General features: G+C 34.5%; 25 protein-coding genes, 1 non-coding gene and 2 pseudogenes across 37 annotated transcripts in view; 10 read left to right on the top strand and 18 right to left on the bottom strand.

Annotated features, from left to right (window-relative positions):
• LOC144574164 (uncharacterized) overlaps window positions 1–4,421 on the top strand; it is a 4,765-nt gene extending 344 nt beyond the window's left edge. Inside the window, exons 1-4 of one of the 2 annotated variants that reach the window (XM_078324036.1) lie at window positions 1–22; window positions 916–1,059; window positions 2,865–3,344; window positions 4,055–4,421. The exon at window positions 1–22 is cut by the window's left edge and continues 344 nt beyond it. In XM_078324036.1, the coding sequence (XP_078180162.1) occupies window positions 1–22; window positions 916–1,059; window positions 2,865–3,342 (644 nt within the window). In that variant the 3' untranslated portion in view covers window positions 3,343–3,344; window positions 4,055–4,421. Of the gene's footprint in view, window positions 23–915; window positions 1,060–2,864; window positions 3,351–4,054 lie in introns of both variants that reach the window. The other variant, XM_078324035.1, reaches the window with a different exon arrangement.
• A 41,053-nt stretch (window positions 4,422–45,474) lies between these two features.
• Window positions 45,475–47,462, bottom strand: LOC144574394 (UDP-glucose 6-dehydrogenase 5-like). Its single transcript, XM_078324354.1, has 3 exons — window positions 47,379–47,462; window positions 46,883–47,200; window positions 45,475–46,793 (listed from the first exon to the last, which is right to left on the bottom strand). The coding sequence occupies exons 2-3, from the start codon at window positions 47,172–47,174 to the stop codon at window positions 45,643–45,645; spliced, it is 1,443 nt and encodes a 480-aa protein (XP_078180480.1). The 5' UTR covers window positions 47,175–47,200; window positions 47,379–47,462; the 3' UTR covers window positions 45,475–45,642.
• Window positions 47,463–56,074: 8,612 nt separating this feature from the next.
• LOC144574393 (serine/threonine-protein phosphatase 7 long form homolog) lies at window positions 56,075–59,369 on the top strand. Of its 2 annotated transcripts, none has more exons than XM_078324352.1 (6): window positions 56,075–56,210; window positions 56,986–57,060; window positions 57,163–57,409; window positions 57,498–58,106; window positions 58,190–58,586; window positions 58,671–59,369. In XM_078324352.1, the coding sequence occupies exons 4-5, from the start codon at window positions 57,761–57,763 to the stop codon at window positions 58,492–58,494; spliced, it is 651 nt and encodes a 216-aa protein (XP_078180478.1). In that variant the 5' UTR covers window positions 56,075–56,210; window positions 56,986–57,060; window positions 57,163–57,409; window positions 57,498–57,760; the 3' UTR covers window positions 58,495–58,586; window positions 58,671–59,369. Both variants share the same exon structure in this region, with proteins under 2 accessions (XP_078180478.1, XP_078180479.1).
• Window positions 59,370–68,736: 9,367 nt separating this feature from the next.
• LOC144574171 (UDP-glucose 6-dehydrogenase 4) lies at window positions 68,737–70,996 on the bottom strand. Its single transcript, XM_078324055.1, has 2 exons — window positions 70,621–70,996; window positions 68,737–70,188 (listed from the first exon to the last, which is right to left on the bottom strand). The coding sequence occupies exons 1-2, from the start codon at window positions 70,910–70,912 to the stop codon at window positions 69,038–69,040; spliced, it is 1,443 nt and encodes a 480-aa protein (XP_078180181.1). The 5' UTR covers window positions 70,913–70,996; the 3' UTR covers window positions 68,737–69,037.
• Window positions 70,997–85,912: 14,916 nt separating this feature from the next.
• EMB2773 (PHD finger family protein) lies at window positions 85,913–99,994 on the bottom strand. 2 transcript variants are annotated; one of them, XM_078324054.1, is made up of 28 exons: window positions 99,647–99,994; window positions 98,844–98,953; window positions 98,583–98,722; window positions 98,393–98,483; window positions 97,880–98,136; window positions 97,522–97,629; window positions 97,033–97,138; window positions 96,850–96,949; window positions 96,349–96,535; window positions 95,626–96,060; window positions 94,350–94,864; window positions 93,761–93,968; window positions 92,974–93,024; window positions 92,732–92,890; window positions 92,456–92,620; window positions 91,832–92,134; window positions 91,173–91,325; window positions 90,924–91,093; window positions 90,096–90,204; window positions 89,824–89,982; window positions 89,359–89,463; window positions 88,700–88,942; window positions 88,198–88,331; window positions 87,661–87,921; window positions 87,009–87,297; window positions 86,810–86,902; window positions 86,605–86,730; window positions 85,913–86,493 (listed from the first exon to the last, which is right to left on the bottom strand). In XM_078324054.1, the coding sequence occupies exons 1-28, from the start codon at window positions 99,847–99,849 to the stop codon at window positions 86,263–86,265; spliced, it is 5,211 nt and encodes a 1,736-aa protein (XP_078180180.1). In that variant the 5' UTR covers window positions 99,850–99,994; the 3' UTR covers window positions 85,913–86,262. The 2 variants fall into 2 exon arrangements, with proteins under 2 accessions (XP_078180180.1, XP_078180179.1); XM_078324053.1 differs by having other exon boundaries at window positions 98,583–98,730; window positions 99,647–99,787.
• Window positions 99,995–103,556: 3,562 nt separating this feature from the next.
• On the bottom strand, window positions 103,557–104,791 carry LOC144573770 (expansin-A4 pseudogene; annotated as a pseudogene).
• A 13,024-nt stretch (window positions 104,792–117,815) lies between these two features.
• On the bottom strand, window positions 117,816–123,189 carry LOC144573769 (uncharacterized). Its single transcript, XM_078323518.1, has 2 exons — window positions 120,781–123,189; window positions 117,816–118,115 (listed from the first exon to the last, which is right to left on the bottom strand). The coding sequence occupies exons 1-2, from the start codon at window positions 123,187–123,189 to the stop codon at window positions 117,816–117,818; spliced, it is 2,709 nt and encodes a 902-aa protein (XP_078179644.1).
• A 5,769-nt stretch (window positions 123,190–128,958) lies between these two features.
• Window positions 128,959–131,038, top strand: LOC144573841 (UDP-glycosyltransferase 83A1-like). Its single transcript, XM_078323602.1, has 2 exons — window positions 128,959–129,474; window positions 130,046–131,038. The coding sequence occupies exons 1-2, from the start codon at window positions 128,994–128,996 to the stop codon at window positions 130,927–130,929; spliced, it is 1,365 nt and encodes a 454-aa protein (XP_078179728.1). The 5' UTR covers window positions 128,959–128,993; the 3' UTR covers window positions 130,930–131,038.
• Window positions 131,039–131,764: 726 nt separating this feature from the next.
• On the bottom strand, window positions 131,765–134,333 carry LOC144573838 (UDP-glycosyltransferase 83A1-like). The gene is made up of 2 exons (XM_078323598.1): window positions 133,678–134,333; window positions 131,765–132,667 (listed from the first exon to the last, which is right to left on the bottom strand). The coding sequence occupies exons 1-2, from the start codon at window positions 134,156–134,158 to the stop codon at window positions 131,784–131,786; spliced, it is 1,365 nt and encodes a 454-aa protein (XP_078179724.1). The 5' UTR covers window positions 134,159–134,333; the 3' UTR covers window positions 131,765–131,783.
• Window positions 134,334–136,400: 2,067 nt separating this feature from the next.
• Window positions 136,401–138,562, top strand: LOC144573839 (UDP-glycosyltransferase 83A1-like). The gene is made up of 2 exons (XM_078323600.1): window positions 136,401–136,955; window positions 137,528–138,562. Exons 1-2 carry the CDS (start codon window positions 136,475–136,477, stop codon window positions 138,409–138,411), a joined length of 1,365 nt encoding a protein of 454 aa, XP_078179726.1. The 5' UTR covers window positions 136,401–136,474; the 3' UTR covers window positions 138,412–138,562.
• Window positions 138,563–139,243: 681 nt separating this feature from the next.
• On the bottom strand, window positions 139,244–141,760 carry LOC144573843 (UDP-glycosyltransferase 83A1-like). The gene is made up of 2 exons (XM_078323606.1): window positions 141,162–141,760; window positions 139,244–140,149 (listed from the first exon to the last, which is right to left on the bottom strand). The coding sequence occupies exons 1-2, from the start codon at window positions 141,640–141,642 to the stop codon at window positions 139,266–139,268; spliced, it is 1,365 nt and encodes a 454-aa protein (XP_078179732.1). The 5' UTR covers window positions 141,643–141,760; the 3' UTR covers window positions 139,244–139,265.
• Window positions 141,761–146,590: 4,830 nt separating this feature from the next.
• On the top strand, window positions 146,591–148,769 carry LOC144573842 (UDP-glycosyltransferase 83A1-like). 2 transcript variants are annotated; one of them, XM_078323605.1, is made up of 3 exons: window positions 146,591–147,199; window positions 147,779–148,693; window positions 148,727–148,769. In XM_078323605.1, exons 1-2 carry the CDS (start codon window positions 146,719–146,721, stop codon window positions 148,660–148,662), a joined length of 1,365 nt encoding a protein of 454 aa, XP_078179731.1. In that variant the 5' UTR covers window positions 146,591–146,718; the 3' UTR covers window positions 148,663–148,693; window positions 148,727–148,769. The 2 variants fall into 2 exon arrangements, with proteins under 2 accessions (XP_078179731.1, XP_078179730.1); XM_078323604.1 differs by having other exon boundaries at window positions 147,779–148,769.
• An 834-nt stretch (window positions 148,770–149,603) lies between these two features.
• On the bottom strand, window positions 149,604–152,303 carry LOC144573840 (UDP-glycosyltransferase 83A1-like). The gene is made up of 2 exons (XM_078323601.1): window positions 151,714–152,303; window positions 149,604–150,701 (listed from the first exon to the last, which is right to left on the bottom strand). Exons 1-2 carry the CDS (start codon window positions 152,192–152,194, stop codon window positions 149,818–149,820), a joined length of 1,365 nt encoding a protein of 454 aa, XP_078179727.1. The 5' UTR covers window positions 152,195–152,303; the 3' UTR covers window positions 149,604–149,817.
• A 4,819-nt stretch (window positions 152,304–157,122) lies between these two features.
• LOC144574330 (asterix-like protein) lies at window positions 157,123–158,365 on the bottom strand. The gene is made up of 3 exons (XM_078324275.1): window positions 158,111–158,365; window positions 157,616–157,716; window positions 157,123–157,399 (listed from the first exon to the last, which is right to left on the bottom strand). The coding sequence occupies exons 1-3, from the start codon at window positions 158,258–158,260 to the stop codon at window positions 157,333–157,335; spliced, it is 318 nt and encodes a 105-aa protein (XP_078180401.1). The 5' UTR covers window positions 158,261–158,365; the 3' UTR covers window positions 157,123–157,332.
• A 3,497-nt stretch (window positions 158,366–161,862) lies between these two features.
• Window positions 161,863–170,706, top strand: VIP4 (leo1-like family protein). 2 transcript variants are annotated; one of them, XM_078324001.1, is made up of 11 exons: window positions 161,863–162,175; window positions 162,679–163,142; window positions 164,053–164,167; window positions 164,367–164,552; window positions 164,906–165,082; window positions 165,167–165,298; window positions 166,240–166,419; window positions 166,891–167,022; window positions 168,915–169,025; window positions 169,374–169,628; window positions 170,372–170,706. In XM_078324001.1, the coding sequence occupies exons 1-11, from the start codon at window positions 162,005–162,007 to the stop codon at window positions 170,528–170,530; spliced, it is 2,082 nt and encodes a 693-aa protein (XP_078180127.1). In that variant the 5' UTR covers window positions 161,863–162,004; the 3' UTR covers window positions 170,531–170,706. The 2 variants fall into 2 exon arrangements, with proteins under 2 accessions (XP_078180127.1, XP_078180126.1); XM_078324000.1 differs by having other exon boundaries at window positions 162,673–163,142.
• Window positions 167,820–168,811, bottom strand: LOC144574136 (uncharacterized; annotated as a pseudogene).
• A 12,611-nt stretch (window positions 170,707–183,317) lies between the features above and the next one.
• Window positions 183,318–188,159, top strand: LOC144573978 (protein CANDIDATE G-PROTEIN COUPLED RECEPTOR 2-like). The gene is made up of 6 exons (XM_078323774.1): window positions 183,318–183,849; window positions 184,595–184,786; window positions 186,374–186,530; window positions 187,509–187,611; window positions 187,708–187,789; window positions 187,893–188,159. The coding sequence occupies exons 1-6, from the start codon at window positions 183,568–183,570 to the stop codon at window positions 187,968–187,970; spliced, it is 894 nt and encodes a 297-aa protein (XP_078179900.1). The 5' UTR covers window positions 183,318–183,567; the 3' UTR covers window positions 187,971–188,159.
• Window positions 188,160–201,847: 13,688 nt separating this feature from the next.
• LOC144574235 (PLASMODESMATA CALLOSE-BINDING PROTEIN 2-like) lies at window positions 201,848–203,943 on the top strand. The gene is made up of 4 exons (XM_078324141.1): window positions 201,848–201,962; window positions 202,359–202,598; window positions 203,361–203,394; window positions 203,623–203,943. Exons 1-4 carry the CDS (start codon window positions 201,911–201,913, stop codon window positions 203,840–203,842), a joined length of 546 nt encoding a protein of 181 aa, XP_078180267.1. The 5' UTR covers window positions 201,848–201,910; the 3' UTR covers window positions 203,843–203,943.
• A 682-nt stretch (window positions 203,944–204,625) lies between these two features.
• LOC144574347 (Tetratricopeptide repeat (TPR)-like superfamily protein) lies at window positions 204,626–206,748 on the bottom strand. Of its 2 annotated transcripts, XM_078324293.1 has the most exons (2): window positions 206,143–206,748; window positions 204,626–205,803 (listed from the first exon to the last, which is right to left on the bottom strand). In XM_078324293.1, the coding sequence occupies exons 1-2, from the start codon at window positions 206,678–206,680 to the stop codon at window positions 204,779–204,781; spliced, it is 1,563 nt and encodes a 520-aa protein (XP_078180419.1). In that variant the 5' UTR covers window positions 206,681–206,748; the 3' UTR covers window positions 204,626–204,778. The 2 variants fall into 2 exon arrangements, with proteins under 2 accessions (XP_078180419.1, XP_078180418.1); XM_078324292.1 differs by having other exon boundaries at window positions 204,626–206,748.
• Window positions 206,749–218,048: 11,300 nt separating this feature from the next.
• Window positions 218,049–223,034, top strand: LOC144573853 (LRR receptor-like serine/threonine-protein kinase RPK2). Of its 3 annotated transcripts, none has more exons than XM_078323619.1 (4): window positions 218,049–221,637; window positions 221,781–221,878; window positions 222,007–222,153; window positions 222,570–222,981. In XM_078323619.1, the coding sequence occupies exon 1, from the start codon at window positions 218,476–218,478 to the stop codon at window positions 221,584–221,586; it is 3,111 nt and encodes a 1,036-aa protein (XP_078179745.1). In that variant the 5' UTR covers window positions 218,049–218,475; the 3' UTR covers window positions 221,587–221,637; window positions 221,781–221,878; window positions 222,007–222,153; window positions 222,570–222,981. The 3 variants fall into 3 exon arrangements, with proteins under 3 accessions (XP_078179745.1, XP_078179746.1, XP_078179747.1); XM_078323620.1 differs by having other exon boundaries at window positions 218,053–221,637; window positions 222,947–223,034; XM_078323621.1 differs by having other exon boundaries at window positions 218,065–221,637; window positions 221,964–222,153.
• A 1,648-nt stretch (window positions 223,035–224,682) lies between these two features.
• TOM5 (mitochondrial import receptor subunit TOM5-like protein) lies at window positions 224,683–226,595 on the bottom strand. The gene is made up of 2 exons (XM_078323999.1): window positions 226,406–226,595; window positions 224,683–224,923 (listed from the first exon to the last, which is right to left on the bottom strand). Exons 1-2 carry the CDS (start codon window positions 226,490–226,492, stop codon window positions 224,846–224,848), a joined length of 165 nt encoding a protein of 54 aa, XP_078180125.1. The 5' UTR covers window positions 226,493–226,595; the 3' UTR covers window positions 224,683–224,845.
• Window positions 226,596–227,039: 444 nt separating this feature from the next.
• Window positions 227,040–227,112, bottom strand: TRNAR-ACG (transfer RNA arginine (anticodon ACG)). Its single transcript has one exon. It is a non-coding gene; the product is annotated as a tRNA-Arg (tRNA).
• Window positions 227,113–227,488: 376 nt separating this feature from the next.
• On the top strand, window positions 227,489–231,167 carry CDC48B (cell division cycle 48B). Of its 2 annotated transcripts, XM_078323997.1 has the most exons (12): window positions 227,489–227,684; window positions 227,822–227,866; window positions 227,993–228,048; window positions 228,140–228,289; window positions 228,807–228,914; window positions 228,992–229,091; window positions 229,375–229,659; window positions 229,855–230,024; window positions 230,116–230,244; window positions 230,345–230,441; window positions 230,567–230,644; window positions 230,735–231,167. In XM_078323997.1, exons 1-12 carry the CDS (start codon window positions 227,544–227,546, stop codon window positions 231,029–231,031), a joined length of 1,656 nt encoding a protein of 551 aa, XP_078180123.1. In that variant the 5' UTR covers window positions 227,489–227,543; the 3' UTR covers window positions 231,032–231,167. The 2 variants fall into 2 exon arrangements, with proteins under 2 accessions (XP_078180123.1, XP_078180124.1); XM_078323998.1 differs by lacking the exon at window positions 227,993–228,048 and having other exon boundaries at window positions 227,544–227,684.
• Window positions 231,168–238,101: 6,934 nt separating this feature from the next.
• LOC144574057 (large ribosomal subunit protein uL13y) lies at window positions 238,102–240,110 on the bottom strand. Its single transcript, XM_078323888.1, has 4 exons — window positions 239,747–240,110; window positions 239,096–239,212; window positions 238,898–238,985; window positions 238,102–238,406 (listed from the first exon to the last, which is right to left on the bottom strand). Exons 1-4 carry the CDS (start codon window positions 240,016–240,018, stop codon window positions 238,263–238,265), a joined length of 621 nt encoding a protein of 206 aa, XP_078180014.1. The 5' UTR covers window positions 240,019–240,110; the 3' UTR covers window positions 238,102–238,262.
• A 2,242-nt stretch (window positions 240,111–242,352) lies between these two features.
• Window positions 242,353–248,714, bottom strand: LOC144574131 (protein LONGIFOLIA 1-like). Its single transcript, XM_078323996.1, has 5 exons — window positions 248,316–248,714; window positions 247,669–247,736; window positions 245,733–247,511; window positions 245,323–245,473; window positions 242,353–243,287 (listed from the first exon to the last, which is right to left on the bottom strand). Exons 1-5 carry the CDS (start codon window positions 248,464–248,466, stop codon window positions 242,530–242,532), a joined length of 2,907 nt encoding a protein of 968 aa, XP_078180122.1. The 5' UTR covers window positions 248,467–248,714; the 3' UTR covers window positions 242,353–242,529.
• Window positions 248,715–260,550: 11,836 nt separating this feature from the next.
• On the bottom strand, window positions 260,551–264,769 carry LOC144573939 (uncharacterized). Of its 2 annotated transcripts, XM_078323720.1 has the most exons (8): window positions 264,531–264,752; window positions 264,156–264,196; window positions 262,758–264,117; window positions 262,588–262,669; window positions 262,421–262,487; window positions 262,135–262,320; window positions 261,562–261,622; window positions 260,551–261,363 (listed from the first exon to the last, which is right to left on the bottom strand). In XM_078323720.1, exons 3-8 carry the CDS (start codon window positions 264,097–264,099, stop codon window positions 261,191–261,193), a joined length of 1,911 nt encoding a protein of 636 aa, XP_078179846.1. In that variant the 5' UTR covers window positions 264,100–264,117; window positions 264,156–264,196; window positions 264,531–264,752; the 3' UTR covers window positions 260,551–261,190. The 2 variants fall into 2 exon arrangements, with proteins under 2 accessions (XP_078179846.1, XP_078179845.1); XM_078323719.1 differs by having other exon boundaries at window positions 262,758–264,196; window positions 264,531–264,769.
• Window positions 264,770–268,601: 3,832 nt separating this feature from the next.
• On the bottom strand, window positions 268,602–272,517 carry RBL10 (RHOMBOID-like protein 10). 2 transcript variants are annotated; one of them, XR_013518108.1, is made up of 9 exons: window positions 272,145–272,512; window positions 271,799–272,046; window positions 271,556–271,610; window positions 271,363–271,443; window positions 270,598–270,694; window positions 270,144–270,211; window positions 269,485–269,873; window positions 268,962–269,310; window positions 268,602–268,877 (listed from the first exon to the last, which is right to left on the bottom strand). XR_013518108.1 is itself a non-coding variant. In XM_078323717.1 (9 exons), exons 1-9 carry the CDS (start codon window positions 272,307–272,309, stop codon window positions 268,824–268,826), a joined length of 909 nt encoding a protein of 302 aa, XP_078179843.1. In that variant the 5' UTR covers window positions 272,310–272,517; the 3' UTR covers window positions 268,602–268,823. The 2 variants fall into 2 exon arrangements, 1 of the variants encoding a protein (XP_078179843.1); XM_078323717.1 differs by having other exon boundaries at window positions 268,962–269,003; window positions 269,775–269,873; window positions 272,145–272,517.
• A 4,804-nt stretch (window positions 272,518–277,321) lies between these two features.
• Window positions 277,322–282,162, bottom strand: ABCB27 (transporter associated with antigen processing protein 2). Its single transcript, XM_078323716.1, has 17 exons — window positions 281,854–282,162; window positions 281,605–281,649; window positions 281,089–281,124; window positions 280,902–280,976; window positions 280,684–280,808; window positions 280,507–280,606; window positions 279,964–280,135; window positions 279,670–279,788; window positions 279,451–279,561; window positions 279,206–279,350; window positions 278,987–279,119; window positions 278,824–278,899; window positions 278,667–278,732; window positions 278,459–278,566; window positions 278,253–278,360; window positions 277,972–278,169; window positions 277,322–277,798 (listed from the first exon to the last, which is right to left on the bottom strand). Exons 1-17 carry the CDS (start codon window positions 281,923–281,925, stop codon window positions 277,568–277,570), a joined length of 1,920 nt encoding a protein of 639 aa, XP_078179842.1. The 5' UTR covers window positions 281,926–282,162; the 3' UTR covers window positions 277,322–277,567.
• Window positions 282,163–288,358: the final 6,196 nt, after the last annotated feature.

Genomic DNA, 288,358 nt, shown 5'->3' with positions numbered 1-288,358 from the left:
ATGAGAAGCCGCCTGAAACACCGTGAGTATACTGAGTAGTATGATACTATAGCGCTATAGTGGTAGAGTCGTAATTATGCGTGGTGTGTGGGGTATTTTCGGAAGTTTAGAAGTGAGATGGAAATAGGAAAAATACGGTTATTAGAAAAGAAAAACATTCTATACGCAAGACGCGTAAAAGAGATAGAAGCGTGTGAGGGCAGTTTGGTAATTTAGAGGTGCAGATTTTTTAGATTTCGCGGCGGGAATTCCGTGTTGATAAACATCGATCGATCATTACCCCCCCAGATTACGCGGTTTTTAATTATTTTTTATGTTTTATTTTATTTTATTTCCACCACTGCCCACGTCTTTCCTTGCTGTGTCCTTGGTGCAAATTCAACTTAGACAAGTCAAGAACAAAGGAACTAATTGAAACATGGTTTTATATTTTTATCATTTTTCTTTCAAGTCTCATGAGGTGCACTCATATAAGTGCAAAAAGATGCCTTTTACTCTCATATTTGCCTTGTTAAAACAAGGAAATGACCAAATAAAACATGTTCTTTTGAAAGGATTCCTTTTTCATAGCTACCTTTTACTAGTCAGTTTTATTGTTTGTTTATAGTCTTTGGGAACATACAGGGAACAATGTATCATGCGTCGAATCTTCATTTGTCTGGTATTTTGACACGTAACTGTTCTGGATTTTGAGTTGATCCATATGTTACTCAATTTTTCTGTGTACATACTGTTCAGAAATTATTATATATAGCTTTCTTCTACTCCATTGCTACTGATTCTTGGCATGGTGCAATTTGTTGCATCAGTATCTGCTAGCCGCTCTCTCTCATCAATTGAACTCCTTTTTGCCTTTACAATAACTTACTAAATTTAAGGTACAATTAATTTTCTTTTTTGTGTTTGTGATTGTAGAAGAAAGAGTGTTAAAAAGGGGCAAAAAAGAACAAGGCAACCGAGGTTTGCGTTCATGACCAAGAGCGAAATAGACCATCTAGAAGATGGCTATAGATGGAGGAAGTACGGCCAGAAGGCTGTAAAAAATAGCCCATTTCCAAGGTTACAATTACATCTTTCTCATTCTCATTATTATTTTTCTTTGTTAACTTTAGACAACTAAGTTTGGTGCAAGAAACACTCTTTCTCTAGTTTCAATAATAAAAAAAAAGGACCATGATCACTTTATATTCCATTATTTAAAGTTTAAATCCAGAATTTCAATAGAAAAAGAATGTATATATGCACGAGTTTTATTATCTCAACGTGGAAATAAGCTTACTGATCTCTTAAATAATTTAGAAAATAATTAAGTACACATTATGCTCCACTGACGTGCATTTTCTTACAAGTTGAAAATATATAATTGAAATGTAAAATCTCTTTTGAAGGTTGGTTGAGAGTTTCCATGTTTTCGTAGAATACCAGAATTAATCTACCTTTTTTTTAAATCCATGTAGTACGTTCATGGACATTTTTTGTGATTATAATGAGTAAGGTTTGGGTGCTATGGATAGCATAAGGTCATCCGTGCTACGGCCTTAAAAACTTATCGTATAAACTTCAAAGTTCGATTTAAGTAGTTCAATTTGGTTATATAATAAACTTGTAGAATACTAACTTTTACTATTTTTGAAATTTTTTTACTATTTTTTATGATTTATAAAAGATGGCAAAAAATAGTCTAAAATATTAACAATTTTCTTTTATTTTTAGATCATCTTTCATAAATCATAAAAAATAGTAAAAAAATTTCAAAAATAGTAAAAATTAGTAACTTACAAGCTTATCATATAACTAATTTATTGAACTACTTAAATTGAAGTTTGAAGTTTATACGATATGTTTTTGAGACTGTATCACAGAAGACCTTATGCTATCCATAGCACCCAAGACTTACTCGATTATAATGCCTCACAAAAAATATATATTTTTGATAACTAATTATATATTAAGTACAATTTTCTAATTGTTAAATGCACCATTATTCATCAATAATATATCAATTACTTAAAATTAATAACTTTACAATCTTAGTAAGAAAATTATGTTGTTATATATGTACGTTGCTATATGTTTGTGGCTAATATATATATTTGTTAACCAAATATAGTTATATGTTAGATTCCGACAGATTTAACATGTTTCAAAATAATATAGAATTAAACATCAACCAAAATAATTAATGCTATCTTCTTTGGTACCATTGATGTGCATGGGCCAATTACTGGCAGTTCCTGCTGTGGAATTTGACTTGAATAAATACAACAAAGAGTCAATTAAAACTTTTTGATCAGGCAAAAAGACCACCATAGGACGAGGTTTGAGAAGACATGTTTTAAATGACAACAACTATAGTAGCAGATCATGGTGCTATACATTGTTCCACCAGCTTCTTCCAAAATAAATAAATATATTGTAGGTATGAATATATATAAGTGAAAACAACAACTAGCTACATAGTGAAGTAAATAAATATAAACAAATGAATATAAGCGAAATTAACTTTAATTAGTAACAATGTTTTTTCGTTTAGTATCTAGTTCTGTTCACTAACATTGAAGAGAAATTAAGAAAATGTTTTTGACCTTTAAAAATTGCAAATTAGTCATTGCAATTTTCAAATTGGTTTTTGTGCAAGTAAAATTTAATCAGTATAAAATTAAGCATATTGAATATAAGAAAGACTATATATATATATATATATATTACCATCTTTGAATTTCAGACATTATTTTTCATGAAAACTAAGATCCGCATCAGAATATATATCATAAGGGCTACATTACTAAAACCATATGAAGAAAAACTCTCACATGCTCTGTGTAATAATCAAATAATCGATCTTTTGATTCCTTTCCATACAGGAGCTACTACAGATGCACTAACAGCAAGTGCACAGTGAAAAAGAGAGTTGAGAGATCCTCACAAGACCCGTCGATAGTGATAACAACATACGAGGGGCAGCACTGCCACCACACCGTCACATTCCCACGCAATAACATGAACTCAGGCATCTCTCCCTTCCACAGCGCAACTGCATTGGCTGAACGGCTTGCATATGCCACACCTCATCAACTCTATCTACCTACTGCCAATTTGCACCTTCCATCTAATAGTAATGGAAGTAATAGTACTAATAGTAATAGCTCTTCAATAACTGTCTCTGCAACAGCACCACTGTCAGCTCAGGTTGGTGTTTTGTCAAGAGGTGATCAGCTGGTGGCTTCAGCTACTAATGGAGATCAGAAGCAGGGAGTGTCAGTACAGGAGGAAGGGGCTGTAAGCCGGGTGGATGAGGGTTTGTTAGGAGATATGGTTCCTCCTGCCATGAGGAAAGGATAATACTGCAGGTACTCTTTCTCTCTCTAGATATCCCTCTCTCCATACAATATTGTTGGGATTTTATGAAACATGCTATAGAAGTCTGATCAATGACATACGCTAACATTTAATATTTACTATTCGGTGCAAAACTGCGACTGTGCAAAGGAAGAATAAAGATCAAGTCCGTACATATATCAACCATGCATCCGTACGTTCTTGTATGAAATGAAGAACTTTTATCCATTTCTGGTATGAAATGGAGGAGATTTACAAGACAGACAGGAATATTATATACGCGGTTTCTTTGGTTTTCGTAGCCTTTTGTATTGAACCAGCTGCTCGGTCTTTTAATTTATCTTATCAGATATTCAATGCACCGACAGGTCCCTTTGTCATATTACCAGAAAAAAAAAGTTAGAAATAGACTACCATACTGCAAACATATATATATCCCTTCTTGTCTGTCATATTAGATTAAAGAACTGATGGAAGGATTCTTTAATCCAAGCACTTATTGACGATAGAGCGATCACTTTTAATAATCAATTGCTTTTATTTGGTCGTGTATGATTGATACTGCAAGAGCTATATATCAATTTCATATGAGAAGCTTTTACCATATAATATAATATTATGTGTTGGTATAGCCGTATAGGGTTTGTATTGCTATGCATAACATCTACCATGCATGCATGTCCATGCAAAACTAATTACTTAGCTACGTGTCAACTTTGCTGCATGCAGATCGATCTTCAATGGAGGAGAGTGACAACTTTAGCAAATCCTGCAGGCTTGATTTAACTTGTAGTCTTCTAGCTAGATTAATTCTAGTGTAGTACTTGTATCTTGCATTAAGCGTTGTTTCTATATATATATATATATATATTGATACAGGGCTACCTCTGATTTAGGCAAAATTTTAATGCCGCGTAGCTAGCTGCGCAGGGGCGCTTTCATTTCTTCTTTATTTATTACTTTAAGTTCTATTATGGGAATTAATATGGGATTGAAGATATATATGTATATTTGATAAATTGGTACTGATAAATCATTAGGGTTTCTGAACCTTTCGGGGCAGTACAAATTTCCTTTCAGAATGCCTTTCTTTTTTGTTTTCCAATTGCATTGTTTGTACCCCGTTGTTGAATCATTTATATGTTCCTCGTCTGAAACTACCCGCCAATACATGGCAATTTTATAAAAAAAGTGCTCTACTCTACTTGCTAGGGTAATTTCCTCGTCAGCTCGACCATCAATAAAAATTTGAGGCACTACTAGCGTTTTTGGACCATAAAAATTATAACGTTATTGATGCTATAGCACGCTATAACGGTGCAATATGGCCATAGCATCATTTTTTTGACCGTTCTGCTATAATGGGATAAACGCTATTTAAACCTTTGATAAAATTTATCCAAATGTCACTTTTTTTGAAAAAAAATTGCAGATTATCTGTGCAACCAGTTTTGTCACTTTTTTGAAAAAATTGCAGATATTATCTGTGCAATCCCAAACTGGTTTCGCAGTTATTATTAGGGCTGCTAATGAGTCGAGCCGGCTAGCGAATTAATGAGTTGAGCGGCTCAATATTTCATAACGAATCAGATTCGAAACTAAAAAAATGCTCTAACTCGACTCGGCTCACTTTTGAAAGAAAAAAGCTCGGCTCGGCTCGACTCATGTAAACACTTGGCTCGACTCGTGAGCCGGCTCATATTACATATTAAAAAAATGATCATTTAATTATTTAAAAAAAATGATTGAAGTGGAATAGAGATATTCTTGTGCCTTTAAATTTCATGTTGAAAAACTTTGATTATTTTTTAAAGAAATGATCTAAAGAAATTTGAAAAAAATATCATTTTTTTAAAATAATTTCAAAATGCCGGCTCATATTACATGTTGAAAACTTTGAAATTTGAAAAAGGAGAATTTTAAAATTTGAAATCTGAAAAATTTGAAATATGAAAAAATTTGAAATCTGAAAAATTTGAAATCTGAAAAAAATTTGAAATTAAAAAAAAATGAAATTTGGAATTTGAACTTTTTCCAAATTTGAACTTTTTTCAAATTTCAAATTTTTCCAAATTTCATTTTTTTTTAAATTTCAATTTTTTTTTAAATTTCAATTTTTTCAGATTTCAATTTTTTTCAGATTTCAAATTTTTTCTTTTTCAAATTTTAATGTTTTTCAACATGTAATATAAGCTGGCATTTTGAAATTATTTTAAAGAAATTATCGTTTTTTCAAATTTCTTTAAAAAATAATTAAAGTTTTTCAACATATAATTTAAAGTCACAGGAATATCTCTATTCCACTTCGATCATTTATTTAAAATAGTTAAATGATCATTTTTTCAACATTTAACATGAGCCGGCTCGCGAGCTTACGAGCCGAGTCGAACCAAGTGCTTACATGAGCCGAGCCGAATCGAGCCAAGTACCTACATGAGTCGAGCCGAGCTGAGCTTTTTTCTATTAAAAGTGAGCTGAGTTAGAGCCGAATCATTTTGCTTCTCTCATTGAGTCGAGCCGAATTTGAGCCGAACCTTAATCATTAGCAGTCCTAATTATTATCAGTATAATTATTGATTTTACTGAATTTCATACCATTGCGTATTTACTAAATGTCATACCATTTCAGTTGCGAAGATAATATCTGCAGACCTGGTAATTCTAAAAGGTTTCTAAAAAATGATTTTTGAATTTTTTTTTTTCAGAAGACGATAAGAACAAAAAATTAGTGTCATGTTCTCTGCCAATTGAAATTATTTTCTTTATCTAATTTGTACATAGCACATGGAAGAATCACTCGAGTGTCAAATCTGCACATGGGAGATCGAATCACGGTTGACTTGAGGGTCAGAGGGTACCATGACGTGTTCTAAATTTCTAATTGATGGACGATCTTGATGCAAAGGACTGTTAGCAGGCTTTAGAATTTTACAATATTTCGAATTTCTTTGTGCTGACTTAATTTGCAGCTCCCATCTCTTTTTTGAACTAAGAAAGTTTTACGATATATGCATATAGCTAGTGTTGTCAGAATTGTAGTTAAAGCTTTCGAACATTTTGTTTCTTTTCTAAAATTTTGTAGGTTGAAATTCTAAGTTACTTCATCTATTTTTCTATAAGTCATTTTATATTTTTAAAATTTTATATTTTTTTCTCAAAACAATTCTAGAGAAATAGATAGAGTGCCTTAGAATTTGAATATACTAAAAGGACTACAAAATATTTTTATTGATCCATATCTAAAGTATGAATTGGAATCAATAACTCACGTCCAGATATTTCTTTCAGCAAAGGTTCTAAATAGCGTTTATCGCGTCAGAGCGGGAAGCCTACAAAAAAAAGCTATAGTAGTGTCGCTATAACGAAAGCTATGCTACATAGTGTTTTCTTATTTTTATAAAAATTATATCATATATTTGTACTAAATATCAACATTATCTAAGTCTCATAGAACAATAATAAATAATATCAAATTGATTAAAAAATTATAATATTCATATTGAACCAATACAAAGTTCAAATTGTGACTCAAAATATCCATAGTAATACTAATATCATAAACTATCAATCTTTTTCTATTCAAAATATATTCAGCATGATAACATAATCTATCTTTTTTCTATTTAAATTTCAAAATAACCTAGACATCATGCCATAATTAACTATCTTAATATATTCAAAATATTCAAACTACTATATAGTAAGTATCATTTTGTTAATTCAAGAAATATCTTAATATATTCAATATAAGCATTTATTTAAAACCCATATAAATTGAAAAGAAAAGAAAAAACACCTCATGTTGCATAGCGCATTGTAGCTTCCTTATTTTGATTTCGTTTAATGGATTTCTCATTAAATATTTAGGAAGCAGCTAACAGTCCCCCAACTCCAGTCCCCCAAAAATCCCCGGACTAATTCTGTAAACATCAATATCAAATCCTGTAAACATCAATGCTAAATCCTGTAAACTAATTCAACAAATCATGTCAACATAAAACTTTCAAATCTGTGTGGTCCCCAATAACTTCCACTTTAACCACCACTTTAACCACTTTAACTACTTTGACTGGGACCACTTCTAGACCTTTGACTAGGACCACATCTAGAAGATCTCTAACAGTTTTTTAAAACTAAAAACTAACTATTACTACATTAAAACTTTGTAAACAGAAATATGTAAAAAATATTCGAGTTTTTCTTTTCAAATTTTTTATCAAATTTTTTTTTTCAAAACTTTATTTTCGAAATTTTTATTTTCCAAAATTTATTTTCGAAATTTTTATTCAAAATTTTTTTTCAAATTTTTTTTTCAAAAGTTTTTTCAAAATTCTTTTTTTTTTTATTTTTCTTCAAAATTTTTTTGTCTCCTTCTAGATACTACTTTTAATTATTTTGAATTCTGTAAACCTTACTACATAACTCTGTAAATAGTTTCGTTTAATCCTATAAACCAGTAAAAAAAAATTCAATTTTTAAAATTTTTCAATATTTTATTTTATTTTTCAAATTTTATTTTTTAAAAATGTAAAAAAGAATTCGAATTTTTTTTTACAATTTTTTTTTCCAACTAATTCTGTAAACATCAATACTAAATCCTGTAAACATCAATACTAAATCATGTAAACTAATTCAACAAATCCTGTCAACATAAAACTTTCAATTCTATAAACATCAATACTGTAAACATCAATACTAAATCATGTAAACTAATTCAACTAATTCTGTAAACATCAATACTAAATCCTATAAACTAATTCAACATATCCTGTAAACATAAAACTTTTAATTCTGTAAACATCAATAATAAATCATGTAAACATCAATACTAAATTCTGTAAACTAATTCAACAAATTCTGTTAACATAAAACTTTCAATTCTGTGTGGTCCCCAATAACTTCTACTTTAACTACCACTTTAACTACTTTGACTGGGACCACTTCTAGACATTTGACCAAGACCACATTTAGAATAACAACTTTTCAAAACTTAAATTTAAAACTTAACTACATTAAAACTTTGTAAACAGAAATATGTAAAAAATATTCGAGTTTTTTTTTTTCAATTTTTTTAAAAAACTTTATTTTCGGAATTTTTATTTTCCAAAATTTATTTTCAAAATTTTTATTCAAAATTTTTTTTCAAAATTTTTATTCAAAATTTTTTTTGTCTCATTCTAGATACTACTTTTAATTATTTTGAATTCTGTAAACCTTACTACATAACTCTGTAAATAGTTTCATTTAATCCTATAAACCAGTAAAAACAAAATTAATTTTTAAATTTTTTCAATATTTTATTTTATTTTTCAAACTTTATTTTTTTTTAAATGTAAAAAAGAATTCAATTTTTTTTTTCAAATCTCCTTCTAGATACTACTGCTAATTTTTTTTAATTCTGTAAACCTTATCACATAACTCTGTAAATAGTTTCGTTTAATCCTGTAAACTGATAAAAATAAAATTCAAATTTTATTTTTTTCAAAATTTTAATTTATTTTTTAAAATTTGCATCTAAATGATACTTTCAATTGTTTTGAATTCTTTAAACCTGATGATATAAATATGTAGACAATTTCGTTGAATACTGTAAACCGGTAAAAAAAATTTACATTTAGACGCTACTTTCAATTATTTTGAATTCTATAAACCTTATCACATAACTCTGTAGACAGTTTCATTGAATACTATAAACCGGTAAAAAAATTCAATTATAATTTTTTTCAAGATTTTATTTTATTTTCAAATTTTTTTTTTTTTAAATTTGCATCTAGATGCGACATTCAATTGTTTTGAATTCTGTAAATTACATAACTATGTTGACAATTTCGTTAAATACGGTAAATCAGTAAACAAATTTTAAATTTTAATTTTTGGACAGTTCATAACAGAAATTGGTGTTCCGATATTCTAGTATAAGATTATGCATTTAGATTTGTAAAATATAATTGAAGTGAATTTCAAGACTATATCAAACTTTTTTTTTGGATGAAAAATAGGAATCAAGTCCCTATTTATATATTGATAAGAGTACGGTTACATAAGTTATGTAACTGCAGAAAGCAAAAACAAAACTCAATGGAGAATTGAGTCAGGAATAAAATGGAGGTAAAATAACTAGCTAATTAAACCTAACAACAGAATTAAAAATGCAAAGAAAGCCTAACAATAGAAGTAAAAATGCAAAGAAAAATTATTAAAAGCTGAATCTGTAAAGAAAAGTTGAAAAGATTGAAACTGCAAACGGCAGTGTGCATCTACGTTGGCAATAGATGTTACTCCTCCCGGTCCTGTGTTCTCTCTTGCAACTGGTACTCAGTGACTATTTCATGTACCAGTTGTTCCTTTTGCTTTGATATGTCTCTAAATATTCTCGTGCATCTCTCAGGCCATATAACAAATTGTGCTATCAGCAGGATGGCTCTCGTCTTTGCATTGTAATTATTTTCAATTATTTCCCTAATTGCCCCTGTAATTGGAATTACCATGTGGACGGCTTGCGCTGCCTGGGTGTATACCTGAACTGATACTTGACACTGTTCAAATAAGTGCAGTACCGATTCTGAACTGTTCTTGCATAAAACACATCTATTCACCATGCTCCATCCACGTCTCATTAAGTTGTCAACCGTTAGGATTTTATTTAGTACCATCAGCCATGCAAAGACCCGCATTCTTGGCGACACCTTTAACTTCCATATCCTGCGAGTGTCATAGTGTGTTGTAAGAGTATTTTTTCTTGCGAAATATGCCGATCTAACTGTGAATTCACCCGTTGCTTCCCATCTCCATGCTGCATTATCGGGTCTAGTTGTCAGTGTTATCGGGTCTGATTGGATATCATTTAAAAGTCCGCTAAGCTGTTGTGATGCCTGTTGTGACAATGCTTGTCTGAACAGTAGGCTTATATCCTGATACGCCATTACTTGTGCTAAGGTAATGTCAGCATCTGTTGCGAACGAGAACAACACATTGTATTGATTTTTCAAAATACCCCTCCCCCAATTGTGATACCAGAATGATATAGTGTTCCCAATGCCTGGTACTCTAATCACTGAAAATTCAAAGAATTGTATAGTGCTTTTTAGAGTTGAATTAAAGAATGAAGAGCATGGTACCAGATTTTGATTACCATATGTCACACTTTTAAGAAAGAAATCTAAAGAAATTCACTGAGTTATCAATAACTTAAGCAAATGCCCTGAAACTTTTTATTGCGCTCTCTGTTCCGTCGACTTGTGTTGTGAAGTTCAATTAAGAATAATCACACTTGTATAGGCATTTCATGTTTAGAATATCAAGTTTTCTGACTAGTAAACATGTATAAACTGTAAAAGTCTCACAGCATGTTTACTAGACTAATTGGTAAACTAAAATCGAAATCAACTGACATCAACTGACATCAAAGCAAGATCAGTTTACCAAATTACCAATCTGTACCAAAATTATTTTTAGTAAAATTGAGAGAGCACACTCGCTAGCATGGATAAATCAGATTAATCTCAAATTAATGTCAGAAGAGAAAAGTAAAACAGGCTCTTTGATCTCAAGAGAGATGGAATCCATGGACTTGACAGCCCACCTATCAAATCCTAAACAACAAACAATGATATCATCACAAATCAAGTCATGCACAGAAACTATTTGACGAAGTGCCAAAGCGAAAATTGCGCACTAACCTGAGCAAAGGAGTCACTGAGAGAGTGTGACGGGTCAGTAGACATCATCCGGGTAGGATGCCGCTGTTTGCAAACTTCACTGCAAGAGAAGCAACGAAACTTGTCTTTCTAACTCCTCCTTTTCCTCTCACGCTGTCGGTAGAGGCATAGCTCCTCCTCCTCTGCCTCGAGATTCCAATTCAAACCCATACGAGCGATCCGGTGGAACTCCGACGCTACGTCAGCGATGATACTGTCTAGAAGGTCGTGGAAGCAGTTCTAAATCGATTTTGATCCATTGCAGTTGGCGATCCAGATTTTGTCAGAGAAGGTCCGGCACGGCCATAGATTTTGTCGAAGGTCGGAAGAGGTCCGGCACGGTCGTCGAAGGTCGGAAGAGGTCCGGCAAGGTCATCGAAGCTCGCGAACGGAGAGATTTGAGAAAAAGGACTTGGAGAAGAGATGAATTAATGACAGGGAGAAAGATCGAGAAATTTGATAGGAGGGAGAACGGGAAGACAAATCGGGAAACTTATTTCGAACGAGGAAAGTTTATAAAAAAGGAAGGTCTGGTAGTTAGAGTTCGACGGTTTGAAACCGCGTAAAAATGGTAGGCGGGGATTTTACGGGGACTGGAGATCGGGGGATGATACCTTTTCTCAAATATTTAATAGTTTAATATAAAGCTTAGTACGTCAATTGCAAAAAAAAAATACGGTTAAAATCTAATCTGAGCCTTTATTTAAAACTCATATAAATTGAAAAAAAAAAACAGCAAATGTTGCATAGCGGGCGCTATTTGCGCTATAGCGGACTGCTATTACCGCTATAGTGTCCGTAGCTGAAATAGCGCGTTATTATGCCATAGCTTAGCGGTTAGAGTCCAAAAATGCTATATCACGCTATTTAGAACACTACTTTCAGCTATATACACACACAAAAAATTAACAGTATAAACAGACATAAAAAATTCAGCAAAAATGTTTAATGGTTATTCTAGTATATCTATATTTTAATAAATTTAATTTATTTTATTTCGTGTACATATAAATTATAAGACTTCATTTTTTTTTTAAAAACTAATATTCGTTAGAACTCAAATCCGGTTAATATTTTTTAGAAATGTACCGCTTGCTAGTGGTATATTAAATATTTTTCCTACTACTAGCAAGTAGCAACACAGCGGTAAGGACACGCTTCGAAATTTCGAAAATTCAAAATCATGTTTGGAATTTCGTTTTCTTTTTGTTAAAATATAAATAAAATTTCGGGTTCTTTTCTTTCTTACTTGACTGATTCTTTCTCTCATGTTTTTTTATTTAACTAGAATGGGAGAGTATCCGCGACCGATACTGTCGGTATACACTCGAGATCTTGCCATCTGGAGACATTATTAGAGTGCTCCAGACACATTCAATTGGAGTATTTTATTAGAGTTACAACTGTCATATTATCTTGCTATCTGGAGACACTACTATATTTCCCCAAACACCATCAATTGGAGTGTTGTATATTAGGATTGTAATAAATGCCTTATTATCTTGTCATCTGGAGACACGACTAGAGTGCTCCAAACATCTTCTATTGAAGGGTTGTATTAGGGTTGTAAATGTCCTATTATTATCTTGCCATCTGGAGACACTACTAGAGTGCTCCAAACACCTTCAATTGGAGTATTGTATTAGGGTTGCAACTGCCATCTTCTCTTGCTATCAGGAGACACTACTAGAGTGCTCCAAACACCTTCAATTGGAGTGTTGTATTAGGGTTGTAAATGTCCTATTATCTTGCCATCTTGAGGCACTACTAGAGTACTCTAAACACATTCAATTGGAGTGTTGTACTAGGGTTGCTGATAGGGTGGAAATCAATGCTAATAATATTTATAACCCTAATGTTTACTCTACTGTCAATTTAGAAGCGTATGAATCTATCGTATAGTATAGATTAGGGTGTCGATCCGCAGGGATAGTGTATTAAGGTTAAGTTGTTCACTAATTCTAGGATTGTTTAGTTGTGTTTGGTAGTTTGGTTGAGTTATGTTGTGTTTAAGGTGATCAATCAAAGTAGTAGAGTAAATGATTAAAGGTAATAAAGGATTCTAGGGATCAGGCTATCTATCATTCCTATTCATTTAATAGATTATGGTTAACATAACAATTACGCACGGTCTGTCACCAACCTCAGATATTGCTAATACCTGTCAGTTGTAAAGTTACTCAATAGCCTGCGGCTCTGTCACCATCCGCACATGACTAGGTAAACAGTACAAAGTCTGGTTTATGGTCCAATCGGAATCGCACATAGTTTGATCAGAACAGCACACGCCCTGCACTAGTATCCATGCAATATGAGAGCTGCTAATCATGTTCTAGTGTTGACCGCCTGTCGGTCTTGTTTGGTTTCGGGGTAACCAAAACCCGTTTAGGCTTAAGTTACGGAATGACCATAGAACAAAAATTTCTACGGCCAACTTAAGCCAATGATTAAACGGGGTATATCAGGAAACTTTCCAAGGCGGTCCACCTTCAGTATTCCTTTGGCATCAAAACCCAATTTAATCCTTTTACAGATCTACTCCATGATTGATTTCTAAAACTTTAATCTACTTACCAATTAAATAAATTAATATAACATATTTATACCTTGTTTCCAAATCACAGTTGGAATGCAGACCGAGCGAGTAGAGTTACATCACGGGAATGATTCTCCTCGGAGCACCAAACGTATGGTGCCTTTATAGGTTATCCATCAGGACTAACCAGAGAGCGGTTTATTTCTTTTGCCAGAAATACTATAAATCGCGGAATTCTGCAAAAACACTATTCACAGAGAAAAATACGAAAACCTGTAAACACGAATTTTCGATTACTCAGTTTCATAAATAAGAAAAACTGACATACCGCGAAATTCGAGAAAACACTATTCATCGATCCCGTAAATACTTCACAACAACCCGAAAAGATTGTACGTCAACTACCTATAACTTTCTTTTCTCAACCGAAACACTATTTGGGAGAGAAACCGAGAAAGAGAGAAAATACTGATTCGTTTCGACACGAAACGATACGAGTGAATTAGTATTTTATTCTCTCCATGCACCCCTCTATTTATAGCCTCTAAAATGGTGTGAAAAGACCAAAATACCCCTATGACACGACATGCCACCTAGGGGGTGAGGTGTTATGTGGATAGGATTGATGACGTGTCATCTGGATAGGATCGATGACATGTCATGTGGATAAGGACGAATATGAAAAGACCCGAATGCCCTTGGCCCGAATACAATTAATATCCGTATAATTATTCTAAACAATTATATTTCTTGCGGTTGTTGTTTCGATAACTTTTATACAACGTAACGTGTACGTTTATAAATTAACCGTTGTTTCTGCTTGTCATTTTTATATGACATTTATAATTTAATTATATCACGTATAATTAATTATAACCATCTTACTATTGATCATAACCAATTTATAATCAATCACAATAAGATTCTCTGATTAACTCCTATATGCTGTGACCCAATAGGATCTGTGTTATGTTGGTAAATAGAATTAAAACTGTTTTAACTTCTATAATCATGAGAGGCATCTGGCAAAACGCATCATGACCATCCAATTACACAGATGATGCTGTACAGTACAATATCACGATCAAGTAAACAATTTACTTGTGTCAGTTCTTTTGTCACATAGCTATCAGATTAGTTTCAAGGTAGGTGTGTGTCATCCTTGTAAACTTAATTTTTTCTTGATGTTGAGCAGATTATCAAATATGATTACTCTTGTAATCATACCGCGTGCTGATAATCTTACTCTATCAAGGGGCCCAGTGATGCTATAGCTCGTATAGAGATACGAGAGACAATAGTACTTTTGGTAAACCATCACGACCTCAACTAAGCCATGTATACCGAAGAGCTACCGTTATAACTGCATTTTACCGACAGCGTTTGATAACAATCACACATATACATTTCTTAGTAGGAAAGATGAATACCTCATACTTTAGAACTTAACACTAAATGAAAGCATTAATGACACGAACACAATTCTGTATAATGTTTCATTCGGGGTCTGTCAGATATCATGTTCCTGGAACATATATCTATGGGGCTGTTCGGCTAGACGGGATTAAGCCTCCTTAAGGCTAAACGAGCCTCCTTTAGCTTTCTTAGCCGCTTAATCCTGCCGAACACCGGTTCCTTAGCACGGATTAACTTACCTCCTTTAGCCTCCTTTTGCCCAGATCTTAATCCGCTGCCCATTCCTTAAGGCACCATCCCCCCTCCTTTAGCTTCCTTAATCCGTTGTCCCTTCCTTTAGCTTACCGAACACCGGTTCCTTAAGCTTCCTTAGAACTTAATCCTAACTAGGATTAAGGGGTGTTGCCGAATAGCCCCTATGTGATTAAAATGACAACTTCTTGTCTATGGTTTGTAAAACTTGACCATCATTTAATCCACATACTAACCTTATCGTGGTAATTAGTGTTCCTGCTAATTACCTTGGTTAGTGACTTTTTAGAGTATATATCATCTATATTATGAAGTTTCACAATTCCAGTCATGAACTCGAAATGATTCATAAATACAATAATACTCAAGGCAACAAAATGATATTAATCATCCAATTCATGAACAAAGCTTTATATAATCAATTATCGTATTATTGACTTCTAGATTATTACACTAACAGGTCTAACCAACACCCTAACTGAGTAAGCCCCTGTCAGTGTACTTAGTTTAGTTGCATGAAGATTTATGATAAGTCCTAATTACCAATATTTCACAATACCAATAATCGGGATTACTCCACTATTAGTCATGGAATGCAACATTTGTCTGCTAAACCATATCCTAATAGGTTCCTTACTGTAGTTCGAATACAAGCGGGCACCCTTTCGGTCTATTCTACTTGTATCTAAGATACTTATATTCTTCAGATATTGGTTTAACCTCCCAATTAAGGGTATGTATGGATTGCACACTCCATACATACGAGGTCACTTTAATCACACAATAAACGAGAACATAAGGCATAAAATCTCAGTAAGAATTCAAATCATAGTCCAAAGATAATTATAAATGAACAACTAGATTAAACTCACAATAATTCAAGATTACAAGCATTTACCCTAGAAAGGTTCTATCTAGCCTATCTTGGGCAAATACACAAAGAAAATAGATAGAAGAGATATGATACAACAAAAGAGAAGAAAGTGAGATGGAAGGAGTACACCTTGAGAGTCTCCTATGCCTTCTTACTGCTGCCTTGCCTTTGTCCTTGGCTGAATTCTGCCCTTAGGAAAAATCGTGCCGCTCCAATATGCCTTCTTACTAACCCTAACTTTGCTAAATGAAAGATGAGAGATTGATACAAAGGATTGGTATTTATAGGCTTCCTGAACGTATTAGGGCAGAGGGGGACGTGTTCTGGAGTTATTTGTACTTGGAGAGCAAGTAACTTGGAGTCCAAGTTGTTCTATAACCGTCATTCCTTGTGGATCTGGCTGAGCCGCATGTGATTGCATGCTAAAACGCATGCTACCGGATACTGATACGCACACGGATGTGCTGAACCGCGCAGACTCGTCGACCTTTAGTATTTTGACTGTAGAATCGTCATCCGAGCTCCAATTGAGTTGATTCAAGTTAGGTTGGAAACTAGACAACGAGATCTATAACTTTTATGAAGGCTTCGAGTTCGGATTCGGAATGTACAGGTCTCAGAAAGCGATCTAAAATCAATGTACTGTGTTATTTCTGTGCTAACGGCTTCTTTAGTAGCGTGCAGTTCGGCTCATCCGTGTTCTACCTAGAATCTTCTGATTCTTGCTCTAGTTCCTTGCTTCACTTGCATGTGATTTGCGTCCAAACCGTACAGCAAATACTTCTTGTCCATAATACTCTGTTTTACCCCTGTTTTAGATCTAAAAGTAATAGAAATATGCAATTTTCTAGAATTAAGGTAAAATGACAAAAGTAATCTGATTCTATAGAAAATGAGTAATTGTAATAAGATAAATGGTAAGGCTAACTGATAGGAAAAATAATGACTTATTTCACCCCTATCAATTACAACTGCCCTATTTTCTTGCAACAAGAGACACTACTAGATTTCTTCAAACACCATCAATTGAAGTGTTGTATTAGAGTTGCAACTGTCATCTTCACTTGCCATCTGGAGACACTACTAGAGTACTCCAAACACCTTCAATTAGAGTCTTGCATTAAGGTTGTAAATGTCTTATTAACTTGCCATCAACAAACACTACTAGATTTCTCTAAACACCATCAATTGGAGTATTGTATTAGGGTTGTAAATATCCTATTATCTTCCCATATAAAGACACTACTAGAGTGCTCCAAACACCTTCAATTAGAGTGTTGTATTAGGGTTGTAAATGTCGTATTATCTTACCATCTGGAGACACTACTCGAGTGCGCCAAACACCTTCAATTGGAGTGTTGTATTAGGGATGTAAATGCTCTATTATCTTGTCATATGGAAACATTACTAGAGTGCTCCAGACACATTCAATTGGAGTGTTGTATTAGAGTTGCAATTGCCCTATTATCTTGTCATCTGGAGACACTATTAGAATTCTCCAAACACCATCAATTGGAGTGTTGCATTAGAGTTGTAAATGTCGTATTATCATGCCATATAGAGACACTACTAGAGTGCTCCAAACACCTTCAATTGGAGTGTTGCATTAGGGTTCTAAATACCGTATTATCTTACCATCTTGAGACACTACTCGAGTGCTCCAAATACCTTCAATTGGAGTGTAGTATTAGAGTTGTAAACGCCCTTTTATCTTTACCATATGGAGACACTACTAGAGTTCTCCAAATACCTTAAATTGGAGTGTTGTATTAAGGTTCTAAATGTCCTATTATCTTGTTATATGGAGACACTACTAGAGTGCTCCAAACACCTTCAATTGGAGTATTGTATTAGGGTTGTAGATGCCCTATTATCTAGCCATATAGAGACACTACTAGGATGCTCCAAACACCTTCAATTGGAGTGTTGTATTAGGGCGTTAGATGTCATATTATCTTGTCATCTGGAGGCAATACTAGAGTGCTCCAAACACCTTCAATTGGAGTGTTGTACAAGGGTTGTAACAACCATATTATCTTGCTATCTGGAGACACTACTAGAGTGCTCCAAACACCTTCTGTTGGAGTGCTGTATTAGGGTTTTAAATGACCTATTATCATGTTATATTGAGACATTAATGGTGTGCTCCAAACAATTTCAATTTGAGTGTTGTACTAGGGTTGTAAATGCCCTATTATATTGCCATATAGAGACACTACTAGAGAGCTCAAAATACGTTCAATTGGAGTGTTGTATTGGGGTTGTAAATGCCATATTATCATACAATCAGGAGACAAGAGTGCTCCAAATACCTTGCCATATAGAGACACGACTAGAGTCCTCCAAACACCTATTTGAGTGTTGTATTAGGATTGTAAATGTCATATTATCATGCTATATAGAGTAACTAATAGAGTGCTCCGAACACCTTCTATTCGAGTGTTGTATTAGGGTTGTAGATGCCCAATTATCTTGCCATATAGAGACACTACAAGAGTGCTCCAAAGACCTTTAATTGGAGTGTTCTATTAGGGTTGTAAACGTCATTTTACCTTGCCATATAGAGACACAACTAGAGTGCTCCAAACACCATCTATTGGAGGGTTGTATTAGGGTTATAAATGCCCTATTATCTTGCCATATAGAGACACTACTAGTGTGCTCCAAACAATTTCAATTGAAGTACTATGGTTGTAAATGCCCAATTATCTTGCAATATAAAGTCACGACTAGAGTGCTCCAAACACCTTCTATTGGAGTGTTGTATTAGGGTTGTAAATGCCATATGATCATGCTATATAGAGTCACTAATAGAGTGCTCTGAATACCTTCTATTGGAGTGTTGTATTAGGGTTGTAAATGCACTATTATCTTGCCATCTATAGACACAACTAGAGTGCTCCAAACACCATCAATTGAAGTTTTGTATTATGGTTGTAAATACCCTATTACCATGCTATATAGAGTCACTAATAGAGTGCTCCAAACACCTTCAATTGGAGTGTTGTATTAGGGTTGTAAATGTCCTATTATATTGCCATATAGAGACACTACTAGAGAGCTTCAAATACCTTCAATTGGAGTATTTTATTGGGGTTGTAAATGTCATATTATCATCCTATCAGGAGACACTACAAGAGTGCTCCAAACACCTTCAATTGGAGTGTTGTATTTGGGCATTAAATATCCTTTTATCTTGTCATACTGAGACACTACTAGAGTGCTCCAAACAATTTTACTTGGAGTGTTGTACTATTAGGATTTTAAATGCTCTATTATCTTGCTATATAGAGACACTACTAGAGTGCTCCAAACACCATGAATTGCAATGTTGTATTTGGGTTATAAATTCCCTATTATCTAGTTATATAGAGACACTACAAGAGTGCTCATTACACCTTCAATTGGAATATTGTATTATTGTTTTTAATGTCCTATTATCTTGTCATATTGAGACACAACTAGAGTGTTTCAAACAATTTCAATTGAAATGTTGTATTAGGGTTGTAAATGACCTACTATCTTTCCATATAGAGACACTACTATAGTGCTCCAAATACCTTCAATTGGAGTGCTGTATTAGGGTTGTAAATGCCCTATTATCTTGCCATCTGGGGACACTCCTAGAGTGATCCAAACACCTTCAATTGGAGTATTGTATTAGGGTTGTAAATAGCCTATTATCTTGCCATATGGAGACACTACAAGTGTGCTCCACACACCTTCAATTAGAGTATTGTATTAGGGTTGTAAATGCCCTATTATCTTGCCATCTGGAGACACTACTACTGTGCTCCAGACATCTTCAGTTGGAGTGTTGTATTAGGGTTGTAAATGTCCTATTATCTTGTCATATGGAGACCCTACTCGAGTGCTCCAAGCACCTTCAATTCAAGTGTTGTATTAGGGACGTAAATGCCATACTATATTTCCTTCTGGAGACACTACTCGAGTGCTCCAAACACCTTCAATTGGAGTGTTGTATTAGGGTTGTAAATGCCCTATTTCCTTGTCATCTAAAGACACAACTAGCGCTAAACACCTTCAATTGGAGTGCTGTATTAGGGTTGTAAATGCCCTATTATCTTGCCATCTGGGGACACTCCTAGAGTGATCCAAACACCTTCAATTGGAGTATTGTATTAGGGATATAAATAGCCTATTATCTTGCCATATGGAGACACTACAAGTGTGCTCCAGACACCTTCAATTAGAGTATTGTATTAGGGTTGTAAATGCCCTATTATCTTACCATCTAGAGACACTACTACTGTGCTCCAGACACCTTCAATTAGAGTATTGTATTAGGGTTGTAAATGCCCTATTATCTTGCCATCTGGAGACACTACTACTGTGCTACAAACATCTTCAATTGGAGTGTTGTATTAGGGTTGTAAATATCCTATTATCTTGTCATATGGAGACCCTACTCGAGTGCTCCAAGCACCTTAAATTCGAGTGTTGTATTAGAGACGTAAATGCCATATTATATTTCCTTCTGGAGACACTATTAGAGTGCTCCAAAGACCTTCAATTGGAGTGTTGTATTAGGGTTGCAAACGCCCTTTTACCTTGCCATTTAGAGATACTCCTAGAGTGCTCAAAACACCTTATGTTAGATTGTTGTATTAGGGTTGTAAATTAACTATTATCGTACCATCTAGAGACACAACTAAAGTGCTCCAGGCGCCATCAATTGAAGTGTTGTATTATGGTTGTAAATGCCCTATTATCATGCTATATAGAGTAACTAACAGAGTGCTCGAAATACCTTCAATTGGAATGTTGTATTAGGGTTGTAAACGCCCTTTCACCTTGCCATATGGAGACTCGATTAGAGTGCTCCAAATACCTTCAATTGGAGTGGTGTATTAGGGTTAAAAATGCCCTATTATATTGCAATCTGGAGACATAACTAGAGTGCTCCAAACACCATGAATTGTAGTGTTGTTTTTGGGTTATAAATGCCCTGTTATCTAGCCATATAGAGACACTACAAGAGTGCTCCAGAGACCTTCAATTGGAGTATTGTATTAGTATTTTTAATGTCCTCTTATCTTGTCATATTGAGACACTAATAGAGTGTTCCAAACAATTTCAATTGGTGTGTTGTATTTGGGTTGTAAATGCCCTATTATCTTGCCATATAGATACACTACAAGAGTACTCCAAATAACTTCAATTGGAGTTTTGTATCAGGGTTGTAAATGCCCAATTATATTGCCATCTATAAACAATACTAGAGTGCTCCAAACACCATCAATTGGAGTGTTGTATTAGGGTTGTAGATGCCCTATTACCTTGTCATATAGAGACACTACTATAGTGCTCCAAAGACCTTTAATTGGAGTGTTCTATTAGGGTTGTAAACGCCATTTTACCTTGCCATAAAGAGACACGACTAAAGTGCTCCAAACACCTTCTATTGGAGGGTTGTATTAGAGTTGTAAATGCCCTATTATCTTGTCATATAGAGACACTACCAACCAATTTCATTTGAAGTATTGTACTAGGATTGTAAATGCCCAATTATCTTGCTATATAAAGTAACGACTAGAGTGCTCCAAACACCTTCTATTGGAGTGCTCTATTAGAGTTGAAAATGCACAATTATCTTGCCATCTAGAGACGCAACTAGAGTGCTCCAAACACCATCAATTGAAGTGTTGTATTAGGGTTGTAAATGCCCTATTTTCTTGCGATCAGGAGACACTACTAGAGTGCTCCAATCACCTTTAAATGGAGTGCTATTTTAGGGTTGTAAATGCCCTATTTTCTTGTCATCTAGAGACACTACTAGAGTGCGCTAAATACCTTCAATTGGAGTGTTGTATTAGGGTCGTAAATGCCCTATTATCTTGCCATCTGGGGGACACTCCTAGATTGCTCCAAACACCATCAATTGGAGTATTGTATTTAGGTTGTAAATGGCCTATTATCTTGCCATATGGAGACACTACAAGTGTGCTCCAAACACCTTCAAATAGAGTATTGTTTTAGGGTTGTAAATGCCCTATTATCTTGCCATCTGGAGACACTACTAGTGTGCTACAAACATATTCAGTTGGAGTGTTGTATTAGGGTTGTAAATGTCCTATTATCTTGTCATATGGAGACTCTACTCGAGTGCTCCAAGCACCTTCAATTCAAGTGTTGTATTAGGGACGTAAATGCCATACTATATTTCCTTCTGAGACTCTACTCGAGTGCTCCAAACACTTTCAATTGGAGTGTTGTATTAGGGTTGCAAACGCCCTTTTACCTTGCCATTTAATGACTCGACTAGAGTGCTCAAAACACCTTATATTAGAGTATTGTATTAGCCTATTAGGGTTGCAAACGCCCTTTTACCTTGCCATTTAGAGACACTCCTAAAGTGCTCGATGCGCCATCAATTGAAGTGTTGTATTATGGTTGTAAATGCCCTATTATCATGCTATATAGAGTAGCTAACAGAATGCTCGAAATACCTTCAATTGGAATGTTGTATTAGGGTTGTAAACGCCCTTTTACCATGCCATATAGAGACACGATTAGAGTGCTCCAAATACCTTCAATTGGAGTGGTGTATTAGGGTTAAAAATGCCCTATTATATTGCAATCTGGAGACATAACTAGAGTGCTCCAAACACCATGAATTGCAGTGTGGTTTTTGGGTTATAAATGCCCTATTATCTAGCCATATAGAGACACTACAAGAGTGCTCCAGAGACCTTCAATTGGAGTATAGTATTAGTATTTTTAATGTCCTATTATCTTGTCATACTGAGACACTATTAGAGTATTCAAAACAATTTCAATTGGAGTGTTCTATTAGTGTTGTAAACGCCATTTCATCTTGCCATATAGAGACACGACTAGAGTGCCCCAAACACCTTCTATTGGAGGGTTGTATTAGGGTTGTAAATGCCCAATTATATTGCCATCTAGAGACAATACTAGAGTGCTTCACACACCATCAATTGGAGTGTAGTATTAGGGTTGTAAATGCCATATTATCTTTCCTTTTGGAGACACTACTAGAGTGCTCCAAACACCTTCAATTGGAGTGTTGTATTAGGGTTGAAAACGCCCTTTTACCTTGCCATTTAGAGACACGACTAGAGTGCTCAAAACACCTTATGTTAGATTGTTGTATTAGGGTTGTAAATGAACTATTATCGTACCATCTAGAGACACAACTAAAGTGCTCCAAGCGCCATCCATTGAAGTGTATTATGGTTGTAAATGCCCTCTTACCTTTCCATATAGACACACTACTCGAGTACTCCAAATAACTTCAATTGGAGTGTTGTATCAGGGTTGTAAATGCCCAAATATATTGTCATCTAGAGACAATACTAGAGTGCTCCACACACCATCTATTGGAGTGTTGTGTTAGGGTTGTAGATGCCATGTTACCTTGCCATTTAAAGACACTACTAGAGTGCTCCAAAGACCTTCAATTGGAGTGTTGTATTAGGGTTGCAAACGCCCTTTTACCTTGCCATTTAGAGACACTCCTAAAGTGCTCGATGCGCCATCAATTGAAGTGTTGTATTATGGTTGTAAATGCCCTATTATCATGCTATATAGAGTAGCTAACAGAATGCTCGAAATACCTTCAATTGGAATGTTGTATTAGGGTTGTAAACGCCCTTTTACCTTGCCATATGGAGACTCGATTAGAGTGCTACAAACATCCTAAATTGGAGTGTTGTATTAGGGTTAAAAATGCCCTATTATATTGCAATCTGGAGACATAACTAGAGTGCTCCAAACATCATGAATTGCAGTGTTGTATTTGGGTTATAAATGCCCTATTATTTAGCCATATAGAGACACTACAAGAGTGCTCCAAAGACCTTCAATTGGAGTATGGTATTACTGTTTTTAATGTCCTATTATCTTGTCATATTGAGACACTACTAGAGTGTCCCAAACAATTTCAATTGGAATGTTGTATTAGGGTTGTAAATGACCTATTATCTTGCCATATAGAGACACTACTATAGTTCTCCAAATACCTTCAATTGGAGTGTTGTATCAGGGCTGTAAATGCCCAATTATATTGCTATCTAGGGACACTACTAGAGTGCTCCAATCACCATTAAATGGAGTGTTGTATTAGGGTTGTAGATGCCTTATTATCTAGCCATATAGAGACACTACTAGAGTGCTCCAAACAACTTCAATTGGAGTCTTGTATTATGGTGTTAAATACCATATTATCTTGCCATCTTGATACACTACTAGAGTGCTCCAATCACCTTCAATTGGGGTATTGTATGAGACTTGTAAATGCCCTATTATCTTACCATATGGAGACACTACCAAAGTGCTCGAAACACATTCAGTTGGAGTGTTGTATTTGGGTTGTAAATGTCTTATTATCTTGCCATATAGAGACACTAGTAGAGTACTCCAAATAAGTTCAATTGGAGTGTTGTATCAGGGTTGTAAATGCCTAATTATATTGTCATCTAGAGACAATACTAGAGTGCTCCAAACACCATCAATTGGAGTGTTGTATTTGGGTTGTAAATGCCCTATTATCTTGCCATATAGAGACACTACTAGAGAATTCCAAATAACTTCAATTGGAGTGTTGTATCAGGGTTGTAAATGCCCAATTATATTGCCATCTAGAGATAATACTAGAGTACTCGAAACACCATCAATTAGAGTGTTGTGTTATGGTTGTAGATGCCCTATTACCTTGCTATATAGAGACACTACTAGAGTGCTCCAAAGACCTTTAATTGGAGTTTTCTATTAGGGTTGTAAATGTCATTTTACCTTGCCATATAGAGACACGACTAGAGTGCTCCAAACACCTTCTATTGGAGGGATGTATTAGGGTTGTAAATGCCCTATTATATTGTCATATACACTACTAGAGTGCTCCAAACAATTGCAATTGAAGTATTGTACTAGGGTTGTAAATGCCCAATTATCTTGCTATATAAAGTCACGACTAGAGTGCTCCAAACACTTTCTATTGGAGTGTTGTATTAGGGTTGTAAATGCACTATTATCTTGCCATTTAGAGACGCAACTAGAGTGCTCCAAACACCATCAATTAAAGTGTTGTATTATGGTTGTAAATGCCCTATTACCATCCTATATAGAGTTACTAATATAGTGCTCCAAACACCTTCAATTGGAGTGTTGTATTAGGGTTGTAAATGCCCTATTATGATGTCATCTGGAGACACTACTAGTGTGCTACAAACATCTTCAATTGGAGTTGTAAATGCCCTATTACCTTGTCATATGGAGACCCTACTCGAGTGCTCCAAGCACCTTCAATTCAAGTGTTGTATTAGGGACGTAAATGCCATATTATATTTCCTTATGGAGACACTACTCGAGTGCTCCAAACACCTTCAATTGGAGTGTTGTATTAGGGTTGCAAACGCCCTTTTACCTTGCCATTTAGAGACTCGACTAGAGTGCTCCAAACACCCTATATTAGAGTGTTGTATTAGGGTTGTAAATGAACTATTATATTGCCATCTAGAGACACAACTAAAGTGCTCCAAACGCCATCAATTGAAGTGTTGTATTATGGTTGTAAATACCCTATTACCATGCTATATTAACTAATAGAGTGCTAGAAATACCTTCAATTGGAATGTTGTATTAGGGTTGTAAACGCCCTTTTACCATGCCATATAAAGACACGATTAGAGTGCTCCGAATACCTTCAATTAGAATGGTGTATTAGGGTTAAAAATGCCCTATTATATTGCAATCTGGACACCATGAATGGTGCTCCGAATACCTTCAACTAGAAATACCTTCAATTGTAGTGCTTCGACTAGAGTGCTCCAAACACCATGAATTGCAGTGTGGTTTTTGGGTTATAAATGCCCTATTATCTAGCCATATAGAGACACTACAAGAGTGCTCCAGAGACCTTCAATTGGAGTATTGTATTAGTATTTTTAATGTCCTATTATCTTGTCATACTGAGACACTACTAGAGTATTCAAAACAATTTCAATTGGAGTCATGTCGTTGTCTAGAACTTATATTTTCCGACTGAAATTGTGAAACTCCATAATATAGATGATATATACTCTTAAAAGGTCACTGACCAAGGTAATTAGCAGGAACACTAATTACCGCGATAAGGTTAGTATGTGGATTAAAAGATGGTTAAGTTTTACAAACCACCTGACACGAGATGTCATTTTAATCACATAGATACATGTTCTAGAAACATGGTATTTGACAGACCCCGAATGAAACATTAAATAGAATTGTGTTCGTGTCATTTATGTTTTCATTCAGTGTCACGTTCTACAGTATGAGGTATTTATTGTTCCCACTGAGAAATATGTATGTGTGATTGTTATCCACCGCTGTCCGTAAAAAGCAGTCATAACGGTAGCTTTTCCATATGTATAGCTTAGCTGAGGAAGTGATAGTTTACCAAGAATACTATTTGTCCCTCGTATCTCTATACGAGCTATAGCATCACTGGGCCCCTTGGTAGAGTTAGATTATCTGCTAGCGGTATAATTACAAGAGTAATTATATTTGATAATCTGCTCAAGATCAAGAAAAGATTAAGTTAGCAAGGATGACACACATCTACCTTGAAACTGATCTGATAGCTATGAGACAGAAGAACAGACACAAGTAAATTGTTTACTGGATCGTGATATTGTACAGTACAGCATCATCTGTGTAATTGGATGGTCATGATGTGTTGCCAGAGGCCACCCATGATTATAGAAGTTAAAACAGTTTTAACTCTATTTACCAACATAACACAGATCCTATTGGGTCACACCATATAGGAGTTAATCGGAGAATCTTATTGTTATTGATTATAAATTGGTTATGATCAATAGTAAGATGGTTATAATTAATTATACGTGTTATAATTAAATTATAAATGTTATGTAAAAATAACAAGCAAAAACATTGGTTAATTTATAAACGTGTGTGACACGTTGTATAAAAGTTAACCGGTTAATTTATAAATGTGCAGGACACGTTGTATAAATTACCGAAACAACAAACCGCAAGAAAAATATATATATAATTATTCAGAATAATTATACGAATATTATTTGTGTTCGGGCCGAGGGCATTCGGGTCTTTTCAGATTCGTCCTTATCCGCATGACATGTCATTGATCCTATCCAGATGACATGTCATCAATCCTATCCACAAGGGCAAAATGGTCATTTCACACCTATGCCACCTTGCATGTGTAGAAACATGGAGAAGAGTGTGGAAGGGTGTGGAAGGGGTATTTTGGTCATTTCACATATAAAAGGATGAGGTGTCAATGGCATACCTTGTAAATAGGCCGAACTTGGAGGGCATTTTGGTCTTTTGCAACCGACCCTAAACACTATAAATAGGGGTGGAGGGGTAGAGAGAAATTAACTAATTCATTCATACCGGTTTCGTGTCGAAACGGATCGGTATTTTCTCTCTTTCTCGGTTTCTCTCCCAAATAGTGTTTCGGTTGAGAAAAGAAAGTTATACGTACTTGACGTATAATCTTGCGGGTTGTTGTGGAGTATATTTACGGGATCGATGAATAGTGTTTTACCGAATTTAGCGGTATGTCAGTTTTGCATATTGATGAAACTGAGCAACCGAAAATTCGTATTTACGGGTTTTCGTCTTTTTCCCCGTGAATAGTGTTTTTGCAGAATTCCGCGATTTACGGTATTTCTGGCAGAAGAAATAAACTGCTCTCCGGTTAGTCCTGGTGGATAACCGATAGAGGTATCACACGTGTGATACTCCGAGTTGATTCCTTCCCTGGTGAGGCTCTACTCGCTCGGTCTGCATTCTAACTGTGATTTGGAAACAAGGTATAAATATGCTATATTAATCTATTTAATTGGTAAGTAGATTAAAGTTTTAGAAATCAATCATGGAGTAGATCTGTAAAAGGGATTAAATTGGGTTTTGATGCCAAAGGAATACTGAAGGTGGACCGCCTTGGAAAGTTTCCTGACATACCCCGTTTAATCCTGAGCTTAAGTTGGCCGTAGAAATTTTTGTTCTACGGTCATTCCGCACCTTAAGCCTAAACGGGTTTCCGGTTAGCACCGCGTAAACCCCAACAGTGCAAGTCCAAGTCTTTTCAATGGTACAATGTGATGAATGAACTGTGTGGCTCCAATATTGCCACTGGACAGTATGCAATGAGTGGTGCTGCTTATAACGAACAACTTGAAGATAATATTAGCAAATTCGATAGCTCTGACTCGGATGCTAATGCTGATGCGGTGCAAGAGTTGTCAGATTTTGATATTCGTGCTTTTAGAAACACCATGGGCGAGAATTATAATTTCTCGGTTGAAAATTCTGTTGGCGGTACACTAGTAGATGATTCTCTAGGTGCTGCATCGGGTACTTCATCTGGTAAGAGAACTAGAGAGGGTTCCATTGGAAGGGGGAATGAGGTCTCTTCTAAGGGTAAGAAGTCAAAGGGGGAGCCTAGCCACAGTAACAACAACAATGATAGCAATGCATCTATTCTTCTACTTATTGAGGAGTCAAGGGAGCGGCGTATGCTTATGGAGGAAATGAAGAACAAGGGAAAGAAAATTGTCGAGAAATTAATCAAAGTGAAAAGGGATCAAGGGTTAAGCAGTCAGAAATTTTATATCTTGCAAGAGATACTAAAAAATGATCTGAGTAAAGAGATTTTCATGGCATATGAGGGTGATGATCTTATCGAATGGATAAATGAAATGATTACTTATCGTAGCCTCGCAAAGCCTTAATTTTCCTTTAGAATCCATGCTTAGTTTTTGTCATGCAATTCATCTAATTTGGCATTTTGTACTAACTATGAGCCGATTAGATGTTTGCATTATGTTTTAACATCTAATTTAATTATGCATGTCTTTATTATATATGAACCATGCTCGTTGGAGAGCCCTTTTGTACTATGTTATTGTAAGATGCTTTTATTATACAATGTTATCTTGAGACTTTGATTAAAATTATCTAATTATGTTATTATATTATGCTTGTTTAAAATATGTAATTAAAATTATGTGATTCTGCCATTATCGATCTGACATTATATGCTTGTTTAAATTCTGCCATTATCGATCTGATACTTGTATTTTTTGGATTCCCTTTCTAAAAATCTGACATAAGTGCTTTGATTTGCTGCAGAAATTAATGGAGCTATTGCTAGAAGATATGATGGAGGATGAGATGTTCTTTTCAAGTGCAGTTGATGTTTTAATTTCTGACATGCTTGAAGATGCGAGTGCAGCATTACATACGAGAAGAATTCAGAATGACAGGCCTTTTCGGGATTATATTGTGTGAATGATATTTTGAATGGTCATCCAGTACGATGCTACAATAGTTATCGAATGTCGACAACAAATTTTCATGTGTTATGCCAAAGAATATCCAACAAGCTCAATACCAGCAGAACAACCGTCCAAGAACAGTTGGCAATTTTTCTGGATTGCATCGGTCATGGTGAATCCATGCGAAAAATGAGAGAATACTATCAACACTCCACTGAGTCCATCTACAGAATTTTTAAAGATGTTTTAAAGGCCATTTTGTCTTTGCATAATGATTACATTAAACTACCTGATGCTAGTGCAGACATGCATATGTCTGTTGGTCCAAACAGTCAAAATTATTTGTTCAAGGTAATTATATTGATAGTTATGTTTATCTCAAAAATATTTTTGTAAAACCTGTCATAACAATTTCAATATCTATTGTAGGATGTCTTGGGTACAATTGATGGAACTCATATACCGGCTATTGTTAAAAGGAAAAACAGAGAGCAACATCGCAATCGTAAAGGAACTCTATCACAAAACGTTCTAGCTGCATGCTCCTTTGATATGTTGTTTGTGTATGTTGCAGTTGGATGGGAAGGGTCTGCTTCAGACATGAAAGTGTTGCGTTGGGCCATGGAGAATGGCGGTTTTACAATCCCTAATGACAGGTACTATCTCGCAGACTCAGGGTATGCAAACACATCTAAGTTTATTTGTCTGTACCGGAATCACCAATATCATCTTGCGCAATTCAGTCGTCAAAATAGGTCCTCTCGTTATGCTGTCCCAGAAAATTTGTATAACCATCGTCATGCCCAACTTCGAAATGTCATAGAGAGAACATTTGGAGTTTTAAAAATGCGGTTCAAAATTCTACAGCAAATGCCCTGTTACAAGTTTAGAAAGCAAGATTTGGTTGTTGTGGCTTGTTGCATAATTCACAACTTCATAAAAATGCAAAATGCACCAGATCTTTACTTGCATGCCTCCACAAATATGGAATTCCCAAATGATAATACATATTCGGTTGATTCAAATGAGGTGCCTGGTTCTACTGAGATGGCTGCTGGAGAAATTATACGCAATGATATTAAAAATACTTTATGGAGACAAAGGAGGCGTAGAAATTAGATTTTCTTAACAGGCGAATGAGATGTTTTTTGTTTGTTTGCCTATGAACTTTAATTGTTGGCTTACCTATGAACTTATTTAACTCTTTGCATTATATTTTGGTTGTTACTTAAATTATGTTTGATCTTATGTAGTATTTTGTATGAACTTATTCTATTGTGAGACTTTTGTAAGATGTTTAATTATGTTTGATTTTATCTATGTTTTTATTTATGTGACTCGTTGAATTTGATTAGTAATATTGGCTTAATTATTGGATTGAATCATATTTGTTTATAAGAGTTTCTGGATGTTGTAATTTCACAAAAAGAAAAAAAAATAGTTGGGAGGGGTGGTTCTGTAAAATTTGAGATTTATGATATTTTTTTGTTGTTGTAATTTATTGTAATGTTTGTGACATAAACTTTATAATATGCCATGAAATAATGTACTATGAAATAATAATTTCATAGTTATGACATAAATTTTGTAATATGCTATAAAAAAACATTGTTGCAGTAATTAATGTATATATTGGTCCACAAAATAAAAATAAATACTACACAAAATAATATATTACATAGCTGGGTAGTAATAACTAAATTAAAAAAAATAAATAAAAATAATGATATCATGCTTTAAGCCATCAAATTTATACCAAACAAGGAATAGCTTAACTCATAGTATAATTACTGAACTTTCCTTACCGGGATATAAAATAGACTCCGTTAGGCACAACCAAACATAAATAATTTTGATAGGCCTAAGTTGGAATAACCAACTTAGGCCACCTTAACTTTAGTCCACAACCAAACACCACGTTAATGCAACGCTGATTTCCAAAAATTGAAATGTAAAATTGTCAGTTCTTGCACATGTTTCCAAGAACCTTTTACCACTGTTGTTTTATTTTGCTTCAAGAAAAATATTTAAAATTGATTACGTATAATTCCTTTTTACTTCATTTATCTCATTTTAGTTAATCAAGTATAGAACTAAAAAAATATAGTTATCTTTCTTAAATGCTCGATGAATTATATATTTAATTGACTAGTGAATTTAATACGGTATCAATGAGCATGGAAAAAAAATTATAATTATTCTGAAATTGAGGTTGTATATTTGAAACTTTGGAATGAGCTGTTTCATTTTCAAAATCAATTCCTAATATTTTATTTTCCTTATTCCTAATAGATTGCACATAATTCTTAAATCCTATATTATGAGGTATATCACTAATAATAAGCACCTTATTTTGCAAAGAGAGAGGGGCACAATTGAGACATTTACATACCCTCCTTATTTATTAATAGGAAGCTGATAACAGTACCCGCGCTATAGTATCCGCAGGGGGACCATCGAAAATTAAATGTGAAAAAATAATTTTTTGTGGGATCACAAAAATTTCACAATTCGAATTTTTTTCCTAAAGTATTAATATATATGCATAGAAGTATTTATACTTATGTACGGAAGTATTTATAGCTATGAGGTAAACAATTATTTATTGTGCGGGTACTGTAGCGCGAAAATAATAGTACCCGCAGCACTGTACCCGCGGGAGGACCACTGAAAATTAAATGCAGAAATATAACTTCTTGCAGGGACTGCAAAATTTCCACAATTTTAATTTTTTTTCATATTATTAATATATACGCAATTTTTTCTTTCAAATGAGATTCATGATGACGTACTTTCAGACTCATCGTTGCGCGAGTATTTATACCTCACCGTACAAGTATTTATACCTATTATTGCAAATATTTTTTACATATGATACTGAAAGTATTAATATCTAAGTATTGACAATATTTATACTCATACACTGAAGTATTTATACGTATGAGGTCAACTATTTTTGTTACAGAAAGGCTGACGAGGGGATGATTAGGGAACTCGAAAAGGGATAATCATAACAAGTCATGCATTAAAGTATTAATATTTTTTTAAGTGTTAATATCCTATCTTATCAAATATTTATAACTACGAATGTATGCATATCTAAGTATTTTTTACATATGATACTGAAAGTATTAATATCTAAGCACCGAAAGTATTTATATATATGCATTGAAATATTTATTTCTATAAAGTCAACTATTTTTGTTAGAGAAAAGTTGACGCAAGAACGAGTATGAGGATTGTAAAAGGAAAACTATATAATTAGTGATCAATAACTAATTTTGGTACAATCCTAATCCTAAACCCTAAATACTACTCCTAATCCTACTCCTCCTACTCCTAATCTAAACTAAAAATTAAAATTAGAAAAGAAGAAGAAACTAACCCGATTTGAAGGAATTCGATAAACTATAAAATTGTGACAAAAAATGAAACCTGCGGCCACTATATATAAGCCTAGGGGGTGGCCGCATCCTGTAGAAATGGTCACCAATTGTGGGCTGCTTTCTCTAAACCCTAAACCCTAAATTGAGTCCATCTTTAATCGCTCCAGTTAAGTACCCCTCTAGTTTCCTCCCTACTAGAGTGTACCGCACCCGATGTGACCAACTTAGATACGAAGCTTGACCATCGAGTTTCACATCAATCGGTGGAAGCTCCACCTTTGGTGCTGGTGCCGGGGCTGGTTTTGGTGCCATATCACTAGAGGCAAAACTAAATGCTCGCATCAACATTGCAATATCATCACCACTCAGCTTCCCCAATGCCTCTTTCATGTGATTCGAATCCCCGCCTTTCATCGATCTGACTCTGATCTACACACAAGATTGAGTCAAATCCTCTTTCTTCTTCCCCAAGACCCAATCTTGAACCCTCAAGATCTAAAACCTCATTACCTCGGACCTCTTCCTCTTTCCTTTAATCCGATCTTGATCTTATCTCATGAAGATTCAAGCCCAAACCCGATCGACAGCCCGATCCAATCCCGCTTCTCAGGTGTCGTGGGTTTAAGCCCCTACACCGGCCAATCAACACAAAGAGGCTACCTTTGGTGGCCGGCCGACTCTAGAAGAAGAGAAGATCGAGCGGCGCGGCGGACCGATACTGTAGCAGTGCGGCACTGTAGCTAGGGTTAGGTTTTAACGCTCTGATACCATATCGATTTGAGTCAAAAGTTACTTTATTGATTAATGAGTTGGGCTTATATAAGGCCTTACAAAGTACTCTTACAAACAACCCCCTAAACTATTCCATAATGGACTATTCACCGATAGGTCCTCAAAACTATCCTAATACGATAAACATACTAACAGTATATGTCCCGGAATTGATCCACTGACATCCTATCAGCAGCTGATACCTGCGAAAATAAATCTGCTGCGATTCCAAAGGATCGCAGGGTTCCTGCGATTCTAGTCCCAACTGTTCATTGAAATCCATGAATCTCAAAAGAAATTAGTTTTTGTGCAAGAAACATATCAATGGTTAGTGTTGGAATCGCAGGACCTACGATCCTTTAGAATCGGAGCAGATTTGCACTCAATATCTGCAGGGGCAGAACTATATATTTTAAAAACTTTTAATCATGTATATTAATTTTTTTTTTCTTTGAAGTTCTTATATAATTCAGCCTCTCTCAAAAAATATTAAATGTATGATTGTAGTCTAGTAATTAGAATTCTATTTCGTAGTTGTGGAAACTTGAGTTCAAATCTAAGTAACTACACATATTATGCATTTTACATTTTAACTCCCTTCAAAATTTTCTAGTTCTACCTCTGAGAATCTGTGATCGGCCTCAACAGTATATTGTACATTACCAGATCATGTTTATTTCTTGACCTTTACTGATTCCCTGTGATGTATGCCCAGGGTAAGGATTTTTTTCAAAAGGCTTCTCAGGGAATATTTTTGTGAGAAGATGAGACTACGCAGGATTTACGAAGTATGATGCTTTTGTTCTATGCATCAGACTCGTTCCTTAGATTATGTTATATATTAAGATGATGTGGGTTGTATGGACACTATATGTGTATGTTTATTTACTGGTATAATGACTTTTGATTTTGTTATGATTTTTCATGCTTCTGCATTTGTTATTATTTGTATTTGTTTAGTCTTGTGTGTCCAGTGATTAAATAAACACGAGGCGATGATTGATCACACCTTAATCTGAAACTCTCGGTTTGGGGTGTGACAGAAACTGTTTCGAACAGAATCACATCCTTTGAAAAATAATCATGTTGGTTTAGTAAAAATCAATTTCTTAATTATGTTTATAAAAAAAATTCTGCTTACATCACTCTAGAGATTTGACTTTATGTAGGCCCTTTAATTTCAGTTCAAAATGAAATGCAATCTTCTCTTTTTGAAAAGTAGTGGTAATACCACCGATTTCATTGAAATCAAACATATTTTGATATGGTACCCAAATTAGGTACCATAATCAAATATGAAAAGTCCTACAACTATAAAGTGTTCATAGCAAAAGATAGAAAACATACAAGAAACAACCAACACAGTAATAGAAACTGCACCAAACAATAACAGACCACCAAAACAAAAGCTAAACAGTTAGCATAAGAAAAGACTACTAGTCATAATCCAATAAGTTTTCATCCGTCAATTCTTCTCCAGACATTTGACCTGGAGGGCTGCCAGTTCCAGAAACCTGGGTTGACTCCTCTTCCTCCTCCAGTATCTGATCTGGGAGGTCCTTAACATCATATGGAAGCATTAGACTTAATTTCAAATATGAGTTTTCAGATCTAGATTTACACCAAAAAGTAGCTAACGAAATTATCTTAAAACCTAATGATTTAGCGGAAATGGGATTAGTATCATCATTAAAAATAACTCTATTTCTTTCTAACCATACAGTCCATAAGATAGCTCCCCTTAGCAATTCTACAAGTAATCTATCCTTCAAGGGAATAGAAGCATCAAGTAACCATAGATCATCTAAAGAATTACAATTAAAGGTAAAAGAATTATGGGATGCAATCCAATTCTAGATCAATCGTACATATGAACAATGTATAAATAAATGTTCAGTACTCTCATGTTGGTCACAAAATGCACAAGTGAGATCCCCTGACCAACCTTTAGTTGCTAAGTTAACCTTAGTTAGAATTTTATCTCGTCGGACCACCCAAAGAAAGATTTTGATTTTTAAAGGGATGTGAGATTTTCAAATGGTATCATATTCAGAATTTGGTATACCCCCATACTCTAACCATTTATAATAAGAATGAACAGTGAAGTGATCATCTTGTGACCATCTCCATATCAATCTATCATCTAAATTAGGAGACAGAGTAAAATGTTGAAATCGAACTTGCAAAGCATTCCATTCTACTAAGTAAATACCCGTAAGTTGTCTCTTGAAAGACAATTGTAAGAAGGAGTTATCAAAAGCATCTGCCACAGAAATAAACCTATTATAAACAATCGAAAACAAATTTGGATATAGATGTTGCAAGGCATGTTCAGTAAACCATCGATGGAGCCAAAAAACAGTTGTTCTACCATTACCTATTTCTTTATTAAGACCTAAATTAATTACCACATGATCTTTTAGAATAGATTTTCAAAAAGGAGAACATACAGAAGGGGCAGTTCTGAAACCGTATTTACATTGAAGAATATCTTTCCATATACCAATAGCATAATTGTCATGGAATCTTATCCACCATTTGGCTAGAAGAGTCTTATTCATATTTTTCAAGTCTAAGATACCGAGACCACCTTGATCCTTACCCTTACATACTATATTCCATGCTACCAAAGAATATTTTTTCCTAGTAGAATTATCCCCATGCCATAAAACTTTTCTTCTAATCTTATCTATTTTATGCCTAATTTTTGCTGGTAATCTATAAATAGACATCCAATATAGAGGAACAGCTAACAAAACTGAATTTAAAAGAGTAACTCGCCCCCCTAAAGATAATAAAGACCCTTTCCAACTTTGAAGTCTCTTTTCAATTTTATCAATTAAAATTTGTCAATCTATATTCGTAAAAGACTTGTTGTTTATTGGAACACCTAAATAAGTAAGTGGAAGATTAGCTACTTTACATCCTAACACAGAAGATAACTCATCACATTCCGATATAGATAAATTGAGAGGAAACATCTCACTTTTCTCAAAATTAATCTTAAGACCTGAAACATTCTCAAAAGCTAAAAGAAGCCATTTAACATAATTCAAGATGTCCTTATCAGCTTTAAGGAACAACAAAGTGTCATCTGCAAAGTGTAAATTCAAAATATTACCAAAATTCGGGATGTTTCCTAAGCCCTCAATATATCCCCCTACTTTTGCCCTATGTTAAATTTTATTCAAAACATCTGTAACTAGAATGAAGAGGAAAAAGGATAGTGGGTCACCCTGTCTAACCCCCCCCCCCCCCCCCCCCCCGTTTACAAGAAAAATAAGGACCTAAAGTACCATTTAAGTTAACACATGTTCTACTGCCTTCTAAAGTTAATTTCATCCATGTAATAAATTGTTGACCAAAGCCCCTAGCATGCATTACCTCTAAAAGAAAATCCCAATTAACATGATCAAATGTCTTCTCAAAATCTAATTTAAACAAAACACCCTTCTGTTTTTTAATCTTGACTTGATGCAAGACCTCATGTGCACTAACTACATTATCAAGGATGAACCTTCCTTTAATGTATGCGGTTTGAGATGGGTCAATAATAGAATCCATAACTAAGGCTAATCTATTAGCTAGTAACTTAGTGATGATCTTATAACTACAATTAATTAAACTAATAGGCCTAAAATTACGTACCGTAATTGCATCATCCTTTTTAGGGATTAAACAAATAGTAGCTAGATTGAATTTAGAAACATCTAACTCATGATTATAGAAAACTGTGAATATTCTAAGCAAATCGTCTTTTATGACTTCCCAAAAAGATTGGTAAAATTGGAAAGACATACCATCAGGGCTAGGTGCTTTAAAGGGATTACATTCAAAAACTACATGTTTAATCTCATTTAAAGTAAATGGATCTTCTAAAGAGATACGTTGTTCCAAAGTTAAATTATCAGAAGCGGGCCATAAATCTGCTTGCAAAGAAACTAATCTAGTGGAAGAAGATCCCATAAGGTTCACAAAGGCCTTGATGCATTGTGCCCATAAACAATCCTCACTGGCGTGTCTGCCCGTTCAGTATGTAAAATAGATAGATAAGTTTTAAACTTTGTGCTTTAAACAAAGTTGGGCTTTGGTGTTGTGCCCACTTGAAACAACTACCACCGGTTTGCTTCTTCCCAGTTTTGAAGAATATAGAGGCAAGGTTTCTTCATTGTCCTTTAAACAATGGGGTGCCTGGTGATGATATCTCAGATAAAATTAAAAGATAGAGAAAGCGGTCGTTAAGACTATTTTAAATCTGAAGGCACAAAACCCCCCTTTCAAACATGTTTTCAAATCAAATCAAATCGGTGATGCATTTCCCGCTAAACTACCGCCTAATGATTGACACCGCATAGGTTGTCCAAGAAGGCATGAGAGGAGTGAAGCAAGATTCCACCCTATAAATCATGTCTATAATATAAAAAGTCCCACCGCATGACAAAGAGTTGAGAGATGTAAAGCCCACTATAAAACCTCACGCACAAAATGGGCTTTGTTGGTTGTGCTGCGTTGTGCCCATAAACAACCCTCACTGGCGTGTCTGCCCGTTCAGTATGTAAAATAGACAGACAAGTTTTAAACTTTGTGCTTTAAACAAAGTTGGACTTTGGTGTTGTGCCCACTCGAAACAACTACTGCCGGTTTGTCTCTTCCCATTTTTAAGAAATATAGAGGCAAGATTTCTCCATTATCCTTTAAACAGTGGGGGGTGCCTAGTGATGATATCATCGGAACATTAGTTTATACACCCTGATTTGGGGGTGACAAAGTTCAGAGAAAATCAAGGCTACGCGGTACCGCTCTCCTCTCCGAACAGTAGTTCTTCACCTCCGCTCCCTCTCTGATTTTTCTCTTCTAGAGCAAGGGAAATCTTCAGGCAGAGACAGTCTGGGGTGAGCGTCTCCCTTCCACAGTGATTTTCCCCTCTCTTTCTTCCGTCTCCCTTCATCTGGAGCACGGCCTTAGCATTCACCACCAAATCGGAATGTAAAACAGGCTGTAGTACCCTTCACTACTGGCAAATCGGCTCACCTTCATGGTCCAGTCACTATCTAAGAGTTAAACCCAGTGGGTCCATGCTTAGAATGGTAGTTGCAACCATGCAAGGGAAGGTGTATGTGATGGACCTTCAACACACTCTATATGTGTTAGATTTATCTCCTCAATTACATCTGAGAGCACTTGCAGTTGATGGGCTTGAAGAAAGGGTCTTCAGTTTTCAACACTCTCTGGCTGCTTGTGATGGTGAGCTCTTGCTTCTTCTGTTGGTGCCGACTCATAAAGACATATGCACAGCTCAAAGTATATCGGCTTAATTCATCAGTGAATGGGACAAGATGGGTAAAGCAAGAAACATTGAGAAATTGGGCAATCTTTATTGGCTATGACTCTCGGGCACAGGGTCTTGCAATTCAGAATCCCGAGAGATGGGGAGGGAGAAACAATTGTGTTTACTTTGCAACGGGGAATCAAAATGGTGATTGGCCTTGGACAGTGATAAAATTGGGAGATGTGTTCGAAGAAAGATTTAGACCGCGGTGCTTGTATTCGTGGGTTCATCGTGGCTTCTAGAAAATGTGATAGGAAAACTCTAGTCCTTGAATGACCTTATGCCATTTTTCCTAGTTAGTTGTATTACATAATATATTAGTTTATGCTTTAGAACTGTCCTATGCCAATTTAAGTATGACATTAAAAGTTTTAGTGGTGCTGTAATAGTTTTTTAGGGGGGTTCATTTTGTGGTTGTAACCATTTGCAGTTGTTTTTGCTTCGGATGTGTGAAAATGTTTTGGATAGGAGCTGTGTATTGCTCCATACCAGGTTATATGCTGATGTTAGTTTGTCTAGGGATAAAAATAAATAATGAGTAGCTGAGTAGGGCTTCATTGTAACTTGTAAGTCGACTGTTTGATATTGATGAAATGAGCAATTCTTGTCTTTTAAATGAAAAAAAAAACATACTGTATAAGTTTACTTCTTTTCTTTTTTTTTTCTTCTTTTTTTTATCCCCCCTTTAGTAGGCCACATATTAGTTCTCCATGACACACTTTTTCTAACCCTACTAGTTGTTTTCAGAATTTTTATCTTGAAATATACTATTGAATTTCAATAACTTGATCTGAAACTTTGTTCTTCTCTAGAAATAATGATTTGTTGATCTTGGTGATTTTCATTGAGCAGTTTTTCTTATTAATGATGAATCATGGTGCTGATTGAGGGGCACACTCATGGCTCTGCATGATTAAGGTTGAACCTTAAACACATACCGAACCACAGTGACTAGCAAGAAACATAGGTTTTATTTGAATGAAATCACTTGTTCGGGCCATGTGACTTCCCATAATTGTGTGGTCACTGTAAACGAAAATTTTGAGAAAATAATATTTTGCGAGTTTTCTAGACTTTATAAAACTATTTTGCTTGCCTCTTGTCATTCAAATGTTTATCATTATGGCATTAGTTTGATGTGTGCATGTTGTTTTCGAACCATTCGTATAACTTGAGTAGACATAAATTAATTGCATGAAATAATATGATTCATATATTGATCAATGTTGTTATTGTTAATGTATGTGATATGAATACGCCTTACATAGAAATATGTGGTGGGTTGTCTTGGGGTGTGACAGTAATTTAGTATATTTTTACCTGAATTAGCATATTTTATCATATTTGAGTATAGTTTTGATTGTTTTAGCATATTTGACCCGAATAATATTTTGTTTCCCGTAATTAAGGTATTTTAGCATATTTTTACCACAATTAGCATATTTTAAGTTAATTTGAGTATATTTTTACTTGTTTTAGCGTAAATTAGCATATTTTAGCATTTTTTACTGTAATGAGCAGTTTGTAGCCAATTGTAGCATGTCTAAATTTTTGTTTCAACGTAGGATGGCTAGGGAACGGCGTAGGAGACCACTACCACCCGACCCTGTGATGAGTCCATTCTCGAGAACAGCAAGGACCATTTCAGTTCTTTATTATGGATGGCTCATGATGAGCAACAAGTCTCACTGGCATCCCGAGAGGTGCTCCAAACAATTTCAATTGGAGTATTGTATTATAGTTGTTACGGAGGGCCAAATTTTTCATTCAAATTGTTCATCACGTCTCAAATTGAATGGTCGTCACAGAGGGCCAATTTTTTTTATAAATAAAAATATATTCTTTATTGAAGTTGTAGCTATTGCAAATTAAAAATTGAAAGCATTGAAAATAAGTGAGTATTATTCATTTCTCGTCATTTTTATCCTACTGGATCAGAATTGGAAAATTTATATTAAAATTGAGTTTAATTAAGAATGAAATTTTGATCTATTAACAAAGATAATATTTTTTGTACGAGGGATCGTAGATTTATAACTCAGCTAATTTTTTTTAGATATTAAATAGTTGAGTAATTTGTTCTCTAATTTTTATTTTTTTAAAACTAAATTTGACTGGTGAGACTCAAATATTGTTCAACCCTTATAGATGGTGGGAGAAATAATATATATTTGAGTCTCACCACCCAATGAGACTTAATTATTTGTTTGAGTATGAAAACTGTGAGTCTATAATATTATATTATCTTTAATATGGATTAGTCTGTTATATAAATTAATATTTTTATTTTTCAAATTCTAACCGTCAATCTGAACCATTTAACATGATTTCCATATAAATATGTACTTACAGACCAAATTTTTTTTTTCTATTTTTCAAGATAGTGTAGAATATCATTGTTTGTTGGATGGTCCAGACTTTTTAGATCAAATGATTTTCTATCTATCTTAAAAATAGTAAAAAAAAATATAAAATTCAGTCTACAAGTACATATTCTTATGGAGATCATGTTAAACGGTTCTGATTAACCGTTAGAATTTGAAAAACAAAAATATTGATCTGGTTTGCTAGCCAATTCGTTTGCATAGTACATAAACTCACTCCAAACTATTTACCAACATATTCCTATAGTTTATTGATTAAACATTAATTTCTTACCCAATAAATATTTAGGGAAGAAATTACGAGTTTAGTTACTTTATTGTCAAAAATAATATGATTTAATTGATGAATAATAAATTTGTGAAATAATATAACGAATTATAATTATCTTGGAATATTGTTATAGAACTTGATATTTTGTGCCTTACAATTTTAGAACTTTCCAATAAACCAATAATGAATTGATTACGTTATATTTTCCCTTATCCTAAGGAGCACCTTTATAACAGGCCGGGTTTAATTGGGCCAGGCTTTAATTATTAGTTCCAAACGCCACTATAGGATCATTGTAGTGCTCTTTTTTCTCATCTTCTATGTGTGACTTGCTTCTTAGTACTTGTATATTTTTTCTATATATTACTTGCACCTTCTTTTTTCTTATCTTCTACACAGGGGTGTCAATGAAACCCTTTTAGCCGTTTACCCGATCCGTACCGTATTCGATAAGGCGGGTATGGATAAGATTTTTTTTTCGTTAGCTTATAGGGTATGGGTATGGGTAAGGGTTTTTTTTTCGTTAGCTAAATGGATAAGGGTACGGGTAAAGACTATTTTGTATCCGTTACCCTATAGGTAATTATATAAAATATAATAATATTTGAGCAATAATTAGTGAGTACTTTTATTATTTAGTGTATTATTTTTGTTGTAAGGATATTGTTTTCATGAGAAAATTTCTAGTGTATCCATGAAAATTTTCAAAATAGTCAATTTTCTCATAAAACATCTTAATATCCAATATCCCCATAAAAATGTAATACTCTTTCTTTTATCCCCATTTACTCATTAAATTTATTATTTAGACAAATATACCCTTCCTCTGAAATGGACATGATGGAATTGAATAAGAAAAGAGAAGCTCGGTCTTCTTCATCTTGGCATCTAATATTTTTTCTCCTTCACCGATAGAAATTAAAGTTCTCAACCATTAAGTTAGCTTTTCTTCAAAGCTTCTCTATTAAGAAAATTGAAACGGATGAGTAAAACTGTCTAATCCATCCAACGACAGGAGCCATCTTCACTGCCAGAATGACGGAGGAATTGAAATTTAGAAGATATATTTATTGGAGTTGAGGTTCTACCTTAATTTGCCTGTGACCTCTTTATACATATATAATTATATGAATTTTCAACTGGATTGAACTTCGAAAAAATTTGAATCTATGCAGATCGTTGAGGCCTTTTTCTTCATGCTTCGGAAACAAACACAAACACATGTGCGGATTTATTAGATGAACAAATGAATATGTCCATTATGTGGAGAGAAGTTACTGATAATTGTTTATTTTAGGAAAACAAACTACTGGAATTGGAACCTTCTCATTTACAAGAATATTGAAATGCTGATTTATGCATAGTTAATTAGCTGTTGGGTTATTTTTACCTTTGTTTAGTTAATCCAGTTAAATACAGTAGTCGCTATATAAAGTAGATTGTATCTCCTCTTTCAAATACAATGAAATCAATTACTGTTACAGATGAATATCCTCTAGTTTATCCCTGTTTTCTGGATGCCTTCTTTTTTTATAAGACTTTAAACATTGGTACTTATTTCAATCGTTAAAAGAGACAAGGTCAAACTTTGTGTTTTGGAATAAAATATATCCTTGATAGAGAAGCTTTGGAGGGAAGCTAAGAGTTTCAGTTTAGATGTTAAGATGATGAAGATGGAACCTCTTTTTTTTTTTTCTTATTGATCAATTCCAATCATGTTGCTAATTAAAAGGGACATCTCCATTTTAGAAGAAGGGTATATTTGTCTAAATAATAAATTTATTGAGTAAATGAGAATAAAAGAAAGAGTGTTAAATTTGTATGGGGATATTGGATATTAAGATGTTTTAATGGGGATATTGGCTATTTTAAAAATTTCCATGGGTACACAAGAAATTTTCCCTATTTTTATTTGCATATTTTATTCTTTAATTAAATAATTAAAATTTTCGAAATATATATTTTTGTTTTTTAATTTTCTTGTTTTATAAAAAAATATAATTTAGTTGAAATTGATTGCACAATTATTTTTATTTTCATTTTTTGTTAGTAATATCATTGTATATGTGCGAAATAAATGAGTTTTGATGTTCTATTTGTAAAATATAATAAAATTAATTATTATAGTTGTATTATTCGTTATTCACCCGCTACCGTTTCGTTACCCGATGATTTTATCGGGTAAGGATAGAATAGGGTAAGATCATTCTTAGTGTGTACGGGTATGAAAATGCTTCCACCCTACCCGTATCGTACCCATTGACACCCCTACTTCTACATTATAATTATTTTTAATGTATAGTTGAATATATTTAAGTAAAGCAATTGTAGAGAAATAGATGGGTACCTTAGATATTGATTTCACTTAATTTCATATCTTTTTTGGTTGTGTAGATTAAATATGTCTGTTGATTGCGGAGATCTGCGAACCTGGTAATTCTAGAATTTTTCCAAAAAAAATGGCTATTGGGTTTTTTTTTCAGTAATAGTAAAAAATAAAATAAAAAATAGGGCACTTAACAATCTCAGGATTCGATCTGACGATCTAGATCTACATTTGTTTTGAAATAGTCCTCCCCATGCAATGTCCAAACTGAAATTTTGTAGGACTCATCCATACCATTTTTAACCAAATGAAACTCCACCTCACTACGTGCCCGAAAGACTACATTTCGACATTTACAACAGGGGCAACGGATTGTGTTTGCTTGAGCTACGTTAGCAAAAGTCGATGCCACAAAATCTTTCATTCCTTTCACATAACCAACAGTTCTTCTATCAAGGTCCACCCAACTCTTATCCATTGTAATAATTAAGCTTCTTCAAGCCTGTAACAATGAAATCCAACATCAATATATTGTTTCTAATTATGGTGTTTTGATGTTATCTAAATCATAGATTAATGGTAGGAAGAAGTGAAAAGATTGAATGAAAAAAAATGCTTCATCCAAAGAAAAGAAAAGAAATAAAAAATAGAGAATTCATGATATAAATTGAATGAAAAAAAAATGAGCACTACTTGCACATTCCGGGAAGATCTTCTATCAAAGCAATTAATTACAACAATCAGGAAAAAAAAAATATAATTACAAGCTTCTGTTTGTGGGTATTTATAACTCAATGGTCATTGGCTATATTCCTAACATATATGTTGTTGGATTTTTTCCTAATTACAGAGATTGTGATAGGTACTAAATATGGCCTAATTACAGAGATTTATGCTACTTGATCTCTTTCCTTAATGAACCTGTGATGATTTTCTGAGACCAATTAATTTCTTATTTCTAAACAAATTCTAGTTATTATTTCTCAATATCCTTAATCCTTATATTCCCATCATAACTGTATAGAGGTCTGATAAGTGGCACAAGAAAAAAATAATTGTGCTGAAGAAATGTATATGACAAATCAGAGGAAGTTAGTTAAAGGATAAAATCACAAGTAACATCTCTATCATAAGATGACAAGTATATCTTATATGAAATTTTATTACATAAAAAAGCTATGCATATAAATCTAATATGCACTAGATTAATCCTTTTAATTATTTTTTCTGAGTTTGGTATTGCCAGCAGCTTCAAAGCGATCTGAAATAGGAGTTTGGAACTAAGAAAAGAAAAATGCAAATGGGCTGAGAAAATATAATCACAGGATAGTCTCGTTGGGCTGAAAAGTTTTGTTTTAACGAAAAATTCAATCTGATCCATTAAAATTCTGGGTCCTCATCCCTTGAGTTTGCATCTGCACCGTCCGTTTAGAATTCGGGTGCAGGAATTGGATACAATGCCGAAATGCGAAGAATTTAATTCGTCAAGGTTTTAGTAGTCTGTTTGCTGATTTTGACATACTAACAAGTGTGAGCAAATTGTTCAAAAAAAAAAAAAAAAAAAAAAAAACGAGAAGAAGAAGAAACACAAGGTCAATGTACACATTTCATCTTGGACTATTTCAACAAATTACCAAATAAGCACAACAATTGTTTATTATACAAAAAAAAAAAAAAAACCACATTTCATAACCGTATTAGCATGACGATCGTTTAAAAAAGAACGAAATAATTTTCTTTCTACACCAGAAGTCTGATAAATTGATAAATTATGCTACTGCTGGCATGTCTGCTAGCCAGGGGTCAAGTGGCCTACCAATTGTGTAGACAATGTACCCAATCTCTCTGAGCTTCACCGGATCTACCATGTTGCGGCCGTCAAACATAAAAGCCGGCTTTTGCATCCCGTCATAGATTCTCTGGTAATCTAGGTTCTTGAACTCATCCCACTCAGTCAGGATACACACACCATGGGCCCCCTTGGTCGCTGTATACGGGTCCCACGCCATAGTGATTTGCTTTGTTGCAGTTGGGCTCATCGGCTGTAGTGGGATCGGGTTGTCCCAATCCAACTTGTTTGTGCCAAGATCATACTGAATTTGATCCGCAGTGACTTTCGGGTCGTAGATGCTTATAATGGCATTCTCCCTTAACAAACCCTGAGAAACATAGATCGATGCCGATTCTCTAGTATCCGCAGTATCTTTTTTAAATGCAAAACCCAAAATGGCAATCTTTTTCCCTGATACTGTGTTGAACATGGAGGAGATAACACGGTTCAGAAACCGTCTTTTCTGGTAATCATTGATCTTGATTACCTGTTTCCAGTAATTTGCTACCTCAGGAAGACCATTGCACTCACAAATATAAACCAAATTAAGTATATCCTTTTGAAAGCACGAGCCACCGAACCCGACACTTGCATTCAAGAACTTCGGTCCAATCCTCGAGTCCATGCCAATTGCATATGCCACCTCAGATACACTTGCTCCCGTGGCCTCGCACAGTGCTGACATGGCATTTATGGAAGAGACACGCTGAGCTTGAAAAGCATTGGATGCAAGCTTAGACAACTCAGCCGACCAGAGATTTGTTGTTATGATCAAATTATCAGGGACCCAGTGCGCATAAATTTCCTTCAGTTTCTGAACAGCCTTTCGTCCTTCCGGTGTTTCCCTTCCACCGATTAGTACTCTTTCAGGATATAATAAATCTTCGATGGCGGTTCCTTCGGAAAGGAACTCAGGGTTGGATAGGACTTGGTATTTTACACCGTTGCTATTGTGATTCAGTATCTTTTCGATCGCCTCTGCAGTTTTTACTGGTACTGTAGATTTTTCGACCACGATCTTGTCAGATTTGGACACGTCAGCGATCATGCGAGCTGCTTTCTCCCAGAAGGTGAGATTAGCTGCCTTTCCTGTAGTATCATTGTTTGCATTAGATTTGAAATACATTGAGAAATTAAGGGACAATGAATTAGGAAGAAATTAAAATTAACATATTTACCAGCACCGAGTCCGCACGTCTTGGTTGGGGTGTTTACAGAAAGGAAGAGAATTTCGGAATCTGCGACATGTTTCTCAATATCTGTGCTGAAGAAGAGATTGCGGTCTCGGCAAGCCTTAACTACATCATCAAGATCGGGTTCATAGATCGGGAGCTTGTCGCTGTTCCATGCATCAATTCGGGCAGCACTGATGTCTACTACCACAACCTCTACCTCTGGACACTTCAGAGCTATGACTGCCATTGTGGGTCCACCCACATATCCAGCGCCGATGCAACAGATCTTCACCATTTCAGTGAAATTTAGAACTAATTAACCTGATCAGGACAAAAACAATTGGTCACTTTTAAACCCAACAATTATATATCTGACAGATATCAAAAGAGAATAATTGGCAATTCACAGACTCTGCACAATGTTCCTTAAAATTAAATGGCAAATACATGAGAAATTGGTGAGAAATTACACAAAGGGAATTCAAGGTCTGAAAAATACCTGAAGAATTGGTGAGATATCAATCAATCTGAAGAGAGAGAGACAGAGAGAAGAAAGAGAGATCTAGTTGACCTTGTTTAAACTGGGAAGAGTATGGCAACAGAGTGGCATTTAAATACTAGAACAGCAAAGACGGAATCAAATATGCTAGAGGAATTGTACATGGCTGAATTGGTATAATAATGAGAGAAAGATCAGTATATAATACCAGTATAAGAGAAGAGCATAAAAAATTGTCGGTACGGATTAGTTGTACCCTATCAGTTTTTATTGTTGAATTTTTGGTAAAGCTTAAAGTCAGAATGCACAGAATGCACGTAGAGGAACTGGAATAAATAATTAAGAAAAAACAATACAAACTTATGAGCATCTCTCTACTGTAACAAATTAATCAGAATAGAGAATAACAACTATTGAGTTATCTTGTTCCATGGATTTTTTGTTTTTTAGTAAAGGTTGGAGCTTAAGTCATCAAATTATTTAATATTCACAATAAATTGTCTTTTCAGATTTTTAACCTGCGACCTTTCACACGGAAAACATTGTCTTTGCCACTAAATCAATGACTGTCTCTTCATTGCAGATATTTTAAACTACACAAAATTAAACTAAAAAGCTCCTAACCTTTTCCAATAATAAATTTATCCAATCTGTACGGTTTTCAGCATTTCTTTATCAATCATAGAAGTTCTTAGTCGTTTCTATGATTTTAAGAGTTTAATTATATATATTGAAATTTAATTGATTTTATTTTTTTTACTTGTAGTTAGTGGTTAAAATTACATTTTGTGATTATGGAGACTTGAGTTTAAATTATATATTACATGTTGTATATTTTATGTTTCAGTCCTTCCATAAGAAAATTTTGGTTTCGCCTTTGCGGTAACTAATGTTTTATACTGCTAATTCTATTTCATACTGCCAGTTTAAATTGATTTTCTTTTTTAAATTGATATTTCAAAAACTGAAATTTTTATTTATACCATAAATCCAAAATTAATAAATCAAAACACTCCAATATCTAAGAATTCTAAAAATATTCATGCCAACAAACATTTCTGCGGCCTCAAAAATCGAGGTCTGCGACCCTAATTTAGAAGTCTCCCAGTGATTTAGCAACCCCATTTTTTATTTTTGATATGTGGTACTATGTGGTGGCACTAATTTCAAGGACACGCCTCTTTTTTTGAGATGGCACAGATTTCAAAGAACAATCAGTTTTATTTAAAGAGAATAATTTTAACAAGAGGATGGTTCAAATGCCTCTATTTTTTTGTGCCTCCATTATGTCTCTATTTTTCTTTATTATTTTCAAAATTCAAACAGTCGATTCGAACCGCTCAACCTAACCTCCATACTAAAATATGTTTGGAGACCAAATTTTATATTTTTAAGAATTTTTTTACTATTTTTTTAGATAGATACAAAATCAGTAAATCTAAACTATCTAAAAACAGTATTTTTGTACTTATCTAAAAAAATAGTAAAAAAATTTCTAAAAATATAAAATTTGGTCTCCAAATATATTTTAGTATGGAGGTTAGGTTGAGCGGTTCGGATCGACTGTTTGATCTTTGAAAATGATGGAGAGAGATGGAGGCATGATGGAGGCACAAAAACATGGAGGCATTTGAACCCTCCTCTTTTAACAAAATTTATGTATAAAAAAAATATGAAACCTCTATTTCATTGAGAGGCTCTTGGATTGAAACTGCATGATCAATTGCAGCTCTTAGTCTTTGAGACACAGACATTTGACGATTTGAGTAATTTCGAATTCTCCTAAGAACAGAATGTTTTGGCAAAAATGTCGGTTTCAAAAGGGACACGTGTATATTTCTGAATAAAAGCCAATGCGGCACAGATGATCTACAGTTCTTTGGGCAGGAGAATATTTCAAACTCTACCAACCAATAATTTAACCAAAAGCAAAGTCTACAATATTTTCGTTTATTGTTTATTTTCTCAATTTGACTAATAAATGTCAATGGCCTATCTGTGATCAGAAGGCCTGAATATTATTATATGTTTTGGGTTGCTTGTTAGACAGAGCAGCTAGCCTGGCTATGATTTTTTGTTTCCAGTTTCCTTCATCCAACAAGGTGGTTGGTAATGGACCTAATGGTGCTTATCTGTTAGTTTATAATATTAAAATAGATTGAATTTGGTGTATAAAAAGTCTCTATGTTAAAATGCATTGTACTGGCACCTTCATTGATGAATTGCATATTTTGCATGCCTACCTCTTTTAATTGTTGGTTTCCATTGACTTAAGAATAACCAAAAATGGAATTAGAATCTGCATCGTTAATATCAAAGATAGAATAATTTCCAGTCAGTAGGACTGTAGGAGAATCATACCGAATTTTTTATTAATAGAAAAATAAATAAATAAATATTGACAATAGGAAAGAAAATGGCAGAATTTTGACATCTATGAAGATGACGTTATAAATAATTACAACCTATTTAGCAAAATCTAATTACTCTCTAACTAAATAGCGGAAAAAAAAAATTATGGACTTCATAGTCCGTTACGGCCAGAGAATACCTGGACTTCATAATCCATCACGACCAGAGAATATTTTCTGGACTTCGAAGCCACGAAGTATGAGGTATTCTCTGACCGTGATGGACTATGAAGTCCAGAATTATTTTTTTCCCGCAATTTAGTTAGAAAGTAATTAGATTTCGATTAGCTGATCGTGATTATCTGGATGTTATAAACTATCACGTTTTTTCTAGATGTCAAATTTACATCATTTCCTTCTCTATTGTGGATATTTATTTATTTATTTTTCTATTAATAAAAATTCGGAGAATCATATACACTTCAGTCATGTTCTACAATTATTACACTAAAATTGCCAGACTGGTGAATTTTTTTTGTAAACCATAAATAATTAAATGAATTTTATGGAACTAATATGATGACTTTGTTTTTTTGAAAAATCATAAGGACCGTGGGGTTCCCACGATCTCACAATTGCCTTCTCCCCAGACCGTGGGAACCCCACGGTCTCAACCCTTTTTTTTTCCAGTTTTCTCAATTCTTCGCAATTGCTGCACAATTTCTACTGCATGAGATCCCTATTTTTTTCCTTTTTTTCTCCTTTTTTTCTCCAGGCCAAGTGGTCCGCACGGTCTACACAAAATTTACTCCATACCGTGCGGACGGTCCGGTCTTCATTTTTTTTTTGACGGTTCGGTCCAGTTTTCAATAATTATTATTAGTTTGACGAACTTTTTTTAATATAAATATCCGCAATTATGAATAAATGATTAGAATAAATTGTTTATGTAGTACAAATGGTTTATGTAGTAATTGTAGTATAAATAAATGATTTATGTATATTTTTTTCTTTTTGTAGTATAAATAGTTTATGTGTATTTTTTTTAGTAGTATAAATGGTTTATGTTGTAATTGTAGTATTAAAAAATAGTTTATGTAGTAATTTATTTGCATGTAGTAATTGTTAAATTATTTATTTATTTGCATGTTGTATGTAGATGCATGGTTTATGTGCATGTAGTTTTTTTTAGTGTAGATGATGCATGTAGTATTTTTTTGAATTATTTATTTTGTAATTATGTAGATGCATGGTTTATTTGCATGTATTTTTTTTTAGTATAGATGCATGTAGTAATTGTTGAATGAATTTTTTATTTGCATGGTTTATGTAGATGCATGATTTTTGCGCATGTAGTTTTTTTTTAGTGTAGATGCATGTAGTATTTTTTTGAATTATTTATTTCGTAATAATGAAGACCGGACCGAACACTGAAAAAAAAAATGAAGACCGGACCGTCCACACGGTCTGGAGTAAATTTTGTGTAGATTGTGCGGACCACTCGGTTTGGAGAAAAAAGGTGAAAAAAAGAAAGAAAAAAATAGGGATCTCCTGCAGCAGAAATTGTGCAGCAATTGCAAAGAATTGGGAAAACCGGAAAAAAAAAAAAAAAAAAAGGTTGAGACCGTGGGGTTCCCACAGTCTGGGGAGAAGGCAATTGTGAGACCGTGGGAACCCCACGGTCCTTATGATTTTTCAAATAAAAAAAAATCATCATATTGGTTCCGTAAAATTTATTTAATTATTTATGATTTACAAAAAAAAATCCAGACTGGCTCGGTTGCTGTGATGCTGTGAATCTGTGATATTGACAAGAGAGTCATAGGCATGTGACTATCTACCGCCATATTATTTTATTTTATTTTTCCATACTAGTTTTGTTAATTCACAGTCCGATATGCTATATATATAATTTATTTGTTTATTGTAATGACATAAAAAATGGGGAGCAAAATCGTATATGTGATTTGACTTGTGTATTGTTTATAATTTTTGTTTGTTGAGAGGTTGCTATTTCTTTATGTTCTCCGAAAACGACACGCTGGTTGTTGTTATATAATAAATATATTAATTGTACAGATTCCTTTATTTCCTCCAGTCTCTATGAAGGCATGAATAATGCCAGCTTCAGCTTGGGAATTTATGTAACAACCATTTCGCACCACAACGTATCACGAAATTAAATAGAATTAAGGAGGAACAAGGTAGAAACCCAAAAACAAAAAAAAAGGAACAAGGTCACATTGCAATTTTTTTGATATCAAAAAGTTAAGTGACTTAATCTCCAACCTTACTCAATTTTTTGTTTATAATTTTAACCACGGTACTAGTGTTTTGCATAGTAATTTATAAGTCAATTTTAATACATTTTTTTTTATTATTTATTAACTGTTTTACTTTATACTAATTTAATTCAAAAATTTATAAATTATGCATGTAAATGTATCATTTATGAATAAGTCGATTGGTTTTAACGATTATAAATTGTCATTTAAAGTAAATTTGATAGTATATAAGTTAAGCTCACAAAAAAAAAATTGGTGGGCTTAAGAATTTCCAAGTTCTACTCAACTCTAACGTATTTTAAGTAAATTATTAATCTGAAAAAAAAGTGAACCATATCTAATTGTTCAAAATAAATTCTAAACAAGCTTAATGTACTAATTGTATACTAAAATTTTCATCAAATTATAAGCAAAATTTATTATTATGAATGTGTGATTCATTCTTAAAATTCGCGTCCACATCTTGAAATTAATATAATAATACTTATTATATTAGCTCTTTTCTTTCTAGGTTCTACATTTCACCTCTTCAATTTATTAATAAATAATAATTGCGCTGCAAAATAAAATAAACGATTGCTTTTAGAATTCAATTATTCTTCTTCATGAACTAAGAATTATGTTTCACTTTATATTTATATTTTCTTTTAAAGTTTAAACAGTGAACACATCAACATGATCTTTATATTAAAATGTGCTTATAATTATTTTATTAATTTTTAAATAGATAAAAAATTTGTTGATTCAGAAAATTCTGAACTATAAAAAAAAAGTAATTTTCAATCTATCTAAAAAATAGTAAAAAATTTCTAAGAAATATAGAAATTGACTTTTAAACACATTAAACAATTCGAATCGAATGATTAACCTTTAAAAATGAGATATGAACGTAAAATAAAACATGCTTCATAAAGCACATGAGCTCCAATAAAAATATGGATCCTGATAATTGTCCCCGCACCTCTACCTCCATTTATCTTCGCACTTAACTTCCATAATTGTCTTGGGGGCCACAAAAACTCCAGTACTGATTTTTTTTTCTAAAGTATTAATCTCCATGCAATGAAGTATTTATATCTAAGAACGGAAGTATTTATACCTATAAGGTGAATAATTTTTACATCAATAATTGTCTCTCCAACCAAATCTCAAATTACATGGGAGACCATACACGTTTTTAGAGTTTTTTTTTATTTAATCTTGTCCATATTTTTGACAATCTATGAGAGATTTTGCAAATCTAAAATCATGAACATCTTCTACGCAATTTTCTTTTTCAAATGAGATCCATGATGACATACTTTCGGACTCGTCGTCACACAAGTATTTATACTTCTTCATGCAAGTATTTATACATATACTTGCATGTACTTTTTACATATGAAAGTATTAATATCAAGCATTACAAGTATTTATATCTATGCATTGGAGTATTTATACCTATGTAATCAACTATTTTTGTTTGAAAAATATTAACGCAGGGACGATTAGATAAAGTTGATGCAGGGATGTGTGGTCCCCACTACTTCATTTGATGAATGTTGATGCGGGGACTATTGAAGGATGGAAAAGGGGTGGTCATATCAAATTACGCATGCAAATATTAATATCTTATTTTGTAAGTATTATTTTTTTATATTTTAGTATTTATACTTATAAAGGTTAACGCAAGACGAGTGTAGTAACTGAAAAATGAGAACTATATAATTAGTAAGGACTATAGTATAATTTTTTTTTAATAAAAATACGGAGATAAATGGAGAAATAGAAATGTGGAGATAGATTATGATTATTCTAAAAATATATCACCACACTATGTTGCCTAACCACATTATGCTTGAGACTTGAGAGCAAGTAATATGGTCAAAAGTGCCATGTGCCTAACCAGTTCAGATTGATAAGACTCCAATAAAAGAAGCTGTGGCTCTTGTCATTTTTCCAATAAATAATGGCCAATTTATATGCTGAAGTTCCGGAGAAATGTGCGCGTAACAATACTTACTATAGCGACTTTGTCAAACCACCCCCCTCTTTTCTCATTGCCAAATCAGAATTCTAGATTTTTGTATTTTAAGTAGTTGACAGCTCATAAAAAAAAACAAAATTGGTACGTCATAAAGGAGTCCTTTCAGACATTTTTTATTGCTGTACCGACAGTACCGTACTTAGTTTTTAAGAAAAAAATACGGAGATGTATTTATTCTCGTAATGAAATAGGTCAGAATTGGTCAAGGAAGTTCATTTTAAGAAAAATACAGAGATATATTTATTCTGGTAATTAATTCATAGTATGATTAGTATAACATTAATGTCATTTAAGTCTATATAATATCAACTCTAAAATCTATCAAATTAATTTTAGGGTAATTATAATTTCCTCAACTTATCTATCTCTCAACTAACTTTATATTTTAACTATAACTATAACTACTATTTCTAACAACATTTATTTCTTTTCTCTTTCCTCTCTCTCTTTCTCTTTCACCTTCATTTTTTTCTTTCACCTCCATTTTCTTCTCCCACCTCCGCCTCCGCCTCCCTCTCCCACCTCCATTTCTCACCTTCGCCTCCCACACCTCTCCTCACCTCCGCCTCTACCTCCCTCTCCCACCTCCGCCTCTGTTTTTCCATCGATAAGCTACCCTCTCTCTCCCACCTCCCACCCTCTCCCACCTCAAAATGGTAAATATAATAAGCTTCCTCCCTCTTACACTTTCGCATTAATTTTTTTCCTCTATGCCTGCTGCTCCCGCTCTAGCGAACGTTCTGCCGGAGATCATCCGTCACTCCATCCCAATCAAGTACGCCTCTGCCACGAATGAATACTTCAACGTGTATGAATGAATACTTCAATGTGTATGAATGAATACTAGAGCACGTCTCTACCGGGTCAGATCCGTCACTGTCGATCATATCAAAATAATTTTACATATGTATATGCAATTAATCTCTTTCATGTTTATGTTCCCCTTCCTCGTAGAGTAGCGAGTTTTGCAAAGAACAAAGCTTTATTAATTGTGAATTAGGCCACTGCGTATTAAATAAATGACATAAAAATAAATTTTGAAAAAAAAAATAGAGATATATGAATGAATACTTGATGTTTTAGATATGAAACTTCAATGTGTATAAATGAATACTTAATATCTTAGGTATGAATACTTGCGTGACAAGATATTAATACTTGTGCAACAGACAACTCAAAAGTATGTTAGCATGGATCTCATTTGAAAGATAAATTTGTATAGAAAACGTCCGTGGTTTTAGATTTGCAAAATTCTTCACAAATCGTTAGAAATATTGGTTAGATTGAACGAAGAAAAAAAAACTCACCTCTAAAAACGTGTAAAAGATGGATGAGTGATTTGTCCAGTTTTTATATTTGCACTTACACGACGAGGATTAATACTTTCTCGATAAGAGATGAATACTTGTGCAACGGACAACTCGAAAGTATGTCATCATGGATCTCATTTGAAAGATAAAATTGTGTAGAAAACGTTCATGGTTTTAGATTTGCAAAATTCCTCATAAATCATCAGAAATATTGGTTAGATTGAACGGAGAAAAAAAACCACCTCTAAAAACGTGTAAAAGATGGATGAGGGATGAAATTTTTTTGATAAACCATAATTAAGAAAAGAATTTTTACCATTCCAGCATGAGTGCTTTTTTTTTCAAAAACAAGAAGGACCGGAGGAGCCCTCCGATCTCAAAATTTTCCTTTACTCAAGACCGAAGGAGCCCTCCGGTCTCTCATAATTTTAACCGGTTTGGTCCATTACAATTGCATTATAATTCGGGTGGCACAGAGAATCCAAAAACTTTAAAATAATTCAAGACCGGATGGCCGGTCCGGTCTCAACCCAAAAAAAAATTCAAGACCGGATGGCCAGTCCGGTCTTAGCCGAAATAATCAATTTATTAGCCATGGACCCCACCACAGATCAAAATCAATAATTATTTACACCGCACCAGATGAATAATGCACCACAGATCAATAATTGATTTACACCACAGAAGCCTGTCTTTGTCTATGTCTCCTCCCATTTTCTTCTCCCTTCCTTCTTCTCAAACCGTTCTTTCACCATTTTTTTTTAACTCTTCAAAGTAACGTAATTTTAATTCTAATTATATAGATTTGTGTATTTTTGAAAGAAGAACAAGAAAAGCTTCAGATCTACAAGTTTCGTTCGGTATGTATTTAATTCTTTTATTTTTAATAAATAATATGAAATTATGAATAAATGGTTAGAATAAATAGTTTATGTAATAATTGTAGTACAAGTAAATAGTTTATGTGTAGTTTTATCTTTTTGTAGTATAAATGATTTATGTAGTAATTATAGTATAAATAAATTATTTATGTAGTAATTTATTTGCATGTAATATAAATAAATGATTTATGTATATTTTTTGTAGTAGTATAAATGGTTTATGTGTATTTTTTTTTAGTAGTATAAATGGTTTATGTAGTAATTGTAGTATAAATAAATGATTTATGTTGTAATTGTAATATAAAAATTGATTTATGTAGTAATTTATTTGCAATTAGTATAACAAAAATAGTTTATGTGTATAGTTGTATGAATGATTTATGTAGTAATTTATTTGCATGTACTAATTTATTTGTATGTAATTTGCATGTAGTATAAATAAATTGTTTATGTAGTAATTATAGTATAAATGATTTTTGTAGTAATTGTAGTAATTCATATTTATTTTTCTAGTGTAATTTAAGTTTATATAGTGTAACCATTAATTGTAGAATTATTTAGTGTACATGCATGTAGTAATTGTTGAATGATTTATTTTTTTTAGTATAATTTAGATTTTTGTAGTGTAATTGTAGAATAATGTAAAGTAATAAAATGAATGTTACTAGTTAATTAGGTTTGCATGTCGTGCATGTTAATATTGAATTGGATTTGCATGTTAATATTTTTTTGTATGTATTTATTTATATTGTAGTGAAAAATGCAAGATGAAGATTCTTTATTGCAGTTGCTTCCAACAGAAGTTAAAATGCATGTGGCGAATACGAGGGTATTTGTTTAATATTGGTTTGAATTTAAATTGACTTATTAAATTTTAGAATTCAAATTTAATTTTTGGTTAAACTTTTTTGCATGTCAATTATCATTTCAGCCCGATTATGCACTACGTCCTGATAGTGGCAAAATGGACGTTGAATACCAAGAAAATATGAAAGAAGGTTTAAAGAATTTAGGCTTGTATCAGATGGTTAATGTACATCATTGTCTGATTGAAAGAGGATTGATTACTGCTCTCGTTGAGAGGTGGAGGCCTGAGACGAATACTTTTCATCTTCCGGTGGGAGAGTGCACAGTGACATTGGAAGATGTTAGCTGTTTGTGGGGCTTATCTGTTACCGGTAACATATTTTTTATTGCTAATTTATACATTTGTTATTAATTGAAATTTTGTACTAGTATAATTTTGTTTAACATCTATGTTTACAGGGAGGGCTATCTCTGGATGTACCGATGATCATTATTCACAATTGATCTTAGATTGCCTAGGACATGAAGTGTATGATGGTTTTGAATGGGATGATAACGATTTTTATTATAAAAAGGTGGAGCATGGGGGTAAACCTAACGAGAAAACAACAATCTTAAAGAACTATATGCGTCTTGTATGGTTGAGAACAAAATTTAACAAGCTGGACTTGGAACTAGTGGATGACCAGGACATAATCAACCAGTACACATGAGCATATGCAATGGACTTGTTCGGGTCTATCATGTTTTCGGATTCGAATTCAAGTTCTGTCTCATTAATGTACTTACAATTCGTGGAAGATTTGAGTCCTCAAGGTGTCAACTACTACAACTGGGGAGGTGCTGTGCTCGCTTGCCTGTATCGCGAGTTGTCACGCGTTTCCAGATATAAACTAGCTTCAATTCATGGTCCATTACTACTATTGCAGATGTGGTCTTGGACTCGGTTTGCTATAGGCCGGCCCATACCACATAACCCAGAATTTGGCGACGAAGTCATGGATGAGAGACTGGCTTTTGGAGCAAAGTGGACTATTCCGCATGATTGGGGTGGTAACCCTAGGAGAGGTACATTTTAATAATAAATATTATATTTTTTCATATAAGTTTGTGTTTATTCAATATGTAATTGTCATGTGTTTACAACTTAGGCACAAAGCAATGTCGAGATCAGTTTGAGCGTTTGAAGGCCAATGTTGTCAACTGGAGGCCATACAGGGGTTACCAATACCTCCAACCTTCGGTCGGGATAAGAGACAAGGCGTTCTTTACATGTCGCGTGTGGTGCATCCATCTCTGGGTGGTAGAGATTCACCTTCCCGAGAGGGTTTTTCGGCAGTTCGGGTTATTTCAGGCAGTTCCTCCGCCTGCTCCGCCATCCTTCAAAGATCTTGAAGAGATTCGCAAATGGACACGAGCGGATGGGTTGTATGGTGACGCAACCTCTGCAGACTAGAGCGAACATTTTAGTGAATATATCGCGGCACCTTCTCAAAATTTCGTAACTCGGTATGAAAATGGAGTCCTTACTCCTTATCTTCCGGATAGGTACGATTTAATTTAAGATAGAAAATAAAATATCTACATTTAACAATGCTATGAAATAGTTAATAAGTTTTATTTTTTCCCAAGGTATCACGAGTATATGGAATGGTTCTTCATCAATGGCATGTATACAATTTTTCAGCGTCAGGCCAATCCTGAAATTCTAAGCCAGGCAATGCCCGAAAGCCCATGCTACACGGGTAAAAATACGGATGCCAATTTTTGTAGATGGTTCGTGCTCAATTACGTATTTTGTGCCTGGGGTGGACAACTGGATTGCACCGAGCAGAGAAGGTAGCACTTCGTAGGCTTTTTCCCAAGAACCAAATAAATCAGCAATAGCCAACTCCCTCCCTCTCCAAATCTTGTTGTATGAAGGCTGAACCATTTTGTATTTATTTCTAACTGCAAATCGACATGCTTTAATTGACATCTCCAAGTCCTCCTTTAGACCAGGTTTGATTATATCTGCAATCATCCTAGCAGTCAGCTGACGACTGTCAACTTTACAAGCAATACTGTAACAATTGTGCTCGTATGAGTTTGTTGCAATTGTCGAATTTCCTGTCTCAGTAGTTTTTGCGTATAACCTCCATGGACACCCCTCTGCTTTACATATAACAATATAGCCAGTACGATTGGTATGGGTTTGTTGTAATTCTAAGTTATGATCTAGGGCAAATTCACCTAACTGGGATTTAAGATTAGCTTTGGATTCAAACATCTGTCCCACTGAAAATTGACCGTCAATTCTAGGTGGATAATCAAAAAATGTTTCATCCTTGTACGGCATCGGCACATCGTCATTAAATGCCATAAAAGGATGCTGCAATCCTCGATTAATAAAGGGAATAGACATTTCCCACTCCTTCATTACATCTATTTCAGCCATGTCATCTTCCCCGACAACTCGGTCACTAAAGTCAGAGTTTGTGTCTGAGCTAGTATCATTATTCAACTCGTGAAAACGATTTACCATATCATCCATTATCGGTATTTCAGGGGGGTCATCAAAATATATGGGTGAATCAGACACCGTTGTGTGTCTGCTACTTCCAGGTACACTACCCGGATATGGGTCATAATTGGTCTTATAAACAACTGGTACTGACTCAACCATTAATTCAAGAAGTTCAAAATTCAGTACCGGAGTGGCATGTCCAAGCACCATGTGCCATATGTCTTCGCGGTCTATGTTAAATAACTGGTATTGTTCTGCTGAGTCAGGTGGTGCCGTGTTCAAACGAGCCATGATTGTCATATTGAACTGGCTAGGGAGCAAACGAATGCCAACATATATGTGTTTTCTTAGCTCATCAAAACTTGTTGAGTTAGTAACAGGAAATGTGCAGGTCGGTGCGTCTGAAATTTCGCGTCTATGATAAACATTTATTATTACTCCAGACATTATCTGAAAAAAAAATTAACAATCAATCATCGATATCATTTTTTATTTTAAGACTACTACATACATACTGTAAAACAGACTTCTCGACACTATAATACTTTAAAACCTAAACATATAAATAAAAAAAAGATACTAAAATTTTTAATTTCGCAATTTTACAGAGTGATCAAATCCACACTTTAACACTACTACATACAAATTGTAAACAAAACTCATCGACATTGTAAAACCTAACATATCAAATCCATACCATCCAAAGCGATTAAATTTAACCATTTTAGTAACTAATTTTTAATTTTACAACCTTATAACTACTGTAATTGAAAAAAAAACTTACTACAATCTTTAGATGAAAGCTACCAACATAGAAGAGGCCAATCTGTAACAACACAATATTTCAGTGGAGCTTGATTATCAGCTTAAAATGACGGAGAAGAAAAAATTTACAAGATTAAGTTTCTGAGTTTATGTTAGACTGAGGGGAGAGAAGATGATTTATAGAAAGAAGAAAAGAGAAAAAAACGTGGCTGCACAGTCACCGCACCGACGCACCCAAAAACGATAAAAATTGGTGAGACCGGAACCTCCTGGTCTTGAAAAGAAAAAAAAGTGAAAAAAAGAAAAACAAATGAGTCGCTGCACAGTCCGCCGCACCATCAATAAAAAAAATGTGGAAAATTGTGACAAAGTGTTAAGACCGGAGGGCTCATCCGGTCTCGAGGAAAGGCAAAATTTGATACCGGAGGGCTCCTCCGGTCCTTCTTGTTTTTGAAAAAAAAAAAGTACTCATGCTGGAATGGTAAAAAATCTTTTCTTAATTATGGTTTATCAAAAAAATTCTGAGGGATGTGTCCAGTTTTTATATTTGCACTTGTACGATAAGGATAAATATTTTCTCGATAAGGATGAATACTTGTACAACGGACAACTCAAAAGTATATCATCATGGATCTCATTTTAAAGATAAAATTATGTTAAAAACATTCGTGGTTTTAGATTTGCAAAATTCTTCACCGATCGTCAGAAATATTGATTAGATTGAACGAACAAAAAAAAATCTCACCTCTAAAAACGTGTAAAAGATAGATGAGTGATGTTTTCAGTTTTTATATTTGCACTTGCACGATAATGATGAATATTTTCTCGATAAGGATGAATATTTGTACAACGGACAACTCGAAAGTATATCATCATGGATCTCATTTTAAAGATAAAATTATGTCAAAAACATTCGTGGTTTTAGATTTGCAAAATTCCTCACCGATTGTCAGAAATATTGATTAGATTGAATGAACAAAAAAAAAATCCCACCTCTAAAAACGTGTTAGTTTTTTTTTTTAAATACTTGATATATTAGGTATGAATACTTGATGTGTTATAGATGAATACTTGCGCGCGTTAGTTGTAAAATCTTTCAAATATTATGTGGTCTCCAAATAGTAAGTGGTCACCCTAGGTAGTTAGTAGTTATTGAAGTAGTTAATGATTGGGGGATGAAATGGGGGATTGTTACAGGGGGATAGCTAGGTGCTCCCTTAATTTTAAACGGTGAATCTAAACCGTTCAAATCGATCTACTTTATTAGTTGTGCGTTTATATGCAAATTTATAAATTTTCGAACTTATTTAGTACCAAGTCAAGCTGTCAAATGAGTGAGTTTTAAAGTTAATTTTAATACATTCATTTATCAACATTTTTACTGCTTGATTTGATACAAAAATAACTCGAAAATATAAAAAATTTGCATGTAAACGTATCACTCGTAAAGTAAATCGGTTTGAATTAATCGTTTAAAATATATTTAATTAATTTTAAAGTTAGTGTCATATAACACTGATATCATACTTGCCGGACTCATTAATCCATCTCACTTTCTCTCTCATTCACATCCTATAATTTCAGTGCACATCTAATTTATATTCAACGTTATGATGCATATATTAAAAGTATTATTAAAATTAAAAATTAAAATGTAGATCAATTTTAGTGTGCATAGCATTTTTGTCTAAATATTATCAAAAAAATATTATTTAAATTAAAAAAATTAAAATGTAGATCAATTTAAATTAAAAAAAAAGTCTAAATATTATCAAAAAAAATATTATTTAAATTAAAAAATTAAAATGTAGATCAATATTGGTGTGCATTTAGCATTTTTGTCTAAATATTATAAAAAAGAGTACAATTTTAATGAGATTTTGACAAATAATAAAATTAATTGACTCTGTTTGTTTGACGTGTATATTCGTCCCATATCTTATTATAAAATTTAACGGGCTTATGTTATTTTAGTAAGTTAGGAATATAGCTATTATACTAATTAACTTAAGCACAATATATTATCAAGAAAATAGATTATTTTATTTTAAGATAAGATATCCCAACAGACGTAAGGTGTTCTATCAATCTATTATTTTTTTCTACCCACCTAGATTTTTTTAATATAGATTTACTCTTTAGTTTAGATTATTAAATTTTTAATAAGTTTAGATAATTGAACTTGTCTGAATCAATTCTTAATTTTTTTTATTTTTTATTTTATTTTATTTTATGAATTGCCACCTTTCGTATCATACTTGTGCACATGCGATATTATTATTATTTGTGTAGATTTTTGTTTAAAATTGAATAGTTCTCAATAAATTTTCTTCCTATCTAAAAAATAATAAAAATAAAAAATTTAGTTTATAATAAGATTTTGACACGTTAGTCACATTTAACGGCTTCAGATCTCAAATTTTGATATATATAGAGAGAGTTGGGTTATTGTGCTTCATGAAGTAAGGGCAAGTTTTACTTCATTAATTCTTATTTCTTTGATCATGAAGTTCAAAAGGTCGATCCGAACCGTTTAAATATAATCTCAATGATAAATATGCTTGGAGACCAACTTTTATATTTTTGAATTTTTTTATTATTTTATTAGAATTTTTTAGAATTGCATTTTTTCAGAAAATTTTACACTATAAAAAAAAAAGTGATTTTAAAAAATTCTAAAAAAAATACTAAAAAAAGTTCAAAAAATTGTAAATTTTGGTTTCCCAAAACAATTTAATATAAATAATATGTTGAACAATTTGAATCAATTGTTTGAATTTTAAAAATACAAAATATGAGCGTAAAGTAAAACATATCCTTTACTTCATAAAGCACGACAGTCCAAAACTCTCTCTCTCTCTATAGTAGATTCCTTTAATTAATTTTATTTATATATCAAAATTTTGTAGAAAATGAAATCTGAAATGTTAATCTTAAAAAATATTAATCAGCAATATATATCAATCTGCACTATACATAGTACCATAGCCTCACTCTTGTAGAGTAATCCGAAACTTTTATTTATACCCTTTCAAAAAAAAAAAAACATACCTCCAAAATGTGAGAATTTCACATTTTTTCGGGCCGCTAACCCAACCTGCAACCTGTTTACGAGGAAGCTGCAGATTGGCTTAGAAATCCCTCAATATTTAAATATATTCAATATTACAGTATATTTTTTGAGCTTTTAGAGGGTCGCCAAGCCAATATGCGGGTCCGGATAAATATGGAATTTTCTTATTTTGAGAGTGTTTTGTTTTCTTTTTATACCATTAATTAATAATTTCGGTAGAGTAATTTATATTTTTCTTATGGTACGTTTGGATGAAACAAATAATAGCTCGGAATAGCTTGCTAACTTCAAATTCGGAATAGCCGCTAACCCAATATTTCATAAAAATTCCTTGTATTTAGAATAACATTTTTTTTTACCTAAACATGAAATAGTAAGAATAGCTTGCTAAAAATAGTAACTATTCTTGTGTCATCCAAACGTACCAAATTAATATGAAACTTTGTCTCATCAAATCTGACAGTGTGGTCCCATTGTACATACCAGCAGCCCAAATGTACAACGATCCGGTCCAGATCCTCTTTCGTCTTCTTTTTTTAGTACTGTTCGACTTTGTCACAGAATATTTGTGTTTAGATCCGGACCGTCAGATCCACCCAACCTGTACCGTACCGTACCATTGACAACCCTACTTGAGTGAAACCTTTGACGCCCGTAGGCTTTCCATTATCACAGAATTACAATACTTGGATGACGCGAATAGTTGCAATTGCCACGCTTTCCTAATTTTGTCCAAAGGTCTGAACAGTCAACATTTCGTACAGATTCATTCAAGCGAAGTATTCTCTATTCTCTATTCTCAAATGCAAAACAGCGGGCTCCGTTGTCTTATCAAATCTGACAGCGTGGTCCCAACCGATCTACCAGTGGCCCAAATGTACAACGATTTGGCCCAGCTTCTCGTCGCCTTCTCCTTTCGTAATTCGTACTGTTTGACTCTGTCAGAGCTTGCTGATGCAATCGCTATCCCCAAATCCGATATTACCAAACTCAGGCTCAAAATATTATTACCAAACTCAGGCTCAAAATATTGATTGCAGGGAACCAAATCAATATTTGGTTGCAGTAAAATGTCAATTTCATGTGAGCAGGGTGAAAAATATACCGTTGATTTTGTGTTTCAATTATGCTTCACATTCTTTGCTTCGTTTTCAAAGTCCAAATAGTCAATCTAAACTGCTCAACTTGATCTCCGTATAAAATGTGTTTCGAGACGAAATTTTATATTTTTGATTTTTTTTTTTACTATTATTTTAGATAGTTACAAAATTATTTTGATTTTGGTGAAAATAATGAAAAAAAAAATGATGAGTCACATAAGCACCTTTTTAAAGGAAGAAAAGCATATTGTTTTCATTAGACACCGACAAACACTTTTTCTTTAAATGTGAAGAAAAGCATGTAAAATTTAGGCGGGCAAATTAGATACACGAGAAAATAAGCTTTTATCAGATGATTGAAAACATAAATGATACAACATAAATAAAAAGTTTGAAAGTATCCAACACCATTTGCATTACGAGTTATTAGGAGACTTAAAACTAAGATCTGATAAAAGAAAAAAAAAAGTGAATATATTTAGTGTCTGTTTTAATCAAATAATTAAAAATTATTATAAATCTTTTTGTTAGAATTGATGTGGTGGAGTAAAATTGTTATAATTTAAAGAATAGAACTAGGGTGTTCTTAAGCTCATCAAGTTCTTTTCTGAACTTAGTTTCAAAATCTATCGGATTGACTTCAAACGATGAATCTAATTTGTTGAACCGATTTGCATTACGAGTTATGTGTTTAAATGTCTAATTTATAAATTTTCAAATTAATTTAGTATAAAATCAATCGATAATAAAACGATAAAAAAAGAACGTATCTTTATACTATATGAATTCAAAAATTAATAAATTCAACATGTAAATGTATTACTCGCGAACTAGTTTGATTTCAACGATTTAAATCGTCATTTCGATAGATTTTGGAGTTAAACTCATAAAAGATGTTGTAAGTTTAAGAACACACTGGTTCTACTATTAACTAATTTTATATATTTATGTTGATCTCTTGTTGCGATGTGGCTCGAATATTCACGTATTAAGTGCAAATTTAAAAATAACTATTTTATGAAATCATGGACTTCAAAAAACTAAAAAATAGTTTTACTATGAGAAATTACTTGAGCAAATTAAGAGCAAGTGTTTCCTTGAATTTTTTTTGTTTTGAAACCAGAAGCTTCAATGGTTATGATGCTGTTCAAATATTCACGTATCAAGGGAAAATTTAAAAATGACTATTTCATGAATTCATGGACTTCAAAAGACAAAAAAGTAGTTTTATTATGAGATTTTTTTTTAAAACTTTATAATGAAAAGTTACTAACTCAAATTTGGAGTTACAGCTTTCTTGAGGGTTTTTTTTAGAATAATTATATCATTTTTCTCACTCCTGTCCTCTCATTTATCTCTCCACTCTCTCTCCAAATTAACTTTTTTAACTGTCTTTTATTCTCCCATTAATTCCGCTAAGAATTTTCATTTATTCCCGCATTAATTACTGTCATTTAATAACAATCTCCGCATTAATTATATTGTCATTTTAATAACAATCATCACATTAATTATATTCTCCTCTAATAACAATCCCCGCATTAATTATATTGTCTTTAATAACAATCTCCGCTAACAATTATTTATCTATTTATTGATGTTTGAGAAAGTATTTACCATTATTCTGACAAATATTTATCATTATATCTCAGAAGTATTTATCATTGTCCCTGACATAATAATACTTTGATTTGATTAAACATTACTTATTGACAAGTTCAAGAATAAAGTTCAAAAAAAATATTTATCATTGTCTTTGACGTACATATGTTTTACTGAAAATTGCAATTATGTCTGAGAAGTATTTATCCATGTAACATAATGTTTGTATAAAAGTTATATCCTTACCACTTAGTAATCATGTTATCAAAACGCTTAGTTATGATGTAGTTTTGACCGAAATTTCATACATACTTAGTTGCATTAGATTCAACATATCAAAAAAGGAGTGTGCATGTGATCCATGACATGATGTCTCTTGGTTAAAGGTCTCCAACAAAATTGCATCTCCAATGGATAAATACAAGGATTAACATATATGTGCATACATACATAAGAAAATTATAACGTGCATGCGTACATACATAATAGAGAATAAAAATTCTCAATTAAATTTTTCGTCCAAAATTATAGAAAATATTTATACATAAGAAAATTGCAATTATGTCTGAGAAGTATTTATCCATGTAACATAAAGTATTTATCATTATGCTTGAGAAATATTTATCATTAATATTTTACTAAAAGTTGCAGTTATGTCTGAGAAGTATTTATCCATGTAACATAAAATATTTATTCATGTAATATAAAATATTTATTATTATGTCTGAGAAATATTTATTATTGATGTTTTTACTTAAAGTTGCAATTATATTTGAGAAGTATTTATTCATGTAACATAAAGTATTTATCCATGTAATATAAAATATTTATCATTATGTCTGAGAAGTATTTATCATTGGGTGAGGGGATTGTTTATTTAATGGTCCCCCAATTGTGCAGGGATAATCCAAAAAAAAGGAAATTTTGTGCGAAAAAAACTGACAAGTATTTATGAGGAAATTGTTTATTTAATGATCCCCAATTGTGCGGGGACGATTCAAAAAAAAAAAAAAATTGTGCGGGGGACAATTGATAGATTGATTTATTCTTTCATAAGTAGAGATCATTGCATAATGATTAATACTTTGCAAATTCAAGATAAATATTTTGATACTTCAAGTTAAATACTAACAGTTTACGAAGAACTTATTAATAATTGAGCAGTCCCTTCATGATTTTTTTAACAGTTTGTACGGATTTTTTTACAGAAAAAAAACTGCGGAGATTGTTATCAAGATCATTTTTTAAAAACCAGGGACTTCAAAATCACCAATATAGGAAGTAATTATTCTGTGGGTTTGGATCCTTATCTTTTTATTAAATCTAATAGTCAGGATGTAAAAAAACCAGGGGCTTCAAAACCACCAATATAGAAAGCAAATATTCTGTGGGTTTGAATCCTTATCTCTTTATTTAATCAAATGGTTAGGATGTAAATAAGTTTCTTATTTATACCTCATAACCTAATGTTCAAAATTTAGTGCAAGATTGCCGTGATCGAGTTTCGGTTCTTTCTCTTCCGACAATATTTTTACTTTGTTAATTCTCAATTACAATATTTTTACTTTGTTAATTCTCAATTACAATATTGCTTTCTGTCGTGAGACCAAGAACTCAACACCAAAACTGTCCTTTAGACACTTTTGAAAAAAAAAAATAGTTGCTATATATAAGACAATAAAAAATGGTAAAATATTTCTCCTAGCATTTGTTCCAGTTGTTATTTTTCAGCTTACATTTTAAGATTTTTTTTTTTTAATTTGGATCATCTTATCTTAAAATAATGTACAAAATTGATTAGATAATAGAGTAGAATTTTTAAGTTTACCAACTCTTTTTGTAAATTTAAATTTAAAATCTACCAGATTGACTTCAAATAATAAATCCAAACCGTTTTAGATTTACTAGTTGTTTGCAAAAATTGGTACGTTTTAGATTTCTTGTAATTAAATTGGCAATTTTAGATTTATTGTAATTTTGAAAGAGTTGTTACTTATTTACCGTAGAGTCATTTTTGATGTTAAATGTCTTGCGAATCTTTTTCCGAATTAATCCAAGATAAAAATGTTTTCCAAATTAAAAACATAGATATTTTTTTGTTTGTGGTAGATCCCATGAAATTTGTAAGTCCGTTTAAGTTTATGTGATCTAATCGTCCGATTTACTAATGCATATGTGGGGCCATTTTGAAGGGTTATAGGCTTATAGCTTTTGCGACAGCGGGCTCCGTTGTCTCATTAAATCTGACAGCGTGGTCCCAATCGACCAACCAGCGGCCCAAATGCACAGAGATCCGGCCCATCTTCTCGTCGCCTTTTTCCTTCCGTACTGTTCGACTCTGATATAACGGCTATCCCCAAATCCAACACTACTGACAATATTATCAGCAAATTGAACCTCAAAATTTTGATCGCAGGAACCAATTCAATATTTTATTTGCAGTAAAAGTCAATTTTATGCTTCCACGGAGCCATGTGTACTCGGACGTTTTGACTATAATACCCTTGCTCAGTCAATTGAAGTTGTCTGCTAGAGTTTCTGATCCAGTCAAAATAAGAAAAATTCTTTCAAGAAATGTCAAGGGCGAATCAGTCCAATTATATGTGGCAATACCACCATGTTATATAGATATTTCTCCCATTATTTCCAATATATCATGAAACTTAATTTATATTTATGGAAGACATGGTACACTGAAAGTTGAAGAACAGAGAGTTCAAAGTAACAACAAGAATACAACAAAAGGTCGGTTCGGCATACCGACTACAAACAGATACCAACTCTGGAACAAAACACTTTTGAGTAGCTAAAATGAAAAAACGGCTTCTATAGAGACCCGGCCCCAACCCGACCCAAAACCACTATCAAGAAAACAATAAAAAGAATTGTCAACAAAACAAATTATTATTCCCTCTCACTTCATCCATTTGTAGCTTTGCATGATCCTCTCCATTTAACAAACAGCTGGCATGTCCTTGAGCCACTTGTCAAGCGGCTTCCCGATCGAATACACAATAAAACCAATCTCTCTGAGCTTCTCTGCATCGACCACATTTCTCCCATCAAAAACATATGCTGGCTTCTGCATACTGTCGAAGATCTTCTTGTAATCCAACTTCTTGAACTCGTCCCACTCAGTCAAAATGCACACCCCGTGGGCCCCCTTGGCAGCCTCATACGCATCCCATGTCACACTCACCTGCTTCACTGCAGTCGGACTTACTGGTTGCATGTGGATTGGGTGGTCCCAATCGAACTTATTCATGGCGAGGTCACGCTGGATTTGATCCTCAGTCACTTGTGGGTCATAAATGCTAATCGATGCCTTGTCTCCCAACAAACCCTTGCACACATCAATGGCCGGTGTCTCCCTTGTATCACCGGTATCCTTCTTGAATGCAAATCCTAAAATTGCAATCTTCTTATTAGCCACGGTATTGAACATGGACGACACAACTCGGTTAACAAAGCGGCTCTTCTGGTAATCATTGATCTTGATCACCTGCTTCCAATAGTTGGCCACCTCAGGCAAACCATTGCACTCGCAAATGTACACCAAATTCAAAATATCCTTCTGGAAACACGAACCACCAAATCCGACACTCGAGTTCAAAAACTTGGGCCCGATACGTGAGTCCTTTCCCACTGCGTATGCCACCTCTGTCACATTGGCACCAGTCGCCTCACAGAGTGCTGACATGGCATTGACAGAGGAGATCCTCTGTGCGAGGAAAGCATTGGCAGCAAGCTTAGATAGCTCGGCCGACCAAAGGTTGGTGGTGATAATTCTGTCTTCTGGGACCCAGTGTGCATACACCTCCTTCAAGGCTTGCACAGCTTTTCTACCTTCGGTAGTCTCCCGACCACCAATCAGTACACGATCAGGTGCACGGAGGTCATCCATTGCCGTGCCCTCGGCAAGGAACTCAGGGTTGGAGAGGATCTGATACTTGATGCCCTTGCTGTTATGTGTCAGGATCTTCTCGATCGCCTCTGCGGTCTTAACAGGCACTGTTGACTTCTCGACCACGATTTTGTCAGACTTTGACACATCAGCAATCATGCGTGCAGCGCTTTCCCAGTATGTCAGGTCGGCAGCCTTACCTGTCGTACAATTATAGTTTATACCAGATTAGATATAGAAATTTCATGCAACTGGTACTAGTACTGTTATTGGTACCGGAACTGATACGAGCACAATACCAATACTGGTATTACTTCAGTCATATCTGTAAATCTGTAACCACGATGACATAGTGCTTAGTACTAGATATGACTACAATATTAAGAAAAAAACACTGAATTTGACTTTGGCAATGGTACAATGCATATTAATTGGTACTGATAGTGTACGGACCAGATCTGATTGATGTATGAAACCATGTCCATGCTGGTTTTTCTACCCAAAAAACCTTTCACTACAAACTTCTATTCTTTCTCTTATTATTTCTGGTTTGGTGCTATATCAGTTGGTAAAGTACCAGTATGTACAGACGCCACTGGTATAAAACCAGTAATGTTTCATCAAGCTATTACCTGCACCGAGACCACGGGTCTTGGTAGGGGTATTAACGGAAACAAAGATGATATCGGCCTCAGCTACGTGCTTCTCGACATCGGTGCTGAAGAAGAGGTTACGGTCGCGGCACTCCTTGACAACCTCATCCAAACCTGGTTCATAGATCGGGAGCACATCACTGTTCCATGCAGCAATTCGCGCAGTTGATATGTCAACCACCGCCACTTCTATCTCAGGGCACTTCAGTGCTATCATTGCCATTGTGGGCCCGCCCACGTACCCCGCCCCAATGCAACATATCTTAACCATTTTTGCTGTTTCACTTTCTGATGTCACCTGACAGATAAAGAAAAATTTGTGTTTTTAACAAAAAGCAAAAGAAAATAAGATGTGAAGTGAATGATTGCAGGATCATCCCAATTTAACTGACAGATTAAAATTTTAGAACTGAGAATAATCTGAAATCTTTAACATGAGTGAGATCTGATACTAAAAGGCAAATAAAGTAAAATGAATTAGTGAGATCTGACACAACTTTGTGTTCTAAACATAACTAGAGTGATCAGAACTTTAAGTGATCTAATTGAGCATCTTAATCAAGTAAATGCCCAACATAACTGGCTTAGTTTAGAATTTGCCTAAAACAAAGGCCAGACCATCCCAAGAAACCATAAAAAGAAAAGATCCAAGTAAGAACATATATAGTACTCAATGCATATTTGATACAGAAAGCTGTAAAAATTACCTGGAAGTTGTTTCAGATCCAAATTTGGAGCTAGAAAGAGATTGTAGAGAGAGAGAGAGAGAGAGAGAGAGAGAGAGAGAGAGGGGGTTACTTGTGAATGGAAGAGAAGGTGGCAAGGGGTATCTCTATAAATACCCGAGAGAAGAAAAGAAAAGCAGTGTTTGGAGGGATATTTTACAGTTTTGCTGATTAATACGCGCTTAAAATTAAATATTTGTCAGGGGGTACGAGAAAAAAGGGTGCTGGGGTAGGAACTAGGAAGCAAGGATTGAAGGTCGGTCGGTCAGCGTGATAGTCTGAAAGCCCACATGCTTCGCTGCTCTCTTCTCAATTCTCATCTATTAACACGTTTTCAAGCAAACCTTTTTCCCTTTTCTTCTCCTAATTTTTTTATTTGTTTCTTTATTTTTTATTATTATTATTATTATTATTACTATTACTGTTACTATTACTGTTACTACTATTATTTTATCAGACGCTGCTCTTAATTTATTTATTTTTAATTTAAAACTGTAGGTATTTTCATTAATCAGGACAAACCAATTATATGTAGTTTTGTATCAATATATATAACATCTGTACCAATACATTAAATATTACAACTAATACCCCTTTACAATAGTAGACAAAAAAAATCAGAAAAAAAAAAAAAAACCAAAACCAAAAGTTTCTGCGCTCAAATAAGTAGATATTGAGCCTGCAGGATTTTCTGTGCTTTGTACCAATATATATAACATCTGTACCAATATATTAAATATTACAACTAAAACCCCTTTACAATAGTAGACAAGAAAAATTAGAAAAAGAAAGCAGAACCAAAAGTTTCTGCGCTCAGATAAGTAGATATTGAGCCTTCCGGATTTTCTGTGCTTGTGCTCAGATTGGTAGGTTGTGAGTCTGCATAATTTCTTGTCGTTAGCATAAAACAGTGTTGTTGTAATCGAGACGAGACAGGGGCATCTAGGCGAGCCTTCGTGCTCAAATGAGGTTTGTGCCTGAATTATTTAGCAGAAAACATAGAGAAAGGAGATAGGAAGAAGGGAGGAGAAGAAGGAGACAACGGTAGTGCAACATCATCATCATCGTCATTAACCATAAAACATGTACCTTATTTATATATATTGTACAGACTAGAGAAGATGTGAAGCGAATTCACATCACCTCCATCCGAACCCGGAGAGTCGAAAGGAATGAAGAGCAGTGACCAGATCCGTTAAGCGAGACGGAAGCACATGCTCTAATAGACGAGGCGGAGCGAGGAGCGATAACACCACTCGAATGAGAAGATAGACGATGCAACTGGAACGGAAGGAGGGAAGGGCGGACAGCGGAAGACTGAGCAAATTGATCGACTCTCAAAACTACAATTTTGAGTCGCCTCAAATATCGCCAAGGCGATATCCTCGAGGCTGTTGCGGAGTTCCGCTGCTCTTAATTTTTCCTAAGACTATGCTCCAGACGGGGAGATGCAGAGAGAGGGAACGACGAATTCATTGTGTGGAGGTGAGAGACCACGAAATCAAAAGGAAGAATCGGAGAGGGAGCGGAACAGAAGGGAACGAGTCCCCTTTCTTTCTTTTAATAAATTATTTTTTTTTCTGATTTTGAAGCACACTTTAAATGGAACAAAAGAAATTTACTATCCTAATTTTTTTACAGTTAGATTGTACTTTTTTTCTAGTGTTCTAATTACTTGGTTGAAAAAAAAATATATTCTTATCAATTTATGAACAAGCTATATTTGAAGTACTATTAAGAAAAATTGTCCTCTTTGTTATGTAACGATCCACCAAACAAGAGAGCAAATTACTTTTTCTCAAATAAGAAAAGAGAGAGAACAAAGTACATGCTCAATATATATGCAACAAAAATCAAGCTCTATAAAACATGTATATTGAGTTGGACTACGGTGTTTTATGAACTAAAGAGTGTTTTATTTCACATTTATATTTTGCAATTTTAAAGTTCAAAATATCGATCCGAATTGTTCAAGTTGATATCCATATTAAATATGTTTGGAGACCAAATTTTACCTTTCTATAAACCTTTTGTTGTTTTTTTTAGAATTTTTTAAAATCACCTTTTTAAAAAAATTGTGGACCATAAAATATCGGTAATTAAAAAAAATTCAGAAAATGTGAAATTCAGTCTCCAAGTATAATTTAATATGGAGATCAACTTGAATGGTTTAAATTGATGTTTTAAACTTTAAAATCACAAAATATAAATATAAAATAAAGCACTCGCTTTACTTCATGAAGCACTATAGTCCAACTCCCTATATATTTCCTTTTTGTAAAAAAAAAAAAAAAAATTAAGCTCTGAAGGCTTCAATTTTATTTCCTTTTTTATTTTAGTAAATAAATGAAATACAAGCAATGTAGAGAGAGAGAGAGGGAGGGAGAAGCCTATTGTTTTAACCTTTAATTACTGTCAGCTTCGTAGTAATTAATTTGATATGGACGGGAGTATTTTTTTTTCCTTAAACTTGACTTTCAAAAGGTTTGTGTGTGCGTGTGTGTGTGTTTTATAGTAATTAATTTGATATGGAACAGAAGTAAATAATTAAATTTGACATGGACAGAAGTAATTAATTAGATCAGTGTCTCAGTCACTGGCAGTTGAAGAAGTCAACAGTTTGGTCCAGCATTTGATTTACTGTATCATTAAATATATATAGCGTATCATGTAACGAGTCAAGCAAGGCATGTGGGGTCTAGTGCCAGAGACCCACAACACATCAAATACTCTTACTAATGAAAATAAGACAATACTGTGTACTGTAAATTAGACCCGTTGGCGATGACTGTGTGGTTTTGAAGACTAAAATATACATATTCTAATTAGAGTTCACTTATTAAAGAGTCCAACATTTTTTTTTCTATTTTTATTTGTTAATTATAGTTACTTAATTAGAGTAGAATTATGTGTCATTTACAATTAATTCAATGGTTTTCAGAGTTAAGCTCGTCAAAGAACTTGATGGGCTGAAAAACACCATAGTTCTACTCTTATAATTAAATATATTTTAAATAAAATACATAAATTATTAAGAATGATGCTAGTGTGTGCTAGGCTTCTCAAAAGAGCTGAGTGAGTTTAACTTCAAAATCTATCTGATTAATTCAAACGAAACATTCAAATTTTTTAAACCAATATATTTCACAAGTGATGTATATACATGTTGAATCATTATTTATATAAATGTATATAAATATATAAAATAGGTAATCTATAATGATTAATAACTTTGTATTTTAAATTTAAATATAAAATACAAAAAATAAATAAATAATGGAGAATTGAGTGGACACAATTAAGTGAGTGAACAACCTGTATTTTTCTTCTAATTAGTAGTCAATTAACTACTCCGGTAATAAAGTACATCTTATTGGGAACATGGCTGCTATTTAATTAATAGTAACAGGTTGCCAACTAGAGAGGCCTCAATACAATTATCATAATATAATATTAGTATATTAGGTTGACTGGGGATAGTGTGTCATGGAATAAGTAAAGCACAATTCTATTCAAGGCAATCAGTTCAATCTATGCCTTTCATTCTCATTATGATGTGTGAATGGTTTTTGATCCAGCGGTTCAAATTTATTGCTATTTTTTTTAGAGGAAGTTGAGTTCTTTAATTTATGATTTCAGTTTGGGAGGGGAAGTTATAACCTTTTAAAAAAATAATTTTATTTCCAGTTATTCCAAACTTATCAAATTCTCACAAATGAGACTTCAAAAATAAAATTTTCGTACAGCAATTTTATAAAAGAACAATTATCCTTTATTTTTCTCAAAACATATTTTGAATTGAAATAAGTTATGAAAATATATATTGGAAATATATTTTTTTAAAGCATGTTTCTTTATACATATTTCTTTTTTCCTTATTTTTTTGGAGCGCTTTGACAACTGGTTGTGTATATTGTTGTACAGAGATGACTTGAAAGTTATATATTTTTTTTAATGAGAAATGTAGGAGTTAAACTCTCAGATTTCATATATGAGACACTAGTGATGTCAATTTTACAAAGTTTTTGAAAAATAAAAGTAGGTATGAAAATAAAGGTTTATTTACATTTCAGTAAGGAATTTTAAAATAAGAAGCTGCTTAGTTTATTTGTTATGCTCAATCTATTCCAACTCTGTTAGCAAATCAGGTAGAAAATTTAGCCATCAGTTCAGCCTTCAACCGCTGATTTGAAAGTTATATATATAAAATCACACATATACATTTAAGAAGAAAGAAAATAACTTAAAACTGGAAAAGTATGACAAGCAGTAAGTAAGCATCACACATTTATTTCATAAACAAGAAAATGTTTCAATCATGGTTTACCAACCCTAGGCATAACAAACAATAAACGGCCTATTTTCAAATTAATAATTGACAGCAATTGATAGACCCACCAAACCATATAATTTAGCCCCTGTTTGTCTGTGAAGAAAGGTCCCAATAGCAACTTTCACCTTATATTATTATTATTATTATTATTATTATTATTTACTATACAGAGGAGGAATTAATAATTCAGTAGGAAACTACTTTTGTGAATGGGACCTGGAAACCAAATTCTTCTAATTGAATCCAATTCCTGGACTTGATTCATGCATGTTTAAATCACATCATGATGTATTTCAATTCAAATATTATATTAGGTCATGCTCCTTCCGAGGCGGCGAAATTCCGGGGTTTTTTTCTTCTTCCTTCTGGACTTTTTCTTCTATAATAACTAAACAAATTCTTTTTTCCTCCTTATTTTTAGAAAAAAAGAAAATCATCTATTTTTCTTGATTCTATCTCTCAATAATACATGTATATGACTTTCATCTCTCACCGTGACCTTATCTGTATTCTCAAGACTTCTGTCTCTCCACTCCGGCGGGGGCAGAGAACAATCCCACAGTCGTGAATCCGACTCATAAAATTGTAGTATGTCATCTCTCTAATGAGATATATCGTATGATATGTTACTAATTAAGAATTTTTTTGCGAATAAAAGACGACCTACTCTAATTTTATATATTAATAAAAGGAGAATTAAATGGATAAAAATCTATTAGAATGATTTTAAATGACAAATTCAAACTACTGAAATTGATTTATTTCACCAGTGATGCGTTTGTATGTGAAATTTATAATTTCTCGAATTAATTTAGTATAAAATCAAGCAGTAAAATTAGAAGGTTTTTAAGTTATTTATAATACGTTTATTTTTTTATACTAAATTAATTCGAAAATTTATAAATTTAACATGTAAACGTATAATTCATAAAGGATATCAGTTCTAACGGTATAGATTCATAATTTGAAGTCAATCCAATAGATTTTGAAGTTGAACTTGCTGCAAAAAAAAAACTTATTGAACATAAAAACACTCTAGTTCTACTATCCAATCAATCAAATCAAGAGATGCATAAACAACTTTGTTTCGAAATTGCATAAATCCTCCTTTTTCCTTCTCTCCAATCCAATCAATCAAGCAAGAGAGGTGTTTCTTTAGATTGATTTAAGCTATCCAAACATCTTCAGCAGGATTTTTTATTGGTAGAAATTATTAAAAAAGTAATGAGAGAAACATAAAGAGTGTGCTTGTTTTGTTATGTACAGAAAGACCGATAAAATGTGTACCGATCTAAACTTTATATTTTATTTTTTTATTCATATAGATACAAAAGTTGAGCCCATATTGTAACTTCTGATGAAAATGATGGCACAAATCAGTTTTTATATTAATTAAATAGTGTGGGCTCCACTTTTTATTGTATAAAAAGCTCTGTCAAAGAAAAAAAATCAGTTTGGATCGGTAAAATTTTTACCGATCAAAACTTAACATATTTTTTTGATAGGTATAAATTTTACCGATTTTTCTACTTATAAAATTCTAACAGTAATCTTTCTATTTCTCTCTCTACTTTTTTTAATATTTTCTACAGATAAAAATTCTCCATCTTCATAATCTCTATTTTTAATGAAAAAAATTATTAAGTATAACACTTTTATATTTGTACCTTTCTTCAAAATACATAAAAGTTTACTTGAGCTTCAAATCTTAAAAAATAAAAATGCCTGCCCTAGAAATTTTCTTCTTCTATTTCTATTTTTTTTTTCAGAAAACTTATAAAAAATATACTTTTTTTTTGAGATAAAAATATACTTAATATTCAAAATTATGTCTTATTCAAATAATTCGTCTCATCCTACTAATTATTTTAGCTAACCCCTTACTATTTAATTGATCCCATAAGAGAGCTTATCAAACCTTTTTTTTAGTATAGGTTGGAGGTCAAACCACCTAGTTATTTAATATCCTTATTATTACAACAAATGATTTTTTCCATCTGAGTTTCAAACCCATAACTTCTCGCATAGAGATCATGTGTATTTACCATTAGACCAAAAATTAATTCTCACATCTTATCAAATCTTCCAAATACTTGACACCCAGATAGAAATCACATCCTGTCAAATACCTGATAAGGGAATCTTTTACAATTACTAGATCTGGACCATTCTTTTTAACTTGGCACGAATCTCAAAGCCCAATAATACTGCCATCCATGGTAACCTGAATTCCAAACCAGTTGAGATTTAATCTCAAACCATAAAGTAAGAGTAATCTTCTGCAATACCTGAGAGGATACAGATTCAGATAGAAAAGGGGTAAGCAGCCTACTCCTGAACTTTAAATAATAATGATATTTTGATCAAATAAATTAAGATTTATAATAAGTTGATAAAAATCCTGACTATGATCATGAGCACCACAACTGATGGGAACTATTGTCATAATCTATGGTCGACATAATTATTTTATCATTTCCCTTTGTTTCTAAGTTTTAAATCAATCTAACTCAGTTGATAAAGTTCTTCAAAAAGATTCAAACGAATCTGAAACAGTCAGTAGTGAGCTCCACACTTTACACTCCAACAATCATCCACCAACGCACATGCAGAGATCTTTTTCTATAAAAAAATCTAATCATTTTGATCATATTAGCAGAAAATAATGACAAAGAATAAAAGTGTATAGTACACACAGTTGGTAATAATCATGATTTCATGTTATTTGATTGCAGTTGGCATTTTCAAAGTTGTGTATTTTTATTTCAAATCTACATATGAGATCACTTTTCAACCAATTTTGTGGTTCTTTCTTAATCACCAAAACAAAAGAAATTAGGTGCACTTGTATTGTATGCATTGAAATTTGAAAACTACCAAACAAAGCTTCCAACTACCCATAAACAATTTTGCATTGCCTATTTGGACATCTGACCAAATATTAGCATTTCTTTTCTTTTTTTCCTTTACAAAAGATTTTTTTTCTTTTAAACGTCAGAATTAAGTTTCTTTGTTTTATGTGAGATGTTAGAATTTTTTAGTGCACAAATATAAAAAATATTATATGTTGAGTATGATTTGGTAAAATTAAATCACAAAGGTATATCTTAAAACCATCTATGAATGGTAAGAGTTTAAATGTCTCCATCTTTATCACTTTGCTATATAATTTTATTTTTAGAACTTTGATAATTCAATATTTAAAACTCAAATATTAAATAAAATCTTCAAATATAATCTATATTTTTATATCCACACAAAAAAGTTACACCGTCTTAATTTTGTTCTGACTAACATGGAGGATGTAGATAATTTCCGGTCGTTGATGTTTTAAGTTATCGATTTCTATAAAAAAATTTTGAAAATATCATAAATTTATGCACAAATAGAGAAAATAATATAGATTATGTCTGATAATTTTGTTTTATAAATGATTTAAATTTAGAGTTATTAAAGTTCAATAAAACTAAAAGCATGAGAAAGGTATGAAAAATAACAATAATGTGAATCCTCCTCTATTTGAATTTCAACTTCAAACTCTATGGAAGTGACGCTTTACTAACTTAAAATGTTTATTATTGGGCAAAATAGGTACAAATTTAAATTTATGAAAAATATTTGTGAGTTTAACTCAAAATATTATAGTATTAGACCCAAATGACAAACTTAAATTGTTGGTCTTGATCTACTTGATGAACTAAACATTTTCCTCTAAAATTTTATTCCAAGTTTCTTTTCTCAAGTGGTTGTTAATTATTCAAAAATGAATGAAACAAAAATAATTCAATTTTCAACATCTTGTTACTATATAAAATAAACTCAAAGAATGAAAAAGATTTACGGTTCAAATTTATTACTTGAAATCAATTAAACTATAAATCATCAATAAGGTTAAATTTATACAGACTTTATTTTTATTTTATTTTTTGTCAATCACAGTAGAGAGAAATTATTAAATTCGGACATACATAAATAGAAAGAGTGTCTTGTTTCTAAAAAATATAAAAAAATTTGACTTATTGAGTCCGATTCAAAATATATAGATCTGACTCAATGGTCTAAATTCAAATATTTTGCTTTTCTAAGATCATCTGTGGACTAGAGCTTGAATCTCCTCTAATTGGTTGGTATGGATCCAAACTCCAAAAAAAAAAAAAATGAATCAGAATTATTGAGTCGGATCTATAATATTTGGATCGAATTCAGCAAACCTGATCTTTCTATCTTTGTTGGAAATAAGACATTCTTTTTATTTTCGTACGTCTGATTTTAATAATTTCAACAGATAAAAAAATTCTGAGAGTAAATGATCTAGAAATTTCTTTTATGTAAAGAGATAAATATATGTAACTGAGACACTCCAAAAAAAAAATCTAGTACAAAGAACCACCCTATGAATATTCTAAATATAAAACCAACAAAAAGTTGGGACCGTTGTACTGAGATTTATTTATTTTCCCCTCTTTTTTTTGTGTTTATTGTTTAAGCAAGAGAGATGTAAGATGTTACTTTGAGTGACAAAAAAGAAACAGAACGCATCGACCGACACACTTAAAAACCCACACACTTTTCATCTGCCTTTTCTTCTCTCTCTCTTCTCTTTTTTCGTTTTATAAAATTGAAGCAGAGCAAAAATAGGGTTGGTGACATTGCCACCGAATGAGGACCCCACATGCAATGGAACCGTACTCATACGCAACGCATTAATATTCTATCAGAGAAAAATATATATTGTAAAAATTCAAAAGTATCATTGTAAGGAGAGATCTTGAGAGTAATTATGTTTGTTTATACAATTGTAGATCACAAAGGAGAAGGCCTTTTTTTGTGTTGCTGTGTTGGTAATTATATTTCGGTATAATATATTCGCCGTGCACTCTGAGGCGGATTCAGAATTTCTGTCAAGATAGAGAACTAATTGGATTTAAGTAGCTAATTGGATTCAAACTTATTAATTTATCGGATACACAATTACAACTCAATCATCATAACTATGTTTATTAAAAATATATTATAGTCATGAAATCGATTGACACCATATTGAAATATTTTTTTCTATGCTAATTAAAAATTCATTTGACATAGTTTAAAGTGGAATTGTTCTTAGCAAATTAGCAAATTGAAGTTAAAACTTAGATAAAATTGATTGACACCATATTGAAATATTTTTTTCTATACTAATTAAAAATTTGTTTGACATAGTTTAAAGTGGAATTGTTCTTAGCAAATTAGCAAATTGAAGTTAAAACTTAGATAAAATTGATTGACACCATATTGAAATATTTTTTTCTATACTAATTAAAAATTCGTTTGATATAGTTTAAAGTGGAACTGTTCTTAGCAAATTAGCAAATTAAAGTTAAAACTTAGATAAAAAATTTAACTGAAATATATGTATTGAATAATAAAATGTTCAGAAAGTTCTGCCATCTGATTTCCTTAGAATTATAATGATAGGTTTCATCGTCAGAAATTTCTTATTCTCTTCTTCTCCCTCATTATATTTACGAAATAGAACATCACAGTTATAAAAAATATATATTCAAAATCGAGCAAAGCACGAAAGAAATAAGTTCAAGAATCAGACTAGCTTAAGCTAGAGATAGGCACTACATCGTTTCAGAAGTAGGCACACTGAATAATTAGTACTGGATCGAAAATAAAATTTCAAATTTAGAAGTAGGCATGTGGTTTTTCATGTGCTGCATGAAGCCGAAACTGTTCTGTTAAAATCTTTACCCAGGATATGGATACATGTGGTTTTTCAAATATAAATCTTCGACTATTTGATTAATTTTGTTTAAACGATTACTTGTGACAAAAAAAAAATAAAAGAATTCGTACGAAATATTTACAACATGTGGAAGTTGCTTCTTTGATTGGCGACGATTCCTTGTTACATTGACCTTATTTAAATTTCGATTATTTTATTGGTCCTCGATTAATTCACCAGTAAATTTATTTTTCCAACCACGAGGCATTGACCTTACAAACTTGTTTTCCCCCCTATTTATTTATTTATTTACTTCCAAGACTGTGATATTACTTCTGGCATAGTATAAAAAAAAGGAAACAGATTACCTGCTCTCGGGGTGCAGGAAAATCCTGCCCCCTCAGTCACTGCGGGGTGGGACCGAATTTAGGATTTAGAGGTTTAGGATTTAGAGGGTCCACCAACAGTGACTCTGGGGGCAGGAAATTCCTGCCCGGCGATTCAATCCCTAAAAAAAATAAAAATAAAGGACAAAAAGTATCATAAAAAGTCAGTACAAATTAACAAGCCAGGTTAAAAAATATTTATTTATTTATTTAAAATTCTGACAGAGACTGTCAGGTTGAAAAAATTAAAATTGTTATTTCGCGTAATTTCACTATGCTGAAATTATATCAAACACCATATAAATATAGTAATATATTTATTTATTTGTTTACAATTGAATGTTTCTAAAAACATTTGTTGACTAATATTATGTAACAGCTTGTTTATCGATACAATTCCTTAAGAAGCTTTCAACCAAAATAAAAAAAATTGTAATATAAAATATAATTTTATCGAAGCAAACAAGTATAGGATAGGACAATGCAACATCAACAACAACAGCAACAGCAACAACAATGACATTTTGGGGTTTCAAGGAATTTGAGGTATTTATTTTGGATCGGACGGATAAAATATAATCCAGCTTTATTATTAATTTTGGACAATTCATTTAGATAGTTGAAATTAAAATGAACGGTTTTAATTTAGTTGAAACTTTCAAGAAGACCGTTCAAACAGAGGGGCTTTGAATCCTTCTTGTGCTCCAAAATATCTATTTATTGAACAATAATGACTATTATTGAACCGGTCTATGGTACTACGCACAGGAAAGATTGATATGTAATATGTATCAATATTTTCATTTTCAAAATCCTAACGGTTGATCAGATTTTCATATGAATATATACTTGCAGACTGAATTTTATATTTTTCTAAGATAGATAGAAAATCATTGTTTTCATATCTGAAAATTTATTTACTATTTTTAAGATAGGTAGAAAATCACAATCTTTTAGAATTTTTTTTTACTATTTTTAGATCAAGGGATTTTTCTATCTATCTCAAAAAAAAAAAATAGTTAAAAAACTCTAAAAAATTTAAAATTCGGTTTGCAAGTACATATTCATATAGAGATTATGTTGAATGGTTCGGATTGACGGTTAGAATTTTAAAAATAAAAATATTAATCCGTATTACGGACCAACCTGTACCACACACAGTGCCATAGACACACTCATACAAATAAATCGAATGAATGATAGAATCTATAAACTAAATAATAAAATACATATGTTATTTGAGTTGAAATCAGTTTCAAGGTTCAGTCTCTGTTAAATTTTATTATTTGTGACTCTCTTGTTATTAATTTTTTCGGTTCAGCAATTAGTCAAATTTTATATGTCAATAAAGTTTATGAAATGAATAATGATGCCATTACAACGAATTTGTTTATTAATAATAGTAACAACGAATATATCTTTATATCAGCTTTGAAAATTATTTGTTTATTACTTGTATGATCAAATTGTTAGTTTTTATTTTATTATGTGGCGTATGTTATTAATGTGCATCAATTTCATTTACAAAATTAATAAAAAGACATCTGAATTTTTGATGAAAAAATTCATATTGCTATTTATAAATTATACTGCTCTCAAAGGTTGTCTGAGAGTTATTAAATCATTATTCTATTATTTGGACGCACTCGGATGGAAAACTATGTCCACTTATTTTACTAAAAGTAAGAAGTAAAAGAAAACGTCTAAGGTCTCCATCACCACGTCTGAGGAAAACCATTGAAGATCAGTATTTACGTTTCCGCTTAACAATGTCGTTACTCCATAACTATAAGATTTAAATTTATTTGCTATTTTATTTTAGATTTATAGATTTTGAATTGTTTATATATGTTCTAATTTCAAAACACGTTATAATTTCATTATCTCTATCACGAATTTCAATAAATATATACCAAAAAGGCGTAACAAAATTTAATATTGACGTCTGACCTGACCTCAATTTAATTTACATTGTTATAATTATTTCTTGGCATCTTTAGAGGAAATGATATCCTCTGCGGAGATTTTCCATGTGGAGCTATGCGGAGCTTTTAATCTGGTCCGTTCGTTTTGGATCGGACGGACTGGATTAAAAGTTTCGCAAATTTTGAGTTTTTTTAAAATTCGAGCAAGATCTGATCTGGTCTGTCCGATTCGAAATGAACGGACCAGATTAAAAGCTCCGCACAACTTCGCACGAAAAAACTCCGCAAAGGATACGCTTCCATCTTTAGAGTTGGTCTGGTCATACACGCATAACTGCACCCAAAATATTATTAAAATATATACTTGGAAGAGGCACTCTCCTCGTGCTCCATTAGCTCAGCAGTCGTATTGCAAAAAATAAATTTAAAGAAATAGTCAGTATGCTTTGCTTTAAGATAACTGAAATCTGAGTAACAATAAAATTTCTTATGTAATTCACAAAGGTTTATTGTGTCATAGCGGAACAGCTAAAAGAATGACGTTATCGGGAACAGACTCAGCATGTAACAAGGGGGCAGCTGTCACCTCCTGAATTTTGAGTTCTAGTGGTGATCTATCGGGTACTAATCGACTTTGTTCCTCTTAGAATTTTTTTTGTCGATGTTTGATTTGTAATTTGAGTTAAATTTAGTATTAAAATCAAAATAATTTTATTGAATTATAATTGGTAATTAGAATTATAAGTTAAAGCATCATAAATTACAAGTCATGGAAAATATAAGTCAAAGTATTGTTTTTTATCGAATACCCAATTAGTTAATGGATTTAAATCTGATTAGTTATTTAAATCCGATTCGATATTATTTTGCTCCCCTAACGAAAATCCTAAATCCGTCCCTAGACGCTATTACCATATTGCGCTGCTATAGTGTGCTATAGCGTCATAACTTTTATGGTCTAAAAACAGTATAGCGCTGCTATAGCGCGCTATTTAGAACTATGGTTATTCACCATTAATGCTCATGACATTGCTGACCTACAACCTATAATGAAATTAATATTACATTTTTTTTTCCTGATGCTTCTATTTAGTTTTCATTTTTGTTTGGTCTAATACAACTGGACTGGACAGCTATTATATTGGGGTATTTTGCATCACACGTGTTGGATTAATTTAGGCGTATGAACAAGTAAAAGCAGCGTTGTCACGATGAGAGAGACAGTCACAACGTTGGTACACATCCAATTTGCCAAACAAATGGCAAAAGGGAAAGGGAAAGGGAAAGGGAAGACAAAACAGGCTAACAATATTCAACTCAGTTTCCAGCCTAGCCTCTACTGGCTTCATTTGGGCTTTCATGTGGCAATCATTTGACTTTAAATTCGCTTTTATTCCTTGGATTTTGTAACCATGTCTTTTTCAATTACACCGCCTAATGGCGAGTCGGTTTAATTTTCTTTTTTATTTGGTACCATCTCATTGAGTCATAGTTAGCTAAAAGTCATTTTCTGTTATGTATACATCTTTTTCTGCTGTTATATATGTCCTTTTAAATTGGTTTACATTTTCCTAGTTTCGAAATTCAGTTAGAAATTTATTTTAATTTTATTGGATTGCTCAAATTCTTAATATATGTAAATATGAACTTGTATATGATAAGACAAATTGACATGTAAATATGTAATAAGATATAGAGCTCAAGGATTTGTAGCATGGAAAACAAGGATTGTTATTAGGATGAAGAGGTTTTACTGCAGTCGGAATTCAGTGTACGCACCGACACCGACAAATGGAGAACAGAATAAACTATGCATGACAAACAGATAGCTGTCTCGGAAAGAGCACATGGATTCAGATTCTCTACCCGGCAACTCCATGTTCTCATTCTTTACCTCGTCATTTGCTATGTCAATAGCAGATTTAGGAGTTAGACAAGAAAATAATTATAGAAAATATTTAACTTGTAATTCACCGAGATTTGAACCGATATTCTTAGAAAAAACTCAACAATCTCGACAATTGTTAAAAATAATAAAAAAAAAAAGTAAAAAAATATTACGGAGATTTTGAATTTGATTAGTGACATTGAATACAACAAAATTACTAATCATGTGATGACTCAATCAACAACAATTATAAAGCTGGCACAAATAAAATATTATGTAAATCTATCACGTATATACAACAGGAGCAAAGAATTAATTTGATTAATTTGCAAATATAGCACATTGTAACAACAAGCAGCTACAAGCCCTCAAAAACAAAAGAATTACAAAGCGGGGGTGGAGCATTATTGCATTAACAATGCTCAATCAGTACCTTTGAACTACAACCAGGTATTCTAAGTTTAGCTAAGAACCTAATTCCTATGTACTAAATTTATCCCCAATTAACTCCTGATTTCTATCCTTTCTATTAATGTACAAAAATTAGAAACGCATTACACAAATCTATTCCATTTTTCCTATTTGCGACTAGCCAAAATGCAATCCTGTCAGATCAACTACCCCACTATTTTCAACTTTTTATTGCTATGGTCATAGGTGGTTCCTAGAACGGGTAACACGACCACTCCCACCACTTCTTGGCGAACTAAAGTCAAGGTTACGTGGGCCCCTTGTCCATTCATCATCGTCTTCCGATTCTTCACCTCTAACAGCTGCTGGTTTTCTAACCCTAGGGTTGCGTGGTGTCTGCCGTTTCTTTGGGACAGATGCAGTGAACATAGCATAGTCTATGGAATCATCTCTCAACACTGTCTTATACTCCTATTAAAAAAAGGTTCCACAACATATTGTATTCAGAGGTCATTTTTCTGATCACGTATCATTGCAATAGGAAACAAGCAATTAGATAAACTGAACCAAATCTATTAATACCTGATACAACTGTACCATGTCCTCGACTTGTGAAGGTAATTCAGTTCGGATATCAGTAATATTCAATGGAATATTCTGCTTCGAGACTGTCTCCCCTGGCTTAGGGGGTTCCCTAATAGAAAATGCCTGAAATAGAAATTATTTAGCACCTTGCAGTTTCAATATTAATTATTAAATCAACATGTGGAGAGTAGAGAAAACAAACCTGACAACGGGCATCGTTGAGACTATAGATAATTTTCAAATGCCTCTTCAATTTTAGTAGAAGTTGCAAAGCAATTGTATCATGACAATCAGCCTGAATAACATGATACTCAATATCAAACCACAAAAATTTATTTGCAGAAATAAACTTAGAAAAGGCCATATGTTTATCAAATCCTTTGTCAGGATAACAGCAGTACCTTGAGGCGTTCCATGTCAGTCTCTGATAATTTAAACCCTTTGTCAGGTGTTGTCACATCTGTGGGCCCATCAATGGTATTTGTCTCCCGCTCATTTAATACCTCGTTATGTGTATCTCCAGAAGAAGCATTGACCATACCCCCCTGTTGTGCCAAAGAACTCCAAACTTTCATGTTAGACTCAAGTGCACCGGCTCGTACCTGTATTACCCGGTTGATGTCGTAAATCAGGTAAAGAGGTTCATCCGGTATTGTGAAGGGAAGAGAAGCAAGAACTTCAGTACAGTAGCTACACAGAAATATAAAAAAAAAAAAAGGGATAAGAAAATTTGAGTTACTTCAAACCAAAAGCTGGAATTGAGGAAGCTAAAAGATATATCCACTGACGTAAGACGACAACTATTGAAAGAACTGCTCATTCTGACCTGAACTGCCTGGTAATTTTACAAGTCTAACCCAAACTGCTACCCATTGTGTTATAGGTCAACAAAAAATAAAATGAGAACATAGTTAACATTATTCTCTTTATTAACCAGGCTATAATTAAGGTCACCTACCTAACCTGATCTAATCCATTGCAACACCTAGCCACAATTTTGATTTACGGCTATATAAGTCAAGTAATAAGGAGAGGCGGATGGAGTATGCTTACACAAGGAAGTTAATGGGAGGGCGAGTACGATTGTCAGACTCAAATTTACGGACAATGGAGCGCATGAACTTATTTCTGGAATTACGGTTCGACCGGATCAGACGGTAAATTCTAGACACCCCTGGCCTGACAAATGCCAGTGGGTTTGCCTTCACATTGCTATTCCCTGACGCCATGTTGTGATTACTGACTATGGTCTCAAAAAATCGGAATGACATCTGAAGCCCATCGCCCAATCTACTTTCAAAGAAAGATGGGTACCTAAGAAAAGGATCCAATAATTTGCATTAGTTTTTCATTCTATACATCTCAGAAGCAATGATATGATGTCAGTTTCAAGTCATGTACCAAACTTCTACTAACAGAAGTTCACACCTAGCATCAGGAACAATAACAACATGAAATTGAAGCAAATAAAAGTGTTTGAAAGTAATTTCATCAACTTTGAGGCATGCCATGCAGGATGTCAAGATAACAAACTAAAAGAATGAAATGACAAATTGTAAATAACTCTAGATAATTAAGAAGATATTATACTTTTCATTCATATTTGTGAGAAGATGGTGAGCAAGCTTCGAATTCGCCTCCAGTGGATCAGTTTCGAGTGCTATCAGGTGCGGAACACATGTGATAGGATGTACTAGACCTTGACGTAGCACGATTTCCACTATCTAAGAAAAATTAAAAATTAAAAATCCATGAGCTGATAGAAGGACAGTGAATGGCTGTCTGAAAATAAAAAATACATGGCCAATGCATCTGATGTTACTAGGAGCATTTATTGATATTTAAGCAGGACTAAGAATAGCAAGTATTGAGCACAGAAAAAGAGATGGAAAAACTGATGCAATTGAGATCTCATCTGTATGGAATGGCTTGGAACCAATATCCTGGAGCTTTTTGGGAAAATTCAGTGATGTCATGTTTATAAGCACCAACTAGGTGATCAGATACCCTCAATTAAGATTAGACAATAAACTGCAATCACCTAAATTAAATAAATCTCAACCAATACAAACATATATAATCTATCAGCTACCTTAAGAGCAGTTTGACGAACTAGGTCAACTGAGTCAATGCACCTTGCCAGAACACTATTCCAGTACAACTGGATAATACCACCACAAATGTTGGTATCTCCTGCACCAGCAGCTACAGGTACTGGACTTGAACCAGTGCCATTTACGCCATATTCATTCTGCGGTGCCTTCTCAGCACTTTCGCCACTGAGCTGAATTTCAGCATCTAGCAGATACTCGTACATGTTTTGCAATGATTGTATCTGTTTGACAATATTTTTTTATTAGCAACTTCCAATGTTTTACATCTATTTGATCAGCAGGAAGTGAACTTCTATGAACAGTTACAAGACAATCAACCATTGAACCTTTCATTCAAATCAGGTTATAAAGCCCTCTCATAAAAAACAAAAAACAGCGAGCCAAAGAGAGGGAAAATGAAGTATGGCAGAATTTTCCATACCATCATCTATTAGGTGTACAACACCTGATGGTGCAGTACCGCAGTCAAAAGTTCGAGATTTAAATGGTATAACATAAATAATTACCAATGTTAATGCTTAGTGACAATGTATTAGATTGGAGTGGCTGACCACAATTGATGTACCCAAAATCCAGACAGTACAAATAAAGAAAAAATCACTTCATAAGAGAAGTGTTGATATAACATTCGTGACACCTTGAGTCGAGTGTCCACATCAGAAGATAGGGATGCCTCTAAGAGTCTCATAATATCCTTCTCTAACATGTACTCCGGCTTAGCTATTAGTACATTACCCAATGCCTACATTACAACAATCACATAATTTGTATTTTGTAGCACATTTCAAATTTTGAAAAAAGAAAAGCAAATAGATTATCAATAAATAATAAATACATGAATGTAATTCCCTTTTACAGAGTTTGATGTTAAAGGCAAAAAAAGAATATACTTTAGCAGGTAAAGATCTTAGGGAGAAAAAACATATATGGAATAAGGATCTAACTCCAAATTGTGCTAAATGGAACAGTACGCTGATGCAGAGCATAATATCATACTGATATTATAGTTGACTTTACAAAACAGCATCTATCATGATAACTAAAGAGAAAAATGTGAAATAAAAAAGAAAATGGAATAAACTAAGAAAGAGAAAGAACATACTTGTAAAGCTCGAACCTTCAAGCTAAAATCATCCATGAGTAGATATCTTTTAAGCAATCCAAGAATTTTGGAAATTTCAATACGAGTATCAGACAAAGCCATCAATACATATCCATACCTAAGTAGCAATCCAAGACAGAACAACGAGCGGCCCAACATCTGCATTCCACATACATGAAATGAAATATAAATAAAAAAAATTTCATTAGTCAGCAGCCCAACAACCTCTTGAAACGACAAGAAACTTAAATTGTGGTAAATATATTGCTAACCTGATTGTTATCAGAGGTGGGCCCACGGAGATGCTTGTAGAAGACATGAACCAGATAGTTGACTTGTTTTGCACCTCTTGCAGCTGTCTTGCTGAGTGAACATAGACACCTGGTGAGAAGTAACTTGTGTATCAGTCACTTTTCGTATTGTTCTTCAAAAGCAAGAAACCGAAGATAGATGTAACTGAGATTCTGAGAGTATGCCAAGTTGAGTAAAAAAGCTGAAGACATTTATCTATTGTTATCATAGTAATAGACAACTTATATGAAACATATTTCACTTATTTGTAAGAAATGGTTTTAATATATTTCAAAGAAAGAAAAAGGAACCAATAAGTTGCATGAAACAGAGTAGTATATAAAACCAAAGAACTAGTAGAGCTGTTTATTCATTTTGTTTTTGGTTTCTTATTTAATAGGCAGCAAATATGGCATATTCTCCAGTAATGCATATTCCTTCCAAAAAAAAAATAGAGAAACAAATAATGACAGATGAGAACCTTATAATTTCCTTATCATTACATAAAAGATCCTAGAATAACAACAAAATCTAGTCCCATTATATTCCGTTTTTCTTAGCTTGGAAGAAGAGAAAATCGAGAACTTTTGATATTACATACCATAAGGAAAACTAGTATGTTTTAATGAAAATAAATTGTCAGAATAAGAAATTAAGATATCTTTTTTAATTTCAGTAACAAAAACATTATTGGATAGAATACACTCAAACCCTTGAAACTATCCATACCATTAATGAAGTCATCTGATTACAAAATTACTGAGGAAAAAACAGGAGATTGAACAAGATTGGGGTGACAGAGGATATACTTGATGCAAGCATGAACAACGGACAAGAAAGAATGGCGAACTATCATGTGCTTGAGATCTTGCTCAAGCTCTATTATCAGACTCTGTTGTGGCTTTCTTATCAGTGGCAGAACTGCATCAATTACAAATATTATACTTTCAAGCAACTGTGCTATCACCTTGTCATCAACCTGTACATAGAAATGTTAGAACATCAATACAATTCATCATAGTTTGCTACTGCAAGAGAACAGAAAATTAATCTTTTACCTGATTCTTTAAATAGGGTTGAAGTGTAACTACAAATTGGGATTGATCTGTAGCTGGAACACAGAGTGTGGGGTCCACAACACAAAAGGCATGCAATGCAAGAACATAGGGAAGTGCTGGGACATCTTCTTCATCACCTACTCCTTCGTTGACCTGGCGAACAACATTTCCCACACCAAATCAAACCATATCCAATGCCAATAATTCATCTAAATTTAAAGTTTTATTTTTAAAAAGTACTCCAATATTTTTAAATCAAACTCAATATTTTCCCGCTTTCAATTACTGCGCAGCATTACGAATCATTTGGAAAGAAGAACAAACAATAAATCAAGGTTAAGTTAAGCCACAACATAAAGATTGCCCCTAGATTTTACACATAAAAACAACCTATTGTTTTCAGCTTGGAACATGTAAATCTGCTTGTTCGAGTTTAACTCGAGTGTTATTTTGGACGAAAATAGGGCACAGTAAGCATTTAATGAAACCAACTCTTCCATAATTAATGATAGCTATGGTGTTATTTACAACTATTTGAAAAAGAACATCATTGGGCATTTATTCGCAAATTCAGAAAGATACCATATTCTGGCATTACTTGACTATTTTATATAAATGAAATTTGTATAGAAATATGAATAGAAAAAATTCAATTGTACCTGGAGGATTCTCTCTAGCAAGCGTTTGCAAATTAGCTCACAGCGCTTGCGTATGGAAGCCAACGCGGCATGGTTAATTCCACTAGTTGCTTTAGTTGACTGGGGTAGAAAATCAAGCACTAAAATACGTTTTACGATGGTAATAAGAGGCTGGTGGTTAGGCATTTGCCGCAACATATCCACAATCTGCTCTGTCTTGTTTGCTACCTCCATCGGTACAGAGCTTCCATCAGCCACATAGTGCTTGTCACTTCCAGATGGTTCTTCAAACCATAGCTCATAAAATGTTTTGCACACCAAATCCTATTATAAGGATTAAATTTGCACGAGAACAACAATACATAATTATGTCAGTATCAGTCATGAAGAATACCGCTAACTGAATCGCATATGGTACTTGGTCCTGCTAAACATAGTTGTCGTGGACCAAGTGTACTAGTTCTTCTGTAACTACATTTTATGATTTTATTCAATTATCTAAATCAGCTTTCCCTAACTTTTGCATAATCATAGAACAATTCTATATGATATTTATCTAGTCAAATCCAACCAAAATAAATAAGGAGAGATGGATGAAAAAAGAAAATGTTACTTTAAACAAATGATGTGTCTACAAATAGCTACCTGAATACTTGATTCATCGTCGTTGACCCGAGACATTATCTCGATAAATGCATTAGTGCCAGTGAAGTTGGGGTTAGATGTGAACAGGTCACGAATTATCTTTATTGCTCTCTTGCGCACACTCACTCCCATATCCTTTATCCTCTCTGCTACCTTCTCAAAATACTACCAATACCAAAGAAACATACCAATTTAGTTTCTACACAAGTACCAGCATGAACAAGCACAAAGTGCGTAGCATAGTGACGGTACATTAGTTATACATAGTTCAAGTACCTGTAAGCCAACGTCAGGATGTGAAGCAATATGCCGGCCAACAAGCTCCAATGCAGCTTCTCTAACAGAGATGGCTGAGTCGCAAAACCTCCCTTCAACCGCTGCTTGAACACGCTTATCACGCAACACTTCAGGATCAGCCTCGACAATACCACTCACCTATACATGAAAAATTGATATAAAAACAATGCATCATTACAAAAGCGCTAAAGAGAAGAAAAACAAGGATTTTGAGATCTCACCGCCCGTAAGGCTTTGGCTCTAATTATAGGGGAGTTCTCCCTCAAGCTCGCCTGGTAAAATTAGAATGTAATGAAGGTTAATACAGGATAGTATTATATCAGGATAAGGGCCGTGCATAAAGCACAGTATGGTAACAATCAAATTTGTCCAAAGAAGCTCAATGAAATGTAAAGCCTTTCTGACAACAAAAGACATCGTATTCTAGGGGTGTAAACGATCGGGTACGGATCGGATAGTGGTCTTACCGTATCCGTATCCGTTATAATTTTTCGGATACAGATATGGATAGTCTCGGATATGGATACGGATCGGATATTAAACATTACGGATACGGATCGGATATCGGACAGATACGGATATTTTTCATAATTAGCTTGTTGGTTACAAAACATCTATTATATTATTAAAATATTAGTCACAAATTATGTCATGGTGTTTATATTGTTCATCAAAATATATATCTATATGCAATTTAATAAATTATGGGTACAACATGCAATTTAATAAATCAATTTAAGAACATATAACACATTTGTTGTGGTTTAAAAGTGTAAACGGTCGGATACGGATAGTTAAAAGTCTTAATGTATCCTTATCCGTTGTAATTTTTTGGATACGGATACGGATAGTCTCGGATACGGATACGGATCGGATAATTTAGGTAATTTTTTGGATTCGGATCCGGATAATATCTGATCTGTTTACACCCCTATCGTATTCCATCTTACTTTTGTGCATATGTTGAGGCTTTCCAGGATCAAGTATAAAAGTGAAAGAAGGACATACCAAAAGAAGGGTGAGGATTTTGTCGAATCCTCGAGAGAAAGAGTTGCGCTGACCAAGTGCTTGGCAGATTTTCCTGGCTGACTCCCTAGACAGAATCAAACTACCACCTGGGTCCTGTAATATCTCCTTTGCTTTCAGCCTGGACAGGTAGTAGACGATCTTCTCTTGAGATTGAGGATCGTCTTTGTACCACATGCATAGGTAGAACCTGTAACAACACTCAAGCTCAATCTCCAAGAGCATTTGGAAAAACTTCTGCATATATACTTGAAAAATTAGCTTCGTCTGCTTGCATGGGATATCATTAGAAGCTTATTATTTACCATTTGGCCCTCAACAGTATTTTTTATGTTTTGAAAACTAAACCCAAAAATGCACTCCCAAAAGAAATTAACCTGTGGCTAGTAATACATTGAGAATAAAATTCCAAAATTATTTCATCAAATAGACATCATTTCCTATTTGACCCAATCGCACAAAATCATCAGGTGTATCTTCAAGAAACAAAGAAGAAAGAGGTATTCACAGAAGACAAATTTGCAAGGGTGCAGAAGCAACAACAAAACAAAATGTATCACAAATAACATACCATCTAGTGAACAAGTTACTATCATCCTGTTGACCTGCTTCCTGCAAATAGCTCAGCAAAATCTGCTGCACAGCCTCAAACCGTGGTGCAACCGTATCCCCACTTACAGCTTTCCCTTTCTTCTTTGTCCCCCCACTTCCCTGCAACTTGTGATAGGATTGCAACACTTCAAGCTGCTCCTTAGACGAGCACAAGTGGCACGACCAGTCATCTCGTAAATAGTTGTCATGGCTGCCAATCCCCATGCAGTCCCAGTGGAAACATCTTCCACAAGTGTCGCAGGAGATATTTATGCCTCTACGACCCTGACAGACTGAGCATGCCCCTTTCTGGTTGACAGGGTTGGTAGCTTTTGCATCCAACTCTTCAAGGATCCAGAATTTATTGCGGGTGCATGTAACAGCATCCCGTTTAAGTCGAGTAGCTATGTTGCCGAGGAGATCTATGGCAAGGCACCGAGCTGATATGTCCTTGGATTTCAATCCGGCATTTTGAAGTAGCAACACGCACAGAATCTAGAGAAGGAAAGAAAAGGCAATATAAAACAAACAGAAAAAAAGGTCTTACACTTGCAATCTCAGTAACAAGCTGTGTGTAACAAGCTTTGCCTACACATTAAACATTCTGGTTCTATATATTAAATAATCACATCTCAATGCCACCTCTGGGTCGGCACTGGCTCAAAGCAATGACAATACTACAAAGCAGGCTGGTGAAACCAACAGATATGGATCTTAGAGGTAAATAATTAGATTCTTTTATATGGACCATGGACCATATCACTATTCATTTTCATCATTTGGCATTTTTTATTGCTTTCCCATGGCAGGAGTCATTCGTTATGGTATGTAGAAGTTATTAAATACTACTGCAATGTCTCTTGTATCTAAAAAGCTCCAATCTCTGAGGTTCTTTGCTGGATTAAGGATTTTCAAGGCTTAAGCCCATAATACGCTGCTGGCATCTGGTCCAGGTTATATCCAACAACGGTCAAATCCAATAGTAGGTAGGACTTATTAAATAGTAAATACCATCGCAATCACTCTGGTATCAAGAACGCTTCGTTATCTTTTTGCCAAAGATCAAATATGATTGAAGCTTAAGCCTACATATGCTACTGCCATCTGGTCTATGTATGGTAGGAGGATAAAAAGTGGGGATGAGGGAATAACTTTTCTCTTGTGAGAGTGGTAATAAGAGTTATTCCTTATCCCCCACTTCTTACCCTCTCAACAGAATAGCCTTATTAAAGATGAAAAGAATTCTTTGGTATAACCTCAAGAATAGGAGCTGAAGCAGGATACTCAGGTAGATTCAACGTCATTAGTAAATCTGAAACAAGGTTCTCCAAAATACCCTTTGCCTCTGACAAGTCTTGTGTTTTTGAACCAGTCAGCCTTTGCAATACACCCGTCCAGAATTGACATGATGCCTCAGTCACAGCTGTAAGACACTTGATTGGATAGCTCGGATCCACAGTGGCATCAATAAGTGTGCTCCAACTCACAACTGGGGATTTCAGGCTGTCTGGCACAGTGGCACTAAACTGTACCAGATGTAACAGTATAGCAGTTATCATTTGTATTTGTTTTTGCTCTTCATCTGGCAGGTGGAACGTCCTGAGGGCACGTTTTGAGAATTGCATTTTGCGAAGAAGCTGGAGCGTCTCATCTATTAGAAAGCCTCTATGTTGTGTATAAAATGCAAATACCTGAAAATGCACCATGATTGGTAAATAAAAAAAATTAAAGAATAAAAATAACCTAGAGCTGAGTGGTTTCGTACAGCTTTAAGAATCAAAAGTTCACCTAAAGTATAGACTAACCAATAAAGAACCATCATACTGCTTATAGTTTAATTGTATATTTTTCATTTAAATTTAACATTAGTGTCTTTTGCTGAAGTACCCAAATAAAAAGAATCAAGCTTTTAGTGGGGAAACTAGAAATAATATCAGAATTGCAAATAAACAGTAGATTATAGAGTTAAAAAGATGTACCCCGCAAGCTAAATTGATGGATTTCAACTGAAGGAGCTGAATGTTATCTACAAGGAAAGTGGAAAAGCTAGTTTTCACAAGCTGCATGACACAGCTATCTGACAGTCGAATCACTGGCAAGAGATCTCTCAGAAACCCTAAAATCAAGCATAGCTTTTGCACCAGGGAATGAATAGCTTGAGAGACTCTGCAAGTTTAAAATGGATTAAATAGTGAGAGAATATAAGAAAACATAAACTTTATCACAAGAGAGAGAACATTTGTTATACTATTAATTAAGTGCCATCAGAAATTTTTATTAATATAAGTATATGATTCATTAAATTTAATTAATGGTAAGGGAAACATATCAGCTTGTCACCAAACCAGTTATAAGTGTATCCTAAGGAATTAAAAAGCAATGATCCTTCCTACCAAAAAGAAAGAAGCATCTGTCATAAAAGAGGTAACTGGGTAACTACTGGAGGAAGAGATGGCTAAAGAGATGGCTAATAAACAGACCTGCTCCCATAAGACTTTCTTGTACCAGCACTACGGCTCGTACGCCTCTTTTTGCTTGCAGAACCATCAATATCAAAATCATCATCTTCATCCTCATAGCCTACAAGCCCCCTTGTATTAGTTTGCTCAACAGTATATCAAAAAAAAAGGGGTTAATGCACGACAAGAATCTTATTATCTTACCATCTGCATTTTCAGTTGGCTTATTAAGATTGCGGTGCTGCGGATTGAAGGCACCGATGCAGATGTTGATCTGATGCCTCGAAATATCTATTATCCTCTCTATCATCTAAAATCAAAGTTCAATTTGATATAACTATATTTGTTCATCATTAAAAGTATAAATGCATAAACAACAGACCAATAGACTATCTATGTGTACAAAATCATGGAAAAGTAACAAAAGCATATATTATCTGAACCAAAAAACTTCCAAGTCTAGAACTAAGACCGGGTGCTGTTGGCTCATTCAGCCTGTATACCAGCCAAAATGCTTAGTACAACGTACAATACCAGATAGTATATAAAACAAGCAGAGCTGATGTCATTAGAAACAATAATGTGTCAACTGCATATATATATTAACACAACTTATCTAGTCCTAGCATCTTATATACCTCAAGTTAAAAAAGGAAGAGAGAGATAGAGAGAGAGAGAGAGAGAGGCAGAAACCTCCTCACGATAAATTTGCTTGGGCATGTCATGGTAAGTCAAAATTAACAAAGCAGCATGGGTTGCCTCAAGTGCAGAGAAAACCAAAGCCTCTGTATCTGAGTCATCCTACAATAGTCACAATCTTGTTAGAAGATGGAAAGAAGAATATTTTATTTTATGTAAACTTCAAGGTAAGATTACAGATACTCATAGGCAGATTTTGTATGGTAGTCAAACTTCATATTCCGGAAAATGTCAAGCTGTGGGCTAAAAAGCACATTATGAACACAGGATGTCACACCCCAGAACACTTTTCATATGGCATGCCTTCATGTGCATTTATGAAAACACAAATACAGTAGCAAATAGGCCTTACATTTTCATTTGCATCAATAGAGAGGCCTTGGGCAAACTTGATCTGACGGTCAAGCACACTCAGGAGTCGGTTGAGAGAATCAAGAGGAACTTCATTCAGGAACTTCTTGGAGCGGGAATTTATAATCTCATTAATAAGATCCTTGATGGCTGCCAATGGTAACAACACGGGACCTTCACCTCCTTCTTCTTCCTCCTCTGGGGCTTCTGCTCTGCTACAGAATTCATCAACTGTCTCACAGAACCCCTTAATGGCATCTACAGGAAGAACAGATTACCTATTTAGTAATATATCAAGTCATAGGAAGAGAATCAGCAACCAGTTGGTGTTGCGGTGCTGCGAGACACCCAAAAAACGAAGCCAGCAATATAAATATGCAATTGAAAACATAAAAAATAAGAAAAAGTAGGAAAAAAAAGGAAAATAAATAAATAAAGAAGTGAAAGATTTTGTAACAGTAAGTGAAAAAATAAAATGATATGCAATTGAAAACAAGAGGGAAAATAAACAAACCCTGTTGAAATGCCTCCGAGGTAGAAGGACCAGCATCGGAATCCCTTTTCCTAATTTTAGGTTTCTTTTTAGAAGAACTTCTCTCGTAGTTCTGTTTTACAGAGAAAAAGAGAAAGAGAAAGAGAATATTACATGATAAAAAATGCATGCAGAATCCGGTAAATGAATAATAAAGATAACAAGAACTCACTTCAGCCATGTTTCTTTCAGAAGTATCATCCAAGATAACGTGTGGTGGTTCCCTTTGTACATAACTACTATCAAACCCATTATTTTGTTGAAATGGCTTTGTATCTGGTACTTGAATGTAAGAGTTCGGCTTGACTGGACCTGAGAAACTTGACCGGTGTAAGATACAAATAGCACCATGAGATATAATGCTTACAAATTTCAAACAAGTTGAGATCTTTAATTCTAAATCAGAGATGCGTGAAAATCGAGAACTGATTACCTCGAGGTAAGCATTTGAAAGCGTCTGGATTGTACTTAAGTACCTCATGGTACAGCCACGATCTTTCACTATGGTCTGTACTCACTTCTCTTCTCTTATCCTTCAAATTACTACAATAGCATGGCCACAAGAGAAAAAGGAAACAAAACTAGAAGTCATAATTGGAAGTTGAGCATTTTGACAAATTCCATGTATCAGTTTGGACTTCAGATGTGTCAGAAAGACATAATTGGCCAAGCTAATAAAACTGCCTGTTGATTCATATTTGCCAACCTATTTCATAATCTAGTAGCTTGTATGTACTTCTTCCTGTTAGATAAATAGAAAGTGCTAACTTCCCTCCTGTCAAAGTTGAACATTTTTTATTGAAACAAAATATGTGACCTTGCAAGCCCAAAAATTTCACAGGATGTTTACCTGCACATATTTTAGGTTTTAAGAGCATGTGCAATTATTAAAACCAGATGCCAGGTTTTTTACGGTTTCAAATGAGTACCAGACGTACTTCTTCACATTCAAACACTAGTTCACAGAACCTGTCAAGACTTTTTTCTGTAAATGGACAATTTCCAGAAATAGGAAATGGCAAATACTCCTTCTGGTAGACTAAGTAGTAGATTGGAACCAATGAAATAAAAAATACTACTATCCCCAGCATTTTCAAAAAAAAAAATTCACTTTCCCTCTGGAGGAACGTTAAAAATTACTTATCCGAATAAAGGTTTTGATGATAACTTCGGGTTTAGCTCTGCAAATGTAATAATCTTACAAAATCAGAAACCAGGAAAAAAAAAATCGCGTACAGATAGCTGACGTCACAACTGGAAAGCAACTGGGCAATGGTACTGGCTTGCATAAGCACATCGGGTCGATTGAGAGACTCCAACCCATCTCCGATCTCAAACTTCCGATCAGCGGATCCAAAGGACACGTGGAGAGACGGGAGAGACAGCGCAGGGGCGATCTCCGAGTGCACGCTGTTAGGTAACCTACACGCCTTCTCCATCTTCCCCTGGAGAAACTGAGGGGGAGAAGAGGGTAATTTGGGGAATTTGTGGTTGATTTGGGAGGGAGAGCGGAGGCGAGTAGAGCTAAGGGAAACACTGGCCCGGTAGCGAGACCAAAGGCGGAGAAAAGGTTTTGTAAGAGTAGGCTTGGAGTTGCAGTAAATTACGAATTCAGGATTTGAGAGGGATAACTAGTAGAAGTTTTCTGTACCTCATTTTCTGTAATTTATATGTAGCAAGTGGATTGTCCGAAAATTTTATACAGTTATTGACCCGGTAGCTGTCCAAATCAGAGAAATATTCACGTGGAATTTAACTGACGAGAGGTGGATTCTAATGGAAGTTTTATCTTTCGGAGGTTCCTTCCGGCTTTCGTGGAATGGAGATGTCAAGTGTATTTTGAGGAGTGGAGCCCATCAAGAGCAGGTAAAATATTATCTTCTTCCGGTACTGGATATGTCCTGTGTTATTGTCAAAACTTGAGATCAGAGTTACATGGTGAGGAGTCCGCATCGTCTGCATTAACTCAAAAGAACATCTTTTGAGTTAGTACATCTCAACTGTCTGATTTTTAAAAACGAGCCAATCCGGTCCTCCGTTTATAACACAGGCCCTTTTAATATTAGTGCGGATCTAACTCGCACGGATATTGAAGCATATCGAACGGTCCAGATGCATTACCTCAAAAGATTTTTTTTGAGTTAATGCAGAGGATACCAATTCCATGAGAGGACCTAAATACGGCAGGATTGCTTGACCGGATATTCGGTTTACCTGGTAAAATTATATAATATAAAACTATAAAACTATAAAAGCGCGCGAAATTCACATTGTCCCAACATCAGTAATATTTTCAAAAAAAATAAAAATTGCGTATGAATTCTGTCGGATCGACTGTTTGGACTTTGATATGCAATTTACATTTTAACAGATCAAATTATATATATTTTTTTTGAATTTTTTTACTATTTATTATGATTGATACAAAAATTTAATAGTCTAAATATAACGATTTTATTAAATATTTAATAAATAGTAAAAAAATTTAAAAAATTTAAAATTTGATCTCCAAACACATTTTAATATATCCATTATATTTAATGGTTTAAATCAACTATTTGAATTTTGAAAACTTTAAAAATCGAAAATGTAATTCGATATCACAAAAAAAAGATGTAATTGAATCCCTCCTCATCAATAAAATCCATAACCGGCTTCTTTCTCTTATTGTTAAAAGTTAAAACCCATTCATTATTGTTCCAAATTTGCTCTACTAATGTCATGCTCTTTTGCCTCGATCTCATTAAACAAAGCGACGAAACGGGTTCCAAAGTTTGTCTTTGTAGCCCCATAGACCATAATGACAATAGTTCAAACATGAAAATATTTCTATAAGACAATTCTTATCACATTTTGAAGGCGATGTTCTTAAAACCATTTCATGATGCCTCAATTTTACACCAAACACCAAAAGCAACTGTGAAACATATAATTCTCTCACTTGCCACAATTTTACACGTTCACTTATAATCTAGTGGTAAGAACTTATGTAGTATTGAGAAGAACTTAGATTCAATTTCCATTAGTCACAATTTGTATATTCTATCACTGATAGCTACTATTAGTTTTTCAAAAAATATAATTATCTCCATATAATAAGCCCGACGCAAAAGCAAGCACTCACCACTTGCTTTGGCTTGCATTGACACCTAATAAGGTCTAAAACCTGTAATAAATCCATAAATGCAAACAAGCCTCAACGGTAATAATTTTTTTAATGCGTGGAAAGATCTACATCCGATGCGTATCTCATAATTTTTTTTTATCCTTATTTTCAAGATAAGACCTGCTCGCTTCTTCTAACATATTATATATAGACACTGCTGCTTAATTCATCTAGAGATGCATTTGGATGAGGCAAAGAATAGTGCTAATTCAGATTAGTGACTATTTCAAATTACTATTCAACATAAAAATAATGCGTTTGGATGAGGCAAAGAATAAATGCAAGCAAGCCTCAACGGTATTTTTAGAATTTTGTTTTAATGCCTGCAACGATCTCCATCCGATACGTACCTCATAATTTTTTTTATTTTATCCTCATAAGATATGCTCGCTACGTACTTCTAACAGATTATAGACGCTGCTGCTTAATTCATCTAGGGATGCGTTTAGATGAGGCAAAGAATTAATATTGCTAACTCAAGTTAGCGACTATTTCGAACTACTATTCAACATAAAAATAGTGTATTTGAATGAGGCAAAGAATAAATGCAAGCAAGCCTCAACAGTAGTAATTTCTTTTTTTTGAGATTTTTTTTTAATGCTTGCAAAGATCTCCATCAGATTCGTACCTCATAATTTTTTTATCTTTATTTTCAAGACAAGGCCTGCTAGTTTCAAATATTGTTTGAATGCACATTGCTATTTCGAATAGCCGCTATTTTAGAATAGCCTCTATTCTTGACGCATCCAAACACACCCTTAGAGGGGGTGTTTAGATGAGCCAAATAATAGTGCTAACTCAGATATGTATGTTGTGAAATTAGAGAAGCAATAAGAGAAGGATATTGAATGGTTAGTAGTAGTATATGTCATATGACATTAAAAAGTTACATAACTATTCCAAGAGGAGGGTTCAAATGTCTCCATTTTTTAAAACTTTAATAACTCAAGATTTAAAACTTAAAAGTCAAAATAAAATCGTTAGATGTGTTCTATGTTATTTTCTCTATGTGCTCATAAAAAATTATCACATTTCAATTTTGTTTTTATGTGAATTAATAAGTTCAAAAATCAACGTCTAGAAATCATCTAAATTAGTGCATTTTTTACAAGCTCTTGATGACAATCAAAATAAAATTGAAATGTCATAATTTTTTACATGTTCATAGATAAAATGATATAGATCATATCCAACGGTTTTATTTTGACTTTTAAGTTTTAAATTTTGAATTATTAATGTTTTAAAAAATGGAGACACGGTGGAGGCACAAAAAATGGAGGCATTTGAACCCTCCTCCTATTTCAATTAGAGAAGCAATAAGAGTGTATTGTAAATATTTTTCTTTTAATGTATATCATTACCGATACATTGTCGACAACCTTCCAAAAAAAAAAAATACATAACTATTTTCTTTTAAGTATAGATTGGAATACAATTGTAAATATGCAATTTTATTGAAGGAAAAGTAGTCAAGTTTTTATTCAAGGAGTCTGCTCGACTTCATCTTTAAATCTTTTGAAAAAAATAAATAAATAATACACCTTTAGAATAAATTAAGATCTGAGTCACCGTAACGAGCCTTGTTAATTTTGTAATTCAGAAACATAATTTTTGTTTCCTTGGATAGTTCACATGAGCAAATCTGATTCTCTTCCGTCTTTTCCATTTTGATAATTCAATTAAAGAGAGTTCGATTTTCCTCACGACTTTACAATCTCTGCAAATACTTTTTTATTTTTGAAGGACAGCATTTCTTCTTTGCAAATTTCTCTAAAAAATTAATTCCATAATTAGACATACAGCTCTTCTAAGTTAATTCCATATGGCTAATTTCTCTAATAAATTTATTTTATTTCAGGTGTATTCCAAAATTGCAGCACCCATTGTTTCATTTAATTTTAACTAACAATTTGGTAGTTTTTTTTTTCTGACATTACATTGCAAAGGTGAACTATCTCATGAAATTAATCAAACATACCACAGACAGAATTTCATTGACTATTGGAAAAAAAAAATAGAACCAATAATCAATGGAATAATATTTCCTCAAGCAAAAGATTTAAAAGTTCTGTGAGCTTTGGAAGGTTTGTCCAAATTGCCAGTTCTGTGGCACAATATTGTCAGATTCAACTGTTTTCTCATCACTAGTCATGATTTGAAAGCTCAATGCTTGACCGAGAAGTTGCACGCCAGTTTGCCAATTTTGCCCCCAATTTCTCGTCATCGGGTTCCAACCCGTCTGCGACCCCTTAACCGAAACATCGGTCACCTCACCAGCCCCTGCTATGTTAAAAACCAAAACCAAGTTCCAGTAGGCATTTCCCTGCATATAGAAACGGATGCCGCCTTGCTTCACACACGGTATGCGCCTGAATTGCACTGGGACAATGCCAGCATGGTAGTCTTTGACAATCTTAACAAACATCGGCATGGCGAGGTCGAAATGCTTGCGTGGTGGGTTGCACCATCCACCGTTGTCGCTTGGTTTGGACCAGTTGGGAGGGCAAAAATTAGTGGCTGTGATTTGGATGGTACCCGGTGCACACCACTGAGGGCTGTTGTAGCACTGAAGCTCGAAGCATGCACCGCATGTCTGGCCATTATTGAACAAAGCAGTGCTCAATGCGGCTGTTTGCAAGCCGTATCCTTGCTGAAAAAGGTCACCGTAACCGCATGCTCCTCCTGTATTGAAGCGGTACAAAATAAGAATCAATAATAGCAGGATGATGTTTCCAACTGCTTAAAGAAACATATAAACAAGAAATACATCTTACAAAAAAACACGAAAATAAATCTGCTGCAATCCCGAATCCAGTCGTTTAATTTTTTTCAATAACGCATCTCGAAACATCTGGTTTTTTCGTGCACGCATCTCGAAATAGTTCGACGACTGGATTTGGATTGCAGGAATTTCATGGTCACTATTTATTGGTCTCGGATTACAATAGATTCTGATCCAAAAAACACACATCTAGTTAGTAAACTTTCTCTAACGAGTTTACAAATGTAAGAAAACAAAAAATGATGATTGATTGATTGATTAAGAGAAATAAATATTTGTAAAGAGGGATCCTTAATTACACACCCATAGTCTCGACACCAGACATGTCGCCATAGAATGTGGCGTATGCCGTGTCCCAGTCCTGCCCGGCAACCATTCCAATCATGGCCATTGCCACAAGCACCAAGAAAGAAGAAGACACAAACACTGCCATTATCTTTTTGTATTTTATATTTCTTTGCTCTCTCTTCTTTTTGCTCTGTATTGCTCTTGACCTCTGGTCTTGTCACTGTTATATAGATTGCAAGATAATGTATGATCTTGTCAATCAAAGATTTTGCGTCTAAGTTTCCTATTTTTCTTATCAGAAAATCCTGTTTTCAATGCACGTAAAGAGCATTCATTCAAATGTAATATTGGAGATTTATTTTCCTTAAATAAATTACCCATTGGATTAAAATCAGAAAATGGATTTGCAAATGCAATAAAAAGAAGAACCTAATTTTACTTAATCAATACAAATTTTAGGATTAATTAACATAACTAGCTTAGTGAAATTGAATTGTGTCCGTTTAGAAAGCAATTGTTTTGGCAATTTTTCAATCCTCTGAAGGAAATCCTCAAAAGCGTATCTTTTGTGAACCACACTAATGCAAAAGGGCCGAATTCAGGCCTGTAAAATATTGAGTTCGGCCCAATATTAGTTAATTTTAAAAATTGAACATTTGGGCCTTCGAGATCTTTTCTAGTGCGATTTCAAACTGGGGTTCTCATTCATAATTTTGACGTTTTAAAATGTTTATTTTAAATAAAATCAACACGTAAGAATCAGATACGTGAAGCTGAGATCTCAAGCCTACAAATAATTATGTTAGGTTAATTAATCAGGTTATGCTGCTGACAGTACTAGTAGTTAGCTGAAGATGGTTATTTAATAAATATAGAAATTAAATGAAATGTATAGATCAGGCTATTAATTTTCCCCTTCTATTTAGCTAAAGAAAAAATAATGTATTGGTCTTTTATTTATTTTTTATCGCTTTTATCCTTAAGCGTTCAATTACACTTCTCGGAAACACCATTCATTAGGCTTGAACTATTTTAGAACTTATTTTCAATCGTCAAAGAGAATAGAACCGGTTTTTTCTAGCATCGAACAATATGCTTTTATTCAACAACTTTTCCTTTTGATCCTGGAGCATGCGACAAGTTCAACTTGTTCAAATACCAGCAAAAGTTTGCTTTAATTTATTTTAGTTTTTATAAGGTAAAAGAAATGAGAAAAGGTTTCTGTCCACTGAGTTTTGTCCACCATCTGTCCACAACCTTATCCAACTTCAATTCTAACTGTCGGTCCCCCACTTTCTTCTAACGAGCTCTCTTTCCGATCTCTCTTTCTCTCTTCTTTCTCTCTTTCTCATCTCTCTTTCTCTCTTCTTTCTCTCTTTCTGATCTCTCTTTCTCTCTTCTCTCTTTCTCTCTTTCTCATCTCTCTTTCTCTCTCCTTTCTCTCTTTCTGATCTCTCTTTCTCTCTACTTTCTCTCTTCTTTCTCTCTTTCTCATCTCTCTCTCTCTTTCTGATCTCTCTTTCTCTCTTCTTTCAATTGAATATCTCTTTCTCTTTCTGATCTCTCTTTCTCTCACAGAAACAAAAGTTTCGATCTCTCTTTCTCTCTTTCTGATCTCTCTTTCCGATCTCTCATTCCCCTTATTCGATCCAGATCTACACGACACCGCCTATGACAAGATGAAGAAGGCGCTGGTGTTGAAGTCCATTAGCGACAAAGGAAGGGATGGGAATAAGACTTCCATCAATAAAGCGGCTACCAGTATCATTGGGAGCACATAGATATCCACATACTCAAGGTTACACTTATTCTTATAATTTTCTGTAGATTTATGATATTTTGACAAATTTCTTTCTGAAATATTACTATTTTGTGATTTTCCAGTTTAGATTTGCGATTTTGATATTTTAAAAATGTGAAGTACATTTTTTGTAGGATTTGTTATTTAAGTTACAGCATTGAATGATGAATTTTACAGTATTGGTGCATATTGAAAGTTTCTGGATGTTTGAAAATTTGAATGACATTTTTTATAAGATTTGTTATTTAAGTTACAGCATTGAATGATGAGTTTTACAATATTGGTGCATATTGAAAGTTTCTGGATGTTTGAAAATTTGAATGACATTTTTTATAAGATTTGTTATTTAAGTTACAGCATTGAATGATGAATTTTACAAGATTGGTGCAAGTGAAATGACACTTTTTCTTTATGTTTTGAAAATTGTTATTATATTATTTTAAGCAATGTCCTAACAGCAAGGTCCTAACACTGATCCTTTTCAAGCAAGGTCCTAACAGCGCCAAACGGGTGGCAACGACGGAGTACGAGCATACGACAGGTGGGGGCAGAGACTGGATTTGCTCTTGCTACTGGTACTAATACTTACAAGAGGGAAGTTAGGGCTGAAACTGGAGGGTTGCTTTTCGGGGCAAGAAAGGAGGTAGAATTGATCTACACGGCTTTGATTTTGCCGTTAAAGATCAAATCGCGGTCTGAATCCGAATCCGGATTTGATCTACACGTCCTTTGATAGATTTATATATGTCTCAAGGTAATTAAATGCAGTTCTTTTCTCTTTTGATCAAACCGATTTTGAATTTTGATTTTCCTAATTAATGCATAGGTGACAAACGAAGAGGAACAGCAGCCTCAATCATTGATTTCCCTTCATCAATTTGTTGTTTGTTTTACCTTTGCTCTTCATGAATTTTTGAGTTCAATGGGATTGGAGATCTATTTTTAATTGTGTCTGGTAAATTTACTACAAATTTCGAAAGATTTTCAAGTTTGATTACATTGCACAATCGTCTCTGGTAATTTTCAAGTAGTAGCAGCTCAATTGTCTATGGTAATTTTACATGATACATGGAGTAATTTGATACATGAAGTAATTTTACTTTACTGGATATATGAAGTAATTTTACAGGATACGTGAAGTAAATTTACAGGATACATGAAGTAATTTGATATATTAAGTAATTTTACTAGATATATGAAGTAATTTTACTAGATATATGAAGTAATTTTGCAGGATACATTAAGTAATTTGATATATAAAGTAATTTTACTGGATATATAAGTAATTTTACAGGATATATGAAGCAATTTTACTTTACTGGATACATGAAGTAATTTTACAGTATACAGGAAGTAATTTGATATATGAAGTAATTTTACTGGATATATGAAGTAATTTTACTTTACTTGATACATCATTGATTTTGATTTGAATGTTTTTGATAGTTTGTTTTGTAGTTGGTTGAAATGGTTCTGAGTGTCATGCAATTTGAGACGCCTGTCAAGAATAAATGGTTCTTCATTAATCCTTATTTGTCTGTAAGTATCTTTTTATTTTTGCTGTTGAAATACTTGAGTACTCTTTAATGCGTTTTATTTTGTATGATACAGGTTTGTATGCATGATTACACTGCATATGCTTTTCAGTTAGGTAAATAACTTGTAAGATTATTTTGTAATTCTTATTTGTTATAAATCGAATTTGTTTCATTGTTTATTTTATTATTATGCAGAATGACATCTCAAAAGAACGTGTTGTTCTTGTGATGAGACTTCTTATTCATCCGAACAATGAACACATGAGGTTTTTAATGTAAAAGTTATTTGTCCATAGTTTTTTTTTGTTGCTATTATGCTATTCTGAATGTTGCGGTGAATATTTTTATCTTGTGTTGAACATATGTTGTTTGTGGTGAACAGATTTTGTGTGATGATGGATGTATGTATAGATTTAGCAATTTTATAGTATACATGGTATTATTTTATGGTTTATATTTTGCAATTTTACAGTATACATGATTTGCAGGTTGTAGTTTAAACTGAAATGTAGCATTTTTTACATTTTTTTACATTTTACAGTATAGACAATTCAATTGAAAATTTACAGTATTATTTGAAAATTTTACAGTATACAAGATTCAATTTTACAATATATATTTTACAGTATACAAGATTCAATTGAAAATTCTACTGTATACAAGATTCAATTTTACAGTATACAAGATTCAATTTTACAGTATACAAGATTCAATTTTACAATATACAAGATTCAATTGTAAATTTTACTATGTAGAAGATTCAATTTTACAGTATACAAGATTCAATTGAAAATTTAACTGTATACAAGATTCAATTTTACAGTATACAAGATTCAATTTTACAGTATACAAAATTCAATTTTACAGTATACAAGATTCAATTTTACAGTATACAAAATTCAATTTTACAGTATACAAAATTCAATTTTACAGTATACAAGATTCAACCCAGTGCAGACGCTAATAACTAACTCTAACTGCCAATAACTTCCTATAACTGCAATTTCCGAAAGTACAGTTTGAAAGTACATTTATTTTGTCATGTTGTGCAAGTTGGAATCTTTTTCTAACTATCATGGGACCACTTCAAATAGTTGCTGGATGTTTTGTGATTAACTGATATTTTTTATGTGATATATTGTATAATTATACAGCATGTAGAAGTAATTTTACAGTATTCGCGCAAGTCAAAGCTGTGGACAAATGGTGGACAAAAGACTGTGGACAATTAGACGCTGAAATTATGAATTTAGAAGGTTGATGTATTTAAAATTAATGAAAAATTCAGGAATAGAATAGATATGTGAATTTTTACAAGTTTAAAGGGCAAATATGATATTATAAATTTTTTAGAGGTATAAGTAATTGAAGTTTATTAGGGGGATACATGAAAAAATTAAGAAGTCAATAAAGGAAGGAGACTTCCGAACGGTCCTTTCTCCTTCGCCCATGCATGAACCATAAAATTAAGAGAAATTTAGTTATATCCCCATCAAAACTTGTCTTTTTTGATATTTCCCCATCATAATTCGAAATTTAGTTATATCCCCATCAAAACTCTACTTTTTTATTTATATCCCCATTTCATCATTTAACTATTTAAAATTTAAAATTAATATTATTAAAAAACTTGAAAAGACGATTTTGCCTCTAAATAATCAGGTGCTAACCGTTCCTTTTCTTTTTTCCTGCCTCTACCCTTCCGTTTCTTTTCCATTTCTCTTCACATTGATCCTTCCGTTTCTTTTTCCTGCCTCTCTGCCCTTCGTCAAGTATCGTGCTTCTTTCTTTGGAGTCTGCTATTTACAATTTGAATATCGAAAAGACAGTGGGTCATATGGTAACATTCCTTCCATGCCTCTGACAGATCTCTCTCTCTATTTACCAGTATGTACCAATGATTCAAAATTAACTGGTACGACTGAGCAGATTTACTGGTACGACACAGTAGACTTGAAACTCTTCACTACCTACTCTCAGTAACCACCATTTAAGATAATTCAGTTGCTTGCCCGTTTCATTCATACTTGTTGATTGTTTTAATAAAAAACGTCACAGTGAAGACATTACATGAATAGTAATTGCAGAAAAAAATGAAAAAAGCTTGAAAAGAAAAAAAAAACTACAACAACTACCCACTCTATTCAATTTCCTATGTGCAGGCCATGAGCATGAAATCATGAATTACTGATTATTGATGAAGACAAAAATATAAATGTCAAAATACCTTCAAAACATTAGGAGCAGAATCATTGGAAGCCTGACTAATAGTGGAGATAACCGGTTTAATCATGATGTTAAAAAATATTTTTATGTAAGAGGACAAAGAAGGGTTATTGATACTGGGTACTGGTACAGTCAGAGGACAAAAAAATGATATCACTCAATCACTGATTTGAGCATGAAATCATAATCATACATGTAAACTAAACCTATTCAACTTCTAAAATCATTAACATATATTAATATGCACTAATGACCAATCAAAATACTTTCAAATCAGAGATCAATATTCACTAATAGAGATTAAAATTTAAGTAAAACAAAAAGATTGTCAATAGTCAACACCTAATCCTTTCTGACAAGACTCATGTTTTCTACATTTTTCTGAAAACACAAAAATCCCCACTTTACCCCTGTTTACTGTTTACTATTTAATTACTTCTCTGTTCGCCTTCTTCTTTTCTTCTTCTTACATAAATTATGCATGTTGGCTTTTGCATTTTCGGCGTCTTGTCTTCTCTTCAAATTAATGATTTCAGTTAACAGGCACTTTATCTTAGATCCTTCTCTTCTAAAGGTTTCTTTTATTCACTTGTTCTTGTCTCAAAACGTTCTTCCTTGCATAAATTCTGTCACGAGGCAATCAATTACATTTTCTGGTTTTACATATATGTCACACCCCAACCCAGAAATTCTGAATTATGGTGTGATCAACCTCGCCTCGTGCTTAATTAATCATTAAGCACGCAAGGCTAATCATAAATAATAAATCCAACAGCAGCGGAAGCAAAATAATATAAGTATCAAGCATCAGTCACATAGCAAATAAATAAATATACACATACATAACATATAATCTGATCCATCTCGGATCCAAATGACACCATCTATAGAAGGGGATACATGATCTATCGAGCCCGTATATATAATACAGGAAATACGGGGCTCGTAAATCTAATCAAAAGCCTAACCCTAACTAGGTCAAGTGGTGTGGCCCTCGGGGACATCTCCTACTGCGGACCGCCATAATCTGTACCTAAAACCCACGAAACAACTTGTGGGTGAGCGACGAATCGCCCAGTATGTGACCCAGAATTATCCCCTCAGGGATCCTCTACGGTCAAAGCACTTTTATATATAAAATGAATACAGTTAAAAATATGCACATGTGTGGACCTATATAAATATCTATTATAACTTATAATACTTTTGAATGATGCCATGATGCGATTATTCTATTATGCCAACATGCGGAATAAACCCAAAATAAAATCAAGGTGTAATATCGGATATAATCAAGTCGGAATCCAGTACTCCTTGCACTGTGTGCCCAAATACAATAACCATAATAATAATACGGATAAAGTAAATCACCCCGTACCGTGCCAATAGTATCAAAAGAAATCGAATAGTATAATCCAAGGACTGTGATCAGAGTGCAATGATACACGATGCCTAGTGACATCGAGCATTGCTCCACAAGAACTGCACACTAGCCGATGGTTATACCTTTACCAAAAAGAATATGAATAATATAATCCAAGGACTGTGATCAGGGAACAATGATACACGTTGCCTAATGACATCGCGCATTGCCCACAAGAACTGCACACTAGCCGATGGTTATATCAAAATTCGGTGTGTCATCTCACCTAGACGATTCATAAGCCAAACATATTCAATAGGAGAAATCATACAATGCAAGTCGTAAAAATATCATCACCAGGGCCACAGAACTCGAGATCGGAACTGTGCCCTCACCCGCCACACCAACACCCGCCACACCAAATCACAAAATCCGCCATGGAACTCGAGATCGGAACCATGCGGTAGCGTAAAACAGACCTACACAGAACTCGAGATCGGAACTGTGCAGTCTCAAGTTATAAAAATGCCACCACGGAACTCGAGATCGGAACCGTGGTGGGGTAACCCGTTCTAGGCATGTAGCTCCTAATGTAGGCGTGGGAAACATCCCGAATCGTCCGTGCCACAGAACTCGAGATCGGAACTGCTCACGTCAAATAGCAAAAATGATCGAAAAATGATATAATCAAGGTTTATACATATAATATAGTCCTAAAGCCATCCAAGGATCAAGTGACCCTCAGCTCAGTGGCTGTCGGGCCGTCCCATGCCAAGTGACACCAAGATGGAACGAAGTCACTCGGCTCTGCTCTGCTCTCACCAATGCATGCGTATGCACGTAAAATAATAATATAGTCTTCTACGAGAAGAAGACAACTAATAACCTAATATTCTAATAAGATATATATATAATATTATTTACTTACTCTACTCTTAAAATACAGTAAATTCGAGTTTTTCAGGGTTTATGCAATTCTACATACAGTGCAGAAAGGATAAACATACTCTAAAGTTTTAATGCAACTACTTAAAAATAAAGTGCGGATGTCAGGTCAGATGGATCGACTGGTAAGAGTACGCCCACGAAAGAAAATAATTCAGATATCCCACACCTGAGGGGGCTGGAGTCTCTGTCGCTAATAATCAGCGCGCTCCGCGTATGCTCCGAACTGCGGGTCCGTCGGATCGGCCCACAGGTCGGACTCGTACGGAGTTGGCTGATCTGTGATCACGTAATTTAAACTAATTAAAATCTACGCTATTTTTATTCTAACCCTCGTCCCAATTAATGTACAAGTCGATTTCTCGCTTACTTTGGTTTTATAAATTTACCGGTTCAGTCAGTCGGATTGATTCGATTAGGCATATATTATTTAATTAATTTCATGTCATCAAGCTTAGCATTAATCTTAATTTACAAGTTTGTCAACTATTGATCATTCACTTTGGTCTAGTTTAATCTAATTTAATCCTAATTAAATTTATATTCTAACGATTTAATTTGAAGATATATCGCTTGTATAAATTCACATGTCGAAATATTCGTAATAAATAATTGTTCGGGAGTTACGGTAAATTATACGTGCTTCCACTTCTAATATATTTTAGTTTCCTATCTACTTGATTTATTTAAATCAGACTATAATTAATTTTAAAAAGGGTTCGAAATTCGGTTTCGAACGTTAATTTACAATTAAAATTCTTAAGGCAATTATTTAAATAAAATCTATTAATTATGTGATTGTTGCGAATTTTATAATTCGTTTAAATATAGTTAAGCTATTTTATATTCTAGAAGTGTTATTTGTTTATAAAATTTTAAAATAGGACCCTTAATTATTTTACGTGTTTTCCTAACTAATTTTATTTCTAAGTCGCGCAGTTCGTTATTTTCTTACAACTAATTAAATCCCTACGTTTAATTAGCCGTTTCGAATCTAAGTCCATAACAAATATTTTTCGTTGCTAATTAATTGTCCTTTATTAATTAGCAACGAATTTTTGTACAAGTTCGAAAAATGTTTAAAAGAATTATTTAAACTTTAAAAAAAAACTTTTTATGAAACTTTTATTTTCATTTAATGTGTTGGGTGTTTTAATTAGGTTTGTTTCGGGATCATACAGGTGTCCAATCGGGTTATTATAGTATCTGCTCAAATTATGTTATGAGTCATCATCGAGGCATCAGACCCTGGACGGTATAATCATTTCCCGAGCTAGTTCAAGTTTACGTAAGCATTCGATTTTAATTCGATTCCTCATAAAACTTAAACTTTAAAAGCCACGTTTTATATCCGACAATTACGCCTTTTGGAAATAATTCCAAATACCATAATTTTGATATCCTTTTAAAATTCTGTCAAGCCCATTAATATCAAGGCCCAAGCCTTGTTCCAATTTATTAATAAATTAGAAAATAGGCCCAGCAGAACGAGAGCCCAAATGTCATCTTATTAAATCTCTTTTCTTTTTCTTTTTTTTCTTTTTTTTCTTTTTTTTTTTTTTTTTTTTTAATGCAAGGGCCCAAGCCCAAATAAAATTCAGCCGAACCCAATAAGTAAAAGGCCAAGCCCAATAAAATATATAATTTTGCACCTTAGCCCTTAGAACTTAATTAATCTCACAAGGGCCTACATTTTTCGCATCCAACCCCAAGTTTTCCCCAAATTCACCATTTGGTCCCTGTCAGTTCAAGTACTGGTAAACACAGATCAACACCGTACCAGAAATCCATGGGACTGGTACACTGGTACCAGTCACCTACACAAGTCAGCAACACACCATCCATATACACAGCATCAACACAGAACCAGCACAATATACACAACAAGCAAGCACAGGTCAGAGGCAAACACCCAGCCAAACAACACAAGCAAGGCAACAGGTCAAGGTAACCAGAACCCGAAACAGAGCAAGCACAGGTCAGAAAGCACGGCAACACAGCCAAGTGCATCGGCTTGCCGGGAAAATCAACAACCCGCACAAGCCGCAGTTCAATACAACATTAATCAAGGAATAATCAAGGGTGCGCATACTAACCGAGAGAGGCAAAAATCACAGAGGAGGCTTAGCAAAAACGGCCGGTACCAAGTTTCAAATCTCGCCTTTCGGCCGTCAAAATCAAGCACCAGAAACAAATCAGCACGCACCCAAGATTCAACAAGCAAACACCAGAACACACTCACAAGAAAACCCTAATTCTTATTAAGGTTTCAGATTCTCACAGATCAGAGGAAAAGAGCAAGAACAGAGAGAGACTCAAGCAAAAGTCTCAACACATGAGCATGAGAGAACCAGAAAACCAACGAGAGAGAGAGAGAGAGAGAGACTTATATAACCGGTGAGAGCACGCAACAGGGACGAGGGGTAGGTCAAAGGCGTCAGAACCGCCTGACAGGCCGTGCGGCCAAAGTTGTCTAGCACAGAGGTGATACGACAGGGGCAGGTGAACCGGAGACAACGGCGCCGCGCGCAACGGCAAAAGAGGGGCATCGCCTCTCTTAGGGTTTTCCGAAGAGGCACCACGAAAGAGAGAAAGAGAGGCATCGGGACCCAAGGGCAGGGGGCGAAAGAGAGAGAAGGAGAGTTGGGGTTTTTAAAATCCCCTTCGTCAAGATTCGTGCATCGTGATTTAGATCAACGGTTCAATTAATTCAGAGATTTAATTTGCCTCAATCAATTCATAAGATCCGCAACGTTTATAAAATTTTGAATCGAGGCTTCGTAATTTATTATAAAGTCGTACTAATATATATATATATATTTTTTTTACGTGTATAAAATTTGACTTTAGGATCCGAATTATTTAATATTAATTAGTATATGCAGGTATATAATTATCCAAATCAAATTCTATAGCTTATAAATGAACGTAGCTTTTATATAACGTTATTTGTACAACATTTGTATATTTATTTTCTTAATTTAGAACTGGATAGATTTATTTATTTACAAGAGTCGATAATCATTTGGTTTATTTTCTTTCTTAATATACATAAGTTCGAAATTAGTTTATATTTCAAAATTTTAGATTCGTTTTTAATTCAGTCAGATAAATCTGATAGGTCCTCTAATTAACTAATTAACGAAATTTAAATTTGAGCGTAATATTTAATTTAGCAAATTAAATCCGTTTTACATTTTGGGATATGACAACCTCCCCCCCAAATAAAAAGTTCGTCCCGAACGTCATGGGACTACTCTGCCGAGACGAATAACTGAGGGTATCGCTCTCGCATCTCATCCTCGAGCTCCCAGGTCGCCTCTCGAGGAGTATGATACTCCCACTGCACCAGCACTCGGCGAATAACCCGTCTCCGTAACTGTGTATCCTGTGCATCCAGAATGCGTATCGGACGGGCCTCGTAGGTCAGATCCTGAGCCATCTGTAGCGGCTCGTACTCTAACACATGTGACTCGCCTCTCATGTAGCGTCGCAACTGAGATACGTGAAAGACATCGTGTACACCAGCAAGAGACGGGGGTAATGCAAGTCGGTATGCGGTACTACCTACTCGCTCAAGAATCATAAACGGGCCTATGTAACGTGGTGCTAGCTTGCCCTTGACTCCGAACCTCATGACCCCCTTGCGGGGAGACACTCGTAAAAGGGCGTGCTCGCCTACCTCCATACTGAAGTCTCGACGCTTCGGATCTGCGTACTTCCTCTGACGGTCCTGAGCCGCCTTCAGCCGGTCCTGAATAATTCGCACCTTATCCGCACACTCCTCAATCAGCTGAGGTACGGTAGGGCGAATCGCGCTAGTAGGCCCCCAACAAACAGGAGTACGAACTCGGTGTCCGTACATAGCCTCGAACGGCGACATGCCGATACTCGTGTGGTAACTACTGTTGTACGAGAACTCTGCCATGTGCAGATGATCCGTCCAGTCGCCTCGCATCGTCAGTGCACACGCTCGGAGCATATCCTCTAGCGTCTGGATCGTACGCTCGGACTGTCCGTCGGTCTGCGGATGATGGGCGGTGCTAAAAACGACCTCGGTCCCGAGAGCCTCGTGAAAGCTCTTCCAGAACCGAGCGGTAAACCGAGGGTCGCGATCAGAGATAATCGTGGTCGGAACGCCATGTAACCTGTGCTGGTGCACCATGTATAACATGGCCATCTACTCTCCGGTCAAACCGTATCGGAAGGCGATAAAGTGAGCCACCTTGGTCAAAGTGTCAACTATGACCCATATCGCGTCATCCTTTGACTTGGTCTTCGGTAGACCAGTCACGAAGTCCATGGTGATGATGTCGAACTTCTGCTCCGATTTCTTGAGAGGCTGGATGAGTCCTGGAGGTCTCTGACGATCGGCTTTAACCTTCTGACAGGTCAAGCACTTCGCCACGAAGAGTGCAATCTCTCGACGCATGTTCCTCCACCAATAGTATTTCTTCAGATCTTGATACATCTTCGTCTCGCCAGGATGGATGGCGTAAACTGAGTCGTGTGCTTCCTTAAGGATCTTGTCCTTAAGTGAAGCTGTGTCCGGAACGCATAGTCTGTCACGGAATCTCAAGGCGCCCTCCTCGTCTACCCTAAACGGGGTGCTCCGTCCGGACGTGACAGTGGCGCGAATCCTCTCAAGTCGGTAGTCACTGCTCTGAGCCTGTCGTATCTCATCCATCAGGGTCGGCTGCACCACTAATGAAGCCATAACTATCTCGCGGCTACTGCTAGCCTCGCCTATCAGCTCCTCAGATGGAGCTACCCACAAATCCAGTCGCCTCATGTCCTCGAGTAGATGATGCTGCTGTGTAAGCATCGCCGCCATGTTGCCTCGACTCTTGCGACTCAAGGCGTCTGCCACCACATTGGCTTTCCCCGGATGATACAGTATCTCCAGCTGGTAGTCCTTCATCAACTCGAGCCACCTCCGCTGCCTAAGGTTGAGCTCCTTCTGCGTGAATACGTACTTGAGGCTCTTGTGATCCGTGTAAATCTTGCACTTGTCACCGTAGAGGTAGTGACGCCAGATCTTCAACGCGAAGATCACAGCTGCAAGCTCTAAGTCGTGGGTGGGGTAGTTCTTCTCATGGTTGCGCAGCTGCCTCGAAGCGTATGCAATGACGTGTCTATCCTGCATCAAAACACATCCTAATCCACAATGAGAGGCGTCAGTGTAGACGGTATACTCCATACCAGAGATAGGCATAGCTAGGACCGGTGCTGTAACAAGCCGACTCTTGAGCTCCTCGAAGCTGCTCTCGCGCTCAGGAGTCCACTCGTACTTGACTCATTTCTGCAACAGCTGAGTCAACGGTAGGGAAAGTCGTGAGAAGTCCTTGACGAAGCGGCGGTAGTAGCCCGCTAACCCCAAGAAACTCCGTACCTCCGTGACGCTCGTGGGGGCCTGCCAATCAGTAATAGCCGATATCTTCTGCGGGTCGACTGCTAATCCATCTCGGGATATCACGTGTCCAAGGAAGTCAACTCGCTCGATCCAGAAGGCGCATTTCGAGAACTTAGCATATAGCCGATGCTCTCGAAGTCGCAGTAGCACCATCCGTAAGTGCATGGCATGCTCCTCCTGACTCTTGGAGTAGACCAAAATGTCATCGATAAATACTTGTTACGTTACGAAATTTTTACAATTAAATTAAAATGATTTAAAAGAAAGAATCAAGTTAATTGTGTTAATAAAATGGAAGTTTAAACCTTAATTAAGGTTTCCCTAAATAAGTAAGTTAATTGTGAATTGAAATCGCGTCGAAATTTCGAGATTTCAGAACATTATAGGCTCAGTGCGGATGGGGTCCATCCGCAGTGCGGGTAAGGGTCCATCCGCAGTGCGGGTAAGGGTCCATCCGCAGTGCGGGTGGGGGTGCATCCGCACTCATTAAAATTCTGTGTTGGTCCAAAAATCGGGTAAGTAGTGAGTGCGGATGGGGTCCATCCGCAGTGCGGGTAAGGGTCCATCCGCAGTGGGGTAAGGGTCCATCCGCAGTGCGGGTGGGGTTCATCCGCACTAGGCTCGGATTTTCTTGATTTTGGTCTGAAAACTTTCTAAGTCCCGAGTGCGGGTCAAGCCACCCGCAGTGCGGATGGGGGCATCCGCACTCAGGGTGATTTTTGCCCTAAAACTCAAATCCAACCTTCTCTCTCTCTCTCACTTCATCATTTCCCCATTTTTAAGTTATTTTCGTCCAAGAGAGAAGGAAAAGAGCCCGTGAGTTTCCGTTTCTTTCAGACTCCCGATTGTTGCGAGAAATCGAGTCTGGAACCGAGAAAGCAGCCGAGGATCTCTCCGAACCCTTCTATTTGGTATTTCTTTCTCTCCTTTTTGCTTTCGAAACCTCGAATTTTCTCGATTTCTCAGATTCTCGTTTTAAACCCGAGATTTGTGTTCGAATTTCTCGAGGACTAGTTCCTCTACACTCCTTACTAGTTTGTTTGCCAATCTTTTTCCCGATTTCTTCCGATTTATGAAATCTGATTTCTAGGGTTTCGTGCCAAAATTGAAAGTTGGCATAATCGTGATTTGAGTTGCTTAACCCGACCAATTAGACTTGTAATCGGTAGGGTTGCCTCCTGATCGTGAATTTTTAGAACATTTAACGGCTGATTTGAGGTTTTGACCAAATTAGGGTTAACCAAACGGTGGATTGAATTGAACCGAGAACCAAAGTAGTGAAACGGTGATTGATGGTTACCAAATGGAGAGTTTGTATGGTCCAGAGGACCTAGATGAGATCTTGTGTGGTTTTAGAGGATTTTGGTAAGAAATAAGGAACCGAACGAATTGATACCAAAAACATAGGAATTGATTAGAGAAGGTATAAGCCCTAGAGGTAACTCGAGTAAACCTCTCGATCCTGAACCAATGTTAAACCAAGTATACGTATAATATAGGTGTAGGCTCGGTCGAGCAAGAACTTGCGAGACAATACGAGACGTCCGATCCTTAAATTAAGCGGTACGCTCGGCATACTAAGGTGCGGGATTCTTGGACTTGTTTGATACTTTATTTTCAGGAATTAAACTGTGTTTTCGTTTGTCATGTTGAATATCATTGATTGCATCACTGAATTGCGTAGAGCATTTGCATAGCCCAATCAAATTAAACTCGAATTGATCTGAATTGAATGATTTGCATACTGGTATGGTTATAGGTTATGTCGATCTATTGTGATCTGATTTTGATTTAAAGTCACCACGAGTGGAATTGATATGTGTGTGAATGGATTTACGAAGTTAAGCACTTGGATCCAATTAATTTGCCAAGTCGGGCTGTATGCTGACTTGGATTCCCAGGATCCTAAATGGCCTTAGGTGAACGGCCCTCGATATTCCCAGTACCGGTTGGGACGAGGGAGGGTGATTATGTTATGAGATGTGTGATTGGAAATCGTGGTTGACTTGTGTAACGTCTATGGCTCGGTAGCATTTTCCTACGTGTTAATGCATTTGAACGGTCGATTGAATATGACGAATATTGGAAACGATTCTAAAGTGGATTTTCTTTACATGATTTGAACCAGACCTTAATAAACTGTTAAGCCAAGCGGTTGCAGATGGGTGTCAGATAAAGGGTCCAGCGGTTGGCCATCTGTAGGTGTCAGTAACCCTACAGATGTGGGTTTGATAAAGGTTCAGCTCGAAAGAACATCTGTAATTGCTACAAGCCCTACTGAACTGAGTTAGGAATCGAGTTAAGCCAAAATATATGTTGTGTTTGAGATTCATCTTGGAAATTCCGTAAACTGTGTTTCAGGTTGATTAACTGTTGTCGAGTAGTGGCATTCTGTTATTTATGTTTTCTTATATAACTGTTTGCATTGTTGTTGTTTGGGTTTCATTATTGAATATAGAGTTTGATTGCAAGTCCAATAATTCAAATGTGGCAAATTCGCACTGAGAATTTATTCTCACCCCCACCTTCCCCGTTATTTTACAGGTATTGGTGCGACTGATTCCGGAGAGGCACGAGAGTAGTAGGCCTTAGTAGCTTACCAGTATATGACCCTAGATATCTTTTGTTGTATAGATTTAGGGTAGACCTCGTGGTTGGTATCCGGATGAGATACATTTGTTGTATTATATGCTGACCAGACTGTGTACTCTGATATATATATTAGAAACTTGTTTGAATTGCTTGTTGTTTGGTTTGAAATGTGAGTAGCCTTGTAAGCATACACGGCGTTGTATGCTTACGGCGGGGGACTGTTACGACCCGTGGCCGCGGGGTGTGACAATACTACCACGAACGAGTCTAGATAATCTGCAAAAACTGAGTGCATGAGACTCATGAAGTAGGCGGGAGCGTTCGTCAGTCCGAAGGACATGACTCGGAACTCGTAGTGTCCGTATCGGGTGCGAAATGCGGTCTTCGGAACGTCGGGCGCCCGAATGCGCATCTGGTGATATCCGGACCGCAGATCGATCTTTGAATACATCTGTGAACCCTGTAGCTGATCGAACAAGTCATCGATGCGCGGTAGAGGATACCGGTTGGGCACCGTACACTTGTTCAACTCTCGATAGTCGATGCAGAGACGAAGGGATCCATCCTTCTTCCTCACGAAGAGGACAGGAGCTCCCCATGGAGATGTACTCGGTCGGATGAAGCCCTTCTCGAGAAGGTCCTCGAGTTGCGTCTTGAGCTCCCTGAGCTCGGCCGGTGCCATGCAATAGGGGGCTCGCGCAACTGGTGTAGTCCCGGGCTGTAGCTCTATGCAGAACTCAACCTCGCGGTCTGGGGGCATCCCCGGTAGCTCCTCCGGAAATATGTCAGAAAACTCCCTCACTATCGGTACGCTATCTAAATCTCTATCTCCCTCCTCGCCCTCAGTCATGACTACGGATGCGAGAAACGCGCTGCATCCAGACGTGAGTAAGTGGGTCGCTCGAAGCGCGAATATAACAGGAATCCCTGTCCCTGGTTTTCGGCCCTTGAAGACGAACGAAACCTCGTTCGGTCGACCGAACCGTACGACGTGTCTCTCGCAGTCGACTACAGCGTGATGCGCGGCCAACCAGTCTAGACCTAGCAGTACGTCAAAATCACTCATGTCCAATACCGTAAGGTCTACTGCTAGGTCCCTATCAGCGATTCGGACCTTGCGGTCCTTGCAAATCCTGTCTACCAAGACTCGCTTCCCGAGGGGCGTCTGTACCTCCATGGCGCAGTCCCTGAGCTCGGTAGCCCACTCATGCGTACGAACGAAACTAACTGATACGAAGGAATGACTAGCGCCTGTATCGATAAGTACGTATGCCGGACTACTAGATATGAATAACGTACCAGTGATGAGATCCACGCCCTCACGCATCTGCTCGTCTGAGGTAGGGGGATCTGGTAGTACCTCCCCGCCAAATGTCTCGGCTGCTGGAATCTCCTCCCCTAATGTAGCATGGATGCGCGCAGAGTCGCGGCCACCTCCAGATCCAAACCTACCGCCTCGCTGTGGGGTGCTGCCGCCTCCGCTGCGGGGAAGCACCGTACTATGACCTCGACCAAAGCCAGACTGTCCGCGGCCTCTGTATCCATCAGTGGGAGCTCGGACAGATGTCTGGCCACCACCTGAACGCTGTGGGCATGTGGATGCCCAATGATCGGGAGACTGGCAGATGAAGCAGGTGCCCGGGCGTGGGCGAGGAGCTGCTGATCCTGACGGACCACGGAATGGCTGAAACTGGGGCTGCCTCACCATCTGCTGGGAGGGAACAACCCTCCCTCGTCCCTGGGAGGCGGTGAAATCAGTCCTCGGCCGGACACTCCGATGCTGGTGCTGGAGTCTCTCTATCGACTCTGCGTAGTCTATCAAAGTATCGATGGTCGTGCTCGGACAGGCGGTCGTGTGCAGTGCAAATGAGGGCTGCAATCCCTCGATGAAACGCAAGCGGCGATCCTGCGGGTCTGCCACTAAGTCGGGGGCATAGCGAGACAGACTGATGAACTGGGACCCGTAGTGGCGCACCGTCGAACTGCCCTGAGTGAGAGACTCAAAGCTCTGCCTAAGGGTCCGCAGACGTGCCTGACCCATGAAGCGGGCGCGGAAAGCCGTGGTAAACCATGTCCAAGGTATAGGGCCCTCATGGCCCTCGTGCTCGAACTGGGGCTGCCGTGAGGCCCACCAATGACGGGCATCTCCGTCAAGGAGTGTAGCGGCGAGCTCAGTATGATAGTCCACAGGAGATCGAGCAAGACGAAGTGTCTCCTGTACCGCAGCGAGCCACTCCTCAGCTACGGTATAAGCACCACGCCCGTCAAACCGGGGCGTGTGAATACGAATGAAATCCCGATGGGCTAGGGTGAAAGGATCGCGCTGGTCGCGACCCGCAACAGCTCCCTGACCCGCAAACTGGGCCAGACCCTCGAAGAACTGCCGCATGAGCTGTGCAGCATCCATGCCACCACGGGGTGGTGACGGTGGTCCACGCGGTCCATGCCTACGTGGTGGAGAGCGTGTAGGTGAACGGAAATGTCCACCCCCGCGGGGCGGGGAAGGAGGCGGGGGTGGTGGTGGTGCCTGGTATACCATACGGCCAGCAGCCTGCGAGGAGCCAGCTCGGCTACCCGCGCTACCAACCGAGAGCTCCGAGTGGGGCTCAAGCGGCTGAGATGCGGCTCTACGGCGCCGCGAACGTGGATCGCGATCATCGTCCATGGTGCCACTAAAAATCAATAGTAACAATAAATGTAAGATCCATGATACGTGTGAGATGGGGCGTATGACTAGAGGGAATTTCGATCATAAGTATCTATATGCAAGTTTTTCGTTTGAAAGGTATTGCTCAAAGTGCTTTGACTCGTATATATATGTGTATATGCATATAAATATATTTAATCATGGGCATGTGACTATGCTTGGTTTCGGTTTTCTTCGAGTGATACCCAGCTCAGCCTGTAAGGATTTCGGTAAGCTGAGCTCTGATACCACCCTAAGGATGTCACACCCCAACCCAGAAATTCTGGATTATGGTGTGATCAACCTCGCCTCGTGCTTAATTAATCATTAAGCACGCAAGGCTAATCATAAATAATAAATCCAACAGCAGCGGAAGCAAAATAATATAAGTATCAAGCATCAGTCACATAGCAAATAAATAAATATACACATACATAACATATAATCTGATCCATCTCGGATCCAAATGACACCATCTATAGAAGGGGATACATGATCTATTGAGCCCGTATATATAATACAGGAAATACGGGGCTCGTAAATCTAATCAAAAGCCTAACCCTAACTAGGTCAAGTGGTGTGGCCCTCGGGGACATCTCCTACTGCGGACCGCCAGAATCTGTACCTAAAACCCACGAAACAACTTGTGGGTGAGCGACGAATCGCCCAGTATGTGACCCATAATTATCCCCTCAGGGATCCTCTACGGTCAAAGCACTTTTATATATAAAATGAATACAGTTAAAAATATGCACATGTGTGGACCTATATAAATATCTATTATAACTTATAATACTTTTGAATGATGCCATGATGCGATTATTCTATTATGCCAACATGCGGAATAAACCCAAAATAAAATCAAGGTGTAATATCGGATATAATCAAGTCGGAATCCAGTACTCCTTGCACTGTGTGCCCAAATACAATAACCATAATAATAATACGGATAAAGTAAATCACCCCGTGCCGTGCCAATAGTATCAAAAGAAATCGAATAGTATAATCCAAGGACTGTGATCAGAGTGCAATGATACACGATGCCTAGTGACATCGAGCATTGCTCCACAAGAACTGCACACTAGCCGATGGTTATACCTTTACCAAAAAGAATATGAATAATATAATCCAAGGACTGTGATCAGGGAACAATGATACACGTTGCCTAATGACATCGCGCATTGCCCACAAGAACTGCACACTAGCCGATGGTTATATCAAAATTCGGTGTGTCATCTCACCTAGACGATTCATAAGCCAAACATATTCAATAGGAGAAATCATACAATGCAAGTCGTAAAAATATCATCACCAGGGCCACAGAACTCGAGATCGGAACTGTGCCCTCACCCGCCACACCAACACCCGCCACACCAAATCACAAAATCCGCCATGGAACTCGAGATCGGAACCATGCGGTAGCGTAAAACAGACCTACACAGAACTCGAGATCGGAACTGTGCAGTCTCAAGTTATAAAAATGCCACCACGGAACTCGAGATCGGAACCGTGGTGGGGTAACCCGTTCTAGGCATGTAGCTCCTAATGTAGGCGTGGGAAACATCCCGAATCGTCCGTGCCACAGAACTCGAGATCGGAACTGCTCACGTCAAATAGCAAAAATGATCGAAAAATGATATAATCAAGGTTTATACATATAATATAGTCCTAAAGCCATCCAAGGATCAAGTGACCCTCAGCTCAGTGGCTGTCGAGCCGTCCCATGCCAAGTGACACCAAGATGGAACGAAGTCACTCGGCTCTGCTCTGCTCTCACCAATGCATGCGTATGCACGTAAAATAATAATATAGTCTTCTACGAGAAGAAGACAACTAATAACCTAATATTCTAATAAGATATATATATAATATTATTTACTTACTCTACTCTTAAAATACAGTAAATTCGAGTTTTTCAGGGTTTATGCAATTCTACATACAGTGCAGAAAGGATAAACATACTCTAAAGTTTTAATGCAACTACTTAAAAATAAAGTGCGGATGTCAGGTCAGATGGATCGACTGGTAAGAGTACGCCCACGAAAGAAAATAATTCAGATATCCCACACCTGAGGGGGCTGGAGTCTCTGTCGCTAATAATCAGCGCGCTCCGCGTATGCTCCGAACTGCGGGTCCGTCGGATCGGCCCACGGGTCGGACTCGTACGGAGTTGGCTGATCTGTGATCACGTAATTTAAACTAATTAAAATCTACGCTATTTTTATTCTAACCCTCGTCCCAATTAATGTACAAGTCGATTTCTCGCTTACTTTGGTTTTATAAATTTACCGGTTCAGTCAGTCGGATTGATTCGATTAGGCATATATTATTTAATTAATTTCATGTCATCAAGCTTAGCATTAATCTTAATTTACAAGTTTGTCAACTATTGATCATTCACTTTGGTCTAGTTTAATCTAATTTAATCCTAATTAAATTTATATTCTAACGATTTAATTTGAAGATATATCGCTTGTATAAATTCACATGTCGAAATATTCGTAATAAATAATTGTTCGGGAGTTACGGTAAATTATACGTGCTTCCACTTCTAATATATTTTAGTTTCCTATCTACTTGATTTATTTAAATCAGACTATAATTAATTTTAAAAAGGGTTCGAAATTCGGTTTCGAACGTTAATTTACAATTAAAATTCTTAAGGCAATTATTTAAATAAAATCTATTAATTATGTGATTGTTGCGAATTTTATAATTCGTTTAAATATAGTTAAGCTATTTTATATTCTAGAAGTGTTATTCGTTTATAAAATTTTAAAATAGGACCCTTAATTATTTTACGTGTTTTCCTAACTAATTTTATTTCTAAGTCGCGCAGTTTGTTATTTTCTTACAACTAATTAAATCCCTACGTTTAATTAGCCGTTTCGAATCTAAGTCCATAACAAATATTTTTCGTTGCTAATTAATTGTCCTTTATTAATTAGCAACGAATTTTTGTACAAGTTCGAAAAATGTTTAAAAGAATTATTTAAACTTTAAAAAAAAACTTTTTATGAAACTTTTATTTTCATTTAATGTGTTTGGTGTTTTAATTAGGTTTGTTTCGGGATCATACAGGTGTCCAATCGGGTTATTATAGTATCTGCTCAAATTATGTTATGAGTCATCATCGAGGCATCAGACCCTGGACGGTATAATCATTTCCCAAGCTAGTTCAAGTTTACGTAAGCATTCGATTTTAATTCGATTCCTCATAAAACTTAAACTTTAAAAGCCACGTTTTATATCCGACAATTACGCCTTTTGGAAATAATTCCAAATACCATAATTTTGATATCCTTTTAAAATTCTGTCAAGCCCATTAATATCAAGGCCCAAGCCTTGTTCCAATTTATTAATAAATTAGAAAATAGGCCCAGCAGAACGAGAGCCCAAATGTCATCTTATTAAATCTCTTTTCTTTTCTTTTTTTTTCTTTTTATTTTTTTTATTTTTTTTTTATGCAAGGGCCCAAGCCCAAATAAAATTCAGCCGAACCCAATAAGTAAAAGGCCAAGCCCAATAAAATATATAATTTTGCACCTTAGCCCTTAGAACTTAATTAATCTCACAAGGGCCTACATTTTTCGCATCCAACCCCAAGTTTTCCCCAAATTCACCATTTGGTCCCTGTCAGTTCAAGTACTGGTAAACACAGATCAACACCGTACCAGAAATCCATGGGACTGGTACACTGGTACCAGTCACCTACACAAGTCAGCAACACACCATCCATATACACAGCATCAACACAGAACCAGCACAATATACACAACAAGCAAGCACAGGTCAGAGGCAAACACCCAGCCAAACAACACAAGCAAGGCAACAGGTCAAGGTAACCAGAACCCGAAACAGAGCAAGCACAGGTCAGAAAGCACGGCAACACAGCCAAGTGCATCAGCTTGCCGGGAAAATCAACAACCCGCACAAGCCGCAGTTCAATACAACATTAATCAAGGAATAATCAAGGGTGCGCATACTAACCGAGAGAGGCAAAAATCACAGAGGAGGCTTAGCAAAAACGGCCGGTACCAAGTTTCAAATCTCGCCCTTCGGCCGTCAAAATCAAGCACCAGAAACAAATCAGCACGCACCCAAGATTCAACAAGCAAACACCAGAACACACTCACAAGAAAACCCTAATTCTTATTAAGGTTTCAGATTCTCACAGATCAGAGGAAAAGAGCAAGAACAGAGAGAGAATCAAGCAAAAGTCTCAACACATGAGCATGAGAGAACCAGAAAACCAACGAGAGAGAGAGAGAGAGACTTATATAACCGGTGAGAGCACGCAACAGGGACGAGGGGTAGGTCAAAGGCGTCAGAACCGCCTGACAGGCCGTGCGGCCAAAGTCGTCTAGCACAGAGGTGATACGACAGGGGCAGGTGAACCGGAGACAACGGCGCCGCGCGCAACGGCAAAAGAGGGGCATCGCCTCTCTTAGGGTTTTCCGAAGAGGCACCACGAAAGAGAGAAGGAGAGGCATCGGGACCCAAGGGCAGGGGGCGAAAGAGAGAGAAGGAGAGTTGGGGTTTTTAAAATTCCCTTCGTCAAGATTCGTGCATCGTGATTTAGATCAACGGTTCAATTAATTCAGAGATTTAATTTGCCTCAATCAATTCATAAGATCCGCAACGTTTATAAAATTTTGAATCGAGGCTTCGTAATTTATTATAAAGTCGTACTAATATATATATATATATTTTTTTTTACGTGTATAAAATTTGACTTTAGGATCCGAATTATTTAATATTAATTAGTATATGCAGGTATATAATTATCCAAATCAAATTCTATAGCTTATAAATGAACGTAGCTTTTATATAACGTTATTTGTACAACATTTGTATATTTATTTTCTTAATTTAGAACTGGATAGATTTATTTATTTACAAGAGTTGATAATCATTTGGTTTATTTTCTTTCTTAATATACATAAGTTCGAAATTAGTTTATATTTCAAAATTTTAGATTCGTTTTTAATTCAGTCAGATAAATCTGATAGGTCCTCTAATTAACTAATTAACGAAATTTAAATTTGAGCGTAATATTTAATTTAGCAAATTAAATCCGTTTTACATTTTGGGATATGACATATATATCATAACCTAATTAATATATAGTCAATAGTCAACACCTAATATCGTCAATATATAGTTGATACTGGTACTGGTACAGTCAGAGGACAAAAAAATGATATCACTGATAAAAAAAAACTGATAAAAGTTTCATACCGTATATCAGATTAATTGAATTAGGCAGAGAAAAAATGAAGGAGAGGGAGCGTCGGAACAAACGCGGGAAAAAGAAAAAAAAAAGGTTTAGCAGGAAGGAAATTAGCGTGAAGAGAAAGAAAAGGAAGGGACTAGCACCTGATTATTTAGGGGCAAAATCGTCTTTTCAAGTTTTTTAATAATATTAATTTTAAATTTTAAATAGTTAAATGATGAAATGGGGATATAAATAAAATAGTAGAGTTTTGATGGGATATAACTAAATTTTGAATTGTGATGGGGAAATATAAAAAAAGACAAGTTTTGATGGGGATATAACTAAATTTCTCTAAAATTAATTATAAAAATAATAAACTAAACAAGTCCGCATACACTCAATCAGTTAATCTCTTTCTTTCCTCATAAATTAAACTGTCCCTACAAAAGAAAAAAAATAGTCGTTAAACAGTAGAAGGCCCACACATTAATTTCAAAGCCTCTTCTTTTCTCTCTCTAAACCTGACTTTGTGTACATTGATAGAGAAAGCGCACAAACCACTCCTATGGCGTCTGCTCATGTTCTGATGTTGCCTTTTCCATGCCAAGGCCATGTAATACCCATGATGGAACTTTCTCATTCTTTGGTTGAGCATGGAATCAAGGTCACATTCGTAAACACAGAATTTAACCATGCAAGAGTTCTTCAAACCTTGTCAAACAAAGAAAGCGACCTGAAAGGAATTAATTTGGTCTCAATTCCTGACGGATTGCGTCCAGGTGAAGATCGAAACGACCTCGGCCTTTTGACTGACGGATTTACTAAGGTCATGCCAGGTCACCTGGAAGAGCTTATCAGAGAAAATAATGAGAAAGGGGAGGAGAAAATTAAGTGGTTGATAGCAGATGGGGCCATGGGATGGTCGTGTGCTGTTGCGAAAAAATTGGGTATTCGAATCGCTTGCTTCTGGCCTGCAGCGGCCGCTTCCCTGGCAATAAATCTGTTGATCCCGAAATTGATTGACGATGGAGTTATTGATGAAAAAGGTAAGCTCTGTTTTTGTTTCAATTACTTCGTTATTTGGGTTTGGTTTGTATAGATATATAGATTATATTCGAAAAGAAAATGGAATCTGTGTTTCTAGAAATTAAAGAAGGGATAATTTAGATTATACAAATGTTGAATTCTGTCAAAAATTTACATCTGAATAAGAAGTTATGAACCTTATGTTTAATTAAAATCACGAACCATCAAGAACGAGTAGGGTTCTAAATAGCGTGCTATAGCGTTTTTGGACCATAAAAGCTATGATGCTATTGACGCTATAGCAGCGCTATATGGGCATAACGCCATTTTTTTAGCTGTTCCGCTATGACGCGATAAACACTATTTAAATCTTTGAGAATGAGTAACTATTTATTTTTGTTAATTTTTGCTTCAGCGGATATATATATTGTCTTTTGGAAGTTTCTATCACAAATAGTAACAAAAAGCTGCTCTCACATTATAAATTAACTCATTAATGCTTTGCAGATAGGTTATTTTGACTTCTAATTCCTTTGTTATTTTACATTGTTTGCGGAGAGATTTCTCAATTTTCATAATAAATTTCTCAAGGTTGGCCCGCTAGAGATGAGGTGTTGCAACTTGCACCCAAAATGCCCCCCATCCACAGCTCACAAATGTCCTGGAACGAGGCCGGAGACCCGAAAGGCCAACCGACGATTTTCAAGCTTTTTAATGACAACAACAAGAACATAGAGCTCGCAGAAGTTATTGTATGCAATTCATTTTACGAGATCGAATCAGGAGCATACACACTATTTCCCAAGATCCTCCCGATCGGACCGTTACTTCCCGATTTGAAATTCAGCAAATTGTTAGGTCTCTTCTGGCCCGAAGACACCACCTGCATGAAATGGCTTGACAAACAACCTCCAAAATCAGTTGTCTATGTTGCATTCGGCAGTTTTACTATATTCAGTGAAGCTCAGTTCAAGGAACTGGCACACGGACTGGAACTAACGGGTCGGCCTTTTCTGTGGGTGGTACGGTCGGACTTCACAACCGGACTGAGCAAAGAATGGGTCGATCAATTTGTGGAGATGAACAAAGAGAAAGGGAGGATCATTAGCTGGGCCCCACAGCAGCAGGTGTTGGCTCATGAATCAGTTGCTTGTTTCATATCGCATTGCGGCTGGAACTCTACTTTAGAAGGGGTGAGAAATGGTTTGCCATTTCTTTGCTGGCCGTACTTCACCGATCAATTCTGTAACCAGAGCTACATTTGTAATGTTTGGAAAAATGGGCTGAAGATGGAGGCCGACGAGAGCGGGATTGTGTCTAGAGCGAGAGTTCGAGATAAGGTGGAGGAGTTGGTTGCAAGTGAGGAGATTGCAAGAAGAGTTCAGGAACTGAAAGAGTTGGCTTGGAAGAACTTAAGTGAAGGTGGTACTTCATGCGAGAATTTTAAGAATTTTGTCAATTTATTGAAGGAATGAGAGAGAAGTGCTCAAGGTGAACTATTAATTATCTGTGTTGTTGTATTAAAGAAATGAATATCGCTAAAAGTTGAACTCTTTTCTCCAATCAAAAATAAAAATTGAACTCTTTCCTTTTGACTTCTTTTGGATTAATTAGATAGCATTTTCTCGGACGAATTTTTGGTTAATTAAGTATGAGTACTATATATATCATTATTTTAAGTAAAATTAGGGTGCTCTTAAACCTATCAAAGGATTGGTGAGTTTAACTTCAAAATATATTGAAAATGACTTTAAATAACAAATTCAAGCCGTCAAAACTGATGTATTTCATGAGTTATGTATTTACATGTCAAATTTATAAATTTTCGAATTAATTTACTATAAAGTTAAGTTGTCAAATATAAATTTTTGAATTCATTGTTTTTTGACAGTTTGACTTTATACTAAATTAAATCGAAAATTTATAAATTTAACATGTAAATGTATCACACGTGAAGTAGATTGATTGGACTGTTTATAACTATTTAGATAACTATTGTCTTAGTACTAACTATTTAGATAAGAAAACGGATTACTCGATAATTTTGGCAATATTTTAAATTAATATTAAAAAATAAAAATTTATAGACGCAATTTTGGACATATATATGATAGTATACTGACAAAATTTCATACGATTTGAATATTATTTTGTAATACATCATGCATGGATTATTAATTTCAAAGCATCAAAAAATCAAATTACCTGCCAAGCAATTAACACAAGAATGAAACAGTATCCGCGACTGTCGGTATACCCTCACGGATACTCTCGTCGCTAATAGAAAAAACACATTTCTGTCGGTATATTCTCCTTGAGCACTTCTCTCTTATTCCTTCAATAAATTGACAAACTTCTTAAAATTCTCGTATGAAGTACCACCTTCACTTAAGTTCTTCCAAGCCAACTCTTTCAGTTCCTGAACTCTTCTTGCAATCTCCTCACTTGCAACCAACTCCTCCACCTTATCTCGCACTCTCTCTCTAGACACAATCCCGCTCTCGTCGGCCTCCATCTTCAGTCCATTTTTCCAAACATTGCAAATGTAGCTTTGGTTATAGAATTGATCCGCGAAGTACGGCCAGCAAAGAAATGGCAAACCATTTCTAACCCCTTCTAAAGTAGAGTTCCAGCCGCAGTGCGACATGAAACAAGCAACTGATTCATGAGCTAGCACCGGCTGTTGTGGGGCCCAGCTAATGATCATCCCTTTTTCTTTGTTCATCTCCACAAATTGATCGACCCATTCTTTGCTAAGTCCGGTCGTGAAGTCGGGCCGTACCACCCACAGAAAAGGCCGACCCGTTAGTTCCAGCCCATGTGCCAGTTCCTTGAACTGAACTTCACTGAATATAGTAAAACTGCCGAATGCAACATAGACAACTGATTTTGGAGGTTGTTTGTCAAGCCATTTCATGCAAGTGGTGTCTTCGGGCCAGAAGAGACCTAACGATTTGCTGAATTTCAAATCGGGAAGTAACGGTCCGATCGGGAGGATCTTGGGAAATAGTGTGTATGCTCCTGATTCAATCTCGTAAAATGAATTGCATACAATAATTTCTGCGAGCTCTATGTTCTTGTTGTTGTCAGTAACAAGCTTGAAAATGGTTGGTTGGCCTTTCGGGTCTCCGACCTCGTTCCAGGACAATTGTGAGCTGTGGATGGGGGGCATTTTGGGTGCAAGTTGCAACACCTCATCTCTAGCAGGCCAACCTTGAGAAATTCATTATGAAAATTGAGAAATTTCTCCGTAAACAATATAAAATTACAAAGGAATTGAAAGTCAAAATAACCTATCTACAAAGCATTAATGAATTAATTTACAAAGAAAGAGCAGCTTTTTGTTGCCATTTGTGATAGATACTTCTAAAGGACAATATACACTAATCATTAGTTACTGTTTTTTTTTTTTTAAGTAAAGGTTGGAAGTCAAGCCACCCAACTATTTAATACCCTTGTTATTATAACAAATAACTTTTCTTATCCGGATTTCGAACCCATGACCTCTTACATAGAGACCATGTGTTTTTGCCACTAAACCAAAGACTAGTTCTCAAATCATTAGTTACCATTGAAAATAATAATCTGGGTACATAATAAAGGTGTACTTTCTAGAAACAAATTTGCTGTTATTTCTTAGGAATAACAGAACCTGCGATTCCAATCCCATCCGTTCACATTTTTCAAGCGCGAATCTCAATCAAAAAGCTTTTTCATGCGCAAATCTCAATCAATATCAACAGATGGAATTGGAATCACAAGTTCCTGTTATTCCTCAAGAACAACAGCAGATTTATTTCTGTACTTTCTACCACATATACTAAAATTTGTAATACCCAGGTAAAATGCTTTTCTGAAGCCAAAAAAAAAATGTTACTCATTCCTACCAGTGATTTGTAACACATGTAATTAAGGTTACTTAGCTTTAAATGCCTACTAACGATTTCATTGTTAAAAAATGTATTTACAACGAGTCAAATAACGCTCTTTAACAGATCTAAACTCATTTATTCTCATAAAATCATCTAATCCTATACTTATCTACGCTCTAAATCATAAGTTGTTATTCAGATGTAAATTTCCTACAGAATTCAATATTTCTGTAATCTAAATTATCACTTCTTTCTAGAAACACATATTATGTTTTCTTTTCAAATATAATCTACATATCTACCAACCCAAATAACAAACTAAGTAATTGAAACAAAAACATAACTTATTACCTTTTTCATCAAGAACTCCATTATCAATCAATTTCGGGATCAACAGCATTATTGTCAAGCAAGCGGCCGATGCAGGCCAGAAGCAAGCAATTCGAATACCCATTTTTTTCGCCACAGCAAACGACCACCCCATGTTCTCATCTGCTATCAACCACTTAATCTTCTCCTCCCCTTTCGTATTATTTTCTCTGATAAACTCTTCCAGGTAACCTGGCATGAACTTAGTAAATCCGTCAGTCAAAAGGCCGATGTCGTTTCGATCTTCACCGGGACGCAATCCGTCAGGAATTGAGACCAAATTAATTCCTTTCAAGTCGCTTTCTTTGTTTGACAAGGCTTGAAGAACTCTTGCATGGTTAAATTCTGTGTTTACGAATGTGACCTTGATTCCATGCTCAACCAAAGAATGAGAAAGCTCCATCATGGGTATTACATGGCCTTGGCATGGAAAAGGCAACATCAGAACATGAGCAGACGCCATTGATCAACAATTAATGTACACAGTTTAGTTTGTGCGCTTTCTCTATCAATGTACACAGAGTCAGAGTCAGGTTTAGAGAGAGAGAGAAAGAAAAGGTGAGAGTCTTTGAAATTAATGTGTGGACATTCTACACTCACAGTTCTACTGTTTTTAACGATTATTATTATTTTTTTTTTGGCGAAGGAGAAAGGAACGTCCGGAAGTCTCCTTTCTTTACGGAAGATATTATATTGTTTATCCTTCCTTTGTGACTTCTTTTATTGAAATAATAGATTGGATAAGATCTGGATTTCTCGGTGTACTGCAATAAAATACACCAACAACAATTTGACTGGCTGAATCCTGAATATATGGCCAATATAGCTTAGCCAACTGATCGATCATGAAAAGAATATTCCAAATCTTCTGTTAATTCTATTTCTAAATAATTACGCAATAATTGAATTTATTTGATTCTTGAAACTAAAGTGTCGCAGCTTATGATTGAATATATATTGATTAATATATAATAATTATTAGATCCACGTATTTCAGGGTTTTTCATCTATATATATCAATATCAGTCACTGCACCAATATTGTATTTAACTATGTCGGTGTGATCAACCAGCAGAATCGATTTTGAAAATTAGAACATGCATGCATGCAGCATATATGGCTGTACAAGTTTGACAAAGAAAGATCCTAATCGCCGCTTGATCACAATTCACAAGCTAGAGATACTCTTACATATTCATACTCTCTCTCTGTCGTGTTTGGGGAGGCTTTCTTCAAAGCATGCAAATTAAGGCCCCACAAGGCCACAACCCGCAGGGGCGGAAATAAATCTGCTGTGATTCTTTGGATCGCAGGGATCCTGCAATTCCCCATCTGCCCTTTTATTTATTTTGAGATTCGTGCAAAGAAAATAATTGCTTTTAAGATTCGTAGATTCCACAAATTTTAGTAATATGTCCCACATTTTAGTATTTGGCTATCTTTAGACATGTCTCATAGATGTCACTCAACATTAGATATCAGATTCTGGTAATTACTAATTAATAAGTAGCAGTCTGGAAAAACAGTCACTGGTAAAACAACTCATTTGTCAGTTTTTCTCTATAAATTCTCTGATTAACACGTGGAGGATGTCAGAAAGAGGCATTTTTTTTTTCCCTTTTAGACATGTGGAGGTGGTCTCATTTCCCATCTAACGGCTACTCTTCAAATAATTTTGTAATTATGTCATAATTAGAAAAAAGATTTTTATCAAACCAACGTGATTTTTTTTTTTACTAAAATCTGAAATATCATTTTGGTCCAAAAAAAAAAATATATATATATATATATATACATTTTTTTTTTTGGGACCGAAATGGCAATTCGGTCCCAAGTATTTTTACAATTTTTCAACGTATTTTTTTTCTCGAAATCTGTGAAAACGGCTGAGACCGAAATGCCATTTCAGTCCTTATGGTTATTGTAAAAAAAAAAAAAGTAATCATGTTAGTTTAATAAAATTTTTTTTTCTAATTATGGTTTATAAAAAAAAATTCCTTATACAATGGATAATATTTTTCTCTGATATGATATGATTATGATATGGCAGGTGACCATTAATCAGAGCCAAATTTTTTGTTATTGCACTTTCTTTGTCAGACGCACATAATATATGTTGAAAGAAGAGCAAGGTTGATCATTGACTGAAACAAATAATAATGGAAAAAGTGGGTCTTTGTCAGGTTATGATTTTTTTTATTCAAATTTTTAGTATGGAAAAAATGAGCAACATGGTATGTTTTTTGAAATTTTTTTATTATTTGTTTGGATTTATTGAAAATCGTTGTTTTTTATGGTCCAGATTTGTCTGAAAAACAATGATTTTCAATAAATCTAAAAATATAGTAAAAAAATTTTTCAAAAAATGTAAAATTTAGTCTCCAAATACATATTAATATGGAGAACAAGATAAAAAATTTGGATTAGTTATTTGAACCTTAAATCCAGTGATTTATAGTCTAAAATATAAAAATGCTTATGCGTTGCAATCTACGGTAGAAATTTAGCAAGGGATACAGTAAGGAGCCCTCCGAATGCTCCTTTCTCCTTCGCCCATGCATCAACCATAAAATTGTAAAAATGATAAAACTAAACGAGTCCACATACACTCAATCATTTAAATCTCTTTCTTTCCTCATAAATTAAACAGTAGAAGACCCACACATTAATTTCAGAGCCTCGCCTTTTTCTCTCTCTACACCTAACTTTGTGTACATTGATAGAGAAATCGCACACAAACAACTCCTACGTTAATTGCTCATCCTCTAATTATTGATCCATGGCGACTGCTCATGTTCTGATGTTGCCTGTTCCATGCCAAGGCCATGTAATACCCATGATGGAGCTTTCTCATTCTTTGGTTGAGCATGGAATCAAGGTCACATTCGTAAACACAGAATTTAGCCATGCAAGAGTTCTTCAAGCCTTGTCAAACAAAGAAAGCGACCTGAAAGGAATTAATTTGGTCTCAATTCCTGACGGATTGCATCCAAATGATGATCGAAACGACCTCGGCCTTCTGGTTGAGGGATTTACTAAGTTCATGCCAGGTTATCTGGAAGAGCTTATCAGAGAAAATAATGCGAAAGGGGAGGACAAGATTAAGTGGTTGATAGCAGATGAGAACATGGGGTGGTCGTTTTCTGTTGCAAAAAAAATGGGAGTTAGAATCGCTTGCTTCTGGCCTGCAGCGGCCGCTTCCCTGGCAATAATCCTGTTGATCCCGAAATTGATTGACGATGGAGTTATTGACGAAAAAGGTAAGCTCTGTTTTTGTTTCAATTACTTCGTTATTTGGGTTTGGTTTGTATAGATATATAGATTATATTCGAAAAGAAAATGGAATCTGTGTTTCTAGAAATTAAAGAAGGGATAATTTAGATTATAAAAATGTTGAATTCTGTCGAAAATTTACATATGAATAAGAAGTTATGAATCTTATGATTTAATTAAAATCACGAACCATCAAGAACGAGCAGGGTTCTAAATAGCGTGTTATAACGTTTTTGGACCATAAAAGCTATGGTGCTATTGACGCTATAGCAGCGCTATATGGGCATAGCGCCATTTTTTTAGCCGTTCCGCTATGACGCGATAAACACTATTTAAACCTTTGAGAACGAGTAACTATTTATTTTTGTTAATTTTTGCTTCAGCGGATATATATATTGTCTTTTGGAAGTTTCTATCACAAATAGTAACAAAAAGCTGCTCTCACTTTATAAATTAACTCATTAATGCTTTGCAGATAGGTTATTTTGACTTCTAATTCCTTTGTTATTTTACATTGTTTGCGGAGAGATTTCTCAATTTTCATAATAAATTTCTCAAGGTTGGCCCGCTAGAGATGAGGTGTTGCAACTTGCACCCAAAATGCCCCCCATCCACAGCTCACAAATGTCCTGGAACGAGGCCGGAGACCCGAAAGGCCAACCGACGATTTTCAAGCTTTTTAATGACAACAACAAGAACATAGAGCTCGCAGAAGTTATTGTATGCAATTCATTTTACGAGATCGAATCAGGAGCATACACACTATTTCCCAAGATCCTCCCGATCGGACCGTTACTTCCCGATTTGAAATTCAGCAAATTGTTAGGTCTCTTCTGGCCCGAAGACACCACCTGCATGAAATGGCTTGACAAACAACCTCCAAAATCAGTTGTCTATGTTGCATTCGGCAGTTTTACTATATTCAGTGAAGCTCAGTTCAAGGAACTGGCACACGGACTGGAACTAACGGGTCGGCCTTTTCTGTGGGTGGTACGGTCGGACTTCACAACCGGACTGAGCAAAGAATGGGTCGATCAATTTGTGGAGATGAACAAAGAGAAAGGGAGGATCATTAGCTGGGCCCCACAGCAGCAGGTGTTGGCTCATGAATCAGTTGCTTGTTTCATATCGCATTGCGGCTGGAACTCTACTTTAGAAGGGGTGAGAAATGGTTTGCCATTTCTTTGCTGGCCGTACTTCACCGATCAATTCTGTAACCAGAGCTACATTTGTAATGTTTGGAAAAATGGGCTGAAGATGGAGGCCGACGAGAGCGGGATTGTGTCTAGAGCGAGAGTTCGAGATAAGGTGGAGGAGTTGGTTGCAAGTGAGGAGATTGCAAGAAGAGTTCAGGAACTGAAAGAGTTGGCTTGGAAGAACTTAAGTGAAGGTGGTACTTCATGCGAGAATTTTAAGAATTTTGTCAATTTATTGAAGGAATGAGAGAGAAGTGCTCAAGGTGAACTATTAATTATCTGTGTTGTTGTATTAAAGAAATGAATATCGCTAAAAGTTGAACTCTTTTCTCCAATCAAAAATAAAAATTGAACTCTTTCCTTTTGACTTCTTTTGGATTAATTAGATAGCATTTTCTCGGACGAATTTTTGGTTAATTAAGTATGAGTACTATATATATCATTATTTTAAGTAAAATTAGGGTGCTCTTAAACCTATCAAAGGATTGGTGAGTTTAACTTCAAAATATATTGAAAATGACTTTAAATAACAAATTCAAGCCGTCAAAACTGATGTATTTCATGAGTTATGTATTTACATGTCAAATTTATAAATTTTCGAATTAATTTACTATAAAGTTAAGTTGTCAAATATAAATTTTTGAATTCATTGTTTTTTGACAGTTTGACTTTATACTAAATTAAATCGAAAATTTATAAATTTAACATGTAAATGTATCACACGTGAAGTAGATTGATTGGACTGTTTATAACTATTTAGATAACTATTGTCTTAGTACTAACTATTTAGATAAGAAAACGGATTACTCGATAATTTTGGCAATATTTTAAATTAATATTAAAAAATAAAAATTTATAGACGCAATTTTGGACATATATATGATAGTATACTGACAAAATTTCATACGATTTGAATATTATTTTGTAATACATCATGCATGGATTATTAATTTCAAAGCATCAAAAAATCAAATTACCTGCCAAGCAATTAACACAAGAATGAAACAGTATCCGCGACTGTCGGTATACCCTCACGGATACTCTCGTCGCTAATAGAAAAAACACATTTCTGTCGGTATATTCTCCTTGAGCACTTCTCTCTTATTCCTTCAATAAATTGACAAACTTCTTAAAATTCTCGTATGAAGTACCACCTTCACTTAAGTTCTTCCAAGCCAACTCTTTCAGTTCCTGAACTCTTCTTGCAATCTCCTCACTTGCAACCAACTCCTCCACCTTATCTCGCACTCTCTCTCTAGACACAATCCCGCTCTCGTCGGCCTCCATCTTCAGTCCATTTTTCCAAACATTGCAAATGTAGCTTTGGTTATAGAATTGATCCGCGAAGTACGGCCAGCAAAGAAATGGCAAACCATTTCTAACCCCTTCTAAAGTAGAGTTCCAGCCGCAGTGCGACATGAAACAAGCAACTGATTCATGAGCTAGCACCGGCTGTTGTGGGGCCCAGCTAATGATCATCCCTTTTTCTTTGTTCATCTCCACAAATTGATCGACCCATTCTTTGCTAAGTCCGGTCGTGAAGTCGGGCCGTACCACCCACAGAAAAGGCCGACCCGTTAGTTCCAGCCCATGTGCCAGTTCCTTGAACTGAACTTCACTGAATATAGTAAAACTGCCGAATGCAACATAGACAACTGATTTTGGAGGTTGTTTGTCAAGCCATTTCATGCAAGTGGTGTCTTCGGGCCAGAAGAGACCTAACGATTTGCTGAATTTCAAATCGGGAAGTAACGGTCCGATCGGGAGGATCTTGGGAAATAGTGTGTATGCTCCTGATTCAATCTCGTAAAATGAATTGCATACAATAATTTCTGCGAGCTCTATGTTCTTGTTGTTGTCAGTAACAAGCTTGAAAATGGTTGGTTGGCCTTTCGGGTCTCCGACCTCGTTCCAGGACAATTGTGAGCTGTGGATGGGGGGCATTTTGGGTGCAAGTTGCAACACCTCATCTCTAGCAGGCCAACCTTGAGAAATTCATTATGAAAATTGAGAAATTTCTCCGTAAACAATATAAAATTACAAAGGAATTGAAAGTCAAAATAACCTATCTACAAAGCATTAATGAATTAATTTACAAAGAAAGAGCAGCTTTTTGTTGCCATTTGTGATAGATACTTCTAAAGGACAATATACACTAATCATTAGTTACTGTTTTTTTTTTTTTTTAAGTAAAGGTTGGAGGTCAAGCCACCCAACTATTTAATACCCTTGTTATTATAACAAATAATTTCTCCCATCCGGATTTCGAACTCATGACCTCTTACATAAAGACCATGTGCCTTTGTCACTGGACCAAAAACTGGTTCTCAAATCATTAGTTACTGTTGAAAATAATAATTTGGGTACATAATAATAAAGGTGTACATTCTAGAAACAAATTTGCTGTTATTTCTTAGGAATAACAGGAACCTGCGATTCCAATCCCATCCATTCACATTTTTCAAGCGCGAATCTCAATCAAAAAGCTTTTTCATGCGCAAATCTCAATCAAGATCAACAGATGGGATTGGAATCACAAGTTCCTGTTATTCCTCAAGAACAACAGCAGATTTATTTCCGTACTTTCTACCACATATACTAAATTTGTAACCCAGGTAAAATGCTTTGCTGAAGCCAAAAAAAAAATGTTACTCATTCCTACCAGTGATTTGTAACACATGTAATTAAGGTTACTTAGCTTTAAATGCCTACTAACGATTTCATTATTAAAAACGTATTTACAACGAGTCAAATAACGCTCTTTTACAGATCTAAACTCATTTATTCTCATAAAATCATCTAATCCTATACTTATCTACGCTCTAAATCATAAGTTGTTATTCAGATGTAAATTTCCTACAGAATTCAATATTTCTGTAATCTAAATTATCACTTCTTTCTAGAAACACATATTATGTTTTCTTTTCAAATATAATCTACATATCTACCAACCCAAATAACAAATTAAGTAATTGAAACAAAAACAGAACTTGTTACCTTTTTCATCAAGAACTCCATTATCAATCAATTTAGGGATCAACAACATTATTGTCAAGCAAGCGGCCGATGCAGGCCAGAAGCAAGCAATTCGAATACCCATTTTTTTCGCCACAGCAAACGACCACCCCATGTTCTCATCTGCTATCAACCACTTAATCTTCTCCTCCCCTTTCGTATTATTTTCTCTGATAAACTCTTCCAGGTAACCTGGCATGAACTTAGTAAATCCGTCAGTCAAAAGGCCGATGTCGTTTCGATCTTCACCGGGACGCAATCCGTCAGGAATTGAGACCAAATTAATTCCTTTCAAGTCGCTTTCTTTGTTTGACAAGGCTTGAAGAACTCTTGCATGGTTAAATTCTGTGTTTACGAATGTGACCTTGATTCCATGCTCAACCAAAGAATGAGAAAGCTCCATCATGGGTATTACATGGCCTTGGCATGGAAAAGGCAACATCAGAACATGAGCAGACGCCATTGATCAACAATTAATGTACACAGTTTAGTTTGTGCGCTTTCTCTATCAATGTACACAGAGTCAGAGTCAGGTTTAGAGAGAGAGAGAAAGAAAAGGTGAGAGTCTTTGAAATTAATGTGTGGACATTCTACACTCACAGTTCTACTGTTTTTAACGATTATTATTATTATTTTTTTGGCGAAGGAGAAAGGAACGTCCGGAAGTCTCCTTTCTTTACGGAAGATATTATATTGTTTATCCTTCCTTTGTGACTTCTTTTATTGAAATAATAGATTGGATAAGATCTGGATTTCTCGGTGTACTGCAATAAAATACACCAACAACAATTTGACTGGCTGAATCCTGAATATATGGCCAATATAGCTTAGCCAACTGATCGATCATGAAAAGAATATTCCAAATCTTCTGTTAATTCTATTTCTAAATAATTACGCAATAATTGAATTTATTTGATTCTTGAAACTAAAGTGTCGCAGCTTATGATTGAATATATATTGATTAATATATAATAATTATTAGATCCACGTATTTCAGGGTTTTTCATCTATATATATCAATATCAGTCACTGCACCAATATTGTATTTAACTATGTCGGTGTGATCAACCAGCAGAATCGATTTTGAAAATTAGAACATACATGTTGAAAGTTGATCCAAAATTAGCTTTCTCTATTTAGAATTCTGTTGTAGTTGTTTTTAGAAGCATGAACGTGTGTAGTGGGATTAGTCCGAATATTCCAGATTTAGAGATCTGGATGCAACATGTTGTAATGTATTTTTAGGCATGTAGTTGAGTTAGTGGGTTCTATAATTAGTCATGTAGGTTAAGTTTGTAATAGCAGGATACATGGGGAATAATTCTATTTTGGGGACTGCTGGTAATAGGAGGATAGGTAGTGGGGGTACTAAATTTAGATGTTCCAGATTTAGTCCTTTTGTTGTGCTATAAATTCAGCATGTTGTAATCGAATTTAATTAAGCAATAGAAGTTAATTTCAGCAGCAAATTTCTTCTCTTTGTTTCATTGTATCCTTCCGAAATTTCCAACAAATTGGTATCAGAGCCGAAGGTTAGAGATCAGGGCAGATCCGACCATGGCAGAAAACATGAGCGTTTCGAATCCGTCCATTTCGCTGTTCAAGGGAGACAACTACGAGTTCTGGAGCATCAAGATACGAACTTTGCTCAAGTCACAAGGTCTATGGGAATTGGTGGAGGCGGGAGCACCGACCGCAGATCCCACACCAGCAGAAACAGCGAAGCGAGATGCAAAGGCGTTGTTCTTCATTCAACAAGCCGTTGTTGACACGGTGTTCATAAAAATTGCAGCAGCAGCATCAGCAAAGGAGGCATGGACAACCCTGAAAACCGCATTCCAGGGAAGTTCGAAAGTCTGTGAGATAAAACTACAAGGCTTGAGAAGAGAGTTTGAGACGCTGAACATGAATCAAGGCGAATCTGTTCAAGCATTTCTCACAAGAGTCACATCCACCGTCAACCAAATCAAGAGTTGTGGCGAAGATCTTGCTGAAAAGATCGTGGTTATGAAGGTGCTCCGCAGCCTTACCTCAAAATTCGACCATGTCGTGGCAGCAATCGAAGAGTCCAAGGACCTGTCCACATACTCTTTCGACGAGTTGATGGGTTCGCTGCAAGTCCATGAAGTACGACTTCTCAGATCTGAAGAGAAGGACGATTCTAAGGCTTTCCTCACCAGAGGCAACTCAAGTAGAGGAAGAGGTCGCAGCGGTAGAGGTGGTGGAAGAGGCACGAGCAGTGGAGACAACCATCAACATCAACAAACAACAAAGAAGGATATCGAGTGCTATTATTGCAACAAGTTTGGGCACTATCAATCTGAGTGCCATGAAGCCAAGAAGAACATCCAATGCTACTACTGCAATAAGTTTGGGCACTACCAATCTGAGTGCTACAAGAAGCAAAGGGAGGAGAATCAAGCAAGCTATGCTGTAAAAGAAAATGAGCAACCGGCACTCTTCATGGCATACACCAAGAGCAAGATTGATGAAAGCAACAAGGGCACAGTAGCAGTGCACACAAGAGATAATGGAGGCAGCAGTCCAGAAAGTAGAAAAAACATGGTGAGTAGAAATATTTTGTTTGATGAAAAAGCCCTCAAGGTGGAGAATGTAGGGCTCATTCGTCAGAGGCCATTGAAGCTGGTGTACAACCAAGATATACGGCTGGCTCAGATGCCAGAAAAATGTAGTTTCAAGGTATTGAGAGATATTGTGACGAAGATGTTTCCTTCATTAAAATCTGTGCTGATCAAGTACAAGGATTCTGATGGGGATCTGGTTACCATTACTGATACACAAGTGCTGAGGATGGCAAAATCATGTTTTGACCAGCCTGTACAAATGGAGGCAGAGAAAGAAGAAAAGGGACTTTCCTTGATGAGACTACATATTGTTGAAGTCAATCCTGAGCAGGAGCCTACAATCACAGAGGAGGAAGATCATGTAGTCGAAGAAAAAGAAGAGTTTGCAAAAGGAAGGAATATTGATAAGAAGAGAGAAGTAAGAATTCCAGCACCGGATGGCAGTGGATTGACTCCAGACTTGTTAACCCAAGCCGAGGTAATCATGGAAAGAGGAGGTGATATACCAAGTCAAGTGTCTGGTTCCTTTGGAAATGGAAGAGGTTTTCTGGAGATGAAAAGTATTACGGGAGATATTTTGAAAAAGGTGATCACAGAAGATACTGTTATCAAGCAAGAGAAGGTAATTGTCGAGGTTGGTGAAAGAAACCAAGAGCAAGATGTTATTGACAAGAGTGAAGGATGCCATCCCTCACAACAGGAGAAAGTGACAACCCTGCCAATTAGCACAGTCACCTATGTAGGGCCAAAAATGATGCCCAGTTCGTCTGATTCAAATATGCAAACCAATAAGGATGCAAATATCAAGACTGCTGAGGAAGAAGATGATGTTGAAGCTTGGAGTAAACCAATTTTGAATCAAGGGGGAGTGTTGAAAGTTGATCCAAAATTAGCTTTCTCTATTTAGAATTCTGTTGTAGTTGTTTTTAGAAGCATGAACGTGTGTAGTGGGATTAGTCCGAATATTCCAGATTTAGAGATCTGGATGCAACATGTTGTAATGTATTTTTAGGCATGTAGTTGAGTTAGTGGGTTCTATAATTAGTCATGTAGGTTAAGTTTGTAATAGCAGGATACATGAGGAATAATTCTATTTTGGGGACTGCTGGTAATAGGAGGATAGGTAGTGGGGGTACTAAATTTAGATGTTCCAGATTTAGTCCTTTTGTTGTGCTATAAATTCAGCATGTTGTAATCGAATTTAATTAAGCAATAGAAGTTAATTTCAGCAGCAAATTTCTTCTCTTTGTTTCATTGTATCCTTCCGAAATTTCCAACAATACATGCATGCAGCATATATGGCTGTACAAGTTTGACAAAGAAAGATCCTAATCGCCGCTTGATCACAATTCACAAGCTAGAGATACTCTTACATATTCATACTCTCTCTCTGTCGTGTTTGGGGAGGCTTTCTTCAAAGCATGCAAATTAAGGCCCCACAAGGCCACAACCCGCAGGGGCGGAAATAAATCTGCTGTGATTCTTTGGATCGCAGGGATCCTGCAATTCCCCATCTGCCCTTTTATTTATTTTGAGATTCGTGCAAAGAAAATAATTGCTTTTAAGATTCGTAGATTCCACAAATTTTAGTAATATGTCCCACATTTTAGTATTTGGCTATCTTTAGACATGTCTCATAGATGTCACTCAACATTAGATATCAGATTCTGGTAATTACTAATTAATAAGTAGCAGTCTGGAAAAACAGTCACTGGTAAAACAACTCATTTGTCAGTTTTTCTCTATAAATTCTCTGATTAACACGTGGAGGATGTCAGAAAGAGGCATTTTTTTTTTCCCTTTTAGACATGTGGAGGTGGTCTCATTTCCCATCTAACGGCTACTCTTCAAATAATTTTGTAATTATGTCATAATTAGAAAAAAGATTTTTATCAAACCAACGTGATTTTTTTTTTTACTAAAATCTGAAATATCATTTCGGTCCAAAAAAAAAAATTATATATATATATACATTTTTTTTTGGGACCGAAATGGCAATTCGGTCCCAAGTATTTTTACAATTTTTCAACGTATTTTTTTTCTCGAAATCTGTGAAAACGGCTGAGACCGAAATGCCATTTCAGTCCTTATGGTTATTGTAAAAAAAAAAAAAAGTAATCATGTTAGTTTAATAAAATTTTTTTTTTCTAATTATGGTTTATAAAAAAAAATTCCTTATACAATGGATAATATTTTTCTCTGATATGATATGATTATGATATGGCAGGTGACCATTAATCAGAGCCAAATTTTTTGTTATTGCACTTTCTTTGTCAGACGCACATAATATATGTTGAAAGAAGAACAAGGTTGATCATTGACTGAAACAAATAATAATGGAAAAAGTGGGTCTTTGTCAGGTTATGATTTTTTTTATTCAAATTTTTGGTATGGAAAAAATGAGCAACATGGTATGTTTTTTGAAATTTTTTTATTATTTTTTTGAATTTATTGAAAATCGTTGTTTTTTATGGTCCAGATTTGTCTGAAAAACAACGATTTTCAATAAATCTAAAAACATAGTAAAAATTTTTCAAAAAATGTAAAATTTGGTCTCCAAATACATATTAATATGGAGAACGAGATAAAAAATTTGGATTAGTTATTTGAACCTTAAATCCGGTGATTTATAGTCTAAAGTATAAAAATGTTTATGCGTTGCAATGTATGGTAGAAATTTAGCAAGGGATACAGTAAGGAGCCCTCCGAATGCTCCTTTCTCCTTCGCCCATGCATCAACCATAAAATTGTAAAAATGATAAAACTAAACGAGTCCACATACACTCAATCATTTAAATCTCTTTCTTTCCTCATAAATTAAACAGTAGAAGACCCACACATTAATTTCAGAGCCTCGCCTTTTTCTCTCTCTACACCTAACTTTGTGTACATTGATAGAGAAAGCGCACACAAACAACTCCTACGTTAATTGCTCATCCTCTAATTATTGATCCATGGCGACTGCTCATGTTCTGATGTTGCCTGTTCCATGCCAAGGCCATGTAATACCCATGATGGAGCTTTCTCATTCTTTGGTTGAGCATGGAATCAAGGTCACATTCGTAAACACAGAATTTAGCCATGCAAGAGTTCTTCAAGCCTTGTCAAACAAAGAAAGCGACCTGAAAGGAATTAATTTGGTCTCAATTCCTGACGGATTGCATCCAAATGATGATCGAAACGACCTCGGCCTTCTGGTTGAGGGATTTACTAAGTTCATGCCAGGTTATCTGGAAGAGCTTATCAGAGAAAATAATGCGAAAGGGGAGGACAAGATTAAGTGGTTGATAGCAGATGAGAACATGGGGTGGTCGTTTTCTGTTGCAAAAAAAATGGGAGTTAGAATCGCTTGCTTCTGGCCTGCAGCGGCCGCTTCCCTGGCAATAATCCTGTTGATCCCGAAATTGATTGACGATGGAGTTATTGACGAAAAAGGTAAGCTCTGTTTTTGTTTCAATTACTTCGTTATTTGGGTTTGGTTTGTATAGATATATAGATTATATTCGAAAAGAAAATGGAATCTGTGTTTCTAGAAATTAAAGAAGGGATAATTTAGATTATAGAAATGTTGAATTCTGTCGAAAATTTACATATGAATAAGAAGTTATGAATCTTATGATTTAATTAAAATCACGAACCATCAAGAACGAGCAGGGTTCTAAATAGCGTGTTATAGCGTTTTTGGACCATAAAAGCTATGGTGCTATTGACGCTATAGCAGCGCTATATGGGCATAGCGCCATTTTTTTAGCCGTTCCGCTATGACGCGATAAACACTATTTAAACCTTTGAGAACGAGTAACTATTTATTTTTGTTAATTTTTGCTTCAGCGGATATATATATATATATATTGTCTTTTAGAAGTTTCTATCACAAATAGTAACAAAAAGCTGCTCTTACTTCATCAATTAACTCATTAATGCTTTGCAGATAGGTTATTTTGACTTTTAATTCCTTTGTTATTTTACATTGTTTCGGAGAGATTTCTCAATTTTCATAATGAATTTCTCAAGGTTGGCCCGCTAGAGATAAGGTGTTGCAACTTGCACCCAAAATGCCCCCCATCCACAGCTCCCAATTGTCCTGGAACGAGGCCGGAGACCCGAAAGGCCAACCGACGATTTTCAAGCTTTTTAATGACAACAACAAGAACATAGAGCTCGCAGAAATTATTGTATGCAATTCATTTTACGAGATCGAATCTGGAGCATACACACTATTTCCCAAGATCCTCCCGATCGGACCGTTACTTCCCGATTTGAAATTCAGCAAATCATTAGGTCTCTTCTGGCCCGAAGACACCACCTGCATGAAATGGCTTGACAAACAACCTCCAAAATCAGTTGTCTATGTTGCATTCGGCAGTTTTACTATATTCAGTGGAGCTCAGTTCAAGGAACTCGCACACGGACTGGAACTAACGGGTCGGCCTTTTCTGTGGGTGGTACGGCCGGACTTCACAACCGGACTGAGCAAAGAATGGGTCAATCAATTTGAGGAGATTAACAAAGAGAAAGGGAGGATCATTAGCTGGGCCCCACAGCAGCGGGTGTTGGCTCATGAATCAGTTGCTTGTTTCATATCGCATTGCGGCTGGAACTCTACTTTAGAAGGGGTGAGAAATGGTTTGCCATTTCTTTGCTGGCCGTACTTCACCGATCAATTCTGTAACCAGAGCTACATTTGTAATGTTTGGAAAAATGGGCTGAAGATGGAGGCCGACGAGAGCGGGATTGTGTCTAGAGCGAGAGTTCGAGATAAGGTGGAGGAGTTGGTTGCAAGTGAGGAGATTGCAAGAAGAGTTCAGGAACTGAAAGAGTTGGCTTGGAAGAACTTAAGTGAAGGTGGTACTTCATGCGAGAATTTTAAGAATTTTGTCAATTTGATGAGGGAATGAGAGAGAAGCTCAAGGTGAACTATCAATTTGTGTTTGTATTAAAGAAAAGAATAACGCTAAAAAGTTGAACTCTTTTCTCCAATCAAAAATAAAAATTGAACTCTTTCCTTTTGACTTCTTTTGGATTAATTAGATAGCATTTTCTCTGACGAATTTTTGGTTAATTAAGTATGAGTACTATATATATAATTATTTTTAAGTAAAATTAGGGTGCTCTTAAACCCATCAAAGGATTGGTGAGTTTAACTTCAAAATATGTTGAAAATGACTTTAAATAACAAATTCAAGCTGTCAAAACTGATGTATTTCATGAGTTATGTATTTACATGTCAAATTTATAAAATTTTGAATTAATTTACTATAAAGTTAAGTTGTCAAAAATAAAATTTTCAATTCATTGTTTTTTGATAAGAAAACGGATTACTTGATAATTTTGGCAATGTTTTAAATTAATATTAAAAAATAAAAATTTATAGACGCAATTTTGAACATATATATGATAGTATACTGACAAAATTTCATACGATTTGAATATTATTTTCTAATACATCATGCATGGATTATTAATTTCAAACCATCAAAAAATCAAATTACCTGCTAAGTAATTAACACAAGAATGGAACAGTATCCGCAAAAGATACTGTGGATATACTCTCACAGATACTCTCGTCGCTAATAGAGAAAACATTTATGTCGGTATATTCTCTCGCACATAGTCACACCTCGCTGACTAGTTACTTTTTGAATAAAAGTGAACATAGCCACCGATTTCATATTATTATCACAAACTGGAGGTATCAGAAGTTGGTACCGACCCACAGCCAAGTTCTTACAGCGTACCAGTTACCACTTACATAGTACAATTACACACTAGCTAGTCAAAAAAGTTGGATTCGGTCTTTAAATTGACAATTTAATATAAATTTATGCAAACAACCAAGTTAGATCCAATATTAGAATCAACCTAGAAGCAAATTCGTAGTTTTCATAGTACGTATGTCGTACTTAATTAACAAAAAAAAATCGTTAAAAAATGCTAATCCAAGAGAAATAAGGAAACAGTTTACTTACAATAAATCTGAAGATATTTAGCGCTATTCATTTCTTTAATACAACAACACAGATAATTAATAGTTCACCTTGAGCACTTCTCTCTCATTCCTTCAATAAATTGACAAACTTCTTAAAATTCTCGTATGAAGTACCACCTTCACTTAAGTTCTTCCAAGCCAACTCTTTCAGTTCCTGAACTCTTCTTGCAATCTCCTCACTTGCAACCAACTCCTCCACCTTATCTCGCACTCTCTCTCTAGACACAATCCCGCTCTCGTCGGCCTCCATCTTCAGTCCATTTTTCCAAACATTGCAAATGTAGCTTTGGTTATAGAATTGATCGGTGAAGTACGGCCAGCAAAGAAATGGCAAACCATTTCTAACCCCTTCTAAAGTAGAGTTCCAGCCGCAGTGCGACATGAAACAAGCAACTGATTCATGAGCCAGCACCTGCTGCTGTGGGGCCCAGCTAATGATCATCCCTTTCTCTTTGTTCATCTCCACAAATTGATCAACCCATTCTTTGCTAAGGCCGGTCGTGAAGTCGGGCCGTACCACCCACAGAAAAGGCCGACCCGTTAGTTCCAGCCCATGTGCCAGTTCCTTGAACTGAACTTCACTGAATATAGTAAAACTGCCAAATGCAACATAGACAACTGATTTTGGAGGTTGTTTGTCAAGCCATTTCATGCAAGTGGTGTCTTCGGGCCAGAAGAGACCTAACGATTTGCTGAATTTCAAATCGGGAAGTAACGGTCCGATCGGGAGGATCTTGGGAAATAGTGTGTATGCTCCTGATTCAATCTCGTAAAATGAATTGCTTACTATAATTTCTGCGAGCTCTATGTTCTTGTTGTTGTCAGTAACAAGCTTGAAAATGGTCGGTTGGCCTTTCGGGTCTCCGGCCTCATTCCAGGACAATTGGGAGCTGTGGATGGGGGGCATTTTGGGTGCAAGTTGCAACACCTCATCTCTAGCAGGCCAACCTTGAAAAATTCATTATGAAAATTGAGAAATTTCTCCGCAAACAATATAAAATTACAAAGGAATTAAAAGTCAAAATAACCTATCTACAAAGCATTAATGAATTAATTTACAAAGAAAGAGCAGCTTTTTGTTGCCATTTGTGATAGATACTTCTAAAGGACAATATACACTAATCATTAGTTACTTTTTTTTTTTTTTTTTTAGTAAAGGTTGGAGCTCAAGCCACCCAACTATTTAATACTCTTGTTATCATAACAAATAATTTCTTCTATCCGGATTTCGAACTCATGATCTCTTACATAGAGACCATGTGTCTTTGTCACTAGACTAAAGACTAATTCTCAAATAATTAATTACTGTTGAAAATAATAATCTGGGTACATAATAAAGATGTACTTTCTAGAAACAAATTTGCTGTTATTTCTTAGGAATAACAGAACCTGCGATTCCAATCCCATCCGTTCACATTTTTCAAGAGCGAATCTCAATCAAAAAGCTTTTTCATGCGCAAATCTCAATCAATATCAACGGATGGGATTGGAATCACATGTTCCTGTTATTCCTCAAGAACAACAGCAGATTTATTTCCGTACTTTCTACCACATATACTAAAATTTGTAACCTAGGTAAAATGCTTTGCTGAAGCCAAAAAAAAAAAATGTTACTCATTCCTACCAGTGATTTGTAACACATGTAATTAAGGTTACTTAGCTTTAAATGCTTACTAACGATTTCATTGTTAAAAAACGTATTTACAACGAGTTAAATAACGCTTTTTTACAGATCTAAACTCATTTATTCTCATAAAATCATCTAATCCTATACTTATCTACGCTCTAAATCATAAGTTGTTATTCAGATGTAAATTTCCTACAGAATTCAATATTTCTGTAATCTAAATTATCACTTCTTTCTAGAAACACATATTATGTTTTCTTTTCAAATATAATCTACATATCTACCAACCCAAATAACAAACTAAGTAATTGAAACAAAAACATAACTTATTACCTTTTTCATCAAGAACTCCATTATCAATCAATTTCGGGATCAACAGCATTATTGTCAAGCAAGCGGCCGATGCAGGCCAGAAGCAAGCGATTTGAATACCCATTTTTTTCGCCACAGCAAACGACCACCCCATGTTCTCATCTGCTATCAACCACTTAATCTTCTCCTCCCCTTTCGCATTATTTTCTCTGATAAACTCTTCCAGGTAACCTGGCATGAACTTAGTAAATCCGTCGGTCAAAAGTCCGAGGTCGTTTCGATCTTCACCGGGACGCAATCCGTCAGGAATTGAGACCAAATTAATTCCTTTCAGGTTGCTTTCTTTGTTTGACAAGGCTTGAAGAACTCTTGCATGGTTAAATTCTGTGTTTACGAATGTGACCTTGATTCCATGCTCAACCAAAGAATGAGAAAGCTCCATCATGGGTATTACATGGCCTTGGCATGGAAAAGGCAACATCAGAACATGAGCAGACGCCATTGATCAACAATTAATGTACACAGTTTAGTTTGTGCGCTTTCTCTATCAATTTACACAGAATCAGGTTTAGAGAGAGAGAGAAAGAAAAGGTGAGAGTCTTTGAAATTAATGTGTGGACATTCTACACTCACAGTTCTACTGTTTTTAACGATTATTATTATTTTTTTTTTGGCGAAGGAGAAAGGAACGTCCGGAAGTCTCCTTTCTTTACGGAAGATATTATATTGTTTATCCTTCCTTTGTGACTTCTTTTATTGAAATAATAGATTGGATAAGATCTGGATTTCTCGGTGTACTGCAATAAAATACACCAACAACAATTTGACTGGCTGAATCCTGAATATATGGCCAATATAGCTTAGCCAAATCTTCTGTTAAGTCTATTTCTAAATAATTACGCAATAATTTTATTTGATTCGATTTTTTTTTTCTTGAAACTAAAGTGTCGCAGCTTATGATTGAATATATATTGATTAATAATAATTATTAGATCCACGTATTTCAGGGGTTTTCATCTATATCAATATCAGTCGACACTGCACCAATATTGTATTTAACTATGTCGGTCTGATCAACCAGAATCGATTTTTTTTTTAAATTAGTACATGCATATATGCAACATATATGGCTGTACAAGTTTGACAAAGAAATGAAGATCCTAATCGCTGCTTGATCACAATTCACAAGCTGATCATATCCTAGCTAGTTAAGGTGTGCCATAATCTAGGTGAAGAGCTCATTAATTTGCTCAAGGGAATTGAATCCAGCTGTAAAATAGTCTTGTAAATTGTAAGTTTCTGAGCAGCAAAATCCTAAAAGATGCAATTAAAGTACACTGAGGAACTGAAAGTTCGAAAGTAAGAACAAAGATGTAAACATAATAACATGGGTAATGCTACGGTGCTATGGGTTGAATAGAGGACTACAGTTAACGGTCGATTCGAACCGTTTATCTTGTTTAATTGTGGATCCACATCTGATCCCTTAAATTGGAGATTTGGAGTCACTATCAGGACTTATTGCGTGTCACTTCTGCGGCTTCAATTTAAAATTCAAATGCTCGTTCCATTGGTTCGTTCCAACCGGTCTGGGAAAAAAAAAACAAGATTTGGAAACCGAAGTATAATTAATTATATAACAGGTTATTAATTAATCAACTGAACCAAACTAATTAAACCTAAAAACCTAACTGTTTTATCTAAAATTCACTGGTTCGGTCCAAAACCAAACATACCGAACCGAACCGAACCGAATGCACATTCCTCGTGACAATCAGGGGTGGACCCAAGTGAGTGTCAGGGCAGTTGATCTCCTTGAATTTTGAAATTTTGTAGAAGATATACCGATTCATAAAATTTGCCTTCCCCTGGAAATTATTTATGATTGTATGTACAATTTTAGTAAGTTAATATTTTCTTTTCTTCAGATTTGTCAATCAGAATATTAGTTAGAATTATCTAACGAATTTGAATCTGATTACTGACGAAAATTCTGAAGCCACACCCGATGAAAATGATACAGCTCTGTGTTATGTTGAGATAAAGTTATATTTTTTTTTGTCATATTATGCATTATTCTTCAGCGTGTTTGCAAGTTGCAACAAGAAAAGTCTGTATTTTATTTCGTTTTATTATGCCTAGCTCTTGTCATAGGGTCGACATCAGAAAGAAAGAGTGGAGGGGAAGAAACAAACTATAATGAAATGGAAGGAAGGATGTGAACTTAATTTTGCATTTCAATTTCAAAATAGAGGTGTACAAAAATACATTTTTTTCTCAACTAGTGTGACTTAATTCATAAAAACTAATGCCAATAATTGTTCATATTCACTGGACAAACTCAGAAAAATGTGTTTTTTTTTTTTTTTTAAACAAGTCACAACCTGACTTATTAAGTTTCAAAGGTCGAACTTTTTTTTTTTTCTAGTCCTACGCTGATCAAGTAGTCATAATAGGAATCAATATGCTGAAATCCTTGGAGATTGGACCCTGAAATTCAAAATTCAACTGTCTACAATTTTTTAAACACGAATCTTAAAAAGCATACAGTTTTTATGCACGAATCACAAAATATATAGACGGTTAAATTGATAATTTCAGGATTTCAGCAGATTTGTTTCCACCATAATATGGCCGCGTGGAGCTTGAGAGCCGCTTAATAAATTGGCCCTGCAATTTTGTAAATATATTTTTCTTAATTAATAAAATTGTTAGTGGAATAATTAAAGCCGTCTAATCTTGAAAAAAAAAAAAAAAAAATTCCTCAAGCAAGGTTGCTAGAAAAGTATTCCGAGCCATGTAATGTGGAACCATATATGCATATTTTTATATTCTATTGATTCTATACATTTTTATATGTTTTACATGTAGAAGTTTAGATTTATTTAGATATATACTCGCCACAAGTCTAAATTTATTTAGTATGTCTTCTTTTGGTCATGATTTCTTTTCATTTTTTTAATGTCATTTAAGGAACTTTTGGATTGATTGATTATTGATTGGTCACGTTTTCATTTCTTTTCATTTTTGTTTATATCAAATAAGAAATGTTATTTTTATTTAATGATCTCATTTAAGTAAACATGATTCTATTATTTATTTAGGTACACGAATGTATATAAATCTTAGGTAAAGAAGGAGGATAATAATCAAAGTCATAATATAACAACAAAAGGTGTTATAATATGACAACAACAAATAATACAACTTAGTTTTTTTTTCTTGTTTTCCCGTTTATCAACATAACAAAAAAAACGGTATGTACCAATAAGAAAGCTCATAAGTATGTCAGTAAAAAATGGACTTTACATTTGCATGAGAATGTGTTGGTCTATTTTTTTATTGTTGAATAATTATTCTTTTCACTCATCTATTTTTTTTATGAAAATATGACATTTTGATGATTTTTTTTCTCTCTTGTTTTCCCTATTAAGCAACATAAAAAAATGGGTATGCACCAGTAAAAAAAAGAAAGCTCATAGGTATGTCATTAAAGAATTGATTTTATATTTGTACGAGAATATGTTGGTTTATTATATTATTGTTGAATAATTATTCTTTTATTGGTCTATTTTTTTTATAAAAATATGTCATTGTGTGCGAAATATTTTTTTTTTATCTTATAATATGTTCTTGTTGCAACGCACAGACATGATACTTGCATAATGCAAAATAGGCTTTGAAATGGAATCAGATCTCCTGCCCTCAGGGGTGCAGGAAATTCCTGCCCCCAGAGTCACTCTGGAGTGGGCCCGGTTACTATTAAAGAGTTTGAGGTTAAAATGGTTTTGGGTTTAGAGTTAAATGGGACCCACTCTACAGTGACTCTGGGGACAGGAATTTCCTGCCCCCAGGGAGGCAGACGATTCGGTTCCCTTTGAAATAGCGCTACTCTCTCTCTTCTTTCTGTGTACGCTTGTAAACAGAAGTTAAACTAAGTTTTTTGTTTTTAAAGTGCATTCAAAACTTTTGTTTACGAAGTACATTTTCATAAGAACCAAAAAAAAAAAAAAAAAAGTACATTTTCATTGATTACTCAACTTGGGGCGGCTAGAAAAAAAATAATCTGGTCCTGACTTCGTAATGCGGTAACAGTTGGTGAGTAGTGAGTACCGGGATTCAATCTTAGGCTATCAATAAAATAAGGATATGTTTTGGGGCGGCTAGAAAAAAATAATCTGGTCCTGACTTCGTAATGCGGTAACAGTTGGTGAGTGCCGGGATTCAATCTTAGGCTATCAATAAAATAAGGATATGTTTGTTTGTTATGAGATTGTGCGAGAACCAATACTCATAGATATGCACATAAATAATTACGATAATATGTCAAAATAAACGTTCGGTTCGGTTCTACCATAAAATTAGTTGTGAGAAATCTAAATTTATTTTAAAAAATGTATATCTATTTATATTTACTCATCTATCAAAAACAAGAAAAGAAATGTAAACAAGTAATTAGACAATAATTTGCTGTAAACTTTCTCATCTATTTAAATAAAATTTTGTGATACTGACTTCTAAGGGTGTACTCCAGAACAGCTATGCAAGGAGGGAAGGGAAGGGGATGGAAGGTTACATCCTGATTTGAGGGTGAGAGATTTTGTTTTCTACATAGCATTCACCTGGAAGGGGATGGAAGGTTACATCCTGATTTGAGGGTGAGAGATTTTGTTTTCTACATAGCATTCACCTTCGCTCCGCTCCCCTCCCTTTGTCTTTACCGGATTGAGTTATGGAGCACTCCCTTGGGGGGAGGTCTGTATCCCCTAAAGTTATCCAATTTTGTAGTTTTGATCCGGACCATCCGATCAAACAATACTGCCCGTGGTGGAAAACACGGGCTGCTTTAATATTTGTGTTAGAGCAAATCGGACTGTTCAGAACAATACTCGAAAATTGGGTTACTTTAGGGAATCCGAATTAATCGCGTTCAATCTTTAATTTTACGTGAAAAAAAAAAAAGCACTTTTGGCTGCTCTGAATTGCTGCAGAATATACTGGTCTGGTTATTATAATAGACATTCTCTGCAAACAAAAGATATAGCATACTTATATAGCCATAAACAATTAGCAGAAAACTAAAAGACATGTAAACAAAACAACTAGAAAAAGTAAAATAAGCATGATTTGAATTGATATCACAATTTTGTAATGATGATGAAACACGTTGACCTAACATGCTCCTCATCAAACAATACTGCCCGTGGTGGAAAACACGGGTTGCTTTAATATTTGTGTTAGAGCAAATCGGACTGTTCAGATCAATACTCAAAAATTGGGTTACTTTAGGGAATCCGAATTAGTTGCTTTCAAATCTTTAATTTTACGTGAAAAAAAAACACTTTTGGCTGCTCTGAATTGCTGCAGAATATACTGGTCTGGTTATTATAATAGACATTCTCTGCAAACAAAAGATATAGCATACTTGTATAGCCATAAACAATTAGCAGAAAACTAAAAGACATGTAAACAAAACAACTAGAAAAAGTAAAATAAGCATGATTTGAATTGATATCACAATTTTGTAATGATGATAAAACACGTTGACCTAACATACTCGTCATCAAGGCTTATTAGCGATGGCCAATAAATCTCATAAAAGCACAGACAGAAGCTACAGAAATCATAAGTTGCATCATTTTAGCGATTGCTCTTCACCTGACGAGCCGGCCCAAAGTAAGTAGTTATCAGTCCCATCAGTCCAAACCTGCCAATTTTGTTATATCATGAGTGCAACTTTATTGAAGGCATATCCCTCCTAAAATTGCAGCATATATATCATGCGACTGTACCGGACCTACTGGCACAGGACCTGACTGAATTTGTACCAGTATCGGGAATTGTAATCCCACAAAACAGCAGAGGGACAATACTGGTTGGTGTATCAAAAACAAAGAAGAAGAAAAAGAAAAAGGGGGCTTACATGAATGCCATGGAGATCTGCTTAAATTCAGCTTCAAAGTTCCTCATGTTAGACAGAGACTGAGCACAGAAGATAATAGCCAGCCACGAGCACAGTTTATACTGTAACAAGCAATTAATGTCAAACCAATATATCATTCACACTACTTGGGTTACAAGTTGTCTAGTAATCTACATGAGATGATTTTGGATAAATAGGCTCTTTCTTAAGTTCAATAAGATAAGTAAAATAAATTGGATGAACTAAAAAACTGAGGCAAATTTCAGCTGGTTCATGCCAGATCGGAACTGTTTGGCTAAGAATGGACTAAGCAGCCCAAACTGTTCAATGGGGTCATGGTCTAAGTGTGAATGTGTGATTGGGATTCCAATCAGTCAAACAAAGTGTATACTGGTAGAATTGAAGAGATGCCAAATCCGATCCGACAGGTGAAGGATCTGTACTAGGTCGTAAATGATATTTTAGAGAGGGAGAGATGGGGAAGAAATTGCTTACGTGGAAGATGACGCCAAAGACGCCAAAGATCACCGCGAGGAATCCCGCGTAGTCGATGGGGAGATCTTGCGGCGATATGGTCGGAGAAACGTAAGGCTTGGCCGCCGATGGCATTCTCGGGTCATTCGCTGTGCTCGCCTCCTCCTTCATACTCTCTCTCTCTCTCTCTCTCCTCGTTCCTCTCTGTCTTGAGCCGCCGATAATACACAGTAAATCACAGATCCGGACTACGTCTATCTGTGCTGCCCTTGACTAGATTTCAGCCCGCTCGCTTCGGACCCTTCCTGCCGCAGTCGCTGAAAATAAACCAACCGGCGTATTTATACATGCCTCGCGTGATATCGTGACTAGATTTTTAACTGACGTGATGTGTTGTGTTAAAATTTTAAAAAATGATTATAGTACGTGAATGGTCACAAAAATATGTGAGTCATGGTACATAACTGATATGGAAATTGTGTTATTCCGTAACGGAGCTGGATTCGTCATGCCATTACTCCCACTCTAGCAATCGATAGCCAGTAAGGGTGTTCAAACAGTTCGGTTTATTCGGTTTTCAATTGAAATAAAAAAAATGATTTAAATGGTTCGGTTTTCCGGTTTCAATGAATTAGTTGGGTTGAATTTTTGAATCATTTCGGTTTAAATAGATCGGTTAGGTTTAGACTTTTCAAAACCGACTAAACCGAACTAACCGAATTATATTGGTTCGAGTATGGTTTATATTTTGTTTGATTCAATAATTGCTTCATTTCTTTCATTTTAGTTTATATATTTTAGAACATCTAGGTATTTTGTATGGAATTGAACAACTCGTGTATGAACATGTGTAATTTTCGTTAATAATAACAACAATAGATTTACTTTGGTTTGAACTGAACAAATCAAAATTTATTTCAATTTGTTCGATTCAGTTCTTAATAGATTTATAAGTTTAATCGGTTCGGTTCGATTTTATTTTAGAAAATCAGAAAAATGTTTAGTTTAGTTATTTTAGTTCGGTTTCAACCGAACTGACTGTGTGAACACCCCTAATAGCCAGGACATTTTAGCAGTATCCAGACAAAAGTGTTTCGTGATGGAACCTAAACTCTTTTCGATCTCGTTCCGTTCGTTCACTGACTTGTGAGAAATACTAAGGATCTGTTCGCTATCATATTTTTTGGGGTTGGAAGTTGTGATTTTGTAACTAAAACCTGTTCATTGTAATAATTATATTTCTAATAAAAGTTATAAAAAATATTAAAAATCAGTTTTTAATTTAATAACAAAAATAATGTCGAATGAAAAATTCAAATAGGAGTTTTTTAGATATAAAATAATTGGATAGCTTCATCTTCAACTTTTACTTAAAAAAAGATTATATAAAAAAGAGATAGGCTACGGTGAGTTGCGAAGTAAAATGCGTTTCTACTTCACGCAATATTTTTATTTTTAAAATTCAAAACGTCGATCCAAATCGCTCAACATGATCTCCATATTGAAATGTACTTGGAGACCAAATTTTACATTTTTTGGAATTTTTTTACTATCTATTAAGCCAATTTGAAAATCTGAAAATCCGCATGAACAGTAAAAATTTCTGGACCACCGGATCAGTGATTTTCAAAGTGGCTTAATAAATAGTAAAAAAATTCCAAAAAATGTAAAATTTGGTCTCCAAGCACATTTCAATATGGAGATCATGCTGAGCGGTTTGGATCGACGTTTTGAACTTTAAAATTATAAAATATGAGTGTAAAGTAAAATAATCATTTTACTTCGCAACTCACCGTAGCCCATCTCTAAAAAATTGTATTATATTATGTGATATACATAAATGTATTAGTGTTTCTACTTCATAGTTCGAATGAATAGAAATATGTAATCATTTAATTTGATATGGACAAATATTTAACTTCTTTTTTTAAAATATAATAATCTTTCAAAACAGTTATGTCATTATCACAATTTTGCAGTAAATTAATTATTGATTAAAAAAAACTAAGCTTTAAGTTTTTATTTGTATTTTTTTTTGTTATAAGCTCTTAGGCAATTGCATTAAAACATCAGAGCAAATTACAAGTTTGTTCCAGCGTAGATATATAAATACACAAAGATAACATCTTATACACTGAACTACTTGTAAAATCTCTCACTACTAAAAATTAAGGAGAGAGAAAAAAGTAAAATCAATAATTATGAAATGCTTAGTTCGCGCCAAATTAGCAAGTCAAAGGGCATATTCATTATCTTCTCTTAGTATGCAGCTGTAGCAGTCGAGCGAGTGTGACTTCACCTTGTCGACAGATCAAATAGTTATATTAGATACTAGGGGTGAAACGAATTTACAACACCTTCAGTTGAACCCGAAGAATTGAGGCAGATCGAAGAGCTGTGATCAGATCTGTTGGACGGAAGCACCTGCTCGGTTAGAGTGAGACAAGATGAAATGACAAGCGGTGGCCAGATTCGTTCGACGGAAGCACATGCTCGGATGGGGCAAGGCGAAGCTTCGAGCAGCAGTTAGATTCATCAGATATAATTATCCACTTAAATGAAGCAAAACAAAGTGGACCGGGTGAACGAGGATAGAAACAAAAGTAGCGAGATGAAGACTCGGAACAACCGGCTGACTCTCAAAACTTCTGATATTCTTTTCTGCTAGATTTAGAGAGTTGGAGAGGAGAGCGTAGGTTTCTAGAAAAGGTGTGGACTCCCCAAAGGTTATGTTGTTTTGCCGTTTTTATTTGTATTAAACTGGTACTTATTAGCTTAGATGTTAGTGTGAAGAGAGTTTGCATTACTTCAAGAGTTTGAAAATTTTTATCACAATTTTGCCTTATCAGATGGTAATACGGTACGAATAAGGAGGACCGTTAATTTTTACATAGTGATAAAATTTGTTACTGTCAATATATGCGCTCTTGTACTGGTTTTTGTGAAGAGAAAAAAATTAAATGATAAAATTGATTTGGATGAATAAAAGACGGATAGAAGAACCTCAACTTGTAAAAGTGGTAGTCAGACAAATACAAGTGTGTCAAACAAAAATGATATTTGAAAAGCATGAAAGGATTAATAAAGAACACAATCATCTTTTGATTAGTCTCAATAATCAGATCTACTTAAAACAAGTGGATGTCATATGTGATGAATTTTTTTTTAAAATATATCTTTAGTGAAACTAATCTTAAAGGAGTTTGGCTAGTATAACATCAGTGTCATTTCAGCTTATATAACACCAACTCTAAAACCTATCAAATTGACTTCGAACGACTAATTTGAACCGTTCAAACTAATTTACATTATGAGTGATGCGTTTACATACAATTTTTTTTTATATTTTCGAGTTATTTTAGTATCAAATCAAGCGGTAAAATATTGAAAAATTAACTTAAAAACTTACAATTTTGACCGCTTGACTTAATACTAAATAAATTCGAAAAGTTATAAATTTTGCATGTAAATGCACAACTAATGAAGTAGATCGGTTTGAACGGTTTAGCGACTTACCGCTATTCACACCACTAACATCCACCGGTCCCACATTTCGTCGACGGAGGAGATCGAGAATTCTCGGAAATAAATCTGATGTGATCCCAATGGAATAACAGGGTCCTGTTATTAGATTTCCAACCATTTAACTTTGTTGAGATTTGTGCATGAAAAAGTTTTTCATTGAGATTCGCGTATGAAAAACTTTGAATGGTTGAGATCGGAATAACAGGACCCTGTTATTCCATTGGAATCACAGCAGATTTATTCTTCTCCAGCATTCTCACTCTCCCGTCGTCCCGTATCACCTCACGAGCTCTTTCGCTCTTTCGCTCTCTCCGTAGCCACCTCCATCTTCGACCGAAAACCCCACGTCACTGGCCTAAAGAGAAAACGTGGAGATAAAAGATAGGAGAGATGAAGAAAGAAGGGACTAGCAACAGCAACAACATGGAGGATGTGGCACGAAACGAGATGATGCAAAACCTCTTTGGGGAGCAATCGGAGGAGGAAGAGGATGAATCCGAGGACGAGCCTGAGATCGATTCCGAGCACGAACGCGCCGCTAATCAATCCGATTATCCTTCCGTATTGACACCTTTTTTTTTTCTTTTTTTTTTTTTTCAATTTTTAAAGTTTTTCTAGGTTTGGTACTGTTTCGTATTTTTCATAGTTTTCTGACTTGCGTGTAAAATTAGCCATGTAAAATTCATATCGATCTTTAGTTCATAAAATTGATTATTGTAAGATGGATTCCATTTGTGATCCCCAGATTAGGTACTCCCATGACTAGTTCAAATATTTTACTTTTGAAGTTTCAGCTTAGTTAATCATCTGGGTTCATCTTAGCTATTACATAACCCAGTTCTTTTTCTTGCATGCGCATAACTCTATGATTTTACCTGATTATCATCAGATATATTTTAAGCAAAAAAAATAAACGATTTAAGGCAAGTGCCTGTACATTTAATTATACCAATTAAAATTTTGCTTCTGTTGAACTATTCAGTTTCTTTACTTCAGCAATGTAAACTAATGTCATGTGCTGAATTTCTACATTGACTGACGATTTTAAAATAATGTAGGATGAGGGAGAAGGTGAAGGTGAGGCTGAGAACCAGGATGAGAGGCAACTGGAAGTAGAAGACGAAGCAGAAATTGAGGGAGAAGGTGAAAATGAAGGCATTGGTGAGGTCGAAATAGAAAGTGAAGCTGAAGCTGAACCTGAGCATGAAATTCAGGAACAAGAACCTGAAGCCGAGCATGTTGAGAGCGAGGGAGAGAGAGAAAGTGAGGGGGAGAGAGAAAGTGAAGGAGAGAGAGAAGAAGAAGAGGGGGACAGAGAGGTTAGTGAGAGAAGGATAGAGAGTGAAGAGAGAGAAGAAGCTGAGAGCGAGGACGAGGGCTATGGACAAAGGGTGGTCACAAGCAAGAGAAGAGATGTGGTCGAGTCAGGATCAGAGGAGGAAGAGGGGAATTACTATTCCCGTAACCGTTATAACGAGGCAGATGCCGATAATGAAGAGGATGGTGTGGACCATAATAAAAAAGCTAGGTAAAGAATTATTTTAGTACGCATCTTGTGTTAATTGTTGTCTACAAGTACAATAGAGGGAAGTTAATCACCAGACAGCATTTTAGCTTTCCAGAAAACTAGCACTTGTGCCCTTCTCATTTCTTAAGATAATATTTCATAATACAAATTTATAATTATAGAAGTTGCTATCTGAATAATATCGCATAGTTTCACATAGTACAATCAGTGTTAAATAGACCTGTCTGAACCCCCTTACTCAAAAGTAGTTTGTTAATTGAATCTGTGGCCAGTAGACGCTGTTAGATGAGATGTATAAGTGACCCGGGCCCAAATGGTTGATCTAACAGCTTTATAAATAACTGGTGAACTACATGGGTTGTAGATAGTCAAACAAAATAAATTTGAAAGTTGATATTAGTGTCTACATTTTTGTTAAAAAGTATTATTGCAGTCTTACAGTTTAAATGCACTTATCTGATATAAAAAGTAAAGATTCACCATTAGATGCATTATTAGATTGTAATGTATTATAACCCCTACTCAACTATGTTTAACAATGGAATGATAAGCTTTGGGCTCTGTATGGAAGTGTGATTAATAGAAGTATGGAAATACTATCGTTGCACCAATTTGGGGGTATGTGCAGAGAGGTAGCTCTGCCATACATTTTCTATATCTTAATAATTGCAGTGCTAGATCAATGAATGTATTTTCAAATACCAAATAGGCTCACCGCTTAGTACAAGAATTTTTCATTGTAATACCAACGAGTGTGAGAAGAGGTGCCAATGGTTATTTTTGTTGAGTGATGCTATGTGAGTGATACTTGGTTCCAAATTTGCACACAAGTACAAGATAAATGTATGCTTCGTTATTCTTTTTTTTTTTTTCGGATGAAGTTAAATATTAAATGTGTAATCTGTTGCAGGCCATCAGAGGATAAGAAGGATGAGAAAGTGGTTCGAGATGTCTTTGGGGATAGTGACGAGGATGAACCTTCACCATACAGAGCTCCTCAGAATGAATCCCATCACGAATCACCTGTAAGTGCAAGTCACAGAATGACTGACATGACCCTCACTGATCAACCTTTTTGCTTTAAAAGAATTATTTCTATTGACGAAGGAACCTATATGCTGGTATATATAAGAACTGTGAATACTATACAGTACACATTGATACTGTAGAGCAGAAATTAGAAATGTCAGCTTGCAATTACTTCTCTTTGTTATGAATTGATAGAGATCTCCTATGGAGGAGGAAGGTAGCTATGAGAAAGATGTACAACCAGAGGACATCATACCTGATGAAGATGCACATTATGGATCTGAAGATGAGAACTTCGAGCAAAAGCCAAAAGAGAAACCAGTGGGTCCCCCGCTAGAGCTAGATGTACCTCTTGTCCACCCACCGGGACGAACTGATAGAGTGAGTTGTACTTCTGTGTCTATGATCTGGGCTTCCTTTGTCCTGAAAATATCCCTTTTTGTGGAAATTTCAGGTCTGTGGCAATATGTCCTGAAAAATGAGGAATACCCAATAATCTTTGTTTCTCCTTGCTTTTGAAAATGTCCGAAGCACCTGCTCCATGTCTTATATTTGGAGGGAGAAAAAAATAAGGAATGCATGAATTTTTTTTTCAATAAATTAAGCTAAGTATTGTATTTCAGATATGTCAAATGTTCCTTGGGCTCTTTAGGGTATATACCTGCATGACTCTTTTCATTCTTTTTTTGTCTGCGACTCGGCTCATGGTTTTTGAAAATTTGTTTGGTATGCAGATGAATGTAATAAAAGTGTCAAACATTATGGGGATTGAGTCAAAACCCTTCGACCCAAAAACCTATGAAGAAGAAGATGTTTTTGTGACAGATGAAACTGGTGACAAAAAAAGGATCCGACTTGAGGATAATATTGTAAGGTGGAGATCTGTTAAGAATCGCAATGGCACTGTTTCGGTATGTAAAGTTTAGTTTTCTTTATAGGTTGCTTTCCTCCACTGTCATTTGACTTTTAACTTGTTCTCATCATTTTTTTTGAAGTACGAGAGCAATGCTAGGTTTGTAAAGTGGAAGGATGGTAGCTTACAGTTGTTAATCGGTAATGAAGTTCTTGACATTTCCACGCACGATTCCACTCATGACCAATCTCACCTCTTCCTTCGACATGGAAAGGTGAATTTCCTGCCCTTTGTTTTTGTTTTTTTTATTGTTTAGCAATGTAAGGCTATGAATGTCACTGTTGTCTTGGGGATTGAGGCCTACTTATATAATTGTTAAGATTTACATCCTACTTTTATTTATTCATGAACTACTTTTTAATTAACTGTGTGCCACCATAAGTTTTGATAAACTACAATATTTCCTAGTTCCTACCAGGTGAGTCACATAGGATAGAAAAGGAGCCACGCTGGATCCTCCTTTTTTTAATCCTCTGTTATTCCTGAAGTTGCATGACCAGAAAAACATAATTTAAATTTAACATTAGATATCCCTTGAAGATTCGGGTTAATTAGTGACAGATGACGTAGAAGTCCACCAGTACATTTGCCCTAAAACCTTGGGTTTTTATTTTCATCTTTCGGCATGTATGCAGGAAATTGAGTCCTCTTTCATTACAAAACTGTAGTATTGATAAAAAAAACCAAAATTTAGGAAAAGAACGAGGTACCATCTTCTCTTCCAACCTGCTTGTCCCTAGCTTGAACTAGAAAAAATTATGGATGTCAGGGAGATGATAAATGAATGTAGTTTAATTTGCCTATTTTTCTTTTATTGTTTTGGAGTTGTAATGTGGCTATGGTATTGCTTCAATAATGTGATGGGTTCCTGCCATGTCTGGATGTTTCCAGACAGTAACAGTGCTTAAAAAACCAATTAAACAATCATATCAGCTGGCTGGTACATCTTGCGTACATCATAGCTGTACTCTTGTCAGATTGTATCCTGCATGAATTAAAGCGGGTTGCATCTATGTATGTAGGTTGGTCTTGGTAGAAGCCTACTCATATCTAGAAAATTTTGGAAAAGAACAAAAAGAACAAAATTTCTTCCTCCTGATATTATTTGGTTTTGTATGGGTGCTTGGTATTTATTTTGATCTATCATTGTCATAGGGTATATTACAATCTCAAGGGAGGCTTCTACGAAAAATGAGGTTCATGCCATCTTCTCTCTCCTCCAAATCGCACCGACTTTTGACTGCTCTTGTTGACTCTCGCCATAAAAAGGTGTTTAAGGTCAAAAACTGGATAACAGAAACTGATCCAGAAAGAGAGAAGGAAGAAAGAGAAAGGGTAAGGATCCTCTGTGAATCAGTTTCGTATACAATAAGTTTATCTATGGATGGTATAGGGCAGAGATTTCAATTTTGTGTCCTTGAAGACCGCACCCAACATTTCACATTATTTTCATTATTACTATGTTGTATTCAGTCGTAACTAGATTTATTGTTCATGCTGGTATTGACTTCCATTTTTACCCAATGAAATTTGCTTCTGAAATGTAGATGTCTCAGTTTTACAGATTGCTAATATTAAGAAAGTATTGGTTTGGGTTCTGATATTTTCCGTATCTTATTCGCTAGCTCTTATTTGCCATAATATTGTAGTTACTTTTAAAGGTTCCAATAAAAGTGCCCCTTTGGATTCTTCTCTAATTAAGAAAATGGAGATCAACATGCTATTTTATTGAAAATGGCATTAAGAATAATAATAAAAAGATTTAGATTAAAAAAAAAAATTGAAAGCTTTTCGTTATGATTACAGGCCGAGGGCCTCCAAATAAGAGCACAGGCACAACTACAAAAGAAGAAACAAAAGGTGAACATGAAATATTCACATCTGCCTTCTAGAAAGCAACGTGACTTTACTCCCAACTTTTTGGAAGATGGTGATGAGGTCAGTTTGTTTGTGTATATAGTTTTTACAATGAACAGTATAGCACAAGTGACATAGTTTTGTCTGGTACAATGATACATCTCTTTGGCACTATGCTATTTAGATTGGTTCACAGAATGCTTGCACTTGGGATTTCGTTCTTGTGTGCATTTCCTTTTGAAACCCCCTAAACCCTGATCAAGGTATTGCCATGGCTGAGGGTTGTCCTAATCTCCAACACATTTTTCTCCCACATTCAACAACATGTTGGCATGGTTCTTGAGTTGATATGATGCTTCGGACAGCACTGTTTAAAATTGCACTCCTGTTGACCCACCATCGGGTCTTTTCTCGAGTTGATTCAATAACCATGCAATCTGTCTTGTCCTTGCGATCCAATCGGTATTGTCTCTGTCCTCTAATGATCCCAGTGAGATCTTCTCACCACTTTGGAATCTCTATATAACCCTCTTGTATAAATTCATCCCAAATCAATTTACCTGCTGCGGTACCCGTCTCTCCATCTCTCCTTTTGGTGCATATCCTTGATGGATCACCGAGGATTGCTCCACTGCCATGGACGAACTCTATGGAAGCGGTATTTACCTAAGTAGAGTTTAATTGCTCCCAAAAAATCCTATGCAAATGTTCATCTGGATGCTGTCATGGGAGTTTGTACTCCACCTAGGTTTTCTTGAACAGAAACCAAATTAGGACAGAGATAACTATCAAGGTCAGTTATTTGCATCAGAGAGCTTAGAATTAGGAGCTCAAACTGCAGTCAAGAGCAACCATAGGTCTAACTAACTGGACCAGCTAACGCTGTAAATTCAAATTATTGACACTCTTATGTAGAATACAAGAGGCAAAATACAAGGTTTGACCTACATACTCTCATATTACTTCTACAGCTCTTAGAAAATACAACAAAACAAACAACAGCGTGAATCATTTTAGGTTCCATTTCTGTTCCAATGCACCAGATATCCTGTTCAAACAACACAGCACTCAAAAGGATAGTTGCAAATTGGGTTAAATCATCCATATTTTCCCTATCTATTATTCCTTGTGCCATAGCTCCAACCATGAACACTATGGTGTCATCAGAAGCATTGCAACATAATCAACCAATTTAATGGACTTCACGAATATGAGAGGCCGATGTAAATGACGGTTAACTAGATTTTTATAACATTAAGCAGCTTCCCACGCTTCCCAACCAGTGTCATGCTCAATTTTCAGCAATTGTGACATGAGGCCACAAAATCATTTAAATGTGTGTGGCATTCTGACATAGGTTTGATCTCAAAAAGAAGAACCTTTTCGGTCCTTACATAAACGGCTTGCAATCTCCCAGCCTTTGTCAGTGGGCAATTAAATATTGCAAAGTGTGCCTGGTGAATAATGTTGGGTCTGTAATTAGCCAGGTTGCAGATTTGGAAATTCTTTCCGACTTTGCTAACCTCTATACAAGCCCTTTCGAGCACAAATATCAAACTTCTTCTTCCTCTTCTTCTTCTTCTTCTTCGATCCATCTATTGGTTGTGCCACCACTGGAAGATTAGCGATATCGTAGAGCTGCCGTCGCCTTAGCATCATCATCATCATCTTCTTCGTCATCTTCTACTTTAAATTCTTTCTCTTCCAGTTCTTCTTTGCTATGAGTTGAAGCCAGGTTTTTCTCAAGTTTGCACTTCTTGTCTTGCTTCATTTAACAGCATACAGGCGCCACCACCTCTCTCTCTCTCTCACAGGTTCTGACAACAGGACAGAAGGGCCGAGGGTTTTACACTCTTTTAAATGCCCTTGAGCTTGGGTTAATGAATTGGAACCAAAATTGTCTTTGAAGAGGAATGTTTTTTTTTCTTTGATTAAGTTCCTGCTTTCTAAAATTTAGTGCCTTGTTTGTCCAGGAAGAAGATCAAGACTACTATAATTCGAGAAGGGGCTCATCTCGTAATCGATTTGAGGATGAATTGGAAGCTGAAGCGCATGGACATAGGCGCCCCACGAGTTTAAAGAAGGTTAGCTTTACTTTTGTTATTAAATGATTAAATGTTTCCATACCTAATATCTAGTTCTTGGGGTTGCTGTGTTGATTTTTGAAAATAACACTTGTTATGCTTCAAGGACAAGTTATGAAACATTAGCAAGCTTCTGGGACTACCTTCTTTTTTCCAATTTGATAATAGCTGGAGACCTAGGAAACCAAGAAAATATCCTTTATCCTATAGATTTGTATAAAGGTTACTCTCTGATATGCATTGAAAAACCCAAATTGCATATTATTCAATCCCTTATGCTAAACTGTTTTTTCATTTTTATTCTTCCTAAACATTTTATGGATTGTACCCTCCTTATTTTTGAATCAGCCGGGCATGAACAAAAGTGGCTTACACAAACATTCAGCATCCCGACCAGGGAAGCGCAGATTGGAAGATGAGTACGAGGATGAATCAGAGTATGAAACAGAGGGAGAGGATTTGGATGGGTCCCCGCCACCACGTGGGAGAAGGGAGGACGATTTCCTTGATGATGAAGAGGAGTATCAGGACAGCGAGGAAGAGGAGGCAGAGGAAGGGGCCCCCGGCCCCGCTTCTGACGAGGAAGAAGAAGAGTACGAAGAGGTTATTTGACTAAATATATATCCTTATTTTTGTTATTATTATTTATATTATTATTACTATTACTATTGTTATTATTATTCAGTAGGTCCAAAATTTTATCATACTGACAGAATTAAAGAACTCTAAATATTTCATGCTTGCAACTAGCACCCATCATCCTTTTGGTTATCTGCCAAAAATTCCAACCTTTAAACAAAACACAGTTAATGACTAAATCCCCCCCCCCCCCGATGTTTTTCAGTTACCTTGAACTAATTAGATTGCTTTCTAGCCGGTAAATATAAACCTCAAATCCATCACATATATCCTCTTTTCTTTCCTTTTTAAATGGTAAAAAAGTTCGGTACAAGTGGAGATAATTGTAAAACATTAATCACCTTATTTCTCATATTAATCTGAAGGTTAGGGGTGCGACTTGCAGGTGCTACTGCAAGTATCACAAAATTTTAAGATGTCTTTTTTATTAACTACTGGGAGTACTAAGCCAGTTGTGAAATGGTTTCACCAAATCTGACAAGGAAAGGCCAGAATGGTTTCCCCCTGTATATATAATTCTTGCTTTTGATGTGATCATTGCAATGATATCAACATTTGGTACGGTATCAAACTCTAATATTTGATTTGTAATGTCCTTTTTGCATTCATTGACCTCCATTGAAAGACTTTCTGGCTCAGTACGTGAGAGAGACCGACTAGACAATCAGATTGGTCATGCTTAACTAGTCAATATAATATCTATGCAGGTGCCCAAGAAGAAGAAGGAAAAGGAAGCAGGTGGAGGTGGAGTTGGCCAAAAGCGCAAAGAGATCCCATCTGATGATGAAGGAGACGAATCTCCACCAAAGAAAGCTACCCCGGCTCACCGTAGAAAGGCTATGGTTTTCGACAGTGATGAAGATTAGTATCCAACCTCAGATATTTTTTCTGAAATGGTTTGCCTTGATTTCTCATGCTTTACATATTATGGCAGGCAGTTTAATTGTTTAAATAGAAATCAATATTTGTGACCTTTTGGTGGCGCATTAACATATGTGAAATAGTGGTGAATTTTGTCAAATGTCGATGGATTTTACTGTCTGCATTTGCTGAATTCAATTTATGGGCATGAATGATGCATGAAATAATTGTGTGGTTTGCACCGAGCATCCTTGTTTCTGCTTTGCGGGCTGCATAGTTCAAATATTCAGTGACATTAGTGTTCCCACAAACACTAACATATTGGAGAGCACAATTTTACACATGATATGCAAAACTTAAATTCGGTCGAGGCATTAGTTTGATCCGAAATATGAACTTATGAAATCTCGATGATTTTGGTTGCATACATTTAGATGCTTTATCATTAAACTGTCGTGGAGAGATTCTAGCTTAATCTTTTATGTAAAATGTATAATGATATAGGATGAATCCTGTCAGGCCCCGTGAACGATGATAAGTTAGGCATTAAGAACTGAAGCAATTGACTTAGACCCCATTTGACAACACACGTTGTAAATTTCACCTAATTTTGAAATTAGTTATGTTGTTTTTGGTATTATATTCAGGAATAAATAATACCATATTTTAATATTTGATATTGAAGTAACATTTGCCAATTTCAGAATTAACCTAATATTAACTTCTCTTAATGCGGAATCTCTTATTTTCATTTCTTTGAACTCTCTATTTTTGTAATAGTGTGAAATTAAGCTAATTTCACATAGTATATTGGTGACAATCTGACAGATGAGGATTAATAATTTGGAAAGGGAACTTGTGAAGTACACTTACGATTCCAGTGTATTCAATTCAATTGAGTACCCAAATGATCTTGAAAAATATAGATATGATATAAGTATGCAATTTATATGTTTCTCTATGTAATCTGAAACTTGAATATATAATTTAGATTGTATTTAAAATATGTTATACAGTGATTTCATGCTGAATGTTCTTATAATAGAGTCTGAATCTGCTGTAATTCCGGAAGGAATTACAGGGCCTGAAATTCCAATATCAACCGTTCAAATATTTTCTGCACAGATCTCGAAAAAAAACAAGTTTTCATGCACAAATCTCAAGAAAGACTAACGGTTCGGATTGGGATTACAGGGTTGGGGAATTACAGCAGATTTATTTTCCTTATAATATGGTTTATTTAGCCTCTGCTAAATTTGGAATCCGCTCTGGAAAAGCGAAGGTGACGAAGTTCATTCCAATTCAAATTGCAATTGTGCTTTACGAGTCATTATCAATGCTTAAAGTTCAAGTCGTCAAAGTTAAATATTTTTTTATGGTATCAGCAAATGATTTGATAAGATTACTTTAAATTAGACGATCCAAAATAAAAAAAATAGAGTCGGGTCCTGCAATCTTATTCCATAATACTAGTAAAAGACAATACTCACAACTTATTGCCCAGTCGTATGGCAGCTGGCACACGAACTCATAACCAGTGTTGTAAAAGACGTCCGTAATCGGCCGATTAGTCGTTGGCGGTGACCAAACCGTTATGAATTTTTTTCAATTATGACCAATTATTGTTGACTAATCGTTTGACGGTACCATGTCTGTCCGACAACTGCATACTGTTATTTACAACACTGCTCATAACACTTGCTTGTTTGGAAATAAATCTGCTGTGGAATCACATGGACTTTGCAATTTTAAATCCACCCATTCATTTATCTTCATACACGAATCTCAAAACAAATAAATGGGTGGATTTGAAATCACAGGCAACGAATTTCCTTAGCGCACTTGAGCTTTGCCTTTTTAATTGAATCGGTCTTACAGTTTTGAATTGTTTTACTGAGATCGTTAATCAGCTTCAACTTTTTCTTGACTTGCTACGTGTTTTATCAAAAGACTAATAAAATGTTAACATTGTTGGATTATCATTTAGCTAAGTTGAAGGACAATTTTTATCCATAGAAATTATTAGATTCAGATCAAAATACCTCGTTTCCAATAAATATAGAAAGATCGAGTTTATTGAGTCATATCCAAATATTATGGATCAATCTCAATGATTCATATCCAAACATTATGCTTTTATGGAATCATTTGTGGACCATTTGTGGACCAGTGCTTCATTCTCCTCTAATCGGACGATACAAATCCAAACTCAAAAAAAAAAAAAAAACTTGGATCTAAATCATTGAGTCTGATTCAAAATATTTGAATCGGACTCAATGGACTCGATCTTTCTATTTTTGTTGCAAACGATAGACTCTTTCTATTTACGTACGTCTGAATTTATTTACAAATAAAAGAAATTTCAAGTTGGACACTAATTATAAATACCTTAATTTGGAATGTCTGTGACGACATCAATGAACAGTAGCACGCCCTCTGTCTACAGTTCGATGTAAAATCAAGGGACCGGATATATTTCTATGACGTTCGCTGATGTCATCTCAATTTGTTCCGCTTTCACCTCTCAATTCCTTTTTTGTTTTGCCAGCTGTCACTTCTTCCTTCTTACGCTCGCCACGTCTCCTCTCCTTCTCTGCGTGTCAATCTGATCCGTTTGCCACATCTGTTCTCTCCTCCTTGTCTTGTCTGCCGCTCGTCTCCTTCGTATCCGCCTGTTCCGTGTCGCCTCTTCTCTTATCAATGTTCTATTGGTCTAACTGATGTAACTGGTTCTATGGTAGGTTCATGCTTAATCAACATGTTAGTTTCAACTTTCCCGCTGTCATAGTGATCATAGAAGTATATCGTCAACATCATTGGTAATCAAATTGAAATTGAATGATGCAATTATCAATTATTTACTATCCAGAAAGTATATTTAAACAAAGCGGTGTCAAATTTGTTCTGTGGAGTCAAACTTTGTTCATAAAATAATCTAGCTTATCCTTTAAACCATTCTGCTTTCGCTAATAAAATACCAAATGGCAACTATATAATAACAAGCAAAGAAAACTCAAACTTGCAATTGATAGCAACATAAAATATTCAGTGTCTAAAGATCCAAACCACAATTTAAAATTAACACTTCAAATCAAGTGTCATTCACCAACGGTTATTACAACCAAATCAGAACAAATTGGTTGCACCACCAATGGCTCATAAAATACAAACCAAAAAGAGAGGTGTGAAACAAAAACCAAAAGCTAATCCTCTCATTTCTCTCCTCCAGTTTTGAATTTCATTGGATTGTGAAAGGTGCGAAGGTTAGGTTAGCTGCTCACAGGCTGCTTTTGTTTAAGCTCTTCACTTTGCCCTTCAGAAACATCCATTGAAGAACTTGAATCAGCTTTCTTACCATGACGATCACAAGTACCATCACAGTCCTCATCATCATCTACAAGGGACCCACTTCTCAGTAATTCCTTAACCTTCTTGAACTCGTCATAGTGATTTTTGCGGTGTTCCGTGAAGCTTAGTCTTGCTCTCTCTGTTTCAGAATCTAATAAACAAACCAAGTAATTCAGTTAGCAACTCAAAAAAAATGAAGTATAAGACTGTTCAACACCTTCACTTTAAGAAATGCTGAGGTATTACATCGATTAATTCTTACTAAATCAACAATATAAATTAACAAACCAGGTACTTGCTAGTAGAAGTATCTAACGACTGGTACCCATTGTTTTTATTTCATTTCATTTACATTGTTTTATTTTAGCTTCTTTTGTTTGGAAGTTAAACTTTGTAGCTAAGACTGAGTTCTTGATTCTTCTCTAAAGAAAAAAAAATAACAAAAGGTTCCATGATCCTTGGTCTAGTTTAATATTAAATTTGTATGAAAAATAATTATGTATTATATATATAGTAAATTTATGTTCAATTAAAAGTTATCAATACCGTAAGAATATTTACATATTAATGTGTGATATGGAATGTAACTATGATATTAAATGTTGACATTGTTGGATTATCATTTAGCAAGTTGGACATTAATTTAATGTTAAACTTATATGTAAAATAATTATGTATTATATATATAGTAAATTTATGTTCAATTAGAAGTTATTAATACCGTTAAGAATATTTTAGATATTAATGTGTCATATTTGGAATGTGAATCTTTGATGTGTATAATTAAATGGATAATATTCATATTATTGATGAGCTAAAATAAATAAATAATAACTAAGGTTGTCAATGAATTTTCTGACTTAATTTACATTAATTTAAGTACGCTTTCTTGTTAAGCTCTGACTCAACAAAGATTCAAAGAATGATCATCTTGTCAACCATGACTTCTTCAAAAATTATGTATTTATGTCACTAAATCAAAGATAAATTCTTAAAGTTGAAAGTCTTAATTTTTTGATACGGACAAATTGAAAGAAAGAGCTTAGAGCTGTAATCAAACTTATCTCCAAAGAAATAGCTGCAATCAAGAATTAACACAAGTCAAAAGTAAAAAAATTTCAACTTTGTCAATATTGATGACCATCAAATAAAAATGAGAATTCTATAATTATTATTTGAAGGTAATTGATATGATATAAGAGTCTGTGTCCCCCTGATACCTTTTCTGAGGTGAAATTGACAAAAAAAATGAACGGCTCAGATTTAGAATATGACACTTCTCTTCTCATTTTCTCTCTATCTATTTCTTCCAAAGCAACAGAAAATGAGTGCTCATTTTCTTAAAAAAAAAAAAAATTTAAATCCCGGCAGAGCATATCATAGGACAAAATCTAAGGTCATTTGTTTTTTTTTTCTTAATATGGTATAAATAAAAATTTCGGAAAAAAGAACAGAGTTATTTACTTTTTACCTTCGGGATTAATCTAAAAAATAATAAAGAACAAAATTACTTTTACTCTTCTGTTGTATCTCCGACATTTTTAAAAATACCCAATTAACTAAATCTTTTAATAATAATAACTAGGTTTGAGCTAAATTAATAAAAATGCCCAAACCGTGGAAATTTTCCACGGTTTGTTTTTTTTTTTTTTAACAGATTTTTTTTGTATTGAAATATTAGAAATTTTGAATATATTTCTTTGAAAATAGATGGAATACAATATAATTTGATTTATTAGAAAGACTGCAACAAATAATCCGATCAATATTTTTCAAATCGAATTTTTCGCGGCTGTAAGAAAAATTAATATATTTCTTTATGTGTTATTGGAAAAAAAATAAAAATGCTTCGATTCTGAGTTATTGATCCCGGTTCAAAAGTCACTTCTAGGTTAATACAGAAAATATTGTGATCCTTCTAGTACATTTAATTTCTAAAAAGTTGTATCTATTTTTGAAAAAAAAACAAAAACTTTAAGTTATTTAATGATTGTTATTCAAAAAGAATTCTCAAAATAGATACAATTTTTTAGAAATTAAATGTACTAGAAGGATCACAATATTTTCTATATTACCTAGAAGCAACTTTTGAACCGGGATCAATAACTCAGAACCCCAGCATTTTTATTTTTTTCCAATAACACATAAAGAAATATATTAATTTTTCTTACAGCCGTGAAAAATCCGGCCTGAAAAATGTTGATCGGGTTATTTGTTACAGTCTTTCTAATAAATCAAATTATATTGTATTTCATCTATTTTCAAAGAAATATATTTAATATTTCTAATATTTTAATACAAAAAAATAAAAAAAAATTCTGTTTTGCAAAAATAAAAATAAACCAAACTGTGAAAAATTTCAAGCCGCGAAAATTTTCTATAGTTTGAGCATTTTTATAAATTTGACTCAAATATAATTATTATTATTAAAAGATTTAGTTATTTGGGTATTTTTAAAAATGTCGGGTTGTATCTTGCCGAATTTTTTTATTAATAGAAATAAAATAAATTAAATATTTAAAAAGAATATTGATTTTGAATATTTTCCAAAACTAAGTAGAACGGGTTGTCAGAACCCGTCCCACCGGACGGCTTTAATTACCCCGTCCCTTAATAACCGATTACGGGTGAAATTTTAAAAAAAAGCCGGACGGGTTAAGGAATCCCGTCCCGACCCCAAAAAAAATAAAAAATAAAAAATTTTGGACGGGTTAGGAGGTCCAGTCCCGACCCCAAAAAATAAAAAAATAAAAAAGCTGGCCGTGGTAAGACATCCCGTCCCGACCCAAAAAAAGAAAAAAGCTTGGACGGGTTAAGAGGACCCGTCCCACAGCGATTTTTATCCCTTCCTTTCTCTGTCAGTGTCTCCGTCTCCACTACGCAGCACTCGGTAAAAAAGCGACGACCAGGAAGGGAAACAACCCGATCTCTCTGGGACGGACTGAGGCAACCCGTCCGGCTTCGCCACCCTCCATCAGATCCGCTGCTTCAGCTACTTCAGGTTTGTTTTTTTTTAAATATAATTAAATTCAATTAGTATAAAAGTATATTAATTCATAGTAATTTATAATTTGATTTGTTATCAAATTATTGATTATAGTGAATTTTATTAATTTATTAATTGCACTTTAAAAAATTTGATTAGGAGTGTTCAAATGGTTCGGTTTTAGAAATAACCGAATTAGTTCGGTTATTTTGGTTTATTGGATCGGTTCGATTATTTCGGTTTATTGGATCAGTTCGGTTATTTCAGTTTATTGGATCAATTCGGTTGGTTTTTCAAAATTGAATTATAACTTCGGTTCAGTTCGATTTGAAAAAAATTTAAAACCAAAATAACTTAACCGACCGAACTTGCATATAATATGAATTTGATCGGAACCACACCCTTTTATTTGTTAATACTCCGGTTTATTTCTTAATCAATTGTTATCTTAGTTTATTTCTTAATAGTCCGGTTTATAATCAATTGTTTTAATTTAAAAAATTAATATATTTCGGTTTGAACCGAACAAACCGAAATAAAACTTTAGTTCGATTCGATTGCAATGCTAATTCGGGTCGGTTCGGTTCTATTTTTAAAACTGAATGAAAACTTTGGTTTGCCAAGTTGGGATCGGTTTCAACTGAACTGAACCGGTGAACACCCCTAGTATTGATAGCATTAGTTTAATTATTTTTGAGATTAACTATCTACTCTCAATTAATTGTTGCAATTTATTAGATATAAATAATTCATAGGATTATTTGGACAATATTCTAGGCTAAAGTTCATAGTTCATTAATTTTAGATTTTTTTGGTAATACAAGTAATTTAGGTAATGTAGGTACTTATTTTCCTAATCTATTTTGAAAATGAATTGAATTAATTAGATTTCATTTTATTAGTTTGGTAAGTGTATTTTGCAAGAAGTGAAAATAATCCAGACTTATTTTCCTAATCTATTTTCCTAATGTAGGTAATGTAGGTACTTAGATGAAAATATTTAGGTAATGTAGGTACTTATTTTCCTAATGTATTTTGGTAAGTGTATTTTGCAATATTTAGGTAATGTAGGTACTTATTTTCCTAATCTATTTTCCCACTTAGATGAAAATAATCCAGACTTAGCATACAAACGCCACGTACACCTGGTGTCCTTGCAATTGACTACCATGCTAGTTCTATTGCTCCCCGTAATTTTTACTTCAATATTCTTTTTGATGTGATAACTATTTATTTTCAATTGTAGGGCCTCTTTTGAAGAGAACTCATTACCTACAGCAAGTGTATCATGAACATGATTCGGCCTACTGAAGAAGTTGACATCTGCGGGTTGAAATGCTGAGGTGTCATTGAAGCTTGCCACAGGGTGACTTACACCGCGGTCACTTATGGGAAAATGTTCAGCCTGAACGCGTGGTGTTTGGTGTGATTGCGTTGAGGTATCATCCCGGACATCCCCTTCTGAATCATCTTCATTATCCCAGTCAGCGTCATCCTCACATGAGTCAGCGTCCTCTTCATCATCACTTTGCGGCACATCATCAAAATCAGCATTAGGATCAGCTGCCTCCGGTGGATCGATCCATGGGCTATTCTGATTACTGTATTCTGTCTGAACAGACGGTGACAACTCGTTCATATTGGGATAAGGATGTAGATAAAGGTCTCGCCTCGGTGTTTGTTGTGTTGGATAGGGTTCGAAGAAACTGGGACCCGCATAGTTACCACTATATTGGGTCTGTTGAGGGTCTTGCCTCGGTGTTTGTTGTGTCTGATAGGGTTCGAAGAAATTGGGACCCGCATAGTTATCACTATGTTGGGCCTGTCGAGGTTCTGGATTTGGTTCTGGTACCATACTATTAACAAATAACTGCGGTTGTATTTCACCGATGATTGGAACCAACTCAATGTATAAATCAAGAAAAGTATACTGGGTTTGGGCACGCATACTTTGGATATAAATACCTCTCCAACTCTGATCGCACACGATTTCAATTTTCTCATAATAACGTCGGGTTGTTGTACCAACATTAACCCGTGCATGTGCTTTTAGGTTATACTCATTCTCGGAATATCCAAGTTGGCGATAAATTTCACCTTTCACATCATACCAACCGTGTTCATCAGTCACACTCAATGAGAATCGAGGACTAATACTATACTCTACTCCTTTACGACCGTGTCGTATTTCACCACCAAAATAAATTCTCAGCATCAACATGATTAATTATTTTTATAAATTAACCTGCACAATAATGAATAAATTACATGTTATTATTATTACATTAATAAAAACTAATATTAATTAAATTATTTTACAAAACTTACTTAATGACATAGCAGAAAATAATAAAATCATTTAATTAAACAAATATAAAGTTCAATAATTACGTAAAAACAAATTAAATTTCATAACAATTTAGTGATACCTTACCAAATTTACCTATTGAAATATATTCATAACTAATATTAATTAAATAGAAATTACATATTATTAACCTACACAATAATGAATAAATTACATATTATTAATAGAGGAGGGTTCCACTGCCTCAATTTTTCATGCCTCCATTGAACCTCAAAATCTCAACCGTTTATCAATCATTTGATCAACGAATCAGATTAAAAATTTGACTAACGAAAAAACCCATTTAATTCGTCTCCAGTTCTCTTCCCATTGACCTCTAGTGTCTCCCTCTCTCTCAGTTATTGCTCTTTCACTTCCCCTCCCAACCTCACCTCCAAATCCGTCCACCCCATCATCAGCACACCTCCGGGCGTTCCCTCTGGCGACCCTCTGCCACCACCCCAGCGCCGTTCCGCACCCCCACACAGCATGGCTCTATTCTTCTTCAAGGTTTCGCTATCTTCTCCCCTCACCATTCTCCTCTTGCAACCCTCGATGGAACCACCTCGAATGTCGCACCGGCCCCATCCCCTCTTGTCTCGCCTAATCTCGGTGGTTCTTCAGAATCTGTACTCAGTATTGGTACATGCTGTCTGGTTTCTTAGGTTTGATAATTGGTGCTCGCACATACAAAATAATATAATCAAATTAAGGCCAATCCGACAGCTTTATTCAAACTTTTTAGTCAATGTTTCAACAAAAGTTAATTAATTTATAGATTCTGTTTTGCTTTACACTTTGACAGCCAAAACATGTTCCTATGAAAATGAACTGTACTTGCTTTATTTTGCTTGTATGGATGCTGACAACTTTGTGAAGATCATCAATGCTCAACCCAAAAATATTGATATTAAAAAGGATGGAGAAAATCATAACCAATTTAATGACACAACTCCAACTAAGCAAAGTTATGATGGGGTTGTACCTTGTGAAGGGATGGAGTTCAAATCACTTAAAGAGTCTGAGGAGTATTACTATGCTTATGCAATTTCTGAGGGATACTGCCCAAGTCCAGAAGACACTTAAATTTGATCGAAGTGACATTGTTCGGTTCCGTCAATACGTGTGCTCATGTGTTGGATTTTGTGATTCTCTTTGTAATTGTAAAATTGAGTTGTTAAGCATGATTCAGATGATGGAAACGGATGTAAATTAAAAGGTTTTTGTAACTTAGTGATTCAAATGATAGAAATGTATATCTGTGTCACTTGTGATTCTATTTGTAATTGTAAATTAAATCTCTGACTCACAATTGTGATTGAACTTGTGTATTTGAATGCTAACTTTTGTGTTTTTCTGAAGACAGAAAAATATTGTACCAGTGTATGGCACTTGTTAAGGGCAATAATTGAGACAAATTATACAATACATATTTGAGCATACACTGTCATGACAAAAATAATGGCATATTATGCATACCATATGCTTCCGTACCAGTTGGAATCATGGTACACAAACAAAAAAGATGCAAAGCTTGTTCCATTAATTCCTTAATTGTATACAAAGCAACAAGACCACACAGCTAGCTTAGTAATCCTACATCACAACACAAAAATTACATCTCATACATACTATCCCTATTTTTATCAGACCAGCACACATAAACTCAAGTTTGACAATTGAAACCCTATTAGCAATATTTTTCTGATAGCTGGGCTTGTTATCATTCGTCTTCGGGGTTGTGTCTTCGGGCTTGTTATCATTTTTCTGATAGTAGTGTAGTTTAGCCTTGGTACTGAATTTCATTGAACAATTCACACCACCATTAGAAAAGTTGCTTTGGCTATTATCTCTAATTCATTCAACAATAAACTATTGCTTTTTTCCTTTATGCACAAAAATTGCACATCTAAGCCTTGAATATATCTGTAAGCTCCTTTACCTATTTGGGTATTAGCACAGTGACAATATGCAATTCAGATTGGGTATTTAGATCATTTGAGTTGCAACAAATTCTTTGGTTGGCTGGTCAGAAAAAGAGTACTGATTGCAACTACTACTGTTACCACACCACCTTCTTTGAATAATACCCCTTCTGTGCTGCTTTAATTTGGTGAGAAATTTCTAATTTGAGTTTCGATGCGAGAATTGGATCAATGATTTCAAAGGGGAAACCTCATTTGTCAAAGCTATGCAAAGAGATTTAAAAAAGTTAGAGAGAACGAGGGAGAGGAAGAGAGTGTTTACCGGAAATGGAAATGAGCTTTGAAAGGGCAAGGGAGGCGGCAGGAGGCGCTCCTTGTTTTTCCTCTTGAATTGCACTTTCCATTCTTTGATTTCATCCAATATAAGTTACATGACAAGTATTATTGTTATTCACATGTACCATAAATTTAGTGTAAAATTTTAAACAAAAAAATTGATGGAGCTGAAGTCATATAAATTACTTAAAAGATAATTGAAGGACAAACCTACGAGAAGTACCAATTAAATCAGCATAGATGAGCCAAAGAAACAACCTATTAAAGAAGAAATTAAGTTTTATTCAAAACAAAATAGTATGCTTGGTACAATGAACCTTCTAACATAATTTACTAATGCTCACTTCAATTCATAAGAATAAACAATTTGTTCAAAGGAGAACAGCATGACAGAGATTCATAGAGTGGTTCTTTAAAAACTTCATGAAGATGGAACGAACAAATTTGGAGACATATACAATACCTTGAGAAGACTAGAAGTGACAATTTTATGATAAACCCATCCAGTCACATTTGTAGGAAATAAAAAAAAGCATGTAATCCAAATAATCATCTGACAATGAACTTGGCAATCAATCCAACAACAGATAAAAGAGCTTTTAGTTGCAAACAATGCAGGGAGATGAATACCGGTTAATTACATCTCAGTTTTCGCATGACCCTCGTACTGGCACATCTTAAGCTTGGAGCTACTTGGTATCTCTCTCCATGCTCTTAGCCAAGCATAATCTACATCTTCACCAAGACACACCATAAGATTGTCACCCAATTAATTAAACCTAAGATTTCTACTCATAGTGAGAACATCACAACCAGACACTGATACACAAATTCAACTATGCATAGGTTAATACCAGTACATCTTGTAGAAAATTACTTACAAGGTCATTCCTAATAGACAACTAAAGGGCGAGTTGGTCGGAGGTGCGCCGTTGGGTCGGGGCCGAGAGGTTGGAACGGGTCAAGAGGGGGTGCAACGTGGGTTCGTAGTCGAGAGTCACGGGGAAGGGGGCGCGAAGAGGAGGTCGGGGGGAAGGGGGCACGGGGGGTGTGCGAGGGAAGTCGTGGGGTGGGGAGGGGGCGTGGTGGGGCGCACTAGGGAAAGAGCGATAGGGAGAGAGGCAGTACTGGAGGCGAATTGAGGAAATTTTCTTACACTTGAGCGTTTTAATCTGATTCGTTGATCAAATAATTGATGAACGGTTGAGATTTGGAGGTTCAATGGAGGCATGAAATATTGAGGCAGTGGAACCCTCCTCTTATTAATATTACATTAATAAAAACTAATATTAATTAAATTATTTTATAAAAATTACTGAATAATATAGTATAAAATATAATTAAAGAATTACCTGTTTGAAATTTAATTTCTGTCTGCTGCTATTTGGGTGATGTCTCCGTCTGAACGTTTTGCCTTCTGTTTGAGTAGAAATAAAAATCTTTCTCTCCGTCGAATGTTTGTCTTCTGTCTCAGTGGAAATGAGTTAAAACCGCGTCTGCAGATTATAAAACAAGCCGTCCGAGTTTTTTTATTTTTTTAAATTCGGGACGGGTTGTGTAGTCCCGTCCCTTTTTTTTTTTTTTTTAAATCGGGACGGGTTTGGTAATCCCGTCCGACTTTTTTTTTAAAAAAAATCGGTACGGGTTTTGTAGTCCCGTCCGGTTTTTCTTTTTTTTTTTTTTTAGCGAATTTAATTAGGGAGGAACGATTATTAGGCGGGACGGTTTGTATAATCCCGTCCGGTGGGACGGGTCCTCGCAACCCGTTCTACTTAGTTTTGGAAAATATTCAAAAGCAATGTTCTTTTTAAATATTTAATTTATTTCATTTCTATTAATAAAAAATTCGGTTGTATCTTGTATGCTTCACATCGAAGTCTGTGAATCTTTTGACCGTTCTTGGTTTAACAAGAAACAGAGACGACCTCAGAAATCAATCTATTCCACTTATTAGGGTTTTCTACTTTTCCTTCTGACCTTCTCCCAATTCCCAATTCCCAATTCCCAATTCGACAAAATTCATATTCTCAATTCCGACAAATTCCCAATTCTCAATTCCACCAAACTCCTAGTTTTCTCTCCTGATGCGCACCTGAAATCATGAGGTCGCTATTGGCAGAGCTACCCATAACTCCGGCGTCGGCCGAGGGGGAGATAGCCGGAGTAACTGACGGCGTGGCTTCTTGGTGGCTATCCGATTGCCATGGGATCTTGTACAACCTCGCTTTGATCATTCCAACTGTGTTGTTCATAGCTTATCTGGGCTCACAAGCTCGTAAAAGCTTTGCCAGGCTCACATATGGGAGATCTCATATCATGATCGCTTACTACGTTTTGTTGTGGGTTGTTACGATCCTCAATCTCGTCTGGTGCCTCCTTCAGGTAACAACCTTACAAAATTATATGAAATTTTTAGGGTTTGTTTTCACCACCTTTTTTTTCACCTTGTTAGTATTGCCTCCTTCATCTAACACTGAAACATTAATCGGTGTGATGGCATGATGCTTTCGAAAGCCCAATACCCATTGAAAATCTTGCTTCTAAATTCTATGCTGCACAATTTAACTAATTATAAGGCACAACAATCTGATTGTAATCCTTGGATGAGAATATGAAATAGTTGGGGCTAGGGGTGTTCAAGTGGTTCAGTTTGTTCGGTTTTTAACTGAAGCAGAATATTTCAGTTTAAATGGATGGCTTTTTCGGTTTAAATGGATTGGTTTGGTTTGGTTCTTAATTGGTTGATGGGTTTAATCGGCTCGGTTCGGTTCTAAATTTGAAAACCAAAAAAAGTTTGGTTTAGTCATTTTACTTCGGTTTGAACACCCCTAGTTGGGGCTGACTTTTAGGGACTTACTGCTTAAATTTAATTACAGTGTATGCACTCTTGAAAAAAAAATGCAGAAATTTTGGGTGTTAATTGCAATAGCAGAAATAGTTATACTGTTCATGTTGTTCTTGCATACCATGTATCACTAGTATCACTAGTTGGTGTTGGTACACTGTAGTCAATCTAACATGCGGTCAAGCCCTACTTTAATTAGCACCATGAAGCCAAAAGAAACAAATGCAAAAATCTGACGCCATACTAATTTTTATCTTGTGTTCTTTTATTTGTTTTCTACAGACATGGCAGTGCACATCAGGAAAAGATTTCTCATGGAACATGCTGTCGCTAATAACAAACTCAGGGTTGTTGTTTCTTGAAATTAGTCTCATCGCATTTATGATTCAAGGAAATAATGCGAGTGGCGTGGAGACCTTGACGCGCACTTTTGTCGTCTCTGGCGTCATTGTTTGTGCCGATTTATTGCTTAAGGTATAGATTCATAAAATTATAAAGAATTATTACGAAAAACTGAAGCATGTTCATAAGTTGCTAAAAGGAAAACATTAGTCTTTCTGCTTGTGCTCAACAATCTTATATTGGAAAATTTGAAATTAGGGATAATTCAGGTGTTGGTCTTAACTTTTTGAAAAAGACCAACTTAGTTTTTGAATTTCTATCTGCACCAGATTCTTCCTCGAATTTTGCAAAAAAAAAAAAAGGTTGGTGTCTGGAATTTCATTTGCATCAAATCGATCATTGAACTTTTGAAAAATAACTTATTCAACTTTTCTCGTAATTATACAAGTTTGTCTTTCTATTGGTCATTCTCGCAAGGCCCAAATTGTTTTTTACTTGAAAGATCAATGACCAACTCAGTGCAGATATAAGTTCAAGGATCAAATTTGTCCTTTTTTAAAAGTTTCAAGTACCAGCTTGTTTTTTTTTTTTCCTTCTCTCCAATGTTCCAACAATCAATTTGGTGCAAATGAAACTTTGAAGACTCAGTTACTTAAGGAAGGTTTTCAGGACCAAAATCTGAATTTTTCCCAAAATAAACTTACCATTCATTGAAGTCAACATTGTTGATAAGCGTTATAATTAACTAATGAGAAAATTAATTACTTAAGAAATTCTTTATCTTTGTTGATGCGATATTTTTAAAAAAAGTACTAATTAGATATTAATAATAAAAACTAGTTTTGATTAAACAATAAAAATTTTAAGTTTATTGATAGAGTAACTCTTATGGTATTTTAAAGCTAACTTTTCAATCTCTTTATAATGAGTTTGGCTAATATAACATCAGTGTCATTTCAGCCTATATAACACCAACTCTAAAACCTATCAAATCGACTTCGAACGACTAATCCAAACCGTTCAAACCGATTTACATTATGAGTGATGTGTTTACATACAAATTTTTTATATTTTTGAGTTATTTTAGTATCAAATCAAGTGGCAAAAATATTGAAAAATTAATGTATTAAAATTAATTTAAAAACTCCCACATTTGACCGCTTGACTTAATACTAAATAAATTGGAAAAGTTATAAATTTTGCATGTAAACGCACAACTAATGATGTAGATGGGTTTGAACGGTTTGGATTCACCGTTTGAAGTCGATTTGATAGGTTTTAGAGTTGGTGTTATATAGGTTGAAATGACATTGATGTTATACTAGCCAAACTCCTTTATAATATAGGACTAGTTGCAAAAGACTTAGTATTAGGTGTTTTGCAGATTTCTTGTGAAGGTTAGTTTGCAAACAACCAACTAACAATTTCCATCATTAAAAACAAATTACAAAGTTTTGCATACACCACAGTTAAATTAAAAGAGCCTAAACACACACCATCAAATGCAGAAATTGAAAATGGCAAATTTGTAGTCAGGTCCCTATTGATCTCCCCCCTCCATTAGGCAACAGATTTTATTTGCAATAAGTTAGCCATTGATTAGCATCAGTCACAGCTTCAGTCGCCAAATAACCATACTCTTCTCTTTTTGGGTGAAATTAGTAATATCATCTGATCAAGCAACTTTTTTATTTTAATGTATATATGCTTCTTTTTTAGGTAATTTATGTGTTCGGATTTGGTCTACCGTTGTTTATTGACTCGAGCCACTCTCGTGTGAAATGGGGCCTGTGGACTGTACACAAACTATTGCTTACTTCAGTCTATGGGTTTATTCTTTTCATGCACCATTCAAAGTGGAGAGAACGCCTACCAGGTACTCTAAAATTCTAAAAAGTTGAAATAGGTGAAAAGCGTACATAAATAATATTATATAACCTAGAAAAAGAATGTAATGCCGAAAATGAAACAATATACATAGCATATAAAAGAGATCCCCAATACATTGATAAAGTAAACTTAGTGCTGTTCTTCCATAAAGTGATGCCCCGGTCAATCAAATCAACAAGTATCAAAATAGTAGTATATGCGGGTTTAGAAATCCCAAATTTTCTGCCCAAGTATCAAATAGTAACATCTTTATGCATAAGGGACCAGGTTGCTTTGTCTTGAGGAAATAGGTGGTGCAAAAGAATTAACATATGGTCTCCTAAGGTGTTTTAACAACCTTTTTTGCAAGTGGGCAGGAGATGAAAATATGCACAGCTGTTTCTAAAATTTGTTGGCCCCATTAGAGCTCTTATGTGAGCAATCTGTTGTAGTATTGTAGACAGGAAGATTTCCATTCTTTCTGGTAGTTTAACCTGCCAGAAGGTGCTGGCCATATGGGAGAGTATCTCTGTTGGCTAAGAATCTATAGGCTGTGGAAGTGTAAATAAGGCACCCTTGGAATTTTTAACGGCAGATTACAGTGCCATAAATTTGTAAACTGTTTTCTATTCTAAGTTGTCTGATCCTGGGAGTTTGATGAGGAGCCTGTATTCCTTCCATAAATATTTTCCATCCCTAATTCCCAGCTCTGGTTCTTCTTTTAGTAAAAGTTGTTGGGAGTGCCTGTCCTTTCTCACTTGTGCTTGAAGAGGTCAAGAGTGAAAAAGGTGTAGTTTAGGAATATTCTAAAGAAAATTGGAGTAAAAGTAGGTTATGAAGGGTATTTCCCGCCTTGTGAGGTTATTGAAACATTTTCAGTATTGCTACTGAGATTTACTAATAGTGGTGATGTTGAGATTTTAACATTTTTTTTCTAAAAAAATTGTGTCTGAAACAAATAGTGGTTCCTCTTTACTTATTTCAGCAAGGCCTGCATTCTACAACTACATATGCGCAATGTTGCTATTAAATGTGGTTTCGCTATTTGGATGTGTGCTCTTAGGAAATGGAGCTGGTTTTGGCTTGTGGTAATAATTTGATTTTTTTTGTCTTGAGAAGTTAACACACTGTTCTTTCATATGAAAGTGCTAAGAATGATAATATCATTTTACCCCTCTTTTTAGGTTGTATAATCTGGCGACAGTATGCTACCATTCTCTTTACCTCCCACTTTTGTATGTCACATTCCTTGCCGACTTTTTCCAGGTAGGCTTTTTTTTTTTATTAGAATCAAGTGGCCGCTAAAAAGTAATTACTGGTTCTGATTTTATCAGTACTTATACATCAATTTTATGAATAAAATATACAGGAGGAAGATTTGAGATTGGAGAATGTGTATTACTCTGAGATGAAGGATGCTGGTTTCTTTGACGCTGATTGGGATTAACTAGTTGATAATGATGTTACAAAAAGGTTGCTGTGACTTTACCTCAGACCTGTATGTTATGTGAATATGGAAGCCTTTTTTCTCTGCTGGATTGTGTATTTTTACCATAGATGATGATTCATGAACTGTCATGTATACGGGTAGAATGAATGGATTATGAGTAGCTGTAATTGCTATGCTTTTGTTTCTAAAGCAACTATACTGATATATGAGTAGCAGTTCACTGGTGTAGAAATTAAATAATTTATAATGAAAATATAGGTTATATCAATGGAAAAAAAAGGAACAGTGATCAAATAAAAATTGTTATATGATGATCAAATACTTGGGGGTGTTTGATTCGCACTATAGATCATTCTATGAAATATTAAAATTTCAAAGAATATAATATCGAGAAATATTATGGTTTTGAAAATATATGATTATAGGGTTAGAGTTGTATAGATGCACTCTAGAATAGCTAGAATAGTTACTATTTGAAAATAGTAGATGAGAATAGTGTTTTTTTGGAAGAGTGTGAGAATAGTGTTGATGTGGTGCTATTCTGAATAGCGAAAATGTTGTTTGGATTGAATATTTAGAATAGCGATGGAGGAATTGAACATTTGAGAGAGCACCAATTGCTATTCCGACTTTTTGTTGAAATAGCGGAACGGTGCTATTCTTGCTGTTCCGAATAGCAATTGAGTATGTTTGAATAGATCGGAACAGCGCTATTCTCGCTATTCTCAGTACATCCAAACATAGCTTATATAGATTACAATGGCTATTGGAATTCAGAAAAATTAATGGCAACTTTTATTTCCAAAAAGATTGATGCCCGTCAAGTTGGAATAGAAAAAAAAAAAATCCACAGTTAATATGAGCATCGCAATAATAAGCATTAATTATCAATTATGAAATTATAATGGCAAAGCAATCACAAATTAACATATTCATGTTCTTATTATTTTCGCCAAATATGGTAATGAATAAAATAATATTAGGATGACAAGTAATCGCCTTCCAAAAGAGCGAATCAAACGTCCTCTTAAACTATCATGATTTTAAAATTAGAACTTAGCTTTGGAGGTATATCTAATGATAGGTTTAAAACAGTTTTTCAACTAAAAGAGTATATTTTCTTAATGATTCAAATTAGGGGTGGCCAGGGGTGTACAAAAATATTGTCAACCCACCCGACCCGTCCGATCCGATCCGTATTTTACCGGGTTGAGATGTTACTGGGTCGGGTACGGGTTGAATTTTGACAAACCCGTTACTCTGAGTCGGATCATGAATTTGCTCTCAATAACCCGTTTATATCCGAACCCGGTCTCAAATCTATGTTTCTACATTTTACCGAACTTCTCGGGATAAGCTTTGAAAAATAATTAATAAACAGTGGGCTGATCAATCGACCGAATCTACCGACTAGCCTCGCTATCCTTCTTAAGTTGCGTCTATTGTGTATATTTTTTAACAGAGTAGTTTTGACTTCATGCAGCACATGAACAAAGCCAAAATTGCTATGTTAATATATTTACTCTATTTTGCATTTTTCAAACAAAATTTCTCAGCTAAATCAACCACTAGAGGAACGAATATGGCTCCGCCACGTTATTGCTTTTTTAGGTTTCTAAACTATCACATTCTGATTTTACACAACTCAAATTTATTAATTTCTATTAGTATGGTAAAATAAAGAATGTTCAATACACATGTAAAATTATTCTGATTTTATATTTTGTCATAATCTAATAAACAAATATTTGGACAAATTCTATATTTGAAATTTTTAATGAGATTATTATTTAATCTATACATCTTTTGCATTATATTACCCTTCTGATTATCCAACTATTCAGAAAAGGCGAAGTATGAAATTCTTAATTGTTTATTTATGAACAAATTTTTTAAACTTGTCACTGTGATTTAAGATATTTTACTCAATTACGAAAAAAGGAAAAATAATGTTTCCTACTAAAAAGAGAAGGGGAAGATGCAATTTCAAAAAATAGACTCCTAATGCAGTGTAATAGTGAAGAAAAGCCTCACACAACAACTACACGGATCAAAGATGCTCACACCACAGGAGCCCGTGTCCAGATTAATTCAAACCAGATCAAATTCAATCCGGTGCTATTGAGATTTGAGACTGTAGGGGGTTTGCTTTGAGATTCGTGCCAAGTTAAAAAGAACGGTTCTGATTTCTCACTTGCATCTCAGGTACCTAGGGTGATCCGGATTCACACCAAAGTACCACACCAATAAAATCAACTACACGGATCAATAAATTTTAAAAAATGCTTATAACCAGTATATATTGACACGAGCTGGACTGAGTTAGCTCGCGAGCTGATGAGCTGGCTCGCTGAGTTTGATTGGATCTTGTTTAAATTCTACAAACTTTTTAGACCAAGTTGAACTGAGCTGGATCGAGCTGAACAGGATAAAATGCACACAAATTCATAAATTGATGCCTAGCCGAACTGGCGAGTAAGCTAGGTTCCAGCTTGAACTCGAACTTCTGGATCGAGCTAGTGACAAGCTGGCTCGTTCACAGCTTGTCCAATAACGAATGAGTTGTTAGAGAGCGAGTCAGGTACAAGTCACGATCCAGCCACAAGTTACGAGCTACAAGCTTTTTGCCACCCCTAATTCAAATTTGTAATTGAAATCTCAAATTAGAGAATTATGGAGGATCCAGAACGGAGGCACCTAAAATGACAGAATATTAAATCAAATTACTGCATAAAATCTTCACAATTATTATTAATAGAAAATTAAATCTGAAACTACCTTTCATGGAAAATTCAATATACAAAATGACTCCAACGATAAAAATAGAAATTAACAATATCTTAAAACAATGAAAAGTTGTTCGAACAATAAAAAAATTCCAATTTCGTTTCAATAATTTCGGTCCACCCAGTGACAGTTGATCGTGAAAGTTCAATTTATTGTATTGTCTCAAATATTTTGTTTGGCCATGCTGAAAAAAATGTTTTGTTAGTCACCATTGTGTTTCCTATCTTTCCTGTTTAAAATTCTCAATTGACCGAAATATTTATTAATACCATTTCAAAAAAAAAAAAAACAATTACAAAATTTGGGAATTCGAAAAATATCAGAGCCTTCAATTTAATCTGCGGTCTCATCCTTGAGAGACCACAGACTGAATTGGAGGCCTCCCATAAAACCTAAATATCAATATATTACAGTGCATTTTTTGTTTTTGGGGGGAGGGGGATCGCCAATTCAATTTAAGCTCACTCTAAGAATGGGACCACAGATTCAATTGACGGCCCTGTTATTTTTGAAATTTCACATAAAACGTGGTTTTTTGGTTTAATTTTTTTCAAATATGATATAAATAAAAATTTCGGTTCAATTGATTACAAAATGCGGTCTTTATGTTAACAAAATAAAATTGTAATGGGTAAAATAGTTTTAATTTTGGATGTTTTGAATCCCTGGCTATATATGGTATTGGATATACAGAATTTTTATAGCAGAAATCGATATTAAAATAATCATCGATTAAAGTGAAGTTATTTCTCAAAATACTAACGGAAAAAGGTAAAAAAATGAGAACCAAAATAAAACTTCTGCAAAATATTGTGAGCTGATAGTAAAAAATGAGAACCAAAATAATGCTGGGTACATGTCTGCCACTAAAGAGGCAAAGGCTGTACACGTGCGATTCCAAGTAGGCAATGGTTTTTTTTTTTTTTTTTTTTTAGAATAGTCCGTAGGCTCCACACACACATTTTTTTTCTGCCTATGACAAGAATCGAACCCACTTCTCCTGTGGGAGAGTGGATGTTCACATTAAGATAGTACTTATCTACAAAATTGATAAAATAGTTGTCTAATATATTTATCTTTTAAGACAAGTGGACAACACTTAGGTTCACCCGTGATTTAGTAAATAGAGGAGAACTATGCATTGTGTACTTGTATTTCAAAATGAAATCATGATTAAATTGATGTGACAAAGATGGTTTAGTAAGTAGAAGAGAACTATATTTTGTGTACTTATATTCCAAAATAAAACCGTGATTAAATTGATGTAACAAAATGTGATGGATCTTTTTATTTTTTTTAAAAGATTGTGTTGGGATTTGGGGTCACTACTTTGATCACGGTTCTCTAGACCTAAAAGAGCCATGTTTTTGCCATTTGATAAGCAAGATGGAAAAGAGACTAGAGGGGTGGAAAGGGAAAATTATTTTGAGGGGGTAGAGTGCAACTCATACAGTCAGTTTTGTCCTCTATATCGATTTTTTCATGGCTTGTTTTAAACTACTGAAATGGGTCCTTAAGAGGATGGATCAGATCAGAAGAGATTTCTTATGGGCTAGGGAAAAATGTACACAAAGAGGCATAGCACTGATGTGTTGGGAGTCACTATGTTTGCCAAAAGAGTACGGAGGTTTAGGCATCCCTAATCTAGAATTGAGGAACATAGCACTTCTAATGAGATGGTGGTGGAAGGCGTACGAGGAACCAGACACGTTGTGGGTCGTGATTACCACCACTCTGAAATGGATTGGTAGATATATCAATGGTCCAAATTACTGGGCAGTACGGGGTTCGTTCTTTTGGAATCAGTTGATTAGTATCAAACACTTATTTCATTGGTCCACGGCTCACATAATAGGAGATGGTACCTCAATTTCTTTTTGGTATGACTCTTGGTGTGGCATGCCACTGGTACAACAGCTCGAAGATCAGCAAAGGCCAATCCAATCATTGATTTCACTAAGAGATGCGACTCATATCATGAACTTCCTGCTATCAACAGAAACACCACCAGAATAACCACTGTTGCTAGACAATGAACCGGATGCCTTAATATGGCGCTAGGGATCGACTGGCATCTACTCAGCCAGGTCACTGTACAAAGGGCAGAGTCAGTTGGGGCTTTCAAGAGATATGGTCATGCAAGGAAACACCCACAGTCAAAAAATTTTCTTTCCTTGTATTGCATGAAAGGATACTTACACATGATTTGATGAGACATAGAGGCATGCACTGCGAGGAACCTGAATGTGTTATGTACTTATGTGCCAAAACTGCCCGCATAATTGATTTTACACCTACTTTTCCTATGCCCCTTTGCAGTTGAGGTCTGGTACTTACTATCGGCTAAATGGAGATTTCAGATGATATCGCCTCTAACATCTGTAAAAGGCATTTGGGTGAATTCAAGGGAAAGGGTCAAACACACCGGCAAAATTTCTGTCAGAGAATGGGCAACTGCTTCTTGCTGTGCATGTTGGCATCTCTGGAAGCTGAGGAATAAAATTGTGTTTGGAGGAAGGCATATGCAACCAGTTGACCTAGCAAACCACATAGTGGAAGACACAGAGCTTTGGAAGAAATGGGTGTAGCCATGTTGTATTATTTTTTGTTGTCATTTTTTGGTCTTTTGGTTTTTGTTTTTGTTTTTGTTGCAGGTTTTTTTACTTTCGTTATTTTTTCTAATAGCTGTGTATACCGGTTAGGAGAAATGTTTCTCTAATTAATGATGTATGGTTGTAAGACGTTACCTATTTATTTTCAACACAATTATCTTGGCAGCCGTTGCCAAGTTTTTCAAAAAAGAAAAGAAAGAGAAGGCGAGGGGCGAGAGAGGAAGAGAAGGGAATGGGAGGTGAGAGGAAAGGAGCACTTTTCAAAGAGGAGGATTCGGAGATAGGAGAGAGGAGAAAAGAGGAACTTTCGAGAGAGAAGGTGGAAAAAAAGTTGGAACGAGTTGTGTCGCTAATATGTGGAATTCACTTGTCAATCTCACTATTCATATTAGTGTAGACGAGTTATGAACTATTTATTCAAAATTAGATATATAATATAGATATGATAAATATTATGAATTTATTTTAATAAAATTTTAGGAGGATTGTCTCTCTTTTTCTTTCTTTTTCACATGAAAGATTGTCACTTTGTTCAAAATTGTTTATTTAGAAAAAAAAAATGTTATAAGGATATTTCTTTTGACAATATCATTAATCCCGCCAATCTTTCCAATGTCATAATATTATCAATTATAAATTGTATTATTCTGAAATGCAATGAAAAAGATGTGAATAAACTAAATCATCTAATTTGAAATAGATTAATAATGAAAAAGGTAGGTAGCATAAAATTGAAATGATATAACATGACTTCTCCATTTCTCATCATTGAAGTTGTGAACATTAAAAATCATGTTCTATATAAATAATAAAGTATAGTGTTATCCACTAGTCTATTATTAATGTACTAATAAATTAACATTATGATTATATTTTATTCAAAAATTATATTTTAAGATATTGGAGGCAACTTATTTAAAATTATGACCATTTTTATTTCTCATTTTTTGCAATTAAGGAATAGAATTTAGGAAATAATACTCATGTGAGATTTGACTTTGTCAATCCAACAAAGGAAGAGGAGAAACTGTGTACTGGGACATTGCTAGCCAGAAAACGAGTAAAAGAAAGTTTGCTACGTTGATCAAGTCAAGAAAAAAAAGAATGAAAAACGGAATTTGAATAACGAGATTAATTTAAACAATACTAAGAAAAGAGAAGGTTTAACAACATTAATTAACGATGTGTGCCATTGTTATTATATAGGTTTCCAAGAAATAAAATAAAATTGTAAGTTTTTTATGAATGAAATTGTAAGATAACAGTTACCAACTTACTTTAAAAATAAAATAAAATAAATAAAGCTGTAACAACTAAACTATTTAGCGTGGTCGATTTCAACAAAAAATGGCCCACAACAAATTTGTTAATTTAAATTATGATACCATATGATACTAAATAATTATGCTTAGCAATTCATTTTGTATTTCAATTAATTGTAAAATAATTCCATTTTATGAAAATATATTCCGTAAAAAACAGTTGTTAAATTGAATTAAAACATTTTTCTTTTCTCGATTTTTCTATCTTTTTTATTCATAATTTCAACCAAACTCCATTGATCAAAATTAGCGAGAGTTCAACAACGGCCCATCAGAAAATTAAATTTTCGGTGTTACATAATTTGATATGTAATGTAACACATTGTGAAATGGGAAAGTAGTCAGCATATTTTCGAAAGAAAGAAAAAGTAGTCGGAACAAAAAATATATAAACGAAATTCATATGACTTTCTACTTAAATCATAGGGGATCTTAAATATTAGTGCGGATCTAATTTGCACGAATTTTCATGCTGATCGGACGATCCAGATGTATTAACTCAAAAGATTCATTTTTGAATTAATGCAGATGATACGAATTCAAGAGGGAGTATAAGGGTCAATTGATATCTATTTTTTTTATATTTATGTATGATATTTATATAATTTAGAGTAAAAAATTATAAAATTAATTCTCATTCTTTGCGCAAAAATTTTATTTGATTTACCTCTATATATATTTAGTTCGAAATTATGATTTTGTCTCTATCTCGCCACATTTGTTTGAGCTAATTCTTCGTACAAAATTGTCTTTAAACATTTTGTTTTAATCAGAAATGGAGATCTTTGCCTTTCAAATCCTCACATGTTCTTACAACAAATTATTTCTCCAATCCATATTTTAGAGAACATGTCTCTTCTCCTAGATCAAAGTCTTTGTCTTCCAAATCCACCCATGTTATTATAACAAATTATTTTTTCAATCTAGATTTTAGAGAGCATAGATCTTTACTACTTAATCAAAGATTGATTCTTTATCATAAACATTTGTTGCATTTGATTAGATTCTATTCTCTTCCTATGAATTTAGATATAAAAATAAGCCTTACTAATGATGAACATGACAGAAACCACGCAGTGCCTCACAATATTATATTTTCATTTGATGATACGACCACCGCGTGCCCCAGCTTTCAGTGGTGGAACTCAAGCCAAGTCAAAGGTGGCTAAGCCATCTCATGAATTGAAATTTTTACTTTTGCTCTTTACATTTTTTTTATATTTATAAATATTATTACAATTAGTCCCTCTTATAAAACAAAATTACATAACACTTATTCATCTAGCCATTCTTATCTTAATTTTATAGTTTCGCTCCTGCCTGCTTCACTGCAGTTTGATTGTCAGTGATTTTTTGTTTGTGTTTTCGTTCCTAATAAGTGGCATATACTTCTAGTTTTTTTTTTCTTTTTCATTTTCTTAAGTTTTTTTTTTTATATATAGTGATTAAGAATAGTTTTCAAATCTTTCACTCTTTAGTCTTTTCTCATGCTAAGGGGAAGAGATTCTTCGTTAATTTTTGTAAAGTGTGTGTTTGACATTTTCAATAATATAATTAATTAATTGTTATAATGTAAGTTTAGTTTTTTAAATATTTGTTTAAATATATCGGTTACTTTAACTAATCCGAATTTTACTTTACTGATAACTGGTTAGAGATGTACACCTTAGGTGCCTTAGGCTAGTATGGTCTATACTTGGCGAGAGCTAAGAGCTGACACGCTGTAGATGTCTACTTGTTTTGTCAATGAGATTGTTTTGTCTTTATATTGTTGTTGTCGAATTCAAATCGGCTCATATTGTTGAGAATAGGAGTGACTCCACTTTTCTTTTTAACTTTCTATTTTTTTTCTTCAAAAACAGTTGAGAATGAGGTCCACTGTACTAAAAAAGTGATGTTTACTGGAATCATTGAAGAGCAAAAGTACGTCTAAGTCTTCTATATAAACACTTAGTTCATCTATACAAGTACCTGATTTAATTTAACTACAATAAGTACTTAAAAAAAGGAGGACGTTCATTTTCTCAAGAAAAAAAAAAGCAAGTTCGGATCCGTTGCTGTCAATATAGTTCGAACATATAAGTCCACTGTAATATAAAATTGAAGTTCTTGCAATGTGTTTCTAGATATAAGTTTTGGGTTGCTACAATTTAAATGGAAGGAACACACAATAAATAAATAAAAAGTGTCATTATTTTTTTTTGATTGAAATGGAAGGAACACACAATTTAAATGGAAGGAACACACAATAAATAAAAAGTGTCATTATTTTTTTTTTGATTGAAATGGAAGGAACACACAATTTAAAAGTGCCATTATGCGGTCAGAGAGAGCGCATGTAGAGTGAAAAAAACGTGATGTGCCGTGCCGTGTTGTGACTAACACACTATGACTTTGGTTTCGTGCTGTGCCGTGACTAAGTGAATAGTGATCCATGTCGTGCCGTACTATGACCAAAATGTAAATGAGTGGTCACGGCATGCGAGTCACGTCGTGACTATTCACGTGCCATGTCCAAACGTAACTGATCACGTTTCTTACGTTTAACTATTTTTTCATAATTTAAGTTAGTTTCTTCAAAATTCATCATTTGATTAAGACCTAATGGTCTTAATTACATGTGACTCGCGTAATTACGTGCCGTGCCGTAATCGGATCTTTCGCGTGCCGTGACCAAAATGTCAAGGGGTGGTCACGGCATGCGACACGTGAGTCATGACACGAAATAATAACACGTGACGTGCCGTTTTGTGACGGAACCGGCTCTACCGGGTCATTTTTCCCACACTAAGCGCATGCACAACGACCTGCCCATAAACATTTGCAGTATTAAGTGTACATGGACCGGTTCTCAAAATGGTGTAGATACTGGAGATATTATCAGAAAAAATCATCATAGAGCTATGTAGCTTAGGCTTCCTTAGAGCTCCTTAGTGCTCTAAGGAGTCTTAAACTTGCCAAACACTTGCTCCTTTGCAAAGCTTAAAACCACTTTCTTAAGCCTCCTTTTGCCCACTTTCTTAAGCTTGCCCCAATTTTTAAGCCACCATTCTACATGGCTTAAGACATTAAGCCTCCTTAAGAAAGCTAAAGATTCACTTTCTTAAATTTATCTTGCCAAACACCTCTTCTTTAGTGGAGCTTAAAAGTTAAGCCAAACCAACTTGCCGAACACTACCAATGGTTTTAAGATTTGTGTCAAGTTAAAAAGAACGGTCCAGATCTACTAATTGTAAAAGATTTCTGATAAAGGTAATGGAAATGATGTGAATTCCAGATAGTTAACTATTTGCATCCAGTACATTTCTATTACATGGAATTATAAATATAAATAAAATGGAACTTGAAGAAAAACAAGTTGGTTTAGATTTATGTGAAGTATTTGCTCTGCAGGAGCAGCAGCACCCCTCCAATATATGAGGGGTCACGCACACATGTAATGATGACCGCAGATTAATTTAAATAAAAGCGTTGTTAGAGTAATCAATTACAAGAATGGAATACGTGTGCCTCGGCGTCACTACAAGAATGAAACGGTATCCGTAAAAATAAAAATAAAATACTATTGCCAAAAGTATACCGACAAAAATGTGTTATTTCTAAGCACATTGATATTACCAACAAAAATATTTGCAGTATAAGTAACCTCAATAATTAATCATACATGATTGCCACAAATTAGTATCATTGGTTAACTGGTAAAGTGGCACTCTAAAAAGAATGAGCAACATATATAGCCAAAAAAAGATTGTAAACAACTAATTAACTTCGAATCGTCATTGACCGTTTTATTTTCATAACACTAATCCCATAATCCTAGAGCCCAAAATTAAAGTGCTATTTTGCCTTTTCTTTTGTTCTACCAAGGAAAAAGAAAACAATAAAAAAACTTGTAAGAAATCTTGAGCTCCTCGTAATATGATAGAATATATGTATGCCTCGTTTCTCTATACTTGGGAAGCACCACAACAAACCCTGTTATTATTAATTTATTATATTATTTTTTTTCTCTATACTTTGCAAGTATCCAACGAAGTTACACGAAACAATGAATTACTGTTGACGTTTTAGGAGGGGATTGGAGGTTCATAAGGGGTGGTAAGTGGCAACGAGCTGGCTCGTCACAAGTTAGGTCTAGTTTGAACTCGTTACGAGCTGACTTGTTCGAATTATTAGTGAGCTGACTTTAGAGATCTGAGCTAAGATCTCAGCTTAAAATCGTCATAAGCTGGACCAAGCTAGCTTGCGAGTTGACGAGTTGGCGAGCTGGGTCTGACTAGATCTTGTTTTAAGAAGAAAATAAATTATACAAACTTTTTGGACCGAGCTAAACCAAGCTGAACAATATAAAATGCATCCACATTCATACAAATTCACAAATTAATACCTCGCCAAGCTAGCGAGCAAGTTAAGCCCCAGTTTGAACTCGTTAATTCTGAACCGAACTAATAACAAACTAGTTAGATGAGAGTCACGATCGAGCTGAGCTACAACTTTTTTGCCACCCCTTCAAATCATTAAGAACATTAATATTTTTGTACTTTACTAGAAGTAATTATAATATATAATTAACTTTCAGGTAGAAAGTAGAAACCATGTGCTTGGTATTGTTTAATACAGAGAATCTAGTAAGTACAAGCTGAGCAAGTATATTACATGGTGAATCCTGACTAGCTTCTGATTGCTAGTTGCTTTTAGCATGCCCCCTTAATTTAATTTTACTCTAAATAATAATACAAGTGCCGTGGCATGTCCATGGAAAACAAAGCAAACAAACCCTATTTAATTTCAACACCAGGTCTGAGGTGAGGTCACACAAGTATATATGTTATATGAAGTGGCATTTTATTTATTATTATTATTATATATATATATCATGATTTCTCTGTCAAGCCTCAGTCCTACGTGCGACAGTGACAGTACCTCCAACGGGCAAATGCTCAGTGCAAACCTACTTTTGGGGCCCACATTTCCATTTCTGCCAATGGCACTCTCACATTAAATTTAAGTTTTGGTTGGACCAAACTGCATATAAACATGTTACATGTAACTTAAAATCGAGAATGGGTTAATCAGACTGGTTAGATTTTCTCCATTTGTTTGAAAAAAATTCAAAATTTGAAGTTAAAATGGACATGTCCAGTAGTAGTAAACCAGAGAGGAGGTGGATGTGGTGTAAGGAATTGGACCGTTTATAAAAAGACAGAACCAAAAGGACAGCAACTCGGGTTCCCATGCCATTATGCCAACCAAGACAGTGTAGTGAAGACATGCATCTTACCTCTGTTACTGTTACCCATCTAGAGAATCACAAGCATCCAACAGAGGGTGGGTGCACAAATTTATTATTCTGAGCTTTTCTAAGTGCCACCAATTCTTTCCCTACAAAATGTATTTCTGAAATAAGCAATGAGAAACATTTTGAGTGTTTCTTTACATAAACATTAAGTCTACTTTTTATTTGCTAGCGCAATACAATAGCCAAATATATACATCTCTATTTCTCTATTCTTATATTATGTACGTAGTTGTTATGATCCGCCAACGACTGAGATTGAAAGATAAATTTCTAAATTGAATATTAACCATTCAATCACATAATCTGTCTTCTTTTGATTAAATACATATATTTTATGTGTAGAAATCTAAATTTAGTTAAAAACATACTCGCCACACAAACTGCTATATGGTATATCACATTAAAATTGAATAAATCTCTAGTGATTTGTTTCCTTATTTCTCCTTACAGCTTATCTTCAATTCTTGCAATTAAATTATTTCTTTATTTCTCCATTTTCTCTGTTTCATTTAAGCTCTTCCTCTATAGTTTTGACAATGAAAATGGAAACAATCATACATCTTTCCAGATTTTGTTTAGGGCTATTGTATCTTTGTGAATAAATAAATAACAAATCTTGTGCTTATGGAAACAATCATATTTTTCTGATTTAATATCTATAACTTTCATGTAGAGAAATTTCCATTGTTAAAATAATTTTCATCAAGAATATATACGTAGAGAAAAATTTTATTTGAATTATTTAATTATATTTTCTAATTTTATTTCTTTACATATTATTTCTCTTCAAAATCGTTTAATGACTTTTCTTGCTTGTGAAAAAAGTTAGATATTAAATCGCAATCATACTTAAAAAAAATATATTATATTTGATCTTTTTTTTTCATGTGTTGTTATTTCTTTTATTGTTATTTATTATTTGAATTTTTATTTTTTTTCATTTGTCTTTTATTTTTATTTTTTTTATTTTGTATGAATGTCAAATAAAAAGGTATCTTTAAATTTTTATTCAATCTTATAATATGTCTCCGTTGCAACGCACGGACACTATATTAGTATATATATGAAGTTGATACATTATGTATAGCATGGATTACTGGAACTAGAATGATCTTTCTTGCATGTTTGCATCCCTAATTAAGAAGATGCAAAGTTTTTAAGAAACAATTGCACTAACATCTCAATTATGGATCAAAATCTTGTCCAAAAGGCTTTCGATCCGAAATCGTTCGATCTACATCAAATTTGGAAATAAATCTGCTGCGATCCGAAGTTGTAAAACAGTAACCTACGATTTCTGTTTTTCTTCAATTCAATCATTCAACTTTTTTTGTGCACGCATCTCGAAACAACTGATTTTTCTATGTATATGTCCCAAACAATTCAACAGCTGAATTTGAAAAGACAGTGATTTCAATATACTATTCACACTTGAAGAATTGCAGCAGATTCGGTTCGGTCAAATTTACACGAACAATTTAGATTTAAAGAACTGTTTAAATTTATTAAGTTCTAAATATATTTGCACGAACCTCAAACGGATAGCTGTACTTCATATTGCGAGAAAAAGATAGGTGTACTTCATATGGACTTCATTAAATAGTTCCAATTATATCTGAACCGTCCATATAGACTCAACGATTTATATTTGATCTGAACGAATAGATGCTTGCTACTTAATATTTGATCATATTTTCCGACTTAAACTGCACGAATCTTGACACATTTTTCTCCATTAGATCCTAATATGAATCCGGTAGGAACACCCCCATGACCCATCAACAACTCTTTCCTCCTTTATATATCCCAGTGCCACATTTACCACCCTCATTTATTTATTTCTTTTTGCATCTTTCTCTCTCTCTCTCCTTCCCTCCCTCTCCTCTCCTCTCCTCCTGATCTCCCTAGTGAAGAGATATGGCGGCTCTAGTGTATGTAGTGCTCATCTTGTCTCTCTTTGGAAGATCAGGTAATCTACTTCTTTTATTTATTTTCATTCTGTATCATTTTTTTTCCTCATCTATTTTTGTTTTCATGTAATTTTGAAGGAAGAAAGCGAAGTTTGGTTTGCTTAACAGTTAACACTAAATGGTTTCTTTGTCCTGACTTTAAGCAAAAGGCAGTATATATTACAACTCCTGTAGAAGAAAATATTCTTCAACTTTACTTTTGGCCTTTGTTAATTTCCTGTTAAAAAAAATAATTTACTTTGTCTTTTGTTTCCTATTTTCCTTTGGTATAAACTATAAAGTGAAAGATGAATACATTGAACTCTTGTTATTTGTTATTAGCCTCTGTAATTTCTCTTAATTTCTGAGCTAAAACTTTGCTTGCTTATTAGTTTGATGTCTACTGTTGTGAGCAGATGCTGCATGGTGTGTGTGCAGAACTGATGTGAGCGACTCGGTGCTACAAAAGGCTATCGACTATGCGTGCGGGGCCGGAGCAGATTGCAGCCCCACTTTGCAAAATGGGCCTTGTTCCAACCCTAATACGGTGAAGTCACACTGCAACTATGCTGTCAATAGCTATTACCAGAGAAAGGGACAAACCTCTGATGCTTGCAACTTTGCCGGAAGCGCACTTGTGACCAGCACTGACCCAAGTAAGTTATCTTGGTGTAGAGGTTATTTTAGTTCAACTTGGATTTCTTTTTTTGGTTAATATTGGGTAGTGTTATCAGCAAATGATCCCAAAAATGTTGGATGTTGGTTCAAAAACATGAATAATATTGGGTATTATTTTGTGAAAGTTCATGTCAATGGATTTTATTTTTGTAAATGTGATAAAATATTGGGTGTAACTTGCAAAATCTCCTTCAGAGTTTGCTGTATTCAGTGGCAACTAAGATAAATGGGACTAAATGTTGGTTCAAAAACATGAATAATATTGGGTATTATTTTGTGAAAGTTCATGTCATTGGATTTTATTTTTGTAAATGTGATAAAATGTTGGGTGTAACTTGCAAAATCTCCTTCAAAGTTTGCTGTATTCAGTGGCAACTAAGATAAATGGGACTAAATGTTGGTTCAAAAACATGAATAATATTGGGTATTATTTTGTGAAAGTTCATGTCAATGGATTTTATTTTTGTAAATGTGATAAAATGTTGGGTGTAACTTGCAAAATCTCCTTCAAAGTTTACTGTATTCAGTGGCAACTAAGATAAATGGGACTAAATGTTGGTTCAAAAACATGAATAATATTGGGTATTATTTTGTGAAAGTTCATGTCAATGGATTTTATTTTTGTAAATGTGATAAAATGTTGGGTGTAACATGCAAAATCTCCTTCAAAGTTTGCTGTATTGAGTGGTAACTAAGATAAAAGGGACTAAATTGTTAACTTGCACATTTTTATTTTGCAGGTTACACTGGTTGCACTTTTCCTGCAACACAAAGGTTTCATTCTCTTGCAAATTTTACTTTACCCCCTATTCCCTTTAGAAATCTCCTTCTTTTCTATGTGAAAGAAAACACTTTTTCTGTTTTGTAATTTATTATTTAAAATACTAAATGTATGTTTATTATAACTTTTTCTGTTTCTCATTCCCCATTTATGGTGATGAACTAGTTTATTATTCCTGAGTTATGTTATGCTCACCTCATTTATGCATTTTATTTCTCCAGTGCTGCTGGTACCAGTACTACATCCACAACCACCACCACCCCTGGTACTGGTACAACCACAGGCACATACAACAGCCCTCCAGGCACCATTATGGGTGGACTCGGTCCATCGGGAAACTCCATGTCTACTGACAGTAGCGACGCCAGTTTCAGACTGGTACTGGTGCATAAAACCATAGCCATTCTATGCTTCTCTCTCGTGCTTTTACTGAAACTGTGATATCATATGCATGTTACTCTTTTTCGTAGTGGAAAACAGGATTTTTGAATATTCTCCTTTTAGCTAGGACTGGATTTGATGGTTGTTCGTTTTGTCTTGTTTTAATTTTGTACATTTAGTTAGGTAGGAGATCGAATTATGTGGCAATTAGTTACTCTAATTTCAGAGGTGGTTTCATTGTGAACTTAAAATCCCCAATCTTGATTCAGCTCTATTACTTAATTTTGCTCAATACACCAACAACTTACAAAAAAAACACATCTGTCATTTTTTAGTTTTAGTTTCTAAATGTACAAAGAATCGTACTAGAAAGCTTTTGCTCTTACAAGCACATAAAATACTCTGGCGTCGCCAAATATCGTATCTTTTACTTTTACTTTTTCTTTTTGAAAACCTGACAGTCTGTCAGCTCTCAGCTGTCAGGGGTAATATCATCTCTTTTTCATATTTCAAAATTTAGAAGTCATGACACGACATCAATTTCAACTCTTTTTCATAAAATTTTATAATTATTTCAATTCATTTTAAACAAGATTACGAGTCCTTAAAAATAAACAATCTAATTAATAAGACAGATAAATTTGAGTATGCTAATTTTTATCTCTTGATATATTTTAAAATTCAACTTCGTAAATTACAAAAAAAAAAATCAAGTTGACACATTTCTTGTTAAAAATAAGACATCAACTGATCAACAGTTTAAATTACAGAGTTTTTAAATAGAAATATGAAATTTGGTGGCATTAAAACATGTACTATAAAAACCATGCAAACACAAATGACTCAGGTTTAGAACTCCCAATACTGATCCAGACAACTTGTTTCTATGTTCCTGGAAGAAAATTGAACTCAACTACCAGTTCCCCACAGCGCAACACATAAAACTGTAATTTTTTTTCTCTAAAATTAAATGTGTTCAGTGATATCCATTACTGGTCAGGCTTTTTGAAAACAACCTGAATAAATTTGATGCACATGCTTCAGATCAGAGACAGACACAGTCCATGCATGACCTGGCAAGGACTCGGGCCAATCATCTGCAGCCACATCATCACACCTTTCTTCAACCTCAGCAGCTTCGCGTAACTTCCCTTCCTTCCACAAGCTCTTGACCAACAACCCTTTTGTGGCCTTATCAGGCATCAAACCAGCATCCAACATTTCATCGAACACTCGTACTGCAAGCATCGCTATGTTATTTTTACAATAAGCACAAATAAGAATGCCATATGTATACGCATCTGGTTTCAGCCCACATTGCCTCATTAAACCAAACAACTTGTGCACACTCTTCAAATCTCCATTTCGAGCAAAATATTCGATCAAACCCGCAAAAGTTTGTATATCGGGCAGAATGTCCCTATGCATCATCTCTTCTAACAGAAGCATAGCTTCATGCCCCCTCCTACATTTCACCATGGTACGGAGTAACGATGAATAAAGCAATAACTGGTATGACTTTGGCATAGGCCCACATATTACCTCGGTCTCATGAAATACTCTAATAGCTGCGTCAGCTTGCTTGGACAACCCATAAAAGTCTATAATTAACCGGACAGTGGAAAAAGGGAGAGTAATCCCTTCATCTCTTACTTTGTTAAGGAGCTGGTCAACTAGGTCAGATTTCCCATGACGTGCAAGAATTGTTATCATCCGAGCAACTGTGTGACGGTCATGGAAGAAGCCGCCAGGCTGATAAGCAACCCAACAAAAGAAACTCCATGCTGATTCAGGCTTTCTAAAAGCCCGCAATAGTTTGCACACAAGTCGTGGAGACCATACAATTTTTGCTTTCTCCAACTCTGCGACCTCTCTTGGATCCCACCCCTCCAAAGCCCGTGCTATAGCAATCGGATCCAACCACGGCTTCAGCTTTACTTTTACACCCTTTAATTTATCTTGCTTTTTGTTTTTTACTTCTTCTTCATCACTAGATTCACCATCTTCTTCTTCATCACCGTCTAAGCTAACAATATAACCAATTTGGGTATTAGGAAATAATTCCGTGACATAATCATCAGTTTCCTTAACAAAACCAGCTTCGCGCATTTTCAAAATTGCAACTCGCATTTGCCTCCCGGGCAGAATTCCGTCATGACCCATTTCACCAATCAAAACTCTCAAATCATCAAACCGATTGTTCAAAACCAAAGCTTTACTGAGTACATTGTATTGCCTGGAAGTTCTATGAATTCTCATACAAAGCAATAGCCTGAAAATCTCCAATGCAGATTCTACAAAACCTGACTTGACCAAATGCTCAATTAACACAGTGTATGTCCTTGAGTTAGGGTTTGCACCTTCTCTAACCATTCGATGAAATGTCAACACAGCCAACGAATGCTTTTGATTAGATGCATAGAGCTGGATTATTAGGTTGTATGACTCAGTGCAGGGATGCCCCCGTGGTGAGGTGGCACGCAGATATTCCCAGGCAGAGAGAGCCGACTGGAGATCTCCAGCAAGTGAGAACCATCGGAGGCGATCGAGATGCGAGGGGGGCACAGGGAAGGAAGGGAGGAGGGAATGGAGAGCAGAGAGGCGACCAGAAACAGCGAGGCGAGAGGCAAGGGAATGGAGGAGGGGAAGAGGGGGTGGGGATTGGAGGGTAAGGGAAGTAAAGAGAGAGAGCGCGGAATCGGGGGTGGGAGCACAGCGAATGAGGTGGGAAGCGGTGAAGGGTTCGAGGGGAGAGGGAAGGGAGGGGAGGGGAAGTGAAGGAGAGGTGAAGAGATGGAGTCTGAGAGAATCAATGAGGCGAGCGCGAGAGAAGTAGACTGTGAGAGTTGGTGGTTTAGAGGAGGTGGCGGTGAGGTGGCGGAGGTGGCGAAAGGGCATGGGTTAGTTCAGACTTCAGAGGGGTTCCTCGGCTGGTCTGGTCTATGGACTATGGGGCTATGAGCTTGGTTTGTGCCACTGTCTCTCTGTTTGTCACATAATTCGGAACTTTTAACCGTTCTAGCCACTGCCTCTATGTTAGAACTTAGAAGTGTCAACGGCTACGATATGAGTTGGGGATGGAGATATACTTAAATAAGCATTCGTCGTGATAAAAAAAAAAATACTCTTATTTGTTTTTTCGAATGAGATATAAACATCATTGATATTTCAATTTATATTTTTGATAAAATATTTTTCAAAACAAAAAATAATAATAAATACAACTAATTTGTATTATGAAAATTTAATAAAATACAAATTTTTATTGTATTATGTATCATCTTCGTACATATATATATCTATATATATAATTTTATTTTAAAAAATTATCTTATACGAATACACAGATAAGATGACAGAAAAAAATTGTAATCCTTACCCTAACTGATCAACTAACGCAAAATAAAATATTACCCTTATCTGTGTTTTCGAATATGATACGGATCAGATAAACGTATAAAAGATTGCCATTGACACCTCTACTCCCGATTTTTTTATTTATATCCAAAATAAAATATAAATTTAAAAAACTAACCAACTAGCTAATGAAATTGCAAAACTATCCAAACCGGTTAACCATTAACCGGACTCAAATCAAATTTCCGATTATTGGTTTTCCGGACCCATTGAAATAGTCCGGTTAACCATTAACCGGAAATTTGATTTGAGTCCGGTTAATGGTTAACCGGATTTGTGCATTTTCCTTTTTCTTTTCTTTTTTTTTCTTTTTTTTTTTTTTTTTTTTTAGAAAACAAAAAAAATTTATTTTTTTATTTTTTTGTATTAAAATATTAGAAATGTTGAATATATTTCTTTGAAAATAGATGGAATACAATATAATTTGTTTTATTAGAAAGACTGCAACAAATAACCCAGATCAATATTTTTCAGATCGGATTTTTCGCGGCTGTAAGAAAAATTAATATATTTCTTTATGTGTTATTGGAAAAAAATAAAAATGCTTAGATTCCGAGTTATTGATCCCGGTTCAAAAGTCACTTCTAGGTAATCTAGAAAATATTATGATATTTCTAGTACATTTAATTTATTAAAAGTTGTATCTATTTTGAGAATTATTTTTGAATAACAATCATTAAATAAATTAAAGTTTTTATTTTTTTTTCAAAATAGATACAACTTTTAATAAATTAAATCTATTAGAAAGATCATAATATTTTATAGATTACTTAGAAGTGACTTTTGAACCGGGATCAATAACTCGGAATCTAAGCATTTTTATTTTTTTCCAATAACACATAAAGAAATATATTAATTTTTCTTACAGCCACGAAAAATCCGATCTGAAAAATATTGATCCGGGTATTTGTTGCAGTCTTTCTAATAAAACAAATTATATTGTATTCCATCTATTTTCAAAGAAATATATTCAACATTTCTAATATTTTAATACAAAAAATAAAAAAAATAAAAAATTTCTGTTTTCAAAAAAAAAAAAAGGAAAAGGAAAAGAAAGTGTTGTGCCGAGTTCTCAATTTGGCTCAAAGCAAAAATATTTTATATGTATATGTTCGGTTAATGGTGCACCGGTTTTTTTTTTTTTTTTTTAAACAGAATTTTTTTTTTTTTTTTGTATTAAAATATTAGAAATGTTGAATATATTTATTTGAAAATAGATGGAATACAATATAATTTGTTTTATTAGAAAGACTGCAACAAAATAACCCAGATCAATATTTTTCAGATCGGATTTTTCGCGGCTGTAAGAAAAATTAATATATTTCTTTATGTGTTATTGGAAAAAAAATAAAAATGCTTAGATTTCGAGTTATTGATCCCGGTTCAAAAGTCACTTCTAAGTAATCTATAAAATATTATGATCTTTCTAATAGATTTAATTTATTAAAAGTTGTATCTATTTTGAAAAAAAATAAAAACTTTAATTTATTTAATGATTGTTATTCAAAAATAATTCTCAAAATAGATACAACTTTTAATAAATTAAATGTACTAGAAATATCATAATATTTTCTAGATTACCTAGAAGTGACTTTTGAACCGGGATCAATAACTCGGAATCTAAGCATTTTTATTTTTTTCCAATAACACATAAAGAAATATATTAATTTTTCTTACAGCCGCGAAAAATCCGATCTGAAAAATATTGATCCGGGTTATTTGTTGCAGTCTTTCTAATAAAACAAATTATATTGTATTCCATCTATTTTCAAAGAAATATATTCAACATTTCTAATATTTTAATACAAAAAATAAAAAATTTATGTTTTCAAAAAAAAAAAAAAAGGAAAATGCACAAATTCGGTTAACCATTAACCGGACTCAAATCAAATTTCCGGTTAATGGTTAACCGGACTATTTCAATGGGTCCGGGAAACCAATAACCGGAAATTTGATTTGAGTCCGGTTAATGGTTAACCGGTTTGGGTAGTTTTCAGTTTTTTAAATTTATATTTTATTTTGGATATAAATAAAAAAATCGGCACTCTATGTTTCAATTAGGACGTTCGAATTGATAAGTATAATTTAATCTGGAATTTTAAATTTCATAGGTCATATTCAACCTTTATATTTAAATAGAGAATTGAAATTTCTAATTTATACCTCATCTGTTTCACATTTTTTATTTCTGTTTTTTTTATTTTAAATTCAAAATGTGGTGATCTTCATAATATTAAATGCATTATTTTCCTTTTTAAGTTTTATAATTTAAATAGGGTAAATTTCGCTAGAGATCACCAAACTTTGTACTTCGTCACAAATTGGTCACTCAAGTTTAATTTGTCCCTTTATAGCTACTGAGCTTTTCATTTATTCCAAACAAATTATTCTGTAACTCTGTCACAAATTCGTCACCCAGGTTTGATTTGTCCATTTATAGCCACTGAACTTTTCATTTGTTCCAAACAAATTATTTTGTATCTTTTCCATTCAAAAAATAAACGGAATATGCTCATTCGTTCTAAAATATTAACACAAAAATATTAACAAAATATGTTCATTCTGTCAAAAAAAAACTAACGCAATATGCTCATTCCGTCAAAAATACTAACAAGGAATGAATATTCCGTTAATTTTTGGATGAAAAAGTCAAACTTAACTATGACAAATGAAAAGTTCAGAAACTATAAAGAAACGAATCAAACTTGAATAACCACTTTGCGACAAAGGACAAAGTTTAGTGATCTCCAGCGAAATTTATCCATTTAAATAACATTTGATATATAGACATATAAGAACCCAAAAAAAAAAAATATATATATATATATATATAGACATGTCATTTTCCTTATAAGTTGTGTGTGTGTATATATATTTTAAACACGTCCCCCATGTTAAATCTATGTTTGTTTTAATTCTATGTTATGTTGTTATTGGATGAACATTAAAACTTGCATAAATTTCCATTCATTTTTTTATTAATATACATTATACTTGATGATTTTTACAAATATAAATTATTTTTACAACTTAAATTATTGTTTTAATTGGTTATCAATAAATACTCATTGAAATATATATTATTTTTTAACTTTGATGTGCCATGCCGCATGCCACTCCAGTAAAACCGTGTAGAATTGTCAAAAGTCCAAGACAACGTTAACTCAAGTCTTTTTAGTAACAAACGAATGGAGGCTAGAAACATAAAAGGCTATCGTTTTCAAAACTTTCGAGAACAATAATACGAATACTTAACGATTGCTGATTCAATTATGATTGTTAACTTTTAGGAGGCATTTGGTTCGCGTTATAAATCATTTCAGGAAATATAAGGATTCTAAAAAATGTACAACCAAGGATTATAATTCTAAAAAATGTGTTATTACTATGTTTGATTTGCACATGACTAAAATGACGAGAGAAATCTATCGACCTATACTACAGGTTGCTCAGTTATCGCATCCACAACGGTATTTCCTTTCCAATTTCTAATTCAACGTGGCAGATTATTTTTTTTCTTTAAAACAAATATTTTCTAATTAACATGCCAGCGAAAAAAAATCATTTCTATTCGCTCTAAAATAAAAAAAGAAGTTGCTAATGTGGCATAAAAAATAAATTAAAATTTAATTTCATGAATGTAAGAGTTTAGAAATTAAAATTAACTTAATTTTTAAATATTATTTTACAGTTGTTTTTAATTCGTGTGTAGGATCCCGCAATGGTTGCATTTTTCAATCAAACTTCTATATTTTCTCTCGATTATTATTATTATTATTATTATTATTAAATGGCTCATTGCGTATTACATTACTTTAAGTAGTTGATATTTATATTATTTTGATGTTGTAATGTATCTGTATATATTTTAGTAGTACTAGTAGTTGGATATCATTTGGATTTTAAATTATATAATTATATATGATAAAATGAGCGATGCTTCTATGGACATAAGGACCTATTTGTAAAATGAACATATTTTTATTTTCAAAATTCAAACAGTCGATCCGAACCGTTCATCTTGTTCTCCATATTAATATGTACTTGGAGACCAAATTTTACATTTTTCTAAATTGTTTTACTATTTATTAAGATGGGTACAAAATTTAATGGTCTGAATTTGATATTTTTTGTACCCATCTTAATAAATAGTAAAAAAATTCAGAAAAATGTAAAATTTGGTCTCGAAGCACATATTAATATGGAGAACAAGATGAACGGTTCGGATCGACTGTTTGAACTTTGAAAACAAAAATATGTTCATTTTACAAATAGGTCCTTATATCCATAGAAGCCTTTGCCTGATAAAAATGTCGGAGCCGAAATAGCCGAGTCACATGAAATTTTACACACAAGTTTACCTAAACATCAAAAACTGAAATTTTAAAATAGTAAATTAAAAGCGGACTTCATATAAATCCAATCGGATCCGATCCATTACAATGTGAAATCCAGATAAAATACACAGTTTTGTCCCCGCTTAGACCGTGATCCAATTAGAGGTACGCGGAGGGACGCGGAGGGAGATGAAGGAAAAAATATTGTGCGTGGAAGAGAGTACGGTGTGCCCGATAATTTTTTATGTTCCAGAAGAGGTGAACAGAAGAGAGAGCAGAGGTGAAAGCTTACTGTTTGGGGGAAAAGATGAAGGTCACAAATATTGATTTTTGAGAATTTTTGTCACCTTCGAATCAGAGTGTAAAAACACTGTTTGGAGGTGGTCTCAACTCCGATCTGTCCCCTTCTCTTTAATGAGGGTTTTTCCCCTCACTTCTGGAGCACAACCTTAGTAGGGGGTGCAAACGAATCTGATCGAATATGGATCGGATAGTGATAAAATCATATCTGTATCTGTATTTAATTTCCAGATACAAATACAGATTGAATATTAGACGGATATGTATAGATATAAATCGAATATATACATAAATATTTTCATAATATATATTAAATTAAACGGTATATATCTACTATTCAGAAACAAATAATTAAAATTTAAAATCATATACATATATGTATTCGTATAGATATTCAGATATCGAATATCCGTATCTAATTTTCGGATCTGAATACAATCATATATTATCCGATCCGTTTGCACCCCTACCGCTTAGCCTCACGTATTGAATTAATGAACGTCGTATATCTGTTAGCATCAGTTGCGCATTTTCCAGGGAAGCTTTTCAGCCATTGAAAGAGGTTTCAAGAGGTTTCAATAAACATTGGTAGCTTCTACCAATTATTTTAAAAAAAGAAAAAAGAAAGAGGTTTCAATAAGCACGCGAAATGAGAAAACTATAAAAAAAGGAAGAAAGAAACGTGGCATCTTCTTTCACATGAAATACACATGCATTGCCAATTACTTTCATTAACGACTTCATGACTCTTTACGATCAATTTAAAAAAGGGAAACAAAGATCAAATTGAAATCCTCTGGTAAGGATTATAACAGAGCCGTTTTAGCTTCATGCAGCGTACTAATCATTTGCAAGCTGCAACGTTCTTTTCAATTCTTAGAGCATCTGCATCCCTGAAACTATTAGAGTTTCTAATCTGACGTGGCAGTTTCTAATCCAGTTTCAGGGATGTGGGAGAGTTTCTTATTTAGAAACTATGCATGAAAGTTTCTTATTAAGAAACTGTTTATAAACTCTATGTTGGCCAAATGATTGGCTCAAATTGTTTCTCCTATTTTAATTTGTTGCTGACGTGGCTTAATAGAAACTCTAAAATGAGTTTTAGGGATGTGAGAGTTAGAAACTTTAAAGACCATAATTTCTAAAAAATAGTTAACAGTTATTTAGAAATCCTTTTGAATTTTAGGGATGTAGATGCTCTTAGTACATGCGCTGCACGAAGCAAAAAATGCTATGCTAAAATATTCATCCTAATCCTCCCTCCGTAGTCCATAAGAAATTCTATGTAATGGGGACAGTTGAGATTCTCGTTTTGAAAATTTGTCTTTTAATAGTCTGATTTCGTGCTGGTAATATTTTGAGTATTTTCAGAAATTTTATTCAGAGCGTTCGTTTTCTAATATTTTTTACCTTTTGGTTTCTTTTTTTTTTACTGTTGAACTCTAAAATTTACAAATAGATTGCAAACAGAAGATAAATCTGTCAATATTGGTTAGTGTTAAACGCTGATTAAATTCAAAGGAAGATAGAAAATTCAGCGAAATATGGATTATTGATTGTTACCAAAAATTTTATTTATACCATTTCAAAAAAAACAACCCCAAAATTATGGAGAATTCCACGTCTATTAGGGCCTCCAAACCAATCTATGGTTCCATTCTTTGAGAGCCGCAGATTGGTTTGAAGGTCTCTCAAAATCTAAATATATTTAATATACAATGTATTTTTAGGCTTTTTGAGGGCCGTCAAGTCAATATGCGGCCCCGAGTAGATGTGGAATTTTTCCAAAATCAGAGTATTTTTTTATTATGGTATAAATAAAATTTTCGGTGATTGTTATGAATAAATAAGTTGTGGATGTTAATTTCGTAATTTTGAAGATCATTAATTACTTTCAAACTTCTTCTTAAAACATGGCCTCATTTATAGATAGAATTAATTAAAAAAGTTTTCCATTTATAATTGATAGTGACTTTGTAAGCTTGTATCGAATATACAAATATATAAATTAATATTAGTCATTTTGTATACATTATTTCTATTTTGTTTATTTTTTTCTATAATTAATTTATAACACCTATCCTATTATTATTTGTCAAAAATAATAATCTAACTTTGAATTTACATGTAGTAGGTTATGAGTTCAAAATCTCGAAAAAATACCTATTAGAATATTTAAAGTTAAATAACCCGACTTCATCTTCAAATAAATACATAAATAAAAATTAGAATTACATCAGTGACATATCAATATGTCCGAAATTTTTATTTATACCATATTGAAATAAAAAATAAAAATACCAGGACCATCAATTCAATCTGTGACTCTATTTTTTAGGGGCTGCGGATTGAATTGGAGCTCCCCAAAATTCAAAAATACACTATAATATACTGATATTTTTTTTAGTAAAATAATATACTGATATTTATATTTTTGGAGGCTCTAGTTCAATCTACGGCTCTCCAAGAATAGAGTCGCATCTTGAATTGGAAGCCCTGGTATTTTTTTCTAAAAATTCTTCAATTTCAGAGATTTTTTTTTTAAATGGTATTAATAAAAATCTCGGTCAATCCACTCGTTAGTCCCAACCAAATTTTCAAAAAAAGAAAAAGACAACAATACGCTCCACTAAACAATGACCTTCCAAGAAATTCAACAAACATGATTATTCTACCCGTTTCCCTTTCTTTAGGTAATGATTTCGTTCGAAATTTTTCGCATTTTGTTTAATATATAATTCATCATTTTTCGCTCGAAAAGAACGTGGTCAAATAATATAGTTAGTGTTATTTTTTTTGTCCCTCCATTTTTTTCATTTTTGTTTTCTGATGTGTTGATTTTTCTTCCGTTGGATCCGTAATATCCACAGCACGATTCACACGATTTACAACGAAAAGCGCTCCATTCTTAGAAACTGGAGGCTTCCATTACTGAACACAATGCAAGGCCAACGGATGGTCCTGTGCCATAAACTGCAGAAGAGACTAGCTGTCTGACCTGTTGAACCGCGTGAAGAGTGGTACACGTGGACCAGGCACAGGTAAAAAAGAAGAAATCAGCACCGCCATGCGGTAGGCTGTAGCCGCCTCTCTCTGAATTTTGACCTGGCTTATGAATCATTGACTCAAGTTGGCCCCGCCAGGTGTTGCTCTAGAGTCTAGAAGCGTCTGTTATAACACTCCCAATAAAGCACCACTTATATATCAACGTGCCGACAGAGAGCACAATGCAATGCAATGCAATCAAACTCTTTTCCATTTTTACCGAAATTTTTAAAAATACCATAATCTAAAAAATAATAAATAAAAAAAATCACTTTTTTTTTCTGAAAAATTCAAAATTTGACACAGCCGCACCCTGTAGATGCAGACTCCTTTGAAGTTTGATCTTTGACTCGAATTCATGATTAGCAACCTGTTTTTTGTTTTTTTGTTCCCAGAGATACGACTCTCATTATAAACTAAATTAATTATTTTATTTTATAGTTATTATTTACCGAAAACCCTAAAAATTTATTCACCGATAACTCTAAATTAATTTTCAAACTTTGACTTTGAATGAGATCTTATTCAAAGTCCTTTGGACAAAACTCACTCCCATTAAAATAACTTAGAGCCTTGAAGATTCTAGAAATAATTACTTATCATAGAAGTCTTATGCATAAGAGTATGTCATGCAAAATTTATTTTTTTATTGTGTCTTTTCTTTTAAGAAAAAAATTGATAATATTAAGAACACCCATTTTATTTCTCAAAGCAATCACTAATAACATGTCTTCTATCCAGCACCAACCAAGAAGATCTAAATAAACATAATATTCATGGTACCAGTCTCAACATAGCTCTAACTTTGTAGAAAAATCCACAAAAAATAGCTCCTCACAAAGGAGATAATTTTCAGGCTCAAACATATAAAAAAATAATCACCTCAATCTAACTAATATCATTTTCAAATTTTATGTTTCACCAAGGCACATAATTAATCACACATCATAGATTATTTTACCATCCTTCATTACCCAAACAAATAGAGTTAAAGAAGTCAACTTGAAACAAGAAAATGTGGCTTATATTTTTTTGTCTTAGTTAACATGCTATTTTATAAATTTTTAGAAAAATATCCTAGTTTCAACTATGATTGACCCCCATATAATTTACTAATTATATTCACTATTGATCCCCATATTATATTTTCTTTTCCAATTTAAAAGCTTACTAATATTGCCCCCATAACGATAAATTTCTGGCTCCGCCCCTGATCGTGCCCCCGCCATATTACAAATTTTATGTCAGTTTTTCAATTGAAATCCTCATCAATTATTTGTCTTGCCCACACATCTAGATTGAAGTCAGCATGTGTGTTCATTTCTTCTAAACAGGGGCAGAGCTTGACTTTCACGTTAAGGGGGTCAAACGTGAATGAAAGTCGATTATATAAATTTTTCTTGCTGCGAATGGGAGTCATTTTACACTAATTGTAGCAATTTACTATAAATTATATAGAAAATAAGTTGCAGATTAAAAAATTTGAAAAAAATAGAGTCAATTGACTCCATTCTTATACTGTATATCTGCCCCTGCTTCTATATGACCATATATCACATATATGATATATCGTGACATGTAAATGCTACATCTAAAAAATAGATAAACCATAAATCTAGATTTTTGTCAACGTGATAAAAAAAATTAATTAAAGATTAACTGATCTAGGCTTTCAATCATCAAAACATCATTTTTTTCCGATCATATAATATGAGTCACATAACATAATCTCGAAACTTATCTGTTATGTACAATATATCCAAATTGAAATAAAGACAAGCTGCAAGATTATGCCTAGAAATCCTTATGTAAATATATCGTGACATTGTATTAATTTATTATTACATTTGTAGTGTTAATTCAATCCAACTAAATCATTTTTATTTAAAAAAACTATTTCATTTTACAGTATAAATAAATATTTAATTTTATTAAAGTACAATTTATGTCTTATACTTAATGACAAAGTCACAATGTAACAGAGGTAGGCAATTGTATATCCCTGAAATGGGTATGAAGTAGTATAAATATGTTGGCCTGCCTATTTTTGAAAATTAGATTGCCTACTCCTGTCCTTTGATAATTCAATACTGCAATCCAATCGAATGAATTAAATTGCAAATTGCGACTGATAATTGACTAAAATCGTTGAGTGTTAATATATTTTTTTTTATTATTTATGTTGAAATTTGATTTAAAATTTGGTGAGATTGATTAAAACGATTCAAGTATATAAGTTAATTTTTCCCACTGACCTAATAACTCAAAATTTTTTGTCCACCCTGACTCAAATCCTAGCTACACCGCTGCTTATACTTTACCATAAATCTGACATGAAAGTTAATAATTACACCACCAAGCTGTCATATTTGCGGTAATCCAAAGCCTAAGAGCATCTACATCCCTGAAACTCTTTGAGTTTCTAATCTGATGTGGCAGTTTCTAAACCAGTTTCAGGGATGCAGATGAGTTTCTTATTTAGCAACTTTGCTCCAAAGTTTCTTAATAAGAAACCGTTTATAAACTCTGACGTGGCCAAATAATTCGCTGAAATTCTTTTATCTTGTAATTTATTTGCTGATGTGGCAATTAAGAAACTCTAATTTTGAGTTTCAGGGATGTGAGAGTTTATAAACTTTCAGAGATAAAGTTTCTAAAAATTAGTTAACAGTTATTTAGAAACTCCAAGAGTTTCAGGGATGTAGATGCTCTAACAATCTAACATGGCCTCTTAAATGTCCAACTGTAATGAAAGGAATTGGGGACGCAGTTTTGGGATGAAGAAGCAAATCCTCCTCACTACTCTCCCAGGACTTTGCCAATCAGCGAACAGTGGGTCCAACTCCCTGTAACGACCCATATTCCATGCGGTCTCATTTAAATCAGTGGGTCCCACCGACACTACTAAAGTATTACAAAATGGGTGGACACGGAGCAACGGAAAGTAACTGAAAAAGCGGTATGGTCACGCTGGTGTTAGGATGGACCCCGCATCTCAGATATAAGCTGCTAATTCACATGGATGATCCATGTACAGCTTGTAAAGTCCATCGAATCATTGAATACACGGGATGAGAAAATAGTAAAACTTTCATACAAGAGAAAACTACGACGATTTACTAATCGCACGTTACGTCGTTTACGAGTTGTACTAACCAGTAATTTAACATGTCACGTAATACAGCGTAAAATTCAATGGTACGTCAGGACTTGTCGGAAAAAAAGTTACCAAAAGGAAAAGCAATATGGAAAATGAATAACGCTCACACTAAAAAGAAAGAAAGAAAGAATCAGTAGACTAGTAACAGACGGCGACGAAGAGAAGAAAGAAACAAAGAAATAAAGAAATCTCAGATAGAGAGGAGAGGGAGGGGAGAGCTCATTTTTTCATAGAATCCATCACTATTCACAAAATCTACTCCAGCTCTTGCTCTTGCTCTCGCTTCTCTACAATTTCTCCTCCATTTCCAAGCATGTGAAGATTCTCGAAATCTAGGGTTTTTCTTCATGACTGGTTCACAACTCTCCACGACACTGCCAGCACTTCAATTTTGACCGAAAGACTACCTCCGCTTGAACAGTGAGCCGTCGTCGATGGCGGCACATCAGAGATGCTTCACCACTAGCGCACTCGCTGTACTCTCTGTCTCTTTCTTCCTCCTAATTTCATCTTCCCTGTCAGTCGCAGATCAACGTGGTATAGATAGAATAGCACTTCTCAAATTCAAGAGCTCCGTCTCTGACCCTACTGGTATCCTCCAGTCATGGTCCCCAGCTGCCGGGGATCACTGCTCGTGGCCCTTTGTGTCGTGCGACTCGAGATCTAGGGTTACATCGCTCAACATACGTTTATCCCGCTCGAAATTGGGATTGTCCGGTGGCATTTGCGTAGATCCAATACGTAGACTCGCTGGAAGCCTAAATTCGGTGATTGGCGATCTCTCGGAGCTGACAACCCTCTCGTTGCCGTGTCATGGATTTTACGGTGAGATTCCTGTGGAGATCTGGAGACTAGAGAAATTGGTATTGATCAATCTCAGTGAAAATTTATTGAACGGGACTTTACCTAGTGTTTTTCCACCAAATTTACAAGTTCTTAATCTGGCGGGAAATTCAATTGGAGGAGAGATACCGGCTTCAATCTCTGCCTGTTCTGGCATGGAAACCCTGGATCTTTCCAGGAACATGTTTTATGGTAACATTCCTGCAAATCTAGGAAATTGTACAGAGCTCCGTGTTTTGTTGTTATCTTCCAATTTAATGGACGGATCCATTCCATTGGAATTTGGTAGGTTAACAAAACTTCAGGTTTTGGATGTGTCGAGAAACAGCCTTAGCGGTTTTATACCCGCACAGCTCGGCAATTGCCTAGAAGTATCTGTTCTTATAATTTCAAACCCATTCGACCCGGTCGTGAAGACAGATTCGGTTGATGACTTCAATACTTTTGAAGGGGGTATTCCAGAAAGTGTTGCCTTGTTACCGAAATTAAGGGTCCTTTGGGCACCAGGGGCATCACTCAAGGGGAAGATACCGAGAGATTGGGGCAATTGTGAGCAATTGGAGATGATCAATTTGGGTCATAATTTGTTAACTGGAGATCTCCCTACTGGAATTGCAGGGTGTAATAACCTTCATTTTCTAGATTTGAGCTCAAATAAATTAACAGGTAGTGTTTATTCAGTTCTACCAGTGGGTTGTATGGATGTGTTTGATGTAAGCGAGAACAAATTTTCGGGCCCAATACCGGATTTTGCTAATAGAATTTGTTCAACTCCAATGAGTTTATCTAACAATGATTTTGCGACAACTTACTATAAGTTCTTTCTGAATAGAACTCGGAATAGATTTCTCTTTAGTCCCAAGTTGGGAAGATTTGTGTACCACAATTTTGCACATAATAGTTTCACGGGTTCTCTTGTAAATTTGCCAATTTCTGTTGAGGATGGTGGAAACAAGACTGTTTATGCATTCATTGCGGATAAGAACAATATTACCGGATCATTAGATGCAATTCTGTTGGAGAAGTGCGGTGTTTTCAAAGGGTTAATTTTAAGTTTACGAGAAAATAAGATTTCTGGCGGGTTAACAAATAGAGTTTGTGCAAAATGCCGATCACTTCTGGTTTTGAAATTATCACATAATCAGATTTCCGGTGTAATCCCACAAAATCTTGGTACATTGGAAAACCTAATTGTGCTTGACCTCAGTCACAACTGGCTTAACTATCAGATACCTGAAAGTGTAAATCAGCTGCAAAACTTGAAATATCTCTCTTTAGCCAGCAACAACTTAACTGGACCTGTCCCTTTTGGGCTTGATCAGTTGAAATCCCTTGAGGTATTGGATCTGTCCACAAATTCTCTATCAGGTGCAATCCCTAATGACCTGTCTAACCTAAGAAACCTTACCACACTTCTATTAAACAGCAACAATCTCTCTGGAAACATTCCTCGAAATTTGGTTTTTCGCATACTTAATGTTTCCTTTAACAATTTAACTGGTTCACTCCCTTCAAATTCTTCTGTTATGAGCTGCAATAGTTTTGAAGGAAACACTTCTCTCCAACCATGCAAGCCCATTTCCCTCTCTGTTTCATCCTCTCAAGCATACGCTTATTCGCCTCCAGTGAGCTCTCCTACTGGAGGCAGCGGTGGTGGTTTCAGTTCTATTGAGATCGCCTCCATCACATCTGCCTCGGCCATTGTCTCTGTTTTGTTGGCACTTATCATACTGTACATATACACACGAAAATGTGCACGGAGGACATCACGGGAATCTTCTAGAAGGAGAGAGGTAACCTCTTTTGTGGATATGGGTGTACCAATTACATATGAAAGTGTCGTTCGATCTACTGGCAATTTCAATGCCAGTAATTGCATAGGAAGTGGTGGTTTTGGAGCAACTTATAAGGCTGAAGTTGCTCCAGGGGTTTTAGTTGCAATAAAACGACTTGCAGTTGGCAGATTTCAGGGAGTGCAGCAGTTTCAGGCTGAGGTGAAAACCCTTGGCCGATGCCGGCATCCTAATTTAGTAACACTGATAGGGTACCATTTGGGCGAGTCAGAGATGTTTCTGATATATAATTATCTTCCTGGGGGTAATTTAGAAAGGTTCATACAGGAGAGGTGCAAGAGACCGGTTGACTGGAGAATGCTTCATAAAATTGCACTTGATGTTGCTCAAGCCCTAGCATATTTGCACGACAGCTGTGTACCTCGTATTCTGCACCGTGATGTAAAACCCAGCAATATTTTATTGGATACCGATTATAATGCATGTTTGTCAGATTTCGGTCTGGCAAGGCTCCTTGGTAATTCTGAAACCCATGCCACCACTGGTGTGGCAGGCACATTTGGGTATGTTGCGCCAGAGTACGCCATGACATGTCGAGTTTCTGACAAGGCAGATGTATATAGTTATGGGGTGGTATTGTTGGAATTAATATCTAACAAGAAAGCACTGGACCCGTCCTTTTCACCGTATGGCAATGGGTTTAACATAGTTGCATGGGCCTGTATGTTGTTGCAAAAGGGGCGTGCTAAAGAATTCTTTGTTGAAGGGTTGTGGGATATGGCCCCGCATGATGATTTGGTGGAGATATTGCACTTGGGCATCAAATGCACTGTTGATTCATTATCTACTAGACCAACCATGAAGCATGTTGTCAGACGGTTAAGAGAATTACGGCCTCCAACTTTCTAGGAGTAAAAAAACACAATCGACTTCAAGAGGAGCCCTTCCATGATCTGAGTGGTATGTGCTTGAAGATATATATAATTCTAAAATTTGTTTATATATTTTGTTTTGGTTAATTTTCAAGTTTTGTACAATCATCTTATTGTAATTGATTGTAACATCTATTTTTTTCCCTTCCTTTTTGTTATCTGTAATTCCAGGTGCTGGCTTACAAGGACATTAGCTTGGGATCCAAATAAGAGGGCAGTCCAAAGATGAAGCTTCTAATTAATGCCTTTCATGAAAATTCTTCGAATAGGTTAGCTCCAATGATTACTTGTTATCAAATTTGTCATTTGATAAATTATCTTCCCTGCTTGAGAAGAAGGCTCAAGTGTGTGAAGATAATGATAGTAAATAATTTATTTTCAAATATGAATTATGTAGGGCTGGAGGTTGCTTCTGGGGCCCTACAGTTTTTCAAAGTGATGAGACCGACATCTATGGAAGCCTTACAGGACCTAGATTGGTACTGCTATTCAGTAATCAAGTGCAGCTGAAATTCAACTTTTCGGATATATATATCAAAAACAGGTGTGTTAAGTGTCTCAGCTCAACGATTTCCCATTTCTTTTTATGCATCTCTTTTTGTTAAGGGGAAATTTCTAATGTACCCATACAAATTTTCATGTGAAAACACCATTATATCGAACATCTCCCTAAAAACTTAATATTCTTTCTTCTATCCTCTTTTATTTAGTTATTTTAAAATTGAAATTGACAAATACACCCTCCGCTCTCTTTCACTGTATACACTAATAATGTTAAGTTAGGTTGATTTGCATGAATATTGGGTCCTTTTGCACTTTAGAATATCATAATAGGTTGCATTGTGCCAACTCATCTGGTCTATGTCAACACAGAAAACTCGTAATCTAACACCTTTATGCACAATCAGTGTTGACTTCGCCATTGGCAGCTGGTGATATCTCTAACTTTTGTACATGTAGGTAATTGGATCAGCATTTGAGCCAAGTACCGGTTTGATTTTAGAGAAAATAAGTGATGCCACGGGGGAATGATGTGATAAGAAAAAAGGAGCAGTGACTGCTCTGAAGAAACTGATAAAAGTCAGTAGTTTCTTTGTTTATACAGTGAAGGAGAGAGTAGAGGAGGGTATATTTGTCAATTTTATTTTTAAAATAACAAAATAAAAAGTTAAATAAATAAAAGGGGATAGAAGAAAAAATGTTATGGTTTTATGGAGATAGTGGATATAATGGTGTTTTCACGAGGAAATTGGCTATTTTGAAAGTTGTAGGGGTACACCAGAAATTTTCCTTTTTTGTTAATGTATTTGTATCAACCTTTCATGCTTTACTTCCAGAGCATGAATGTTCTTAAAGATTGGCTTTTGGTGCTACTGAACTGATATGGGCATGGAGTTCAGATTGAGTCAAAATCAGTTTAACTTCCAGCTTGGTACTTCGTGCATTTGCGATTTGTTGCTTGTTTTTTCCTTTGTTTTTGGTTCAACATAAAGTAGGTTTGGTAGTGTTCAGCAAGGTGGGTAGGATTAAATTTAAGATCCGTTAAAAAAAAGGTGTTTGACAATAAAAAGTTAAGAAAGCATAGTTTTTTTAAGGAGTCTTAAGTCCTTGAGTAACGTAGAATGGGTCCTTAAAAATGTGGGTCAAAGGAGTCTTAAGAAAGTAATTTTAAATTTTATAAAGGAGTAAGTGTTTGGTAAGTTAAGGTTTTTTTAGTCTCTTAAGAAGCTTCAAGGAAATTTATGGAGGATGTGCTGAACACTTCCTTTGAGATTTATTAAGAGACTTTTAGACTGTTGTACATAAATTATTATTAAGGCAGTACAGTACAGGCCTCGATCAAATACTTGTGCCCGCATTATTTGAGCTATCTTTAGATGGAAAATAGACCTTGACAATTGATACTAGCATGAACTTCGTATTAATATATATAGCTGGGTGCATTTCACGTGACCAGTAAATGAGACTAATCACTAATGGAACCCATATCGTTTATATGATTTTGTAAACTCTTAGCTTTTCATTGACACAATGGTAGTAATATTAATCAATGGAGACTAACTGTTAGCATTTTGGTCCAATATAATTTATCAACATAAATTTCGGAGGGAATTATTTTCTAGCAAATCTCTACCTCAGTGAATAATATTGCTAATGTTTTTTTTTTTTGAGAAAAAATAATATTGCTAATATTAGTAATACGATAATCATTGTTATTTACTGTTCTTCAAGAAAATAAAAAAAAATAATGAAATGAGGACCTAATATTGTTTTAAATAAAATATATCAGCAACTCTTCTTTTTCACAAATCCTAGGAAATAATACCTTCAATGGTAAAAGAACGTAGATTATTATATTATATGATGTATATCATAGATATATAGATGAAAGGTATAAAATGACAACCATTTTTACGTGAGAAGCTTGATTTTCAAAAGAACTTTTTTCTGTGGGTGTTCAATTAATTATGTTTCTCTCTGTGAAGATCGCAGCCCTGTCAATACATGTTCCACCGAGCAAGAAAATGGGACAGATTATCTTTCACAGATTGGGAAAAAGGGCCACGATTCTCGTCTTTGGATGCACGAAAAAGATGGGGAAACTGTCTGGTCATATTGGTCTTATAATCCAAACATATAATCTAATAAGAAATTAAGAACTAATACACTGAACTCTAAAGAGTTGCTTTCCTCCGTTGAAACAGGCCCAAGGGGATTGATTCCTCTTTAACTCCCTCTCCACTCTCCAGCCTAATTTCGCAAGGTGATTTGAATTACCATTTCAAATATACAATTACAAATTTATCTTAATTTCCGCATTGTTGTAATACTCTGACATCCTTTACGTCACATTAGGCTATTTATTTGTATGAGACTTCTCAATTTTTGCAAAAGACATCTCCAAAAAAAAAAAAAATGTAGAGGCCAGTGAAAGAACGCAAGGATCGTCACCTTGCTAAAAAATGCATGGTTATTCAGAAGCAAAGAAAACTAGTGAATTGTACACACAGAAATTCTGTTGCTAAAAATATAGCAGCTGCTACTCAAACATGGGCAATTAGGGAACCTGATGGAACTTCAACTTGGTTCTTTATAAAACCAAAAAAAGTGACAACAAAGTGAACACATCAATTCAATCAGCAACATAAGAAACGCCACAATCGATTACAGAGATAAATGGTTTAACTGCTGTTTGGCTCAGTCATTTTCTAAAGAAAAGCTATGGTGCAAATTTCTTATATTGACATGAGTTCACCAAAGTTGCGCATGAAGAATATTGCTCCAGCGAAGAGCCCAGTAGCTTTCAGCAAATTCTGCAATAATATTAAATAAAATAAACACGAGAATTTGATTTTAACAGAGATGAACAATGTATTTCAGTTAATGACATGTATCACAATAAACACAATTCACTATTAACACGACAGTCAAATTCTTGATAGACACGAGACAACAAATGCATCTGATGCGCTAGGCAAGAATCTAACAACAGAAGTTGTCTACACCATAAGATCTTTGGTGGCAAGAATTCAACTAGAAATGCTAAAATATTATTGGCCATCATAAAATTGACATATATAAGTGAGGAGGGTTCCAATACCTCATGTTTTTCATACCTTATCACGATTCACGCATCATGTTTTATATCTTTGTTTTCAAAGTCCAAACTACCGATTTGAACCGCTCAACATGATATACATTCTAAAATATGCTTGGAGACCAAATTTATAATTTTTAGAAATTGTTTACTATTTTTTAAGATAGGTACAAAATCATTGTTTTTGGATGGTTCAAAAACAGTGATTTTATACCTATCTTAAAACATAGTAAAAGTTTTTCAAAAATTATAAAATTTCATCCCCAAGCATATTTTAGTATGGATATCATGTTGAGCGGTTCAGATCGATAGTTTGGACTTTAAAAACAAAAATATAAAAATAACGCATGATGAGGTATGAAAAACATGAGGAATTGGAACCCTACTCTATAAAATTGACAGTCGAAATAAAATGCTGTCTTATGACTAGAAAAGATTGAACAGATATATAAGATGCACCGATCTTGTCTAGTACAGTAGTACCTCAATGTATACATAGCTTTATCTCAGAAAATCTTACATGGCAGCCAATAAGTTATTATCATAATGAACAATAGGCCTAAAAGAAACACGGAGTAAAATACAACAGAAGCACTGTGATTCCAACAACGTAATAACGCTCAGGAATTTAGATTAGCTAAGCCATCGTGTGCAAAGAAAGAGATATTGACTGTACATGCTACTAGAACATTTCTTTCAAAAGCCTAACGATTGATCCGAACCATTCAACATGATCCCCATATGAATATGTATTTGCAGACCTAATTTTATATTATTTTGAACTTGTTTTCTAATTTTTAAGATAGGTAGAAAATTACTTGATCTGAAAATTCTGGACCATCCAAAAACAGTGATTTTCTACCTATCTTTAAAAATAGTAAAAAAAAAAATATAAAATTCAGTTACATATTTATTCATGTGGAACAGTTCGGATCGAGCGTTAGAATTTTGAAAACGAAAATATTGATCTGTATTACGGACCAAATCGTGCAATGCATAGCAGCATAGACTCACCCTTTCTTTCGCTAGCAAAGATAACTTTCTCATGTCCAAATCCTATTAACCATCCAAATTATGTGAAAGAAATACAAGGATCTCTAGTTTTGATTCGCCACACTGGCAACACCAGAGGATTTTAAGAAAATCGAAAGAATGAGAAATAGAGTTAAATCGATCAAGAGAAAGAATAGAGGCTTACAAAGTTAAGAGCCCATTGCTGTTCATCGTTAACCTGAGAGTTCCACAAATCCTTCAGCTTATCTATGGAGCTCTCTCCTTTAGCCATCTCTTCTCTTAATTTTGTAGGGTTTTATTAGGGTTCGACACTTTTCCTCTTCGGCTTGTATCAGTACGATCGCAAGAAGGCGGCGATAGAATAAAACAAGCGACAAAAGGAGGAACTGGATCACTTCGTATTAATCACAGGAATGCCACTAGATTTTCATTTATTGGGCCGTCTAGAATTTTCCATTAGATCCGGAGTATAAAAAAGGAATGCCACTAGATTTTCATTTATTGGGCTCTGATATTATTACTGGGCCGTCCAGAATTTTCCATTAGATCCGGAGTATAAAAAAGGAATGCCACTAGATTTTCATTCATTGGGTTCTGAATTCTGATGTTTTAATTGGGCCGTCTAGAATTTTCCATTAGATCCGGAGTAAAAGGAAGGAATGCCACTAGATTTTCAATTATTGGGCTCTGATTTTTTTGGGCCTTCCAGAAGATATTCCATTAGATCCGGAGTAAAAAGAAGGAATGCCACTAGATTTTCATTTATTGGGCCGTCTAGAATTGATCCGGAGTAAAAGGGAATTGATCAGGAAAAAAAACGACTCCGCTGGGGATCGAACCCAGAATCTCTGGTTCCGTAGACCAGCGCCTTATCCATTGGGCCACGGAGTCTTGTTGTCTTCCAAGTAAATTATTTTATTGATATTTCATATTTTTGTCCTCTACTGGGTTTTGTGCAGGGTTTAGTAGGTCTATTGCTTCTCGACCTCTCTTCTTCCGCCTCATTGCCAAGCCTCTCTGTGCTGGAGGAGCAAAGAAAGCTTGCAGTATCCCCTTCGGTCGCTCCTTCAGGTGCGTTCTCTATCTTCATATTTTTATATTCGATCTAGATCGATGGCATTATTTGTAAATTAACTTCTTTTTTTTTAACATGTCAAAGTTGAATTCTTTCATTTCAATTACTGGTTTTAATCAATAAATTTCAATTCTTTTCGTCTCTTTTCCATTGAATTGAATGTTATTATCATTAGTTTTTTATTCCGATCAGAGTGGAGAACCCGGGAGTACCTCACCATTTCCGTAATTAGGGTTCTGGTAGGATAATGGAAAGCAACGTGGACACTTCTCCGAGCTGGCGAGCAGAGGAAGCAATTGCAGGAAGTGGGAGAGCTCTGGATGCTCTTAGAGAGCTTATCATAAACCCTTTTCTCTATTCTCGTGAGTCACGCAAGATTGGGCTCAAGGTCATGGCTTTTCAATTTTTCTATTATATTACCATTGGTATTGTTTTTTTCTTTCTGTGATTTGAGTTTGTTTCTCATTGTGTTTAATTTTAGTCGGTTGTTGGAGTGTTTGATTTGAATTTTGTTTGAGATTTCAGTGGCCCAGAGGGTTGCTTCTCTATGGCCCCCCTGGCACAGGAAAGGTATGTTCTTTAATTAAATTTAAATTAAACATGAATTTCACTATCATAACTCGTAAGGATTTGTCAAATTGAACAAAAGGATGCTCTTGCATAATCTAACTATTGTTAGTTTCTGTTGTGTCTTAGACAAGCCTGGTACAAGCTGTAGTTAGAGAGAGCAATGCCTACCTGACAATGATCAAGTACAGACTCATGATCTAGTTTTTATTATGTAAAATTGCCATTAATTTTGGAATTACATATTCATGTAGCTTACTTTTTTGTTTTAAACAGTCCGTATTCGGTGCATAGATCACATGCTGGTGAAAGTGAAAAGTTCTTACGGGATGCTTTTTCTGAAGCAAATTCTCATGCTGCCTCTGGAAAACCCTCTGTTATATTTATTGATGAAATTGATTCTATCTGCCCCCGCCGCAACAACAAGTATGTTTCTAAATCTCATGGCACATTGTTTTATTAATATATTTCCAGCAAGAAATCACCCACCATTTATGCTGTTTGCAGAGGCATATCGTTTATGGTACTTGAAAAAGGGATAAAATTAAATAAAAATAATAAGACCTTAAACTAGCTTTAGCACTTGGAGACTATTAGAGTCACAATGAAAAATATGAATAAAATGGAAATAACCACTTCACTTTGATTTCACAGGTTTTTCCAGTAAAAAGTTACTTAATTGTTGCTGTTACTTTAACTGGTAACTTTAGATTTTAAATTTGTCCTTCTTTGAATTCCTTCTAGCCTTCTTATTATTTATTTCATGTACAAACTGTAACTAGTCATTCATTAACTAAGTAGAGAACTAGAATTAAGACTTGCTTTGGTGCAAAGAGCATGCAAGGGATTGTTAAAAAAAGAGAGCACTCTAGAGCTGAACAGAAAAGAACAAGAAACACACATAAAAGAAGGCCTTCAAATAATGTCTTACCTTTACCTGCAGAAAAGAACAAGAATCGCGCATAGTGGGTCAGCTTTTGACTCTGATGGATGGAAATAAGAGTTCGTCAAAATCTCTCCCTCACATTGTTGTTGTTGCCTCGACCAACAGGTTAGTAGGTGATATTATATAATTTTGTGTCATTATCATTAATATTACTTTTGTTCGCTAATTGCTTTGCTTCACAGAGTGGATGCAATTGATCCAGCTCTAAGAAGGCCAGGTCGGTTTGATTCAGAAGTTGAAGTTTCTGTTCCTACTTCTGATGAAAGATTTCAAATTCTCAAGGTCTGATTTCCTACTTCTTTTTCACAATTGTAGCTTTTGCATTACCAAGAGAGAAAGGTTCTATTAGTAAATGTTGGTCCAAGTTGTCAGTCCATAACATTTGTTCTTTTTTTCTTTGTCTGACTTTATATGTGATGCTTTGGGAACTTTGTGGAGGCTTTAACATTAATATAATACAAAAACATTGGTAACATTAGCGAACTGTTCTTACTGGTATAGGAATGTACCATACCTACAGTCAGATGTCACTGTTTCTGAAATACTGCATTTTTATTTGATATAGCTTTATTCCAAAAGCCTAAATTTGGGTGAAGATGTGGATCTAGAAGTCATTGCCTCATCATGCAATGGATATGTAGGTGCGGATCTTGAGGCTCTTTGTAGAGAAGCTGCTAGGCTGGCTTACCGAAGGTCATCAAATTCTAATGAGAAAGGTAGCATGCTCAGGATAAGGATGGAAGATTGGGTATCAGCAAAGTCACTGGTGGGCCCCAGTATGAATAGAGGGGTTGCTAAAGAGGTGTCCAAGGTCTCTTGGGATGATATTGGGGGTCTTAAAGATTTGAAGGTGCTTTTTACAATTTACATTTGGATATTATTTTGCTTTCTATCTTTTCCTAAAGCCGTGGTGAAGAAGTTTACTTATATTTGGAGTATTTCTTATCCCGGATAGGTAGGAAAAATCTATAGAAAAGGCAATATGCCTTGGTCCTTCACTCTTTCTCAAACAATTCTCTCTCTCTCTCTCTCTCTTTCTCTCTAGAAAAAGCTACAACAAGCAGTTGAGTGGCCAATAAAGCACGGAAAGGCATTTGAAAGGTTAGGCATCTCACCGGTACGCGGGATCCTCTTGCATGGCCCGCCAGGCTGCTCTAAGACTACCCTGGCGAAAGCAGCTGCTCATGCAGCCAATGCTTCTTTCTTTTCCTTTAGGTCAATTTTTATCCTTAATTCACTGTAGTCTCCACAAAATCAAAAGCTTTATTATGAGCAAATCTCACTCTGTGAAATCATTCGGATGTAGTGCTGCAGAATTGTATTCCAAGTACGTGGGAGAAGGAGAAGCCTTGCTACGAAGAACATTCCAGAAGGCACGTCTTGCCGCTCCTAGTATTGTATTCTTTGATGAGGCTGATGCTATTGCTCCTAAACGGTAACTCTTTTTTTTTTTTGTACAGAATGTTTGAACGTGATTTGTGAACCAATTTATTTGATAAATTGTTCTCTCTCTTTCTCTTTTCTTATTCCTGAAGTGAGGGTCATGGTGGGAGTTCAGGCGGCAATGTAACAGTTGGAGAGAGGCTTCTTTCTACTTTACTGACAGAAATGGATGGTCTTGAGCTCTGCACAGTATAGTTTTGAATTTTCTTTCTTTTATTGTTGGTTGAGAAAATAATTATTGTCTGTAACATTATAATATTCGACGGAAAACCGGGCATCTCCAATAATATTTAAATATATCATACAATTATCAGGGAATTATTGTGCTGGCTGCAACAAATCGACCCCGTGCTATTGATGCTGCTCTCCTACGGCCAGGCCGATTTGACTTGGTAATTGCTGTTAAGCTCATTGGTTGAGACATATTCAAGATAAATAAGACATTGAGGTTAAATATGTTGTTGCTTGTTATTATTTTTCAGGTACTGTATGTACCTCCGCCAGACTTAGAAGGCCGTCATGAGATATTGAAAATACACACAAGAAAAATGATGTTAAGTGAAGATGTCAATCTTCTGGCAATTGCTCAACAAACGGATTTATTTACTGGTGCCGACCTAGAATGCCTGTGCAGAGAATCAGGTATGCTTGCTTTGAGAGAGGATTTAATGGCCACTTGCATAAGGTCGCATCATTTCCATGTAGCAAGGAGTTTATTAAGACCGTCACTTACTAAATCAGTGGTTGATGAGTATGCTTCAGCGGTTAAACGTGAATGATGCTCTATAATAATGGGCTATTTTAAATAAAGACTTGTCAATCTATTTTTTTTTTTTTTTCTGAAATACTATCAATCAATGGGTGTATATTTCGGCTGTATTTTTTTAGTAGTTTTGTTATTATAGTTCCGTTTCATTTTTGTTATTGCAGTGTTGCTCGGATTTGATAAAATGTTCATTGCATAGGAGAATTTTTTGTCAATAGAAAATATTAAAAACAAACAGAAAAGGTACTAATAATTTTTAATGGATAGAAGAATCGGTAAGAATTTGACTGATCCAAACCATTTTTTTTTTAGAATAGATGAATTATCTTAAAATTTAGAAATTTTTTTATAAACCATAATTAAGAAAATTATTTTTACTAAACCAGTTTGATTACTTTTTTTTAAGAAAAACTATAAAGACCGAATAGGCTATTCGATCCGGAAATTTTACTTTTTTTGGGATCGAATAGCCTATTCAGTCTCATGCTATTTCACAACTTTTCACACTAAATCCTGCGGCCATTGGTGTGGTTGGTGTGGTGATGTATTTTAATGCTGTTTTTTATTGGGACCGAATTATGTCCGTTGGTATAAGGTAAAACCGTCAACCTGCGTCCCTAATTAAATTAATTACTATAACTAATTTTAGAAATTAATTAGAATTTATCCTTTCAATTTAGAACTCAAATCGAGGCTTCGTAAAATTTTATAATTAAATTCGTATGAATATTTCGAACGTTTATTTTTTTAATTTAGGATCTGAATAATTTGATATCAATTTATATATACAGATATATCTAATTAAATCTCTATAATTCCCTAATTAACGAGATTTGTAAATCTTATAATTTATTCGTACGAATTATGAATAAGGGAAAATATTTTTATCCCCCATCTATCCTCCGTCAAATAGTCAACCCACACCTCCAATTTATTAACGATGGGCCCCACATGTTTTCTCCCGTCGAACAATATTGGTGTTGTTTCGTTTGATTTCTCAAGGTACAACTATGAATGTGTTCGTGTGACCTTCTGTGTTGAAACTCCTAATTAGTTAACTCCCCACTCACAACACAAAAAATCAGTAGAGTTACGTAACAAATATTTCATGTACAATTTTGGAAATGGTGAAATACAGATTAGTAGAATACGAAAAGCGTGGTGGTCAAAACTTTTGATATGGTGAAATACGAAAAGCAGTATTGGTCAAATTTTTTGCTGAGGCCTATGTGATATATTAATTGCAGATTAGTATTTCTGTAATTTGAACGCCTTTCTATGTGATATATCATATATCAGTTTTGTAGTTTTTTTTATAATTAAAATGCTCTGCTCATTTTTGTCAACAAAAAAGACATGTTTTATTTAGTTTTTTCGATTGCTTCTTTTTAATTTTATTTATTTGTAAAATCGCATAAGGGTGCACACGGATCGGATAGTGGTAAAGCCATATCCGTATCTTTTTTTATTTTTTAGATATAGATACAAATCAGATATTAGATGGATACGAATCGGATACCTGTGAATATATAAATAAATATTTTTATAATATATATATATATAGTGCGTGGCTACTATGCTTATATAAGCATATCCCCACATATGCTTATAACTCATTTTTACGTTTCCAATGTCCAAATGGTCGATCCGAACCGTTCATCTTGTTCTCCATATTAATATGTGCTTGGAGACCAAATTTTACATTTTTCTGAATATTTTTGCTATTTATTAAGCCACTTTGAAAATCGCTGATCTGATGGTCCAGAAATTTTTACTGTTTTTTACTGTTCACAGCAAAACAGCAATTTTCAAAAATGCTTAATGAATAGTAAACAAATTCCAGAAAATGTAAAATTTGGTCTCCAAGCACATTTCAATATGGATTAAACATCTAACGGTTCGGATCGGTCGTTTGGACATTGGAAACGCAAAAATGAGTTATAAGCATATGTGGGGATATGCATTCGGTAGCATATGGGCCGATATATATATATAGTAGCCAACCTCTATATATATATATATATATAGAGAGAGAGAGAGAGACTAATATGCATTCGGTAGCATATGGGCCGATATGCATACGGTCCAAATTTAAAATTTCAAAATCCAAAAAGTCGATTTGAACCGTTCATCTTGTTCTTGTTGGGGTTTACGGTGCTGTAACCAAAACCCGTTTAGGCTTAAGCTGCGGAATGACCGTAGAACAAAAATTTCTACAGCCAACTTAAGCTCAGGATTAAACAGGGTATGTCAGGAAACTTTCCAAGGCGGTCCACCTTCAGTATTCCTTTGGCATCAAAACCCAATTTAATCCTTTTTACAGATCTACTCCATGATTGATTTCTAAAACTTTAATTTACTTACCAATTAAATAGATTAATATAGCATATTTATACCTTGTTTCCAAATCACAATTGGAATGCAGACCGAGCGAGTAGAGCCTCACCAAGGAAGGAATCGACTCGGAGTATCACACGTGTGATACCTTTATCGGTTATCCACCAGGACTAACCGGAGAGCGGTTTATTTCTTCTGCCAGAAATACTGTAAATCGCGGAATTATGCAAAAACACTATTCAGGGGGAAAAAGACGAAAACCCATAAACACGAATTTTCGGTTGCTCAGTTTCATCAATATGCAAAACTAACATACCGCGAAATTCGGTAAAACACTATTCATCGATCCCGTAAATATACTTCACAACAACCCGCAAGATTATACGTCAACTACGTATAACTTTCTTTTCTCAACCGAAACACTATTTAAGAGAGAAACCGAGAAAGAGAGAAAATACCGATTTGATTCTGCACGAAACGATACTTGTGAATTAGTCATTTTTCTCTCTACATGCACCCCTCTATTTATAGGCTTTTGAGGAGGCTCGCAAAAGACTGAAATACCCCTCAACATATGCCTATTTACAAGATATGCCATTGAATGGATAAGGATGACATGTCATGTGGATAAGATCGATGACGTGTCATCTGGATAGGATCGATGACATGTCATGCGGATAGGATCGAATCTGAAAAGACCTGAATGCCCTCGGCCCGAATACAAATAATATTCGTATAATTATTCTGAACAATTATATATATTTTTCTTGCGGTTGTTGTTTCGGTAATTTATACAACGTGTCATGCACATTTATAAATTAACCGGTTAACTTTTATACAACGTGTCACACACGTTTATAAATTAACCAATGCTTTTGCTTGTTATTTTTACATAACATTTATAATTTAATTATAACACGTATAATTAATTATAACTATCTTACTATTGATCATAACCAATTTATAATCAATCAAAATAAGATTCTCCGATTAACTCCTATATGGTGTGACCCAATAGGATCTGTGTTATGTTGGTAAATAGAGTTAAAACTGTTTTAACTTCTATAATCATGAGCGGCATCTGGCAACACATCATGACCATCCAATTACACAGATGATGCTGTACTGTACAATATCACGATCCAGTAAACAATTTACTTGTGTCTGTTCTTCTGTCTCATAACTATCAGATCAGTTTCAAGATAGATGCGTGTCATCCTTGCTAACTGTATCTTTTCTTGATCTTGAGTAGATTATCAAATATAATTACTCTTGTAATTATACCGCATGCAGATAATCTAACTCTACCAAGGGGCCCAGTGATGCTGTAGCTCGTATAGAGATACGAGGGACAAATAGTATTCTTGGTAAACCATCACTTCTTCAGCTAAGCTATACATATGGAAAAGCTACCGTTATGACTGCTTTTTACGGACAGCGGTGGATAACAATCACACAGACATATTTTTCAGTGGGAACGATAAATACCTCATACTGTAGAACGTGACACTGAATGAAAACATAAATGACACGAACACAATTCTATTTAATGTTTCATTCGGGGTCTGTCAAATACCATGTTCCTAGAACATGTATCTATGTGATTAAAATGACATCTTGTGTCAGGTGGTATGTAAAACTTAACCATCTTTTAATCCACATACTAACCTTATCGCGGTAATTAGTGTTCCTGCTAATTACCTTGGTCAGTGACCTTTTAAGAGTATATATCATCTATATTATGGAGTTTCACAATTTCAGTCATGAACTCGAAATGATCCATAAATTCAATAATACTCAAGGCAACAAAATGATATATAAATAAACATTCAATTCATGAACAAAGCTTTATGATAATTTATCGTATTATTGACTTCTAGATTATTACAAACTAACAGTTCTCCATATTAATATGTGCTTGGAGACCAAATTTTACATTTTTTTGAATTTTTTTACTATTTATTAAGCCAATTTGAAAATTGTTGATCCAACGGTGGCTGCTGATTTTGCCGTTTTGTTAAGCCACCGTTGGATCAGCAATTTTTAAAGTGGCTTAATAAATTTGCTTCATAATTTCTCGCTCGAATGGAAGAATTCTACTCTTATTGGATTCCGTGCCTGACACAGTAAAGTCCATAAACTAAAATTTTGAGGAACTTGAATTTACGGTTATTTTAGAAATATGTTATGTACCTTAGGTATGAATACTTACATTACAAATGTATAAATATTTGCTCGATGTTGTATAAATACTTGTATTCTAGATTTTTAAAAATTGCCGTATCGTCATATTTGTATATTTGTATTGTATCTGTATCGTATCTGATATGATATCCGTACATGTATTCATGCAACATGGTCTACAATGCAAGTATTAGTACATAAATACACATGTGTGAATATTTTCCATATTACGTATTAATACAATCAAGCACCAATAGAGTAATTTGTAAAAAAATATTAAATTAAGATACTTTTCAACGTAACAATTCATACTTCAGTTATAAGTATGAATACTTACATTATGAGGTATGAATATTTACAATACTTGATATTAATACTTTCAAACACTTGATACACAAATTATTCACACTTGCATGACAATATATGAATACTTGCAATATTTGATATTAATACTTTCAGACATCATCGAGTGTCATGTGAAAAAAATTGATAGAATTTGTTAGATACAAACACTTGATACATGAACTATCCACACTAGTATGACGATGTATAAATACTTGCAATACTTTATATTAGTACTTTCAGATATCATCCAGTGCCATATGAAAAAAAATATAATTTTTTAGATACATATACTTGATATATGAACTATTTACACTTACATGAGGAGGTATGAATACTTGCATACTTTATATTAGTACTTTCAAACGTCATCTGATGCCAAAAGAACAAAAAAAACTGTTGATAAAATATTTTAGGTAAAACACTTGATACATAAACTATTAACATTTGCATGACAAGGTATGAATACTTACAATATTTGAAATTAATACTTTCATACATCATCCCGTGCCATATGGAAATAAAAATAAAAATTTCATAGATTATGTTAGTTACTAACACTTAACATATGAACTATTTATACTTGCACTATTTAATATTAATATTTTCAGACGTCATCCAGTGTCATATGAAAAAAATTGATAAAATATGTTAGGTACAAACACTTCATACATGAATTATATACACATGCATTACGAGAATGAAGATTTGCTCGACGAGATATGAATACTTATATGATAAGGTATTCATGATGATGTATGAATACTTGCACGATTGACAACCCGAAAGTACGTCATCAAGGATCTCATTTGAAAGAGAAAATTACATAGAAGACGTCCATGATTTTATATTTGTAATTTTCCTCACAGATCGTCAAAAATATTGACAAGATTGAACGAAGAAAAAAAAAAACCCAATTCTAAAAACGTGTAAAAGATGTGTGTGTGATGTGTCTAGTTTTTTTTTTTCGAAATACTTAGTATCGTAGGTATGAATACTTGATATATTATATATTAAAACTTGCGCACATAGGTATCCATATTTGCTCGCGTCAGTTATAAAATCTATCAAATATTAAGTGGTCCCCTAAGTAATTAATAAAGTTAAGTTAGTTAATGGTCCCCACAAGTAGTTATTGACTGGGAGATGAATGAGAGAAATTGACTGGGGGATAGTTAATTGATCCCTATGAATAATTCGTATACTTACATTTCATAATTTAGAACTCAGTTTATTTAATCACTAATACATGTTAATTTAAAATAACCATATTTTCAATAATCTAACGGGAATCGTATCTACTTTTTAAATTACGAACCTTTCGAAAAATTAGAACTAATTTATAAATCTTATAGTTTAGTTTTAAATCTTAATTCAATATGTATTAATTTCATAACTCAATTATATCTCGAAATATTTAGTTTCATTTTAATTTAATTAGGTATAATCTGAATGATCATTTAATTAAATAAAAGTTTAATTTGAGCGAAATTTTTAATTTAGCAAATTAATCTAATTTAAAATTTCGGGATATAACACAAAAAAAGTAAAATTCCAGAACGAATAGCCTATTCGGTCTTTATGATTTTTCTAAAAAAAAAAAGTAATTATACTGGTTTAGTAAAAATGATTTTCTTAATTATGGTTTATAAAAAAATTCTAAAATTTAGATACACTAGAAAAAAATTCCATATATTTTTCTAATTTTTTTATATTTTAATTTAATATATGACGTATCATAATTCTTTTTAGATATTTCCCTCTTCTTGTTTAACATTTTCTCTAGACAATTCTCCAATAGTAACTCCTAGACTTAACATTAATAATATTTCAAATAAACAGATAATAATATAATAAAAATTATGATAATAATCGATACTTCATAATGGTCGCTCTGTTTCAAACTCATCATTTATTAACTATATTCAATACGTACTTTTATTTTTGTAACAAACTTCAGAAAAGTAATCCTAACCATTGATATTACATATATCATACTTCTTTTATTAACTATATTCTACTTTAGAGAGACTGAACTCGCACCACTGTGCTTAATCCACAGTTCTATATTACAAGACATTGAGAAATAGATCTCAACCAAGCCTGTATAATCACAAAGCACACTGACACTAAAATTGTTCAACCAACGCCTGTAGTGTGTCTAATACAAGAGATTAAGAAATAAATCATGCAACAACAGACAAAAAAATAAAAATAAAAATAAAACTCAGCTAGAAATGTATAAATTTAATTAATCCAGTCATGAAGTGCAAATTCTATATTATCTTGAATAAAGAAAAAAACTAATGCATAACGACTAAGAAAGAGCATGATTAATCTCCAAAATTTATCTGACCAAAATCTGAAAAAAAAAAAGTCTTTCAGTACTTCAGAGGAGTGAGAATATCCAACTGAGAACCAAGCTTCTCGTCAGCCACCGTCTCAGCTTTCACACGAAGCTTTGTCAATTGCTTCCTTCTTTCATATGCAACCTTCGATTTCTCCTTTCTCTTCTCCTCCAATTCCTATTCAACAATTACATTTGTTAATTTTACACTTGGAACCCAAATGAAAATGAACAAGTCTTGTGGTAACTTAGCAAACCATCAATTTATTTTAACCCCTAAATCATACAAGCATATACATGACAAGACATGCATAATTTCTACAACAGAAAAATACAACAATGCAACTTCACATTGGGAACTTCAATTTCACAACAGCATTAAAATTCAAACTTTAGCATCATAATCTGACACCTCAAAGATGGTACAGGAAAAACACATACAGACCGTCAACCATATTTAAAAGACCGCAAACTGGAAAACACAAACAGAAAAAATACAATGCTTTTGCTCAGATGTATATGCAACAAATCAAAATTCTATCTTTTCAATATGATTTTAGTATAATATGAATTATTCTATTATGTAGAAGAGTCCAATCAAGTTAAACATCATGTGCCTATGATAGGAAGCAACATGTTACAAATAATATTTTTAAGAATTAAAAGTACCTTAATGGTGTCGTGGTGGTTCCAACCGACCTCCTTAGAGAGACCACCCAAAAGACAATATCTGTGACCAGGTTGCAACCTCAAAGCCCTGCACATAACAAGCAAACATATACATCAATATCAATTATACACTGCATTACATCCAAACAAGGTTGTTTGTCTTTGTGTATATCTGAAGAGAGGAAGAGAGGGAGATACTTGATTGCGTCAGGGATAACCCTGCGCTTCATCTTATCGTATGGAGGAGGCACTCCTTCATAAACCTTCAAATTCGCAAGAGCAGCTGCTCCCCTCTTTGTCTTGTGTGGAATCATTCTACATATAATCACATAAGAAATTCAATAACATCTCTTTACTGAAACAGGGAATTTACCAATTACAAAATATATTATTTGAAGGAACTATTATATCAATATCTGCTCTAAGAGGAAGTTTCAGTTTATGCTCCTAATTATCATCCGGACTTCTACATTGGAAGCATAATTTATATATGGCAAAACTTTGCAAAGCTATTCTGAAATACAGAAAAATTATATAAATATATATATAAGTGGTCTCCAAAATGGAAAAGGGTTTGCTTTTTCAAACCAATCACTTGTAATATTTTACAGTCTTCTTCCCTGTAAATGATCCGAGAGTACTAAATTAGCATAATTCAGTTATGCTATCACAGTAATCTCATTTAAAAGGAGCTCACTATTACTTCACTTATAAAAAAACCATAGGCATTTTTTTATGGATTGTTCGTATAATACCGTTATAACATTAATTATAACATTAAGAAATCTAGCAACAAATCCAGCAAGGTAAGGTAATAGACTAAATCTTTGCAAATTTCGAAACACATACCCACGAATGGTGCGCCAGAGGATCTTAGAAGGGGCTCGGAAATGGATGGGACCATGAGAAGGCTTGGTGTTCATCCTCTTACGAAGAAACCTCAAGTACTTCATCTTTTGGCGAACGAGACCACCTGACATGCAGATCTCCTCGCACCTTACCACCACAACGCGCTGTCCGTTCAAGAGCTCCTTGGCGATGATGGCAGCGAGGCGGCCGAGCATGTGTTGCCGCCCATCGACCACGATCCTCCGCGCGCAGATACCCGATCCAGACACCATTTTCGTTGGAGCTGTGGCGACGGCGCTGGAAGGTGGTATTAGGGTTTGGGCTAGGGGAGAAGAAAGAGAAGATGATCGTTTGAGAGCTTTTATACTTGTTATAGTGTATTGGGCTGGGTCCAATCAAGTCTCGCAGTTGGGCTTCGGTTATACGAAAATTGGTGACTGGAATGCTGGCCTACTGGGCCAGGCCCAGTATATTGATGATATAATTTGTTTATCTTTTTTTATTCACAGCGCTAATAAAAGGAAACTAAACTTGAACCAACGAAACTATTTCATTACCACAAATAGTGAATTATTCAGCTTTTGTGGAGTCAGAATCATCTGAAGTAACTCAAATTTTGAGTTTTGATTGACCGTCTAAGATGTTCTAACACAAATCTTAAAAGATCTGGACCCTTCAAATAATGCTGGCCTACTGCACTATCCCCGAATAGTCCAAGATGCTCTAACACGAATCTTAAAAGATCCGGACACTTCAAATAACACTGGCATTCTGCACTATCCCTGAATAGACACCGGACACGTCTAAACTCAAAACTTTGGTTACTTTAGGAGATCCGGACCCATCTGACTCGTAGTAGAATGTATGGAGATCCTCAAATATTCGTTCCAAAGCAGCTCAGATGGTCTGAATCTAAACTCAAAATTTGACATGATTTTAGGTGATATGAAATCGCGTTTGTATGAAGCAAAACGCTGAATAATTCAGTTTTTCGACCCTAGTACAAAATAATATAGCGTTTCGACCCTACACCATTAAACAAAAAAAATATATATATATATTCTATACTTTGATTTTTTTTTTCCCTTTCATCTTTCTATATTATGTTTACTTATTGTTAGTTAATTTTGTTGTTATTATTATTATTATTATTATTATTCTTATTTACTTCTGGTTTATTATTGCATAATCAAATTTCATCATAAAACATAATCAAACACATAATTAATATAGCTAAGTTTCATTTAAAAAAAAATCCAAAGATCGTTGATTTTTATACGATCCATCCTTAATTAATTAATGACATGTATATGCTACTTTTTATGAGTAGGGTTCCAATACTTTTGTGTTTTTCATACCTTATCATGTTTCATATTTTATATCTTCATTTTCAAAATCTAAACTATTAATCCGAACCGTTCAACATGACATTCATATTAAAATATGTTAGGTGACCAAATTTTATATTTTTGAATTTTTTTTTTACTATTCTCTCAAATAGATACAAAATCATTATTTTTGAACGGTCCAGAAATAGTTATTTTGTACTTATCTTAAGAAATAGTAAAAAGTTTCAAAAATTAGAAAATTTCATCCCTAGGCTTATTTTAGTATAGATATCATGCTGAGCTGTTCTAAATGTTTGAACTTTGAAAATGAAGATATTAAATATGAGGTATAAAAGACATGACGTATTGAAACTCTCATCTTTATTTGCTCATTATTTAATAATAATTACTTGAAGATCATATATGCTTGTGCTTTTATTGAAGGAGTTGTAGAAGAATTAAAAAAAAACAAGAAAAAGAAAATTAAAGACAACTTAGATATTCATGAATTTAAATATAAATAATTTAATAATTTAAATATATGTAGCAAAGATCCAAGAATGATGGCAAGAGAAATCAATGCAGAATACCGAAGTTGATTTCTGATGGATTAATCACACGGTTCAAAGATAGAGATGCAAGAATTAATAAATTGAGGGGTTTTCTCGGTCTCTGTTAAAAATGATTCAGTTGCTCTCCCCTTTCACCTTTTATGTTTTATGTTTATGGTTAGGTTTTAGATTTCTATGTTTTATGTTTAAGTTTTAATTAAAAAATTTCTTTTATTGCTTGGCAATCTTTTGTAAAATAATGACACTCCTGGTGTTCTATTAATAGAACTTGAAGGCTTAGACCTTTATTTTTCTTTCAAAAAAAACCTTTAGAAAGAGAGGTAGAAGAGAATTATTCTTAGGACCATGTAAATAATCTTTTTTATTAATCTGTTTGTTCTTACAAAAAAAACAGAGAGAATTATTTTTGAAAAAGAGGACACTAATTCAACTTTTTCTCCATCAATAATTTCTACACTCTTACAGCAACACTTGAAAACAGCCTTAGCCCTTAAAGGTTGACAGTCATTGTTCCATTTCTCATTCAATACAGTGATAACCAATCATGGAAAACTCCTAGCTAGATGATAAAAATCATTGCCATTTTTTCTCTGTTTTCTTAAAGCAGGTTAACCCACCAAACATAAATTAGTATATCCGAAAGTTCGATACGCAATACAACAAAAGAAAGCATAGATTTTGAAACAGGCCATACAAAAATAAATAAAAAATAAAAAAAACCCTTAAATAGGATCATTAAACATTACGATCAATCTCTTATTCCAGATTCAAACTTTTGCATCTTTGCTAACTATATTTCAAGAAAAATCCCAAAAGAAAAAAGAAAAGAAAAAAAGATCAACTTAGTAAATGTTTTAGATCAGCTTTTTTTTCTATTACAGATTTACTTAAAAAAAAGCTGTTTCCTTCTTCTGTTAGCCCTGGCTTTCGGTCCATGCATGACCTCCCCTGTTACAACATCGTCAATAAGCTCTTTAAATATAGACCTCTCTATGTCCAATACAATACCAGACGCCTCTCTGCCAAAGTGTGCCCACCCGTCAGACCTCTTCATCATGTCCTTACCTGATAGCACATTGCTCTCATCCTCAGAGCTCCCTTTCTCCCTCTTCAACTCCTCGATCTCTGCACAAATCTCTCTCAACAATTTCTGACCACCAAATGACACCTGCCTATTGATACTCTTCATTACCATGGTCTTGAAATCCAATTTTTGTAACAACAATTCATTAACCAGGTCAAACATTAGTTTCCTATGTGTTTTCTGAGGGTCAGATTTGATCCGGCCTTCAGGTTTCACAACCCAACCTGACTTCCTTTGCTCAAGTACCAAGAATAAATCCGGGTTTATTGGATTACCAGATGCATGCAACTGGACTTCCAGCGAATCTTTCATTAACAGACCCGATGCGAGGAGTATCTCAGACACATACCGGTGGTCTGGATCAGGTGTTTCACATAAAAGCGCAATGTAATCTGTGGCAGGTCCTGCTGTGTCAGTGTTGGTTTCCTCTGATAAGCTTAGTTGCTTGAGCTTCTGTAAAAGATTTTGGATATTTTCCATTTTCTTCGAATTTGCTGGAGGTTTCTTTTCTGGCGATTCAGTTGGATTCTGGTTTTCAATAGTCTGAGACCTCTTCTCTGAACATTTATTTATGAAGCAAAATTTAGCAAAAGATTACATATACAAAAAAATATTTTCTACTTAAGCTAGTTCCTTACTTTTGCATATCGAATTTGTTTTAATAATAATGAAGGGAATGACAAGGCTCTCCAACAGCTACTTGCCTAGAGCTCACTGTCTTCTGTGATAAAATATCTTTTAAATTCTTACATTACACGGTTACAAGCTGTTGCGCCTCAACCCCCAACCCCCCCCCCCCCCCCACACACACACACACACACAAAAAAGTCCAACAATGATGACTACATGTTTTGTGGTCCAAATATTTTCACTCATACCACATTTGTTCTTTTCTGTATACTATATTATTTGTCGAGTAAGGCTACGGTGCTATGGGTTGCATAGAGGGCCTCTATGCAACGGCTCAATATTTGAGTTGTCAAAATCCTAACGGTCGATCTAAACCGTTCAACATGACCTCCATATGAATATGTACTTGCAAACCAAATTTTACATTTTTAGAATTTTTTTTACTATTTTTTTAGATAGGTAGAAAATCAAATATCTGAATGGTGCAGAATTTTTTAGATCAAGTGATTTTCTACCTATCTAAACAAATAGTAAAAAAATTCTTAAAAATGTAAAATTTGGTTTGCAAGTACATATTCATATGGAGATCATGTTGAATGGTTTAGATCGACCGTTAGGATTTTGAAAACTCGAATGTTAGAGCAGGGTTCAAATGCCTCAATTGTGTGTCACGTTCTTATCTTTGTTTTTAAAGTCCAATTAGTCGATCCAAACTGCTCAAAATGATTTCCATATTAAAATGTGCTTGGAGACCAAATTTTATATTTTTTGCAAATATTTTACTATTTTAGATAGGTACAAAATCACTGTTTTTCAGAAGATTCTGGACCATTCAAAAATAGTGATTTTGTACCTATCTAAAAAATAATAAAATATTTGCAAAAAATATAAAATTTGGTCTCCAAGCACATTTTAATATGGAGATCACTTTAAGCGGTTTGGATTGACTGTTTGGACTTTCAAAACAAATATAAGGATGCGAGGCACAACATGAAAGACAGGAGGTATTTGAACCCTACTCTTTTTGTTAATCTATTAATTTTTACATTTTAACCTACCAAACTTAGTACTAATTACATGTTAGTTCTAAGTATCTTAGTATGTAGATATATTTCAACCTATTAATATCTATGCCAATCTAATTCTAATTATATTTTAATCTACAGTAATTTGAAAATATTACATTGAAAGTGCAACACAGATTGTTACACAAGAAGTGAAACAAAGAAGCCTGTGATCCACTCTCTGGCAGTAAGCACCTCTCATTACAGAACACACTTTCCATAAATTCATAGCCTTTTTGCTTTATGTTCAGCTTAATCAATTCTATAAATGGTTAAAGTAGTTTTTTCCACAATCTTGTCTATATCAACTATTTTACAATATATGGGGCTATTTTGTTGACAGCTACCTTTGATTTCTAAATTTTTTATATTTTCCCATAAGACTGCTGATGTGTTCATTGCACCTTAACAAGTACGTTACAAAATAGTAGACTATTCTTCAATAAGGCACCTGAACTGTGTAAATAATGAATTGGTTGGCTTGCTTACAGCTAAGGAATCTGGTACCACCTACCAACTAAATTTGGGTCCCATTAAGTGCCAACAAAAATTAAATGGTTCGTTTTCAGTTGCACTAGACATATCACATGCCCCATGAATCTTAACCATTGTTTATTGTCAAAATATAATAATAACAACCTGTCAATATCTCTCTCTTGATATAATTCTTTTGTTTGTTATGGAACAACTGAACTAGTTTGATAGGTACATCAGATATGCTACTTTTCACACCTTACCTCATCCAATGTAGACAGGTACCAATTATAGTATTATTATACTATGCTGGTACTGACCTGATTGATATGAACAATCAAGATTGCTGAATTTCCATACTCAATTCGTGTGGGACCTGAAAGCTATAAAACCAAATTCATGATGAAGGTTATAGATATTTTACCTCTTGATAAGGTCGGAGACCTGATTGAAGGAGGTGACACGTCTTCATGGTATAATGAGCTGTCTAAAACCGATACCGGGCTTGGATGCTCTAGAGTTGTAGATGTGAGTTCACACCCAGTTATCTCCACACTTGAATTATCCAGTGGACTCTGATAAAAAAAGAGTAGTTTTTTATGTCATGGAATTTCAATAGTTTCAGAAAAAGACTGGCCTCATTTAATTATTGGCACTACACAGATAACAATGACAATTCACTAAAAAACCTCAAATATAACAGAGGCCACATGAAAAGTTAACAAAAAGCGTATTCGATCTACTTTGGTACAAAGAGTACTTTCAGTTGAAAACCTCAATCTAAAGTTCTGGTCAATACTATAAGGGAAAATCACAAACAAACTGCCCCCATACCTTCGCTTTTGTGTTCTGATATTCTCTTTGAGACGAAGAGATGTTCTTCACATCTTCTGATTTATCTGTGCTTGTCACATCAACATCGACCTTAGACGATGCCATGCTAATAGTACTATCTGACCTCAGTGAAATCTCATCGCCATTGTGACCTGTGCTGACATCACTCAACATCTCATCATTTTTCTCTGTTTGAGCTGGTTTTCGGCTTGATCTATTTCTCGGTGAGGTGGAATCCATATAGTTTCTTCTTGCATGCTGTTTTGAGCTCTTGGTGGAATTTGAATTTGGGATTGGTGGTTTTAACCTCTTTTCCATGTCTAGCTTTTTCTGTTGCAATCTTGGGCTGGTCGAGCTTGAATTTGAACTGGGTTTTTGTTTAAAATTCTCTTCAGTTCTTCTATTTTCTGGTCTTTTACTCGGTGAAACCCTAGGGCTTGCTTTACTGGGTTGTTCCTTGAAATTATGATTATAAATGGGTGTCTTCTTTTTGTTCCCATCATCACTCGTTCTTACTTGCGACAAGGCTGGAGCAAGTGGAATATCTTCCACCGTACCAAGAACTGATTTTGTGGGTTTCATGATTACAATAGGTGACTTGAAATCTGTTGTGGAAGCACTCTCCTTGTTTGATTTCAGAAGTTGTTCACCTCGCAAATTAGAGTTTGAAATAGTGGCACTTTTTTCAGCCTCTAAGATCCCCTTTGCATGCATAGAGTCTATAATCTGTTTAAGAGCCCTTAAATCCCTATTTGATTGCTCAAATTCCAAATCCTTCAGTTTCTTCTCTATTTCACTATACACAGACACTTGCTGTTCAGACACTTGGTTTTCTCGTTTCCGGTAGCTCGTTTTCTGAGGAAGGCAAATCCTTTCTGGTTGTTTCCATGGAGCCGATTCAATGGGAATTCTAGAACTTGACACAGGCCTCATGCCTAAATCAGAACCTCTCGTTCTTCTTTTCTCTTGTATTTTGGGGATCTTTGGCATTTTCTCATCGCAACAATGATTTTTTGAAGTTGAAATTTTACCATCTTTAAGAGGTTCAACCGCCTCTTGATCTACAAATCTTGATTTGGGCATGGCTTCCAAGCCCATGAGCTTGGCAACAATACCAATTTTCTCTCCTTTTGTAATTGAATTCGAGTTTGAATTGGAATTTGAATCTGAGTTAGAGTCCAAAAGGGAGGCATCCTTGCTATCCAAAGAAAGCCTTGGATTATTATCATTATTCTCTCGTGACTGAGTCGCGGCCACTTCTCTTCCATCATAAGAAAGTCGAGGCGCATCTCTAGTTAAAGACCGAGAAAACACATCTCTTGCATCAAATGATAATCTAGGCGGTTGGTTGAGTTCTAGTGTAGGTCCCTTAGAAGCCTCCTTAAACTTGACCAAACCTCCGAGTGATTCGTCAAGCTCACTCCCTGTGCCTTTTTTCGGCAAGTGCATAGGCCTTGGTGAGTCTCTGTAGTAATTTTTATGCGCTCTTCCTTCTTTGGTGGAGCTTTTAACAGATAAACCACCACGGGTTTCTCTATTGATAGAATCCTTCACGACATCTCTGATATCAATCGATGTGTCATGATCAGGGATTTTAAGCTTTGGTGAGTTTTTCAGGGGCATTTCAGGAAATAGGATTCGGTCGAGTGGGGGAAGATCATGATTTATTGAATGGTTGCAATCGAGAGATGAGAATGAAGAAGAGGAAGAGGACTGAGAGTTAGAAGATTCTAAAGAGGCTCTTTGGGTCTCTTTCCAACTCTTGCTCAAGTTTTTCTCCTACAAAATTAGGCAATACAAAACATATTAAACCAATGTGAAATGTTTTACAAAATGATTGAAAATGTGTAATTTTAAGGAAGAAATGCCATCTCAAGTTCAGAGGTATGAAGACATAATTGAAATCAAATTTGACAAACTTAAGGAGTTAACTTACATGTAAAATCTGTGGAGAGCATATGACACGCTCTGCACTTACACTTGAAGTGTTTGAAAGAACAGTACCTAAATAATAACATGAACATTGCGTAGATATTAGTTCTGTTCTCAATTACTCAATTATGGTTGAATATTTTGAAGACGATGTAGATTATTTTGATTACATTACAAAATAATCAACAAAATGGAATCAAGTGAAGTTGACTTTTCCTAAACAACCAAAAGAGGAATAAAATGCACCCGGAGTTTCAGGTCAATTGCAATGTCATCTTCACTTAATATATTAAGATACATTATAAAATGTAATAATGTTGAAAAAGAGCAACAAAGGATTGTAAAACAAAATTAAGCAACCCACTTTCCCATCTCTTGTAGAAACACAGAAAAGAACAAGCAAGCACAGTGTTAATAAATGGAATGATAACTCACAAAAATGCGACAAAAGTAACTACGGTGAGATAAATTGAAACTGTAATTAGAATAGAGGGCCTATTTCATGATTTAGGAATCACATCTTCACAGCTTAGAGATCTGGGGAACCACAAAACCACCCCAAAATTTTTGGCTAGCAAGCTACATTGCCCTAAATCCTTCTAATACATACTTGGAGCCAGTAAAAAGTTAAAAAACTGAAAGGAGGTGTACCTGATGGGGTCTGCTTCGGTGCAGGAAGCCGCCGCCCGTTTGTCAGGAGATACTGCCGATCAAACATTTGAAAAATGCCGGTCATGCACCCGATTTGCCGGCTCAAATCGGGTTTCTCGTCAGCAAATGCATGTAAAAACTTGGCCGACATCTTCTCCTAATTTCTATCAGATCTTTCCAAAATCACCACCACCCCTCCCGGCTCTCCCCTCTGCTAAAATTTGTTAAAGGTGGCTCAAATTTGTGAGATACAAAATCACAACTCTCTCTCTCTCTCTCTCTCTCTGTCTCTCTCGTAATAAAGGTTTACATGCCCTGGAAAACACACATTATCATCACAGGTTTCTTGTGAAATAAAACTTGTGTCTCTCTCTCGGTCTTTCTCTCCTACTGCATTAAGGCACACATACGAATATACGATACACACAAACTTTCTCTCTCTACTTCTTTCTAAAAAGGAGATCATACGCATACAGCATGCTGCTAGCAACCCCACCACAAAAGGTTCCCTCCAACCCAAATCCAAATGCTATAGACCCCTCTTTAGTTTTCACTAACAACACAAGTACAGGGGAAGTCAATGCCAATAAAACATTTTTATTCTCGGTAAATTAGGAGAGGGAGAGGTAACGGTAGATGATAATTGATATCAAGTGGGGAAGAAACAACTGTTCTCTCGCTCGAAATCAATAAATTAGTAAAAGGTAATGGGATCTTGATTTCATGTGGCTTTCATTCATGTTTGCTCGGTGTGGTGTGGAATTATTCAACATGTTTGCTAATACATACTCAGACAGGTGCGCACCAGGATTTTGGGGTAAAAAAATATATATTGAATTGGATTTAAATAGCTAATTGAGTTTAAATTCATTAACTAATTAAGTACTCTATAAAAAATAATACTTTTAACTTGTACGTTTTAAGAGCATCTACATCCCTGGTATTATTAGAGTTTCTAATTTGATGTGGCAGTTTCTAATTTAGTTTCAGAGATGTAGGAGAGTTTCTTATTTAGATACTATGCAGTAGAGTTTTTTATTAAGAAACTATTTATAAATTTTATCCTGATTAAATGATTGACTCAGATTGTTTCTTCTTTTTTAATTTATTGCTGAGAAGTAGTTGCCCCTAGGACCACGTGGGTCCGCCCTTGTCCTTAGAACTATATTAACTGTCTCAAAAAAAAAAAAAAGAGTATACATTGTGATTACATTCGCTTTAAAAATCCGTACAAAAATTTCTGAAATAAACTTATTTTTTTATTCACAGTTAAAATCTTAACGAATATTAAATATTTAGATACAAGTAACAGAAACCTAACGTACTTTTATAAAAAAAATAAAGAACAACAGACATGATTGATATTTAGAAGTTCTTTTGAAATTACACTGGTACTACTGTAAAATCATTTTTTGAAGGAAAATAAAGTGAGGACAGGAATCTCAACTTGAAATAATAATTTACGAGGGGTTTAGTACCTTTATTTTTATGGTCTACTTTTAAATCATTATAACAACAAAAAAATCTAACACAAATAATAACATATCATACTATGATTTGAGAGCATATTTTTATAATTATTTTGAACAACATATCATACCTTATTTTATGGTCCAGTCTTTAGGACTACTAAACTATTTTGCGGTCGGCATGAGTGAATTTTGAATTCTGACTAAACGGTAGTGTTTTGATTTTTTTTTTTTTTTGTGAATATGGTAGAAATAAAAATTTTGGCTAATAAATGGTCCAGTGACAGAAAACAACACCCTTCATGTGATATGTTATGGATTTGAAACCTGTATAAAATGTCTTTTATAGATAATTAAATGAAAATTAGTAGGCTAAATTTTTATTTTTTTTATCTCAAAAAAAAAATCAAGATATGATTTGAGTTGATCCATATCCAGAGGCAAAAACAAAAAGCGATGGGGGCAAATTTTTAGAGTTGAGCATAATTTTATAATTATTTTGAACAAAATGCATATTGATTTTAATTTTTTTCTGAAAAATAATAATAACAAAAGTATATTTTAAAATTAGTTTGGCAAGTATCAAGTGATGTGAACAATTTTAAGCATTTATTGTTCGTGGTTTTATTAGTATCCGTCATAGTGAGGTCAAAATTTCACATCATTTTAAATATCTCAAGATAATAAGGTATGAAAAATAAAGATATGCGAACCACCTTTGATAATGTTTGGTAAGCACTCATAGTTTTTTTTTTTTTTTTTTTTTTTTTATAGAGGTGGAGATATTAAAATTTGGCTATTCTACTTTTACAAGTATATGTGGGCATATGCTTATAATTCGTTTTTGCATTTCCAATGTTCAAATGGTTAATCTGAAGTGCTCAACATGTTCTTCATGTTAATATGTGCTTAGAAACCAAATTATATATATTTTTTTTGAAATTTCTTTACTATTTTTTTCAGAATTTTTCAAAACAGTCATAAAAAATAATAATAAAAAAAAAAATATGAAAAACCCTGTTTTGAAAAATTCTGAAAAAAATAGTAAAAAAATTCAAAAAAAATGTAAAATTTGGTCCCCAAGCACATATTAACATAGAGAACATGTTGAACACTTCAGATCAATCATTTGAACATTGAAAATACAAAAACGAGTTATAAACATATTCTTTCATATGCTTATGGAAGTAGAATAGCCAACCTATATATATATATATTGCATAATTTGAGAGAACTAATGAATCCATTGACCATTTAAATTTAAAAAATGATAATTTTAAAAACTTAGACACATCTTGTGTCTTGATCAATGTTATCATAATCGGACAGAATATCAACCCGATAAAGTTCTAGGTCAACGATTTAGTAGTCGGACCGGTAAATAAATCGGTTGGATTGTCAGTTTTTTAAAATAATCAGCTTTGATAATGAATTGTTATCTCTTACTTTACTGGAAATCCTGATTAATAGAATCTGAAGACTAGACCTCTATATTTCTACTTAAAAAAAATACTGACAGTAGAGTTAGTCTATCAGTCACATAATATAACAGAAGGTGAATCCATGAATGATTTTTCTTGTTAGAAAAAAATCATAAGTTTGGATTATTCAGGGGTATTTTTTTTATTTTCACGGACTGGAAAACACAGTAATGAAATTTTATCAGGGGTCCCCGTCCCAGACCAAAATTTTCTTATAAACAAAACTAAACTGGAGGTACATAGCCTCGTAAATAAGCAGCCTGGCCGCCTGGGTATTAAGCACGACAAACAGGAATTTGGGAGAGCGGCGCACTGCTTTCTAATTTCTATAGCATGCTTGTCACAAGACTTTGTATTTTGCTACCTAAATGCATCATCTCTAACATCCTAATTAATGTGCAGCCTAGCTATGGGCAATTTGATAAAAATATTAATAAAACAAGATTTTTAATCTGACTTCATTCTTGCAAGTGTCCAATAGGTTTTCCTCACAATTCAATTTTGTAACAATTCAGCACAATAATAAATTTGCAATGAATAAAGGATGAGGAGGGCTCAAATGCTCCATTACTCCATGCCTCAATTGTACCAACATTTTTATTTTTAATTTCAAAATTCAAACAAACTATTCGAACCGCTCAACATGATATCCATGTTAAAATATAATTGGAGACCAAATTTATATTTTTTTTAATTTTTTTTAACTATCTTTTAAGATAGATACGAAATCATTGTTTTTAGATGGTCCACAATTTTCTAAAAAATAGTGATTTTGTACCTATATTAAAAAATAGTAAAAAAAGTATAAAATTTGATCTTTAAGCACATTTTAACATAGATATCATGTTAGTTGGTTCAGATCTTTTGTTTGAATTTCAAATAAAAATGTTGAGATATAATTGAAGCATTTGAACCCTCCTCATAACGGATAAAATGGGTTATTGGGCAAAGTGGAAAAAACGTGCCGTTCTATGACTAACATGCTATAACTTTGATCTTGTAACATGCCGTGACTAAAATATTAAGGGGTGGTCATGGCACGCAAATGGTCACGCCACGTAAGTCACACCGTGCCCAAACGTGCCTCGCGTGATCATTTAATCAGAATTTAAGTTAGTTTATTCAAGATTCACCATTTAATCAATATCTAATGGTCTTAATTACACGTGACTCGCGTGACTACATGCCGTTCCATGCCATAACTAGATTTTTCACGTGACGGGCCGTGACGTGTCAAAGTTTCAAAAGATGGTCATAGCACAGAACGTGCGAGTCATGACACGTAACTGACACATGTGTCGTACCGTTCCGTGCCGTAACCGTGATGTTCCGTGATAGAGCCGGCTCCGCCAGGATGTTAATTGTTAATCATGTAGGTGCTCCAGTTGTGATGTGGATTTGTCATCATAAGAAAGTAGTTTTCAAGGTCCTAGTTATATTACTATAGTTAATTAAAGAGGGGTGTGTGTGTGGGACTGAAGCGCCTTGGTCACTTCTCACAACACCCCATGTGCCTTACCAATTCAATTCAATTCAATTATTAAGCATCCACATTCCATCCCCTCTAGCCTGTCCTTGGGGCATTTAGTCCCTTCTCTCTAGCTCTCTTAATTGCTATTATTTGCATTAACTGCTGTGAACTGTGCATTGACAATTCACTATGTATATTAGTGGAGCTAGAGGTGACAACAAGGTAGTTCCAGTTTGAACTCGTCACGAGCTGGTTTGTTCGAGTCATGAGCGAACTGACTTTAGAGATACGTGTTGAAATTTCAGTTTGAAATTGTCACGAGTTGGACTGAACTAACTCATTAGATCTTGTTTTAAGAAGAAAATAAACTGTATGAATTTTTTGGACCGAGTTAGACAATATAAAATGCACACAAATTCATACAAATTCACAAATTGATGCCTAGCCGGGCTAGCTAGCTCGTAAACTGGGGACCGAGCTAGGTCTCAACTTAAACTCGTTAATTCTAGACTGAGTTAGTGATGAGCTAGCTCGTTAACAGCATTGTTTAGTAACAAATAAGCTGTTAGCGAGCGGGTCAAATACAAGTCACAGTCGAATCACGAGCTACAAACTATTTTGCCGCTCCTAAATGGAGCGAGGCCCACTATGTAAATTTCCACACTATTTATTGTGTAATAATGTGGAAATTAAAACAACAATCAAGGTAAATTTATAAGGAGACCGGTAGAGATTATTATGTTTGTGGAATAAATTTAGGCAAGAGAAGACCTTACCATTAATTCTATATTCAATGTTATATTCAAGTTTGAAAGAATTACAGATTGTTGGTTGGTTGGAAAATGAGCTGGCAAATGTGGATGCTTCAATCGATTAAATCTGTATTTAAATTTCATCTTTTCACCATTTCATTGAATTGTATTATAGTTCCGTCGTTCAGTAATAATTTCATCACAGTTCTCTGTTTTCTCCTTTCGTTGTTGTTTGCCAAACAAGTCTAAAAGGATGGCAATATAAAATACATTAACTGTGAATAGGAGTGCTAACCGGTACGATACGGATTGAGTGGAGTCATTTTCATACATTATGATAACAATTTTTTTTTTATATTTTCCTATCTTTTTGAATACGATACGGGTCAGGTAAACAGATAAAAAGTACTATTGACATTTCGAGTTGTGCTTTCGATAAAATATTTTTGAAAATAAAAAAAATAAAAAAATAATAATAAACACATCTAATTTGTATTATGAAAATTTAACGAAATACAAAATTTTATTGTATCATGCATGTATCATCTTCCTACAAATATATATATATATATATAGAGTTAGGCTGGGGTGCTATGGATAGCATAGAGACCTCTATGCTACAGCTCAATATTCGAGTTTTCAAAATCCAAACGGTCGATCCGAACCGTTCATCTTATTCTCCATATTAATATCTGCTTGGAGACCAAATTTTACATTTTTCTGAATTTTTTTACTATTTATTAAGTATTTTACAAAATTGTTGATCCAACGGTGGCTGCACAAAACAGTAAAACCGTTGGATTAGCGATTTTCAAAGTGGCTTAATAAATAGTAAAAAAATTCAGAAAAATGTAAAATTTGGTCTCCAAGCAGATATTAATATGGAGAATAAGATTAACGGTTCGGATCGACTGTTTGAATTTTGAAAACTCGAATATTGAGCCGTAGCATAGAGGCCTCTATGCTATCCATAGCACCTCAGCCTAACTCTATATATATATATATATATAATTTTATTTTTAAAAATTATCTTATACTAAAATGATAAGATAACGAAAAAAAATCATTATTCTTATCAATATCCGATAAGTTAACGAAAAAAAGGGGTGCCATTAAATATATATATATAATCAGCTTACCAACCGATACAGGAGACTAACCACGTAGACTAACTGCATGTGATTGATATTTAAATAAGATGTTGCACAAATGGGACACGGTACGGACACGTAGCAGATGGCACAGTATGTTAGGTGCGTATAACATTGTCTGTATAATCAATGAAAACTTGAAAGCAATTATAATGTGCGTTGAATGAATCTCAATGACAGGGATATTTTAGTAGAGGCAAAAAAAAAAGAAAAAAAAGAAGAAGAAACTATCATGATATTTTATCAATGTAAAAATTAGATCAAAGTTCACGTCTAAAATAAATTAGTCTATAATAAAAAAATTGATGAAAGGACTAATTTAGTTTTTTTTTTTTTTTAAGTTGAAGAATCAAGTTGATACAAATGAAAGTTCAAGGACTAGTTTGGTTATTCTGATAAAAATTCAAGTAACAAAATTTGAATGTTTTCATTAATTTTTGATACATGTGTGCAATAATTATTATGACTGAACACATGTTTAGAGTATAGAAAATATTTTACAAGTACAAAATTATAGAGTGAACAGGGACGGACTCAGAATTTTCGTCAGGGAGAGCAAAAAATTATTGAATTGAATTTAAATAACTTATTGAATTTAAACTCATTAACTAATTAGGTACTCAATAAAAAAAAACAATGCTATGACTTATATTTTCCAATGCTCTAGCTTATAATTTCTGATGCTTTAACTTATAATTTTAATTACCAATCATAATTCAAGAAATTTATTGTGATTTTAATACTAAATTTAACCCGAATTACAAATCAAACATCTAGAGAGGAGCAAAAAAATTTTCAGGGAGAAACAAAGTCGATTGGTACCAGTAGATCACTACTAAAACTCAAAATCCAGGGGGGGCGGTTGCCCCCTTTGTGCTAAAGTAGATCCACCCCTGAAAGTACATCCAACACATTCATCCAAAACTATATGAATGCATTTCTAAACGATGGTATCTTGCATTCACAATTTGTTATGAACATATGCGTTAAGAAATTTATGGATACATTATTTCGGATCCGAACCATCCATCTCATACTTAGAAAAAAAGAAATAATGCACTTAGTTTTTAGACAAAATATTATTAAAATTTCAAAACTCAGAAGATATTTGTGTTATGTTTCAAATACGCGAGGGGCAGACCCAATAATGGCCATGGGCAAACATTTCCTGAATTTTGAAATTTTATGAAAATTTAGGGCGTGTTTCAGAGAGGGTTCTAAGGGAAGGAAGAGAAAATCCGCACAACGACGGGTTGTCCATGACATTAACCTACTCTACAAGAGGGGAAACGGAGAGGGAGCGGAGGGGAATGATTACTGTTTGGAGAGAAGGAGAGAGGGGGCGTCGTGTTGATTTTTAGCAAAATCTATCCTCCCCTCCCTCCCCCCGATTCGAGATGTAGAATTTACTGTTCGGATGAAAAGTTTACTCGTTTCTCTTCCTCTACAACCTCCGGTTCTGGAGCACATCCTTACATGCTCGGACAAACTTTGCCCTCCAACCCCCTCCATTCCGAAATTTTATTTGCCTCCCTTCTAAAAAGTCTGCTAGATTAAGTAAATTTGGTAATTAAGATTAGAACTCTAATTTACTTGAATTTCTTCGAATTAGCTAAATATTAATTTAACTAATAGATTCGAATCCGATTCGCTATTTTCTTACCCCTAAAATTCTGCAAACAAACTTCTTTATTTTACATGTAAAATGGTTGGCCAGCAGGTGAAGTTACAGAAACAACAGTTGGGACATAATTAAAACACAAGTTTCATAATCTTAGGTACAAAAATCCACCCTCTTACCCTTCTTCTCAGTCTTCTGACACCATCCACATGCTCTCATTACACATACAGACACTAAATTTTCTTACTTAATCAGAAGGCCACCAGTCTGTCTATAGCCCCATTGATCTGATCTTCTTGTCTTACCTTGGAGTAGTTGTAGAAGTAGTTAGTTGGTGGGATTTTACTAGTGGAATGCTAAGATTGTTTCTTCTTTGTAAAGCAAACAAGCATTCATAATTTCTTGTGCAGAGAAACCCTTTTCATTTTTTTTGGGGGTTGAAATCATAGTCCATCATATGGATTTAATTATTTGTTCTCCCCTTGCTATAATATGAGTTGCTATCTAGCTATCTAGTAGTAATTGATGGGTTACATAATTATCTTCAAATTTATCTATAAAAATTATTAAATCCAAACGTACGAAAATATAGAGAGTGTCTCGTTTTCAACAAATATAGAAAGATCTGACTCATTGAGACTGATCCAAAATATATGAATTTGACTCAATGGTCTAGATTCAAATATTATGCTTTTCTAAGATCATTTGTGAACCAGAGCTTGATTTTCCTCTAATTGGATGGTCCAGAATCAAACTAAAAAAATAAAATAAAATAGATATGAATCATTGAGTCTGATCCATAATATTTGAATCGGACTCAATGAATCTGATCTTTCTATAATTGTTGAAAATTATACACTCTTTTTATTTCTGTACGTTTGATTTTAATATTTTTTACAGATAAAAAATATTCCTTGTTTAGGTGTGGTGGAGGAGGGGATCACACGTCACATGGAATGGAAGCAGAATATAATAAGTGCATAATTTTATGAACACAAATTCATCAAACTTATTAACTATTTTCTCGTTTCCCACAGAATACACAACTAGATAGGGAGGGGAAATCACATGCAAAGGATCTATATATATACACACACACACACATCATGCATTTGATTTATTCTAAGAAGCTTCTCCTACCAGAAACAAGCATGTGCTATGTTTCATGACCAGCCAGCTGCAGTCTAATTTTTGTGCCATGTTTTTTCATGATATCTTCGTAATCAAGAAATTATGTATTTATATCTGTGCTGAGACTGGTCAACCGTTGACCGTACGATTATAAACATTCGAATTGGATCGGATGTGACACCTTTGGATTCGTTATGTATTACATATATAGGAATAGGACCGTTTGATCTAAACCGTTGGATTTTAATCAGATTGTCTCGAATCAGCTTCAATGTAGCTATTGTTGCAACTTGCGTATTACAGAGCCGTAATAATAAATGAGAGAATTTTTTATCCGTAGAAATTATTAGAAAAGTAGAGAGAGAAATAGAAAGAGTATTATTAGATTTGTATCAGTAGAAAGATCGGTAAAATTTATACCAATTTTAAAAAATTCAAAGTTTGAATCGGTAAGAATTCTACGGATTCAAACTCATCTTTTTTTTTCAAATAGTTTTTTATACAATGAGTGGAGCTCACACTATTTAATTAATAAAAAAACATATCAGTGCCTTCATTTTCGTCAGATAGCAAAAGATGAGTTCATCTTTTTATCATTATATGAATAAAAAAAAAGTTTAGATCAGTACACAATTTATCGATCTTTCTATACATAATAAAACAAAAACACTCTTTCTGTTTCTCTCTGCTTTTTTAATAATTTCTACTGATAAAAATTCCTCGAATTTATATGCAGCATAGTAATTACACAGAATCTGCCTCAGAAATTTCGATCCCCATATATAGAAAATGGCAGTGTGTATTTATTACTCTCATGCTAGGTCAACAATAGAGTGCTACACCTCTGCAAAGTCTATAGCCCGTCCATATTAAGCAACGGATGAATAAATAATTTTCTGAAATGAAAGGTGAAAATTTGGCCTTCTAATTATTACTAGATCAGAAGCTGATTCCTAGAGAAATAAATAATTAATGAGAGTTGAAAAACCAACCAAAATAATTTTAATTTTTCTTAGTTCTTCAATGTCCCGTACGTAGCATTCGGACTAAATAAGTTCAAAACTAAATTGATGAAACATTTTTTCTCATATATAGTTGTGTTATTCTACTTTTTTTTTTTCTTTTTTAAAATAGCGACCCTTATCCAAAACTTCAATAAATGAGAACTATTAATACAGTGCACATTAAAAAAAATGGCATGCGAGCATGGTTTCTTGGTCCAAAGAAGAACATCAGATGGTCTAAATAAATCCTGACTGCATACTCGACCTTACATGCCCTGGATGATAGTGACATGTTGTGCTTGATTTGAACCGTCAGATATAAAATGGACGGTTATAATTTATCTGCCATGGTCCGACTACTGGAGAGAAACCAAACTCTGAATTCAAGCCTAGGCGCGCCTAGCTGATCTATAAAGAAGAAAAATCCATTAAACTTATGGCGCATGCCAACTCATCTTATTGGTTCAATGCAATTTCATGTGATTGTGGACCCCGTTTTTGTCCACACATGTATGCATGTAATGTGCTGCCACTTGTCTAGACAGAGAACTTCTACAGTCAAGGTTGTACAAAACCTTATCTGGGCATATATAATAAGCAAACAAAAATATAAGAAAGCTCCAATACCCCACAGGGTTTTTGACTTTTTTCTCAAAAACAAAAAAAATTTCAATAATTGAATGGGCCATACTCATACAAGATAGATATGGAGCATTGCAAACATATGAGACGGACTTAGGATTTTTGTTAGAGAAAAAAAAAAAATATCAGATTTAAATAACTTATCAGATTTAAATTCATTAACTAATTGGATACTCGATAAAAGAAATAATACTTTGACTTATATTTTCCAATGCTCTGACTTATAAATTATGATGCTTTAACTTATAATTCTAATTACCAATCATAATTCAAAAAAAATATTTTGATTTTAACACTGAATTTAACTTGAATTACAGATCAAACATTCAGTGGGGAACAAAAAAAAATTCAAAAAGAAACAAAGTCGATCGGTACCGATAAATCACTGCTAAAACTCGAAATTCAGGAAGGACGGCTGCCTCCCCCCTTATTCCATAGTGGGTCCGCCCCTGAATATCTGAATCTGATTCTCCACCAAAGAAAGGATCTGGTTGGCTTTCAGAGCGTCTCTCTATCTCTTAACAATTAATTTATTACAAATTACGGCAAAATTTGAAAAGGAAAATTGCAAACTACGGCAATTCCACTTGCTGCAAGTACATTTACTGCAATCGATGATTGTCGGTGATAGATGGCAGGTTAAAAGAAAGATCCCTGTTACTCGCTATGTAGGAGGAATGTGACGTGTTAACCGTGCCAACACGCAACAGTCATCAACACATATGCACGGAGTAATTAATTCGAGGCCTTCAAATAAAGATATATAGTCCTTTTCATCTTCAAATTAATTAGTATATCTATATTCTCAGACCTTTTGAGAGTTTATTTAGTTTGGAGTAGATAAGCCACTTTTGGATACTGATATATCCATTAATAAACATAAAAGCATATTTCTGATCTGTACAGTCAAAACCGGTACAGTATTGTACCGGTAGCAAATAAAGAGTCTGCACTGACTCCTCTTTGAATGTGTATCCTCTGCATTTAACTCAAAAGAGAATTTTTTTGAGTTAATAAATCACAACTGTTTGATTTTAAATAGAACCAATTTAGATCCTGTTTATAATATAGAGGGCCTTTAATATTAATAGTTTAATACAGATCGCATTATTGAGATGCATTAACTCAAAAGGAAATTCCCTTTTGAGTTAATGCAGAGGATACGAATTCCTACTCTTTAGCTTTGAGCTTGATTTTAATTTTGTTTACATGTACTTAGATTGAAGTTAAGTAGGTATCTATAAAGGAAATAGTACAAAATCTCTAACTTATGTTACCTTCTACAAGCTTTCTATTCTTAATTCTACATAGCAATCACAAATCAGCGTCAACTGAGAGGTAAATGTGTTTGCTAAAATACTGACACGCAAGTTATGAAAGCTGCAAAAGATATATTATCATACTGTTCTTGTGGCAAAGAGGAAGAAAAACAATACGGTACATGTTCTCCAAGAAAAAGGCAAAAACAACAACAGCGCATTTCAACAGCTATTGAGAAAAAATAAAATAAAATAATATTTTCACATGCCTCCTAACACAGAAAATTGTACAATCCATATATTTCAGCAGTTTATTGCCAGAACTAACAAAGCCCTAGTAAAATTACAAGGGAAAAAAATTATACAAATTTCCTAGATGGGTGAGACTACTACTATCTTACACTTTTTGACGAAAACAATCTGACTAAAATACAGCTAACCTCAAACTAAATGCAAAAATATTACATCCCAATGTGAATCACCCCAAATTGAACAATGACACCTTGCAGGATTTGTCACTCAAGAAAGGCAATAGTTCCAATCTACCCTTTCAAACCTTCCGAGCATCAATTTTAGCCCACCAGAAATAGAGATTCATCACAGGCAGGCCTCTCAAAACCAAAGGCTATCAAACTTTCCATTTTTGATCCATTTTTGATAAATTTGACAAATCAAAGGGTGTCTGTGTTATATTTTTTTTATTAGTAGCTGAGTTCCCAGAAGGATACACGGGAAATCTCACCAATAAGATTTTTGTTCTCGAGAATTGTCGGATCCTCAGAACACATACCACCTTCCCAGAAGAGGGTTAATGAAAAAAAAAAAAAAAACTAAATGAACAACTAGTTTGCTACATGACATTGAAATTTAAAGAATGCCTGACAAAATTTGGTATCATGCAGAAACCAAGGGTTTGTCAAGGTTCTCAATAATGCGGAGGTAAAATTTCCAATATGGGTGTGAATCTGTTATAGCAGGTTGACCAAAGGGGTTGTCCTTCACATAGTATTGCACATGCTCAGCTGTGGCCATTTTTTCCAAATATACCCTGAGATCACCTCCTATACCTGCTTGTAACAGAATCTCAATGTTTTTAGAATAGAACAAATAAGATTATGCATAGGTTGGGGTTTACATTCCACAACAAAAGTCTTTTAAAAACCTTAATGCGCTTCTGACAATTCTGTCGGATTAAAAGCAATAAAACTAGCACACCACCATTTTGCATATTGAAAGAACAAAGCAAACAAAAACAAAAAACTAACCCAACGAATTGTCTTCCTTGTGCTTGAAACTGTATGGAGGTGGAAAAATTGCAGTGAAAGGCTGCAACATAAATTTAAAAAAGTATTGGAGTTAAATGACACAATATGTAAATAAAATTGAATTTGTTGCATACTGCCCCAATATTAATAATATTTCAAGTAACACCAAAATTTCTCATATCTACAACCGAGACTCAGCATTGACAACATACATGCAGTATATTTAATTACAGCAATAGAAAATTAGATTTGTTAGGTATTGACAAATTAGCCACTTATATGCACACTTTTTTCCTGAGCATATATTGAGTTTTATAAATCAAGGGAATCGTACGTTGGAAACTAAGCTTTTGTGAAACTATTAACAGATTTGAAAAATGTGGACAATTGTAGTAATCTTTCATTTGCTTAACCTCAATATTACCAGTTCACTAGCAAAATAGCCAAAAGATGATCACAACAATTGCAAATAAGATAAAAGTTGTTGTCTACTAGAAACTTGAGTAAATAATACAATTTAAATAAAACTCAAAAAAATAAATTAAGAAAATGAAAGAGGACTAGGTAACATACAGGATTGCACAAGGCCTTGTAAGGAGAATCGTCTACTAAAAGAGTATTACGTGGAGTAAACCGCCCCTTTTCCCATGGCAAATCAGGCTCTTCCTTCTCCCACAGTTTCCTTAGTTCCTTGAAAACCAACGGCTTGCGTGAGTTATCTATAGTATTGAAGTTTGTAGCTGTGCAGTTTGATTGGTCCTGTGAGTATTAAAGCCAAAACAAATAACAAAAATCAATAGAAATGACAGAAAAGAATATGAAATCTTAAATGCAATAATTGCTGTTGAAGGATACGTACCCAGCAAAAAAGTAGCTTATTTCTCAAATCCCCCATCAGATATTGGACAGCTTTTTCTACATTATACCTGCAAATATTAAAAAAAAAAATATCAGCAGCTTCAAACAAAGAGTTGCAAATGGAGAAAAAAAATCCAAGAACAAAAAAAGTTCATTTTGAGAGCTAACTTCGTTCTTGATGACCAAACTCCAATTTCAAAGTTTGCAAAACAGAAGTTCAGAAAATCAGCACAGAATGGCCTCTTGAAAACTGACACAACCAAAAAAAAAACATTCAACATCAATTTGAAATATAGTCTTTTCCTAAATTTTCCTGTAATAAAGAATAATATTGTTACCTAATTTGCCGCTGATCTTGAAATCTGCATATTCTGTACAGCTATAATCTGAATTGATATCTGCTAATAACCCGTTTATATCAAGAACTAGAAGCTTCTTCTTGCCTGGTGACACCAATTCTTTGAGAACGGGGGCATCACTGGTACAAGATGGACCCAACTCGACATTTTCTGTAGTAACTAAACAAGACACAGGTATGGTTTCTGTAGCACTTCTAATTGGGGATGAAGGCAAGTTTGTTGGTTTGTTTTTAGGGGAGCGTTCTTCGCATATAACCTCCTCATTAGCAGCATCCTCCTTACTTATGTTCTTTTTCTTTTTCTTACTCTCGCCTTGTAAGTCAATACCATTATCACTATCAGTAACGGCACTTTCCTCAGTAACAATTGTTTCCTTGGAACTGCAGTTGTTGCTACTTGCTTTACACTCAGCATCAAATGCAGATGTTGTATTACTGGGCTCATGAATATTGCAAACGCTGCTATTTTGCCTTCTCCTTTTATAAATTTTCTCAATCGTTTTAGACTGTAGATCAGTATCACTCTCAGAAGTAGCACCCCCTGCTAAGTCAGTGCTGACATCTGCAACTACACCTTCTAAGTCAGCGCTGTTCTCAGTCACTAGAATCCCTTCAATACTGCCTAACTTTTTGGAGCTGCAATTAGACCTATATTTAGTCTCCAATGTAGATACAGTATTACAACCATCCAAATTATCAGTATCATTGCAACCATGCTGTTTAGCCTTGTTTCTCTTCATTGTTTTAGTACCTTGCAGTTCGGTACAACTGTTAGCAACTGCACCACCTACCAAACTGTGACTATTATTTTCAACTGAACCTCCTGGTAAGTTGGTGCCATTCTCTGCAGCTGAAACCCCATTTGCACTATCCCCAATATCAGACTTACTTTGGCCGTGCAGATGCAAAGCTTCCCTCTCTCTTTTACCTGGTCTTACTTCCTTTATTTTACACTGTACCTCTCCTGAGCATTTAGTCTCAATGGAGTTTGAATTAGTCTCATTTGCCATGCAATTTTCACCAAATTTGTTGCCATCATCAGGATTATTATCCTCACATGCTGAGACTTGATTCTTTTCAAGCTTCTTCTTTTTACTCTTGTGATTCACCTCTTCTGAGTTTTCAACCTCAACAGGGTTTAAATTATTCTCGTCCACAGTGCAACTTTCACAAGCTTTCTTATCATCATCATCAGATCTATTAATCCCACATGCTGGACCATATGTCTCCTTTTTACTCTTGTGATTTTCTCTATTAGTTTTGACCGCTGTAATTTGATCAGAAGTAGAATCTCTCGGGCTACTTGACACATCAACTTTCATATTCTTATGGAACAAAACCTTGTATTTCTATGCTCTTCTTTTTATATTCTATTAACATCGAGAAACTGTGATGCTACTATCTTTATGGATCATATACCTAGAACAAAAAAAAAATATACAACATTATCAATTATAGGTAATTGAGGAACCAAGCTAGTCATTATAAGTACAATTGTTTATTAATGTGACTAATGAAATTGGTAACATCACTCAACCAGCATTTACATAAAACGAAATCAGAACCAAATTTAAAGCTCAAAATGCGATTACACTATAAGGAACCATTATACAAAAGATAATATCCAATCTCCTAATACAAAATAAAAGAATAAAACTACAAACAATTGTGATGCCATTGGTCGGTAAAAACTCCCGAGTCAACTACAGGATACGAGTAAATTGTAAATCCAGAAGTTTATACACGCACTAACCAGTCGACGCCAGGATTTAACGAAAGCAAACAACAGATCTTGAACGAAAGGAGATGGCATAAAGGGACATGAATCTAGGGTTTGGCGACGCTTCCGTACTCTTTCTCAGTCGTCGCCTGACCTCTGTAGTCAGTGTTGTTACCTCTTTTTCTCGAAAAGTAAAAACACGTCCTTTGATTTTATCGAAATTTTAAATTTTGGGGGAAAATCGAGAGAGGAAAACTGAAAAGGAGATCAGATTCAGAGCCTAATTCTGTGGGGAGAGGGGGGTTTCCGATGGGCATCGGACCAAATCCGGTTCGATGGGGGGTTTAAACCGTCAGATCTGCTTTAAGATTCGTGTGTACGGATTTTAAAGCAAACGCGAAATTGCGGGTGCGAATCCTAAAGCAGATCTGACGGTTTAAACCCCCCATCGAACCGGATTTGGTCCGATGCCCATCGGACACCCCCCTCTCCCAATTCTGTGACGTGTCTATCCAAAGTAACCAAGTTATTTCGAGTAAATATATTAACAGAGTAGTTTTGGCTTCACTCAGCGAACGAACCATATGCAGCACTTTATTATTCTATAGTTCTCGCGCTGCGTGAAGCGACAACTACTCTGTTAAAATATTTACCCGTTATTTCGGAGTCTGCATCGTCTGCATTAACTCAAAAAAGTATCTTTTGAGTTAACGCATATTGACCGTCTGATTTTAAACGGAGCCAATCCGACCATAGTCTATAATTCATAAGCCCTTTAATATTAGTGTGGATCTAATCGACACGGATCTTAAAGCGTATCGGACGGTCCAGATGTACTAACTCAAAATATTCTTTTTAAAGTTAATGCAGAGGATACGAATTCGTTATTTCGACGGCGGTCTTATGGATTTCGTTCAGATAAGATCTGCACCGTTCGTTTAGATTGAACGATCTATATCATCCTCACTGCCTCTTGTCTGTTTGTTAATCTGTTATGACCAATTCTGTCAGTGTATATAAATAAACTGGATCTCAACCGTTTGATCTGATAAGCTGTTCCAATTCTGCAGAAACGCTCCAATAAATATCGTACAATTGGAGATGATCCAGACTGGACGGGTTAGCACCAAATCAAAATTAGCTACACTCAATTTATTAACAGCAAGCAGTGGCGGATTGGTTATGGTCCCAAACAGCAATACACCTTTATAATTTGGCACCGGCTGCACAAGCAAACAAAATTTGGATGAGGCAAGGCTCGTTCTTTTGGTTACAGCTTTTGAAAATCAGACCAACTTTTGATCGGTGTGTTACATGGAGTATTGCTCAGGGCACATCTATTTCTTACTGGTTTGACTCCTGGACTTATCTGACGAAAGCTTCTGAGGTTACACCTGACCATTCTACTAGGAAAATTTCACTCGAAATGGCAATTGAAAAGGGATTCTGTCAGGTACTTCGGGTACAGGGACAAACTCAAGATCAAATAAAATGGTTGTTGACCAATGATAATGAGTATTCGGCTAATTCATATTATAACTCAGTCGTTGCTCCAGGTAAAATCAAATGGTCATATCGGTTCATATGGAAAATCAAGATACCCCCTACTGTGAAGGTGTTTGCTTTTCTATTATTACAAGGGAGGCTGTTAACACATGATATTATGATTATTAGAGGTTTGCAATGTGAAACACGCTGTGTTGTTTGTCAACATTGCTCAATGGAAACGGTGCTACACCTATTCTTTCATTGCACCTATTCGAGAAAAGCATGAGCAAAACTGTCCAATATGCTGGGATTTCGCATTTTGCAGAGGAAGGATACAGTTGAGGATACGATAGACAAATCATGGAGGGAATGCCTTAACCGAATCTCAAGAAGCAAATGGGGAGCCTATATTTTGGCAGTATGCTGGTTCATTTGGAGAGCACGAAACAAACTTATATTTGAAGGGGCCCAAACTAGTCCAGAATGGATTGCGTACCATGCCAGAAGGGAGGCTGAGCTGTGGTTAAAGTTCTGCTAAGCTATGTGGAGGAAGCACTGTTTGAATCAAAGGAAGCAATTATATCTACAAATTTTGGTTTAAATATGCTTTATGTGATTTCAGATGTTTTTAGGGGGTTTTTTGCAATTTTTGCATTCTTCCCTTTTAGAGCTGACGGTGGATGGAGTGGGCCACAAGAGCAGTAGAAGCTGAAATATGGTAGATATAATATTAGATGTGTTTAGAGATGTTATCCTGAATTTTTTTGTTGGTTTTAATTTTGAGGGATGTATAGATACTGGTACGGTGTGGAGATATAGTACCTGTACTAAGTTGTATATTATCCTGATAGCTACTATCCGGTTTTCAAAAAAAAAAAGCAGTGGCGGATCCACATGTTACCAGGAGAGCAGCTGTTTCCCTTGAATTTTGAATTTCAGTGGAGTTCGGGACGTTCCGATCAACTTTATTCTCTAAATTTTGTTTTCCTCTAGATATTTGATTTGTAATTTGGGTTAAATTTAGAGTTAAAATTAAAATAAATTTCTTTAATTATGATTGGTAATTAAAATTATAGGTTAGAAAATCAGAAATTGCAAAGTATAAATTAAAGCATTATTTTTTATCAAGTACCTAATTAGTTAATGGATTTAAACCGATTAGTTATTTAAATTCGATTCGATATTTTTTTGCCTCTCTGATGAAAATCCTGAATCCGCCACTCACAGCAAGGGTTTTCATATAAAATATTCAAAACTTATTTAAATTTTCTTTTAATATAGAGAAGATTTGAATCTTGGTAGAGACTGGATACGAACAATTTAATTGTCTACAGGTTCATGTTCCTACTACAGACTTATTTATAAACTCTCATCTGAGATAAATATTAAAGAATAAAATTTTCATGAAAATAGTTGCAAAAATAAGATTTTTGTGTTATTTGAGAAGAAATTTACAAACGAAAATGATTGTTGCTTTTTCAAATAAGTTCATTGCAATAAATAAGATGTGTAGAAGACTAGAAGTCTAGCGGCTGGTATCAGTAATATTTGGTATCAGTTCTAAATCGGTAGTTTTTTTATCCACTTTAATAAAAAAAAAAAAAAAAGATGGGTAGAAAATTTGATAAATTTTAGGGAGGTCACTTAAATTTACAAATTCCTTCTTGATAAACTTCAATTCCTATTCAAATTACTGTTCTCATTTTAAATGATAGTTGTGCATATTTTATGAACTAATTCATCAAGCGACTAAATCTAGTCAATACTACACAACCATACGAGATTATCCTACTCACACGTGAACTTTCTGAATAAATATAACTTAAAAAAAAACTAATTATTTAGAAAAATAGTTTATAATTTTTATGTGTTATTTGAATTTATATTGAAACAGTGCTCCAATTGGAATAAAAATTTATATTCAGTGACTAAAACAGGGTAGCATATATATTTCGTTAACCAAAAATGAACATAAGATTAAATTGACGAACTATCCAAAAAAAGAATTCTTTGCATAATTTTTTAAGTAATGATTTTAGCCACTTTTGTGCTAGTTCTTAGCATAATTTTTTTTTGGCCACATAAGATATTATCAGTCTATCAATGTGATTATCAAAGGGAAGAGATATACTTACAAACGAATAATTTATCAACCATTATAGCTGATAATTAAATTTTCAAATTAAAATTATAGATATATTATTCACCATTTAATTGAACTCAGAAGATATTTACACATTTTATGGCTTCTTGATCAAAAGATTGTAAATATAATGCATGCCCCACATGAAGTACATCAAGTTCTATTGATTTTAGATTTATCGATTGAACTTTAAATTGAAAAAGTACATATTTCCCTTTCTAAAGTTCATAATATTATATTTATCCTTCTAAATTTGAAAAACTCACAAAATTGAGAGTAATATGAATATAAATCCTAAACCCTAAACTCACAGCCCTTCTTGATCAAAAGATTAAAAATATGAATGCATATCTTGTGAAGTACATCAAGATCTATAATTTTAGATTTATTGTTAGAACTTTAAATTTAACTGTAACAAATATAAATTTCTACCTAGATTTCATAGGTAAAATTGTTGCGCAAAATTAAATGAGAAAAATTTCACAAAAATGCATTAACACTTAACAGTAAGATAACATGCGGAAATGCAGTACATGTCTTCTTTTCATGTCCTCTGCTGATTTGAACTTTACATGAATCCTACACAAGCTCTAAATTCAAAACGAACATTTTCTTTTGATTATATTTGAAGATTGAAATAGAGGCTATGTATGTGTAAGAATATACTTATCTATATAAGAGTCAAATTGATACTCCTATTGGCGATTGAGATACCATGATACAGCTGCTCCACCAAGCAAGCCTCCCAACTAGAATTGCTCAAATTTTTTTCTAAATTAATTAAATAATCTTAGCTGCAGTTGAAATACATAAAATAATTAAACAAGACTTACATGGCCCCAGTTATCAATGCCTTTAGTGGTCAATCCGATAACCTGCAGATAAAGCAATTACATCCAGAAAAAAAGGGTCGTAAATTTTATAGGGTGGGAATCCATTGAGAACCATTTACTTCGATAGCCATAAAAAATAATTTATATTTTTGAAAACCAATAAGTAAAATGTAATCTACACTTTATACATGTCATATACATGAAAATGATGAAATTTATGCAAATTTCACCGTTCTTCAGCAACATCTTCATTTAACAGTATTTGATAAAATGTCAAATGATATTTAAATTACGTGAAAATTGATACACAGCCAATTTACAAGGAAAACAATACATCTATAATCTTTTTCTTTATATATATATATATATGAGGTTGGCTATTCTACTTCCATAAGCATATGAGAGCATATGCTTATAACTCGTTTTTGCGTTTTCAACATATTCTCCACATTAATATGTGTTTGGAGACCAAATTTTACATTTTTTATAATTTTTTTACTATTTTTTCAGAATTTTTCAAAACAGGGTTTTTCATATTTTTGGAATATGATTTGAGAGAGGTTGTCAAGATATAATGTTGTCAAGGAATCCCCACCCATTTTTATATTTCAAGGAAAAACTGCCATTAATATATATTTAGTGGTATGAGATGCTGCGTGTTTCTAAAGCACGCTAGCTGATGCAAAATTACAGCCTGACCCATGCTCTTGATGCCCCAGTTGCAACTACCAGGGGCAACTATTATGGAGGCAGATTGAAATTTTGCACAAAGTATTTTTTTTTTTAATAAACTCAAGTTAGATGGAGTAACACCATATTCAAGGCAATGACAGATCCAATGCGCTCTAGCTGCTTGTCTGCACTCCGGATCCGATTTTTATTCCTCCAAATATACACTGCGTATGCACCAACCTATAGCAAGCAAGTGTATTTTGCAATATTACTACATCAAATACCAAAACTTACACACAGCCGTTCCTCATTCAAAGAGGTATTTACAAAGAGAGCTGACATTAACATCATCCAAGAAATGAGGAAAATCTTAGTGTAGAAGATATTACCAAATTTTCCTCTAGTTTACTTGATTTTCTTGTTTTAAATATATAGCAAGCAAAGTTTTGCGGGTATAAAAAAATGAAATAATCAGAAGTAACAACAGGAAACATAGACAGAGTTGTTTACCAGACCACAGACAGCTCCAGATGCGCCTAATGAAGGGGCGGGGCAGAAATGGTAGCTCATAAGTGAACCTATTTTTTTTTTTAGTGAAATGTTGAAATTCAACTAATTCAAGATCAATTCAATAAGAAAAAAGAAGAAGGTAACTCGACAAAAAGCATAACTTTTATCAACCGCCAAATTAGCAAAAACTCCTTCATTTGGTTATGTATATAGCACCGACCACTTGGATATATTTGAACCATATATTGCATGTGTAAACCATCTGCATAGTTCACCTTCTTTGGAAATAATACATCGCTTGCATGTTTCATGATGCACCAATTTCTTCATATAACAATATAATACACTAGAGGTTGTTGTTGGGCTTTTGAGGGTATGGTATTAGGACTCTACCAAGTCTACTTTAATTGATCTAGTTTAAATCTAGGCATGTCATCATGTTTATGTTTCATACTTGCAAGCGCCGAAGAAAAATAAATTTCCAGAAATCGACTGGGTCCCACAAGACGCTCGACTGGAGGACCAATTGAGTTCAACGAATAGCAGTTCACCTGCAAAACAATTGAATAAGACACTTAAGTTCCGAGCTGGCAATATCTGATCCAACCAAACAAAAAAGAAAAACCTGACTGCCAGAACCCTAAAATTAAACCCAAACCTAAATCCAACCAGACCTAAGCCTGAGTGATCCTGCAATTAGCTAACATGCAAATAAGTCTAACATCAAGGCGAACCTTATCTGATCTAGAAAATCGAGTGCAATACCATCTTTGGGCAAACCTGTCAACCTAAAATGACCTTAATACATAAACATTCAAGCCTGAAGCATGCTGGGAACTGAAATTGATCCGGACCATGTTGACTTATTCTGAACCATGATATAGTGGCAACAAAATATACCAACCATTGCAATACCCGTCAATTCTGATAGAAGCAGGGAGGTAAAGAAAATTTATTCCCCGATCTCTTTTTGTGCTTTCTGGTTACTGCATTGCACACTTTAGGATTAATTGAGCCTAAACAACACAAGTGGCACTTTAAATAAAAATAGGAGAAAGGCAACAAAAAGAAAAAAACACCACAAAAGCATCATGTGGCTTCTAGTCTTCTACTTTGCTAGGGAGGTACATTTCTAGGCTCTTCTCACCCCCATAAATTTAAACGATACTGTAGGATTCTAACCAAAATAATTTTATTTTTCTGATATTAGATTTCTTACCATTAGGTGAAGAATGTTTGCATGTAGAAAAGATGACGTGGCCAATCTCCAAATTTGTCCTTCACGAATCAAGCTGTTCACCTTCTCAAAAAAAAGAAAATAGAAGACGTAAGAAATTTGTTGGTTTTTGAAATCATAATGTAAGAAAAAACAGCAAGGAACTAGGTCCAAAAAGGAAAGTTAAGAATCCAACCTTGGCTCCCCACAAAACCAGCCTACCTTTTGATGCAACCTGAGCCCCATAGGCCCTAAGAATGTAACAAATTATTAGAAATTAAAAAGGTATTTTGAAATTGTACATCCGTGCAAATTTTATTTATAACATTTTACAAAAATTAAGGCTCAACAGCATATCTGGCTTACTGATACTGGAATGTCAACCTTCATCTAAAATTAATCAAGCAAAGATTATTCAAAGTTGAAATCTTCAACTTACAAAAGATTTGCACCGAGAAGAACATCCGTCCAGAACCTTTTATTAGAATTGTTCCTCTGAAAATTCTTAACAAGGGACTCGATACTGCTCAGAAACCCTTCTTCCCTATCAAATTCCTTCCTGGCAATCAAACAGAACTGCGGCCGTACACCAGATTGAATACTTCCAAACACTAGGCATTTCTTCGAACACATGTTGCTCCACATGAGAATGGAACCAGATTTCAATTCTTCCAGCTTACTGCGTAACTGCACATTAAGATCTCAAAATACTTTAATAAGGAAGAATAACAAATTTGATTTTCTTTTATCGGTTAATATAAGGATTAAGGAAAACAGTGCTGTGCCTGGGATTGAGAGCAATGGAGAAGGCGGAGATAGTCAGAGGAGAAGCGTCGGAGTGTTGAATCGAGCTGGACTCCGGCGAACACCGTGGAAATTTGGCCCGAGGAGTTCTCGCTGGAGACATGGGGGGCCAGTAGCGAATGAAAGGGAGGCATCGATGGCGCCATTTTTTGGTTCCGAGTTTTCTTTTGTAAAAAGATGGACTGATGATCTTTCTCTCTTCCTATATCTTTTTGGGGAGGCCAGAAATTTACAGTCGAATATTCTTGAAGAATTCTTGTGGTCGACCTTGAATATTTGTATTTATACTTCTTCAAACCTTCATTTCTTCATGCTTTGCAAGCCTGACAATATTTACTCGATAGAAGATGTCAAATTAATTTAGAATTACACACAAAACATGTCACGACATAAAAGTCTAGTGGAATAAACGTGTTGTGCCAAGTGGCTTAATCAGGATATTTTGAGTCAGGGTACACAAAAACTGGATTCAGGTTTAACCTCTAATGTTGATTTATATTTCTGGGCAAATCGAGTTCGAGTTAACTTTTTTTAAATGGGTTTGAATTGCTTCCATGACTCTGTTCTCTGTTCGGCAGTCTCCATTCCCACAGGATTTAGTTGGAATTTGTAATAATTTCTATTTAAATTTCCAAAGCTGTTCGGCTGTACAGGATTTTTTTTTATTATTCTCATTTTATTTTCTACGCTAATTTCCATATCGGTGTAAATTTGTAGGAACAAAAAACGGAGCTTGGAATGCATTTTTTTTTCCCATTCCTTCTCTCTCTTGACTGGGCTCACACTACAACTTTTAAAATTGTTTTTTTTTTTCTCTCTCACCCACGTGAACAACTTTTCTTTCTCTTTCTGATTTTGTCATCTAACAAGCTTTCACTATGATCTATATATAAGGTCCTCCCTTTTGTCTCTTTTCTATTGTGGGATTAATAATGGTTCGGTCTAGTCAGACATATTTAATCACATATTTGAATTTGCCCCCACATGTTAGTTGTTATATTGAATATCCTAGCACATATTTTCAAAGTTAGTTGCCACTTATATTTATAAATGTTTATAAATAAATATATTATAATTAATAAGTAATGTTTATATATATATTTTTTAATTACATATTTATAAATCTTTTTTTTACAACACATTTTAAATATTTTGTTTATAAATGTATATAAAATATTATTATTATTTATAAATTTTTATTAAATGTTTATGTTTTCTTAATTGTTTTATTTATCTGTTTATAAATATTTCTTATTTTATTTATTCCATTTCATTAAATACTTCTTATTTAATTATATATATATATATATATATTATAAAAAAATAATCAATAATTAAATGTTTGTTTGTTTTCTAATTTTTGTAATTATATATTTTAAATGCTTGTTTGTTTCTTTATAAATGTTTATTTTTTGTAAATGTTTTTAATTGTTGTTTTCTTATTTTTTTTAATTTATTTATAAAATTTTCTTATTTTATTTGTACCATTCTAGTAATATTTTTTATTAGAAATGGTTCATCCTTTTAATATTATTATTTAATCAATTTTATTTAATTTCATTAGTATAATTTAAAAAATCAATACATAACATAATGCTATACTATTCAAAAATAGAAATTAAATAAAAAATAATTTATAACTAAACTAAACTAAAACAATTAAATAAATATACATATTTTAAAATAAATAAAGATTTCTCACAATTAATCCCATGATACAAACGAACACTCATTTTCTCATATTCCCATAATTAATCCCGTTATTCCCTACTCGTGGGTTCCCACTTTTTCAAAAGTGAATTCCTATTCCCATTCCCATTCCGTAATCCCGTGACATCCGAACACGCCCTTAGAAGCTAACTTGTTTGACTCACGAGCAAACTTGATTTATATGTCCGAGTTGATGAGTTTGCTTGTTGGGTTTGACTGGATCTTGTTTTAAGAAGAAAATAAATTTTATTAACTTATTTGATCGAGCTGTACTGAGCTAGATATAGGGGTGTAAACGGTCAGATACGGATCGGATAGTGGTCTTACCATATATGTTATAATTTTTGGATACAGATACGAATACGAATAGTCTCGGATACAGATTGGATATTAAACGTTACAGATACAGATCAGATTTCAGACAGATACGAATATTTTTCATAATTAGCTTGTTGGTTACAAAACATCTATTATATTATTAAAATATTAGTCACTAATTATGTCATAGTATTATATTGTTCATCAATATATATATATATATATATAGAGAGAGAGAGAGAGTGGCTAATATCAAAACGTTTGTTCCAACCCTCAGGAACAAACGGTTCAGTTCTCCAATTTGCAAAGTCCAAACGACCGATCCGAACCGTTAGATGTTTAATCCATATTGAAATGTGCTTGGAGACCAAATTTTACATTTTTTGGAATTTTTTTGCTACTTATTAAGATGGTTTGAAATTGCTGTTTTCCAGTGGTGCAAAATTTTAATAAAAACAACGATTTTCAAACCATCTTAATAAATAGCAAAAAAATTCCAAAAAATGTAAAATTTGGTCTCCAAGCACATTTCAATATGGATTAAACATCTAACGGTTCGGATCGGTCGTTTGGACTTTCCAAATCGGAAAATGACTTGGTTGCACGGGAGGGTTTGGTGCAAACGTTTTGATATTAGCCTATCTCTCTCTCTCTCTATATATATATATAGAGAGAGAGAGAGAGAGGTGGGCTACGGTGAGTTGCGAAATAAAACGCGTTTCTACTTCACGCCGTATTTTTATTTTGAAAGTCCAAATGACCGATCCGAACCGTTAGATGTTTAATCCATATTGAAATGTGCTTGGAGACCAAATTTTACATTTTTTAGAATTTTTTTGCTATTTATTAAGTATTTTTTAAAATTGCTGTTTTGCTGTAAACAGTAAAAAACAGTAAAATTTTCTGGACCATCAGATCAGCGACTTTCAAAATTGCTTAATAAATAGTAAAAAAATTCCAAAAAATGTAAAATTTGGTCTCCAAGCACATTTCAATATGGAGAACAAGATGAACGGTTCGGATCGACGTTTTGAACTTTAAAATCGCAAAATATGAGCGTGAAGTAAAATAGTCGCTTTACTTCGCAACTCACCGTAGCCTAGCTCTATATATATATATATATATATATATATATATATATATATATATATATATCTATATGCAATTTAATAAATTATTGTAATATAATAAATCAATTTAAGAACATATAGCACATTTGTTGTGGTTTAAAAGTGTAAACGATCAGATACGGATAGTTAAATGTCTTACCATATTGTTATCCGTTATAATTTTTCAGATACAGATATGGATACGGATAGTTTCAGATACGGATACGGATAATATCCGATCCGTTTACATCCGGATCCAGATCCAGACGAAATCGGATAATATTCGATCCGTTTACACCCCTAGCTAGACAGTATAAAATGCACACAAATTCATACAAATTCACAAATTGATGCCTAGTCAAGCTGGCGAGCTAGCTAGATCCCAACTTGAACTTGTTAATTTTGAACCGAGTTAGTGACGAGCTGACTCGTTAATAGCTCAGTCCGAAAACAAACGAGCTGTTAGTGAGTGAATCAACTACGAGTCACAATAGCTTGTAAATGCATTGTAATATTTTTTTGTGCATAATATTTGAAACATTTTAAGCAAAAATATTCACGTCTGTAGTACCTATCAGGTTGCATAATATTTGCTACCTAGCTTGTAAAAACGTTCAAAAAATGAATGCACTAAAATTAGTTTATTAACCTTCTAATTTTGACCGCTTGACTTTATACTAAATTAATTAGAATATTTAAAAATTTCACATGTAGATGCATCACACGTAAGGTAGATGGGTTTCAACGGTTCGGATTCGTCATTTGAAATCGATTTGATGAGTTTTAGAGTTAAGCTCACCAAAACTTTGGTGAGCTTAAGAGCACCCTAGTTCTACTCTGTATAGAGAGTCTATATGTTGATTATCATTATTATACGGCACACACAACTTTCTACATAATTCCAGTATAATTTTGTGCACGATAGTTGTTGTTATATATATTTGACGCAAAAAAAAAAAAAAAAAACCACCAGCATGATGATCATATTTAAAAGACATGTTAATTTTGATGATTATATCACTTGAATTTAAGAGCCAATTAATTAAAATTATGAGCCGACAAAAGCAATATGTTGTAAATACGTTCTAGCTGATTTGTGTGATTTATCTGATCGCCTCATATCGCCTTTCCTTCAATGGTTCAAGGTTTCAACACTGCAAAGTGGTGATGTTGCTTTGACATTGACTTGCAGAATTGGATACATTAATTTTCTTTAACACCACAACCCCAATCTTACAACAATGTGTATTATGTACTGCAGCATTTGAGTTTACTTCATTTAACTTGTACCATCATTTCTGACAAGTCTTCTATCCGTATATCTCCTTGAAAAATGTATTTTTCAAATTCAAACACAAAGCTAAAATCGAGTATGGAATTTCCCTTCATTTTCTCTAGATAAATTAAGCACAGACATTTTTGTTATTATACAAGAAATTAATAGAGATCTGTGGGAAATAGACTATTGTATACCTTTGAAAGATGCAAACTTAGTAGAAATAATAAGAGGTTCAGTTTTGTGGAATTTATAGCTGGATAGGAACAGAATTGTTTTCAAAGATGGAAGAATACAGGATATTAAATCTTTAGGTTAAAAAATCTGACTTAAGCTCTCAACTTAATCTCATTTTGCCTTGTGATGTGAAGGACCTGATAGGTACTACAGTAGCAACTTTCATGGAGAAAGAACAGGATATGATCCCTGTGCTTTAAGCAGGGACAACTTTGGATGGTGAGGATGCTACTCAAAACAGCCAGTTGCAGTCTTCTGGGATTACTTAGTTTGTCAGGGTCTTTTTGCTTAATTGTCTTTTGTAGCAATTGTGTTGTTTGCAGGGTATATTTTGTTGTGTGCTTGTGGTATTTGCTTAGTACCAGTTTTTGTATTTTGTGAGTTTGGTTACTGGTACCAGAGAGGTGGTACCAATTGGAACTGTAATGAGTTTGTAAGGTTTTCATGTTAATGGAAATCGGTGGAATACTCCACTTCTTTTCAAAACAAAAAAAAAAAAACTGCTGTGTGTCCCTATAAGATCCTCTTGTATGACACAGAATTACAGGATAACACTGGCTTAGCCACTCTAGAGAATGTTCCCTAGCACCGGTACTATATTAATTTATCAATACAAATCTATATCAGTTGGAATCTAGATTCACAACTTGAACATGTCAACAAGTTTGTACTGACAAGAAGATCAATATTTCCGTGTTTGCTATATCTCTGTGTACTAGAGAAATAAATAAGAGGTTCAGCAAAGTAATTCAGTTTACTCCTCATTGACAATGTCAGTTTCAGCTTCAAATTTGGGGCCTTGTTGCAATTGGCGCTTGACAAGAGCCGTATAGATCCCGTTCTGGCAAAGTAGCTCATCATGGGTCCCACTCTCCACAATTTGACCATCTGATATGACAGCTACACTATCGGCACTCTGAACAGTTGAGAGACGGTGTGCGATTACAAGGACAGTTCTCCCTCTCATCAAAGAATCCATAGCATCCTGTTCAATTATTCCATATTTAAGATGGTTCAATGGCCCATAATCCAAAATTTTACAGAAACACCAATAAACACAATAAAAGCAGACATTAATTCTCTAAATAAAGATGCATAAACTAAAGGATTAAAGGTATTGTGCATGAGTTTATCTTTTATTTAAGAAAAAAGAAATACCTGAACAAGATATTCACTTTCAGCATCAAGAGCACTTGTAGCCTCATCCAAGAGAAGCACACGTGGGTTCATCAGTAAAGCCCTTGCTATTGCCACTCTCTGCTTCTGGCCTCCTGACAGTCTTATCCCTCTTTCTCCAACAACCGTCTTGTACTTGTCTGGAAATTTCGATATAAACTCGTGCGCATTTGCCATTCTCTGTATTTCATTTTTCTTATGTAAATAAAATCAAGTTTGGTTGTAAATTTTAATGTATATTTCTTTCAGTAAGATTTACGTACAGCAATGTTTTCAATATCAGCTTCACTGGCTGTTCCATCCAGGCCATAAGCAATGTTCTCTTCAATCGAGCAGTTAAATAGTGTCGGTTCCTGGCTTACTATGCTCACCTGAATTATTTTTGCCAAGATAAATGAGAGATAATATTAAGCACAAGTACTTGTAAAATTTCCTCCAATAAAACAATGATGGATTATATAGCAAGTACCTGTTTGTGGAGATACTTGTGCGATATATCTACCAAGGGGATGCCATTTAGTAATATCTTCCCCTTTAAAGGGTCATAAAACCGCTGTATCAGGTTTGCTATGGTGGTCTGCAAAGACACAAAAAATTCCACCATTTTATGTATGATATATAGCGCAAGTTAGCAACCCATGATATGATAGAATAAAATAAATTAAGAAAAGAGTTACTTTTCCACCACCACTTGGCCCAACAAGTGCAACCTTCTGACCTGGGTTCAATTTCAGTGTAATTCCCTGCAATTTTAATGGTGTAAATTTTCATAAAGATGGGACATATTAATTTTATTGTCTATGAAGAATTTGATAATCTAATTTCAAAATTTACTTTAAGTATCATGTGAGAAGATCGGGAAGGATAGGAGAACCACACATCATCCAGTTCAACATCGCCTTCATTATCACTAAATCCAGAACAAACAAATTAAAAAAAAAAAAAATTGAATCTAGGAAATTCAAATAAAAAATTATGCCAGTCCAGGGAATCTCACATAATTGGACATTTATCTCCAGAGGTAGGCATAGAGGAAACCCGATCCAATAGCTGAAACACTCTCCGGCTTGCACCTGTTGCCTTCATTACAGTAGTGTATAACCCAGACAAGGCCGATACAGACGAACCAACTGTCACCATGCAACAAAACTACATCAGAACTAGTATTCAGTACCACCAAGGGTAAAATAGGCATATCCTAATACCGATAAGTTACCTGTAAGACTGTAAAGGATGAAGGATGTGAGAGCACCAGCAGTCATAGATCCTTTGATAGTTAAATTAGCTCCATAAATCACTACTGTTACCACTGACAATGTTGACGCAGCATTCATACCTCCCGAGAATAGCCCCACTAATTTCTAAACAATCACATATAATCATTCCATAACGTTAAGAAAATGCTTCTAAGCAAAATAATAAAATATTTGTAGGAACATGCATTGAGAAAGAATAACTAACAGCTTGCTTGAGTCCTAGTTTCAAGGTCTCGTCCACTTTGTTGGAGTAGCGTGACACCTCATGACCCTCTTGTGCAAAGGATCTGACTGTGCGAATCGCACCAAATGACTCCTGAAATTGAATCAACTATTCTTGTCAGATCATATCTCAGAAGCTACTGTCAAGAACTCAAATTAAATTGATATATTATGAAGATACAGAAGTTCTGATCAATTGAACCTCAGCAATGGAAGAAGCAACAGCTGCAGCAGCCTGAGTCTGATGAGATAGTTCACGCAGGTACCTACCAAAGGTACGAACTCCAACTGATATTACAGGCACCACAACCAGTGCCAACACTGTGATCCAAAGAAAGAAATTATGAGCACTACAAAAACTTCACAGTTTAAGGTAGCTAAAAAATTATATCAGTTTTTATTTGTGTGTATGCTTGTGCAATGTTATAGCCTCAAATTATAAGCAAGCATTAACATCGAAGCAGGCGAAAATTGTAATCTGTACTTTGACACTCACATGTTAGCTTCCAAGAAGTGAGAAACATGTACCCGAGACCCATTAGTGTGGTTGCAATGTTGCGCAGAGCCTCAGAAAGGTTAGTAGTGGCCGCATTCTTTATTACTTGTGTATCCTCTGAAAGCCGACTCAAGAGCTCTCCAGTTCTCGTCACATCAAAAAATGCTATTTCCTGTGAAAATGGCATTTGGGAGTTATATTAGCATGCGGAGAGAATAAATTCATGATTGAATTTACCTTCTTGCAAATTTCACACAATATCTATTATATTTTCAAGTAAAAACCCATTCTCATATTTGATGTTCTACCCACCATATTTTCTTTATGTCTAGATCAAGTGGCATTATAGGAAATAGAGAGGGTAATGAGTTAGGACAGATATGTCAATATGTAATGGAAGAGACCTGCTGAAATATCTCAGGCATGTTGGGTGTTGATAGGAAGTATGATATGTGCCGAGTGCCATTAGCAGATAAAATAGATACTGGCTTTAATTTGCAAAATACATTGTCATAGTAATAAGGTAAAGCATAGAAAAAGTACCTGGTTAACAAGATGAGTGAACAAGTCTTTCCTTAGTCGTGCAACAACTCTCTCACTAGCTGAATTGAAAAGCCAAGCACGTAGCGCTGAGCAAATTGATCTGCATGAACTCACTTTTAAGAGTCTATATATAAAATTTAGCCCCTTTTGGTTTTAGATGAATAAAACAAAAGTTACCCTATAACAACAATGAGAACAATGTCCAATATTGTGTCCCTGACAGCATCTAGGGCTTCAGCTTTTTCTTCAGGCTCACTTATGTCTCCTGACACAATATCTATAATCTGTCCCCCATATTTTGGCTGTATTTTCAAAAACGTTAAATTACCAGTTCAGAGAGCCTTATGCAAGTAAAATAAGAAGGAAATTTGGAATGATGGAAAAATATAACTTACAATAAGAATGTTACTGAAGGAAGCAATGAGCAATGCAATAGTACCAATAACCAAACTTCCAGCCTCTGGCTTCGCCTAAAATTTCACTTGCAAATGAGTTGTGGTATCAAGCAAAGAAACAATATATAAAGCAGGCAACAAATTATAATGATAAAAAAATAAGAGCAAAAGAGGACATCTTAATTACCAGGCTGAAAATTCGGCAGAAGGTGACATTTCCTGGCTGGGTTAAATAGTGCAGTACTGTCAGTAATATCCCACATTAACAAAAAATATATATATATATTGTTGTTAATTTATTACTAAAGCAAGGATTACTGTATGGGTTTCAAGTAGGGCTGCAAACGAATCAAACCAAGTCAAACTTACTCTAGTTTGAGTTTGAGTTTGAATAAGATTCGAATCGAACTGGTTTGATTTGTTTCAGAACGAACTTCAATCGAACGAGTTAATTGCGATTTTTTTTTCGAATCGAAGTCAATTGAATCACGAACTACGAGCTTTTTTGGCAGCCCTTGTTTCAAGTATCAAGAGGTACTGCCAGTCTATCATTTGTTTTGGTTTTTTAATTTGAAAAATTACTAAATCTTTGACAAGATACTTGAAAAAATAATAATAAACAGGGCCAGAATTGCAATCCTTGCATTGGATGATGAAATTAAGTTTTGAGAAAGAAGGAGAAGAGAGGTAATTAAAAGAACACCTGAACTGTACTGCCTTCTTCTAGATCGCCTAGGCCCAAAGATTCCTATAAAGAAAAACAGTATTACTTGATTATTTCAATCTGGTAAGCAATGATACTTTAATTACAATCAAAATTACAATAAAATTAATCAATTGATGATTCTTTACAGAACACTACACGAATTCAGATTCAGAAGAAATGTAATTATGAAGCTAATTGATGAACAGGGTGAAAACACTGAAAGGAGGTGATTTGGTTATACTATACCCCATTAGAGTTTATCAGTAAGGGGGTCCGAGTAGAGCTGGTCCTGTCGGTTCTTATTCTCATCTTTCCCATCAATGATTTCACTTTTCAATGGGAGGTGAAATAGTGAATATTGATGGAGAACCTATGAACGAAAGAGGCAGTCGATGAGAGGTTCAATTCAACCGATGCGCACCTCTTCTAACTGGTCTCCACTGTACGGGCACTTGGGTTGTACAGGTGGAGGGCACGAGTTGGAAGGGAATCTTTTTTTGTTCTTTTACACAATTTGCCTTTGTTTATAGCAGGCGTACGTGTGATCGGCTGATCGAGTCCGCATCGTCTGCATTAACATACTCTTTTGATTTAATACATATCGACCATCCGATTGTAAACAGAGCCCATCCGGCCCCCACCTAAAATATAGGGAATCATTAACATTAGTGCGGATTTAATTCACACGAATCATAAAGCTGATCGGACAGTCCAAATTCATCAACTGAAAAGATTCCTTTTTGAGTTAATGCAGAGATACGAATTCCGGCTGATCTGGGGTAGGCACGAGGAAGAAAAAGACAAGGTATCCGGTGTTAACCTGTAAGGAGATAGCAAAGACCCGGAAAGTGTGAGGAAATTTTCTATTCATAGAAATTAAGAAAAGGTAGAGAGGGAAACAAAGATTATAGAGTTTGTGATATTAATAGAAAAATTGATACATATTTTATCGATTCTAACAATCAAAATAGTTAGGATAGATAGAATTTGTACCTATTATAATTTATAATTTTTTTTATTTTGCAGATTGTGAAGACGGTGCCGCAAAAGATCCAAAATTGATCTGTTGTTATTTCTGTTTTGCAGACAATGCCGCAGAAGATCCGTAGAAGATTCATATATGTTAGGATGGATATAGATTCTACCTATCCTAACTGTTTTGATTGTTAGAATCAGTAGAATCTGTACCGATCTTTCTACCAATATCACAAACTCTGTACTCTTTCTATTTCTCTCTCTACCTTTTTCTCAATTTCTATGAATAAAAAATTTCCGAAAGTGGAGCGTGGGCTCTCTTTTGTCCGGGATTTTACCTACTTGAAAATGAGAAGAAGAGGAAGCGGTCAATTCTATCGCGTCAAATTCATTGATTTTTAACTACGTCATGGAACTCGTATCCTCTGCATTAACTCAAAAGAGAATTTTTGAGTTAATGAATATTAACCGTCCGATTTGTTTTAAAATGTGTACGAATTAGATCTGCACTAATATTAAAGGATCCATTATATTATAGCAGGATCCGAATTGTCTCTGTTTAAAATCAAACGGTTGAGATTCATTAACTTAAAAGATTCTCCTTTTTAAGTTAATGCAGAGGATAGGCATTCGTTATAATGGGCTCCGCAATCTCTTGATCCGGTTTGACTCGTCTGCACTTGGTCAGATACAGTCGGGCTATGCTGATTCTGCATAATCCGAACAATTTTCTAGTGCAGAAGCACAATTAAAACGAAAATTATTATAAGCTGCAATTTATGTCCAAATCTGCAAAATATAATAACAAGTAAAAAAAAATGATCAGTGTCTCAGGAAGACTACAAAATGGACAATCTCTTTTGAAGAAATTATTAACTTTGGTTAAAATTTTATTTCTTTTAACTAACCAAAGATCATACTTGATTTTAAGAGATATTTTAGACTCATGTAGTAGTATAATCAGAATTGGATATTCCATCGTAGTCTAACCATTTATGCATTGAATAAACATAAAAAAAATAACCATTAGGTGACTATCTCTCTTAATTGCATATTAAAAGATAATGAGTGAGGTTATGGTACTTTGCAATGCGCGGATCGTTCTGTGCATTGGATTTATAAATCTAAATAGTTGATTCAAACTGCTCAACATTATTATCATACGAAAATATACTTAGAGATCAAATTTTATATTATTTAGAATTTTTTACTATTTTTTGAGACAATTAGAAAATCATTTGATCTAAAAATTATGGACCATCCGAAAGTAGTGATTTTCTACTTACAAAAAAACAATAGTAAAAAAATTTCAAAATATATAAAATTTGGTCTCCAAGTATATTTTTATATAATAATAATGTTGAGCAATTTGGATTGACTATTTAAACTTTAAAAATAAAGATATAAATTCAATGTACGGAACAATCCTCGCATTACAAAGTAGTGTAGCCTCACTCAAAGATAATTGCAAAGTGGCTTGTGGAAAGGCTTCAGAGATAATAAGAAATAGATGAGGAAATGTGATGTTAGGAGCACACTCATCAACCCATCTATCTGTCAAAAAATAAGCAGAAGTCCCACTACCAAATTTATGATAATCTATCTAAAGTGGAGAGCACGCATTCCGATAGATGAATTTGAATCATGAAGCAATCTTGAGCGATGAATTCGAATCGGACTGTCTCGATCCAAAATCCAAAGATTGAGTTACTTTAGGGGACGGACTCGGGGCGGAGAGGGGATGAATTCATATTTTACATTATTTCCATTCCTTAAAACTGTCATTGAACCGAATCTCTGCTAAAGTCACTGATACATGGGTTTGGGTGGATTTTGAAGCAAAACTATATTCAATATTTAAATGTCAAAATTCACTCCGAATTTGCGTGTCAATGACTTTTAGGGGCATAAATTTTCTACCCACAGAAAAACAGGTTATCCGGTTCCTTTGTAACCCCTCTTTTTCTCTATTATTTGTCAAGCACAACCTAATACATTATGGGACAATAATTAAAATGATTGAAAGATATAAAGAAACAAAGAAAAACAAAATAAACGAGTAGAACTGGAGTGTTCTTAAACTTATCAAGTTTTTTAGTGAGCTTAATTCTAAAATTTATCAGATTGACTTTAAACGATAAATTTAAAATATTAAAATCGATGTAGTTCATAAATGATACGCTTACATGTTAAATCTACATTTTTTTTTCGAATTAATTTAGTATAAAGTCAAGCTGATAAAAAACAATGAAAAATGACTTAAACTTTTTTGACCGATTAACTTTATACTAAATTAATTCAAAGTTTTATAAATTTAATATTTAAACGCACTATATCAATTTCAAAGGTTACATTCCAATAGTTTGAGAGTTAAAACTCACTAAATTTTTTGATGAACTTGAGAACACTCTAGTTCCAAATCATACTATGCAGCATACGTAGCTGTTGTATATTTTTTAGGTTTAGGATTTTTAGGCCCTTTTTAATATATTTTTTCACTTTAAATTTATAGCCTCAATATTCAATATATACAAGATAATTGCAAGCATACAATCTAATCCAACATAGTTTTAGGTTCGATCACAAAGACTAACAACAAATATAAATTTTTACTAAACTAATTAAAACTAGATGTAAAAGAAATGTTCCTTTTTTTTCGGGAAGGGGGTAGGAGTGCAAACGGATCGGATAATATCTGACCGTATTCGAAAATTAGATACGGATATCTAATATTCGAATATTCATGTGGATACAAATACATATATAATTTTCAATTTTAATTATCTGTATCTAAATATTAGATATATATCATATAATTTAATATTTATTATGAAAATATTTATGTATATATCAACGGATATCCCACATTTTGTTTGAATTTTGGTTAGTTTGTGAATTCAGTTTGTAAGTAAACAATTTAAACAATGAATTGTGGTAATTCAAGAGATGAAGTTAAAGGGCTTGCATATAATTCTTTGATTAATTACCTGCTCAATTTTGAAAGTCGCTGATCTGATGGTCTAGAAAATTTTACTGTTTTTTACTGTTCACAGCAAAACAGCAATTTTAAAAAATGCTTAATAAATAGTAAAAAAATTCCAAAAAATGTAAAATTTGGTATCCAAGCACATTTCAATATGGATTAAACATCTAACGGTTCAGATCAGTCGTTTGGACTTTCAAAATAAAAATACAGCGTGAAGTAGAAATGCGTTTTACTTCGCAACTCACCGTAGCTCATCTCTCTCTCTCTCTCTCTCTCTCTCTCTCTCTCTATATATATATATATATATATAGGATTTGGCCAATATGCTATGGGTAGCTAAGAGGCCTCCCGTGCTACGGCTCAATATTCGACTTTTGAAAATCCTAACGGTTGATCCGAACCGTTCATCTTGTTCTCCATATTAATATGTGTTTGGAGACCAAATTTTACATTTTTTGGAAATTGTTTACTATTTTTTTAGATTTATTGAATATCGCTGTTTTTTATGATCCAGATTTGTCCGAAAAACAACGATTTTCAATAAATCTAAAAAAATAGTAAAAAATTTCCAAAAAATGTAAAATTTGGTCTCCAAGCACATATTAATATGAAAAACAAGATGAACGGTTCGGATCGACTGTTAGGATTTTGAAAAGTCAAATATTGAGCTGTAGCACGGGAGGCCTCTTAGCTACCCATAGCACCGTAGCCAAGTCCTATATATATATATATATATTAATGTTTGATCTGATGGGGTTTTTTAATCCTAAAATAGCATCAAAGTTCACTTTTGTAAATTTATGTTATGTCTAAAACAATTTAAGTTTCATGATTGAGTTGTTCACCCTAGTGCGCCATAAGCACATGTTAGCCTAAATTATCTCTAAATACTGATATTTCTGGATTAATTAAGTTATTCATACTTATATCTAGTCAATTCTAGAGGTTCTAATTAAATACTAGGTTTCTCCGTTAAGTCCTTCGTCTAATCCTAACTTTTAGTTCTCTTAGTTCCGGACTAAGATCAAAGTTGGTCAATTCTTAGTCCAAAGCTACGTAAGTAATTAAAACTAAGTGAGATACTAATCTCAAGCATACAAATCATGCAAGCACATAAATATATTAAATTAACAAAAAAAAAAAAAAAATCAATCACAGACAATCATAATAGAAAACGAACCGAGTAAGCAATTCATATTTACAACCTAAGCCTCCTATAGAGAAACACTAGACTCTCATGGATGCAATAAAATTCATGGTAATATCCAAGTAAGAATACATGAAAAATAAAAAAAAAATAGAGTAAAAGAATACACCGTACCAATCTCTTGTGTCGCCTCTGTCCTCTCTCTCTAGCAATAATAGGGGTGTCAATGGGTACGGTACGGGTCGGGTGGAGACATTTTCATATCCATACCCATTAAAATTGACTTTATCCATACCCTACCCTACCCATTAAAACTTGATTTTACTCTACCCTACCCTTACCCGTTAATATTATCGGGTAACGAAACGGTAGCGGGTGAATAACGGATAATATTAGTATAATAATTAGTTTTATTATATTTTACAAATTAAACATCAAAAACTCATTCATTTCACATATACATAATTGCATTTCTAATAAAAAAATAAAAAAAATGTGCAATCAATTCCAACTAAATTATTTTTTATAAAGAATAAAAATTCAAAAATACGAATATACATTTAAGTGGGTTGAAAATTGAATTGAATATACGGGTACGAAATAGTCATTACACATACCCTTACCCATTTATTTAACGAAAAAAAATTCTTACCCATACCCAATAAACTAACGAAAAAAAAATCTTACCCATATCCGCCTTATTGAATACGATACGGGTCGGGTAAACAGCTAAAAATGTACCATTGACACCCCTAAGCAATAATCCTCAGAAATCGTCGTTTGGCTTTCGCTTCACGCTAAAAAATCACCTTCAAAGAGTAGAATAATTGTGGAGAGTAATGATAGCTCTTCAAAATTCTTTAATATGGGATTATGACTTTGTGCGACTGCACAAATGGCTGGTGCGGCCCACCTCTCCTCCGTCGCGTCACCTTTGCTCAGTTGCGCGGCTTGCGCCGCCTCTTTGCGTCTCTCAGCCGCTGCACCTTTTAAAATCGATGTATGTCATAAATAATACGTTTACGTGTTAAATCTACATTTTTTTTAAATGTAGTATAAAGTCAAGCTTTTAAAAAATAATGAAAAATGAATGCAGTAAAAATTAACTTATAAATTTTTTTGACCAATTGACTTTATATTAAATTAATTCAAAACTTTATTAATTTAACATTTAAACATATCACTAGTGAAGTAGATTGATTTTAAAGGTTTTAATTAGTCATTTTAAAGCATTTCAATAATTTTAGAGTTAAAATTCACTAAAAAAATTTTATGAGCTTGAGAACACTCTAGTTCCAACTAAGCAGACTAGCAGAGTCAAAAAGTACGTGGAGCAATGCAACTAGATAAACAAACTTTAAACTATATATATTGCAATTTGGGAATGAAAAAAAAACTACCATTGTAATATATAAAAATTACGTGATAAAACAAAAAAAAATATGTATCTTACAAAATAAATTTCGCTCCCAAAAGCATCCATTAGTTTCTAACTTTAATATTCAAAAGTTTATGAAAAATTATATACAATATATTTTATGTAACAAATAGACATATTTGCATGGATTAAAATTAATGAATTATAAAAAATTATTAGAAACTCCCAAAGTAATTCAAGACTGGACTCATTTTACTTAAAACAA

Source organism: Carex rostrata, chromosome 22 (genome assembly GCF_964058835.1).
Source record: "Carex rostrata chromosome 22, lpCarRost1.2, whole genome shotgun sequence".
Classification (NCBI taxonomy): Eukaryota; Viridiplantae; Streptophyta; class Magnoliopsida; order Poales; family Cyperaceae; genus Carex; species Carex rostrata.
This window is presented reverse-complemented; position numbering and strand designations above follow the sequence as displayed.

Bases quoted from the DNA above. Each gene is read 5' to 3' on its own strand.
- LOC144573839 (XM_078323600.1), top strand. From the start codon at position 136,475: ATGGCGACTGCTCATGTTCTGATGTTGCCTGTTCCATGCCAAGGCCAT. The intron at 136,956-137,527 runs GTAAGCTCTGTT...AAATTTCTCAAG, and splicing joins TGGAGTTATTGACGAAAAAG to GTTGGCCCGCTAGAGATGAG.
- LOC144573842 (XM_078323605.1), top strand. From the start codon at position 146,719: ATGGCGACTGCTCATGTTCTGATGTTGCCTGTTCCATGCCAAGGCCAT. The intron at 147,200-147,778 runs GTAAGCTCTGTT...GAATTTCTCAAG, and splicing joins TGGAGTTATTGACGAAAAAG to GTTGGCCCGCTAGAGATAAG.
- ABCB27 (XM_078323716.1), bottom strand. From the start codon at position 281,925: ATGGGAAAGATGAGAATAAGAACCGACAGGACCAGCTCTACTCGGACC. The intron at 281,125-281,604 runs GTGTTCTTTTAA...TATTTAACCCAG, and splicing joins AAGAAGGCAGTACAGTTCAG to CCAGGAAATGTCACCTTCTG. The intron at 278,361-278,458 runs GTACTTGCTATA...AAAATAATTCAG, and splicing joins ACAAGTATCTCCACAAACAG to GTGAGCATAGTAAGCCAGGA.
- LOC144573978 (XM_078323774.1), top strand. From the start codon at position 183,568: ATGAGGTCGCTATTGGCAGAGCTACCCATAACTCCGGCGTCGGCCGAG. The intron at 186,531-187,508 runs GTACTCTAAAAT...TACTTATTTCAG, and splicing joins GTGGAGAGAACGCCTACCAG to CAAGGCCTGCATTCTACAAC. The intron at 187,612-187,707 runs GTAATAATTTGA...CCCTCTTTTTAG, and splicing joins GGAGCTGGTTTTGGCTTGTG to GTTGTATAATCTGGCGACAG.
- LOC144573838 (XM_078323598.1), bottom strand. From the start codon at position 134,158: ATGGCGTCTGCTCATGTTCTGATGTTGCCTTTTCCATGCCAAGGCCAT. The intron at 132,668-133,677 runs GTAATAAGTTAT...GAATTTCTCAAG, and splicing joins TGGAGTTCTTGATGAAAAAG to GTTGGCCTGCTAGAGATGAG.
- TOM5 (XM_078323999.1), bottom strand. From the start codon at position 226,492: ATGGCTAAAGGAGAGAGCTCCATAGATAAGCTGAAGGATTTGTGGAAC. The intron at 224,924-226,405 runs GTAAGCCTCTAT...ATATTATTGCAG, and splicing joins AGCAATGGGCTCTTAACTTT to AATTTGCTGAAAGCTACTGG.
- LOC144573939 (XM_078323719.1), bottom strand. From the start codon at position 264,099: ATGAAAGTTGATGTGTCAAGTAGCCCGAGAGATTCTACTTCTGATCAA. The intron at 262,488-262,587 runs GTTAGCTCTCAA...TAATATTTGCAG, and splicing joins GTTTGGTCATCAAGAACGAA to GTATAATGTAGAAAAAGCTG. The intron at 262,321-262,420 runs GTACGTATCCTT...TAATACTCACAG, and splicing joins ATAAGCTACTTTTTTGCTGG to GACCAATCAAACTGCACAGC.
- LOC144574171 (XM_078324055.1), bottom strand. From the start codon at position 70,912: ATGGTTAAGATATGTTGCATTGGGGCGGGGTACGTGGGCGGGCCCACA. The intron at 70,189-70,620 runs GTAATAGCTTGA...ATTGTACGACAG, and splicing joins GACCCGTGGTCTCGGTGCAG to GTAAGGCTGCCGACCTGACA.
- LOC144573840 (XM_078323601.1), bottom strand. From the start codon at position 152,194: ATGGCGTCTGCTCATGTTCTGATGTTGCCTTTTCCATGCCAAGGCCAT. The intron at 150,702-151,713 runs GTAATAAGTTAT...GAATTTTTCAAG, and splicing joins TGGAGTTCTTGATGAAAAAG to GTTGGCCTGCTAGAGATGAG.
- VIP4 (XM_078324000.1), top strand. From the start codon at position 162,005: ATGAAGAAAGAAGGGACTAGCAACAGCAACAACATGGAGGATGTGGCA. The intron at 164,168-164,366 runs GTAAGTGCAAGT...ATGAATTGATAG, and splicing joins AATCCCATCACGAATCACCT to AGATCTCCTATGGAGGAGGA. The intron at 169,629-170,371 runs GTTATTTGACTA...ATATCTATGCAG, and splicing joins AAGAAGAAGAGTACGAAGAG to GTGCCCAAGAAGAAGAAGGA.
- EMB2773 (XM_078324054.1), bottom strand. From the start codon at position 99,849: ATGGAGAAGGCGTGTAGGTTACCTAACAGCGTGCACTCGGAGATCGCC. The intron at 89,983-90,095 runs GTTAGCAATATA...TGTGGAATGCAG, and splicing joins CCACCTCTGATAACAATCAG to ATGTTGGGCCGCTCGTTGTT. The intron at 88,943-89,358 runs GTGTCACGAATG...ATTGTCAAACAG, and splicing joins ATGTGGACACTCGACTCAAG to ATACAATCATTGCAAAACAT.
- LOC144573843 (XM_078323606.1), bottom strand. From the start codon at position 141,642: ATGGCGTCTGCTCATGTTCTGATGTTGCCTTTTCCATGCCAAGGCCAT. The intron at 140,150-141,161 runs GTAACAAGTTCT...GAATTTCTCAAG, and splicing joins TGGAGTTCTTGATGAAAAAG to GTTGGCCTGCTAGAGATGAG.
- LOC144573841 (XM_078323602.1), top strand. From the start codon at position 128,994: ATGGCGTCTGCTCATGTTCTGATGTTGCCTTTTCCATGCCAAGGCCAT. The intron at 129,475-130,045 runs GTAAGCTCTGTT...AAATTTCTCAAG, and splicing joins TGGAGTTATTGATGAAAAAG to GTTGGCCCGCTAGAGATGAG.
- LOC144574393 (XM_078324352.1), top strand. From the start codon at position 57,761: ATGGACTTGTTCGGGTCTATCATGTTTTCGGATTCGAATTCAAGTTCT. The intron at 58,107-58,189 runs GTACATTTTAAT...TTTACAACTTAG, and splicing joins GGGTGGTAACCCTAGGAGAG to GCACAAAGCAATGTCGAGAT.
- CDC48B (XM_078323997.1), top strand. From the start codon at position 227,544: ATGGAAAGCAACGTGGACACTTCTCCGAGCTGGCGAGCAGAGGAAGCA. The intron at 228,290-228,806 runs GTATGTTTCTAA...CTTTACCTGCAG, and splicing joins TGCCCCCGCCGCAACAACAA to AAAAGAACAAGAATCGCGCA. The intron at 230,025-230,115 runs GTCAATTTTTAT...ATTCGGATGTAG, and splicing joins GCTTCTTTCTTTTCCTTTAG to TGCTGCAGAATTGTATTCCA.
- LOC144574330 (XM_078324275.1), bottom strand. From the start codon at position 158,260: ATGAAGGAGGAGGCGAGCACAGCGAATGACCCGAGAATGCCATCGGCG. The intron at 157,717-158,110 runs GTAAGCAATTTC...TGCTTGTTACAG, and splicing joins TCTTTGGCGTCATCTTCCAC to TATAAACTGTGCTCGTGGCT. The intron at 157,400-157,615 runs GTAAGCCCCCTT...CAAAATTGGCAG, and splicing joins CAGATCTCCATGGCATTCAT to GTTTGGACTGATGGGACTGA.
- LOC144573769 (XM_078323518.1), bottom strand. From the start codon at position 123,189: ATGGACGATGATCGCGATCCACGTTCGCGGCGCCGTAGAGCCGCATCT. The intron at 118,116-120,780 runs GTAGTATTGTCA...GTCTACTCCAAG, and splicing joins ATTATCTAGACTCGTTCGTG to AGTCAGGAGGAGCATGCCAT.
- LOC144574394 (XM_078324354.1), bottom strand. From the start codon at position 47,174: ATGGTGAAGATCTGTTGCATCGGCGCTGGATATGTGGGTGGACCCACA. The intron at 46,794-46,882 runs GTAAATATGTTA...ATGATACTACAG, and splicing joins GACGTGCGGACTCGGTGCTG to GAAAGGCAGCTAATCTCACC.
- LOC144573853 (XM_078323620.1), top strand. From the start codon at position 218,476: ATGGCGGCACATCAGAGATGCTTCACCACTAGCGCACTCGCTGTACTC.
- LOC144574347 (XM_078324292.1), bottom strand. From the start codon at position 206,680: ATGCCCTTTCGCCACCTCCGCCACCTCACCGCCACCTCCTCTAAACCA.
- LOC144574131 (XM_078323996.1), bottom strand. From the start codon at position 248,466: ATGTCGGCCAAGTTTTTACATGCATTTGCTGACGAGAAACCCGATTTG. The intron at 245,474-245,732 runs GTATGGGGGCAG...TTTTTTTATCAG, and splicing joins ATCAGAACACAAAAGCGAAG to AGTCCACTGGATAATTCAAG. The intron at 243,288-245,322 runs GTAAAATATCTA...ATAAATGTTCAG, and splicing joins GTCTCCGACCTTATCAAGAG to AGAAGAGGTCTCAGACTATT.
- LOC144574057 (XM_078323888.1), bottom strand. From the start codon at position 240,018: ATGGTGTCTGGATCGGGTATCTGCGCGCGGAGGATCGTGGTCGATGGG. The intron at 238,986-239,095 runs GTATCTCCCTCT...TGTTATGTGCAG, and splicing joins GTTATCCCTGACGCAATCAA to GGCTTTGAGGTTGCAACCTG. The intron at 238,407-238,897 runs GTACTTTTAATT...ATTGTTGAATAG, and splicing joins ACCACCACGACACCATTAAG to GAATTGGAGGAGAAGAGAAA.
- LOC144574235 (XM_078324141.1), top strand. From the start codon at position 201,911: ATGGCGGCTCTAGTGTATGTAGTGCTCATCTTGTCTCTCTTTGGAAGA. The intron at 201,963-202,358 runs GTAATCTACTTC...TGTTGTGAGCAG, and splicing joins GTCTCTCTTTGGAAGATCAG to ATGCTGCATGGTGTGTGTGC. The intron at 203,395-203,622 runs GTTTCATTCTCT...TTATTTCTCCAG, and splicing joins ACTTTTCCTGCAACACAAAG to TGCTGCTGGTACCAGTACTA.
- RBL10 (XM_078323717.1), bottom strand. From the start codon at position 272,309: ATGGCGCCATCGATGCCTCCCTTTCATTCGCTACTGGCCCCCCATGTC. The intron at 270,212-270,597 runs GTATGAAACATA...AAAAAAAAATAG, and splicing joins TTTTTCTTCGGCGCTTGCAA to GTTCACTTATGAGCTACCAT. The intron at 269,874-270,143 runs GTAAACAACTCT...TGCTTGCTATAG, and splicing joins CTGGAGCTGTCTGTGGTCTG to GTTGGTGCATACGCAGTGTA.